The following is a 288,358-nucleotide window of genomic DNA, read 5'->3' as shown; positions in this document are numbered from 1 at the left end:
AACCATTTTAGGCCCATTCCTCATCCTGATTTATGTCGATTTAGATTCTGATATTAGCGGACTAGTTAAAATTGCAAGGGAGTGAAAACAGAAACAACAGCAAGGGAATTATACAACTTAAGTAAAATCATGGAATGGGCAAATACTCAGAAAATTCTAAATTGATCATGTAAAGCAATTTACTGTACGGCACATAGGAAGCAGGTGTATAGACTATTCATACTGGGTAGTTCTGAGTTACAGGAAGCTATGGATGAAAGGAATGTGGGTGTTTATGTAGAATCTTCTGACATCAACAAAGCAATGTGGGAAAGCAGTGAAAAAGCAAACAATGTAAACAGAATGCTTGGAAAGCCAAAAGCTGTGAAATTCAAATAAAGGGAAGTAACCGTATGCTCAAGCTTTACAATGTTTTAGAAAGATTTCATTTAGAATATTGTATTCAGTTTGGATCATTATACCACAGAAAGGATAATAAATCCTTAGAAAAAATAGTTTTGGTCTCAGGGGATTGTCATATAAAATGTGGTAGAGGAGCTCATTTCTTCAATCTTGAACAAAAAAAAGATCTTATATAAGGGGCTATAGATATAGACACTGGGTCACAACTAAAAACCAAAATGCAATTAATTTAAGGACAAATGGACAATAAAAATCCATTTTTATTTATGCAATATATGCAAATATTTATGGGTTTCTGGAACAGGCTTCTAAGCTTGGTGGAGCCCAGAGTAGGGCTTCCATAATCACCTGGATGAAATTTTAGACTCATCTGCTAAACTACCAAACAGGTGAGTCAGGCAAACTTCCTTATGATCTTTTGTTTTAGAACCCAAGAGGAAGAGACTGAAATATTGTATTAGCCCAGAGTTATTCATTCAGAATACACTTAAAATTTCCAGCCTTTAAATTTATGCTTTACTTTTTCCTTATCCACTCTCAATGACAACATCAATGTTCTGTCTATGTGTCAAATCAGTTTTCTTTAAAATGCTAAAAAATGAAGGGCGGAACATAAACTGCCCCTGGGAAACACAAATTGTTCAGTTCCCACACATTCACCTTTTCAGCTTTTATGCATATTTGGATGAAAGGATCATTGCTGAGCACATCCAAAAAAATGCAAACTGCATTTACTATGTAAGAACACGTCTAGAGGACTCACTGCTTTATTAAATTATATAACTTTAATCTATATTTCTGAAATTGTGTTACTCAAATCCTTCTTGTACCTGACTGACTTAACTTTCAAAGGGACCTATTTCTTCAAAAATCAATACTCAGCAGCTGAAATTATACAAAGAAGATATCTGATATCTCAATGCATTAATTGGCCTTGACAGACAAAATTTCCATTATTTTGAAAGCGATCTAAAGCAGTGCTTCCAAAGAATTGGTTGCATTTAATAAAGAAATGCGCTTTGAGTGAATACGCAGAGCTAAAAAGAAACCTCAATGGTGACAAAAATCTGAATAACCAACCTTTCATATACATACTGTAGCTTGCAGGTTTTTTCCTTACATTAAATAAAGTGCCTAGAAATGTTATGCAATGAGCATGATTGTAAGTAAAATCATTGTTAAATAGGTTATTTTTTATTGGTTGGTCAGTTTGCTCGAAATTGAAAACAGTTTCATGTAGGATTTGCACCAATAAAATTCTTCCATGTTATTTTTTATTTTTTCTTTGAATTTAACCTTGTTATCAAATTAACACTGCCACTGGTATACTGGAATTGAAAAATAAGTTAATTTTCTAACTGAAAGTCACACTTTTAATCTTTATTATTGGATAAAGAACATGAGGGTCAATATGTTAATACTCAAGACTCACGACTGGCACATTTAAGAGTAAAATTTAAATTGCTCTCTAGAGGCTTTTAGCTCTGTTATATGAGACTGTTTTTATTAGGCACATTTTTCTGTTGTAATAAAAGCATATTAATGGTAAACAGTAAAATAAAAGCAGTACTACTGAACCATTTTTTATACATACTGTATTGTGTATTGAGTAAACACAGTTATACCTGACAGAAACTGTGTATTTTAATCAGAGTTTATGTGAGTAAAGACAATCTAAAACGCATCAACCTTTCTAAAGGACATTTAATGAATTACATGTCTCTGAAATCATAAATAGGATGTAGGAGATAAATCCTGGCTCTACATACTTTCAAGCAGCAAGTGTTCAGTTTAATCCTTTTGCATTCATGAGAGGTATTTTCACACACCACACTAACTTTCCTCTCACATTGTTTTCAGGGGGATTTGTATTTCCTAAAGCTCCAAATCTTGGCCAGCATCCCAAGGACAGCTGAGCTGTACTGAACAATTTTAACACTGGAGCTTTTTTTCAGATTTAAACCGCTTATGTACAGTAGAGGGAGTCTTTCAACTTATCCTTATGTAAGGATAAATGCCATAAGAATGAAAGACTGGAAACACCTCATACTGTACATGAGGTGTTGTCATTCTTACATACAGTACTTGTGACTTTTATCCTTGATGATGATAACTTAAAATAGCAATAATGGATAAACAAACATGATTTATTTTTAGCTCATAGTGTAAGCAGCATTGTTTAAATTTTTCATTATCTGTGAGCTTCAAAACTTCCAAAGTGTTATTCCACAAGGGTGTTTGTATTAAATCAGGCAGGGTGTGAAGGTGACGGCAAGGCCTTTGCTGTAGACAAGTAAAGGTCCCATTAAAAAGCTATGAAGCAATACTGCTACTTTGTTATGTAAAAGTGTGCCATTGAGGGCTAAAAATTATGAACATTTCATGAAGACCAATACCCACTGTCAACTCTAGTTTTATCTCAGGACGTGAACCAATTTATAGATGGTGTTAAGTGTCATTTTTATGAAGGAATGTGCACAGTAACTGACAATTCTTCAAACACTACCTGAACTGTAATGCTTCACAACTGGCATCTTTCATTCAAAGAGAACAAATCAACATGCAGTCTCAAAATGACAGGCAGTGACAGTGCATCAGAAACAACTCTGAATGTAATACAGCTGCATTATAGAGAGAGTAAAATGTTTACTTATTCCCCTGTCTATTCTTCCAGAAGGAGCTTTTAATTCATTTTATTTGTGGATGATGTAAGTCTTTGCAATACAAGGCTCAAATATTTCTCAGAATCCATTCTCTAAGATGAAAAAAGTACTTTACAGCCTAAATAAACTATCTATATTTTTCCAACACTGTTTTTGTCTTCTGTGCATGTTTACAGTATGTACATGGGCAGCCTTTGAGAATATTGGTTGTCTGTAATGTTATTTTACAAGCTATAGTACATGGGTCCAAGCACACGCTGAAGGTGGACAGTGTTTATGAAAAGAAATGACAAATGTAAAATAATGGAAATTTATTCTTACACAACAGCATATACAATATGTACTGTAATGTGCATCTGATTACATACCTCTGATAGCTCTAATAATACTCTTAATTTTGCTCACTTTAATGCCTCAATAGTTTAACAATAATCTAATAATTCTAGTTTATTTATCTAATAGTTCTAATAATCACTTCACTGTAGTAATATTTATTATTATTATTGCTTACACTTATATAGCACTTTTCTGGACACTCCACTCAAAGCACTTTACAGGTAATGGGGACTCCCCTCCACCAATGTGCAGAATCCACCTGGATGATGTGACTGCAGCCAAAGTGTGCCAGAACGCTCACCACACCTCAGCTATCAGTGGGGAGGAGAGCAGAGTAATGAAGCCAGTTCATAGACGGGGATTATTAGGAGGCCATGATTGGTAAGGGCCAATTCAAGCAGGGTAATTCTCCTACTCTTTTTGAGAAACACCCTGGGATTTTGTAATGACCACAGAGAGTCAGGACCTCGGTTTTACATCTCATCCGAAGGACGGTGCCTGTTTACAGTATAGTGTCCCCATCACTATACTGGGGCATTAGGACCCACATGGACCGCAGGATGAGCGCACCCTGCTGGCCCCACTAACACCTCTTCCAGCAGCATTCTTAGTTTTTCCCAGGAGGTCTCCCATCCAGGTGCTGAACAAGCTCACACCTGCTTAGCTTCACTGGGTTGCCAGTTGTGAGTTGCAGAGTGATATGGCTGCTGGCTATATATACCTAGTACTATACGTACATTTGCTGTGTGACTTAAAATATATCTACACTGTTTCTAATATGTATCCTATGCAGTCATGCAGCAATTTCACACAGTTGGTAATGTACACTTGTTACATCTGTGAAGTCTATTCATTTCTACCAGCTCAATTCTCAATGTCTTTGCCATTTTTGCTTGTCAAAACTATAACATGGACACCAATGAAACTGTATAAACAAAATATATAATAACTATAATACAGATATACTTATTTATTAAATAAAAAGAACTACCATACAGCTGATTAAATAAAAAGGAACAAGTATATTTAACTATTGCTTTGAGGAACTTTAGTCCTCACTGATGTGTAATCTGAAACTGTCAGTCAGTCTTATTCTTGTCTTGCCAATGTAAATGGCACTTTCTGCAAGAGACGCAGCAACGAGATTACGAAATATACATGATGCTCTCTGGGTAATTTTGAAATGGCCCAAAGAGTGATGTATATGAGTGATACTGACTACACATTCGCAGGTGATGTAATGACTTTTGGGAGGCACTGCAATGCGCAGCTGTCTCCCTTCTTTATATCCCTACTGCCTTTCGCTCTCTCTCCCTCCTACATATAGAATGATCAACAGCCAAAATCTTTTTTTCTCATTTTCAGCTTAATTCACCTCTACTTTTTTCTTTACAGACTGCAGACTCATTCCTTTTAGTAGATAAAATAACCATGCTGTGCACCGACAGCAGATGAAATGGCATTCCAGATGACATCTCTTTTGTGATATCCCCGTAAGAAAGACTGTTGGGGTCATGGAGCACTTTGCATTTCTCCACATAACAATTAATTTAACATTGGTCACCTTTCAAATGATTCTCTTAACCTTTCAGTGAAATCAAACATGATCCAAGATATGGTTTTACACCTCATTGTTCACTTGGCTAAGGACCTCATCAATTTGTCATCCACCTCAGTCTCAAGGTTTTAAAACTCGTGCCAAATTGGCCCCCCAGAAACCCTGTAAATATAAAAAACATTGAAATGTTTTTTTCTTGGTGGAATGGACTGTTGGGAGTTATTAGAAGTGTATAATGAAAAAAATGTAACATACATACTCCATCATATAGCTAATATAGAGTGGGTCTTTACATTCCACTTATAAGAGCATGAAGAATAAACTTTAACAAATTTACTAGCAATAGAATTCTAAGTGAGTCAGTGTAGTGAGTCATGAAGCAAATGATACACAATATAAATAATGAATTATACAAATTATGTAAGTCGTTATTTTGAGTTTGCTTGCTAATAAAGTATTTTGATGTTTCTGGATTTAAAAATGTTTTGAATATACTACATCAAGTCTAAGAAACAAAGACTTATTTAAGTCTGTATTTCATAAAAAATACACTAAATAATCTTATGTACATGATGTACTGTAGCAACTGTGTGTGAAAAAGGAACCCTGCAGCTAGTTTCCCTAGCAGATAAAATGTGTTTTCTTTTGTAGTATCTTTGCTCTCATAACTTTGCAAATGCCACAATCAAATTCAATTATTTATTTTCTAGTTATTTGTTTTGCTTTGTTTCTATTTATTTATTTCCATTATTTTTGGAAAAAATGTGGAAATAAAATGTCACCATTTGCCTACATTTTAGTGATTAAAATTCAAATATCTGTTACAGACACACAGTCCTGTACATTATCCATTATATGTGAATAATTTGCTCTAAATTCATTTCCTGTAAAATGTCAAATTCAGATTTTAAAGTTGGTCTGTGTTAAAAAATGGAATAACAATAATGCCATTTTGAAGAGCAAGTTTCAAAAACATTTTTTTATTTTATTTTATATTATTTTAACACCAACAATAATAATAATTATTATTTAGATTTATATAGTGATTTTCTGGATGCTCCATTCAAAGTGCTTTACAGGTAATGGGGACTCCCCTCCACTACCATCAATGTACAGTCCCAACTGGATGATGCGACAGCAGTCATACTGCGCCAGTACACTCACCACACATCAACTATCAGTGGGTAAGAGAACAGAGTGATGAAGCCATTTCATAGATGGGGATGGATTCATAGATTAGGAGGCCAGGGTTAAACTCTTACTCTTTTTGAGTAATGCCCCTGGGGTGACGACAGAAAGTCAGGACCTTGGTTTTACATTACATCCAAAGGATGGCACCTAGTTTTTACAGTATAGTGTCCTGTCACTATACTGGGGCATTAGGACCAACACAGGCTGCAGAGTGAGCACCCCCTACTGGTGTCACTAACACCTTCCAGCAGCAACCTTAGCTTTCTCAAGAGGTTTCCCATCCAGATACTGGCCAGCCTCACACCTGCTTAGCTTCAGTGGATTGTTAGTTGTGAGTTTCAGGGTGTTATAGCTGCTGCTTTTATGTGCAAAAAACCACGGAGAAAATTCATAAATATTTTTTATTATGAATTTGAAGATGTTATTTTAAACTGTGTACTAAGGCATGGTATACAGAAAAACTATTTTTCTGGCTGAATGTTGTGAGAGGAAGATGAAAGAAGTGATGAAGGCAGCAAAACAAATTGACTTTTGCTTTGAATAAGACTTCTCTGATTGATCAAAGAAGTGCACAAAACAGGTCCCACAGGAAGTACATAGGACATGCAGGTATTGTTACTATAGTAATCTGTTGGAATTCATTATGAATTTGCAGCTTTTTAAAACTGTTACAGAATTCCACATTAGGTTGTCAAGTATAAATCTAAGCAACAACCTAACAAAATAATAGTGCATGAAACAAATTACTGAATTAAATTCTATAAAGCAAAATGCTATACTTTGAATATCAAGATGCTGTATACAAACAAATAATTATATCAGAATCTTTAACAGATATCATTAAAAGATCAACAAAATAAAAGTAAAGTAAAAGTAAATAAAGTGCTGTAGTTCATGAAAATATATGTGTAAAAATATAAGAATATTTACAGATTCAGAATTTCTAATGAATGCTGGCAAAGAATTCCTTAAGAACACACTTAGGGAAACAAGTGGTAACACATGGTTTTCAACATAGATTGTTGAGCACACAACAATCTAGCAGCTGCTTAAGGTAAGATGTGAAAACCGTTTATATAAGACTACATAAGCCTCTCAAATGCAGTTGTGCAAACTTATGTAAACCAATATATTTTACATTGTTTTGCAGAGTTTACAATCGGTGAACTAGGAACAGAGGGATAGAGAGAAAACAGAAGAAGGATGGTTAGATTTTGAAAAATATGATGTAAAAGGCCCAAAATAAAGTATTTCCTAAAACAAAATCTAATTCTAGGTAAATAAAACCTAAATGGTGTAATGGAGAAATGGAAAAAACCTAAAGGGGTATAAAGAGTCTATGATTCAAATGTAGAAATAGAGTATGTAGAGCTACATCTACACCTAAAATTTCAAATACACCAGATTTCAGAATTATCAAGAGGGAGTTTCAAATGAATATTGTGATAGAAGCAACATAATGCAATAATGTAATAAACTACAGATAAATCAGTCTTACTTCTGTTACTGGTACAGGTATAGATAGATAATACTTTATTAATCCCATAGGGAAATTGATGTGTTACAGCAGTCCAGCCCAAGACAAGCAAAAACAGACATCAGAATAGTTAGAAAACAAAAGACAACAAAATAAATAAAATAAATAAATAAAAAATAAATACATAGGTGTGTGCAAAATGTGATGATCATAGTCACTGTAAAAACAATAAAATATGTGCAAAATGTGCATAGGTTTATACAGACTGATTGTCCAAAAAGTACAATGGAGCAAACATGCTGTCCATAGACGAGCAAATGAAGGGGTAACAGTCCTAGCCTACACCCTGTTATACACCCTGACAGCCGCCGGGAGGAAAGACCTGCAGAAACGTTCCCTTGAACACCGTAGCTGGAGCAGTCTGTTTCTAAAAGTGCTCCGCTGCCCAGTAACAGTCCCATGAAGCGGATGAGAGGTGTTGTTCAGGATGGCTGTGAACTTGGTCAGCATTCTCCTCTCAGCCACCACCTCCATGGGGTCAAGGCTCATCCCCAACACAGAGCCAGCCTTCTTGATAAGTTTATTGAGCCTATTTGCATCTTTTGTCATGATGCTGCTGCCCCAGCACACAACAGCGCAGAAAATGGCCGCCGCCACCACTGATTCATTAAAAATGTGTAACAGTGTTCCACACACACCAAAGGACCTGAGCCTCCTAAGAAAATAGAGTTGGCTCTGAACTTTCTTGTACAGGGCGTCAGTGTTACCAGACCACTCCAGCTGATCATCCAGGTGTACCCCTAAGTACTTGTAGGAATGTACGCCCTCTATGTCCTCACCCTGGATGGAAACAAGGTTCAGCAGAGACGTATTCCTTCGAAAGTCCAAGATCATTTCTTTGGTCTTGCTGGTGTTAAGCTGGAGATGGTTAAGATGACACCACTCCACAAAGTTGGTAATCAAGCTCCTATATTCCTCCTCCATCCCCTCTCTAATACACCCCACAATTGCAGAGTCATCCAAAAACTTCTGCAGATGACATGTCTCAGAGTTGTACCTGAAGTCAGAGGTGTAAAAGGTGAACAGGAATGGAGCAAGGACAGTCCCCTGTGGAACCCCAGTACTGCTAACAACCTGTTCGGACACACAGCTCTGTAGCCGTACATACTGTGGCCTGCAGGTCAGATAGTCTATAATCCAGGACACCAGGGGAGTGTCCACCGCCTTTATCTTATCTCTTAGTAAAGGTGGATGGATGGTGTTAAAGGCACTGGAGAAGTCAAAGAACATAACTCTCACAATGCTCCCCATCTTCTCCAGGTGAGAGTTAGCTCTGTGTAGCAGATAGATGACTGCATCCTCCACTCCCAAGTGTGACCAGTAGGCGAACTGCAGGGGGTCCAGTGCTGTATGTATGGAACTGATAGTGCTAAATTAGTAGAATACTGCTATTAGAATACAAGAACAATTAGTGCTAAATTAGTAGAATACTGTTATTAGAATACAAGAACAATTAGTGCTAAATTAGTAGAATACTGTTATTAGAATACAAGAACAATTTAAAAGTACATATGGAATATGGCTTTAATAATATGCTAGAATTATTCAAATAAGTAACAGAACAATACTAAAGCAAATGACATGATATAATTATATTTCCGGAAAACATTTTTTGAGGTCCCTCATAAAAGGTTTATAGATAAATAAAAAGGTATCCAAGGTCATGTTTGGAATTGCTAATGGAATGAAATGGAAACAGGAAGCAGAACTTCTAATGGTAGATGTGTTCTTGATATACAGAAGATACCAACAATCTACACTATATTATGGTATACATAGCAAACTAGTCAAATTTGCTGATGATATTATAATTGGGACAGTGGTAAACAAAACGAGTAATGAGATTTTCAGAGAGACTAAAACAACATGAAGGACAACGTTGACATATGGCAAATGAAATTTAACAATAAATGCCAAGTGATCCTCACTATATATGTTGTATCACACAAATGTTTCTGATTTGCAGTTGTAGGAGGTCACAGATGAAAAGGACCTAGTTGTTTATGTAGATTATTCTATGTTTTCATCACGGCAATGGAAAGCAATAAAAACAAGAATGGGAGGTGAGAGTTACAAGGGGACACACGTGTATCGTATCATGAAAGATCGGGAAAATATATCAGTAGAGGAAAAACAAGTAGGCAGCTGTGTGGCTATTCAACAAGAAGAAATTACTTGGTCATTAGGACAGACAGTGTTAAGTTCAGGTTACACGCAGAGAAGCCATTTCTGCAGAGCTGGTAGGCTTGTATTGAAGGAATTCAGGTGAGGAAGGATGAAGGGTTAGGTACCATGAAACATCTACCCTTGGAAGACATTACAAAAGTTTAGGATCAAGGAACACATTGGTTATATCCCAAGAGACTGTTTTAGTGTGGCAAGGGTTGAAGAAAGTTAGAATATACTAGATTTCTGAGCCTGTGTATCTGTGAGTGAAGTGTTCACGGATCTTGTATTTACACTCAGGTGAAGCAAGATTGGTTACTAAAAAATCTTCCCTGTTTGGACATTTGGGTCTTTGGTATACTAATGTCAATGTCAACAAGAGCTGAGAGTCTCCCCAAGGAGAGGAAATAATAATATCAAGATAATCTCAGAGGAGATTCATTTCCTCAACAACAGGCAGGTTCTCACCTCCATATACCATAAGGTAAGGGGAAGTCAGGTATCCAGTCCTGAAGTACACATCATTTTTCAGAGAAAGGATAGAGACTTTTGATTACAGTCTTATCTGACCTGCCTAATGGCAGGACAATTGAAAAGAAACCCATCTACAGGCTACAGAAACACCACAGTTTTTACAATTCATAACAGAGAGCTGCAAACAGTGCAGAAAACAAAGTTGGCTCAGAGTTATGGAGTTCCTACCCTATTGTACATAACAAGGAAAAATGATATTAAAGTACACTATGTACAGTAAGATTGTATGGTATTTAGATAGCTTCAGCCTAAGGGACTGTTTTACACTAGTAGTAACAAATAGTGATAGTAGTGAAACAAGGACATGGGGTCACAATTGAAACATAAGGGAAATGTATTAAGGACAGAGAATAGGAATCACTTCTTTATTTAAAGAGAGGTACAGTAGGTATCTGGAACAGGCTTTCAAGCTAGCAGGTTGATAACTACACCAGAGGCACCTTTAAGAAACAGCTGGCAAAAAACTTGCAGACATGTATTACATGTTCTTCTGTTCTTAGTATTATTATATACAAAGGGAAGCTTAAACAAGCGATTCACGATCTTAACATGTGTAGAGTAAAAATCCACAGGAAACCTTTTTGTCGAGCAGAAGAGGAGCTTATTGTATATTTGGCCAAAGGGAAGCACCCTCCTTGCAATTAGGAGGACGATTCTAACAAGAAAGTTACAGCTGACCTTTTATATAGTGCTCTTACTTGATGAGGAATACAAAGAGCCTAAGTCTCAAAAAGAAAAACTTTTTAAATCTTATTTAAAAATCTTATTTAATTTCTATTGGTTAAGCAAACTTCTACTTTAATCATACGTTGTCTACGTAACTGAGCTATATCAGTTTTTTTCTAAATGCAGGTAGTTGCAATTGGCCTTCTACACAAAACAATTCTTTGGGATTCTTAAAACAAGCCTTTTTGTGTCTGCAGGCCCCTAGTCTTATCAACAGCAGATACTATACATTTAATGTTGCAGCTGGTATTTTGCTGACCATGGTGTTCAGAGAAAGAATTTAACCCTTCAGAAGCCACACTGCATTGCTGCGTTGCTTGTGCAACCCTCATCCTGAGGGTTAAAGTGTCCCAATTTAAGATGTTGTTAAGAATATAGTGTGCTTTAGTCATTGACATCCAAACCACATTTATTGGATGTCATAGTGACAGGTCTAACCTTTCATTGGTTTTGGAATTGAACACATTATGTGAAAAGTCAAGATTAAGTAGAACTTTGTTTGATATTTTCCTAAAGAAGTATCCAGTCAAGCTCTGCATACTGTGGCAATACCAGGTAACAAACATGCCTTGGTAAAAACTAAAACATATGGTTCATGAGGAAGACCAAGCAGAATTCTTTTTCAGGAAGCTGAAATCATTTTGGTGTAAAAATCTTCCTCGCTCATATTGATACATTATAGTGAACTATATTAAAATACCCTCACCCCAATACAGCAAGCTATAATTTGGAGTATAACACTGGTTCACTTTCAAAGGACATATATGTTGAATTAAACAAATTATGAAAAAAATCAACGTTCATAAGTGGCTAACAGCATCGTTTCTGTCCCCTAGCTGCTGTCACACATCATTACAAGTTTTCAGCTACATTAGAACCAGCACCATGTTGATGAGGCAAAAGAGCTGTCCCCACTGTATAGTATTTATCTTTTTAGTAATGCCCTCTTCAACATTGTCTTTGTGTCAGCTAGTTTAAAGCAGCTTGTTTATTAGTCCAAGTGAAATAGTGACAGCAAGCTAAGTCATATTTTCTAAAACTTATGTTTAGGTATTCCTGAACACATAACACACATGGATTAGATGTGCAAAAAGCTTTAAAATCTGTTATTGTTTATCCAGCGGGGTTTCTCCTGAGCATTGAAAAACTGAATAAAACTTTGTGTCTTGATATATTGCCGCTGCATGCTTTCATCCTCCAGCAAGGCCTAAATGTAGTGTCTCAGCTTCTTTGCTTAACAGTACCTGACAACTTGGTTGACATCTGAAAGAGTTTCTTAATATAATCTTAAACCTTTTGGCATCCCTTCCTGCCCTAGATCTCATGAATAAAACATGCAGCCAGTCAGCAGCTCTGGCAGGGAGGAGCAGTAGAATTCCATCGATCACTGTCAGCTACTTCTTTACGAAGTGATTTCAGGTCGTCTAATAATCGTGTTCCCTCATCGTTCCCAATCGTGTTGGTAAACAGGTATGTTCTGCTTACAGCTCAAACGCTTAGCAAGCATAAATCTTCAGGATTCATCAAGCCTTCTGTTAAGCATACAGTTCTCTGTGCATGTTTGCAAGGAATTTGTCCTTGTGTAAAGGTAAATGCGGTGTCTGTCCCAGTCTGCTCCATTCCCTGTTTCCTACTAAAATTATTTTTGCCAGCACTACAAGAGATTAGAATGCAAGAAGGTATGTGCAGCAAAATGTGGGTGGTGGTAATGAAAATACACATCTATTCTGCTGGAAATGTAAGATAACAAAACATACCCTTGAATAAACAGAGAATATCATTTAGCTCTTTGCGGGGATGAATGCTGCAACTCCTTAAACACTGCTTATACAGGTTTTGTGCTGCAGTATTTTTTCCCCAAGAGCGACATCAGGAGGCTCTACTTTGTTTTAATTATATGGATGTTAGGTCGGACAAGCAACATTACTTTGAGGGTGAAGATAATTTTCTAGACATTTTCTTAAAAAGGTCATAGCGATAATGTACTAGGAGATGTAAAAGGCAGAAGCTGAGTGTTTCAGTGTTGGGTATGGGAAGCTGTTACTTACATTAGCACTGCCTTAGTCTGATAAGAGACAACTGAATCTTTAAAAGCCTACCTACAGATAGGAGGAGTGAAGTTAAAATCATATTACATTATGTGGCCCCTGTATAATCCAGGTACATCACCCCCTCGGTACTGGTGTATAGAAAATATCACTTGTAAATTCATCTTTAACACTTATAGCTTTCACATTTTCTTGCTAGCTTTTTTCATACAGGCAAGCTGGATTGCTGGGAAGAAGAGATGACCAATTAATATTTTTAAAGAAAGACATTACAAATTTATTTCAACTTCAATGCCTGTTGCATTTCAATGTCTGTAAAGGTAAATAAATTAAACGGTTCTGGTTTTACCCAAGAGATCATTCCAAAAGTCAAAGTTAAGCTTAAAAAATAAAGTTAACCAAAAAAAAATGAATTTATTTACTACTAACATTTCATGAACTAACACAAAAATAATTTATCAAGTTAGAATTTAATCCTATACAATGCCAAAAAATATATTTCCCATTACCAATCTCTAATATCACCCAACAGTTAACTAAGAAACTGGTCTAAATGACCAGGAGTACTTAAAGTTTTATGTACAGTAACTAAAATAAATTTAAAACCATACGTACTGTACACATTAAACAAAAAGGCTCACCATGTTACAAATTCAAAGGCAAAACAGAACAAAACTTCACCTGCCACACAATTAGAACATACTGTAAGAACAGTAACATAACAAATGACAGCTCTTATTGTAGTTGCTGTTTCTGAATTCCAGAGCCAATATACCCCTTCTGTAACATCATTTACAATATTGTGTACAATTTTGATTGTTGCACAAAATTTTATGTAACAATTATTGTTGTACACAATAGTTCAGTGGGTAGCTGCGTCTGCATGCGTTGGCTGCAAAGGAACAAGTAATAGGTTTATTCCATGCTGAAAAGAGAAGAAAGAAAATACAACGTTTCGGCCATGTGAGCTCACACCTGAAGAAGGCTCCACTGCCGAAACGTTGTGTTTTCTTTCTTCTCTTTTCAGCATGGAATAAACCTACAGTATAATTAATACACAATTGTCTAAATGATGATTATTGTACAATTTTAACATATTGTAACATTTTCCAGATTTCAATTCTAAATTTCTACCTAACTATTCAATATTTTTGTTGCCTTTTCTTTTCTATAACAAAGGTCTCCAAACCGGGTCCTAAAAATCCCCAATCCCCAATCCAGTTAAATTTATAGATTTTTCTATCTAAAGATCAGCAACACCTGTAAGCTACAGTATTGATGAAGCAAACACACAAGGTGTTTAGAAGGTGGAAATTACAGAGATATCTCTCTGCTGTCCATGGTAGGCCAGATCATCACAATAACCCGCTCGAACTGTCTTATTTCTCTTGCTGAAAGCCATTTCCCAGAATCTCAATGTGACTTCAAACCATCAGGTGTAAAAACTGCTGGATTAAAGTTCTCCATTGCCAAGGACATATCTCTGCAGTACTCCACTCGTAGCCTCGTCACAAAAACTGTATTCTCATCCCAAAAATAGTAGTATTCACCCCTTTTCTGTACAATCTGTTTTAAATTTAATAATCAATTCTTAGTCCAAATCTAAAACAGCATTCATAAATGCCTACCTCTTGCAATTTAAGGATTAATAGATTATGGACTATATCAAAACCCTTCTAAAAATCTAAATATATAATGTTATATGCCCTGTGTGTATCCATTTCTGTTGATGCTTGTTCAAACAACGCTAATAGGTTGGTTAGACAAGACCTCTATTTTCTAAATCTGTGCTTTTTCCTAGAGTATAATTTCAATGTATGCCATCCTCTGGTTTTGTACTTAAGAGTGTTTCCATTACCTAACTGATAGAAATCAGACTTATATGTCTATAATGCCTTTATTCAGATTTCTCACAATTTATATGGATGGGCACTGCATTAACAATTTTCCAGTCCCTGGGTACAACCACTGTCTTAAACTACTGTTGAAAGAGTTGTATCCAATGGCTTCTGAACAAAAAGAAGTAGAACAGTACAGGTTTTGGATTTGAAGCACATTGTGTGTATTCTTTTAGAGTAATTCTGTCTGTATCCATGCCTTTACATTAAAAAGCTAGGGAATTTAAAATGAGACTATATAAAGCTTCAGTGACCCAAACAAATTTAACTAAAAAGAATGAAATAATGAAAAATATAGAAACTTCATTGAGAATCAAACTAACACCAACACATGAAAAATAATTGTTTTAATGTGATCAGCCCTGCCATTAATGTGCTCAGACAGCAGAGGCGCATGTATGGCCACAAGCCTCCAATCCTTCACTGAGAGGCATGTGGTCTGTTCTTCCCCATTGCGCCAGTGAAACATGTTGAGCATGCACAAAGCCAAGCTATTAACCTTTAGGCACACAACACCTGTAATACTTATTTGGGGAATGTCTGCTGAAACATTAAACCTTTAATGAAACAGTTTATCCCAAATGTAATAGCAATTAATGTGGTTGAATTACATGCATGGCATTATATTGGATTTTGTCTTAATACTTTGGCTAATGCTTATTAATTATTTTTTGTTTCCAAAAAATAGTTGTATTTTTAAATTATAAGGTCTGATGTAGTCTTTTTATGAGTGTTTATACAAGTTTACCTATATATAAGGAAAATAGAAATTGCAAAAATGTCTCCACATACAGTACAGTAGGTAGTAACTTCTGACAAATGTGACAATGAGGGGACATTCATTTTTCATAGATCATAGATAGTTTCTTCTTTGAAAGTGCCAAAACTGTTTGGGGGGTCTTCTTCTGTGGGGAGTTTCAGTTTGCAGGGTAGAGAATAGTTAATAAAAAATAATGAGAATCAATGAGAAGTCCTCGCTAAAACAGAAAAAACAATGTGCGAGTTTGAATATCATGCACCTCCCTTTAGTTCAATAGCTAACTGCTCTCATCTGTGTCAGGAACTCTATTTGGTTTTACTTCCAACCCAGTTCATTCCAATATCAGTCTTGTTCTCACTTGGCACCAGGAGCAAGTTCATAAATTCTTTTGGTGTATCACAAAGGAATCTTTTGTTTTGTAATGTGGTGTGCATTCTGATTCTCAGAGGCTGCTGAGATTTACTAGTCCACTTCTCCTTGCAGAATGTAGCCTGTGAATAATGTTAATTGTTCTTTGAATTATCCACATTGTTAATTTAGCAGTGGTTTCAACACCTGGACACAATAAATGAATTGGTCTTAGCCCTGTGAGATATTTAAACACTTGAAGTATGTGTAATCAATCATTTTGAATGATATCCTTTGATCCAGGCTAGGCAGAATGCATGGTATACAACACTGATTTATTAATATTCTCCAAACTCTGTAATCTCTGTGTTGTGCTGTATGTTTTGATAAACAGATCTATGATAAAGACAATATATTGGGCAACAGCAACAGTAATAAATAAACAATTTATTACAAACCACACACCTGAAGAAGGCATCACAGCCAAAACGTTGTGTTTTCTCTCTTCTCTTTTCAGCATGGAATAAACCTATTACTTGTTCCTTTGCATAAATGAACAATGTACAGTTTTTTACACTCACTGTGCTCAGGTGATTTCTTGGTGGTTTATTTCTTTTGCATGTAAAATACGATTATGTTTCCAAGAGCTAACTGTGCTTTACTAGCATATAGTTAAATATATGTAAAATATAAATCAAATAATTCTAATTAATGATTAATCATTTCATATCTGGGTTTAGATTATAGATGACCTCCAATGTATTAGAAAAACTTGGGAAAATTCAAGTTAATTTCAACGTGATTGCACTTTTAGTAGAGTAGAGAAAGTTATGAATAAAATAATATGATTAATGATTGATTTATATGCTAATATGATAATATGAATTATTGATTTTGATGTCAGGCAGCACTGCGGCAGACAGAGTGAAGTTTTTCTGCCTGTGTCTGTAAGAGTAGCTGGCAGGAATCTCAGTTATGGGGGAACATATATGAACAGTGGCATGTACCACCAGTTCTGGGGTAACCTGCTTGAAACAGTCACCCCAGAAAAGGTTAAACAAATGTATCTGAACTCCTAGGGGAGATTTCATTCAGAATGGTTGAATATATTAACCTATACCTGTATAGAATCTATACCACTTAAAGGAGAACTGCAGTCCCAATTTCTCAGACCAGTTATTATAACTCTGTAACAAAATTAAGTAATTGATGGTACAGGAAAATTTTAGAAATTTCTAATTAAGCACAAAATCATAAACTTTGTGTAAATACTTTAAATTGCCATGTTGTCACAAACCCCTGATTCCAATAAATTGTGAAGCTAGTCACTGTAATGTGATGTACGAGTGAGTTAAACATAGGTTGTGCAGCAGATATTTTACTGTAGAATGTGATCTGCATGCAGAGTTACGGCATGCCAGTTCCATTTATGGGCAAAAACCTCCTGAAGTCAAGAGAAATATTTATTTTGGATTAAAGTGTTTACAATGTCATAGGGCCACTTCACGTCAAAGTTTTGCTGCCTTGTTCTGAATCGCAGCATATGGTGCTGCCCATACAGTACTTGGAAATCTTCTGATGTAAACTGGAGGTTTTACAAGTTACTGTGCACATTTTATTTTTATTGTGGTTTGAAATGCACTCATCAATGCTGAATATACTGTATAATGCCGGAAAATAAAATAGTATTGCAGTTCCCCTTTAATATACAAAGATCAAAACATTATAATGGAGCAGCTGTCGTTTAAAGGGATTTTATTATTTTATTAGTTTAAGCATCTGTGAAAGGGTTTGAAATCATTAAGGTCATGTTTTAAGGGTGGCTTAAAGAGCTCAGTTTTGGAATGTGCAAGCATTTTTGCACTTATTTGCAACAGAGCATTCTGCTGCAGCTGTTGCTGGTTAGTTAAATAGGCTGAAGAAGGCTCATAATTCCTGGATAATATCTTTGTGCTTAGGGCTCCTGGTGAGTGGATGGTCAACAGCAGTCTCTTGGTTGCAGGTTATTTTAGACATGATAGAGTGTGACATGGATGGTTAGGCTGGATATATGAGGATAGAAGCATGGTTGGTTATTACTATGGTTAGTTCTAGCAGGTCCAGCTGGAGAGCACTATTCTAGGCAGTGGAAGAGAAGACCTGGAGAGGAGGAGCACAGTTAACCATTCCGTGGATTAGGAGTTCCAGTCTTGCCCTAAAGATTAGAATGATGATGTAGCTCTTGTGTGAAAAATATGTCTGCACTGCTTTGAGTGAAAGGGAATCCTATCACATATCAGCAAACACAGCAGACTGGTGAAGCAATAGCAGACCAGACTGTGGATGCAGGTTTGGGTTATGGTTAGCATCTGTGGTTAAACTGTTAAACTAGCATCTGTGTTGCCAGCAGCCATATCACCCTGCAACTCACAACTGGCAGTCCACTGAAGCTAAGCGGGTGTGAGCCTGGTCAGTACTTGGATGGGAGACCTCCTGGGAAAAACTAGGTTGCTGCTGGAAGAGGTGTTAGTGGGGCCAGCAGGGGGTGCTCACCCTGCGGTCCATGTGGGTCCTAATGCCCCAGTATAGTGACGGGGACACTATACTGTAAACAGGCACCGTCCTTCGGATGAGACGTAAAACCGAGGTCCTGACTCTCTGTGGTCATTAAAAATCCCAGGGTGTTTCTCGAAAAGAGTAGGGGTGTAACCCCGGCGTCCTGGCCAAATTTCCCATTTCCCATTGGCCCTTACCAATCAGGGCCTCCTAATAATCCCCCTCTATGAAATGGCTACATTAATCTGCTCTCCTCCCCACTGATAGCTGATGTGTGGTGAGCGTTCTGGCGCACTATGGCTGCCGTTGCATCATCCAGGTGGATGCTGCTCATTGGTGGTGGTGGAGGGGAGTCCCCTTTGAGTGGAGTGTCCAGAAATCCCAGAATGCCAAAAGAACAAACCCCATATGGCCCCATACTGGAGATCCAGTATACAAATGTGCTGTGGCTGTGCAGATGCATGCATGTTTGTGAAGGTATGGTTTCAAACATACTTAAGGCTTTGCATCCAAAAATAGTTTATTACAGTTTATTATGCTGTTTAGTAAAGGTCTCTTTTTTCCCACAGCTAATCTTTCTGCACTCTTGTAGAACACTTTCACATACATTTTGGAAATAGTAGATGTATGTCTTCATGCACCAAAAGCAAAGAAAAATACCTTGTCAATTAAACCTGAAAGTGATTCCAGCAAAATAAATGTAATTGCTACTATTATATATTCTCTAATTTATAATATAAAATAATTGAGAGAGAGTTCAGAGGAAGATATATTTTTATTTATTTCCATTATTTATCCCCTGCTTTCAAATCCCCTGACCCTGAAGAGATTACCGTCAAATAGCTGCCCAGATGAATGATATTGATTCTCCCGTTACCATGTCAACATGTTAGCAGATAAAACTGCATCATTTTTGTTACATATACTTTAACTGGGAATGTAAAAATTAAAACACTAATTTCATATTTTGTATAAAAGTAGGTTTTATGATAATATCTACATTCCTTAATTCAATAATGACAAGATATAATGACAGAAACATTTATTAAACATAAAATACACCCTTTGACTTTTAAAATAATGAAATAAGAATTATTTAAACAACAAAATGTCGGTGATGCCTGGATGTAATTGTGTAAAGTATATACTACTTAGGGAAGCAAGAATTGAACTGTTCTGTTCAATGGGAGTCTAGCTGAGCCAGGCTGAGAGGGTTAACGAGTTTCTTCATCCACACCTTCTTCCCTGGCACTCTCTGTGAGAGACACAAGACATGAATAGCAAAGAAAATGAGCCATTTGAAAATAGATGTGCATCATACTGACCTTAAAAATTGAAAAAACAGATTGTTTCTCTAACCCCTGGTTTCTCAGAGAAGTATGTTTTCTACTGGTAATGAGATGATAATGAGGTCTGATGATAATAAGCCCTACTAAGTTCTAAAGTGGTACAGCTGAAGTTTTATATATAGACAATGCTGTTAAAATTAATTACTAGCCTGCTTAGAAATGGTCAGTAGAACTGAAGTTTTTGTTGGGGTTTCAACTTGTTTAGAATATTGCTAAATATATGTCAAACACAGCCTAGCGTGTTTGTTTGTTATTTATATGATGTATTATAGGTACTGCACTTCACCAATAATCTTACAAGCAATTTAATGTTTAAATTAAATGTACTTCAATAACTTGGGACAGAAAAAAACAACCTAAAATAAAACAGCATCATATTAATTGTTTCTACCCCCCCCCCCCACCCACCACACACACACACACACACACACTGGTCTATAATAATGACAAAACAATAATCTGTTATCGAGAGAACAAAGCATGGGGTCTGGTAAGATGCAATGTAAATTTCATTAAAGAAAGTATGACGCTGTGAAATGAACACAGAAAATATATTGATATGGTACTGTACTTGATATGGTGTGTCATAGGGCTTCCATGCATCACCCTGGAGGAAGACGTGAATCTGAAAAAATTCTGTGGCAAGATTTGAAAATTGCTGTTCATCAATGATTACCACGAAACGTAAAGTAAAGATAGATGGGAGAATTTAAGATCCTGATGTGCAAAGGTGTTAGAGACTTATCTAAAGATGCTTACACAAGTGCAATTGCTGCCAAAAGTGCTTCTACTTTATGAAGATTGACTCGGGGGTGAAAATATATCCAATTAACGTGTTTTAGTTTTTAATTTTTCTTTGCAGTTTTTGTTTACTTTTAAATACTTCCATGCATCTGTATTACATAATCTGTATATTCAAACAAAATGGCACATCACTGGAAGTACCTTACTGTTGCAAGGTACTGCATATGAAAACCTTTTTGAAAAATGTTGTGATAAAATATAAATATATAAATATCTATACATTTTTTCAAGAATTTTATTATTACTATTTTATTGTTATTAAGCTTTTTAGTCAGTTTTATCACAGAATAATGTGAGTTTCTCAGTATATAAAATAAAAAAAATCTGGCAAAACTCATTCAGATAAGGTCAAACTGAAATGGCTGCAGGATGCCTTAATATATTATTTGAAATACATGAAAAAATGAAAAGGAAAATTGACAGTTTTATGTGGCTGTCTAAAAAAGAAATAACCAGTATTATTTTTGTATCATCCTTGAGTCTAGACTCTCATTCCTAATTTTCCCTCCTATCACTAGATAAACAAGCATGCACACTGGGCTACAATTTAAAATGGTGTGATCAATACAAATGAGTTTGTTTTGATTTCTGTGATCCCTAATACTACAAAATTCTAATGCTTCTAATTAAGTGGGTGAAATTTGTAAAAAATAATTTAATGCTTTCAGAAGAATGTTATATTGACCTTATCAGCAAAGTTAGCTGTGTAAAGCATTTCTCTGTTATGTCAGAGAGACAACATACAGTATAAAGTCTATAAAGTATACAGATACTGAATTAAAACTTCAACCTTGGTTGAAAAATATTAATCCATTTCATTACATTTCATAGTAATGGAATTATGTTAAATATATACAGTATGTATAATCTCTATCTGTAAACTTTATATTCATATATTTCTCACACCTGATTTTTTAACTTGTAAAAGTACATTTGTTACCCCTTGGGTTTGTTTTATTTGCATGTTTTATTGACCTTAAATACTAATGTTCATAAATCATTTAAGAAAATCAAAATCTCTTTGGTCAAAAGGATTTAATAAATTTAGGTTACAGAAACAACTCCAATGACCTGCAAATGAACCCCTTCATTATCTGTCTGATAATAGTTCACCGGAATATCACAGAGAAAATCACAGAGGCAACTGAATTTGAAAAGGTCACCTGACATGATAACCTGTTACACATTCCACATTCATCTCTGTATTGTCTCGCATTCCCACGCGCACTGTATTTAAACAAACGCTTACGCCGCAAGTAATTTACCTATCACCGCTCACTCCTGTCACTATTTTAGTTCCCCTCTTTCCTCACTTCCCCGCTCAGTATTGCTGATTCTCCTCGCGCTCCCAAGTGCACATTATTCATAACTAGTTTGTATTCGAGTCTGACCTAGCTTGCCCCTCGTTTTCGATTTCGTCTTGCATTTTGGATTGTTGCTCTCTAGTAGTCTTTCTCATTTTCTGACCTTCTTGCTTGTTTCCTGGAATACGTTTTTGCTTAGCAATTTGGTTTGGTGTTCTCTCTTTCTCTTGAGTCCTTCACAGGATCCATACCTCCCACCTGCCTATTGTTACAGAATAGTGAGCCACAACATGGATCTACTGCCTTTTTTCAACAGCAGTCCCAGGCTCCTTGGACAAGTGACCGCCATGGTTCAGCGCCTAGTGGACTATGCCACCTGTCTGACACACCAACAAGCGGCCCCTGTGCCTGCCCCTCCCCTGGCTGCTGCCGCTAGCCCGTCACCCCTCCTCACTCCGGAGAAATTTGAGGGAGATCCGGCAAGACTTCAAAGTTTTTGGTCTCAGTGCTGGATGGTTTTTCACCTTCGCCCGGACTGTTTCCCCATTGACAGAGAGAAGATCACCTTTATGGTCTCCCACTTCTCTGGTCGAGCCTTGGACTGGGCTACTACCCTCCTCCCTGTGACTGCTAACTTCAACCGTTTTCTGCTGCCATGCAATACATTTTTGGTCAGCTCCACTCCCACCATTTAGCCGTCTCCTGTCTCACCTCTCTTTCCCAGAGTTCCTGTTCCTTTCAGGATTATGCCATGGAATTCCACCTTTTGGCGGCCCAAGTCCCCTGGAACGAAGAGGCTCTAATCCACCAGTTTCCCCGCGGATTGTCTGATGCCTTTCAGGATCATTTCACTTACCTGCCACTCGACTTTCCCTCCCTGTTGCAACTTATCTCCCATCATCCTGATCCTAGCCTCCCCTTTGTGCTCGAGGTCAATGCCTCTGCCCTTGGAGTTGGTGCCATTTTGTCTCAACACCATGGACAGAAGGGTACACTCCATCCGTGTGCCTTATTTTCTAGATGCCTATCGCTTGCTGAGATGAATTATGACATTGGGAACAGGGAACTCTGGCCATCAGGCTTGCCCTGGAGGATTGGAGGCACTGGCTGGAGGGGGCTCACCATCCCTTTACGATTCTCACTGACCACTAGAACCTGGCCTACTTGCAGTCAGCTAAACGCCTCAACCCTCGCCAGGCTAGGTGGGCTCTGTTATTCTCCAGGTTCCTTTTTTTCATTACCTATACCCCAGGCTCCAGGAACGTCAAAGCCAATGCCCTTTCCTGCCTTCATGATCCCTCCGAGTCCGAGGATTCCTCTGTGACCATCATGCCTCCTGACAGGTTTCTCACAGCCATGAGTTGGGACATTGAAGATCAGGTGAGACAGGAGACAGGAGATCAGGTGCATTACAGAACCTCACAGTACCTCCCCAGTGCCTCCCGGACAGACTTTTTGTACCTGGTTCTGTGCATTCAGCTGTTCTCCAATGGAGTCAAGACTCCTGCTTCACCACCCAACCAGGTGCACGACGTTCCATTGAATTCATCTCGAGGGACTTCTGGTGGCCCTCTCTGAAGTCCAACGTAACGGAATACGTGCAGGCGTGCCCCACCTGTGCTAGAATCAAGACCTCTCTGCAAAAGAGATGCCATCGGCCCAAGAGATGTCTAATCTTTTTGTAAAGCATGTTTTTCAACTCCACGGTATTCCTAAGGATATCGTTTCTGACAGGCGTCCACAATTCATATCCAAATTTTGGAAGGCATTCTGTCATGTCTTAGGGGCATCTTCCTGGCTCACTTCTGGATACCACCCCGAAGCCAACTCCCAAGCAGAAAGGATAAACCAGGACCTGCTAACTTACCTCAGGGCGTATATCTCAGCTGCCCATTATAACTGGATCTCCCTTTGCCCCTGGGCCGAATACGCCCACAATTCTCTTTACACGTCCTCCACAGACATGTCTCCATTTCATTGCTCGCTCGGATATCAACCCTCGCTCTTCTCCGACACCATTCCTGACACCTACGTTCCTGCTGTTAGGACATATTTCTCCCTCTCCCGGAACTATAGAAGAAGGCCAGGACAGTATTGCTAAAGACGTCTTGTAGACAGAAGATTTCTGCCGATAGACTCCGACAGCCATTCCCCAAGCTACCTTGAGGTCAGTTTGTATGGCTTTCTTCCAAGAACATTCCTTTCCGGCAACCATCCTGCAAGTTGGGTCCTCGCTTCATTAGGCCCTTCTGAGTACTCTCCCGAGTTACACCCGTCTCGTACCGCCTCGCCCTCCCTACCTTCCATGTGTCCCTCCTGAATTCCCACTTTCTGGACGTCAACCACGTCCACCTCGCCCCCGACTAATGGATGGCTCTCCCATCTATATGGTAAATAAGATCTTGAGCACCCGATGATGTAGAAGCTCCCGTCAGTTTCTGATTACAGTCCAGAAGAACGTTCCTGGGTTTCAGAAGCAGACATCCTAGATTGAAACCTCATTCTGGACTTTTTTCGCACCCATCCCACTTCGGCTAGCAGGTCGTCAGGAGCCGCCCCTGAGGGGGGGGTACTGTTACTGTTAGCATTCTCTGTCCCGTCTCGCATTCCCACGTGCACTGTGTTTAGCAAACGCACATGCCGCAAGTAATTTACCTATCACCGCTCACTCCCATCACTATTTTAGTTCCCCTCTTTCCTCACTTCCCCGCTCACTATTGCGGATTCTCCTCGAGCTCCGAAGTGTGTGTTATTCATAACTAGTTTGTATTCGTGTCTGACCTCCTAGCTTGCCCCTCGTTTTCGATTTCGTCTTGTGTTTTTGATTGTTGCTCTCTAGTAGTCTTTCTCATTTTCTGACCTTCTTGCTTGTTTCCTGGAATACGTTTTTGCTTAGCGATTTGGTTTGGTGTTCTCTCTCTCTCTTGAGTCCTGCACAGGATCCATAACTCCTACCTACAGTACCTGGTGTTACAGAACCACTCTACTGAGCTTCCAAGCACCTGCCTGTGATAACCTCAGTGATCAATAGGAGTCACAGGGACGACAATATACAGTTTGGTTACTGAAATAGAATGTGATATCAATTAAGCCAACAGGCCAATCTGTAAATGTATTACATGACATAAAAGATAGAACAAAAGGCATGTAAAAAATGTAGACATTTATGCAATACAAAGATCCAAGGCACAATCTGGAAATGTGAGGAAATGCATTTAGCAGTAAAAACAGGAGACATATCTTGATACAAAAGGCTGCAGCTGTCTGGAGCAAACTACACAGTCAGGTTCTTGGGGATGATTCCCTGGGACCCAGCTTAGTGAGATCAACTAGAGACTTGTAACAAGGATGATGTACTGTACAGTAACAGCCCCATCACAATGGGTTGTGAATAATTTGCTAATTTTCCTGCTACATGGGAGTTGATGACTAAACTACAGGAAACTGTTTGTTTTAAACACAAAAGGGATTGTACTTACAGACACTACGTTACTATCTACTTGTCATTTTTCTCCTTGTTCTTCCTCCACCATGTTTTGGTTTGTAAGACTTTTGTTTTTCTGAAGAGGGTTGTGGTTACCAGGCAACAGTTGCATCAGTGATGTAACTGGTTTTTAATAGATTGATGTTTGCTACTGTGCAGCTGCTCAGAGGTTAACAGTTGTTATTTTGAGTCTAGTGATAAGCACTTCATTGTTGAAATAAATGAACAGCATCTCTTAATGTGAGTTTTATATTCTTCTGGAATGCATTATGATGTAAATTGAAGCAGGTCTGTGCTAATGCAGACTTTTATATCTCACAGATCAAGGTGGAATAAAGCCCACTACATAAAAACTGAACCATTGTACAAAAAGGTTTGATAGGATAGATTTCACATCACCTTGTGTGGTGGAATACAGTATCCTAATTTATTTCTGCAGCTAAGCGACAGACTGAGAGTGGAGCTACTTACCATAAAGCACAAGAGGCTCTTTATTATGGTAAAGAAGACTAAGAAAAAAATTAATTACAAGTCAGAGACTGTCGCAGTTTCTGAAACATTTGTGGGAGGAAAATTAGATTAAAATTAACGCCTCTGTCATTGGAGTGAGGTTTCATTAATTTCTCGAAGGAGCCTACCTTCAAATTGGTAAACTTTCATATTTGCAATTTAGATCAGGATCATTTCTTTAACAGTGAAAATTTGCCTGTAAGGCACCTTCACACTTTATTAACAGCTCAATCAGTGCCAAAATTTAAATAATCTGCCACAATCCACATAGCAAAAACAGAGCATACGGTTTACACAGATGTGAGGGTAAGATTTTTTTATCATGGTTTGTGTCTTTAAGTTTTCACACAGTTCCTAAAACAATAAAACTTAATTCCCTTTCTGCTGTGTATATCAACAGATTTCATTTTAATCACTTTAATTTCTGTTGTAGCAAAAGCATGACAACGTCTATATCAAGCACAATCACTACTGAAAGCAGCATGAAGCTAAACTATCGGAGCAAGATGGGCTTCATAATACTTATTTGAAGCCACTTCTCCCCCAACTTATGTTTCTTTTCATTACTTGTGTCCCTTCTCATGACAGTCATGAGAGACAGGGTGTTTGGAAAAGCTTTAGTATGTGGCTATAAGGGTCAGAGAGCACAAGTTGAGTACATTCTATGAAAAGGCAATGGATGACACAACCAAAAGCAAGACAAATAGCAGAAATCAATCCACAGTGTCATTTCAGATCGGGGACATCAATCTCCGAAGATTACTAAAGATTAATGACCCTGAAAGAAAACATCTTGATAATGAACTTTATAATGATGGATGGTGTCAGAGTTTAATGAATAAACTCTGAGATCAGGTTCGCATCATGGATTGTGGATGTAGACAGCATAGCATCCATGAAAAAGTTTTATCTACATACTGTAATTCATGATAGCAGGTCGGTTTTCACAAACATACATGTATAGTAAAAACAGAGTGAGAATATTCTGCATTTTTTGTATAGGAAAAATTTAGTGTTTTTCTATTCTGTGGTACCAAGTGGTATACAGTATGGAATGACCTTCTGGTATATCAGTCTTTCTGTGCAACAAAAAGCCAATATATCAAGACTCTTAAGGATGTGCTCTAAGTTAGTGGGGCCGATACTTGATCAGAGCTTTCAAACTGCTTACTTTAAGAGTATGTTGAGACTAGCTGATAGTACTGTAACTCCCCTGATCCCTCACATGCTCTGCATGAAGAATACCAACTGATGCCTTCAAACAGACATTTTAGAATTCTCTACTGCATAAGTAAAAAAAAATAGGAATTTCTTTTATATATTCAATCAAAATACTTAGTAAATGAGTTCACAATAAAGGAGTATTGGTTTATGGGCAAGTGCAATTAGTGGTTATGTGTAAAAATGAAGGGGTGTTGTGAAATTATGGGGCTTAGGGTGATTGTGGGTGAAGAAAACTGTGGATTCGTGCAGGAGTACTCCATATTGACTATGTCAATATGTTTTATATATGTTATATTAATGTAATGTTTATATGTTTTGTAAGTCTCCTGTATGTAAAACATAGATGCTTGAATGCAAAGCAAATTTCTGATAATTTAGACAATAAAGTATTATGGTTTCATCCAAGAATTTAGATGCTTTGTGAATGTTTGGAATTTGGTGGGATAGGTTTGGCTTAACATGCTTGGTAATTGGTTAGCCTCCTGGCTATAGAACTCACACCCTATTCAGAGAGCAGTGAACTCAATGTGTAGCTCTGTACAGATGGGGTGGAAGAGAGATGCTTGAGACAAAAGCAAAGGGAAGTGCTTTTATTTTCGATATATATATTGCTAATTTCTATAATAATAGTGATTAGGAACAACCATGTCAGATTGACTTGTTGTTATCTCTCCCAAACGCCAGTTAATAACTTTCATATCATACCACAAAGAAAGTGAATAGGATTTGTACTTTTTACCATGATTGGATTCAGAGATCTTGTCACCAAGCGTTTTTCAGGACCCTATGCAGACAGCAGAATTTCGGAGGGGAGTGAGACAACATGGAGAAAAAAAGACTAGGATCGTTGCTGGAAGAACAGGGGGGTGTGTCCAAGGTGTGCCGGTGCTCGGGGGGGGCGTGGTCCAGGCAAACAAGTCCGAAGGGGGTCCATAAGAATAACCAAGAGTAAGCTAAAGTCCAGAGCTTAAAAGCTGGAGCGGGATGTGGCAAAGGGTCGTGGAAATAGAAGGGGAAATGGGGCCAGGCGCTCCAAGCATCCCGGACCCAGATGGTAAGGATGCCGTTGTGAAGACAATGCCATCGAGCCACTCCTGGACTCGCTGGTAGGCAGGCTTCTGGGCATCCATGTTCCAATGCTGAGCCCAGATTGGTAGGAACGCTTGGCTTTTATAGGAAGGGGGCTAGAACAGGAGCAGGTGCAGGAAAAATCAACACAAACAAGAAAGGGCTGGAGCGTCCTTAAGAGACTGGGTTTATGATCGTGACAGATCTAAGTCCTACCATTTTTAGTGAGTTTCAAAAATGTGCCCTAAACTGTTCCAAATATGTTCTACACTTAGAAAATAGCAGTTGACTTTCAATAACCAAGTGTCCAGTTCTACAGTTACAGAATTATGAGAATTAACTCAAGTTCTGAATCTGAAGATGACAGTCTGACATCTGTGTAAAGGGAGTCACATACAGTATTTACAGTTTGCAGGGATTTAAACCCCCTACAAAAAGTTCACGTCACCAGAAAATTTAGAAAGAAAATACTCCACATAAATCAGAACAGCTATTTAGAGATAGGGATTTCAAAATATACTACTGTCTTATAAAATGTATGTGTCAATGGAAATGTGGTGTGAATATAGTGTGTACTATTCAGTCTCCACTAAAGCCTTGTAAAGAAATGTTTTTCCAGGATAAATGATACAGTATTAGGTGTAAGTAATTTTATGCTAACTGTTGCATTAGGGATAGGCTTGAAGACACAACTAATTAGTGTGAATGGCCTGAAAAGCATCAGGCTTTGAAAGCTGGAGAAACTGCATTTCTGTTACATGAAAATAACTAAAATGCTTGGATGAATACGAATGAATCATAGAACCCATTGTACTGTAGTTATCCATCAGACATGTCTAGACTCCATTGAGATAATTTCATCATTCCTGACCTGTAGCGCTGGGCAAGCTGATTCAGCAGAGGACCAGTTACGAGCCATGAGAGGGTATCAGGAGCTCAATTCAGACTGCTAGAACCATCCTGCATTGTGCAAGAAATGTAACACTGCTGTACCATTACATTCTTACACTGCACAGCCTTGCAAATAGTTTGTGCCACAGTTGTGAAAATGTAGGATAAGGAAGTGAATTACTTTATTTGACCTCAATCTTGTGGTTAATGAATATATATTGCATTCTTTCAAAGATTGATAACCCTGCAGAACCTATGTTACTAGAGTGTATACAGTCCTTACGGAATTCATATTATCAGTATGAAATAATCAACAATTTTTGACAAAGCTTTTACTTTTGTTTACTTTGTTAGTCTGCTCTCATGCTTGAATCCAATGGTGACCTGTATCAATCACGTTGTTTTTTTAAATGGTATGCTCATTTTAAGTTCAAAGGCTTCTAATGGAGAGCATGCACAATGATTTATAAAAAGATAACTGCTAGCAATAATCAGGGCAGTGAGAGACACAAGGTTAACTAACTTAATAGAAGAATATGATACTACTCAGGATCTTTCTATTTAAGACCTGGCTAAATGTCTGTGTGTGCCACATTAGGCTGTTTTTCTCAGAAAAGCCCTTTCACTTGTCTTTTCAATTAATCAACCTTAATCGATTACTTAAAATGGATATGATTGGGCATGATAAGACTGGGGGAAGGTGTGGGTGGGATACTATGTGGAGATGAAACTAGATACTTTTTAAAACTATATTACATTTCCACTACATCTTCAATGAATGTAGCATTGGTTGTGATTGATCACTAAAAACTATTTTAATAATACGTCTATCCATTTTATAACCAATTTATCTAATACAGGGGCGAGGGGGAGACAGACCCCATACTTCCAAGCACCAGGCACAAGCCAGAATACACCCTGTATGGGGCGTCTGTCCATCACAGGGCACACACTGTCACAAATGTACACATACCAGGGCCAGTTTTTCCAGAAGCCAATTAATGCCCCACAGTCCTTTTACTGTGGACCTTGGATTTTGGAGAAAACATACAAACACTACAACAGAGAGCATCACAAGTCCAGAATTGAACCCAGGGCCCTAGCTCTGGAAGGCAACAATGCTAACCAATGCACCACCATGCTGCATTATTATGATAATAATTTAAAAAAATACTTTTGGAAATTGAATTTCCCTTGTACATCTTAGAATTACTTCTGAAGTGGTCAAACTACATATTGGTCCACATTTGTTCTCTTTTGTGTTCCAGAAAAAAAAGCAGTCATAATTTGCATTTCACCAGGGAAAACTAGTCAATTATTACAATTTAAAATTGCGTCTTTTTATTAAACAGGACAATACAATTTTATTAAACGATTGCAATAGTGGGGTTATATTAGTTTTTTCAATGAAGTCACTTTACAACGGGGTAAGAAATACACTGAGCATCAAAAGAAACTTATTTAAGCCACTGAAGCTAAGCAGGTGTGAGCCTGGTCAGTACCTGGATAAGAGACCTCCTGGGAAAAACTAAGGTTGCTGCTGGAAGAGGTGTTAGTGGAGCCAGCAGGGGGTGCTCACCCTGCGGTCCATGTGGGTCCTAATGCCCCAGTATAGTGACGGGACACTATACTGTAAACAGGCGCTGTCCTTCGGATGAGACGTAAAACCGAGGTCCTGACTCTCTGTGGTCATTAAAAATCCCAGGGCGTTTCTCGAAAAGAGTAGGGGTGTACTATGCACCATGGCTGCCGTCGCATTATCCAGGTAGATGGTGGTGGTGAAGGGGAGTGCCCTAATCTGTTCCAAATATGTTCCAGGGGATTACCTGTAAAGTGCTTTGAATGGAGTGTCCAGAAAAGCGCTATATTCTGTAAGTGTAAGCAATTATTATTATTATTCTATTCACATATATTTTTACTAAAATTAAGTATCTGTATTTTGGATATGGATTAAAAGTTTCTGAGTATTAACTTTTTATCATTTTATCATTCTTGTGTGACAGTGATGTATGTAAGTGCCTGGTACATAACCACTAAATTCTCCAATTAGTAATAGAATTGACTGAGCACAGGTTATAAGGTGATATAACCTGTTGAATGTCAAGCCTGGTGAAATTCAAGAAAGAACAATACAGAATTAGAATATATGCCCACTTATCAAAAAACAACTGTGCCTTCATGCCAAACCATGTTGAATGCTGGGGTTACTTGTAGTCTGGAGTCTTCACAGCCAGCCACTACTTACCTGGCAGGACATTACAGCCAATTGCAGTCTGTCAAAAATAGCCCTAATCATAGAATCCCTGATTATAGGCTATGATCACCGGTGACAGGGATGTCCAGGTATAATAGTCTGGGCAATATTTAGACACTACGCAACTCCATTTGTAGTGATTGATGGCAACCTGACTGCAGGACATAACACTGTCAAGTCGTAGGACCTCATGTGCTGCCCTTTTTTTGGGTTTATCCAGATGTGACAACATCTAAGCAAGACAATGCAAGCTTGTGTAACAAGAGCTTTCTTACATGACAAGAATTTGACAGTTGTGCTGTGGATGTTTTACTGAGCCACACTAAACATTTGTAGGATGAGCTGGGATGACTTGTAACATCTAGGACTCAGAGACCAGTGATGAGGCACAAACTTGCCTAGGCTCTATACAGGGAATGTAGTGACAGAATCCCATTAGGCAGCATCTGCAACCTGGTGCAAAACATTTGTTGCAGATGTACAGCTTGGATTATTTCTAGTAAGGGCCACAAATAACATGACAAAATATTAATTAAGATAATGATTACCTATGATATGTCTGATCACTAAAATGTCAGAGCACCTCCAACATTTTCAAAAAGTTTGTCATTTTCCTTTTTTGTTTGTCATGACGATACTTTGTACAGTATATGTTAGGAGACAAACTTATTGTTATGTTCAGTATATACAGTACTGCTGTGGTTTGAATGTCTTTTTTTTCTGTTGTTGCTTACAATATAAAATCGATGTATTGCAAAACATTTTTTGTAGTTTTATTTGTTGTTCTGATTTTTTAATTGTTGTTTTAAACAGTTTAATCATGCTTTGAACATTTTGTTTTTGACTTTTGGTTTCTGCTTCCTAAAGGTCAATATATTATTGTTCCTTTAAACTATTAGAATATTACTTTAATAAGTATAGTATGAGGTATTAGTGAGGTGGAAAAGTCAAGAGAACAAGGACAAATCTGTTTAATTGCTTTATACAATTTAAATGAAATATTAATTAATTAAACAGAATTTTTCATATTATATTTTTGTAACTAAGACACCCTTACTTTAATAATTGTGTCAACACATTACAAAACAGAATATTGTTATGTAATTTATGCTTCCAGTATTCACTGTCTATTGTGAACTTATTTAACTACAGTACATCATTCTTTTTAATATACAGTACAGCATATTTAAATTCATGTCAAATTTCTGTACAAAGCTAAGGAAGCAGCAGACAGATAGAAAACAAAATAGTCTGTACCATATTGATTTTAAGGTCTTTTATAACAATAGTCTAAACCATGGTTAACACCAGGTGGTAGAAAATGTGTGAGACAAGGTTTAAAGCATAAACAAGTAATTTTGAGAAAATTGAGCACTCAAAGATTTAATAGATGTATTCAATTTTGTGCAACAGCATTTGAATCTATTTCAGTCACTGCTTATTTCAAAGTGCTCCATTTCTTTTTATAAGTGTTGTATAATATTCCAGTTGCACTTTCAGCTGTTTTTTTAAATGCTCCATTAGTTTACAGATTCAGACAATGCAGATAAGGTAATTCCCAGGTGTTTGCCACATTAATGGTTTTGAAGCTACTCTATATGTCGGTTGCTAATAAGAGTAACCTCAGGAGCAAAGGCAATTTATCCATAGATCATGCCTTAAAGTGATTGTGAATGAAACCGATAGTCACTAGTTATTCTGGATATATTCAAATGCTTTACACACTGACAGGTCTTCCCTGATGGTTTGTTGTGTTATCTCGGTACACTATATCCCATTTAACACTAGTATATGAAAGCAGAATTGTTAAAAGTTTTGTTTTTTTCCAGTCCCCTCAGGATTTACAAACTAAATACAGCTTTTTGCAGTTCAACTTTAAAGAGCCTTTAACACCCAGTGAGAAACACTTTACCTTTCTGTCATTTTTTATTAAGCTACATCCAGGATACATGTCAGATTGTTCAGAATAAGATTTTTGTTTTTAATTTAGAAACGTAAAGATTTTTTATTAGTGACTCCTGTGATGATGGCGATTATTTTACTTTGCTCTGGGTCTTTTTCCTTACTTTGCACACTACAGCCTTTTCAACATCACAGTGTAATTTGTTTTTGAAGTGCATACCTTGTATCTTCTCGCTTTGTTGTAGAACCCTGTAACAACATGTCAGAGAACTTCAAAGAAGTTATTGAATGCTCCATTAGTTTTTCGACTTAGACAATACAGACAAGCTAATTTCGCTTGCTGTTACCATATTAATGGCCTTTGCTTTTTCCAGGGTGTCTGCTGCTAATAAGAGTAACCTCCAGAGCAACAGCAATTTATCCACACATCCTGTTCACAGTGGAGTTGACTGCTAATAATGGTTACTAATCCTCCAGGGTTGTTTTTCATCTTTATCGCTTCCTTTTTGTGTATTGTATTATTTTGCACTGTCGAGCATTATACAGAACAATAACTCAGACTAATGAATGCCCACAATGTTTTTAACCAAAGCTAAATCCCGCTGTTTGTGTTTATACTGGTCCACATAACTCTAAGATATATTCAACTCTACTAAGACATACTTTGACAGTTATCTTAAAACACTTAAATTGCACAATTTCTACCTTTAGCAGTTTCTTGGTAATGGGACATATGAATTCAGAGATATCTTTAAAGATATCCTTGCAATCCTGAAAACAGACAAAGGGCTTGACTTCCTGAGGGAACATGTAAGTAAAACTGAATTGAAACCTACCAACAATTACAGTACCACAAATACAACATTCTTAAAAAACAATATTTTATTAGTTGAAATTACTTCTATGATAGAACTTTTCAGCTACAATTAGTTTGCTCCTTTCATAATAAATACAAAAATAAATATCTTACATCTGGAATGCCAGGAAAGATTGTCTGAAATGCTTATTTTCTATTTTGTTTTCTATTGAATGAAACCAACAATAAGGCAAAAGGTAGAAAAGAAACTGTTTTTGAAATACTCAAAGCACACATTTAATAAGGTTGAGATTAATTTAATTTGAAAGTAAAGAAGAAGAGAACTGAAATTCTAGCTGTCAAGCCTGTACAGAAAGACTCAGTCCCTGCTAAGATTACAGGGTTCCTTCTGAGCCCTGATATATGGTAAGTACAAATTTTCTTTCTACTGTAATTTACCCATGCATTTGCCATAGAGTACTCGTGACAGGTACTAATAGTTACAAATTCCTTGTGGGCACCTTTTCATTTTAAAGTATGACAGAAGTCTCTCTCTTGCATTGTGTATTATTTTAAACTGTCGGCTTTCACATTGGGCTATGACTGGTAAATCTGGCCTCAAGTACTGTAACTGTTACAAAATGGAATAGACTGTGTTATATAAGATGGGTTGTGCATTAAGTACATTCTGTTATATGTAGTAATTATTTACAGCTAGTGTATTGTACTGCATGCAGCCTTTATTCAGTTTAGTGGAGATAACAAGGGCCTAAGCCACTCTCATTCAGTGTGATGGAATATGTGTGTTTTCTCTTCTGAAATGATGTTTCTGTGGCTTGTGTCTGGAAAATTGGATTTTTTTTTCTTATACTAAGATAGCGTATGCCTTTTAAGATGATTCTTATTTCATTACAAGGCTACATATAAACCAGCTTCAAACAGCTTATATTCAGTACACTGATGTCAGCTAATACTTGGTATTTGGTATTTTCTTTAATGACCGTTTGTTGAAGTTGCTAGAAACAGGAAAGCTGATCATAGGTTCACATTCTATAGACTCATATTTATTTTTTCTTAATATTGCTCAGCATTGCTTCATCATTTGTTGCAGAAATCAGACCTATTGTCTTTGTACCCCATTCCAGTGATGCTGCATATCATTTGCTATATTGATAATACTCTTGTGATATCCTGATTGGTAGCTGATATGTAATGTTTGTCTATAAGCCATTGTTAACAAACTGCTGTATGGGTGGTTAAACAGTTGCTGGAAGTGCAATAAGCACATATATTTAGGCTTTCTGATTTTTTTCAGTCATTGTCAAATATTGCCTAAATTATTGATTTTCAGTCAAAATGAGATTTTGCAAGACTAAAGATGATGTTCAATGTTAACTACTGTTGTTTCTCCTAAAGAATTGATGGCTATACACCAATTCAGCTTCAGTCAGAAGTCAATTTATCGACAACTGCAGGGATAAACCGAGAAGAAGCCACTCTGAGCACTTCTGGATTAACAAAGCATTCAGCCATGGATCAGTAGTAAAAGAGGGCTAGGACCACAATCACAAGTAAAAAAGACCAGTGTGATACAGCATGTTAAAGCTGTAGGTGACAATGGATGTGTCTCAAAATAATCTTTAAACTTTGGGTAATGCCCTACAATGCAAATTTCCAGCTTCAAAACAAAGGGGATGTTTGCCAAAATATAAAGGGTCTAGATTCTTTGATCAATGAGATCATAAAGTTTACCTTGGTTTACCTTAGTTAATTAAGTCCTGGATAAATAACTAAGTGTCAATCAACAGTCCAGAAAAACACCATATATGATGAGATCAAGACAAAAAAAGGGAGTGAAGACCACACGAGTGAGAGGAGACCAGAGGAGACAGAACATGAAGCTCATGCCAAACAAGAAAATTTTGTTCAAGATAATCAGAAATGCCCCGATTAGAGTTAAATATTTAAAACTTGCCAACAGGTCTTGCTATTCTGTAGCTTTTAGGGAACTTGCAGTTCCTGTGCAAAGAATTCCTCGGTTTAAAACTGCCTCTCCTTTTTAGTGTGTGCATTTTATAATAGGGAGATGGGAATAGGTAGGTTCCCATTTATTTTGTCGTATCTGGATTTACAGAGAGAGAGAGATTTAATCATATTGTAGGTTGTATTCTATTAAGTTTAGAAGGCAGCTTATCTTTCCTTTTGACCTTTGTAGACATTAGGAGTTGAATACTTGGTAGGAGTCTATGGTTTTCTGGTTGGTTTAGATGTAGGTCTCTGAAACACCTTGTCTGTAAACTTGTACATAGAGAAACTTGGGTGTTGTGTGTTTATGTTCTGTGCAGTGTAGTTGCTTCGACAGTCATCGGTATACAGTATAAGATAAAAAGGAGGGGAGAAAGAAAGCAGCCTTGTGTAAACCAATAGAAGTACAAATAGAGTCAGATGCCAACCCATTAATAAGTACATTTAGCATCACAGGATAGTAGACAAAATGGAGGTGGTCAAGATCTGACTCTATTGTAGCCACAATATGTGACTTGACAACTTTTTCAGGAGTCTTCATCATTAATGAAGTCTGTGCTTAAGTCACTGAAAGCTTTATTCTTCTTAGTAACAGGTACAACGGTGCCAGTGTTCTGGCTGTTGGGAAGCAGTGTAAGGAGAGCTGGAATAGGTGTTGAAAAACTCCACTCAGTTTTTCAGCATAATAAGTTTAGTATTAGCATTGCCACATTTTCCTTCTTCAGTTGCTGAATCTTTTTAAAATAGTTTATAACTGTACTGTACAAGTTGATATTTGCAGCGTTTTAAGATCACTGAGTTGAGTGGAGAAATTATGCATTTCAAAAGGAGTAAAAAACTTATTTAGCTCATCAGGTAGGGTCTGTGTGCTAATTCCATCCACTATGATGAATTTGTGACCCTCACAGATATTGACAATGGCCACAGTTGTAACTTTTTGCACAGTACAGAGATACTCAGAACTGAAAATACCTGACTCCAACTATACTTGTTGTACTAATTGTAAAATACTAATTGTTTTCACAGCAGTCTCTGTGTGCTTGACCACTGGCTTGTAGGCAGGAGCAAACAGCATGTTATTATAGTCAGCAGCACCAAGAACAGGCATAGAGAATGATCTATATGCTCCAGGGAGAGAGCCGTAGCATCTGTCAAAGATTTGTTTATGGTGTGTAACACTCTTAACATACAGTACTAGTGATATGGAGCTAACACTTTCCAGGTAGTAATGCTTGAAATTAAATGAAGGTAAGCATAGGCAGGGATGGAATCTAATTTATTAATAACATTAACACTGTATTCAGCTGCCTTTTTTACAATGACGTGAGAATGGATATACACTAAAGGCAGGCTCCGGCATCATCTACCTGCTCCTCCACCTGTCATTGGGCTCAGGAGAAATCAAGGTACAGTAGATAGTCAGCTTGAGGGAACCAAGTTGTTCTGCAAGGCAAGGACTATACTGAGTTTCATCCCTTTCCTTTGTATGATAGCATTCTCTATCTCAGGTGACTGTCATACACTGATTTCAAAGGGACAGGTTCTTGGGTACACAGGTAATAAACAGCCTTTGAGCAAGTAAAGAAACCACAAATGATAAATAAACATAATTTATATCTGAAGATTGTTGAACATCCTTTGTATTTTTGTCTACCACCTGTTTCTCAGTTCTGTTTTTTCAGTTTTGCTTTTGGGTGAGCCAATTTCTGCTGCTTAGGTTGCACTACCATCCATTGAAAATGTTGCTGTTGTGAGCAATAAGTTCATTGATCATCTGGTGAGTGGTCATTGAAATTGGCATTTTCCACTCCTTCCTTGCCAATGGTTCCATTCCGCAGACTGGAATTTCTTCCATTTCTGACAATGACTCCACAAATTATGTGATAAAACAAACTTAGATTTGTCTTTAGAATTTAGATCAAAGGCCTGAGGAACTCACAAAGACAAGAGACACAAAATGCTCATTAATTGATAGGGTGATTGATGATTTCATTCTTGATGACAAATGCAGATGATTTTATAGCCTCATAGAGAAATGAAATATTCAAAAGAAGCAGTTGAGACAGATTATGAAAATGAAAAAGACAATGTATTACAGATGAAAGGGAGCATCCCTGGTATGTGTTCATAGACACAAAAAACTGCTGAAAAGTTATTACAAAACTTCGATCATATCAATGAAATCTCATTCCAAGTTTCAAACACAGTAAACACAGCTACAGATATTTCTACTTGGGCTGGTCAAAAGCTTTCTTGGCATCCAATGCAAGAATGACACAGAAGAAAGCAATGTATGTAGTCACATGTACAGTATAAAGTGGAGGAGGTATTGATTTATCAGATGCAAGATGTTCCTAAATATAGCCTTAAATATAGCCTGTCGGATAACAGTATATTAATAACTGTAGGTCTCTAGCCAATGTGATAGAATCTTAAAATATAGAATTGCATGAAATTGGAGAGGCTAGACAACACCTTGTACATATTGTGGGATCTTCGTCTGTTAACAATAACATTAACTTCCCTCTGAAATAAACCCTTCTCATAGCAATATGTTGTTCATTTATAGCAGTAAGGGACTCGATTGGACCCAGAAATTCAGAAAAAATGAATGCCAGTAATTAAATATACAGTTTTTCCATCCTACACCAGCACCCTTAGCACAGACAGGGACATAAGTGCTTCCTGTTCAGCCAGCTTTAAAACACGGTAAATGAAGAAACTCAATCTCTGAAGAAACTTCACACAATTTCCATGACCACATGGAATGTCTAAATTGAACAAATTAAAATAAATGGGTAGAAATGTGGAGTCTGTGTACATGAAACAGTAACACCCAATGTTCACTGCTGCAGAGTCTCAAATCTTTTAAGTGGCTGGGTTCATTGCCATTAGTTCTGTCCAAAGTGTTATGTATGTTCTAGAAACGCTTACCTGGTTTCCAATTCAGTAATTCTCCTCAGATGAGATTGATGCAGTTGTCACGCATCGACTGTGTCCAATATACTGAAGGAATCATGGTTAAAATCAAGAATGGGTGGTTTATTACCTGCTGGCACATGAAGATTCATTATTTGGTATATACTGTATTTGCAGAAATTAGCTGGTAATCAGAGAGCAAAATAGGTACTGTCTCAGCAAAATCTATATTTCTATCATTAATAGCAAAAAGCAACAGAGAGGAAAAATATAATCAATTTCAGGGCACAATGTATGTTTAACTGAAAAGGAAAGTAAATATCTGACCACAAGGGATAAAAGACAGTAATGCTCATTGGCAAATCTAGAATTATCCTGTTTCAAATGAGATTCCTGTATAATGACAACATCTGTTTTCTTTTTTTTCTTTTGTAGCTCAGAAGGAACACTGTACTTGGTCAAATTGACTAGACTGAACATTTCTCTGCTGGATCAGAGAAGATTACATTGAGTTTGAGTCAAGGGTGCAAAGTATTCATAGTTCAAATCAAGAGTGGCAAGGCCTCTAGGACTAGAGGACACATTCATCAGCATTCATTCATCAGCTTAAAAAATAGAATATACATATTACACTGACAGTTGTGGGCATCTGGAAAAAGTTCATTAGCCACCTTGTTGAAACTGAGTCAGTGGAATCCTTTAAGATATAACCTGGTAAAATTGTTAGATCTGAAGACTACATGCAACAAGACGAGCAACTATTTCTCTTATCTGCTGTTTTGGCTCCACAACAAGTTCATTGCTGGTACAATTAGCTAATTAATTCCATTAGCCACAATCATTGTATCACAGAGCTAAAGAGTTGAAGTTACCCTGGATAATAATAATCGTCTTCATTATTGTCATCATCAGTCTCTCCAGGTCCTTAGCAAGCTTTGGTTTAAAGAGATCTTTAAATCCTTCAGGAGGTTGCCCTGCAGGAATGGATTCTAAAGCACCCCATCCCGATAACTGCTTCTCTTACCTGAAAGGGAATGAGCCATGAATTTTACCCTGTATTGTATAGTTTTAGAGAACAGTGCTCAATGGAAAAGATCAGTGACTAGTGAATGTTTCCATCCCCTTCACTATTACTCCTTTTTTCATTTTGGTAAGATACAGAATTGTTTATTAAAATACACATATGCTCTCAGTTGTCTCAGATTTCTACCCTTCTGTTCAATCTCAAGCAGATATATTGCACAGAGTGCATCATGTAAAGCTTCATGCTCACCTCTATTAGCTCTCTACTGGCACTTCATAATGAAAGATGTACTCTGGGCTACATGTAAATCATTTGTATCCCTTTGTGATGATGGCCTCTATAACACAACAAAATGCCCTCCATCTGACACTCTGAAGTGTTTGCTAACATATGCAGTACTTTGTAGACAAAAAACAACTTTATTTCAAGGTGAGTGCTACAGTATTTGCTCTGCATCCATTTTTATGTGAAAAGCTCAGATGGTTGAGTGCTGTGAAGATTTATTTGCTTGCATTTTAATGAAGGAATATGATGAAGAGGTTTGTTCAGAATCAGAGAAAATGATACAGTAAAGTAGCTCTACTGCACATTATCAAATAACATAGCACACCCTTGATTACTTCCTATGTTTAACCATTAGCATTAATAATGCCTGTTTGAATTATTTTTTTGACTTCAAATGTATATATAGGATTTATGGTAACAACAATTTATTTCATTTATTATCGTCCATCAATCCAAAGTGTTTCAATTAACAATGTTCTAGTTAAATTATGCTGAGTAGCATTGGGTTTTAATCCAGTATGCATTGCTTAACAATCTAAATTTAGCTAAATTAATCACAAAATGTTTAATTATGACCACCATCATCATTATGAATTATGGTTACTGTCATTTTAAAACATGCAGAAATGTAGTAATGTCCTGATAATTTAATTAAAGCAATAGTTCTTTTCCCTTTTCTGCCATTAAAATATTCGATCAACAATTTGCAGCCATTTTATGTAACTTTAAACATGTAAGAAAAAAAGGTCTACAAAACGTCACTATCCAACATTATGTATTTTGAATGCAATTTTGAAATATGATAGTGTGTCATGTTTTCTGCCTAACCGACAGAACGTGCTATTTTTCTCAGACTCTCTGATGCCTGTAATACATTGCTGTGTTAGAGTGATTTTGACAGTCGTGTGACAAGAAGAAACACATCTTCGAGGCCCTTTATTTTGATCCACTTTCCACTCCAACAAGCAATGAACAAGATTTAACTGAATTACCCCTCTCTGTGATTTAAGCCATTCCCTGAGGAAAAGAAAAGGCTTCTTTCAGTTTCACCAGATGATCTTTCCATTGTTTTACTAGGAAAGCTCTGTCAGAAACAGACAGTGAAAAGGCCTGCTGTCTTTTGAAAAAAGTAAAATTGACACAATAATTACTTTACTGCGAGTGCTTTTTTCTTCTTTTAACAAAAGACAATATCCTTGGATGAGTTTTCTGAATTTAAATATTGAGAAAAAATAACTGGATTCAGTCCAAATCCATATATTTTACTTTCTCAATAGGCATACAAACAACAAGAACTAATCTTTTTTTCTTGATTTGTTTAATGTAAGAATAGTTTACCTTGAAGATCTAAGTTAAGTGTAATTTTTCTAGGTGAAGTTTGAAGCCATTTGAACCTTAGTAATTCTAGTAATTCTAAGTTGCCCACCATACAGTGAGTTTGATAGAGTTTGATCCAGGTGGATCTACAATGTGTGGTGGAATACCGGTGTAGCTGCAAGGCTTATTAAAAATAAAGGAATTAAGTTTGCTGCTCCCTTGCCAGTCCCTCTCTCCCTCATCTCAGTGGTACTGGACATAGAGAGGCCATTCCATTTGGTTCAGATTTAAGGTGTTTTTCTATTTGGTAGAGTTTCCTTTCCTGATAAGGAACAACTCCAAAGGCTGAGATTCTCCAGCCACCCTAATAAATGGTCATCTCTGGTGCCTTACTGTCTGGGAGATTCCAAGGGAGAGTCTTATCCCAGGTTGTTTACAACCCTAATGTCAGAGAGCATTGTTACTCATCCTCCACCTCGATAAGCCAATCAGGAACTGGTAGGGCAGGGTAACCCCACGTGGGTCTCGAATGCCCGTGAAACTTTTAACCAATGAACGACCGTAGTTCCTCCAAATAAAAGAGGCAGCACAGGGCCCAGAAGGCCTCTCCAGGACATTCTCAGACTCAGCTCAGACAATCACGTGACAGCCAGTGTGTTCGAGTGCCAGAACTTTAGTTTGTTCTACGAGTCGAGGCCGGAGGTCACCCGCGCGTAATCAAAGGATCTGCCCGAGGTTAGGCCAGCAGCAAGCCTCATGAACTGCCGGTACCCCACCACGAACGCTCACTTGATCAATGACTGAACTATGTTCGGAACTGTTGAAAGCTGAATCTCAGTATTCAGGACTAGTGCTACATCAGGAACAAACCGGTCTTCTTCCCGTCTAAAGAGTGTGACTTGCTTGGACCCGCAGTCACTTTTCATGTGCACAATCTCTGCTAGTTAAGCCAGGACTAACTAGCCAGTCTTCAGAGAGCCCACTGCCAGAGCGCTGCAGCAGACATCTCTCCCTCCTTCTCCCCCACCTCACGCCAAACCAGGACTGGCTGGCACTGGGCCAGAGAATGCCGATTGGACACAGCGTCTGCGGGAGATCTGAATCCACACAGATTGGATGAGTATTCAACATTCTGCATTACAGCTCGAGAATTCAATCATTACCTCAACCTGAGTTGAGTTAATTTAATTCCTATGAGTGACGTATTTGCTTTCGAGTATCTATTGTAGAAGTTGTAATCAAAGTTCATTAACAAAAAGGTATAAATGAATGGTATACTGAATGCATGTCTCTCTTGGTTTGTAACTCTTCGTTATTGAATATATACCTTTTGTATTCTGCTAACCCTCACTATAAGATCTGTTATGTTTATATGCACATTTTATGTATTAATAAATGTATTCTCATTTATTAGTATCTATGTGTGTGCGTTGCTGAGTTACTCTGCAAGGTCGGTTTTCTAATAGCCATCAAAGAAACATTTTGTGACTTACTGCTACAATTAATAATTGTCCCAGTAAATGCACAAAACCCCTACACCAGTGAGAAATGAACAGCTGTTTACATGTGATAAGACTTAGTTTGATATCTGTGATTTCAAAGGAAGTGCATTTAGGCTACACAAAAATTCAAAGGATATAGGATAATATGATGCTATCTACAGTATGTCATTATGCCGTCTATATGCATGCACACAGATGTACTAAACATTTGTGAACTCTTGTATTAGCAAGTTGTCTTTACAGTCCTCAAAAAACATGGTACTATCCATACAGTACCCCTTGCTGTGGTTATTCCCACTGCTTTTGACAGAGTGGGTCATTCTGTAATAGGAGCATTCAATTCTCTTAAATTATGATAGGGCAGAATATATATAGTTACATTATGGTCATTGCTGTTCTGCCCTGTGATAATTGAATTTGATGCTGAAGATTTTCACCAGGATCTTCATCAACAGCATTAAGCACCTTGTCATGTTGCTGTAAGTTCTGCATAAAAAATATGTACTGTAACTACTGTAGCTCAGCTCCTTATTTTGAATAGTATTAAACAATTTTGAGATGCTTTGAAGCTTGCAGTGGATTCTGGAAAAATTACCTTGAATGTACTTAGCCAGTGCTTTTAGGCTTATTTTCGTATTTCAAATTTAGTTGATGTTACACCTACATGTTGCACTTAAAAGTGTCGAATTCTATTGCTTCCTTATGCCTTGTATGTTATTTTCCAGTGTTTGATTCCTGGAGTAATAAGCCTGAAAATTTCTTCATAAATTAATAAACTGCTGTTCTTCTGATATCAAAATCCTACTAATGCACTAGAGAAGGATCTCTGGCTCTGCAATATTTGTAGCCATTTTTAAGGCTATTCTTTTAATGCCTTCTCTAAAGTATGATTTGCTTGCATCTTACATTTACAGTGATATATGTCGTGTAGTTGTAAAGGAGACAGAAATTTATTTCCCAAGTGAGGCAGATTCAACAAACAGCCTCGATAAATGATTCATTTTTATGTTAACTACACATTAATAAAACATTGTATCAACGTTATAATGCTGTATAAGTCCTCAATAGAGAAAGCCTCAAGAGGAAGGCTAGATGTGCACTTTGCATTTGAATGTACTAATGCGCTTCCACTTTTTTGCTGGCAGGTTATTAATTCAAGTTTAATTTATAAAGAAGGGATTTTGACACCTTGTTCAAGATATAAAAAAGAGATATACACATTATATAAAGGAAGGGAAAGGACATTTAATAAAATAATTATTAATATTTTTAATTACACAAGGATAAAATGCATTTTTGCAAAATTACAATTACCTCCAGGATTTAAAAGATTCTGTCACTCTGTCAAAAGACATGAACACACCATTTTATTATTTGAAGTCACAACTAAAACATATACAGCTGCATGAAAAAGTTTGTGAACCCTTTGGAATTACCTGGATTTTTACATTAATTAGTCATAAAAATGTAGTCTGATCTTCAACTAAGTCATAATAATAGACAAACACGATCTGCTTAAACTAATAACACACAAACAATGGTACTTCTTCTTGTCAGTACTGAACACATAATTTAAACGTTCACAGTCTAGGCTGGAAAACGTCTGTGAACCTCTAGGCTAATGACGTCTCTAAAAGCTAATTGGAGTCAGGTGTTTGGACGAATTGTCTTGCACCCAGGACTTCTTTTCTCTCTCTTGCACCCCTCTCATTACCCCATCTGCACCTTTGCAGCAGCCATTCACTCAGCTAGGCAATCTTAGCAAAAAATCCTCTCATTAGGATCTAACTAATCTACAAAAGACAAAATTAATACAGAAGGAGTGCATAAGAGAATAAGAGAGGAATATTTTGAGCACATTAGTGGAGAATGATTAATGATCAAGTGTATTATGTTTCCAAGGATTTAATAGTTAAATATTATTTTTATTATATTTATTTATTTTTATTTGCTGTTTAACACTGAAGACCAGAGAACAGATGCGATTCTCTACAGGAGTGGTAATAGGGGTTTTAGACCTTGTTACAAGCAGGGTAATAACACCTAAGATTAATTATTATGAATTATTATCACAAAGCCTTAGGAAGCCACAACATATGTGGAAAAGTGGAGTCAGTCTAAGCCAAGTTTTTGAACATTTTAATAAGCTTAATACTCAATCTACCAATGATTTCTTAATATATATTTTTGTTTCTTGCTTAAAACATAAAATAATATTTTTTTTTACAAATTCTTCTTGTAAACTAAGAAATTTGTATTCCTTTTTGCTTGGCATCTTATGACTATATTTAAAGTTCAGCATTTTCATGTACAAATAGACAATGCTTCACAGTTCTTGAAAGTCAAATATCCAGTAATATTTTTATTTGAACTGACTAATTCAACTAGCATGCTAGTTCCTAAACACACCCTTGGCATATGTTTCTTACTTCAAAACATACTGTAATACATACAAAAATTATTCTTAACTTTAAAATAGGGGTCAACAGGTTTCCTATTAACAGCCCTAAAGGGGAATAAAAATATATGCACAAAAAAGCTATTATGTCCTATGAAACCTGGAAATCAGAAAAGCTTTCAAGCATGGGCATTCAAATGGACTATGGGAGACAGTACTTTAAAAAACAAAGGTAATGTGCTTGTATTTTCTGTCCAGTTGTCTTAATCAAGGTCAGAGTTCTTTTGAAATGTAAGTGTTGTAGATCTACTCTGTTGCTATAGTGCTGGCTGTGTTGTGCTCAGCTTTTAAAGAGGGTAATGCACACTGTGAAATACTGCTGGTAGAGCAGTGGGCCATCAGCAGTGGCATGGAAGAAAATTTGAGGACAAGAGGGGATATGACAAAGTAATTATTAAGACGAATGCAGAAATAGTCCTTGTACCTTTAGTCTCCAAGTACCCATACAGAAGCCAGGACTATAGATCATATGCTTCAGTTAGCAGGACACACAGGAGTATAATAGGTATTAGAGGTTAATAACATTAAGCAGTCATTTGATAATTACTCGTATTCTTCTTCCTTTTGTCATGGGAAAATAAATTCACTTCCCGGAAAAGACGAGGCAAGACCTATTCCATGAAAAAACAAATAAATTTAATAAATGTAATTTTTTAGAAAATTTTATTTTTACTAAAGATATTATATAAAGCTGTTTAATTTCTATGTTTCATTGTTTTTTAAAGAAAATTGTATTTAATGTTAAAATAATTATATAAATGACATGGAGAAAACAGTCCACTGTTGCAGATACAGAATCAAACAGTGGGTCCCTCAACACTTGATATATTTGACATTTTTCGTGAATACACTAAGTACTCTTACACTACAAAATATAATAATTTTATTCATCACTTGTTTCTGAACATAAAGCCACCACAGATATTCATTGTCTTGACAAAGTGTGACTGAATCTTGATTTAGCAAAAAAAACAACAGTTCAGTTTTTGACCAAATTTAAATGTTGAAGAGGCATACAAGTAGTGATATTGTTTAATCAAAGTGTAAAATCAATCAATTGCTTAACTTTTAAATTCAAAAGTTCATTGTTTTCGACATTAAGGTCAATTACTGTAAGCAACAACAGCACTGAACCAGACGATAATTATATTGTTGTTCTATTTTTTTATTAATTCTGTTTTTGGCTACAAGGTCCATGTCCTGAGGGGTTTCTGGCATTAATACTTCTCTGCCTGTTACTTAAAGTGTCCCCAGGGACTACTGCCCTCATTTCAAATCCAGAACTGATAACAGCCTTCAGTTCTGGAGTCTAGTCCCGTGGTGACTCTGTGTCAAATGGAGTTGTTAAATAACCAGTGGGAGGTCAAATTGTAATCTTGCACTTCCACCCTCTTATGTATAAATACTCATCTGCTGCACAATTTTGTACAGATCTTTTCTAGCACCACATCCTAACCGTTGCAACAGCCTCCCTGCTTTATTCTCTGTTAATCAGGGTGTTGTGACAGATGTGACCTCATGGCCAGGGATGTCATTTCCTCAGCAAGTCAGTTAATGCCAAACACCTAAATATGAAGCACATTATCCCTTGATAATATATGTTGTCTCATCTCATAGTAATTAGAATATGACTTGAACTACACAAATGTCAGGTAGGGAGGATGAAGATGAAGAATTATCTAGATTTCAGAACAAGCAACAAGAAAACACATTAAACTGTCAAATCCAGCAATGATAAAGTTATATCCTTTCCAATGAAGTACCACCTACCCATCAATCCTAATGTTTTCCCTCTGAAGCTAAATACTTCAGTAAGTTCATTTACATGAAGCATACTAAAACTCATCCTTTCCATATTGAATACATTCGTCAAATATTTAAACTGCCTCTGATTTTAAAGATGCAGAATTATGTTTTAGCTAGTAACTTTCCAAATGCTAGAACTTTTTATTTATATCAATTTTCCATGAAAGCCAGATTGCACTGTCCCTAATATTGCTAACTTGTTACTGTATGTCCCATTTTCTGATTAGTATCTTATGGTAACAAAACTGTATTTTTTCAAAATGCATGAAATTTGTGATTGCTGCATTGCTGCTGCAAGGTTGCTGATTAATGTATCCTTCCCAATTCTACATTTATAACATAAGAACAAAAGCAATATTATGAATGAGAGTGGGACAGTAGGTCCACCTTGCTTGCTAGTTTTTTACACAGTAGCTACTTAATACATCTGTTTCTTGGAAGAAGCCAAGGTATCACCTTTATCTACATTAAGTAGTTCCAGACTTCCGCAACCCTTTGTCTAAAAAACTGACTCTGGTTCTCAGTTTTATAATATATACATTTTCCTATAATTTTGTGCAATACGTGCCCTTTGTTTTGTGTTTCACTTGAAGTCCATAGTGTTAGCATTATTGATAAGGATGGGGATTCTGAATACTTGTAGCAGGCCCTCCCACAGTCTTCTCTGCTCAAGGCTGGAAAGGCTCATTTCTTTTAGCCAGTGAGTGTAGGATATCACTTCATGTCTGGGAATATATTTGGTATATCAGGGAACATATTTGGGAATATAAGAGCACTTTGGATTTGTTCCAGAGCTGTAATACACTGTTGTTACAAATTGTGGGTAACAATTATGGTGAATAACAGGAAATGACCAAGCGAATTACTCAATGACCAAAATAATTAATCAGAACCCCAACTTGTAAATACAGGTATACAGTATCTCCAAGAATATACTTGAGTGATTGGTATAATTAGTGCAACATTAATTCTTCATTCTCTGGTACAACTTTGGTGAAAAGAGTAATTCAGGCACACATTTATTAACAATGACAGTGACACACACTACACTACACACAACATAAATATGTAATACACAGGTTTCTCTATGTATACAGTGTGTATACAGACAAGGTGTTTCGGATACCTACGTCTAGACCAATCAAACCCCAGACTTCTACCAAGAATTCGACTCCTACAGAGGCCAAAATAAGAATACAGTCAACTGCTTTCTAATCGCAATACAACCTGCAGTTTAATCTTTTTCTCTGAGATGCCACAAAATAAATTGGAGTCTACTGTATCTCCCTGTTTTAAAAATGCACCAACCAAACAGATAAGGTTGTTTTTAACCACGATATTCTTTACTCAGGAAATCCAAGTACCCTAAAAACACAGAATAGCCAGCCCTCTTTAGGAAGGTTCAAATACTTAGCTCCAATTGGGTGTTTTCTGATGATATTGATGAAGGGACTCTTGCCTGGCACATACTTCAGGTTCCCTTTCCTCCTGTTTCCTCTCTTCTAAGGTCTATTCTTTTTCTCCTGTTTCCTTCCGTTTCTCTCTCTGTCTTGATATGATCTGATATGGTGTCTTTCTGGAGTGCTGATTGACACCTAATAATTTACATAGAACTTAATTAAGGCAAACCAGAAGATTCTTTTGAATAGTGTCTCTCATACCCTGCACAACTAAGTAAAAATCCCTTGGTTTGAAGGAAGGAAACCAATCTAGGTACCAACCAAGGAAACATCCCTTGATAGGAAGTGGAAATATTTCAAGTACTGTAGGTAGCTGCATCATCATGCATAGGCTGCAATGAAACAAGTAGAGTTTTATTCCATGTGACACACCTGAAGAAGGCTCCAGAGCCGAAACATTGTTTTTCTTTTCTTTTCTTTTCTTTTCAGGGGAGATATTGACACTAGTTAGGTATTAACCATTGCCTAGATTCTTAGAGATGGGAAAAACGTTGGTTGCTGCTTGAAGAGGTGTTAGTGGGGCCAGCAGGGGGCGCTCACCCTGCGGTCCATGTGGGTCCTAATGCCCCAGTAAAGTGATGGGGACACTATATTGTAAACAGGTGCTCTCCTTCGGATGAGACGGAAAACCGAGGTCCTGACTCTCTGTGGTCATTAAAAATCCCAGGGATTTTAGGGGTTTAACCCCGGCTTCCTGGCCAAATTTCCCATTGGCCCTTACCAGTCATGGCCTCCTAATAATCCCCATCTATGAATTGGCTTCATTACTCTGCTCTCCTCCCCACTGATAGCTGATGTGTTGTGAGCATTCTGGCGCACTATGGCTGTCGTAGCATCATCCAGGTGGATGCTGTACATCTGTGGTTGTGGAAGGGAGTCCTTATTACCTGTAAAGCACTTTGAGTGGAGTGTCCAGAAAAGTGCTATATAAGTGAAAGCAATTATTAAGCACTTTATAGGTAGAAGAATGCTTCTTTGCTTCCTATACTGACTTTGTCCCTGACCCCTACAAATGATACATCGATGACTGTGTCAGTGCTGCTACATGCTCTAATGACCAGCTAGAGCATTTCCTGCATCAATTCACTAACTCTCACCCATCCCTCAGATATACAGTACAGTTAACATATCTTCAACCACTCTTCCATTTCTAGACAAATTTATCTATTAACCTATTAACCATCTATTAACCATCCCCGACTCTCTACCTCAGTCTATTACAAATGCACAGATTCACATAGCTATCTCCTGTACAGCTCTTCTCACCCCACTCACACCGAAAACTCTCCCTTTTTCACAGTTCATCATGCTACAGTATGTCAACTCTGCAGTGACGACATGGATTTCCAGAACCAAGTACTTAAAATGCATATTTTTTTCATCAACAGAGGATACCCCACCCATGTTATTGATAGGGTCCTCACCTGGGCCAAAAACAGCCCTTGGTTCATCAGCTCGATCGGGAACTCCTGGTCTCACAACCACATTCCTTTGATGCTTCCCTACGATACTAACACACTTTCTACCCCCAGGACCATTATTAACAACTAATCCATTTAACAGGAAGAAGGGTTTCTCAACTTCCATAGCAGAAAGGCAACAGAAACAAAACTAGGTTAACACCTTTCCCCTTTTCTCAATGATAGATTTATTTTTGTGTAATCTTCTCTATTCTCATGCAGGTTTCGACTTCACACCTTTCTTCACCCCTCTCCACTTTGCACCACCTGAGTGGCCTCACTGACTCTCCCCTCTCCCGCCTCCTCCCCTCTCCCAGCTTTTGTTCTTTTGTGTTATTTAATCTTTGTTGTCTGCCCTGTCTTTCTCACACCTGAAGAAGGCTCCACAGGCGAAAGGTTGTGTTTTTTCTCTTCTCTTTTTAGCATGGAATAAACCTATACCTAGTACTTGTTCCTCTGTAAAACAGTACAGTATATTGTTGAAATGAGGTGACAGTGTTTAGGCTATTAAAAGTCTCAATAATGTATTGTATAATTTTACTAACACATTGTATGATTTTAACATAGCCTCTAACCTCTTAGTGGCAGAGACCCATTTAGCCAATGTCCGCCTGGAATTTCCACCCCTTAAACATTTTGTTATATTTCTGCAGCAGAACATAGCAGGAGCCTGGTTCAGGTCTGCTATGAAAAGACAGCAGGCGGAAATGTTATTTTGGTCTTCAGAGGTCAGAATTTTCACTTCCAGGCCTGGGAATGAAAACCTTGTTCTAGGTGACTACTAGCTTGGATAAAAATCTGGCACAAATCGATCAATTAGTAAAAAGTGTACATAATGTTTTGTGAAGACTGGACCTCGAATGAAATTTGACGCATACAATAAAAAATCATAAAAATATTGAAAATATTAATAATAAAAAAATTGCAATTGCTATAAAATCCTTTAGACACTGCTAGAGAGCCTTTATCTGCTGTTATGCAATGAAAAAAAACCTTAGAGTTGTCTTCTGGTGTGAAAAAAAGGAGCACTGATACGAAACTGATAAAAAACTGATTGATTACCCCTTCTGAGTCAATGATTGACAGCTAAAAGGAAGGCGGAATGCAGCCTGAGGCTTCTAGAGGAAGTCTTACCCCCCAAGGCCTCTGAATGGCTGAAAATACAATGAATGACAGCGCTTTTTACCAATCAGATCGCCTTATTGCTAAAAAGTCAATAACGTCCCAGGTCTGGAGAAAAACTAGTGTAGGCTTCTGTGGATATATATCATGCTTCAGAATAAGGTAAAAACATGGGATATATATATATATTTTGCTGGTTTTTGCTTTTACTGGCTTATTGATTACCTAATCGATGCTTTTTGGAAGTTTGGAAGTGCATCATCAGATAAAAAATGATTTTGTGATTGATCTCTTGTTTTTTTTAAAGCTTGTTTTTCGATTGATACCATGGTTTTGTGGTTTTGTTGTAATCGAAAAAATGATTACAATTACGAAGGAATCAGAGGTAGATATTGATTTACACCGTGGACGTTTTACGACCACGCTAAGGATAGCATGCATGTGACTATATGAACGTTTTTCTATAATTTCTAAAAACGGTTTTGTGAAGCCCTAGTTGAACACTTTTCGATTGATAAAAGGTTATCTGTAAAGGTTTTGTGGTTTTAGTGATGTAAAATAATGAGACGGAACTTTTGTGGCAAGTTTTTCTTAGAACACGGTGTATATGCGCATGTCCAGCATTAAAGATCAACAGTTTTAATTACATATTAGAATATTCTGTTTGTCTTTTTATTGCTACTCCACAGTTTCCAGGAGAATCCAATCTGAATTATTTCCCCCAGGCTAAACTGAATGAGATGATATATTAATTTGCTTATACAACATATTCTATAAACTGGATATCAACCATTAAATCAAGGGCAGTTAACATCAGGCTCTGGATAATGTGGTTTATTTTCAAAATGAGACATTTGTCCTAGTGACATCTTTAACCTAAGAAAAATGTGAAGTTAGCAAACCATATTCCACCTGTAACTGTTCAAAGGATGCAAAATGCCCATCAACATACACATAATTTAGGATGGCTATTCCCATTCCCCTCCACCTGGTAAAAGGGTACAGTATCACTTTTTGCAGGAGGAAATGCATAACTGAAACTTTTTAAATAAAATGTGCTTTAATTTGTTTCCAAATATGAAGAAAATTTCCAATTGTGAAATTATTTCCTATTTCTGTAGCTTGGCTGGGGTATTAAGTAGTGCAAGGAGAGAGATCCACCTACAAGCTACTGACTCAACACTACCCAGGAAGAAGTAATATTTTAAAGATTTTCTGGTTTGACAGTTCCTCCAACATGCAAAAATATTGAAAACAAAACTCTAGACAATGAGAGCATTCACAATCCAACTAGAGACATTGGAAGAGTGTTATAAAATTTGAAATTTTACTAAGGTTTGATCCCTTTTTTCTATAACCTTTTTGGCTTTTTGGTAATTCCCAAGTATGTAAATGTATCTTGTGCGATAGTTATGGGCAAGTTGTTGGAAAAATGTTTGAGTAATTGACATTAATTAGCTTTTTTCGGTAAATATTATAGTCAGAAAAAGTCTCAAATATTTAAATTAAATTTCAAAATGGATCTAGTGACGTTTAAGTGTTGGGAGATACAGGAAAAGATGCATTAAATTAAATTTAATTTAGGTTTGCCCTGATGTGCAGTATGCAGTATATGCAGGATATTGTTGAATACTTACAGTACAACCACTGATAGGATGAAGTTGGCCTGTACCTCTAAATAACTGATGGAGAATAAATATTTTTTTTTAATTTCTAATAAAATAATCAACAGACATTGTTCATATTATTGTAATCCTATTGATAGATTAAGGGTAAATAAAAATTTTGCTAAACCTATGAATGGTTAGTCAAACATAATTAAATCACATATTTTCTCAGCAAATCAAATCAAAGTTTATTTATCAAATGCACAACAATACAGTGTGCAGCAGAAGTTGCTGACAATGAAATGTCTTTTCTGTGAGCTCACAAAATCACAAAAATCACAAAATTAAGGTTACAAATCACAAAATTAAGCACATAATATTATTAATATAATTAGCAGTGTGTGTGCTCTCACAGGTTAAATGTGCTTGAGAAATAAAACCTGTTTGATCAGCCTGTTTGATATAATGGCTTATATTATGACTAAGAGCTAGCAAAACATTTACTTATAAGCTTTATTTCAGTACTTTGGTCAAATTCTAATAACTACAAAACAAGCTATTGAATATAAAGGAATAGCATATTTAATACATTTGTGTTATCTTGTTTGGCTAATGAAATGATAACTTCCAAGAGAGAGTGCTGAAAAGAAAAAGAAAATGGGAATATGGATTCCAAAAAGAGAGGTATTTTAATTGGTTCTTTAGCTGCATTTGAATACTGATTTTCTAGAACTGATCTGGTTTGAGTACACAGAGATATGGCAGTGCAGTGGTTACAAACCCAGGTGAGGTATCTGAATGATTTCAATAAAGAAATGGGAGACAAAAGAGTGCCCCTGTAGAATAATATACAAATTGTACTTCAATTAAACAAAAAGAGAGAGCTTGTGTGTGAGAGTGAGACTGGTGGAAAGGAATGTAATTATGCAGTCATGTTTGACTTGTGATCATCCAGGTGGATGCTGCACATTGGTGGTGGTGGAGGAGGAGAGTCCCCATTACCTGTGAAGCACTTTGAATGGAGTGTCCAGAAAAGCGCTATATAAGAGTAAGCAATTATTTTTATTATAAGGAAATGCAGAAAGAGCTTGAGTTGAGAATCATCTTCATAAACGCTGCAAATCTTACACTCATCTACTCCTTCTTGAGTTGAGTGGAACTGGTAAATTTAAAAAGACTTGGGTTAGAGTGGAAATGGACTGTGTTGGGGAGCAGGGAAATTTATAAGAAAGTCATTCAAAAGATGGAGATCAGAGGGGAGTTTATGTATATTAAGGAGAATCCATTAAGAGCTTTGGACTGCTGGAGCACATTACAGTGAGACAAACAGCAAAGTAAAAATTTAAAATCCTTAGGATCACACGTTCCCCCTTATTGTTTTTTGTCAGCCAAGCATTTCTTCACATGATAGCACGATCCCTGGTTGTGTAGGGCAGGGAGAAATTGGAACTAGGGATTAAATCGTCATCACACCAAGCCAGGGGCAGAGCATGGAGACCAGGGGTGGCAAGCATTGTGAATGAAGAGGCCCAGACGCAGTGCAGGGAGAACCATGTGCATGTGTCAATGACCAGTGTTACAGCAGGAATTGGAGTAGGAGAAAATAAAAAATTACCAAAGACAGGTCTGGACTGTACAGTATGTGCAGAGAATTAAATGCTTAACCAGAAACTGTGTGGAAGAGAGACAGAAAGTGGAGCAAGTGGAAATTGCAGAATGATGAGGGGCACAGATATTGTGGGAGAGAGAGTAGAAAATAGGGAGAGGCCAGATTGTTCCAGTATTCCAGGGAAGGGTGACATCAGGAGAACTGGAAGAATGAGTAGACTTCATAGCAGGTGCAGGGAGACAGTTGTTTTTCCTGGAGATGTTGAGGTTGAAGAGGCACTCCCATCCCAGCGTGGAGGAGGCAAATGGTGGTTGGATTTGCTAGGAAGGGAGGCAAGCATGAAAAGATGATTAGGTGGGAGCCAAGCTGCAGAAACAGTATAGTTAAGCTCTAGGGATGCCAAATGCAAGACGGCAGTACACAGATGCAGGCAGCTAGTGAGTATTTATCCCTAGGTAAGAGGAAGTGAGAGATTACAATTTGACCTCCTCCTTTTTTTAATTTTTTTTTGCATAAGTTAAAAATACAAAAATACATTGTCAACAAAATACATACAAAAAATGTCTGTGTAAATCACGCAATAACAACAAAATAAACTAAAATTGATCATGTCAACAATAATATAAAGGAACAAACAAAAAAAGATTAAAACTTCTGTTAAAAAATACTCTTACCTAGTATTTATCCTTAGGTAAGAGGAAGTGAGAGATTATATTTTGACCTCCTCCTTTTTTTATTTTTTTTTTGCATAAGTTAAAAATACAAAAATACATTGTCAACAAAATACATACAAAAAATTTCTGTGTAAATCACGCAATAACAACAAAATAAGCTAAAATCCTCACACCTGAAGAAGGCTCCATGGCCGAAATGTTGCGTTTTCTTTCTTCTTTTTTTCAGCATGGAATAAACCTATTACTTGTTCCTTTGCAGCCTACGCATGCTGACGCAGCTACCAACCTGAACTAAAATTGATCATGTCAACAAAAATATAAAGGAACAAACAAAAAAATAAAAAATTCTGTTAAAAAAGATTATTCATAAGAGTTAGGGACAAGTAGGTCACAATGTACACTAAAACAAAGTGTATAGAGAAATTAATATAAATATGCAGGCTTCAGGACTGTATGACAGAATGTAAACTTTACCAATGTGTCTTAAAGGAGAAGACTTTTCCCATAAGAATGAAAGGAAAAGAGTCAGGATAGGGACCGTAATTTATTAATTTATACTCATAGCTAACCAAATACAGTTCATACTGTAGGGTCATATTATAAGCCCAGGTTACTTTAATAAATAATGAACTTATAGTGAAATGGCTTAGAAAGGGAAATTAATATCCAAAAGGAATAATGTATTTAGCTTGAGATATGTTCCCAACACAGTTCAGACATGGGTATACACATTTAATGTACCTATAACCCATAATAAATAATACATAGAAATAGATAGTGTCACCAACTTCTTTTGAATTATGGAGTCATAAATACCAACAAAGTTTGTTAATGCTTCAGGGTAGATTTTATTTTTCCACACACTGTTCATGCATTTAAAGATAGAGATCACATCTTGATCCACTGGCTGGATGAGCAATGTGGCAAGTGGCTGTAAGTACTTGACTATATACAGTAGTTGAAGCATAACAATTCCTAATTTGTCATGTGCAATAGTATTTTCTACAAGAAGGATAATTTTTAATGTCAGATTTAGCTCTTTACAATATTTTTTCATTTCTTGAACAAAAGTATCCACAAACTACTGTACCTACATCGGTGGCTTCCGATTCCTTAAAAAACAAAATTAGTGAGGGAAATTTTTACATCACAGTCCTCAATTCATCAACAACTTAAGTGCGGAATGATGTATAATGGGATGCCTTATAACAAGACCTCCTTTTCTAAAATAAGCAATGACACTGGAGTTAATGTCTGCTTCATCCTGAGCCTCTGTTTTAGAAAGTGCAATATACGTATGTGTTTTCATTTTTGGGTAGAGCTGAAATCACATTTTTGAATAAGTTATGATATGTAACAACAGGAGGATGTTTCCTTAAAACATTTATAGTAAAATTCTATAATCTTATCAGGCTAATCAGGCTTTGGAGTTTGTGATTCTGTAGTGGTTTTAATGAACTTTTGTAGTTTGTTTAATTGATTGCACCCTCACTTAATTTAGGTTTATTCATTGTGATTACGTTATTCATTCCATTATACAAGTTATGGCTACATGTAAATGTGTACATTAGTATAAAAGTTTACAAAACATTTATTGATATCTTTAGGACGTGTCTGTTAGAATGTTGTTATCTTTTGCTCTAACTGTACAGTATGTTACACTGGCCACCTGGATGTTTCATAATTACCTTGCTAGCAATTTATAAGACTTGTCCCTGAGCTAAATGTGTTTCTGCCTGTTTGTGAGTAGGTTGCTCACATGTCTGGAGATTATAACATTATAATTAAGTTTAAAAAATGTTATTTAACATCCAAAGGGTAGGGAAATTAATGTTAATGTTATGTTATGTTAATGATAATTATTAGATGTATTCCGTATGTTATGTTAATTTCTCAATCTCCTGTAGTTTAGCATTATTATTTAACATTTTTTTAATTTGTAACTTGTATGATATAACAAAACCCCTAATGACTACCTTGAATGTTTCCCATAGGATGAAATCTTTAACACCTCACATGTAATTTGTTCCTAAGAACAGTGCATTTTTTTAATAAATATTGTCAAAAATTGTTGCTGAGATGTGAGGCATTAAGGTGCCAATTCTGATCACTGCTTCTGAAACAGCTAATTAACCCCAATGTCACAGACTCAGGCACGTTTTCTGAAATTAAAATATTAAGGCAGTCTGTTGCAATGATCTCAGAAATTAATTTAAAATCTCGTGAATAACAATAACCTTAAGTAAGATCTTGCAAAAAAGAAAGAATAAGATCCACTTGAAAGATTAATAAGTTTCCAAATAGTCATGAAATTCATATTTATTATTATTGTAGCGCCCTCGCCTGGTGGTGAGGAGAAAGTGCACCTAGGTGTTGAGGGTACCGCAAAGCAGGCTGGGGGTTGTAGCAGAGGGAAGTCAGAGGGTCTGTAAGATGACCAGCAACTGACACTGCTCATGCAAATGAGAATGAAAGCTGGTGCTTATGTGTCTACGGCATCTCCGCTTATCCTTTGTCCTGCACGAACCTGTAAGCATTACATTATTTAGGAAGGTGTTAGAGTTCTATGAGACTGTTGGCTGAGTAGAATGCAATTGAAATAAAAAATTATGCAATATCTGAATTGAATTTCATATTCAAACTGTCAAAGCTGAGGCAATATACTGTACACTCACCAATATGAGTGAAATGGAATGAAGACTATCTGTCATGATAATATACCATACCAGCTTTTGGGGTTGAAAAATGAAGAGTTATAAATTATATGGTACTGCTATACTGTCCTTCATATTCCAAGAAACTAATGTCACCTTGTCACCATTTGAATTATTTGATTTATGCAACTTCTCTGTATTATGTTGACATGTATTCATTTGGCACATGCTTTTAGCCAAATCGACTTAGAATCACATCCGGTCAAGATGCAAAGGGTGCATATACTGAAACAGTACTATTTCATCTCTCTTTAAAGCCCCAAAATGTCCAGACTTAACATGACATTACTGTATATCATATATATTTATCTCACAAGAAATATAACTAAATTAAGCCATTTCAAACACTAGGCTAACCAAGTCTCACTCAGGCATTAATTCTGCTTCCAGATCTTTCAGTTCTAAAACAGTCCTGTGCTTCACTTTATTTGTGTCAAATGTATGTGTTTCTCCCTCAGTGGTCAATTTCAGTTATTAGAGGAAGAGAAGATTAACTCCTGATGCTTTGTATATGCTGTACAATACCTGCAAACAAAGTCTCCATTCATGTTTCGGAACATTTATTTTTTAAAATGTTTTTCAATTTTGGCAATGTGTCTTCATAAAAGGACAGTACAGATGCAGCCATTCAAAATGCACAGTACAAACCCGTACCGCACGCAACTACTCACGTTATACCGCGGTACATGATTGGCTGGCCAAAATGACCGACAGGGGCACTCGTCGTGCATTGGTCGATAGTGAAAATATTTAATCCTTTAATCTCTTTACTGTGCATGTTTTAATCCGCTTAGTATTGAATATATAATATGGAATTTTACAACTAAAGGGAAATTTTAGTAGCTGAGCATAAAAAGAAGAGGAGCATAATGCGTCTGACGATCATAAACGATATTAATTTAGGAACATAAACATATTATGTAAACTGTATATGGCTGGTATTGGTATTTTAAAGAAAAGAAACACACCAGTATTCCATTTTCTTCCTAAACATTTTAAGCATCAAAGTCTTACATGTGGTTATTTATGTGCTCCTTCTGACCATATTAAGTTTATATACTTTGTGAAAAGTGCTAATGTTTTAACCTTTTCTGCAAATACACTCGTTATCGGATTTGATTAATAGGGAATATAACATGGAATCGCGTATCTAAAGAAATTAATAACGCTATAATTATATTCATAGACTGTAGCTCAAACAGTAGTATAAGACACTTTCTATGGATACAGTATGTGTGCGTGTGTTTCACTGCTTCCCATGTGACTATGTCTGTGGCGAGAAGGCTTACTGTAAGTATGTACATTATAAGCCTGAGGTCTGCGGTTCAAGTCCTGCAATGCTATCACTTTTCTTTTAACAAATAAACCTTTCTTTGAAAAACTAAAATAGCAGATGTTATTGGACACTACTGTATATTGACATTTTTTATATCTCTAAATATCACAACTGTTCGAAGCTACGTCATTTATTAATAATGAATAATTTGAAGCTGCTACTACTGTCGTTATTACTGATAATACATATTATCAACACTATATTGAATTTGTGTATTTCTAAATATCACAAAATGTTCAAAGTTAAGTGATTATCATTTTTCATGAATACTTTCGCTCGTTATCACAGTAAAAGAAACTCATACTTTTCAGAATTTAATTATTTAAGCAATAAGGCACTTGAGGCCTGTGTTATATCGTGGATATAGGTGTTAGGCTCGACGCGATGTGGAGGGCTGGCAACCCTTTTAAATGTGACTATATCCACGATATAGCAAAGGCCTCGAGTGCCTTATTGCTTTTATAAAACGGTCCCCAAATATGCGATTGCTGTATAGAATGAGTTTTAATTAAAAAAAAATTATTTAACATGAAAATTAAGCTGTTTACGTTCCTCCGCCTGGGAATATAGTCCCTTGTTGCTACGCAATGCAGAAACACAGCCAGAAGTAACATTTGCTAGCAAAGAGGGGGCATTAGCTAGCCAATATGATAAATACAGGGGAAAAAAAGATCTGCTGATCTGTTCTACATACTGGGAAAAGAACAGAATATGATTTTTTCTGTTTGAAACGTGTGTTGTCTTTATGAAATGTATGTATTTTGAACGTTTAATTAAGAAGTAAAAAACTTACAGCGTACACAAGGATTCTAAGCTGATCACGAGGAAGAAAAATCACCCGTTTTTTTTGCATAAAAAGTGGTTATTATCTATTGAAACCTGTTTTTATAGCTTTTAAAATCATTCAATGTCCAAGTTAAGCAGGAACACATCATTATATTGATTGATTTCTTTTTTTTAAGACGTGGATAATGCTATCCCCATTAAACAATGTGCTTATCGCGCAAATCCTGCTAAACTAAAAATTAGACACAAGAAGAGTAGAGTCTGAATCACTGTGCCCGTCCTCACTGAACCCGAAAATACTACAATATATACTGTATTTCTAAATATCACCTATGAAGGTTATTCGCACGAACTCATATTGAGCAGTATTTCTCACATTGTGAACGTACTGTATGTACACAGCGGTCCCGCAGGGTGTAGGGCGCAAACCCACATGAGCCCGAAAGCCCTACATTATTAATAATATCTTCCATGTCACATTAACATTGGAATGTTCTATTTTACAAGTGTAAAAAGAGGCGATACACAACGTTCCATATTATATTCTGCATTAATCAAATTCTAAAAATGTCAATAATATTTACTATTTTAGTTTTTCAAAGAAGTCTTTCAAAAGCTTGAGGCGTCTGTTAAATTGCCCCACTGAATACAGTGTTTTGAATTAAGCCGGTTTAACAGCTCTTAAGCATACTGTAGTTTTTGTTAACACAACACAGCTTTGTCGGTTAAAAAAATGACTGCAGGCATTTTTCCTCCCCCTCTTCATTCTCAGAGTAGAATAGACGAACTTTCCAATGAAAGACAGTCCCCCTTCCCCCCATGGACAGACTGACAAATGTTTTCACTACCTGTTATTTTAACAACAGTACATGAATATAATTATATCATTATTAATTTCTTCAGATCAGCCAAAAAAGAGGTCAGATAGGCAGAGGGAAAGGCGATGACGTCACTGCGCTGGCAAGATTTACTTTTCTTTAGATACGCGATTCCATATTATATTCCCTATTAATCGAATTCTAAAAGTATGCTTTTGTTTACTCTGATAACGAGCGTATTCGCAGAAATACAGAAATAATTTTTAGAATCCGCTAAATAGAAACTATAATATGGAATCGATTATCTAAAGAATTTCATAACGATATTAATTTAAGATCTAAATATATGTATTTATATAGCTGGTAGTATTGCTGTAATCCTCTTTCTTTGTAAACGTTTTATGTTTAATTTTAGTTGATAATTAGTACTAAAATTCGCATTGTGATAAATTGTTGCCGTTCCACATCTTGTAAAAGCATTAATTTGCAAGACTGTGTTCAAACATACAGTACGTTACATTTGACTATCAAAAATCCAGGGTCTCTCCCTACTTTCTCTCACCCTCTGCGATTCGCACAATGGATACAAATGGGAACAGGTCAGGCAGTCAGAGGGAACGGTGGGTGGAACTGTTACTTTTCCTGGATAAAGCAGTTAGAAAATAGCTGGATTTACACTTGTAAGAAACGTTCCAATTTTAATGCGATATGGAAGATATTATTGATAATAAATGACATTGGACGGTCTGTAAACTGAAGATTTATAGAGGAGACACGTTGTGTCTTTTCTTTCCACCTTGGAATTAACTTTTACTTTATGTTATGCAGCTCCGTCCTTCTCACAAAGGCTAGGAGTGTTAACACCCTGCTGTGTAATGTTATGTAGAATAGACAGTTCTGGGGGATGAGAAGGAATTTTCAGTTGCATGCTCTGTTGTCATTGTCACTGTTTTCACAACCTTCAATTTATTAAACGTCTATTTTAGAGACAGCTTTGGTAAAATCTATGGATACTTTGCCCTTGAGCTGTGAAGCTTTTAGATTCTTTAGGTCCTTTATGCAGACCTCTCAACTGTAGGAGCACCCATGATTTAAAAGATTTAAAAAACTATGGCTTTCATAAAAATGTGAGAGTAGCTTCATGCATTCCTCCTCATAGCACTTTACACTTAGTTTGAACTACTGAGTGTACTAGGTTTTATATAGACAGCAAGGGGCAGTTCTTTAGCCGGTTGTGGGTCAACTTCAACAACTGTCCAACTGTGTTTTTGATCATTTTACTTGGGCTTCTTTACAAAAAGCAGGATAAGGTCCTCACTCACACTTACTTGCAGCATTGTGGGTGCTGTGGTTTAAATGCTATTGGCTTGTGAACAGCATACCCCTATCCCAGTGTATAGTGCCACATTAAATAAAAGCACGAGAAAAAGAGATTCACAACGCAAAGCTGTGTCAGTCTTCTGTGTAAAAAATCGGTTTGGACATAATGGGTGCTGGTTTTAATAAGCTGCTGAGTAAAAAATAGGAATTTTCCTGCTGTCAGCAGTATTATGTATATAGTTGACCTTTACCTGAATGAAAACAGGACATAAAGAAAGGGTTTCAGAAATCGAACAAAGCTTTATTCCCGTGCTTACAGTCTGGGTAATTGGAGACTGCGCTGTTCTGCTTCCTATGGTGATATATGGGTTTTTCGCACTAAGCCGTATTGAGCAGTATTTCTCGCATTGTGAACTTGTGTACACATCAGGCCCCCAGGGTTCCAGTTAGTGCGTAATTACGCATCAATGAAAAACCGGAGGTTTACAAAAAGAGAATTAGCTCACTGATAGTATAGTATAGTATAGTATTCACTATATAAGAAACAAACCGAAACTAATACTCTGATCGCGCTTTGAACCATTGGTTGCAATGCTTTGTCCATTACTGCTATAAGGACAATAAATTATTTTAAAAAAGAAACGGATGTCAAAATGTTTCCAAAATGTCCACTTGTGATATTTTAGCTGCTTAGTTACACAATTCCATATTCATATAACTATCAAGTGATGTTAAATCACTACAATAACACTACAATAATCTTTTTACAATAACAGCAAGTGGTGTTCTTATTACTTATTATTAGAAAAGGATAAAACGTTTATAACTTTTTTTAACATAGGTTTATAACATAACTTTTTATGAAGTACAGAATATAAGATTAATAATGTTAGAACAAACAAGTTAAAGCCAGAACCCATGTAAATTACCAAGTTAAAGACTTTGATACATCAAATATTTATGTATAATTAAAATATTTATGATGGTGGAAAGTTGTGTACTTTTGTCCAACTGAGCAATCTTGCTTTTATAAAATATACCAACTTTTTAATGTTTAATGATTAACATGCTGTAATACACAGTTTAAAATTAAAAGTCCAAAGAGTATACAACTTAAATTCTTAATTGGATAAAGATTGTCCCTCAGCAGTGATCAGGATTCAAAACCGGGAGTTTCCTGGCGACAGCTCAAATGCTGTACATGAGAGGTTAAGCTTTATTAGCTCCACCTGGTGGTGATTCCGGATACTATTATCATAACTGTGGTATTACGCGATATGATGCGATATGACGAGTTAACACGCGTTATGACACGACACGCCCACCGCGTTTTACCGCAGCGTACCTCGCTTGTTTTGAATGGCTGCATCTGTAGGTTCAGACAAAATGGAAACTCTTATCCAAAAGGCAGTAGTGAATGACCTGCAATCTTCAGTCACCTGAACGTTTGGCATGACAACTGGCTGGGTGACAACCTAAAAACCAAGAAACAGATGCATCCAAGTTGATCTTTGTCTGCTGTTCGGGGACAGAGAGCAAATCCTTTGTTATACGAATGGAAAATCAATTCTCTCCCTTCCCACATTGTTAATTAAAGAGGTCAAGGAATTTTTGGTGATCAAGCGGGCACATGGTAGAAGCTAGCTGGTCACAAGGTCCTGCTGCAGGCTAGATCTCAGCTTGAATTCTGACTTTATTTCCAGGGTCAGCGTCTAACTTGGTGCTTTGGGAAAAGGTTTTAGTCCCAAAGTTCAGACAACAAATGTGGCTGGCACATGGTTCTTGTCTGCCAAGTTGGTTCACTGGAGAGAGGAGGGCAGTGCAGTTAGAGGTGATACACTGCTTTTTAACTGTTGGTGATTGGTCAAGAAGCTACCTAGTTGAGTGGGTATCCACCCACCTACACCCTGTAGATCACTGATTGGTTGGTCATCTTGTTTTATGATTTACCATGCCCTATGACTTTTAGGATTATCTCCAGATGTGCCTATGTCCCACATCCAGGCACCTGCAGTGGAGATCCATCTTAAAGGAGTATTGATCATTGATCTGGACTGTCCCATGAAAGATTCTTATCCAAAAGGTAAGCTCATCTCCCTCACTTGCTCATACACAAAGAGCAGTAGGTCATCTTGTGGCCGACCACAGAGATGGGCCTCTTTCGTTACATTCCTGTGACAGGCAACAGACTGTTTGGTCAAGGCACACAAAGATTTTTAGAAATACTTGATTTCACTTAATTCTAAGTGAAATAATAGGCTTTGGCCCTACACTACTTAAATGGAAAATGGATACTCTTCCTTCCCACAATGTGACTAAAAGAGGTCAAGGCATTTCTGAAGCTAGGGTAAATCAGTATTTTAAACTATGTGTAGAAATATACAAATAATACAGTATATTTATTATATAAATAATACAAAATAAATTTATTCTTATTATAATATATTCTAAGTACTTTATGACTTTATCATTGTTTTTCTTTACTTTATCTGGTATATGAAAGATTATTATTTACTTAAAGTTAAAAGATTAAAAATTCCTTGGTATACCTTGTGCCATTTTAGTACAATGGAAATTGCTGCCTCATCAGTTTAAGTATGATCTGAACAAAGTTTTCTTTGAAGCTAACTTCTTCCACCTGGGATGGGATGAGCATGAGATAAATTCAATGCGCTGACCATGTTGAGCTCCTTCTTGTCAGGTAACAGGAAGCAACAGGAGGTAGGACCCTGTGCGTAGCTACTCTGGTGGAGTCTGATTGGGAGGTATATAGAATTCCAAAGTGTTATGGTGCCCAATCGAGAGACGAAGTCGTGGTCTTGAACGTGAGCTAGGAGTCAAAAGCCAGGAGGGTTCCGAGGAGGCGAGGTACAAAAACGAGAGGTGAAGTCGTGGTCTAGAATGAGAGCAAGGAGTCAAAAGCCAGAAGAGTAGTGTTTGAATAAACGCTGGGACAAGTAACAAGTTACTGAGCTCAGGGAGGAGACCTCAATAGTGAGCGAGGTAGAAGAGAAGAGTGAGGGTTTAAATAGTGTGGTGTTAATTGGTGCGTGGGCGTTTAGAGAGACTAGAGCTCATGGAAATGTGGGAGCGCTTGTGTGCGGTTAGTGACATTTCTGGAATTTTCACAGGCTGGCTCTTAGATGTGTTTTAGCCACGTGTCTCTCTAGGCTTACTTGCAGGGCTAGATGACATCCCCTCACTCCGTCCTATGAAATAAATACTGTATTTAATATATCTGCCCTGGTAAATAATATTTTTAATTCTGTTCTTACCTTAGTTTCAAATTCTATTTATAAATAAAAAATATGTTTTGTAAAAAAAACTCAGTACCCTTTGTCACTACAGTATTCTGTGCCCCTCAGTTACTATTTCAGAGCACTATGCAATACCTGAAATCTTTCTGATATCACGACGTTTCTGCTTGTGCTGTGCTGATGCTGTTTGTGGTGAAAAATGACCTCATCATCTGAGATGTGAAACCTTACTCTCTAACTCATTGGACCAAATGCACTGGGAAAATAAAGCCTGTCTACACATCATGGCCCAGTGAACTTGAGCTAAACACATTAAAGAGACACAGGCACTGTACCCAGAGATCTCAGCAGTAACCCAGGAAAGTTACTGGTCTGTAGTTTAAATAATTTACAGGTTGTTTTGATATTGTTTAAAATGCAAGTTCTACCATTTTGACTGAAAAAGTGGCCATTCATTAAGATTCTGAAATGATTGCTTTTAATGGCACTATGCAAAAGATTTAGTATAAAGGTAGTATAATAGATAAAATGTTGTTATTATTATTATTCACATTTATGTCTATCCTGACAAAGGTGATTTCTCAATTTAATTTTTTTACCGTCAGACTTTTAAAACTATACTCTTATGGGGAAAAAATACAGAGTTTTACACCAACAGTGTATGAAACTCTTTCCTGCGAAGAAAGTATGGGAGGTGGATTATGAGACAGTAGCGAGCAGCACTTTACCTTCATGGGCTTTTCCAAGTGGAATGAATGTGTTAGAAACTGAAATTTAATCCTCTACATAATCAAGAAGTGTCATGAAAAAAGGAGAAACTGTTAAACTCTGATTTATATGCCTTACTTTGGGATGACAGTGCATTGGACATGCTCAACATTCATTTTTAATCAGTGCAACAATAGTTCAGAGAGGGGTTGATTAAACTCACTGAAATTACTCAAAGCATAGAACACACACCTGCTGTGGGTTGCAATAAATGTCTGCCATTCGCTCTGCTCAGCAGAGAAAAAAAAAGCCTTGACAAATATAATTGTTTTGTATATTTTCTAAATATAATCATTTATTTTAACACTATTTTAAAATAACATTTTAGCACTTTTAGTATGTTTTCATAATTACGAATATGCTATAATAATAATTGCACATCAACTATTAGTGGGGAGAGGCCCCTGCTGGCCCCGATAACACCTCTTCCAGCAGCAACCTTAGCTTTTCCCAGGAGGTCTCCTATCCAGGTACTGGCCAGGCTCACACCTACTTAGCTTCAGTGGGTTGCCAGTTGTGAGTTGCAAGGTGATATGGCTGCTGGCATAATATCAATCTAAAACAATGTTACAGTAATTGTTATTAAAAAAAACAAAGTTAAATAAAACCTGTATATTGTACAATAACAGAAACAGGATTTCATGATTACATCACATAGGTGCTTTTCAGATACAAATATCCATTCATTTTCTAAACCACTACTTCCAATTTAGGGTCATGGGGGAGCAAGCAATAGGCACAAGGCAGGACACACCCTGGACAGGATACCAGACCATTATAGGGCAGCCAAACAGGCACAAATACAGACACACACTAATACTTAGGGCCAATTTCCCCACAATCCTGAATGTTATGAATGTTACAAATACCAGAATGCTTTTGGGCTGTAAGAAGAAACCAGAGGGCCTGGAGGAAAACCACATAAACGCAGATAGCACTGAGTTGGAATTGGAATTGAACTCGGGGCCCAATCTCTGCTAACCAATTCTCCACTACCCTAATAACTTAGTTCTCCACCCTAATAACTTTGTTTTGCCTGACCCATAGGAAGAATAACATCACAATCTACATAGTTCTTTGAGTCTTCATAACTCTGCAATCAATAAAGTACGTTATCTATAATTCATTATGATGAAATACTAGATACGTGAATGATTAAGCACCAGCACACAGAGCTATTTCTCTATTGATATGACGTTCATAAAGTAAAACATCTTCTTGATAAACTTTACCTTTATTATGGGTAATGGGCTTTCTTGTAGTGGACTGTTAGCCTTCCAGGGGATAAGAAATTATTAACAGACGCCAGCAAGAAGCTATATTATTTAAAACAACTTGAATGTTTGAAAATTCCCAGATCTTAGTTTGTCATTTTAGCAGGAGATGAGAAGGCTGCCCCATTAGCTCAGTGATTATCAAGAGTGCTTGTGCATTGACCCTTTGCATGTGTTATAGAACTTGGTATAAATCCAACCCATTGGCCTTCCTACTGTGTTCTGCATATTCTACACACAAACACATGCAACTGAAAGAAATTAATGTTTTTCTTCATTATAATATTTGTTGGCTCTGTTGCCGAACCAGTTTAGTATCTATGAAAGAACAATACAAGAACAATTACAGGTATATACAGTATATTTTACATATCTTGCAGATCTTACAACTTTTTGTAATCTCAGTGGTCTATATGGCACTGGATCCAACAGAAGACAACTAAACAGTTAATATTTTTCAGGTAGGTAGCTGTGTCAGCATGCGTAGGCTGCAAAGGAACAAGTAATAGGTTTATTCCATGCTGAAAAGAGAAGAAAGACAACGCAGCCGGCTCCACGAAGGCTCCACGGCCGAAACGTTAGGTTTTCTTTCTTCTCTTTTCAGCATGGAATAAACCTATTATATTTTTCAATGTTTATTTTATACATTAAATTGTTGAGGGTTTCAACAAAAGTGATAATGATTAAAATGACAGATAAAAAGACCTTCTGATTGGAATATACAGTACAAAGTACATTTGAAATGTAATTCCATGGTTGCTATTCAGGCATACACTGATAATTACAGTGTTATCACAGAGTCCATAATTTGCTGATGGTCATTAATTAAAATGCAGAAATTCTGACTGCATAAGTGAGAAGGCATTGACTCATGTTTGAGAAAAAATGGGACAAAAAATATATAACATATTTGGGTTAAGCTTGGGCATTGTTCCTCTGAACATTTTTGCAGTTGAGAAATCAATTTTATTGTTTGTACTGTATACCCAGAGCTCAGCTTTTTAAGTATTTTTTTAAAAGATACCTGTATGCAATCCACACCCCTCGACTTCTGAGAATAATGATGGTCCAGGATGTCCCGGTTCTTTTGGAAAATACAATACGGATAAACTCTCTTGGAAAATGAGGCTGCCTGTTCCCTCAATCTCTTTTGGGTCTGTAATTTTGCCTCAGTAACTGCAATCAAGAAAATAACTGGTTCCTCTATCACACACATTTGCTGGGATCTGATGAAAGGAAAAAAATGCCGTATGTGATTTCAAAACTGAGGTCCCAAAAGAAAATGCTATAATAAAACTGGATACACAAAGATGCTCTTCTTTATTATTACAAACAAAAAGAAAATGGTATGTCTCTTGACCTTGCCTGCCCACCTAGTACATTCATGTCCTGCGCTTCTCCCTGAGCGCATCTTTGTTGCACCTGTCACCTTCATACAGTGCTGATTGATAACACTGCAGATACAGGACGGCAATGACTTTGGTGTGCAGGTTAGTGTATTATTACAGGAGCATCCAAAATCCAGAAGAGACATTATGTTCCACATGACTGAAGATCTTTAAACTGAACAAGAGTATACCTATGGGCCAATGGACAAAGTAATCATCTGATACTGACTATTATGCATGTTCTTACATTTGGTCAACAAAACAAAGGGAGTAAAAAGTTCGCCCATCTTACATTTTCTATTTACATCTCAAATGTTAGAAAAAAAACGGAACATTCTAGATTTTACGTTGGATTTTGGCATTGTTTACAGTGTGTATGTAATTTCAAAATAACTAATATTTTTCAGTATCTCCCTAGCTGCCTCTTGTAGCCCACAGTTTAGGAAAGATTATTTCATGGTTTTCTTTTGAAGTGAAGCTGGCCCAGAACTGCTGGCTGCACAAGAGGCAGGTGGCTCTCTGGTTCAGCATTGCCTGATTCCTTCTTCTTTTTGAGAGCCATCTATTTTCAGTGCCTGCGCAGCTCCAAAACACCAGTGGGTATTGGCTAGAGCATGAGATTGAGTCAGATGTAATGCTTTTTGCTAAAATTACATTCATGCCTCCACAATTGTTGCTGTAGATGAAAGTCTGTGTGACCATATGGTTAGAAGAAAGAAGCATTGGACCCAATAGAGGTATTGATTTATCCCAGCAGTTTCAAAGATTCATTAGGTGATACTCTGATACTTCCCAAATTCGTAGCCAGACTCACTAAGCATGAAAAAAACATACCCATAACCCATCACACTGAGTCTTAAAATGAAATAAAAGAAAAAGTGCTCTTCTTCAAAATTCTGCTGTTGCATGTTTTTGCAGTGTTAGATTTGCAGAATTACTTTCTTACCATTACTCCAGCCCAGAGATCTGTGCACCAACGCTTAATTTTTGTTCAGCTTCACTCCATTATGTGATGTCATGGCTTTGGTGTGTTGCTCAAGGATTTGACACAGCAATGAATAAAGAGCAATGCACTAGTCACAGTAAAGAACCAATAAGAAAAGATGTTCAGTATAAAGACAAATTCTTTAAAATTCTCTTTAAGTCAAGTCACACATCATTGCAACATAATGCTTCTCACTTCTTTGGTAGGTCCATAGATCAAAGGTATTGGCACTACAGTATGTGGCAGTAGTTTAAGGTGCCCACAATGTCTGACTATGCTCAACAGTATTTCAAGTGCTTTCTCGAGGGGTCCTTGACAAAATAGTTTTGCTTTACTGCAAATAATAATAATTATAATTCCTTGCACCAACAGCTATATAACCCTGCAGCTCTCAACTGGCTACCCACTGAAGCTAAGCAGGGTTGAGCCTGGTCAGTACCTGTTTGGGAGACCTCCTGGGAAACTGTTGTTGCTGCTGGAAGTGGTGTTAGTGGGACCAGCAGGGGACGCACACCCTACGGTCTGTGTGGGTTCTTATGCCCCACTATAGTGGTGGGGACACTTTACTGTAGTGGGCCCAGTCTTTCGGATGAGACGTTAAACTGAGGTCCTGACTCTCAGTGGTCATTATAGATCCCAAGGCATTTCTTGATAAGAGTAGGAAGTTATCCCAATGTCCAGGCCAAATTTCCCCCCTTGGCCTTTACCATGCCCTCCAAATTGTCCCCATGTATGATTGGCTTGTACTTGCCCTGCCATGGACTGGGGCCCTGTCCAGGGTGTACCCTGCCTTGCGCTCATTGCTTGCCAGGTAGGCTCCAGCTTCCTGTGACACCGTATGGTATAAAGTGGTTTGGCAAATGACATGAGAAAACATAATTCCTTGTACTTATATAGTGCATGACTGGACACTCCTCTCAAAGCGCTTATGGGTAATGGGGACACACCTCCATCACCACCAATGTGTAGCACCCACCTGGATGATGCGATGGCAGCCATAGTGCGCCAGTACACTCACTACACACCAGCTATCAGTGGGGAGGAGAACAGAGTGCTGAAGCTAATTTATATAATTGATCACAGGAATTCTTGCAAATTCACATGGATTAATATGATTTAAATCATTTAACTTGTTGTGTGAAGGTGTGGTATAACATATAGAATTTTAAATATTTCTAAATGCAGAGCAAATATAGTTTAAAGATCCCAAACTGTAGCAATGCTTTATTTAACTCCCTTTTGCCTTATTGTTAATTAACAGCCCAACTTCAGTAAACTCTGAAAGCTTAAACAAAATCTTAACAACCAGAACATTATTGGTTGCTCATAATTAATAAGGGATGGCCACTCTATCACTCATATATAGAATTTACATTTTCATAGACGGTAATTCATATATAAGCTTTATTGAATGAAAGCATTTAAATGTTTAAATGAAATCTGAAATACCCATGAGTATGAGATTTATCAGATCTTTTGTGTGAAGATTTCTTCCTCTTTTTCTTACCACTTAAGAAAATCCTTTGAGAATATGTTGTCCACGTCCACTCCATCATTCCACATTTATCTTATCAACCTGTACCCATTTTCTCACTTAAGTTTGGAGACTCTGCATCCATATCACATTGGCATATAATCTGTATATCACATATACATAAACTGTGGGCCAGACTCAGACAAAACTTCAGACTCTTTTCTTATTTTTTTTATTTTATTTTTTTTTATCTCCTAACTACTTATTGGACTGCAATTTATAAGGTTGGCTAGGTTTTGCTGAATGAAAAATTCTTTCAAAAACCTTTCAAAGGTGCTGAACATGCTGTTCTCGTTCAAAAGTTTGTTTTCAGGGATCCATTTTAACTCGCAGAAGAAAATGTATAGATTTCAGTAGCTTGGTCAGACCCTAATTAAGTGGAGAAGAGGCAAGATTTGCATAGGGAGCTTTATTGGTGTAACTTGCCCAACTGAGTTGAAAAACTTGTTGTCAGAACCCTCCTCCTCTTTGATGAAGGATGACCCAGAGAGTTGTAGCAAGGAGTGAAGATGGGATGGTTTGAGGGATACAAAATGAAACACACCAGTGAGTGAGCAAGAGTGATATTTACATGCAGTGGGCGAGATTGAAGATTGACCTTCTCCTGAACATTTAAACCTGGTTAAAATAAGCAGTCTCACTCAGCACCTATATGCAGTGTGTGATCGTTTATGGGTGCCAGAAGAGAAGGTGTCCAGGCAAATGGACAGACAGTTCTCCTCTTCTGGCACCCATAAGCAAGCTCATCCAATGCCTTCGCACATTTCTGATCCTTGTCAATAGTCTCTGTATAAATTTGTAAGCACATTCCCATAAAATCTAAGCTAAGGTGACAGTGACCTTTCAAAGGTCAAATCTAAAATCGAAAACTTTAAAATGTAAAAAATGAAATATTTAATCTGCCCATTTAAAGATGGTGCAAGTTGCTAGTCAGTTGGTCTTTCAATTTTTGTTAATTATGCTCTCATTAATTTAAGAAGTAAATATAGAATTTAGGTGTACCATTAATTAAAGGGCATATTCTGTATATTCCAAACACAAAGGAAGCTAATATATAAAAATTTCACAATGTTCAATAGAAAACATTCTTTTGCAATTAACACAGAACATCAATTTCAGGAATTTGGTGAAATTCTAATAATGACAAAACAAGCCTATGAATTTAGGGAGATAGTGTACTTTCCTGTTAATTTGCCTGGCTAAGGAAATGACAGCTCAGGTCAAAGGTCAGCTTTGTTACAACCTCCTGAAATGAATCACCAAAACATCGATACAGATTTTGAAGCTAAGAGCAAGTCAGTTCAGCTATAAAGTTTCACAGGAACTGAGCAGAATGTAAATGTAGCAAAAAATGAATGAAAAATGTGTATGATACAGGTTTAAGCTTGATTGATCAAGTATATTTAGATATGCAGTGTTTCAGAGGAATACTGATGTTAAATGAAATTAATGAGAAACCTGTATGATGCAGGTGATGGAATGCAAGCCAGCAAATAGGTAGTAACACTATCACAGTGGCTAGCTTGAGATAGGAACTCTGTGGTGAGGAACAGAAGATGCTGTGGTAACTCAGAAAAGCAGACTGTTGAAGAAGTTGGAAGATAGCTACCATTTACTGAAAGTTGCTAGAGTTTGTGGGAAGTTTGAGGTTGAAGAGGTGAGAAAGCATCTCAAGTCTTGACTTGTATGATACAAATGCAATAAAGGTAAGCTCTTAGTAATGCCAAGTGTGAAACATATCAGCCTCAGATGGCACTATAAAATCGTGTGCTAGAAAAGATGTGCTCTGCGTGCAGCCAGAGAGCAGAGAAATTGGGGAGCTGAAGTGCATCATTAGAATCTGACCACCTCTTAAACTTCAGTTATGTAACACCACATAAGCAATAAATCAGAACCAGACTATTCAATGAGGCAGGAGCTTCTGTCATGATCCATAAATAAGCAATGCATATTCTATAAATACCTGTATTTTGCTGGTATCACTTGAACAAGTAAAGATATTCCTAATTTTGGTTTAGAATATGGAAGAGCACTTACAACCCACTTATTAACAATTAACTACAACCATAATACTTGTGGTGTGCAAGAACTTGCATATCAGAAAGGATGGGTTTCATTTCATACATTTCATATCTGTAAGGACACAATAGTGTGCTCAGCTATTAAACTGTGTCTTTACAAGAGTGACAGAATAGCTTATGGCTGCAATTTTAAGAATGTATTTTTAATACACTTCTCTGCACTCAAGCACCAGTAATGCACAACACCTTAGCAAATTTCAAAATCTCAAGAGAACACATTTAGAGTGAATTGATTTACTGTAATTGGGATATGTCCATCTTCAGGCTAAGGCGGAAGTTTGCATTTGAGTTGACTTGATTATTTTGCTCCTTTATGCATACAATGCATGTTTGTGTGACACTGTGGGTATTAAAATATAGTTGGAACATACCCCTACACCCATATAGCTTCTAGAAATGCATTCTAATTTCTATGGATTCTTTAAACTTTTCTAAAGAATCAGATTGCCCTGTTTACTGATAATGGAGTGAGCAACAGTACATTTCACACAAATGTGTCACATTCAGTGCTGTGTAAAGTGAATGGCAAACACTGAGTAAGATGTTCATTTGAAAGGTTGGAAGATCAAATTTTAGTTCAGTGCCTCCATAGTATAAAGGTTTTTACAGAGAATTTCCAACTTCATATTCATCTAACAGATGATGGAATTAACAAAACAGATGACATAATTTATCTTCCTAAAATAATTTATGCCATAATGGGAAAATAGGAAAACTGCCTGAAAACTGCATGTGCAAAATTTGAATAAATGTAGTCTAAAATGTAATTGATTTAGTTTCTGAATACAAACCTTAACCAATATAAGGAGGAAACTGGCAACAAAGGAGAAACTGAAAGATGTACTGTAGTAAAACAATATACAAAAAATACTATATATATGGCCTGGAGTATTTCCTGACTAAGTTCCTAACATGTATATCAGTCCTCCCGCGTGAAGAGGTTAGTAGAGCCTCTCCTAAAGGCACTTATTACACACTCATCCCATTGTGGTACCTAAATCATCTCTATAAGTCATCCCATTGTGGATTACTACAATTAAAAGCATGTAGATTAACAGCAATGTTTCTGACTACTTACATTTAATTATGCATCTATTTTATTCTGTAGTATCACAGACAACAGATCAATAAATTAAATTGATCATCAGGAATATGCACAATACATAATGTCACCAAATAGATTTGTTTTTTTGAGATGTACTGTAAAATATTGAATTAAGAAAGTGAAAGCAGTGACATAATTAAGCTTCAGAACCCAGCAAAAAACGAAAAAAAAATGCAGTTTGATGGGATCACATAAATATCACAGTCCAGTGTGATATATTTTTCCGTTAATCTTGACTTTATCCATTCATCTTTCATAGATTGATATTGCTGTGTAAAAAGCTTCAGATGCAGCAGTCTTTCAGTATCCATAGAATTGCTAACAGCTGACAAATATTGTTAAGCCTTTTGTGATAAACTGGGAAATAGTTTTTAGTATTCATTCCAAAATTCCAAACATATTCCATAACAATATTTTGCATAGCTTTTGCATTTGTCCGCTTTGGACTTTTTACTCATCTTCAGTACCTGGAATAGAATTTTTCAGAACTGGATCCACATCTAAATACTGCAGACTTGTTTTGGGTGAAATAGCCTGACTGCCTTCAGGAATTTGTGAGATGGTGTAATTAAACATTTTCTTAGTATATCTAGGTTAAAGTGTGCAATCAGTTTTTCACCAATTTTACTGTCGATTTTTTTCAGAATCTACTTTATTGTCCACATTCCTTTGACCTTTTAGAAACAAAATGCAGAAAACATAAAATGTCAGTGCAACATAAATGATAACACAATAGAATATAGTCTAAAAATATAAGATTCAGGTGTGCATTATACTGTATATTGCACTTAGTACGTTTCTAGAGTGAATGTTGTTACCTTTTCTATATACTAGTATAATATTATAATATTACTAGTAAAATACTAATAGTTTACTACTGTTACTTGAAACTGCTAGTAGGAACTTCCTTGAAAGATTGCAGTTGACAGCTTATGAAAGTGTTTCTTCTTTTGTAAGCATTTTTCTGAACAGACCACTTTAGTAAACAGACACTTTTTTGTACAATCTTTTTTGTCTTCTTACAAACCCCTGGATTTACATTCAGGTACTGTACTTTAGTCACAATACCTTATACACATGCACATGGTGTGCACAACACTTGTGGGTTTGTACCTATTACACATGCACACAGTGTAAAACACACAAGTGGGTTTATTACTGTTATACATATGCACATTGTACAGCATCCTAGTAGGCTTATTCTTACACATTCACACACAGTACAGATCTTTGCTGGGTTTATACCTGTTACACATACTACACTCTAGAGAATACTACTGGCTATATCTACTATGGCTATACCTGATATATAGACACATAGACACAGTATATAGTACAGTATTGACTTAATTCCTGTTAAATACAGTATATTGTACACACACTAGTGCCGTACACTTGTGGGTTTAAACATATTCCATTAATTGGCTCCAAACTGAAGACCTTCAATATGGAAATAAGTTAATATATTAACCTGCAAATGAGTCTTACTGTTATTTACCTAATTGGCAAGTAGAACTGAAATTTTCCACACTGAACAAATTGCACATTAAAAGAATGCTTTTCATCAGGAGATAGTAATCGGAACATTCCCTGTAAGCTTTGAAATAGCAAATTAATGAAGAAATATCTGTTGAAATCTGAAAGTTTGGGGAACATTCGCTATACGCTGAGGAATATCCCTGTAATTAAAACTTCATTTCAGCTGCAAATAAGCAACAGACTGCCATTATAAATATTTTCATTCTACTAATCCCAAACTCATTAACCATCAGTTTCTCATTAAACTGTGTGTTAACCACAATGAGTGTGCTTATGATTTCTTAATGCTGTTTCTCATCAAGGTTGTGACTCACTTTAAAGGGGATATGGTAGTATTAAAAGACCAATTGTTTGGGATTTTTTGTATCAGCAAAAGTGTTTACCTGTGAACAAGTTGATTATGAACATTATTTTAGTACCCCAAAAATCCATAAATGTTATACTTCCATTAAGTTTTTGTGTTGTGCTAGAAGAAATATACTGATAGTGTACAATGGTATTAAATGAAGCTATGAAGGAAATGGATGGCAATTCAATTTATCTCTTATTTATCTCTTAAAAGACATATAAAAAAAACTAATGATATACAGCATGAAAAGGGAGAAACGTATTAATCCATTCGTGTTTTTATTCTGAAGCCAGTTGAAATTTTGATTGCACATACATTTAACCTTTAAAAATAATCATTGTAAGAAATGTAGTAAAGAATGCCAAAGTCAGAGATCGCTTCATAGTAAAAATGTCATGCATCCCTTATAATGTTGCCTGAAATGCCAGGTCTCTAATAAATATACTGTACAACCTGGAGCACATGGGAACTTTATATAATATCAATGGCTTTAGTCAGCATTATCTATTCAATAACAAACAGGGCTACAAAAATGTTGAACCTGATGTAGAAGGTTTATCTACTACTAAATTATTGATGCTTCTATCCAATGCAACTTTCACTTATTCCATATCACTTTGGTGTTTTACTGAAGTCAGGAGTACAGAAGCAACGCTCCAGATGGGATCTGAACCCATTAATCTTTCATCTACAAGTCCAGTCCCCAAACCAATACAGAATTCTAAACATACTGTACTCCCCCAGGTATGTCTTATTTTATTAGGTAGTCCATAATGATAGAGTAACAATATGAAGAATCTTGGTGAAATCACATTTTTAACATGCAGTTTGTAAAAGAAAAATAAAGCATCTCACAAGACTGGAGTACTAAACATAAACAGTCACTGGTGTTCCCTGAACTTCAACCCACTTACACTTTTTTTAGATGTTTTCAGAAGATTGTTGAGGATATTGAAACTTAAATCTTAAGTGATTTTTACAGTCTAGACTTTGAATGATTTCTTTACTTGTTACAAGTGAATACTGCCTTGTCTTTTTCAGTAGACTCGATAAGGAACAACTAATATGATAAAAAGCAATTTTCACCCCTTGTAGATTAACTAATTACTCAACAACAAATTCATTATACCATTTTTTATGTAAATATAACAGCAGTTCATTTGGTATACACACCCTAGATTGTTTTTAACCAATTATCTTGGCAATAGCTTGATATATCATTAAAATGCTTTCTAAATTGAATACAAACAGATGTGAATTATCTTACTGCTGTGGTGAAAATATGCCAAATGAACATTTAATATAACCCCTGATACTGTATTAAACAAATTATCTGAAATTATATTTCCCTCTTATGATGTTTAATTACATGGTTTGAAAATGAAATATGAAATGTTAATGACGGTATTAAATGCTTCACAAAGTAATTTGATCTTACCAAGGAAAGCGTATTGTTTGCTAGCATGCTGATGAATTCTGCAAGAAAGAAGAGAATCTAGTTATCAAAGCAACCTGCTGCATTTGTCTGCCTGATAGCACTCCCTTTACATTATTGATGCTGGATAACAATGTGAAATAACCCTAAGAATTCAAGCTTGAAACAGATTTGACTTTGATGTTTGCCTGCCAACATTAAGAAGAAAAAACTAGAACAGTTGAACAAACACAGTCTTGGATTTGTGAGTGACGTGGTATTCAAAGGCAAAAGATGTTCTAATATTTTGCATATCTGGTTGTAGTTAATAACATTTAGTTTTTGTGAATTGTGTAACAATCATGAGCAACATGTAAACCGTGAAAAGTTGTACATGAATTAATCAGCTGGATACAGACACAACTTTGTTTCCATCCTTTGTAAATATATACAGTTGATTGTTTCTAAGGTTGGAGAAAAGAAATGTAATCTGTGGTATCATTTTCAAAATTGGCTGAGGAGGCTCTAAAGTGCGATCTGTCAATATAGAAAATATGCTAATTATGTGGAATGAACCAGGACTGTAAAACCTGTTTCACTTGTAAGATTAGCATTAATTTTGTAATGTGAGAAAACGCAATTGCTATGGATTTGCTCCAATGATCATTTCAAGAAAACACTGAACTCCATTTGCATGAAGCATAGGGGCTTGTCAGACCTGTATGGGAGATCTGTTTGTTTTCCCGCCTGGATTTACATAGATTTAAAACACAGTAACAACAAAATGACAAGGAGCATATTTTTAAAGGAAAGAAAGCTATTTTTAACATATGTTTTGTATTTTAGTAGTTTTAGATAAACTAATAAACACCACACACCTAAAGAAGGCTCCACGGCCGAAACGTTGTGTTTTCTTTCTTCTTTTTTTCAACATGGAATAAACCTATTACTTCTTCCGTTTTAGATAATAAGCCATACAGTATACGCCAGGGTCCAAATGTCATAGAACATCTGAAAAGGTGCCATTTAGTTTGTCATACACAACAATACTCCATGACTTCATGAGTTAGATGTTCTAAAAAATGTTATGTAAAACATGAACTTGAAGCAAATTTTTTTGAAAGTGCATTAGATGTTCTTAGAATATGACATTCGGTCCAATCAGAATCTGCCCAGATGGTATCATAAAGCATGATAGCTGGGGGGAGGCTTGGGGATGTTGGGAAAGGGGTCTCTCCTTCCTATACCAGGTCTCTTTTAAGTGAATCATTTTGAGCAGCTCTGGTTCCTTGGCCGCACACACCCTTTCGCTGTAACAGATATAGAAACCTTTCTAGGGTGGGGTTACTCTATGGTGCTAATTCAATACAGTACCTGCTACCTTGAACACTGAAGACTCACACAGTAAAAGTAGTGTTTTAAGTATGTAAACACCAAAGATGTTAAAGTGGAATAGAAATAACTTGACATTTCTAATGTAAGCTTAAAGTATATGTTTCTGTTTTTCTTTTGTTTATTCCTTATTGTTTATTGCAAGCTCTTTCTGTCATAGAATCATTCCTAACAGGGTGGCATGGTGCAGCAGACGGTGTGGTGTCTGGCAATATTTTATGAAAAGAGGGTCTAAGTCTAGTATTTTATACCAAAGAAGACAGAGAAATTCAGTGCTTTTGTCTGTCCATAACAAACTCCCTAAATTTGTTATTATAGGGTGCTAATTGTTATATTCAATATGATGTTAGGATGAGCTTATTTTTTTAATATTACTCACTTTCTAAACATTGAAAAAACAGTACTTATGTCACTATCTCAAAGAAAAGCCTGTAATAAACTTAAAAACAAGGAAGTCTGGAAAATGAAGCTATGCACAACTGAAAGGGAAATCCTCCAGAGTTGTGGATTTTAAGCTTATCTTACCCTTGTGGCTTAGGCACGGAATGTCTCATGGAATAAAGCCTTATTAAAACTAGATTGGCTTCTCCTGTACCTGTTGAATGTTTTGCTGGTTAACAGAACACAGCTTTGGCTTAATTCCTCTGAAAGGATTTACTGAGAATTTGCTTTGACAGGATTCATGATATTGTCCTAATAGATACTGATTTGGAAATGGGCCACTTGCAATTACCGGCAAGCAAAGCTGCACGAGATTAAAGGCAGTGATGGTACAATTTCTACCCAGCATCCCCAGCACTAGTGGATTTGTAACTCATCCAGGCTGTCCATCTGGGAAGCAAGCAGCATGTACTTCTTGATGAGAAACTAGGGCCAATCGGCCAGCTGTGAAAAAAATAGATTACTCTTGTCATTTTTTTGCTAGGTAATTTGCCAAGGGCAAAATAAATAAATAAATAATTTCTTTTTCTGATATATAGCTGGAAGACTTAGAATGTGTTCAATTTACATTAAAGTGTTCACCGCTCTGTGCGTTTTTGTCTGTTTAGTATTGCTGCTCTTCTGAACAGTTCATAGAGGCTGGACACAATGATACAAAGCAGCAGTTTTGACTGAGATGAAAGTGTGGTAAGTTTGAAATGTATGGAAAGAGGGAACTGGTTTCTCTCTTTGACAATGTTAAATTGTTTTAAATATTATATATTGTTACAAAGGGGGGTTACAAAAATCAGGGTCTGATCAATAAGTGAAATAATTATTCATTAAGTGATTTCTAGTAATATACCCGAGTGCCGGTCATAATTAGACGCACATGAACTCTTAATTCTCTGGCACAGATTTGGTGAGAGGAGTAATAATCCAGGCACACTTGGTTAAACAAATATTTATTACAATGACAGGACACAAACTACACTACACTACACACAACATACAGTACAACACACAAGTTACTCTATGTACAGTATTTACAAACAAGGTGTTTCAGAGGCCTAACATTCTGGTCACCCAGAAAACCCCTTTCTGCTACTAAGCATTAAGCTCTTAATATGCCTACAGAGGCCACATAAGAGATGTTCTTACTAATTATAATGCAACCTGCAGTTAAATCTCTCTCTCTGCACCCCAGATGCTACAAAATAAATGGGAGCCTACTGTATATCCCTATCCCTAAAAATGCACCCTAAGCAGGAAAGAATTTTCTAATCTTTTACTCAGGAAACCCAAGTTCCCTAAAACCACTGAATAGTATGCTCTCTATAACAAGGAAGTACTTAGCTCCAGTCAGGTTTGATTTGGATGATGATGAAGTAGGGGCTCTCGTCTGGCACAAGCTTCGAGTCCCAACTGCTCTGGACTCCCCTCACTTCTCCTTGTTGCCTGCTTCTTGTTTCCTCCTTTTCTTTCTCTTTCCTACTTTTCCTTTGCTCTTAATGTGATCTTATGTTGTCTGTTTCTGTCCTGCTCCTTTGGAATCATTACCTACAGCTAACCTAGCTAGGTATACTAAGATAAAAAATGTTTTCTGCTCAAGGGACCCCCCCAGACCTCAGTAAACATTCTCTCTCCTTTGAAGTGTTTACCCTTCCAAGTGTCTCAAACTTTATCTGAAATCAAAGACACACTTCTCAGTCACCTAAAGCTGTAACAATATATATCTGACCTGGTAACTTGGTAGTGGGTATCCACAGCCTATTTGCTGTAACCTGAATAATAAATCTGACAGCCTGTGATTACTAGGTCTAAGGCCTGACCAACCCTGGTGTAAAAACCTTCAAAATGTGACTTGGTCCGGTTTCTGCTTTTACCTTCACTACTGTTAATCTAACCTTACATTTCAGAAGAGCTGAAATGAACGCCTGCTTGTCCCTTTTAGCCTACTGAAGGGCCAACACCTTCTCCCTTTCAAACCTATGGGAAACTATAAACTTTTCACTTGTCTCACTCTAATGCTAAACTAGCATACCGACAAATGTTTTTCAGCATAATGAATTTACCTATACTCATGTAGACTCATTACAGTAACATTTAAGTGCACCCTTTCCAAAATAATTTGCAGTTCTCATTGTTGGTCTGTGAATTTTTGCGGTTATTAAAGATTGATATAATTATTGGTTCCAGTACTCTTTTTGTTGTATTTTGTTTTATTTTGGTGTTGGTGCAGGTGTAATACTTTGCAACATAAAGATATGTGCATTCTATTAAATATGTAAATATTAATAATAAAATAAGAATGCACATTCCCTTGACAAATACTGTTCATCTAACTAAATTAAAAACTGGAGAAGCAAGAATATTTATACAGTACCACATTTTGAACATTCATACAAAAGCAATTTATTTTACATTATAAGTCATATTCTCATGTCTTTGTTATCTATATGTGTGATTGTCAAATAGGTGTGTGTTTGAACCAAACTATGGCTAGATACATTTATAATTAAGGATGCAGAAGCATTTTATTATTGGTTAGTATCAAACCTGTGCTGTACTTGTGATACTGAGTTATACAGGTTATCACATCATATTAATTTTTATATTAACTGTTATTATTTCTAGTTTTAGATTTAGGAGATTCCTAAAAAAATGTCCTGCCAAAAATTGAGTGATATTGTCCCTTTGAACGGTATGTTCTGTCCCTGATAATGCAAATAATCTACTTTTTAATAGTCTATTTTCCTAAATACTGTGAAGTAGTAGCAGACCACACACTTTCCTAAGTGTGCAGTGAAAAGCTGATGTAAGTGACCTCAGAACAAGCATGGCTGCTTGTGGCAACAGCAGATCTGGCTCGTGTTTCTGTTTCATGGTCTGTGAATGAAAGAAAACATGAGCAGGAAGCATAATTTAGATTGCACATTTGTGTCTTGTGAGAAGACGTCTGAAGTTCACCATCACCAGAGGTTCACCATTGTGACGAATCTGTGCTGAAATGTGTTGCAGCTGCTTCACTCACTGAGGATGAACTGACTTAGTATTAGGAGTATTTGTTTTCTAATATTTGAAGAAGGCAGATTATATTGAATCAAAGATATTTCATTTTTATAGTGACTAGGAAATTATTAAAAGGCAATAGGCTTAAAAATCAAATGGCATACATTTTCTTGAATTTTATAACTACAAAACAACTTAAAATGTATTTGGGAGTACTCAGATCAGTACTTTCAAATTGTTAAAGTTTGACCTCAACAATATCATCACATTTTTTTCTGTTTTTGGGGAGCTGGACTTGCAGGGATAAATAATGACGTTGGAGAAAATTATTATTCTAACCTTCATTGTGAAATAGATGACAATAACCTGCAGATCTTCAGAAATATTGCTTCTATAAATGTGCTGCAGTTGCCATGGAAACAAGAGTATGTTGTACTGTTGCTGTGAGAGATATTACACATCATATATTATGGTGTGTGTAACAGGATCATAGGATCATTTAGTATGGCCTAAAATTGGCAGTCTAAATACAATATGGGTATATTTATTTTTAATTGTGATTTTAGCATAAGCAAAATATTGAGTGTTTACAATGAGCATAAAGAATAAATAAAGAATATTTAAACTAAAACTCTTAAATCGGACAAGTAACCTCTTCAGATGTGCTTATGAGGAACAGTTTTTTTAGCATTTAACTAACCATTACCAATGGGAACGTCTAGCTTTCCATATTTTGGTAATGGATTAATATCTCATTGCTTTAATTGGGTATGTAAAGATCACTAATTGTAATTTTATGTCGTCGTGTTTTTATCTCGCAGCTCAACTTGTGAAGTAATAGTTAGTAAAGATGGCTCAGGACATATAGTAGGAACACTGAAAAAGTTAAAAAAAATTACTACAAGCTGGACTAACCTAAGAAAAATTCAGAAACCTTAATACATTTCCTCGTTCCTTGATCTTAATGATGTTGTGGAGGGGAAGGGCTGTTACCAGAAAAAGAGATACTTAGGTTGTAGTTAAAGCTTTAGAACACAAATTACCATTAGTCTTGATAGTACTTTAGGTTTAAGTAATTCAGAGCAAGGTCTTTAAAATTCTATGAACAATGAAAGGATTTGTGAAGAATGATCAAGAAATAATTTAAAATACAAATAGTTATTTAAAAACTACAAACACAGATACAACACAAAAAAAGAAAATGCTACTTTCAGGGTATTTTCAATAGGAATGAGCTCTCAGAGCTTGACACCATACAAACCAGCTCTCTCCACTAGATCCCTAACTTTGAGCATGCTAAAGTGCTCAGAAGTGGTCAGAAATATTTTTGGGGGCAAATAGAACCATTTTCATAAACCAAATAATCTGCCACAGATCCTCTAAATTGATTTTCAAAAGGAAACTTACACAAATATGAAAGTGCGGGTTTCAGTTCTTCTGGAGGAAGAATCCAGTTACAAAGTTGCATAGCTCGCTTGCTCCTGTCTTCTGCTCTTTTCTTCACACACTCCTCTCTCTAGCAACTGTATACACTGTATACAACTGTATACATATTCCTTATAGGCTGTCTCTCTAAGTACATGACATGGTTATATTGGCTACTACTCACAGCTGAAACTTTCTGGAAATTTACAGTATTATCAGGTGCCCAGCACCTGTCTCTAGCAACTGTACTACATTACTATACTCCACAGTAACTATTGGTAGAAAATTATTTCATTTGTGTAAATACCTCAAAACCTAGTTTATCGAGCTGCTATCGAATTATTGAACAATTTCTTCCTAAAATAGGGGGTGATCATTTTTAAAGGCATTTTAATATTCTTCCCCAACCACCATGCATCCTGCCCTTAAAGAATTATTGTCCTCAATAATTATGGTTACTCATGTAATGAAATTACAAAAATGCCATATAAACCTGAAAAATAAAATAAAACATTTCTGCTTTTACCTAACAACAGGCACGACAGATTTATTATTTTAAATCCTCAGTTTGAGGATTAAATGGTTTCTTGACCTGCATCACTGATTGAACAAACCCTTTACAATCTGATTCTCTTAAATAAACATTTATCAAGCCGGTGCCCAGTTGCAGAGTTTATCCCTCTTACCTCTATGGAACCAGTTACTGTATATAACCCTGCAAAAATATGTTATATACTATAACTCTTTAAATATTATGATTACATTGAATTAAATCTTCTGTGCTTTTAAAATCTTAAAAATTATAGTACTTAATAGTAAATTCACTTATGCTGTAACCTCAGTGACACATTAATAATCTGTGCAAACTTTATGGCAAATGGTTTGTACAATGCACACATACAGTGCATAATGTGGGAATTTATTAGCCCCACAGCCCCACAAATTAATGACATAAAATGTCTTTACGCAATTAATTTAGTCTCAGCTCTCCAGAGCAGCACCAGAACACTGCAGCACAAAACTACTGACGAAAGTTGGTCTCTTGAACTGATGAAGGTTGTCTTCACTGCACCTCTTCCTCCTGGCTACACTCTTTGAGCACAAGGGACTGGAATAAGCCCTGCAGGAGCCTGTTTGCTTCTGAGCTCTGAAGTCTAAGTGGGCGTGCCAGTGGCTGAAGGCAAATGGTTCTGTGTGTTAGTGATGGACTTTTGTGACAGTGAGAGATACTGATGAAGAATGCAGTAACAAGCCCTCTTGTCAGAAACAGCTGAGCTGTGCTTACTGTTGTTCACAGTACAGCTTCTAGTAGAGATGGGCTGGAACACAGGCAATACCGGATATACTGGATGATAAGGAAACATGGAGCTGGCAGGTTCAGACTTTGGACTACCTACCCTGCTTCTCTGGTGACCTGCAGCAAACCAACAATGGCATAACAAGTGGTCTTACCAGGACGTCTACAGACTGTCCTTGGTTCCCATTCAAAGTGTACTATTTGGTCCAGCCCTGCAGTACAGATACACCAGGCTCATACCCCTTGAACAAAATTTTATGGTTAGCAATACATTTCTTCAGAATAATTTTCCTATTTCAGTAAAATTCACAGTGCTTACAATTACATCACATTGCAAGATGTTAAATCAGGGAACCAAGTGCGACTTACAGCATATACAAGTACTTTCAAGGAATATCAAAATACACCATCTACTTAAACAAACAACGAAGTTTAGGTAGACCAAGTGGATAGTGAATAGTATACCTAGTGCATAGTGGTAAAGCTATGTAAGGACAGGCATGGGGGTGCAGTGGTTAGCATTGCTGCCTCATAGCACTGGGGCACTAGGAATGATTCTTCTGGGTGCTTCAGTTTCCTCCCACAGTCTCAAAACATAATGGTAGGCTTCTTGGAAAACTGGCCCTGTTGTGAGTGTCTGTGTCTGTGTCTGTGTGTGCACTGTGATAGAATGGCATCTCCATCCAGGGTGTACCCTGCCTTATGCCTGTTGCTTGTTGGGATAGGCTCAGGCTTCCCCACGCCTCTGAATTGGATGAAGCAGTTACAAAATGCATGAATGGTAAACTTGTAGATTTTGTTTAATTATTTATATTCCTGTTATTTTTAAATGATAATAAAGAGGTTATCATCAAATATGTGTACTTATGTATTTTACCTACATCTAGTTTTTTGTAACTTTTTGCAAAAATGATAGGCGCTTTAGACAAGTAGATGTGAAGAAAAGTTTTATTTAAAATGCTGTAAATTTCTTATTGGTTGAGAGAAGCTTTATATTATTTCTCCTAATGACTATACTGTACAACCAGTCACTCTCTAAGTACCTTTAGTTGTCCAACGATGTGAAAAATCAAAGATAAAATTCCAGCTTTGTCTTTCTTCAACAGGATTAGAGGCTCATGACTTCTTTGTTCTCAAGGACGGATTTGGTGAAAAGAGTAATAATGCAGGCACACTGGATTACAAATATTTATTGATAATGACAATGATGCACTAAACAACACAGAACATAAACATACAACATACAAGTTACTGTATGCTACTTGCACATTTCAAGAGGCCTACGTGCTAACCACCCAGAAAAACCCCAGACTGCTACCAGGTAGTCAATGCTTAGGTAACACCTACAAAGGCCAAAAGAAGACAAACTTCCCATTACACTAAACAGAATATTACCTACTGTACAGTAAAATCTTTCTCTCTCTCTCTGTAAACCCAGATGCTGCAAAATGAATGGGAACCTATCTCCCTGTTCTCAAAATTCAGCCACTAACCATGAGTGGCCCTTTTTCACCAAGGGATTCTTTTTAGGGCTGGGCGATAATTCGATAACGATAATTATCGCGATATAATTTTCCTCAATATAATTTTAACAAAAGTTCGATAAATGTTCGATATATATGTTTATGCTTTGCGCATGATATGCGCGTGCGCACAAAATACTGCGCGAGTGTGCGTGTGTGTTGCAGACCGGGCAGCTAACGTGGTGTTGTTTACCCACACGGTGGTGGCTGACAGGATTGTAGTTAGAGCGGAGGAATGAGCGACACTGAAGCAAATGTAGTGCTGCCAACGACCAGCTCGAAGGACAGTGACATCGTCGACAGAAAAGGTCATTCAACTTCGGTAATTTGGAGATATTTTGGCTTTTTACGATCAGACATAAAACAGAGCACTTTAAACTTTGCAGTCTGTCTGAGCCATCTTCTATGTGTGTTTTATCACACTGCAGTATTTAATTTTTCTATTTAAGATATTTATTTTGTAAATTTTACTCATGCATATTTTGACATAAAAAAGACTTGAATACTCTCTACCTCAGATTTGTTTAATGTTTCTGCTGTTTGGCAAGTGTTTGTTGTGTTCTTAAAATAAAGAGTTGTTTAATTTACCAATTAACTGTCTGGTTTCTTCAACTTTCACTCAGGAGAAAAAAAATCTGCCTTTAAACTTGAAAGAAATAATGATTTGACATTTATCGTGATAATTATCGATATCGACTGATATGAAAATTTTTATCGTGATAATGTTTTTGGCTATATCGCCCAGCCCTAATTCTTTTCACAGGAAGAGTTTGTATGCTGTTCATTGACTTCAGTTCAGCATTTAATACAGTCATCCCCCAGAAGCTGACAGAAAAATTGAGCTTGCTGAGTGTATATTGTATTATGTATTGCCTTGTAATTTGCACTACTGTATGTGTAGGCCTGTATTTGCACCGTGGACCAGGAGGAACAATATTTTGTTCCACTGTATACTTGTATATGGTTGGAATGACAAATAAATAAACATGATGTTGACTGTTCCCAAGTATATTCTTTCTGTATAGGTGATCCTCTAAATTAGTTTAAATTATTATTTCCTTTACATTTAATACAAATAAGACTTGGCACTTGGTATAAATCCTTGGCTTGGTATAGTCATTCCTTTTATGGGAATATACAATGATACACAATGTTGCACTTAAAGAATATCATACCACTCCTGTCTTGAGCAAGTGTAGATATTAGAGTTTTCTTATTGTCCTTAAAATAATAATTTTCTTTTCTTAAGTACAACTGACAATTTAATGGTTAATTTAAGGGCTTTGTCCTAAGTGAGTAATGGAAGGGTTTTTTTTAAGCATCTGAATAACTTTTGCCTTTCTTAGAAAAAAATGGTAGTATAATCTGTCCCTGAACATTTGTTTAAGTTAATCGATATATTTCTTCCTTGGTAAAAAAGTGCAATAGCCAAATAAAGCAACAACCATTTCATTATCTATTGGTTTCCCATTTTCCTATAACCATTTCACTTTTACTTTTTCATTTACACTTGCTGTTGAAATACAGAAAAAAACAGTTATTATTTTATTCCTTATTGCAATATTCCTATATACAGTAACTCTGCCTAATATCATTTTTACTTGTGTTTGTAGATTATTTATACTCTTTCTTTAAATGGATTTTCTTATATATACATCATTTTACAAAGTGCTTTCTTTCCTCTTATGTTTTTCTTAATTGGTATATTATTATAGTTGGGCTACAGCTTTCTACCCTTTGATTTTCCTGGTGTATGTGAGAAAGGTCTTCCATGAAAAAAAAATCTTCCCACTTCTTCATTTACACATATTACTTTATTTATACAGAGGGGAGTTCTAATTAATATCTGATTTGCTGTTGTTTAAAACTGTCTCCTCTTGATCTGCTGTGCAGTGTGCTGCTGGTGTAGAATGGCTGTTCCTACAGTGATGGATGACATGGCTCTCCCCCTGTACATGATGAAGGATGAAAGGCACTGGAGCCCTAACCACTACTCCCCACTGCTGCTGGCCGCCAGAGGCACTTCAGCTCTTCTCTCTCTGGTGCCTTAGAGTACATGTTCTCTGCATCTCTGCTGTCCCAGTCCAAGGGCTACAGATGTTAGGTGAACTGATTTAAGAAACAGCAATTTCATTAGGAGAGGAAAAATATATTGGTGATTCTACATTTCTTGAATAAATTATACTTCGTGATACATTGTGTACCTTAGAAATCATAATATGACACAAAGCAATTGATTTAAAGACAAAAACACTAATACAATATATATTTTCTACTGTATTCTGGACCTCTCTACATTTCAGGAAAGCCAATCTAAAATACACATTCTGCATTATGCTATGATATGTTAGATCTGTCTAGAAATAGAGAATAAAATAACAGATGCAGATATGACCTTGTGCTCTTGAAAGCAGAGTGGTTTGTTGTTTCCATGACAATTCAATTTGATGCTTTTTTCCAGACTCTGAAAGACAATAATAGACTGTTTCTTGAAGTAGTAACAAATGTAAAAAACGGTACTCATTTCACAACTTCAGAATCACTGCATAATGTATTCTGTTTTGTGATAACAAGTTTTGTTTTTTGGTTTGTTTTGAACCAATAAACAATTTTCAATAGCAATGAATGTAGATTTGAATAAACTTTGAGAGGATACTTTAGTATTATTACAGAAGTAGAAAGACTGAACTCTTTAAGTAAGGTTCCAACTTTAGCAGGTTAACGGGTGATGATTAACTAAAGGCCACAGTACCTTTGAGGGGTGATTACAGGACTCATTCCTTTGATTTATTTGTAGATATACAGTAGACTGTCTTCCTTTTTTTCCAGGACAGACTCTGGCAATTGTTTTAGAGTCTCATTTTTTTCTTATTTGGATTGTAGAGGTCTAATAAATTTTATCCTAGTTTGATGTCACAGGCAGCACAAGGGTTCTGCAGACTGAACTGGAGGAGGAAGAGCTTTGCTGGCTTACCTGCATAGGTCTCACCTTCACTTGTCATTTCAGTGAGTTCCCCTATTGGAAAAATCAGAGTTTGCAGTGGCTTCCTTGTTTTCTGACTGTGGACTTTATACCATTCAAACTAATTCTATTTCTTGAAATTATTAATTACCTCTGATCTTTACGGAATATGATTGAAAACCCCTTGGCTATATCAGAACTGAATTATGAGAAGATCTCCCTTCTGAATTGAAAAGAAGGACAAACACTGCAGGCATTTAAAGCTGAAGTTGGATCATGTCTCCTGAATAAAAATTATTACTATGCTAGAAGCAAGTGCCAAAATTTCCCTTTCTTTAATGTTGGTGTTAAAAAAATTTAAATTTGTTTTGCATACTTTTTTACTTTTTCTTTAGGGCAGGGGCATATCCAGATAAAACATGCGGTATTGTGTTTTTTTCTGTTTTACAAAGGTGTGCTGTTTGTACCACTGTATATATTATAAATATATTAAGTACAGTACATAAGGTAAATGGGTTCATGGTGACATCTTCATTTCTCAGAAGCTTTATCACTGTACAATATGTGCACTGTATGTGTTCCAAAAAAGTATGAGATGCTTATCAGCATCGCTTGGTTTGTTTTAAAAAATACATCATACAGAAACAACCACATATGTCATGTTAGTTTACAGGAATACATTTGTTTCTGACCCATCTTAGCATGTAACCAATGAAGGTTTCCACAATAAAATGTAATACCGTGCATTTTAGACTTCCAAATTAAGAATAATATTGATTGTTTGAGCTCCACTGAAGTAAATATATTTTAAGGGCATTAGGTATTGTTAAAAAAGGACTCTTAGAGGTCTATGCATTACGCATGAAATGTATTCATTAAGTGTACGTTCTAGATACTTTAGCTGTCAGTTTTCTCCCGCCCCACCAGCAGTGGATGAAATTTAAAAATGACCTTTTGGGATAACAAATAGTACGAGACAAATTAAATGATTTCTGTTCAACACTAATGAGAACAAAGTACATGTCACTCTTTGATTAATGAATTTTTCTCGTTCACTGAGGCAAAGATCATAAAGAAGTAATTTCCCTTTACAGCTACTCTGCTAAATTGTGTAAATCTTGTCAACCATAGAGGCCATGATTCTCTGTTGAAATCTGAGTTCAGCGAGTGTTGGGTAATTCAATTCAATTTATTTTTATATAGCGCCTTTCATAACTAGGTTGCCCCAAGGCGAGTGACCATAAATGTTCTGAATGGTAAACGGGGCTTGGAATCCTCCTGAGCTGCCCCTCTATGGATGAGGCTCCTGTCAGGGATGCCAAATTCCTGCCCCTTCAGTGGAAGACCAGGCATTCACCTGTGACAGGCCTTTTAAACAGAGCTCAGAAAACAAAATGTTTGGTTCCTTGTTTCGAACTGACACAATGTTATTAGATGTCCTTTATTACAACAGAAGAGAATTCCCCAGGGCTATACTAGTCACGTTTGTGTATCTCCTGGGTATCCAATAAAAACTTCTTATCTGAGATTGCGCTGTGTCATTAATGTCAGAAATTTATTATCTTAGGCTTTTAATCTGACTGAAAAAAGCTAGCAAAATTCAGTATTCTGATACTCAATTCTACCAATATATACTGTATTAAAGCAAAATCACACAGATTTTAAATTATGCCAAATTATTGTTTTAGATTTATTTTTCATATAATATCTACAAAGTAAGCTAAATACTTTCTATTTTGTCAGATAACTAAACATTTTCATTATGTGTATTTTCATCTTCTCAATATATTGCACAATATACAGTACTTAGAAGAAGCACTGAAGTTATGGCTCTGCATTGCCAGATGTCTAATATTTATTCATAATGACTGTCAGACTATCAAACAACCAAGCTGTAACAGCTGACCCAGAATGAAACGACTTCCGTCTGGGAAGATATCTTAAATCATGTAATGCTGCATTACTTAAGAGTTTACTCTAGGTCAAACTGTAAACATTAAATCCATCAAAAAGGGATATAGGGTTGAATATATTAAATTATTGCATATTAGTGTGTACCTATAGACCACAGAAACTACAGTATCTATCGATTGGTGCTGTCTGTTGTGGTGTATGCTGGGCGTGTGGTGAGCTATAAAATGCTACATATGATAGCAATCCATCTCTAGTTTCCTTCAATCTGTTTTACAGTTCTAATCATCTACTGAATCTCTTTAAATCTTGTGTAATTTCCCCCACTGGGCTCTTGGTTCAATAATTTGCCTTTTTATACAGATTTAATCCAAACTTTGAAATCTCACAGTGTGTACTGTCATTTTATCAATGTATCCTTAACAGTGTTTTCTTCTAGGAGGGCTCTAAAGGAGGAAGCTGGAAGTTAAAGTGTGAGTGCTTTGTCACCTGTATGGCAGGAGTGGGACATGAACAAAGTTTAGAATTGATCTTTGTCAACCGTATGCTGGAAATGTGACCAGAATGTTATATAAGGCCAAATGAAGGAAATGAGAGGCAGACATCCTACAACTCAAGTGAGCTCTGAAATCCAAACCAAACGTCAGGCTGATTGAAAACCGAACAATTAAAAAAAGGGGGTGATGGGCACAAATGTGAATGGTGCACTAGTGAGAATTTACAGTGGGTAAGTCTCGGGTCTCATAATGGCAGGGCTGTGGGTTCAAGCTCCTGCTTTGGACCCTACTGTTGTACCTTGAGAGAATTATTTTACCCCAGTTGATCCAGTCCACCTATCTCTATAAAATGGGAACTATCATTTGCAGTTGTTCAGTTGCTCTATGGTGACACTTCTAGTGTGTTGAAAGTCATTGGTGGTTTGAGTGTTCTTGTTGTATGTTGTATGGCCAGCAGCCATATCACCCTGCAACTCACAACTGGTAACTCACTGAAGATAAGTAGGTGTGAGCCTAGTCAGCACCTGGATGGGAGACCTCCTGGGAAAAAGGTTGCTACTGGAAGAGGTGTTAGTGGGGCCAGCAGGGGGCGCTCACCCTGTGGTCTATGTGGGTCCTAATGCCCCAGTATAGTGACAAGGACACTATACTGTAAAAAGGCGCAGTCCTTCAGATGAGACATTAAACCAAGGTCCTGACTCTCTGTGGTCATTAAAAATCCCAGGCCGTTTCTCAAAAAGAGTAGGGGTGTTACCCCAGCGTCCTTTACCAATCATGGCCTCCTAATAATCCCCACTTATGAACTGGCTTCATTACTCTGCTCTCTGTGTGGTGAGTGTTCTGGCCATTGCATCACGCAGGTGGATGCTGCATATTGGTAGTGGTGGAGGGGAGTCCCCATTACCTGTAAAGCATTTGAGTGGAGTTTCCAGAAAAGCGCTATATAAGTATTATTATTATTATCATTATTATCATTGTTGTGGTTCATAATGCAGGGGTGTTCCTTATTTGGAATGGTCAGAGCCTTATTGATGAGCTGAGAAGAGTACCGGCTGGTTTGTCTTTTGATCTTTGAAGTTGACAAATTATTCAGATGGTAGTGGAGCTTTGGTTACAATCAGGTGAGCATATACAGATTAAATGTAAAATCTTTTTGTGAGATTATTCTAGCTAAAATAAACTGGGCCAAGAGCAGTGCTTTGCTTATAGAGCACTGGAAAGGCTGTCTTACTCCTACCTGGGAGTTTAAATTAGTGATGAGACCTTTGTGTTAAAGAACTGGGATGGAATGGAGAATATGAGGGACTGATTACAGAGTTGAGTGTCAATGATATAACTTATTGACATCTACTCTGTGAGAGTCTTGTTTAATACTTCTAAATAATCCACAGATTATAGTTCAGTGATTCCAACCCATATTTATTGGTTTATTCTGGAGTGGGCTATGCCAATTGAGTCAGAGTGCATTTTATTTACCTATGTGTGAAGTAGAACAGAGAAAGAAGTTTGTGTGCTGGTTATTTGGAGAACCCTTTATTGCTCTGTCCTGGACTGGTGAGGAATCTTAGTGCATCCTCTATTTTTGTAGTAGTAAGCAGAGGATAAGATATTGTATAGATTGTGTGAAGGACTGACATTGTCACCGGCCTGTACCAGATACTTCCTAGAGTAAATGTTCAGAGATGGGACTATTATAGACACCCCAGCATTGCCAAAAAGATCAGGGGATTTACAGTGGAGAATTTCACACACCATTGTTGCTGTAAATCCTTTGATGTGTATTATTAATCCAAGTGTTACAGATGGGTGCTCTTTTTGTAGTATTTTCTGTATGGTGGAAGACTAAGAACTCTTTGTGATGTGATGTTTTTTAAGGAAACTAATTTATGTTAAGTTTTAGATGTTTGCAATCACATGAATATAGTTTTCTGATATTTTTTATTGCTATTATTGGTCTACCCAAAATAACTGGTCATAATAAAGTGTAAAAAAACAGAAGTGCCTGTGACTGTTAATTGCTGAATATTCGTCACAATGAGGTTATACAGTACAATCTACAAAATAGTAGAAAACCCATATCTGTGTCTTGCAGGTATCTGTTGTTCATTGCACTGTCCTATAGAGAAATCCACACAGGATAGCTTGTCAACTTCCTGACCAGAACATTCCCACATGTAGGCTACATCTTCTAAATGAAGGCACCATTCTGAGCTACACTGAATGCACAGAGTTGAAGTGATCCAGCAGGTGGTTCACCCTGAGTGACAAGAGAGGGTGAGAGAGATAAAGAATGTATATCACCTTGAAGATTCAACTTTTCAGCTGCGGTGGTTTTGTTTATCCAAATAAATCCTCATTAAACCAGCATTTTACTTAGGAGTAAAAGCAATTCATATGTAGACAGTCTCATAAAAGTATTTTCCTATGCTAATATAAATGAGTAGCTTGTTCTTCCATTTTTATTTTACATTCCTCTTGGCTGTTATCATCTTAACTACAGTATCTTAACAGAAATTATAAGTGTAATACTGCTAGTTATGATACAGGAAAATATTTTGAATGCTTATTTAATAATTAAATTATTAATAAATAAATAATTTGTGGAATGACCTTCCTCAGACTTTACGAGAGACGACTTCTGTAACTCTCTGTAAATCTAAACTTAAAACTTACCTCTTTGTGTGTTATTTGATTATGAAACAAACAAAAGAAAACAAACAAAAACACATTATGAAATGTTATTTTGATTGGACATACTATGAATTCGTGATATGCATAACACTACTAGATAAGACAACTTGATGCTTGATATTACTTTTAAATTTAAAGGTTTTGTCTTTGACTGCACTAGATTTATTGACTAACACTACATTACAGAGTACTACAGTTCTGAGTATTATACTTAGTCTGGGGCTCGGAGTGCCTGGTCCCGTTAAGGTTTTCAGGGTTGAAGTGGAGCCAGTGGGTGCAAGGCAGGACAGTCAGAACACCAGTCCATTGCAGGGCACACACAGAGACACAAACACACATGCTCACACCAGAGACAATTTTTCTAGAAGCCAATTAACCTACCAGTATGTCCTTGGACTGCGCGAGGAAACCAGTGCACCAGGTAAAAGCCCACAGATGATTCCACCAAGGCAGCAATGCTAACCACTGCACCACCATACCACCCCCAACAAACATACTGACCAATACTGTATATACAGTATAACACAAGATTCTGCTCTGTATACACTTCTGTAACTCTGTGACATAAATCCTATACATTTTTTACAATGAATGCAGTGGTTTTACACCAGTTCAGAGTTATAATTCTGTGTCTCTATCACAGATACTTGTACAGTATATGTACCCCTAATTGAGTCTTGTGATTATTTAAATCCGTAAGTGTAAATGTATTAACAAATTAATTTCATTTTTATTTTTAAAACTGAATACACAGTCGCAGATATAATTGTTTTATTCACTAATAACTTCTTGGCTCATAACTGCTAACTGGGTATTGATATGCACTTAGCAATTATTGTCATTCCATAGAAATCTGTTGCTTGAAAATGGTGCTGTGGTATAGCTAAGTCTAAATGCCAAAACATACGGTATATCAAGCAAAGTATAATTTAAACTTCACTGCACATGAATGGCTTAAACAGATTCTAAACCCGGAAGAAATACATCATGTGAACATAATAATAAAACCTCCAAGCAATATATGAATATTGATTAATAAGTTGGCCTGCCATTTGTTTTCCAAGAAGCTGGAGTCCTTGAAATACTGTTATGCATGTTTTGAAATGTTTCTAGTAGAGCATTGGACCATTCTTCAAGACGGAAAGTCTGCAGTTCAGCTAGGGATGAAGCAGGTGGAAATCTCTGCATCATGTGTTCTAGAACTTCCCATAAAGTTTAATGCTATTTAATAAATGTTAATTGGGGAGGCCATGGAAGGTGCTTGACTTCCTTCTGGTATTCATGAAATCATCTTTGAAGGCTTTTTAGCACTGTATATAGAGGCATTATTATCTTGAAACTTTGGACACATCTTGAGGAAACAGCGTATGATGAGGAAAGGGGTCATCTCCCTGCTCTTCAAGGAGGGAGATGCGGCCAACCACAAAACCTGGAGGTCTGTAACCGTGCTCTGTATGGACACCAGCTGGAACCTCCAGCTCACTCAAGACGCCATCTTCGAGACGACAGGCACTGAACTAGTGGTAAGACCTGGGAGGCTTAGAGGGACTTTGTTGCTCAAATCCAGCTTTAACGACCACTAGTAATATGGAAAGGTTGATAATGAACAATCACCACTTTGAGACCTTTTTCACTTCTGAATTGTGGTAATTGTAATGCATAAATTGTATTGTATTGCTAGTATTGTATTCTTTGTTAGAAGTGTAACTGTCATAATAAAATTTATAAAATTAGCAATACATTTTTTGAATAACAGTTTTCTAATCTACTTCATTTTATTTAAGAAAGTGTATAGAAAATGGATTAATTATTGCAATAATCATTATGCATTGTGCATTGTGAAGCAATCTTTCCACCTGTTCTTCTTTAGAAGCAATAGATATTTGTTCTATTGCTTTGAAGAAACAATAAAAAAAATTCAGAAGCATTTCCATAATTTTTATTGTCGTCTTAATTTCGATTACGAAAACAATAGGAGGTAAGGAAATAATATTTGAAAGGTACTTTTGTTAAAATGCTGAATCTGACCTTGATGCGGTAACCTGTTCTTAGTACCTAATAACCTAAAGTACGCATGCTCTCGGAGAGCTGCAAACTGTAGCGTCTTGTCACCATAGAAACAGCTCTGCAATTCCCAGGAAGTCATGCGGGACTCTGCTTGGATAGAAGAACATTTTTGTTTATTAAAATGGTACTTGAAAATGGTGGTAAATTATAAAATATGAAGAAGAAATTGATATAGAAACTGACTGTTAATATTTCATTAGTTGTGGTGCTTAAGAACTGGTTTAGTTTATACTTTTAAATATCGATGACATGTCCAAAGCGGCAAACCGAAACTCACGCGTAAAACTATGTAAAATGTATTAAATCAGCCACTCGATAAATTGTCTGCTACGGTTTTCGTACTTCGTACATTGAAGCTAATAAATCCTCGTAATACTTTACTATTAAATTGAAAGGGAAATGTGTTATCTTTGAACTTATTTTTTCTACAATATTTAAGTAGTCGCCTATTTGGAGGCATTACAGGCTAGCTGGACAGTAATCTTACATTATCTTTACAATTAATGCAATAAAAGAGATTTAGTAAGTACAGTTGGAGGAAGAATTCCATCACTAATCGAAGATCATTATTAAGTTAGTTCTTATGTTGAAACAGCCAATCCAGTGACCCGCGTGACCTGTTTTGCTACCGTGGTACGGTGAAAACAAAGTAACAAATGAAAGTTAAAATGTGATGGAAAACTGCCAATTTAGTTGTGAATTGTAACTTTTGTTGCAGTGCTGTTTTTAACGATCACTTTCCAATTTTCATAGCATTCTTTTAAAAAATTAAGTTTCCTATGGTACATCATCTATGAGGATAGAAGCTCTTTTATCACATCAAATCAGTCTGATGGAAGATTACAGGTAGAGGCAATTGTAAAATGTAACTAGAAAGCATGACACGGGGATACCAAGGTAAAAAGAAAATAACTGAATGGAATTATACATGGCGAGGGGAAACAGCCAGGATCCCAAGCAGAATTTAGTAAGCTACGTTTTGATGGCCTATGCGCATCTCGTTGGTGTTACATTATGAAACATGGTTTTGCAGCAGAAAATGTTTAAGTTGTATAGTATATACTTTTTTTAAAGAATATAAAATGTATATGCTATATAAATGGAGGCACATACAGTATTAATAACTGATGTATCAGGTCTGACACTATTAAAGATTATATCTCCTTTGTATTTTTTTCAGGTTATAAATAATAGCAATAAAAAACAACAGAACATAAAGAAAATCCCAGCAAATCCCACCTCTTCATCGTCTTACCTTTCAGTGGTAAAGCAATGCTTCCAAGCATGTTCAAAAATGAATACCAGGTAAGACTGACTTATTTCTAACCATTGTTTGTATCCACTACCAATATAGTTTATCTTTATTTGCATTATTCAGCATTTGGCCTTTGTTTGTTAAATAATTTTCATTTTCCATTGCTTTAATTAGGCTTATCAAAAGGGATAGCATACTGGTTTGTTGTAATCATTTAGAAAAATGTAAGAAACAATGTTAATATGTGAACTGCTCCAGAGCACATCAAGGTGCTGTTTGTCTAGTCCCTTATTTTCTAATATAAAAATTCAAATTAGAGCTGCTTTTCTGTGAGAAATTATACTTTCGTAAAACTAGTAAAGTAGATTTACAAAGAAAAAGACTGATCTTAAAAGAAAATGACTAAAGTCTGTTGTAGATCCTTTGAAATACAGTATGTTATATTTCTCAACTGAAGTAACTAAACTGAGTAAAGAAATCATTGTGCAATATTGTCTTTTAAATTTATTTCCTGATTTCATTTAAGGTTCTTTTGGGAGCCATTATTCATGTCACAGTTTTCCATTTTAGATACAAATCATTTGTTATTTTTTATTACATAAAGGTGTGTTGCTCCTGTTTCTTTTGATCTTTCATTTAAACCAAAAATGTTGTTTTTATTATATATGCTTGACACATAAAGCAAGAGACTACACACTTGTAAAAATGAGCTGACAGACATATTCTTACACAGATATAGGTGCTCTCTTGATAACTGCAGTGTTTAAAGCTTTTACTGTGATGTAAAGAGTGCTTGAGCTGCTGTGCGTGTTTCACAATGAAAGAAAAAGAGATAGGTTAGCTATCCCTGTTTGCTTTAAAAAAACATTTGGGAATATACCTGCTTTAAAGTCCTGTTTTAAATGTTTTGATGTTTCAGGGTGGCCCAGTTGTTGACATCTTCAGTGCTCAAGGGAAAGACCCTATGGCAAAATGGAAAGTGTTTGGTAGTCAAGCAGCTATTTGGAAAGTAAGTTGGCAGCTTCATTTCTTTTTATCCTCCCTGAAATTTTAAAATATCAAGATTTTATTTTTAATTTTAATTTTTCCTAGGTGTAGTGCATACCAATATAATATACATTCTGTAGTACCTACTACTGTACATACATACGATTTATAAGCATGCTATAGAAATGCAGGGTTACTAGTAGGAATCATTTCTTGGTATAGACCAAGAATCTTCCAAGACTTCTTATTTAGAAGCCTCATATGGATTTAGGTACTGTATGAGGAGAAATTTAGATTCCATCTGTATTGGTTGTAGTTACTCTAGAATGCATACAGGTGGAATCTACATTTCTCCTACCTTTCTGACTGTAGAAATTTGTTTCACTTAAAAAAGTATTGATTTTAATTAAGAATGTAGTAATATATAAGTGATTCTTGGCAAAGATTGGTCATAAAAAACATCTCTCCTTCTGCTGTTTTATACTAGGAATTTGACAAAGAGGTCAAGAGTTTTGTGTACGTACTTGAAGGCAGCAGTCAAACAAATAAGATGCAGATGCCTAAAGACAGCAAAATGGCACGTAAGTGTTTGACAAACCCTTTAAAGTATTCAGGTTGATGCTTTAATTACAAGAATGAGTGAGCATTTCAGCAGCTCTTTAGTTAAAAAATAATGTTGTAACTAAAAGGCTAGACAAACAGATAATCTAAAACATTTTCCCTTGTATTTAATTGCTGTTAATTTTTTTGTGACCTCCCATGTTCCTGCATAAGAAATTTATACATGATAGATTTTTTTCCATAGCAGAGGCTAAAAATGTACTAGGATTTATTTTCAAATAAATGACAGTACTAATGGCCAAAAATAAGTAATGTATTTTTACTTATATTTTATAAAGATAACTTTCTACAGTAGTACATCTGTGTTTTTATTTTTATTTATGTCTCCAAACTCGAGGTTATTTAATTGTTGTTAACAAATGTAGCCACTTGCTTTTAGACAGATACATTTCTCCTTTCAGTTTTTACTTAAAACACTTTTAAAAGATTTCAATTTGTCTGTTGGAGCTAAAAATAATATTTTGAAAGTTGTGCTTTGTAAAATGAAATTCTTGTAGTGCATACGAAACATGTTCACACCATGGTATTCTGGTTATGTTTATTTCCCTTGATATTCTACATTGAAGTAATACTGTATACTACACTTAACCAGAAAACCTTGTTATTCAGCACGAATGTGAAACAGTGAATAGTTGAAATTACCTTTGGCCTTATTTTGTACTGTTTTGATTAAATTTATCTCCCTGATTATAAATTTGTTAAATAGAATGGCAACTGTTTTCACACAATATAAAAAGTTTAATTTCAATGACAGGAAAGGTAATACACTACAACATTTTTAAAATCTTTTCCAAGGAAGTGATCAGTTTATGAAATATTATTCCATTTAAAAAACTAAGACCTTCCTTGAAATCAATTAATCTTGTATCATTTATAATACATCTGATGTGCAGAAGCCTTGACAACCACTGCAACAAGCCACATGTATCCATATCCCAAGACTTTTTTGCTTGCTGCAAAACTGAGAGCCCTTCATTTATACATTGATGTGGATGGATCAAGATGGAAGGCAGAGGACTAACTCTAATGTGCCACTAGGTGGTGTTGTATGTTAGTGATGGTTAACACATGACTTCACATTTGATGGTTCTGCTTCATTTGGGTAGACTTCTCTTTTTGTTTTGTGAAAGGAGGACTGTCATCCACCGATGTTTGGACTTCTTTTAAAATAATAGCAATAAACCTTTGTTTGGTTAACCCACCAAATCTGATGTCACTGAATTTAAATTAATCGAGAGACTCAAAGTAATAATACAACGCGAACTGTAAAAGGTGTGCAGTATCTGGTGATTTGAATATTTAAAATAGTAATTTGTGTAGAAATATGTATGTGTCTGTGTATGTGGGAGTCGATATTTTTCCTTGCAAAATATGTTTTGATTAATCGTTTTTTTGCATCTGTTTTGTTTTTTTGTAAGTCAGTAAACTGGTTTACATCTTCTTGAGTCATGACCCACATTCAGTTTTCTAATTAACTGTGGGATTAAGTTAAATTTAAGAAAAAAAGACAGGTTTAGAATTAGACCTGGATTTTCCTCAAAAAGAGTGAAATATATGCTTGTGTTTTTTGAGGTTGGTTGGGTTTTTCATTGTTAAATCAGTCACGGTAAAATTTCCATAGCTAGAAGAAACTAGAAGTCAGCTGAGTCCATATTTCCTTTTTCTTCTGATCTAAAAGCACAAATCTGTCTTATTTCAGTGGAGAAATTTGCTGTTTAAGTAAACAACACAACACTTTTTCAGTGTTCTGCAAGGCAGGAGTGTGTGGGGTCCACAACAACATCTTTATTGCCTGTTACATTTTATGCAATTTTAATTGGCATATTTATAATTTTCTCAAAGATTCTAAAATATATTTGAGATTTATATCCAGTAAAGAAATCTAAATGTTGCTATATTGATGTTTTCTTCTTTGCTTTTTTATATTTGAAATTAATGTACTGTATATGAAGTAGTTCATCCAAGATAATGTCTAGAGCTCTGTTAAAATATCTTCATGGTGCAATAAAACTAACAACATTTACATCTGTAATTTGAGATTATATGATTAAGTTTCTCTCCTTGCTGTGGCTTTGCAGTTTTTGTGTTATTCTCTGGGTAACAATTACCACAAAATAGGAGCCTCTTTTTAAGAAATCGTTTGTTGTGCTACTAATAGGAAACGCAATCACAGCATAATGTTTAAAGTGCATAGTGACACATTTCTAGAAACCAAATATTTTCTCTGAATGTACATGCACAAACACAGACAAACAATATCATTAAGGGCATAAGTCATGGCAGCCTTCATTTTAAAATTTCTGCACTTGAGAAACTATTTAATCATAAACACACTTTAGTCTTTTAAGTCATTTTACATGTCTTCAGGGTTTACATTTAATTTCAACATCAAATCAAATAACATTTAGATGTTCATCTTTGCTGAACTTTCAATAAAAATGTAGTTCTCTTTTTAACTTTAATTTTATCTCTCTTCGTAAATTTACAAGCAAGTCTGTACATTATCACTTTAAGTAGACCTTACTTGCTTTTCCAATTTCTAGACTTGTTTCTTCCTTGGAATCTCTTGGAAAATGTTTATACTGTGTTTTGTGACTGTTGACTGTTGCCTCACTAGATTTCCTCTTTAATATTTTAAAGTGCGTACACAGGATCTAATTACAGTTCATTCAGATATACCAAGCAAATGCTGACCTTCTGTGTCTGTACTTTGGTATGTTTTTATGGTTAAAAAATTATATGAGTCGTGGCGGTAGTATCAAAATGTAGTTTTATTTTTAGTTTCATTGTTAAAGATATTTCTTTTTCCTCAAAAGTAACAAACATAAGTTTAGTTTACACAAAGATTTAAAACTGTGAAAATTTCATATGTCTGTGTTTTGAGCTTTTTTAGGATAAACAGAAGGTTGTGACTAAAATTAATTTGACATCTAAAGTGTGTAGGGTGCTAAACATTTTGAACTGCAATGAAACTTACTGTAAATAACAATTAATTTTCTTATTCCAGTTGGACTTACCCAGAGATACCTGATTCTTCAGATTTATGTACCTTTGGGAAATGACTTCACCACAGAGTTGATGTAAGAATCTATGCAACTTTCTTAAATGTTTTGTTCAGTGTACAGTAGACACTTGATGAATGGCATAAGGACTGCAATTCATTAATTGGAACAACTCAGTTCTTTCCAGAAGTGAGAAATGACTTTGTAGACCCTTTTGAACTAATTAAGCTAATTTATTTTTATTTCATCCAAAACTGAAGTGTTGTGGCATGCCCATGAGGACAGGAGGTACACCAGTATCTTTAAATGAAAGCTGTGTGATGACATTTCAATAGCTCTGATCTAAAACTAGGGATTTCTCTGCTGCCCAGTGTCCCTTCTTAGTTTCACATTTGGTTTCATCCCACCATGTTTCCAGGAATTAGTCAGGAAGTGGGTTTCTCTCAAATTAAACAGTCTCAGAGCAACTGCAAGCTACAGTAAATGTCTCCAAAAGCCTGAGAGTTACATGATCTGGGCACCTTCTTCTGCCTACTGTTGAAAAGTAAAAAACTGAAAAAACAGAAAATGTAAGAAAATACCAGACTATTTTGATCACTCTAGCTTTAGCTTCTCATTTTAGAGAAGAGTTCTTTTCCACTGCAAGAATTGCATGCATTTCTCTGGATTTTGGTATTGTTTTAAGTGGTGTTTTTTATTCTTATAAATAGAAAGCTACTGTAGAACTGTACATGCCAAGCCTGTTGAAGGAAACATCAGTTTTGTGAAGGTGCAAACTTCAGTGCTTAATTTATTTGTGATGTGTAAAACGCTAACAACCAAAAAGCAATGTGACGGTAGAAAAAGAAATGAGCTCTGAATACTACCTTGCTATGGAACCTATATTCAGGAAATTGTCAACATTATAAGGTCTTTGAGTATTAGATTGTCTGTAATGCTAAAACAATCACTTTCATAGTGCAATTTAGATAATTGAGTATAGTTCATCAAATATACTTGTAAAATTAATATTGAGAAGACTTGCAATGATAACATTTGTTTTGATTATTACTTAAAGATTAAATATGATTCTTAATTTAAATATAAAAAATGTTTTAACAAAAAAGACTAAATTAAAATGCTACAGTAGTTTACATCTACTTTTAGTAGTTCACAACTTTTACTGTATACATGCAGTACATTTATGCTGAAATTAGCAGGATTTGAACCTTGGACTCTAAGTGCTGAATTTGGATTTAGAATATTCAGCAAAAGACATGTTTCCAGGCATTAGTTAAGCTTACATTATATTTGCTGTAGTCTGAATGGTAAACTGCTGTGTAACCTGCTGGCAATCAATATTTTTAAGTAACTTCAAGGGTACATGAAAACACATAAATAATCTCTCTTTCAATTATTCTGAGTCATACCAGAGCTCAGTGTTGACAGGCCCCTCTACAGAAAAATGGGCAAATAAAATATGATCTAATATGTTGTTGATCTTTGTTTCAATTTAGACAAAAGATTAATACAACAGTGACATTATAAAAATATACCTAAAGATATACCAGATGTCTTTGGAGCAGCAGAATAACAATAATGAATTAAAATCTGGGAATGTCCGAAAAAGTTATGTGTACAAAATGAAGAGAATGAGAAAAAAGTGATTTTGCAGCAATAATTTGCATAACAAGAAAGCTATTGATAGCTTGTAATAGTTGATTTAACAAGAAAAATAAATAAAATGTATTTGAAAAAACATGACAACATTAATATGACCATCTGGAAGGTGGATTCCAGAAATGCCATCAATCCAGCTTTTTCAAGCTAAGCTGCTGCTCCTGCCAGGTTTATGGACTGAAGCATTTATCAGTTTAAAGACATAAGTTATAAATTATATTTATAAATATTTATAAAAATATAAATTTTATTTACAAAAGCAAAACAAAATCCTTTTGTGTAAAATTAAATTAAAAATATTTTTTAACCATCAGTACCCATCCCAAAATCTAGTTTCAGTTTGTTTTGTGATTCTTTGTATATTGACTGCCAAACGTATCTACTGTATTCACATGCAGCATTTAAGTGTCCAGCCATTCACATTCAATGGTATAAATTATACATTATAGTTCATGGGGTGTTTAATTTCTACCTCCTCTATGTACACTGTTGAGAGAGCAGTGTAGTGGCATTCTCTTTTTCAGTGTAATTAGTTTAATGAATTCAATTGAGAATTAAGTTTTACAGAAAAAAAGTTTTATGGGCAGACTTTTATCAGTGTGGATGAAGTATTTTCCATTTACCTTCTTTAAAAAACAATCAGCTTATGCAACAAAATATAAAGCATCATGAAGCATAAAGAAACACATCTGACTTTTGGGGGTTTTGCTTTACATGTCCTGCATGTTCATTTATATTTATTCCTTTTTTAAGTTTAGGTTAAAACTAGTTTTTCATAGTTAAACACAATTTGCCACAATTTAATCATAAATATGCTTTCCCCACCATGCTTGCTGTCAGTCAGATTTTTTTGCTAGAAAGCGCTAGACATCAAAGAGTGAATTCAGAAAAAAGATTAGAGTTTGTAAAAGTAAGGCTAGTGACAATTGAAAAATAATGTTGCAATGAATTGCTTGTGAGAGAGACTTTGCACAACATAAAATTCACCCCTGTATCTGATGGGTGAACATTACATTTAATGGTAGAATTCATATGTTCAAGGTTTTTTTTGTAATTGTAATTTGATTGATCTGATCAACAACTGAAATAATATTGAACTGTTCATCATCAGCATCAGCCAAAGTACAGTAAACTTAAAACATTCTTATTCATTCCTCACAGATGCTTGATATATGTTCAAACGTAAAGTTGTGCGCATGAAAACAGTACAGTTTTCTGTTAATTTAAGATTTTGACTATAGAAGAATTAACAGAAGAGAGATGAGTAGCATGGCATGCTGGCATGGACAGCACTAGGGCCTCGGGTTCAATTCTTCTTGTAAATTGTGTGTAGAGTTTGTATGTTCTTCCAGGTTTCCTCAGGGTACACCAGTTTCCTCACACAGTCCAAAGACATACTGGTAGGTTATTTAGCTTCTGTGAAATTAGCTCTAATGTGAATATGTCCATGATTGCATCTATATGTGACCTGCAGTGTACCTTGCCTTGAACCCATTTTATGCCGGGTTAGGCTCTTTCTTTCTCCATGACCCTGTACTGGAGAAAACAGTTTAGAAAATGGATGGATGGACATTAATATTTTTAATTTAATTATAATTGAGTGTAGAGCTGCATTCAGAAATTAGAGCTGTTATTAACACTACATTTGGATTCAAGTGTGTCCTGATGGACATTACGCAATCATGTTATTATGTTATAATCTTAAATTCACAAAATGCACAGTCTCAAAAATATTTACACCAGACTCTGTCCATGTATAGAATTACATATGGGCTAAAAGTGCATTAGTTAATATATCGCTGTTAACATGGGTGCTTGATTATCAGAAAGTCACACAGTAATTTCAGGTGCTTTTACGTACAGTAAGTAGATGTGCCATCAAATGCAGCAGTAGTCAGTCAGTGATCATCAAATAATGACATTAGATATCCATTGTACAAGTGTTGGGTACAAATTATGATAGTATTTTGTCAGAGGAGACAATGAGAATAACTGAATGTCCAACTCATTTGCCAACAATTGCAGACCACACAGATTGTTATGGGAGCACGCCGGAGCTATGAGTAGTTCTGATTTGTACTGGATGAGATGAAATCACCTAAAAACTCAGTAATTTTTTTTTCTATTTTTGTATTGATGAAAAATCCTTTACTATGGAAATACACGTTAAATCTGCAAGGGATACATCTCATTCTCAATCATTTCAACTGGTTGGTCTAACACTGTTGAAATTTAGTCTTTTATTTTTTTTTTACCAGATCGCAACACTGCATCTTTTCAGTTGGCTTGTGTTCTTCTTACTGACTTTCACAGGCTTTACAGTTTTCCAGCTTTAAGCAGGCAGTAAAGTGGACTGTTATAAACATTGATCTAATCAGTCAACTGAAAAAAACCCGGTAGGTGAGCCCTCAAAAAGTAAAAAAAAAAACAGGTTTTTATTATTAACTATTATTGTACTGCTTTAATGCAGTAGGACTGTACTTAAGGGCCCAGGGGATGAAATTTGCATGGTGAAACAAAGTGGAATTTTACACATGAAATGCAAAGTTTACAACGCCTGATGTTCGGGCATCATATCTTAAGCTTATTCAGCCTAGACTTTAAAACAGCAGAATTGTTTTTTCATTGTAAGGCACTGATATCCCCTGCTTTGTTACAATGATACCTTGGAGAAAAATCTTTATCAGATAATCTATTTAGATTCATATTGCTGACATGTTTATCCTCTGTAAACATACAAATCTGTTACAAAATTATTCAGTTTTTTGTTAAAAGAAAAGATGAACAGACACATTTATTTATTTTTTAAGTTACCCTTAATTTATAATGATTGCAAAAATATGGAAATTGTTCACATATTATTTCATGTGTTGCTAAAATATATTCATGGAATAATAACAAGCTGATGACAAATGTATTAAGAACCAGTCAAGGTGATACGGTCTGGCAGGTTTAATTTAAAGTTACAGCTGATGAGAAGTGTTTTATCAACACATCATGCTGCAAGAGTATGAGGATTGAATATACAATAAAGGTGTTTTCAGAAAAACTAGATTTTGAGGGCTCAGACATTTCTGCAGTTGGAATTTTCTTTTCTTACTTGAATCAAAACAAGTACGGAGGGTTTTATGAACAAAGGAACATGATGCCATTAAAACAGGAATGTTCTGTTGTCATCAGAAAATGTGTTTTGAAACCAAAACATATTATTAAAAAAGGTAGAGCTTGTTAAACAAAGGAAAGTGATCCGTTCTCACACAGTTACACCATTTGGCTTGGTATGTGATATTGGACACTATTCTGCACTATGTCTAAAACAAATAAGATAAAGTTGGAAGATGGTCTCATATGCTCATCAGTTAATAACAGTTATATTTTTTTTACTTACTTTTTTTTGTAGTGCATATTTGATTTTTCCATGGATACAGCAGGGGAACATATAACTGTAGTTCTGGTATAATCAAAGTATAAAAAAAGGAACTGTGCTACAGTTTGATTCTTGGGCACCCTCTTACCGAAATATTTTGGCTTTATCAACATAAGTTAAGCTAATCAAAAATAAGCAATTCACCCTGTGTATGTTTGATGAATTCTGCCTGTTCTGACGTGTTGCTTTACAGATAGAACTAGTGTCAAATTCAATAGCTACTGCTACAACTTTGTTATGAAAAATAATTGATTTTAAAAGATGGTGCTTGAAACAAAAGTTTCCTGGTTTTTTTTTTGGTTTTTCCATCATGCATTGATGTATGGTTTGAATTGATCAGATTGATACAGTACACAATATTCTGGATTATTATATTATTATACTCTAAAATTCCTATTGATAAAGAAAAATAATAATTTTACATTCTGCTTTTTCAGATAAGGATTTACAGTCAGATAATATTCAGAAGTCTTCATCTGTAGTCACAATGAATAGACTTTTCTGTAATACTGTAATACTAGCATAGGCATTACCATAATAATGTATCTTCCAGATAAAGTTATGATCAAAAGTTCAAATGAAAATAATGGCTAAGTTTAATTCAGAGTCAGCAGTAGTTTTATACATTCATTTTATTTCATTGGAATTCTGTTTTATTTATCACTGTTTTTTCAGAAGATACAGAAATAATTTTATTTCAGGGAAAATGCCTATATCTTGTGACCCCTGTCTGCTTCTATCCTTCGGAGATTTGATATGTATCCTTCTGATCGTCTGGAAGCAATCTGCTATGAATAGGATAGCAGATTCTGCTGCATTTTGATTACAAAGACATGTCTAAGTATGAGAATAGTTTTATTTAAATGGTATTATACTAATCCCTAGAATCTCACTGGAAAAATGTTTCTTTATGGTGTCTTACTTTTGGTCTTGGGAGATTTGAAAACTTCAACACAGAATTAATTTCCTACCTCTGTAGGGAAAAGAATTACAAATGCTCGCATTTTAACATATGCCATTACGTTTCCATGTCACCATAACAGGAAGGGCTGCTCACTCTTTTAAGCAGAAAAAATAGAGAAATCTTCATGTCTTCCTCATTAGCGTGTAATTATGCAGAGCTCATTATCCAGCTTCTGCTGAAAATATAACAATTCATTACATGAATTGGTCATGCTATTTTCTATCCCTAATTAACTGATCACTGTAATGAGAAGTGTGTTATGACGATCGTGACAGCTGATGGCTTTAATTTGTTTTGTAACTTATGGTTTAGCACATTAAAAGTTGAACAATTAAGTAAAAGCATTAAAGTCAAATTCTGTTGAATAACACCCTTTCTTATTATTTGTGCCGAATTCTTCATTTTTACAGTGTTATCTCAATAATCCATAATGATAAAAAAGTATTGAAAAATTCATATTTCATAGCTGAATGTTTTGATACAGTATACTGTACAGTGCCTTACAAAAGTATTCACTCCCTTCCAATGATGTACCATTTTGTGAAATAACAAAAGATGCAGATAATTTTGTTTAAAGTAAACATTTTAATCAAAACTTGAATGGTCAAATTGAGTCAAATTGAAGATTTTTTCTGGGTGAAAGAAGCTAAACTAAAATGTTTTAATTGCGTACGTATTCACTACCTTTGTTATGAAAATGTAAATTATTTCCAGTACAATGTTTTGTTTTCACAAATTTCACAATTTGTTGACCTCTCTCTGTGTGCATTTTGTTCACATGATTCCAGAATAAATATGTTTGTATAAGGTTCCTCAGTCAGGAGATGAATTTCAAGCAAAAATTAAACCATCAAAACATCTTTTAAACTTTAAACTTTAACTTTAAATCTTTAAAAAGCAGTAAAGTTGATCTGGAGCAGAATATTAAAGATACTGAATTGTGAAAATTATGAAGAGAGGGCTTATCGTACCATTGAGACACTTAAATCTGCCTAAATAAGACTCTCCTCCCAAACTGAAGAGCTAAATAAGGAGGAAACTGGTGAGGGATGCCTCCATGAGACCAACTTTGAGAGACCAACAGAGATCAATGGCTGAGATGGGAGAAAAGGTTCATCAAAAATATCACAATCACTCCACAAGATCTGTAAGTGGAATTTGGAACAAAGTAGTTAAGTGGTACTACAAACGTGCTAAAAGAATTTGTGGTCAGACAAGACAAACTGCAAAATATTTAGTCTGATTAAATAGTGTGTTACATTAATATATCCGATTTTAAAAGGGTAGCCAAGTTTAGTGGAAAGAGGGCTGAGACACTGAAGGGCAGTGATGAGACATTCCTTACACTAGATTTGCATCAGTCACTTCAAAAAGTGTCAATTTATCCTCACATAATCAGGTTAATATGAGGAAAGGTATGTCCAGTATTGCCATCTGTCCATAAAATTATCAGTGAGAAAAAACATAATTTTGGAAGTAAACCAAGCTTGGACAGCTTAGTGGTGCAGTGATTAGTGTTGCTGTCTCGCAGCCCTGGGTCCCTGTCTTCAATTCCTGAGGTCTTATCTGCATGGAGTTTGTATGTTCTCCCTGTGTTCACGTGGGTTTCCTCTGGGTGATCTGGTCTCCTACAGATTTGCAGATTAATAAGACATGCTTGTAGGTTAATTGACTTCTGGGAGAATTGTCTCTTGTGTGAGTGTGTGCATGATTGTGTTATGTGTGCCCTGCGATGATCTTTGTAAGCTGTCAGATTTGCAGACAGTAATGTTGAGATCCTCTCCTTGCTAAACATCTCATGCAAGTATGACAAGTCAGAAGAGACTCTCATTGGCATTGTGTGTTTGTGATAATATGATGCTTTCATCTTGGAATCATTTATTCAGTTTCTTACAGAACAGTTCAATCTCTTCAGTGACTGTACTGAAAGATTCACAGTAGGTTCTTTTATTCACTATACTGTGATTTTTACAAATTCTCCAAAGCCATCAGTTACTGCATTTGAAATTCAATTTCACGTGTTTGGGTAGTGTTTTAGCTACAGAACATAATTCAGTAGGATGAATGTCCCCATTTGCGCCAAAAAAACTCTTTATTAGATTTTGTTTGTTAAATCTGAAGTCCGTCAAAACGAGAGTTTACTGTACTTCATTTATAATTCAACAAATATGGACATAATTTCAATAGATTAAATATTTTTGCAAGGTGCTGTAAATTTACTGATCACCGTTTTTAATTTATAATTAAAAATAAAGCATTAAAGTTACAACATAATATATTTTTCAAGCTAATTAACGAATAAATATTGCAGCACACATTCTCTTACCAAAATATTCTACTTTTTTCTCAGTATTACAATAAGGATCTAGTTTAGATCTAGCTTACAGTCACTGGTTTTGATAGATGCTCATCAACCTTTTAAAGTTACTATAGATTATTCATTTTCCTCAGGCAATCAAAGCTGATGATAGTATTGTTCTTTCTCCTAATTGCATTGCTGCTGGCAACAGACTGACCTTAGAGTCCAAGAATTTTAATATTTGGCAGCGCAAAGGTAACAGGTGAGCAGTGCACTGAGCTGATTAGAATAGATAGCCTGCTGAGAGCCCTTCCTTGTAAAAGCTAGTTTAACATCAGGACAGTGTAGAGAACTGATTTTGATAGCAGGCTTGTCCATCATAATCTGTGTTTTGTTCAGTGTGCATTTAATGCTGTTGCTTCTAAGCAGTTGTTTGATAAATGCAGGTTGAGTAATAGGCTAAGGTACAATTTCATATTTCAGCAAAATAAAGTAAGTATGAACCTGTATAATACTGTATGTAATGCATATTTATATACGTTTTGTAGTGAAAAGAATCAGCATATTTACTCCCATGGTTTTAGTGCTGTGTTGCAGGATATTCAAGACTACTCCTGAAGGTTTATTTCAAATATGAAATACCGAAAGTCTTTTTTTTTCTTTATACGGGCTGTAACTGTAGATATTAAGTGTGAAAAGATTGCAGCTAATGACTACAGAACCTGCTGATTGCTGAAATATTATAATAAATGAGGTTGGTTTTCCCTCTGACTGTCTCATTTTTTCTCACCATGCTCTCATTACTCTCCTATCAACATATGTGTGACCCTGATATATGTATGTGTAAGTAAAGATGTAATGAGAAAGCAAAAGTTTAGATTTTGTGTAGCTGTTGAACAGTTATTTTTGATTTAATGTTAATATGACAAGGACTAATGAATGAAGACTAATGTTGTATTTAATACATGACGTTGCATTTCATTTTTCTCTGAAGTACAGACAGTGTAAATGTCCAATCTTCTGCTTTGGCATGATGTGTAGCTACACATTCCTGTTCATGTCAGAGTACAATAATGATATATTGTATAGAATTATAGAATATGATATGAAAGATCCCTTTTTTAGTGTGAACCTTCTATTAATACATTCAAACTGGACTTTTCGCTTACCTGTATTTAAAATGGCATTTCAAAGTGTTTGTACAGCAGTTTTGGATATGAATATGCATTTTATTTTCATAATCAATTGTACAAGTCCACATTTTGAATTATTTTCAAATGAAAACTGCATTTTGTCTTCATTAGCACCAGAAACACATTTAGTGAATTTATTGGAATTTGCATGATTGTTAGAGTGAAATATCAGTGCTTTATTCAGTCTTTGAAGACAGCTGATTGCTATACAACATAAAATCTCAAACACTGTGATTAGAGTGTTAGTGCCCACAATCATGAGGTTCTGTTGCTTCAGTTTTCTCTCAGATCAAACATTTAGTTACAGCAAAGAGATGTAGTGGTTTGACTGTTTGACAATACTAAGTTGCTGGAGTGCTGCAATGGTAATTATCTCCTTTTTTCTTCTGTATTAGGCTATTGTAAACCATGGCTTCCTGGCTAGCTAACCAAACAAATTTGAATAACTGCATAGTAGCAATGCAGAAAAAAAGTATGTTTTTTTAGATATATTTGTTTAGATTAATCCTAATTTTGTCAATGCAAAATTGTAATTACCAGAGGATTCACAATTCATAACACAATGATGCTACAGTGTTAATTTGTCATCTTGAGCTATTGTAAAATTCTGCCATGCTAGTAATTTTTTTTAAACTTCCTGTAACGATATCTTTAATAAAACTTACATGACATCACGTCATGACCAAGACTATTACAGAGCAAACCTTTAACTGTCATCATCAGTGCTGATCATTACAGCACAAACCTTTAGCACCTCAGCCCCATCAACACACTGATCAGTACAGCACAAACCTTTTTCAGCCCTGTACGATCATCACACTGACCATTACACCACAAACCATTAACAGCCCAGTTAGGATGAGTGAGTCAGACTGAGTGCAATAATTTACTCTTTAAAAAAGCAATATCTATTTAGTTTTGCAAAGACATTTCCCGTACAATGTTTCAATAATGGTCACCTGAAGAAATTTTGGACAGTAAAAAGTCAAGCAAACACAAATGGCTGCCTAATTCTTTTCTATACGATGTTCAAACTACTGTAGTGTTTTTCAGATCTAGCACAAAACATTTTAAACTAACAGTAAATAAACACTATGTGTTTTCCCCAGGCTGTCCCAGTGTTGCCACTGGCAGTAAGTTCATTCTCATGGGATCTCAATCCCAAACCAAACCCTGTACGAACACACCCAGAAAGTGTTTCCCGGAAGCTGCCTTTTTTTCAATCAGGCAACTAATAATTCAGTTATCTGGTTCTGGAGCACACTCATATTGAGTGAGCTACAGCGTCAGTTGCACTGCTTGAGTGAACTGCGTCTAAGCCACCGTAGCTTTTTTCCCCAAGCCCTGAATGAACAGAGATGTTTTTTCCCTGCTGCATTTTATTCTGCTTGCGGGATGTTTTCTCTTCTTTTTTTGTTTGTCCTACTCTCAGTCGCCAGGCCTTTTTACTGCCGTCAAGGCAACAGCATTACCATTGCTTGCATTGCAGTGCCTTATATCTCCTCCTCCACTGCTTGCAAGTTGCCTACCTATTATTTTTTCCTTGATGCCTGACTCCATTAATCTTTCAATTATCCTGCATTCATTTCTCCCGTACCTCATGTTTAAGCCTTGCTCCATCCAAAGATCCCCGAGGTTCTGAGACCATGAGACCCTGAGTTTGGAGTTTGGTCCTGAACTTCAGGGATCGCAGCATAACACTGTGATTACAATATTCTATTACTATAATATGTGTTGTATTTACCACCCAGAACACAAAGCAATAACATTTTATGTTTTACGTTAGTCATTATACAAATGTTTCCAGGGTACAATGATAAGTTTTAAAAGGAAAATCCACCTTTGAATAAGGAGTGCAGGATAAACAAAATCCACATCCTAGTTTTCTTTTTGTCTTGAAGGTAGGAGAAGAACTATGGGAGTTCTTTTTTTTGCCCAAGTGCTGAAAACATTTTCAGTTTTCAGATCCTGCATCCTTACGTGAATATTGTTGCAATCTTGCCTTAAACCTACAGTACAAAGAGCTGTTTTATTTCACCTTCTCTCTGCCTTGTCAGGTTGCTGTACTCTCACAATCATTTTTTTTAAACATTTTATTTATTGTATGTCTAAAGGACTCCATGGGCAATGTACTTTTTTCCCCTACTAGGATTGCTGCTGATTTCCAGATCCAGACCCAAACCCAGACTAAACATTTAATTCTAAAACTAGATTATACAGTTTCTGCTTCCTGTTTCTCAGGTGCTACAGTTATGTATTTAAGCTTGAAAAGGGAAGCTTGGCCTATGAGAACCCTCTCGGGAACTCAGGAAATCATCCTTGGGCACAGAGATTTTCATCTGCTGTGACCTCACTCTCCCTAGTTCTAAACGCTTCACAGGAACTGGTGCCAGATGGTTGGGACCCTTGTGTCCCAATGCCATTGGAAACTCCTGTAGGGGTTTTTTGCATGTATTGGGACAATTATTAATTATTAACAATTAACCTAATTAATTAATTGTAAAGTAATTAACAATTATTAAAATGAAAAGCACACATTATATAGGAATGTACATATAATAATAATATTATAATATATATATATAATACTACTTTCCTTTTTGTGAGTGTTTGAGGGTTCAGTAAAGGTTTATGTTTCTGGACAAGATTGTTCCAAAATAGGCAATTCTGTAAACAGTGTTATCCACTGTTAATATGGTCTTGTCTGTGGTAAAATTATAGGTTCCTAGCTCCAAGTTATGTTTTTCAGACTGCATAGATTAGCTACCAAGAAAATAACATCCCTAATAAGCTAAAATGTTATGAGTGCTCCTTCCAACAGAAAAGAATAAAGTTTGACCACTGTTTCTTTTTTTCTAATCTGTGTAATCATGAATTGTACTCAAAATCTGTTACCAGTACTTCAGAACATTTCTAGCTTCCTTGCTACCACAGAGGGCTTACCTGAATTGCAAACAGTAAAGTTCCTTGTTTTGCTGTGTTTATGTGCTTAGGAAGTAAAAGCGAAAAATATTTTGTACTGTAGCTTACTTTGAGAATGTACATGCCACATGAGAATGACAGGTGCGTGTTTAGAAAAGAAAGACCATAATGTTTTCCTTTTTAGCAGTTGACAATTTGTTCTCATCATAAACATGAGCTTAAGGGGATTCCGAACAAGCACATTTATTATAGCCTCGTGGTGCCTCTCCTCACTCAAATTGAATTCTATTATGAGGGAAGAAACTGTTAAGATTCAGCAGTGAAGGTGGGAATAAATTAGCATGTGAATTCTATATATTTTGGGCCTACAGCCACTGACTTTACATTTGTAGAAAAAAGAAATCACAATACTAATCTTAGGAAAAAAAATATCCCAACTTGACAGTCATGTTCTAAACTCCACATTTATGTATTTTAACAGCAGCTATTCCACATGTTCTTCAAACTGTACCCATTTATTTATATCATATAATTTATTGTCTTATTTATTTCTAGGATCACAGACCTGGGTAACCTAAAAAGAAGACTTTATCTATCTACTGTTCATAAGGAAGTATCTGCTACCCCCTTGCATGCAAAGATACCTCTTTCATGTCTGAAACGCAGCATCGTAAGTACTGTACATGGATTCATTTTACAGTATATCACTTTAATTGCCAGTATAAAAGTGCTGTTATAAAAAGTGTAAAATCAAAGAGTTAATTATAAAGAGTGGAAAAATTACACTCTTTATAATTTTTAAACTAATCCTGGTGTTGGCATCCTTCCTTTTCTAAGAGGACACTCCCATTGACATATTACTTGGCTGTTATTTATACAGAAAGTTGTTAATTTACTTGCACATGTAGATCCACATAGACATCTTTTTATTTTTTTAGCACAATCATTACACATCCTTTTTGATAAAAAATAGAAATCTTTGTTAAATTTATTTTCTTTAGAAAAAGACATGCATTTTCCATTTATACTGTAAGAGGGTGGTGGGTGGAGGCAAGATGGGGTGCGGTAGGAAATGAAAGTGTCTGTTCCTCAAGAAAGTGTGGAACAAAGTCATGGGCAGTCACTCCTAAAGCTACTGGAATGCAATGGATGAAAAAATGGAACAAGAACTGTGAGAGGGGATAGGATAAAAAGAATCACTGAATTTCTGAATTTAGGTTATTAGCCTTTTCAAGAGCAAGCAAAGTGTAACTGCATCTAAAGTGCACCAAACTGATAACAGAACTGAATGAGAGGGCATAAACACTGTTGGCTAAACAGTGCCAAGAGAAAAACCTGGAGATCAAGGAGGCTGGAGATCAACCACTTGCAATCTAGCCTGGCTATGAACAAACATACCTGTACGTTGCAGAAGCATCTGAATGAAGTTCGGTAAGACCTGAGGTAGCAGCCAAAGAACCTAGAGACTGAGGTGACCAATTTTGCGAGACATATGAGCCAACTTCACTCCAGGCAAGATGTGAGTCAATGAAGAAGCCTGGATAAAGTAAGTAAAGAACAGAACATCCTACAGCAACAGCAGATTACCTTCCAATAGAGCTGGAAAAGGTCAAGCAAGAGAGGACTACACTCACCAAGCTTCAATCTTGGGTGTTAAGTGCGGTGGCAGAAGTGGAAACAGGAGAAACATCTTCAATCCCAGCTACAACTGGCTGTTGCAGAGAAAGATATAGCTGGAGGAGAGGAGTCTCTCCATAGAGGCCTTCATAAGAGCAAAATGAAAGAATGGAACAAAGTGATTGAAAAGATAGAAAGCCACAAACATGGTGTCAAAAGCTGGGAAACAGTAAATTTACAGTAGTTTACTAAAGAAATATGCAAAAAACAATTGAATAGTGCTCAGACTGAAAACAATGTGTTTTGTAGCTGAAACCCTGGGAGAGAGGCAGCTTCCCCAGTTACAGTCTTTTCTGAAACAAAACATGGCAGATGTTAAAACAATCAGCAATATCTGGCCCAGGAGAGAAGCTGGTCTAAGAGTAGGCCCTTGCTCAATAGACAATAGAGCCACTGTTTGCATACCAAAAGAACCTTGACATGAGGGAGAAGGAACTGCCTGTTCCCCTGGAGTCCCTGGAAGTGAACAGAAACAGCCTTGGTAAAGCCACCACCTGTGGAAGAAGAGTGTGAGAGGCTGTCTGACTGGCCCCTGACTGTGATGGAAGAAAAGGTTCAGGAGTAAAATAAACTTAAGACACTGAGACAGAAGGTTTCTAAAACCCTTTGCGTTCTTAGATCAGACAGGACCATTAGTATCAGGACCATTACCAAAAGAGGTGGCTGCCAATGCTGATGTCATTATTCCAAACATGAGCGAAGGGCTGCTGCCAGTATTCACTGATAATATAGATCAATAGATGGTACTTGTGGTGTATTAGATGTTAGTCATAAGTTGAAATCCATAAACCCGTTTTAAAAAAATGAGAATTTAACTATCATAACACTGATGTAAATTACGCTAACGTATAGTATGAGTAAATCAGTAGTGTAAATTGTAGAAGTTATCATACAATGTAAATGCAGGTACTGTGGATTTAGGGGTTGTATGGTTCTATAAATCGCATTCTCACACCAACCTCAAACTTCAGGGCTGTAGCATGACTGCAGGCTTCTCCTGACCTGAAAATTCAGAGCCTTGACTGCAACCATCTAATAATTTCAGGTACATCTTGTAGTTGTAGTTCTTTTTAAAATCCACTTATTATGGCATATTAATAGTGAATCATGTAACTAAAGGATCTTTATGTAGCTGAAAATAAAAATAGTTTCTGAACATCATTAATAATAATAATTTATGGATATAAACTTTGAATATACAGTAGTGAGTACTGATGACATATTCTACTTTGTATACATCTGGATTGAATTCTTTATCGTGTGGTTATTTTGGAAATGTTTTAACATGTTCGTTTTAACTAAATTTTGCTGTTGTTATTGTTATAATGGATAATGAAGTGCTTATACACTAGCTTGTAATGTAGCTTGTCCAAACCGTGGTACGGTGGTAAAATTCTTACCAGCCACCTGAAAGGTCCCAGGTTTGATTCCTGGTCAATGCACAGGTTTTATTTTTAACAAATAAACACTTACTACTATAAAAATATAATATTTAAAGTATGTTGTCAGTTTTATTTCACATGTCAAAGTATGTTAAATATTAAAATAATTTAAATAATACTATTATAACATGAATGAAAATGAATCAGTTAGCAAACGTGAACACTGTCAAAATGGTGGGAGTGAAAACCAGTTTTGCCAGTTTACAACAACCCTTAAATAGCAATTGAGGTTTACAATTGTGTAGTTTCTTTTAGATTCTAATCATTATAGCCACTATGTATCATATATTTTTACAATTATAATCTAGTTTCATAATGTTTGATAATGTTTGATCTCCTACCACCCCCTTTTTCCCAGTTTGAATTTCAGTTCAGTTTGTCATACAGTATGCACAAGTGCAGTGAAATGCTAATTTGCATGTAAGCTCCAATACAAAGACATTAAGGAAATACCAAAACATATACACAGAATAGTAGCAGCAACAAGTTAAATAACATACAACTTAAAAAAACATCAGTGTGAGCCAGTGGTAGGGGTAGAATTTAGTAATCTGACAGCTTGTGGGAAGAAACTGTCTCTGAATCTGGAAGTTTGTAACTTTATGCTCCTATAATGCTTACCACAGGGGAGGGGGGAGAAAAATGAGAAACCAGGATGACTGGTATCCTTAGCAATACTTCCAACCTTCCCGATACAGGGTGTTGTAAAAATGTCCAAAATAGAGGGGAGCTGTACTCCAATGATGGAGTGGGCTGACCTGATCACCCCCTGTAATACCTTCCGGTCAGACAACTAGCTACTGCCAAACCAAAATATAATCCCACACGTGAGCACACTCTCAGTAGCACACCTGTAAATGTAGTAAGGACAGTTGAAGATAGACCAAATTTTTTCAACTGTCTGAGGAAGTAAAGGTGATGTTGTGCCTTCTTTGTAGCTCCAGTTACATGCTTTGACCACGTTAAATCATTAGTGATGAAGGTACCCAGGAACTTGAAGCTGCTAACCATCTCTTCAGCCACCCCATTGATGTAGATAGGGGAGTGGTCCCTGTCCTGTTTTCTAAAATCGATGACCAGCTCTTTGGTTTTGCTGACTTTGAAGGAGAGATTATGCACAACTCCACCAGGTTCCTGACTTTATCCCTGTAGGCTGTCTCATCATTAGCAGTGATTCGGCCAATAATAGTAGTGTCATCAGCATATTTGTAGATGGAGTTGGAGCTGTGTCTGGCCACACAGTCATGGGTAAACAAGGAAAACAGCAGGGGGCTAAGCATCCTATGTTGTAGGTCAGTGTGGAAGAAAGCTTTTCATCTACCCTGTCTGTGGTCTGCCAGTCAGGAAATCCATAATCTGCAAAGAGAGGTGTTGATTCCTAGGTCATTAAGCTTCCTGACTAGTCTGGAAGAAACTATTGTGTTAAATGTGGATCTATAATCAATTAAATAGCATTCTGACATAATAAAAAGATCATACAGATGTTATGACAGCCACAGGGCAGAGAACGAACAGTGTTCCAAAGAACTGTCATAAATAATCACTTTAAAAAGTTTTTTTCTTTAATGTACCCTTACATTTGCCTACACAACTTATTCTTTGTATCCCCAAATTCCTAATATCCCTGCTTTCCCTAAGAACCAAGTGCAGTGTACTGTATTTCCTCAATTTCTGTTCTATCTGAAAATTCGCTATCACATACTAGAGGCTCTACATGGACAACCTGTAATACAACTACTAATATAGACTTTAATCTTCATTATTACTAAATTACACTTTTATTAATAAACACTTGTATTAATAAACTTAATTACTAATAAGTGTTGTGACTGGAAAGCAATTTTAGTTAAACATTCCAATAATAAGTGAGGAATGCATAAATTAATTACATAGTGATAATATTATTTCCACTGTATTTGAGAAATGTTCTAATGTGTTAAAAGTTGCTTAAACCATGTGAAGAGGTGGTAATTTTTCTCATTGAAATTATTCACAAAATTAAAAAAAAAACAAAAGAGAATCATACTAACTAGTTTGAATTCTTCTTTTTTATTTATGCTAATACCAGAAAGAACAGTTATTTTTTATGTGGCAGATATTTCATCATTTTCTGATGTCCCTGCTCACACCAAATATACACATTATTTCTGTTTCCTAATAAGAGGTAAAGGTGTACTAATTTCTATATTACATAATGTTCTATTATCGTTACATATAACACAGAGTTTCAAAGACCACCCTAGTGTCCTTTGTGGAACTTGGACATTGAATAATGTAGTGTCAGCATTGACAGGGTGAATACAGAAAGATTCAGTCCTGGAGCAACTTCAGTTAAACTCTCAACTGCAGAAAAGTTGAAAGAAACTGTACTATCTATAATAGCTCAACAGATGTTCTGGAGGACAGGACAGGACAAGGCGCAGCAAAATGAGACTTTCAATTGTATTGGTCTCCATACCATTGGATCAAGATGTTTATGTCAAGATGTGTGTGGAAGCTGGTGTGCAACAGGTTCTCCGTAAAAGATGATAGTACAGGCTTTATCCATCTCCAGCATATTCTCTGAATCATTTGGTGACAAGTTAACTATGGTGGGAGCAGGAAAGTAATGTTTGAAAGTTCTGGGTCATGACCTGATCATGTAACTGCTGTAACTGAGCAGCCCTTTTTAGGATCCACTTTGCTCACCCAAGCTAAAAATGCGGGGCCTGTATTCTGGAGATATAACATTAACATTACATTGGTGTTGGCTATACTTTATGCTGGAAGAGAAAAAATCAAAGGAAGAATGTTTGATTGAAGGACTTGGATTTGCCTTGAACAATGAAATCATCAACCACCTGCACCAGGTTGCTATAAAAAATCAATAAGCTTCTCATCACACTTCATCTCAAATTCGATGCATTACCAGTCAAAAGCAAAAAATTCTTATTATGTCAGGCTGAACCACTATTTTTTGGAATACTGAAAGACAGACATTCTAAATGGAGACTTCATTGGCATTGATACTAGTCCCTAGAAAGGAATATTGACATGGCAGCAGTTTGATATTGTCTTCAATGACATTTTTACCAAATGCTCAGAGCTTAGGTTTGTCATCACCAACATATTGCTTGAAGAAGCAGCAAAGTTCTTGGAAAAGCATTGTGAAAGCACTGATGATTCCAACCAAAATAGGGAGTTTTCAAGAATGTATTAGGAAAAAGCTTTCAAACCTCAACTAAGAATAGTAAAGTGATCAGTATACTTGGGAAGACCTCATATGGTGCCAGGATGCATCATGATTGATTTGATGAAAATCACCCAGAAAATCTGAGACATGAAAAGTTTGTGGAGCGAAAAGCCAAAGTTCAACATTTTGCAGACATACCAGGATATCTGTTTTTTAAATAGCCACTGACCATCATTGAATGAATTGCACAAGCCATCAGTGATATCTCCATAAATTTGTAATGCTTGGCATGTTTGCATTCTTTTATTAAAGATATTATATAGTATTGTTAAAGGAAAAATATTTAAGAAAACAGAGCACTAGAAAAATTAATAAAATGTTAAGAGATCTGTGAGGTTAGCCTTAAAACTTTTGAATGCTTATTAACTTTGCTTCTAAGAAGTCTGTTCAAGTTTGAATATTGTATTTGTATGTTCATTATTTAAAATCTGTTTTTATTTTCAGATACTACTTAAAAATGGACTAATATTTGGCTCAATGAGGATAGAAAGCCGTTTTATATGTTAAGCATACAATATGTAGAACTTCCTCAAGCATTTGAAATTACCAGAACGGTACTGGCTGAGAAAGCACTTAACATTATAGCTAAGGTGATTAATGGCCACATTAATGTATTTGTACAACAAAGATGTGTAAGCAGTGAAAAAATAATCACAGTATAACAGAAACACTCAACAATACAGTTTATGCTCTGCATTACTTAAGTTTTGTATTTACTAAAAGCACAAAAAATAACTGTGCTTTATATGAAGAGAAAACTATAGTGTAAAAAGAAAAAAGACCCAAATAAATAGTAGAGCCTGTTTGCATTTACAGTGAATAAGAAATTAGTAGTTTAATAAATCATAATATCATTTTATATTGCTCTTGATATTACAAAATATGGAATGATCTTATACAGTACATATGGCCTGAGTTGATAATATTGCTAGTGATATTTGATACTGAGTAATCCTAACTAATCCAAATCTCAATTAGCTAATGAATATGCTGTATTTATCAACACATCACCAAATTACCCCCAACATGTTACTGGACAGGGATCCATAATTCAGCAACAGTTAAGTAAGTAGTGGTTGAAAACAGTCATTCAGGTATAATTAACTTTGGGTAAGGAAGATCACAGTGTCGTGCATGATTGTTTTTATTTGGGCATTTTCATCAAAGGACACAAACAATGCTTCTAAAAAGAGCTTGCGGGTACCATCTGTGTCACTTATATAGTGCATCCTGTGCAAAGAAGAATGTATTGAGGGAATGTTAACTATGTACTGTATATTAATCTTTCATTGATCAATAACAATGAAATAACCACATTTCGTTTTTGTTTCTTAATGCAGAGTTTTTATATTTTGCATTGATTGCTTAAATTCAAAACTGTATCATTGTTATTATACCACAACTAGTTGATTCATACTTTGCTTTGATTAATTATCTTATCGTGGCATTAATATTGGGTTTCTCAGGGAGAATAAACATTCTCTATATGCCTTTTAAGCCTTTTTTTAGAAGGGTAGAGACCCTCTAATTTACTGTCAAGATTCCACTACATTCTACAGGAAAAACACTAAATGGTAGTCATACACCAGATTCCCCCAAGTGAAACATACTGTTAGAGAAATTCTTCATAGATGAAGCTTCAATCTCTTCACCAGTCCATGTAGTATTAGATCTTGAGTATTTTTTAATGAAGTTGAAATGTATCACTACATTTACTACTTACAGGGGTAGTAGTGTACTATTAATTTATACAGTAGTAATGCGTTATCTCATGATAATTCAGAAAGAGAACTAGAGTTTTTATACAAAGGTAAGGGGGAAATAAAGGAACCCCAAAAAAGTTACACAGGGAGCCAAAACAAGGTGAACCAAAGGAAAACGAAAACAAAAGACCATGTAACTAAATGCTTATACTATTGCAGCCATCTAGAATGCATGTCAAAACTCACATCAGCTGAAAGCACACTGTGGTATACTACAGTCTGGTCCATCATGCAATTTTCAGCCCTTCACTGCTTCATACAGGTCGATATGTAGCACTTGTGTTGTGTTAGAGGACAATAATAATAACAATAATAATAACTTCATATAACACCTTTAAAAATGGCTTCTCAAAGTGTTTTACAGCAAAGAAAGGAAAGTACTCAATGAGAAGAATGGGTAGAATTACTTAATTGCAATAGGGGTTTGTAATACAGTAGGACAGCAAAGGGGCAGACACAGAAACTGTTTAATTAAATCCCTTCTAAAGAAGATTTAGAGTCTTGATTTGAAAGTGGTTGGGAGAGGTGACTCTGATATCCTCAGGAACTGAATTCCAGAGCTTTAGAGCATAGCAGGAGAAGGCCCTGCCACCCATAGTACTTAGACAGGCTTGGGGTACAGATAGGAGACCAGAATTCAACGTTGAAGGTTGCAAGGTGTGGAGTAGGATGATAGTAAGTCAAACTGGTACTGAGGTGTCAAGCCATGTAGAGCCTTATAGCATGAGGATTTTGAAGTCGACACAAAACCTGATAAGAAGCCAATGCAAGAACTGAAATGGTATTTTTTCTTTCTTAGTCTAGTAATCATAATACTGGAATATAACACATTTTATACGTTATGTAACAATAATAAGTAGCCTAACTACAGTTTTATAATGTAAGGCAGCTGTTGTTTCCTAATGTTCATTTTTTTAAGACTGAACACGTGTCATATCCAATTCATTTATCTAACGGAAATCTATATCCCCATTTCAAAATATACATGTACAGTGGAAATCTTATTTTCTTCCATTCACATGGAAACATAATTTGTTTATGCACACACACTATATTGTCTGTTGCGAACGCAATGTTTTTATTCAAGTTTCCATAGTATCAAATTGACTTTTATGTAATGAAAAAGAAAAAGAGATGCACACAACCTTTGTATGCACTCTTTCAAGTTCCCATCTTATGTGAAGAAAACCTATGCCTTGACTCGTGTGGTTGACTTTCAGTGTCCACTGCAAGGAGATGATGCAACCAGATTAAGGTGCAAGACACACCCATTTCACATCAGACGTATTATACTGAAAAGTGATGCATATGAAAGACCACAAGACCAACAAAAATATTTATAGTCACATTATAAGTCACACGTTAAAGAATTCCATGAATGTTCACAAATTTCCAAGTTGTACTCTACATTAACTAGAGCGTTTTGCAAATAATCCATAAAATTATAGTAAAATGTTTTGAGCAGTGCACTCAGTACCTCAGCTATATAAAATAAAATTGCAGTATTAACAATTTTAATCTTTTGATCTAAATATAGTGCAGATGTATCAGCTAAAATGGAGTTTACAGTATGCGACAGTATGCTAATATAATAATAATTGTATTAGTCTTATGCAGTATTGTCACAAGTCTTATTTGGAGTTTTGGTAGAAGTGTGGTAACACATCCTGTCTCAACAATTTAAATATTGTATTTAATTAAATTGTCACTAGAATTCATACAGTATGATTAGCACAGGGAAGCACTAATGGTTTAATAAACATTTACCAAACATGCCAACTGATTGGTGGAAGCATAAATACCAACATCAGTAAAATCAAAGCATTTATAGGTATCAAATTGTTCATGGGTGTAGTGAAAATGCCTGCAATGGAAAATTACTGGGCCAGTGATACAAGATATGACAAAATAGCAGATGTCATGCCAATTAAGCGCTTCAAATGTTTGTCCAGAATGCTTCACTTTCAAAATAACCTGGTCCCTGAGTCCCGCGAAGACCGGCTGGTAAAAATCAGGCCTGTGATAGACCATGTGAGAAAGAAATGCTCTCAAATTGAAAGTGAAAATCAGATCTTGATTGATGAAATGATGGTGCCTTACAAAGGTCGAAAAGCTGGAAGTTTGCGCCAGTACCTACCTGCCAAACCCAAGAAATGGGGTTTTAAGATCTTTGTGCATGCTGGGGTATCTGGTTTTGTGTATGACTTATTTGTCTTCACGGGGAAGTCTACATTTGATGGTGCTACACAAATTCCACTCAAAGAGTTTGGTTTAGGGGCCAATGTAGTTTTGCATCTTTGCAAAACCATCAGGAACCCCCCTCACTGTGTGGTCTAGTTTGACAACTTCTTCACATCTCTTAGCTTGCTAACCTATTTGAAGGATTCCATGGGCCTCATTGACAACGATGCACAGCTTGCAATAGTCAAATGGGCTGACAGCAAAACAGTCACCTTGGTGAGCACACGTGCTTCTGTGATGCCTGTGGGTGAAGTGAAGCGCTTCTCAAAGAAGAAGGGAAGACAGATATCTGTCCCATGTCCACAGATCGTGGCAGAATACAACCATCACATGGGAGGTGTGGACTTGGCTGACATGATAATTGCATTATATCGCACTCCAGCCAAGTCCCATCGGTGGTACCTTTGCATATTCTGGCAACTGATAGACATTGCTGTCAATTATGCATGGTTGCTCTATCGGCGTGACGCAACAGCAGTTGGTCCAGTAAAGCTGAAGAAACTGAAGGCCTTCAGGCTAGATGTTGCCAAAGGTCTCATCTATCCAGAAAAGCAAAAACAAGGCCGGCCTTCCCTAGGAAATGAGAATGATGCACCAGTGAGGGTTGTCAAGCAGCCAAAGGTCCAACGGCCTATAGATGAAATGCGCTACGATGGAAACAGCCACTACCCAATTCTGTCTGTGAAAGGGAGATGCAGGATGTGCCCTGATGGACAGACCTCCATCATGTGTGAGAAGTGTAATGTGAGGCTTTGCATTGTCACTGGACAAAATGCACGCAACTGCTTCCGCAGCTTCCATCTTCAATGAGATACTGTTGAACATAAGGACAGGTCCATAGTACTGGTATTAAACAAACAATGAACTGTTGCAATTTTGGGCCCAAATGAATTGGGGTTTTTGTATGATTTTAAATTTTTTAACATTAGAGTAACTTGTAAGTTATAACACCAGTTGTAATTTTTTAAACACCAAAGCAAGTAGGGACAAGGGTGTATAGTACGTTTGGTATTTTATATTTTTTATATTTTTAAATGAAACATAGAAAGGTTTTTTAAACATAGAAAGAGTTTTAATGGTTTTATGGTTCTTTTGACTATGTGAGCTGTTGCCAAAAACAGTTCGGATGTATACCCCAAACGGGCACCGTATCCTGTGGGATACAGTTTGTAAAATGGAAAATAAACACACAATTTTGAAAAAACTTATGTAATTGTGTTATTTGAGACAAAATGCACTAGAAAAAAACAACTAAAAAATTTTCAGTTAAGTTTTTTGGTACTTGCCCATTAAAGGGTTAACCATGCAGCTGTGCTACTTTAAGGATTCACTGTGCCACCTGTGACTTTTATATAGTAGTGCAGATTATTGCACCAGATCCTGCAATAGATTATTAAAAAAAATAAAAAAGTGATGATGTTTTGCACTTTGTGACACCATAGTGCCTGCCATGGTATACCTACTGCAGGTGGCTGCATCTGTACATAACATCTCTTGTTTCCTTGAGTACAATTTGTAAGAAGCCTTCAGGCACATTAATTCATCTTTAGTGCTTCTAATTCCCAAAACAATTCCTTTCTACTGTGCTAATAATATTTAATACCGAACTTTGTAATTTAGTTGCCTCAGGCATGTTTAGACTTCTTCCTTAATGAACACCTGAATAAAATGCTTGTACATCAGCCATTTCATTGTAACTGTTTAGAAGTTTCCCCCTTATGATCCAATGTATACTTCACTTCATCTTTAATGTTTATTTTGCTGTTGTAATGCTGATAGATCTTTTTATTATTTATTGTAGCCAATGTTGCAATATTCTTTTCTCTTGACACTTGGACTCCTTTTTTAACTCAATACTGTTATTTTTTTAGTTGTTTTATGAAAAGCTTTTCCTTTCTAAGTTTTCTAATTGATTTGTTGAACTAGTCAGGATAGTTTTTTTAGCTTTAGATTAACTTTTAGGATAAACCTGTTCTGTGCTCCAAGCACAATCTGTTTAAATGTGCCATCAGTTCTTGACTGATTTCATATTTTTCCATTCTACTTCTCTTAAGTACTATCTTGTTCCTTTAAATTCATGCTTTCTTAAATTGTGAACACTTACTTTGGACTATACAGTTTCAAAATTTACTTAAAATTATATATTATGAGCACATTTATCCAGTGGTTCTTTTGCTTCTTTTTTTCTTACTCTATCTTTACTCAAAAGTAGTCATTAACTATGTCTAACATTTCAGTTTCTGCTGCTAATATTACTGTAAGTTTTTCCCTGTATATTTTAGAAAAGTTAAAACCTCATATAAAAACTTCTTTTGCACAGAAATTCTATAGTTTATATGGCCTATTGCAACCTCCTAACAGTATACATTTTTTTAATCTGGCACATACTTTAGATTTGTTTCCTATAACTTCAGTTAAATAGTCTTTTTGATACAGCATATACAGAGTGCTTTGATACAGGAAGCTACACCCCCCCTTCTATCTTTTCTGTCTCTCCAGAACAATGTGTATCAATCTAATGTTATATTCATCTCTGTCATTTTTGGTTAGCCATGTTTTCTAATAACATCATAATTGCTTTTTAATGTGGCTTAGCTTTTATTTCATGTAATTTGTTTTTAATACTCTTAGCATTTAGGTACAATAGAAGTCATTGATGCAACTCTTCCAGCCATCACTCTATTCAGGGATATTTCCCATGGATTGTAAAATTGCTAATTAAGTGCCCACCCATAAGAAGTGTGACAAAATTGATCCAAATAATTATAAACCAATAAGTCTGACTTACACTATACTACATGCACAGTTTTGGAAAAAAAAGTAATATAGAGGTGAATGCTCAAACTAGGGTGATGCATTTAAAAAAGGCAATAAAATGCTATAATATATAGTTAGAATTGTAGAATTTAAATTGAGGAATGTCATCTTAAAACTGTACAGTATAATGCACTAGAAAAAGCAACCAGATATATTCCAGGGTTTAAGAAGAAATCTTTTACTGGCAGACATTGCTTTTAAGTCTGGGGACAACATGTTATATAAGATAACTCGTTATGCACTTGAAAGATCTGTCAAGGAGTCAAAGAGGGCTTATATGAACAAGGTTGACTATATATATATTCGTATGAGTTTAACATGCAGAGGTAACATAGTTATATTGTCACAGTCAGGTGCCTCAGCCAGTCGCGGCTGGCATCATCCAAATCGATAAAGTTGTCGGGGCATCTAAAGCGAGGGCAGGAGTATAGGATGTGGTCGGCCATCTGCTCCTTGCCATCGCCGCATTCGCAAGTTGGGTCATCAGTGAGACCCCACTTGTGTAGGGCGGCCCGGAAACGGCCATGTCCGGTTCTTAGTCGGTTCAGCTTGACCCAGGCTTGTCTGGGTAGGTCATTTCCAGCGGGTTTGTTGGATACTTTGTCAATAAATTGTTTCAGTCTGTGGTTGTTATTATTCCACGCGTCTTGCCACTTTTTGTTAGCCCAATTATTGCCATTGTCGTTGTTTGCTTCTTTCATAAGGCGCCTCATTGTGTTAGAAGGTGAGTGCCGGTTTTCTAATCGGAGGATTGTGGTGTTCCAGTTGCAGATGGCGTCGTGCAGCAGGTGGTTGGAGTCATCCGAGGCTTTCAGTGCAAGGTTGATGCAACTTGCTTCTCTGCAAAGGTTAGGTGGAGAGATGCCACTGAGAATCGGTAGCAATTCAGTGGGCGTAGATCTAATGCACCCGGTTATAATGCGCATGCTGTTGTTCAGGGCTGTGTCTACCTTCTTCGTGTGGCTGCTGTTGTGCCAGGCAAGAGTGCAGTACTCAGCTACCGAGAAGGCTAGAGAAAGCACAGAGGTGCGTAAGACGGTGAAATTTGCACCCCAGCTGGTGCCAGCTAGTCTTCGCAGGAGGTTGTTCCTTGCTTGGATTTTTGCTGCTGTTTGTTCGAGATGTTGTTTGAAGGTCAGTGAGCGGTCAAGGACAACTCCAAGATATTTCGGGCTTTTCTTAAATGGAATAGTTTTGTCTTTGCACTTGACGTTGATTGTTATGTTAGCAAGGCGATTGGCAAGGTGGAAAATGCTGCTCACTGTCTTGGTGATGCTAAGTTTTAACCTCCAGTCTTTGACTTAGCAGTTCAGCTTGTTAAGGTCATTCGATAGTGTAGTTTCTATTGCTTTGATGTCTGTGGAGCAATGCATAATAGCAATGTCATCTGCGTATATGTACTTTTTGGCAGTTGTACATGGCAGGTCAGCTGTGTAGATGTTAAATAGCATTGGCGCCAGCACCGAACCTTGCGGGATGCCATTCTTAAGGTAAAATTTCCTAAAGGTATCGTTGCCCAGTGTTAAGGTAAATTATCTGTTAGAGATTAGTTCTTGGATAAAGAGGACCATTTTCTTGTTTGGGATAATACGAAGCAGTTTGAGTATGAGTCCTTTATGCCAGACTGTGTCATAAGCTGCTGTTAAGTCCACAAGAACAGCACCCGCTTTCTTTTTTTCTTGGAAGCATTGTTCGATATCATCAACCATACAGCAGACCTGGTCGGTTGTTGATCTATTTGTCCTGAAACCTGCTTGTTCATTTGGGAGCTGTGGGTCTATGATAGAGCTTATTCTGTTGTGTATTAGCCTTTCCATAAGCTTTAAGGTGATGCAGAGGAGGCTTATTGGCCGGTAGCTTTTTGGGTCCTCAGGTGGTTTGTTTGGTTTAAGAATAGCGATGACCTTTGCTGTTCTCCAGATCTTAGGCATTTTGTTTAGTAATAGGCAATTGTTGAAAAATGCTAGTAGCCATTCTAAGGCAGGTGCAGAGAGGTGGTTAAGCTGTTCAGGATGCAGGTGGTCAGGTCCTGGAGCTTTCCCTGCCTTGAGGGTGGAAATCGCTGCAATCAGTTCAGAATAGGTGAAGCTGCTGTGACTGTTATCATCTGCTGAGCTGGCTCGCCAGCTGTCATGAATCTCTTGTTTAACTTTCCTGGCAAACTGCTTGTCTATGTGGGTTGGTTTGCCACTGTCAACAAGCAACTTTGCGATGTCTTTGGCTTTGACCTGGTTTTGGGTTTGTGGTTTATGGCTTTGGCCGGTCAGTCGGTTGATGGTTTGCCAGGCTGTTCTACTGGAGTGCTTCATGTCGATTTCAGAGACCGTGTTGTTCCACTCTTGTTTCCTTTTGTTGTCCAGGTATTCCATTAGAGCCGAGCCGATGGATTGCACTCTTTCTGTTGTGGTTGCTGACTCAAGTTCAGAGGCTAAGTTTGTACATTCTTCGTCCCAGCCGGGAATGTAGGTCTTTCGGAAACCTCTTGGGATATGATTGTTAGTTGTGGAGATAATCATATTGCAGAACCTTGAGTACGAGTCGTTAACATCTGTTGAGTTTGGATCTGGAAGTTTAAGCGGAAAGGAGCTGGTTTCTTTGGTGAATTCAGTCCAATTTGCTTTTCAGAAGTTCCAGCGAGCGGATGGACGACTTGGAGTTGGTGTCACAAGTGCTGGATGGAACGTGACTACTGGTCTGTGCTGCGAGTTCGGAAATCTGCTCAGCACTGTGCGTTGTGGTGAAGGCATGTAGTTGTTTGTTGGGCTGAAAAACACCAAGTCCGGGTATGTTCCACTTTGCCACTTCGCAAAGAAAAGAATGTGTTGGCTTGTTTCTTATCAAACAGCAGAGTTAAACCTTGAATGGATGCCCAGTTGGCTAGGGCCTCGCCTTCTGGTGTGTTCTTTTGATAGCCCCAGTTGGTGTGTTGACAATTGAAGTCACCAGCATAGATGACAGGATGTGTGTAGCTTGGAAGACTGGAGAACTGGGTACTAGGTGGTTTGTAGATGTTGACAATAGTAAAGCCTTCTATTTCAATAGCAATCCACTGTGTAGTATCTTCGTCCGGTGATTGGGCTACGTGCTTTGTCAAGTTTTACTAGGGTAGCCACTCCATGGTGCGCATGATGGATGGCACCTATGAGGTGGTAGCCATATATCTTGATATTGCTGTCGTCTTTGGTGTGAGTCTCTTGAAGAAGGATCACTTGAGCATTGTGCTCTTGAGCCAGGTGGTTGATGACCACGCATTTGGCTCTAGTTAGGCCTTCCACATTGATTTGCAGGATACATGGACCTGTAGGTTCTTGAAAGACCCTTAGGTTATTTTCTTCTTGCGGAGTACAATTCATTACTGGTAAGGATCGCATGGTAAGTTCATTTGAAGAGCTTTTTGCCATCAGAGACATTGCCCGGAGGTCACTACGAGGAAGTAGGTCTTCTTGACCCCCAAGGTTGACTTACAGTATTCTGATAATACACATAGACTATGGCAAGGGATCCAGGCTATCACAAATTATAAAGGGAAGAAGACTAATGTCATTTGCACTGACACAACCTTTCCAGATGACCTAAATAACTTTTATGCATGTTTTGATGGTAAGAATAACGACATTGCCATCAAAACCCAGGTTAAACATAATGAATTTGTTTATCAGGTTACGTATGTAGAGCACTACAACAGATAAACTCCTACAGCTGCTGGACCCGATGGAGTCCCCCCCAGAGTTCTGAAGGCCTGTGCCATGCAATTGGCTGATGTCTACGCAGACACATTTAATACCTCATTGTCACAGGCTATTGTTCCACATTGTTGTTAAAGTTCTATCATCTCTTCAATCCCTAAAAGATCTAGGGTGATTTGCCTGAACGACTACCGTGCCATAGCCCTTACTTCTGTAGCTATGAAATGCGTGGAGAAACTAGTATTGAGATTTATCAACAATAATATCCCTGATACACCGGACCCTCTGCAGTTTGCATAGCATCCAGATAGGTCTGTGGACGATGCAGTAGTTCTTGTTTTACATATTGCTCTCCAGCACCTGGAAAAACACAACACCTACATTCATATGTTGTTTTTAGACTATAGTGTAGCTCAGCTTTTAACACCATAAGGCCCACCAAGCCTGTTTTGGAACTCACTGGGCTTGTCCTGCTGAATATTCTGTGCAATTAGATACTGGACTTTTTGACAAATAGACAACAAATAGTGAAAATAGGTGGAAATACCTCTTCCCCAATTACCTTAAGCCTGTAATTGCACCTATGACATTAACATAATATACACATTTGTGGATGATACAACAGTGCTTGGCCTTATTCAACATGATGATGAAACTACTTACAGGTAGCTACAGATGCAGCCATTCAAAACGAGCAGGCGATACCGCCTTATTTTGCGGTGCGCTTGACACAGCCTACCACGAGTTACCGTAAAATCTCGTATAGTACCTCATAATACCACATGGTACCGCAAGTAAAATAATAGTATCCGGAATTTCCGCAAGGTGGAGCTAATAAAGCTCAACCTCTCATGTTTGAGCTGTCGCCATCAAAGTCTTTAACGAAGATATTACTAATAGTATTAATAATGAATGACCTTGGACAAGCTGTAAACTCAAAGTATTGCCCTGGTCCACATTCTTTTTTTCATTGACCATCTTTGTAAAAGTAACACCACAGCATTTCGCAATCACGCATTTGTTTCCAATCATGCAAAGTACAGTAATTTTTGAGAATCTCCGATTCACCATGCCTTTCACATGCTCATAAAAGAGATTGATTTAGGAACATAAACATATTACTGTATGCAAACTGTACTGTATACAGTATGTATATGTATATTTAATGTCTTTACTGTGCCCCTTTAAGTATTGAAGATTTATATGGAATTTTACCACTGAAGGGAAATCTTAGTAGCTGAGCATAAAAAGAATAGGAGCATACTGTAACGCTTGTGAAGGCCATAAACGATATTAATTTTGGAACATAAACATACAGTATATGGCTAGTCTCAGTACTTTAAAGAAAAAATACACACCAGTATTCCATTTCTCCCTAAACATTTTAAGTCTTAAAGTCTTTAACTAACGTGATACCGGAGTCAACAAGCATACTTTTAGAATTTGATTAAAAGGGAATATAATATGGAATCACGTATCTAAAGAAATTAATAACGATATAATTATATTCATGTACCGCAACACAAGAATAGTACACGCTGTACAATGTCTGTTGATACTATTTCTGTAGGGCTTTTTCAACACTCATCATGTGACCTTGCTAGTGGCGCTGTGGTCTAGGTTCCCTACTTATACATCACACGTTGGGTGTTCGAATCCAGCCAGAGCCATTACTTTTTTTTTTTAACAAACATTTCTTTGAAAAAATAAAATAGGGTTAGTGTTAGGGTTACTGTCAAACTTTAAATCAACAATTGATTTAAGGACGATCTGTCAAAGTGCAATGAAATACAATATTGTTGTTGTTATTGTTGTTTTTATCCTGTAAAGCGTTTTGAGAAGCCACCTTTAAAGGCACTATATAAAAGCGCTGATTCTTATGGAATGTGTTTTCTTTCTTCTTTTTTTCAGCATGGAATAAACCTATTACTTGATTCTTATGGATGCCCGGTTCTGCCGGGGATTAAAAAAAAAAACCATGGAATCGCGTATCTAAGGAAATAGTAGTATAACCTTATTCATGCACAAACAGTGGCATGTTACATTATTAATTTGGGTGTCTCCTCTTGCCAGAAAGCTCTAAATTGCATTTTGAGTGCGGTTTTTGACTTTTTTAAAATTACAACCCATAAATAAAGCTGATACTGTTTAGACTTTTAATTATTTTAAACTATTACAGCAACACAATGCACAATGCAACATAAATCGCTATCTTTGTCTTCTGCGTAATAATGTTCACCTCTCTGTCCAGCAAATTAACAATAGTAATAATAATGAACTTTATTGTATATAGCGCCTTTAAAGGTGGCTCCTCAAAGTGCTTTACAGGATAAAAACAATAACAACAATACTGTTAGGCTGGGTAAACGATTTTTAATTTTTTTAAAAAAGAAATAAAAAATGAGATATAATGATGTGTTCCGGCTTAGACATTAACGAAGAGCATAACGGAGGTCATAAAGGTCATAAACGATATTAATTTTGGAACATCATTATGTAAACTGTATGTTGCTGTTATTGGTATTTTAAAGAAAAAATACTGTAAAATCCTGGGTTCGGTAAAATGTTTCAGGCATTCATGTGAAGGACAACAGAGCTTTCACTGGCCGATCATCAAACTTTATTGATAAAACAAAAACGAAAACTATCCGGCCAAACCAGAAAAAGGAAAAAAGAATCAAGAATAATGGACACAGCGCGAGCCTGCATTCTCTCCTCAACCATCCACACCACACTTTTCCCTGGGTCAGAGATTAAATAAAACTTCACTCGCACCGAACAAATTACCACACACTGAACACTGAACATGTTAACCTGAGCCCAGAAGCCAAACATATTGATGTGCATTTGCCTGGCACAGTGCAGTTTTCATCACTCTCTGCAGGAGTGCTGGCTGTGACGAATTAAACCGGTTTCATAGGTATTTTCAAAGTAGAAGGGGGCGAGATTTCCAGCGAAAGACACCTCTCCCCCCCTCCAAAACCCAGTAAGTACAGTACTTACTTACGGTAGTACTTCTCACGTTAAGAAAGCTAGGTGTTAGCATAAATTATTAGTAATCAATAATATTAAATTTAGCACTGTAATAAATTGTGCTAATAATAAATTCTATTCTACTCTGAGAATGTAGGGGGAGGAAGAATGCCCGTGGTCTTTTCACTTACTGCAATATTATGGACACTCAATTGACTTTTTTTAAAAAAAAAAAACTTTTTTTGGACAGCTGGTACAGCACCCCACCGCGCCCACGCACCAGCATTATATTCTCATGTACAGGTAGAATATGTTCATTGTCTTCCAATGAAAGACGGGTTCCTTTCGCCGTAGTCGGGAGACATTAGAAGCTTGCCACGCCCGGACTATTACACCAACGCATTAGCATGTTAAAGCGATTCCATTGAGGAGCCTGGCGCGATAATTGATAAAAGCCATTTGGCTGCAGCGAATGTGAATTCTGTCTGGCATTGCCAGATTGTGAAAAGATAAAAGTATTTAAATCAGGATGGGGGGTAAGGGAGTTGTCTCTATGACACTCTCCCTTATAAACAAAACAAAAACTAAAAGTAAGATACAATCTACAGACATTCAGAACATAGACATATCTTAAAACATTTACATATATTGTTAAATTATTACTTTAAATATATATACTTTAAGTTACTGAAACAGCTAGTTAATAAAATTGTTGCAATTTTGTTCTCATTTGGAGGTGGGGATATTCTGACAACAATTGATTTAAAGAGAATCTGTGAAAGTGCAATGCACTCTGCTCTCTGCCGCTGGTAAGGGTGCCAACCTGTAGAAGCAGCACCTGTATGGAGACTTTTCGGCAACAGCGGGAGCAGTACGACGCATTACAGGGGAGGATTGTGAGGTTATAGACACTCCTGAAGATGTAGAAGCCGGACACAGTGTGTACAGGCAGTGAAACGCGTGTTTAATTATATGTGTTTTTTGATTCACAATCAGACAAATGCAACATAAATTGATATCTTTGTGTTGTAAGTATCTTAATAAACTTTCAGTATAGCTTTCTCCCCGTTTAGATTTATTTTTCTTGGGATGTTGGGATCAAACGTGGAAAGATTAGATTGTAAGCATTTTTATTTTCGAAATATATTTTAGAAAAGTGTAATCTATACTAAAAAGTTGTACAGCAGCTGCTATAAAGATATATATTGTAATATTTTCGGGTTCGGATAGGACGGACAGAAGAACGGAGACTTGCGGAGTTAAAGCCTTTATTTTTCTTCTCCGTCACCATTTGCTAGCCCGGCTCTCCCGCGTACCCGAGAGAGAGAGAGAGAGAGAGAGAGAGAGAGAGAGAGAGAGAGAGAGAGAGAGAGAGAGAGAGAGAGAGAGACCCTGGGGTGCTGAAGTAGGGAACTATTTACAAGGAAAACGGATACCTCCCCAGACTGTACGCCCGCTTCACTGTGGGACAACCGCACTGGTCAGCGGCCTTCCTAAATCCCACCCTGACCACTTTCACTCCGTCCTGCCCCTCCCCGCACACCCCAGCCGGGCGCCCTTCGGCCTCTGCGAATGCGCTGCAATATGTTCAGATATTTAGACCCGGCGTGGCACCGAGAGAGCATCTGCATTTATAACTTTAGTCAAGCAATATGAAGCATCTCTTTTTACTTTTAAGTCCCTTAATTATCATTAAGTACAGCTTTCTCACCACTTACACTACTTTTTTATACCATCCTTAGACAAAGCAGAAACTTGTTGTACTTTCTAATGACATACAAGTGGAAAGATTACAGATTTTTATCGTCTTTAATTTTGTTACGTTATACATTTTAGAAACGTTTCATCTATACAAACACCACAAAACTATTTTCGATTGTATTTTTGAATGTTATGTAACACTTACAGTAGTTCACTGTTTTAAATACATCTAATTAAGAAAGTAAGGTGTTAGCATAAACTATTAGTAATCAATAATATTGAATTTAGTACTGTAATAAGTTGTTGCACTTTCCCCCGCATCTTGTAAAAATATATTTTCATTGTTCAAATATACATTAAATCTGACTATCATTTAATAAGTTAAATACAAAACCAAAGAAAAAGCAGGGTAAAATATAATTCAAAATATTTTGCTAACAATGTTATTTGTTTATAAATAATAAATTGTATTAACTAAGGAGTAGGATGGCACAGTTATTAGTATGCTTTTTCTTTTCTTTCTTTTTCATAAATACAACAATAGTACCTGATGTCTCAGTGGCTTTCAAAATTAAATTATGCATGCAAACCTGTGAACTGGCCTGTGATACTGGCCATGTAATACTCTGCATTGTGGAATAATAGTTTATTTTAAAGGATAGAGAAAGCACAGAAAACAGGCAGTTGGATTGATCAGATTAGTATGAAAAGCCATTTAGCTAAGAGGGAATGAGAAGAGTGACAAAGTAGTATACTTTAGATCTTTTTTTTCTGAACCAGGGAAAATCTGATCATGTTTCTCTATAACAATAATAAAAAACTTTATTTTATATATCACCTTTAAAAGTGGCATCTCAAAGCAATACAGTAGATGTAAAAACAGTTAAAAGGACCACAGATTACAAAGTAAATACCCAGACAAACGCAAATGCGTTTTTAATAAAATGCTTTTATTCATTCAGCAGAGAGAGAGAGAGACATCCAGCAGAGAGACACACACACACCGGTTTTCATTGACAAAAAGTAATTGTTTTTTTTTACATTCCTCTTGTCAGGAATGTTTTGTTTGTGGACAGACTGTTAGACTAGAGGAAAAGAGCGCCTCCTTCTTCGAGACAAAAGAATTTATCTTGGATTTCAGGAAAAATATCAATCCCCACCAGTCAGTTTACATTGATGGTACTGAAATTGAACAGGTCAACATCATCAAGTTTCTTGGCCTACATATTGCCAATACGCTGAGCTGGGCAGAGAAAACTAGTGCAATGGTGATAAAAGCCCAGCAACGTCTGTACTTTCTGAGGTGCCTAAAAAGGAGTGGTATCCACAAAAAAACACTGGTTAGTTTCTACCATGGTGCCATTGAGAGCATTTTGACTGGAGGTATTAAAGTGTAGTTTGGCAGTGCTAACCAGAAGGACAAATGCATCCTCCAGAGAGTGATTAGAACAGCTAAATGCATTATTGGAACGTAACTTCCTTTGTTGGAGGATCTCGATACAGGCCGCTGCAGGAGCAAGACTCACGCTATCCTCAAACACCCATTCCACCTTAGCCAAAGTCTGTTTACCTGGCGAGACACTAAGCATAACCTTCAGTGTTATAGGTCAGAGAGCATTAATATCCGAAGAAACAGGTTTATGAACAGTTTCTTCCCAAGGATGGTGAACCTGATTGACAAGGACATGCAGACTAGCATAACATATTGGAGGCCCATATCTTCCTCAGCTCTGTATGCACAATGTCTTTTATCGTGTGTAACTTAGGAGCCATTCTTTTTATATGATTTATTTTTGGCGTAATAGTGTAAACAGCTTGTGTATAGTCTTTTTACAGTTTGTGTATATAGCGTCCTGCACATAGTCTGTGTGTTTACCCTTTTTGTTTTTATGTTTTCTGAGTGAGAGAAACCATGTAAGATTTCCAATGCACTGTTCGTGCAAATGGCAATAAAGGTTAAACCTGAACTTGAAGGAACGGAATGTGTTTAGTCATGAAATATTACAAGGTAACTGGATACTATTATTCACAATCTTGAAGGTCACTGATAAAGCAAACCCAGAACATGTCTTTAGAATGAGCAGTGAAACATGAACTGGATGGCACAAGTGGAAACTAGGTGAAAATGCATTTATAACTGTTAACAAGAGGCTTTACACAACAGCTTGTGGGACTATGGAAGAAGATATATAGCCATGTTGTTGATGCCAATACCTTGGCTTGTTTCAGGAAAAGGCTAGATGGGATGTTTGCATTAATTAGATATAAACTATCAAATAGGCTGAAAGAAGAATTTATCTGAATTGTCTGCTTGGTTTCTGTTTTTCTGTTCTTATGAGATGGAAAACAACACCCAGATATTTAATAGATCTAATATTTTTTTTTAAATGTGAGTGGTGTAAGGTGTTCTGCACTGAAAGGTAAGAAAAGCACATAACTTGAACCCTAGAGATTAGATAAAAGAAATTCAGCTACCTTGATGAATACTTGTAAATCTGGTATACTGATGATTAGAAGGTCCTAAAGATTGTGTCATGTCACCTGGCCTTTAAATCAACAGTTTGCATCAGTTGTTTTCTCTAACAGGTAATGTAATTTCATTTTCATTACAACATTTTTCAGTCAGCAGGGTGGATCAACATGTGTTTAACTGAAAGTTACACATTAGTAACATGTTGGAAGCAATGCAAACTGTACATTTGTGAGAAAAGCACCAGGTTACAGATGTCATCTAATGGAACCCTGTCACTTTCCTTTCATAGAGCCTGGAGAAGCTTATGCCTCTTCACTGGTCTCTAAATCCTAATGTTATCCCAGATCATCTCATAAATATTCAGTGTAGTTCAAGTCAAAATAACTGTGGATTAGACATACAGTACATTCTTATCTCACAACAGGTTTGTTACATAAGCAACATTAGGACATGTGCTGACATGCTGAAATGTGATCTTGTCAGGATGAGTCCATGGGAAGTAAAGCAAGCGAGGTCAGAGAACTGTGTTGTGCAGTCAGTTTGGTGATCAATTTGTTGTACACAATTAGCCTATTGTTCTGCACATCTGCACCCACCTTTCTGACTTCAGTCAAAACTTTGATTTATTCTTAAAGAGGCTCTATTGCTGGAGAGTTCACCTGAAGCGTTGATCCAAAATACTGATGGTACAAAGATGTTGTTCTCTTGAAAAGTGGGAAATATTGCTTAATTTCTGTTTATCTTACTTAATATTCAACTGCCTTGAGATTCAACGGGTTAAATAACCACATCAACTATGTCCAAACAGCTCTTTCATTAACGAGATGATTTAGTGCTTTTGCAACAGTTACAACCATTGGAGCGTACAGTATCATAGGCTGTCATGAATGATTAATTAATGCCAAACCATTATCCTAAATAAAGTTTATTTCAATGTTTAGTATAATTAGTTTCTTAAACTTTATGGCATATCATCACTGTTTCCTGTACAGGACTTACACAAAAACAATAGCAAAGTACTCTCTTCAATTTCTCTCAGACACATTTATTAATCAGCCTATAATATACTGTATGTATGTATGTCTGTATTGGAAAAGATAAAAAGTTGGTATTTCCTACAGTTTTTAACACTTGTACATTTGTCATACAAATTACAAAACTACATAATTACATTATACACATAAGTAAAAGTGTTATTCTCAGGTTCATTATGTAGCCTAATGATCTGTTTCAGTCTTATGCACCCTTTTTGAGATTTTTTGGTTTTTTATTTGTTTTGCCAAATGGGGTAATTTAAAATAATTGGTCTCTCAGAAATTAAATTGCTGCAGAGGTGATTGTTGCTTAGTATTTAAATGGAACACAGTGCACAGTTACATTAAAAAACTCAAAACAGTGACTCAAAAATACTGCATGAAACCTTTTGTTTTACTTTAGAAAGCTTTTGACATTAATATAAGCACTAGTGCAAAATCTGAAAAAAATAATGATGGCTCTTTGTGGCTTTCATTAGCTATGATTAAAAAAATCAGAAAGTTCACTGGGTCCAAATACAGTACAGTATGTCACGTTTTCTTGTACACATCACCAGTCAAAATATTAAAGATAGTAGTTGCCTAGATTACACTGTGCATCTGTGACAGAAAATTAAGTATTATTTGTGTTGAATTAAATACTGTGGCATCACTTAAAACAAATATAAATATATACCCTATTTATTGTTTTCTTGGTAGAGATGTACAGCAGATATCATAGATTTAACATAGTTTTCTTCTAAATCAGGTCTAATTACTCTTTTTAATGACAACAGTGTCCAAAATCTGAAAGGATGAAGAGAATATCAACTATTTAAATACACAAATGGGGGAGGGGCTCATGCATTGCTCATGTCTTTATTTTTTTCATTGCCAACAATGTTTCCATCAAAATTTAGACAGAGTCAATAGAAGTGTCCACAAGACTCATTCAGTGGCATTTGTGAACTACATTATTTTAATTGCTCCTGTAAATGATTTGTAATTAATTTGTTTATTTCTCTTTTACCATTTACAGTGGTGTAACGTGTGTATCGACCTTGTTTCATTTACCAGTGAGATATTCAAAGGAGCTGCATTTCTGTCTTTAGACGGAATAATTATCTCAGCAACCTGTAGGCTGAGAAAGATCTTCACAATGAAACTACAGCCACAAGGCCTTTTGGATGATGAAGGTATGTAATAAAACAACTTCTGACAAAATAGCAGGGTTCCCACTCATTTTTACAAACAAAATTCCAAAACTTCTTTTGCCGCATAATTTACATCTAGCATGTCCTGGGTCTTCATCATTTTGGAGATATACCTTGTATTTTTCATCTGCCAACCAGAGGTCACTGAAAACACATTTACCCGGCATTTTGACATGGGTGCTAGATTAGCTTATGGCTCACTGTAAAATTCCTGTGAGAGGGTCTGACTTATTTTATCATTTTTCAAAACTTTTCCATGTCTGGAAAATGAAATTTCGTTTTCCATAACTTTTCCAGGATTTCCATGACCTTGGGAACCCTGCAATATGTAAAATAAAATTAAAAAAATGTTTAACACCATAAATTAAGTCTTCTAAAGATTAATCTGTTCTTTTCTACACTGAAACTTGACTTATGTTGTGTCACCTCTTTTGAGCATTTTCCTCAACTTCTAGAATTTATGTAGCTTTATGTTTGATGAAGTTGATTTTGGGGGTTTTGATTAAAAACTTCTGAGCTTCACATTCTTATTTTGTGTAATTTCTCAAATATAATTTTTTATAGTATTCCACCATCATAAAATGTAAACCCTAAACTGTGTAAAATATAATTTTAAATTATATGGCCAAGGAATTCATTCCAGTGGTCCTCGCAGCACATGGAACAGTGCTTCATGTACTGCAGGTGGAGGAGTCATGGATTTAGGATGTATCTATTCCAAGAATAGCTGTATCTGTCTAAAACAGATTTTATGATTCTGAGTATGATAAAATACCCTGTTTTTTGTATTTGACAGTTATACAAAAAGACAAAAATATATAATTTGTTAAAATATGACAGCATACATCTCAAACAATTTAAGCCGATATAAACCCACAGCTAATCCTGGCAGCGATACCAGTTAGCAGCATCTGCTGTGAGCTTTTTCTTAGCATTTACAACTCTATGGAGATTGCAGTGATTAGTGGTGAGAAACACATCCATCTCTAATTTCTAATCAAGAACCTTGTTTTGTGTGGGCTAGGATATATTTCATTTTGAATGGTAATTTGGGCAGAGGCTGTATCCCCTAACTAATTGTCACGTCTCCTTTTTAGTGTAAATTTGATTTTAATATTCTTTCTTAGCTCTTTGTAAGTGAAAGTTTTTGAACATGTTAAATTATCATATTTTACTATATTTTAAGGACTTTTCATATAGTACAGGAGTGCAATAGTGTACAATCTTTGTTTTTCAGATCTGTGTATTTCCATTAGTGGTCCAACAGACATAATTCCAAGAAGCTGTCAGTTGCCAGCAGATGTCCAGCATGTTACACAGCTGATAAACATGAATACACTGCGGATGGCTGAAATGAAGTTAATTGGGTGCTCTTTATCTTCAGAAACTGGTGGGTATCAAACCACAACTGATGATAGACACTGGACTCTGTTTATGCAGAATAATCCCGAAGAACATAAACTACAGTTACTGTACACTGACACTGTGCAGCAGCAAGAACAACATCCATGTTTAGCTTTAGTGAGCACCTACACAGTAATAGGACAGAACACAGAGAGTTTTGAGAATCACTTGCAGAACTGTGAGTGACAAGGTCCCATCTTTGTGCAGTAATGACCTCTAAGGGGAATTCAAATGTATAGGTAACTGTTTCACAATGCTCAGTGAAACAGGTTCCTTTAAGACAAACAGAACATGTTATAGTTACAAGTGGTATTTTATACCCACTCCAGTAGCTCATTGCATTCCCAGCAGTGCATTACCACGTAAGATGTTGAATAATGGGCATGCCAGAGCCCTGTAGAGCAGAAGTATTCCATCCTGTAGAATTTCTATATCTGATGGTTTTCATATCAACTAAGCTCTTAACTGCCCAATTTCAATATGTAGAGGTGGATTGGAATACTTACAGTAAACAGCTTTAAGGTTTAAGTTCTTTAAAGAGGCCTACAAAACCTGCCAGACAACAGCACTCCTCATCAGGAATGGACAGCTCTGCCTCAGGAGAACAGTGTCAGGTGCCATGATGCTCATTGCACATTTTTTTCTTGTTCAAAGTGCATATTTCCTGATTTATTCACATTATTTGGTTTTCTAATAATAAAGATGCATTTTGTCACAGGCAGACACCAAAAACTCAACTGCGACGTGGTTACATGTACAGTTCTACATTTTTCTAAGTTCAAATAACAGTGATATTGTGGTCATCAGAACATTTCACTGGAGTCAGTGACTACATTTAAGTATTTTATTTATGCTTTTATTAATGCATTGCTCGCCAGGTCAAAATTAATCTATCCTCAGTTTTTGGTTCCCTTGCATTTTTTCTTTATTTGAAAGGTATCTTTTAAGGAACCCTGTAATTATTTTTTCCATTCTATGCTGAGCCAAATTATATGCCATTTTTAATTATTATTAGAGATGCATTCTAAAGAAATCCCTTTGTCATTGTCATGCACTGTAATATTGACTTTTATAAACCTACACTCAAGTGTAATGCAACTTACTGACATCACATTTTATTTTTTACATTTTTTATAGAAGGCCACTTTCCACTATTTTTATTAACTTCACTATATGTATTTGTTCACCTAATAGTATATAATAATAACAATAAGACAGAATTTTAGGTCAGTGTAATAATTATACAGTATATAACATCAGGAACCAAGATTGTATTTAATTCCACTAAATCATGAAACCGTGTTCAGATAAAACTGTAGAAATTATGAGGCTGTTCCCTTTTGATATTCTCTTTAAACTTACCTTATCACCACAGGCATTAAAAGTAGACTTAAAGTCATTGCAGAATCCCTGGGGCTGATTATTATGTTAACTCTTACGTAAATAGTGTATCCACTTACTTCATATGGATGTATCACTTCTTTAACGACAAGCTGTGGTGTTTTATTGAACTCTGAGCTGACCGCAGTCTAATACCAATTAGACTATTGCTCTAAATGTTTACTTTTGTATGAGAGCGAGCTCTTTGTGTTATGATAATAAGTGTTTTTAAAATATTTCAAAGTTAGTTTTGTGTTTCTTTTCTTTTTTTCTGTACAAGGTGACAGGGCTGTAAAATTTCCTAACATTAAATCAGTTCAGGTAATTCTAAAGGGACATTTCAATTAGTAAAGCCTAATATTTTAAGTGATGCACAATCATTGGTTGCCTTTAACTGTTCAGACTAAGGCCTGGATTAAATAAAGAATTCAACCACCACCCAGGTGCTAATTCCCAGTACTGCCAGCACTGGTGGTTGGTACACATAAGGCAGAAGCAAGCAGTCACTTGCAAACAACAAGCTGGCATTGTGTACAGATCTAGCTATTCAGAATGTGCATGGGATAATGCATTACTTTGTGGTGCAGGCGCTGCATTTTAGCACATGTTTTTAAAAATAATCAGTTATGGGAAGAATCTGGGCTGTTGCCAGAAAACACCTGGATCCAAATTCTGTTCAATACTGAAGGACAATCTTTTTCCAATTATAGAATTTAAGTTGTATAAAGTAACATTACAAAAACAACATTACTCAGTAGAGTGCTGATTTATTACCACACGATCGGGAATATTAATGTTAGCTTAGGTCCTGTTGTAGTTTTGTTCAGTTGAGCAGTTTGAAATGTTTTTGAGTTGTGTGAAGTTCTCTGGTTCAGTTGCTGGATGGGTTTACGGGGAGAACGTGACTAGGGCAGGGGGAGATGAAGAAGAGAGTGGGAGAGAATGAAGAGTAGTAGGTGGCTGTTCAGTGATAAATTGCAAAAATATAGTGGTGTGAAAAAGTAAGTATAAAAAGGATTGTCTTTTTTTTACATTTTTGGACAAAATTATATTTGATCGTCATTTTAAAAATACTGATAGATAAGGGTGATCTAATTTTAAAAAATAACATAGAAAAATCAAATTTTGCACTCTTTTGTACTATCTAAATCAACCGAAATGTAATTTCTTTGTGCTGAAAAAGTTAGTACACCCCTACCTTTATCATTGCATCAGATGCCTAAAATTAAAATCAGGTACACCAAAACAGGTGCAAGTGATTAGAAAATCATTAGAGAGTAACTTAGAGGGCACTGCCTTATATAAACATCAGAAACCTGTGGTCTGGTTTGGTCTTAGCAATTGTGGTGTGTGGCTACATTATGCCAAGATCAAAAGAGCTCTCTGAGGCCCTCAGAAGAAAGATAGTTGAAGCCTATGAGTCTGGGAAGGGTTTTAAAGCCATTCCCAAGCAATTTGTAGTCAATCACTCCATCGTCCAAAAGATCATCTACAAATGGAGAAAATTTCAAATCATTGGCAGTCTATCTAGCCAGGTCGTCTGCCCAAATTCAGTCAAGAGCTGACCGAAAGATGCTGCAGGAAGTTTCCAAGAACCCCAGGATAACATCAAGGGATTTACAGGCAGGTTTTGCCTCAGTCAATGTCAAAGTGGATGAGGCAAACATCCGGAAGTGACTGCACATGTTTGCCCTACATGAGAGGTCTCAAAAAAGAATATAGATGTACCACTGAAGTTTGCCAGACAATACCTACAGATGCAGCCATTCAAAGTGCGCGGCACAGACACGTACCAGAGGTAATTGGCTATGGCCTCGCGCATCATGACGCGCGATGACGCAAAATACCGCAGTACGTGATTGGTTGACCGACAGGGGCACTCGTGGTGCGTTGGTCGGTCGTAGAAAGATTTAAATGTCTTTACTGTGCCCGTTTTAGTATTGAATATTTATATGGAATTTTACCACTGAAGGGAAATCTTAGTAGCTGAACATAAAAAGAATAGGAGCATACTGTAACGCGTGTGAAGGCCATAAACGATATTAATTTTGGAACATAAACATACAGTATATGGCTGGTCTCGGTACTTTAAAGAAAACATACACACCAGTATTCCATTTCTCCCTAAACATTTTAAGCATCGAAGTCTTTAACTAACGTGATACCAGAGTCAACAAGCATACTTTTAGAATTTGATTAAAAGGGAATATAATATGGAATCGCGTATCTAAAGAAATTAATAACGATATAATTATATTCATGTACTGCAACACAAGAATAGTACACGCTGTACGATGTCTGTTGATAATGTTTCTGTAGGGCTTTTTCAACACTCCTCATGTGACCTTGCTGGTGGCGCTGTGGGTTAGGTTCTTGACTCCCCCATCACACGTTGGGTGTTCGAATCCAGTTGGAGCTATTACTTTTTTTTAACAAACATTTCTTTGAAAAAATAAAATGCTTCCCTGGGTCAGAGATTAAATAAAACTTCACTCGCACCAAACAAATTTATATTTCTAAATATCACAACATGATCGAATTTAAGTCATTTTAATAACAATGAATAGTCACCTATGGGTTACAATATAAACATCTATATTGATTTAAATCGCGTTTAAATCGCCTTTATTTAAAACCCATAAATAAAGCTGATACTGTTTAGACTTTTAATTATTTAAAACTGTATTACAGCAGCACAATGCACAATGCAACGTAAATCGCTATCTTTGTCTTCTGCGTAATAATGTTCACCTCTCTGTCCAGCAAATTAACAATAGTAATAATAATGAACTTTATTGTATATGGCACCTTTAAAGGTGGCTCCTCAAAGCGCTTTACAGGATAAAAACAATAACAACAATACTGTTAGGCTGGGCAAATGATTTTTTTTTAAAAAGAAATACAAAATGAGATAAAATGATGTGTTCTGGCTTAGACATTAACGAAGAGCGTAACGAAGGTCATAAAGGTCATAAATGATATTAATTTTGGAACATCAACATATTATGTAAACTGTATGTTGCTGTTATTGGTATTTTAAAGAAAAAATACTGTAAAATCCTGGGTTCGGTACAATGTTTCAGGCATTCATGTGAAGGACAACAGAGCTTTCACTGGCCGATTATCAAACTTTATTGATAAAACAAAAACAAAAACTATCCGACCAAGCCAGAAGAAGACAAAAAGAATAACAGACACAGCGCGAGCCTGCATTCTCTCCTCAGCCGTCCACACCACACTTTTCCCTGGGTCAGAGATTAAGTAAAACTTCACTCGCACCAAACAAATTACCACACACTGAACACTGAACATGTTAACCCAAATATGTCCCACAATACTTTTATGGTACATTACTTTGCTAAAATGTATTTAAAAATAAAAATGATTACAAACGCCAGCAGAGAGAGAGACACACACACAGTTCTTCATTGTCAAAAAGTAATTGTTTTTTACTTTGTCAGCACCCAGACAAACCCAAACGCGTTATTAATTAAATGCTTTTATTCACTCTTAATCGAACTCACAAGTTGTGATCTGCTGTTGAAGCTCTGTGAGACTAGACTCACACCTGGCTAGACTTGACTATTTAACCATGAGATTATGTTTATGTTTATTAATCTTCCTTGTTATGCACTGAGAATGATAAGCACCCCAAACGGGGGTGGCGTAGCGGTCGGCTCTGGCTTTCCCATCTATACCGATGCACTGCAAGTACAACCCCCCTGCGCGAGTGCTGGCTGTGACGAATTAAACCGGTTTCACAGGTATTTTCAAAGTAGAAGGGGGCGAGATTTCCAGCGAAAGACACTTCCCCCCCTCCAAAACCCAGTAAGTACAGTACTTACTAGTTAAGAAAGCTAGGCTCCTCAATGAAATCGCTTTAACATGCTAATGCGTTGGTGTAACAGTTCGGGCGTGGCAGGCTTCTAATGTCTCCCAACTACGGCGAAAGGAACCCTTCTTTCATTGGAAGACAATGAACATATTCTACCCGTACATGAGAATATAATGCTGGCGCATGGGCGCGGTGGGGTGCTGTTCCAGCTGTCCAAAAAAAGTTGTTTTTTTTTTAAAAGTCAATTCAGTGTCCATAATATTGCAGTAAGTGAAAAGACCACGGGCATTCTTCCTCCCCCTATATTTTCAGAGTAGAATAGAATTTATTATTAGCACAATTTATTACAGTGCTAAATTTAATATTATTGATTACTAATAATTTATGCTAACACCTAGCTTTCTTAACTAGTAAGTACTGTACTTACTGGGTTTTGGAGGGGGGGGTGTCTTTCGCTGGAAATCTTGCCCCCTTCTACTTTGAAAATACCTGTGAAACCGGTTTAATTCCATATTAAATTCCATATTAATTCCATATTTAATTCCTTCACTTCTGCATAAGCTTTCTGGAGGAACAGTGGATGGGATGCAGCTCTTTCTGGGAATACTGCAAATTCACAGGTGCCTGACTTGATGGAATTCACATTATCATATTCACATATCACCCCCCTCTCACTTGCCCTCCCCCCTATGTATTGTCTGTTTAGGGCAAGCGAGAGAGAGTGTGCTGTCCTTTGACAAAAGAAGGCACGACTGATAATGTGAATCGAAACCTGTTTTTCTAGCTTTTAAAGTTGTGCGATGTGTAAGCAGGAACACATCGTTATATCTTACATATGAAAAATACATAATATAGCTCCCAAACAAACGCAAACGTGTTTTTAATAAAATGCTTTTATTCACTCATAATCTGACAATTTCAGGAAGACTAAGGAAGGACTAAGGAAATTGTCATCTGTTGTTGAAGCTCTGTGAGCTCGGTGACTTTGAGACCACTTGTTATCCCAAGTTGTTTGAATTGCCACAATTCAAATAGAGAAAAAAGAGCTGACTGACAGGATTTAAGATGTGGCTGTCAATGTTAGATTAAAAAAAACACGTTGCCCGACGTTAGTTGCATTGCTTGAAAAATAATTTTATTTCGAGAGACTGGATAAGTAATTCAAGTGTTTTTTTAACTTCCTGAAAAACAAGTAATAATTTAACAATATGTGCAAAAGTTTTATGATATGTCGCTGTTGTGAATGTCTGTGGAGTGTATCTTATTTGCCCGTCCTGGCTGTGCTCTCTCGCTCGCCCTCCCTCTCAATTCAATTCAATTCAATTCAATTCAAGGTGCTTTATTAGCATGACAGATGGGTACAATCAGTGTTGGGTATTTACTTTGTAATCTGTGGTCCTTTTAACTGTTTTTACATCTACTGTATTGCTTTGAGATGCCACTTTTAAAGGTGATATATAAAATCAAGGCTTTAACTTGCTTTAACTCCGCAAGTCTGAGTTCTTGTGTCCGTCCTATCCGAACCTGAAAGTATTACAATATGTATCTTCATAGCAGGTGGTGTACAGCTTTTTAGTATAGATTACACTTTTCTAAAATGTATTTAAAAAATAAAAACGATTACAATCTAATCTTTCCACGTTTGATCCCAAGATCCCAAGAAAAATAAATCTAAACGGGGAGAAAGCTATGCTGAAAGTTTATTAAGATACTTAGAAGACAAAGATATCAATTTATGTTGCATTTGTCTGATTGTGAATCAAAAAACACATATATTTAAACACGCGTTTGCGATTTAAACCAAAACGCGATTTAAATCCATATAAATGTTTATATTGTAACGCATAGGTGACTATTCATTGTTATTAAAATGACTTAAATTCGATCATGTTGTGATATTTAGAAATATAAATTTGTTTGGTGCGAGTGAAGTTTTATTTAATCTCTGAACCAGGGAAACGTTTTATTTTTTCAAAGAAATGTTTGTTAAAAAAAAGTCTAGCTCCGGCTGGATTCGTACACCCAACGTGTGATGTGGGAATCAGGCACCTAACCCACAGCGCCACCGGCAAGGTCACATGAGGAGTGTTGAAAAAGCCCTACAGAAACATTATCAACAGACATCCTACAGCGTGTACTATTATTGTGTTGCGGTACATGAATATAATTATATCGTTATTAATTTCTTTAGATACGTGATTCCATATTATATTCCCTTTTAATCAAATTCTAAAAGTATGCTTATTGACTCCGGTATCACGTTAGTTAAATACTTCGATGCTTAAAATGTTTAGGGAGAAATGGAATACTGGTGTGTATGTTTTCTTTAAAGTACCGAGACCAGCCATATACTGTATGTTTATGTTCCAAAATTAATATCGTTTATGGCCTTCACACGCGTTACAGTATGCTCCTATTCTTTTTATGCTCAGCTACTAAGATTTCCCTTCAGTGGTAAAATTCCATATAAATCTTCAATACTTAAAGGGGCACAGTAAAGACATTAAATGTACATATACATACTGTATACAGTACAGTTTGCATACAGTAATATGTTTATGTTCCTAAATCAATCTCTTTTATGAGCATGTGAAAGGCATGGTGAATCGGAGATTCCCGTGCCGGGAAATACAAATCCATTGGGTTTACTTTTCCAGATATGGATTCGTATTTCCCGGCACATTGCATCTCGAGAATTCAATTATTACCTCAACACAAGTTTATATCAATTCAATTCACATGAGTAATGTATTTACTTTTGAGTAGCTAATGTAGAATTTCTATTAATTAGACTGATTAACGATAGTATAGCCGAACTGAAACTTTGTTGTATTCTTTGTGTTTTACATCTTTGTGATTATGTACCTTGCACTTTAATAACCCTCGCAGTAAGATCTGACATCTGTATCCAGGCAGACTGTTATATGTTTTATATGCACAATGTATGTATTAATACATGTATCTCGTGTATGGAATCTGTGCATGTACATCACTTATTGATTGATTTTCTAATACCCATAATGTGAAGCACCTCGTGATTTCTGCTACAATTAATAAATTGTCCCAGTAATGTTCACAAAACCCCTATACCAGTAGCTTTTATTTAATTGAGCAGAAAGTCACCTCTTACAAGCGGCTCTGTTAGCAGAGTTTGTATTAACACACTGCACCCTTTTGAATGCATTTTTTTCACCTTTATCACCTTTGTCTGTCCGGGGGATGACGGTTGGGGAGAGTGATGGAGAGTGAAATAACTGCCCACCAGCACTTTCCCTTCCTCCTAGTGTGAGGTGATAATGCACTGGCTGGCATTAAATAATCCCTCCCAAACTCTTTCCAAGCATCTTGGAGATGGTTTGGAAAATTCATTCATGTTATTACATTATTATTCATATTAATATTATCGTTTGATGTACAGATGCAGCCATTCAAAATGGGTGGGGTATTTCGCGGCATACCCCGGTGGGCGTGTTGCGGTATCACGCGGTATCACGTGGTATAACCGCCAGGGGGAGCTTAACCTCTCATGTACAGCATTTGAGCTTTTAATTTTGAACTGTGTATTACAGCATGTTTATCATCAGTCATTAAAATGTTGGTATATTTTATGAAAGCAAGATTGCTCAGTTGGACAAAAGTACACAACCTACCTTTATCAGAAATATTTATGCATCAAAGCCTTTACCGAAGATATTACTAATAGTATTAATAATGGATGACTTTGGACAAGCTGTATACTCAAAGTATAATTTCTTTAGCACATCTGTACAAGCACTTGGAATCTGTCCAAGCCATACTTTGTCAGGCATTTTGTTTTACTTCAACGGGCATAAAAACTCCCTTGCTTTTAACAGGGCGTTTCATAATTTCTAACTACGAAAATGATTTAAAATGCGACACTTATCATTCAACTAGAGCTCAAAATATCACAAGGATCCTCAAGAGCACAGCAAAGACTGTATTAAAAGATACTTGTATGAGATACATGAGAATCCAGGCTTTTTTTATCAATGCTTTCTTTTCCGTATACCAGATTTTATGGAACCACTTCAGAAGGGTGTCAGCCAGTCAGATTCCAGGAATCGGTACTTTAAAGGAAAAATACACACCGGTATTCCATTTCTCCCTAAACATTTCAAGCATCGAAGTATTTAACTAGCATGTGAAATAGCGTGTGAAAAAGTGGTAGTTTTAAGCTTTTCTGCTAATATAATATGGAATCGTGTATCTAAAGAATTTAATAACGATATGATTATATTCGTGTACTGCGACAGGGCTGTGTAGGGCTGTTTCGCCTCTCTCTTCATGCGACTTCCCTTGTAGCCTACTGGTCTACATGCCTGATTACCAACTCACGGGTTGTGTGTTCAAATCCAGCTGGTGCTGGACTTTTCTTTTAACAAACATTTCTTCGAAAAAATAGAATAGCGATATTATGGACAATCAATTGACTTTTATATTTCAAAATATCACAACATGATCGATTCTAAGTCATTTTTGATAACAATGAATAGTCACCTTCTTCCCTTCTGACAACGGTCCCTGCTTCTGCTTCCTGCTTCTATTGTGTGTGTGTGTGTAATAGAGTAAATTTTTATAGAGAAATGGAGGCTGGACAGTATGCGATACAATATAAACATTTATATTGATTTAAATCGTGTTTTGATTTAAATCGCAAACGTGTGTTTAATTATATGTGTTTTTTTAATCATAATCAGGCTAATGCAACATAAATTGATACAGTATCTCTGTCTTCTAGGTATCTTAATAAACTTTCAGCATAGCTTTCTACCTGTTTAGATTTATATTTCTTGGGATTTTGGGATCAAACGTGGAAGGATTAGATTGTAATCATTTTTATTTTTCAAATACGTTTTAGAAAAGTGTAATCTATACCTGCCCAGACTGTACGCCTTCCTAAACCCCGCCTTTCACTAGTGTCCTGCTCTTCCCCGCGCACCCCAGCCGGGCGCTCTTCGGCCTGTGCCCGGGACGAATGTATATTTTGATATTTACACCCTGCGCGGCACAGAGGGAGCATCTGCATTTATAACTTAGTTTTTAAAATTAGTCAAGCAATATGAAGCATCTCCTTTTACTTTTAAGTCCCTTAAATACATTGAGCACAGCTTTCTCACCACTTAAGATTACTTTTTGATACCATCCTTACACAAAGCAGAAACTTTCCGATTACATACGGTACAAGTGGAAAGATTACAGATTTTAATCGTCTTTAATTTTGTTACGTTATACGTTTTAGGAACGTTTCATCTAAACAAACACCACAAAACTATTCTCGATTGTATTTCTGAATGTTATGTTACACCTACAGTAGTTCACTGCTTTAAATACATCGAATTAAGAATGTTAGGTGTAGCACTTTAGATCTTTTTTTCTGAACCAGGGAAAATATGATCATGTTTCTCTATAACAATAATAAAAAACTTTATTTTACATATCACCTTTAAAAGTGGCATCTCAAAACAATACAGTAGATCGAAAAACAGTTAAAAGGGACCAAAGTAAATACCAGACAAACGCAAACGCATTTTTAATAAAATGCTTTTATTCATTCAGCAGAGAGTGAGAGGGACATCCAGCAGAGAGAGACACACACACCGGTTTCCATTGACAAAATTGTTTTTTTTCAATTCCTCTTGTCTAACAGGAATGTTTTGTTTGTTGACAGACTGTTAGACTAGAGGAAAAGAGCGTCTCCTTGTACGAAGCATTTCGTTGATCCGATCACGAATTCTTTTCCAGTCGCACTAAGTAAGGGTTGAGAATCTTCGATTCACCATGCGACTAATGGTTTCCCGGAGATTGCAAGGCAAGGCACTTTTGCCTCTGGACCCATCGAAATTTACAGACGTGGTCCACCCCCAGTAAATTTCAAAAGTCACAAGATTTCGAAACACGAGGGCGGCGTAGCAGTCGGCTCTTGCTCTCCCGTCTATGCCGATGCACTGCAAGTACAACCCCCCCTCCATCTCCTGAGTGATGGGTAACAGTTGGATATCTGGGAGAATTATTCGTCCCACTGGCGTCTGTGAATTCCGCTCTGTGAACGGTGCTTCCTGGGGGGAGATAGACGGCGGGGACAGCATCAACAAATTCCTGCGCGGTGGTGAGTGGAGAGGCCGGGATGGAGTGTCCTGAGGCGGTGTGTGCTCTGTGGGGGGCAGAGCTTCTGCCAGGCATTGCAACCTGCGCGGCGGGGAGAGGCACTTTTCGGGAGACAGCTGCTCAACTGTTTGACTGCTGGAACATACTGTCTCCTTCCTCTGCATTTTCAGGAGTGTCTCTAGCCTCCCAATCCTCCCCAGTAATGCATCGTACTGCTCCCGCTGCTGCCGAAATGTCTCCACACAGGTGCTGCTTCTACATGTTGGCACCCTGGCCAGTGGCCGAGAGCGGAGACCCACGGCCTGTGGCAAAATAACATAATTCATGTAAGAAATAAAGTCACACGGTAGTATTCATCGGTCGCGGAACAGACGTCAAAATAAACTTTTCTTTTTTTCCGTCTTACCGCTTTCTTTTTTACTGTCGTGGTGGTAGATTTCGAAGATCGTTTCGCCCGTGCTGTGTTTTCTTGAAGAACAGGCTACGAAGAAATAATTATAATTGAATTTAAAATTAAAAACGGCAATAATACCTTGTAATATGCGCTGTAATCGCATATTTCAGATGAAGTCTGCTGTATTTGCTTACCCTTCGCTCTTTGGAAGCTGGGGCGGCAGAAGCACCCCGTCTCTTCCCGTAAAAGGTCTTGGTCTCCATACTGTACTTTGGTCGCTGTAGTGCAGGTTCGCAGTTTTTTTTGTGATGGGAACTCACCCAATCCCTTGGTGTATTTATGCTATATTCACATGTACGGCTAGAATGTTCATTGTCTTCCAACGAAAGGTGGGTGCCTTTTGCCGAAGTCGGGAGACATTAGAGGCTTGCCACACCCGGACTGTTAAACCAACGCATTAGTACGTCAAAGCCCATTGAGGACCCGGGCGCAATAATTGTTTTGTCCCTTGATTTACTGATCTGCATTAATTATGGAAATCGAGTTCCTGCTCTGTGCAGACAACCTGGTCCCGCTGTCGCCCACAGAACAGAGGCTGCTCCAGAACCTGGCACTGCTGGAGCATCACTGTCAGACCTGGGCGCCGACAGTCAATCTGGACAAGACCAGAGTTATGGTTTTCCAGAAAAAAAGCCAGACCTCAGGGAAACAGGTACAAATTCACACTTAACAACACATTAACACCTAACAACGGGAGCAGGGACGAATTAGGCCAGTACCCACTATTGTTAAACATACAGAAAAGAATATTAAAGTATTGAATATTAGTATTGGCTTTAGTATTAGCCATACAGAACATTAAAGTGCCCTTTTCCATTCAGCGGGTGCCTGAGCCGCTGTGTCCTATCTTCTGACAGTCGCTGTTGTGAATGTCTGTAGAGTGTATCTTATTTTTAGTACTATATTTTTGTATTATATTCCCTATTAATCAAACTCTAAGAGTATGTATCGGCTTGTCCCCTCCTCCCGCCCCTCTCTGTGTACAATAGAGCCTCCTGTCCAGCCAGCACATGTCCACAGACATTCACAACAGCGACATATCATAAAACATTTGCACATATAGTTAAATTATTAGTTGTTTTTCAGGAAGTTAAAAAAACACTTGAATTACTTATCCAGTCTCTCGAAATAAAGTTATTTTTCAAGAAATGCAACAAACGTCGGGCAATGTGTTTTTTTTAATCCAACATTGACAGCCACATCTTAAATCTTGTCAGTCAGCTCTTTTTTCTCTATTTGAATTGTGGCTTACACATCGCACGACTTTAAAAGCTAGAAAGACAGGTTTCGATTCACATTAGCTGGCAAGCCTTGTTAACAAAAAAACAGACAATACCCAGGGAGGGGGAGGTCAAGCCAGAGAGTTTTTTACCCTTTGTCTAAAAACCCAAATAACCCGGGGCAGAGACTCCAGGGGGATCATTGCGTGGTACAGAGCGGAGCTCAGTCAATTCTTATGGAATGTGTTTTCTTTCTTCTTTTTTTCAGCATGGAATAAACCTGTTACTTGATTCATATGGATGCCCGGTTCCGCCGGGGATTCAAAACATTTTTTATTTTTTTTAATCGGGTATCAAAGGGAATAGGCAGTATAACCCTGTTCATGCACAAACTGTGGCATGTTACATTGATTTGGGTGTCTCCTCTTGCCAGAAAGCTCTAAATTGCATTTTGAGCGCGGTTTTTGACTTTTTTTAAATTGCATTTTGAGCGCGGACAGCACATACAAGGGTTAATTGCACAATGAACTGCTCCAAGAAATTTAAAATAGTCTTCTTTAGGTGTGAGGGTAGGAGTGGACCGCAGCAGGCATAATCAGCAAACCAGGAAAACAAAGAACAGGACAGGTGAGACGTGTTTCCAGAAAGCGAGTGATCAGAAAAAGGAAATGGTGTTACGCCCAGGTTTTCGACCCAATTGTTTTAACTTGCTAATGCATCAGACACATTTCCTGGCGTATTGTGTTTTAAATAAAATAGGAGTGTCTTTCCCTGGTATTAGCTCATCGGTATGGTGTAAGTTTTATCTGTACCATACCATACAGTATATAGGTACAGAATTCAAGCTGCACCACTGTATCGCTTTGGTAAGGAGACGGACAATGGCCAAAATCACGAAGACTCTCTCACACCAAATAATGAAGATGAAAAGAAACGGGAAGTCAACACGGGACATTGTACAGCAGTTGGCTTCGATGGACATCTTCGTTTCTGAAAGCAAAGTGAGACGCCATTATAAAGGGGAGAGGAGGCAAAGAGAATCTAAACCGAGGACGATTCAAAGGTAAATAAATTTCTAAAAATACCTTTCTTGCATGTAAATACAACTACGCACATTATTTTTAAAACTAACTGTTGATCTCTTTTTTTTCAAGTCCTATTGTGCGAGCTATCGACAAAATGACTGATGAAAATGATGAGCTACCACCGATGCAAGTCCAAAGACGGCTATGGGCTGACCTCGGTGTGACCGTTAGCTCAACATCGATAAGAAGAGTACGCAGGAGGCTTGGATGGAGATACAGAAAAACCAACACATGCCCCATGATAAGGCTAAAAAACAAAGAGGAAAGACTCAAGCAAGCGCTCCAATGGATTGAACAGGGGGAGGCATTTCAGGATGTACTTTTCACCGACGAAACAACAGTGGCTCTGAACAGTTTTCAACAATGGCATTTTGCAAAAAGGGGAGATATGTGGACAAGCCAAAGCCCAAGCATCCACTGAAGGTTCACGTCTGGGGGGGTATATCTAGAAGAGGCCCGGGACCACTTCTTATTTTCGAAGGAATTATGGACCGTGAATTCTTCGAGGAAGTCGTGGTCACACAGCATGCTGCCCCATATATCAGGGAGCAGTTTGGATCAAGGCACCGTCTCTTTCAAGACAACGATCCGAAACACACAGCAGCAAGGGCGAGGCTTATAGCAGAAGGAGTGAACTGGGTGAAAACTCCAGCCGAATCCCCAGATCTAAATCCGATAGAGATGGTTTGGCATTCGTTGAAAGACTACGTTCGGAAAACTGCTAAGCCCGTCACAAAGCAGGAACTGATCGATGCGATCTATAAATTCTGGGAGGAAGAACTGACCGAACAAAATTGTAACAATTTTATTAACAGGCTGTTTCGTGTTCTTCCTAGGATTGTTGACCGGGGCGGGGGACATTCGGGAATGTAAGTCTGAGAAAGACAGTCTCACGTTTGTGGACAGTCTGTCCACAAACAAAACATGTAAAAAAAACAATTACTTTTTGTCAATGGCAACCGGTGTGTGTCTCTCTCTGCTGGATGTCCCTCTCATTCTCTGCTGAATGAATAAAAGCATTTTATTAAAAACGCGTTTGCGTTTGTCTGGTATTTACTTTGGTCCCTTTTAACTGTTTTTCGATCTACTGAATTGCTTTGAGATGCCACTTTTAAAGGTGATATGTAAAATAAAGTTTTTTATTATTGTTATAGAGAAACATGATCATATTTTCCCTGGTTCAGAAAAAAAGATCTAAAGTGCTACACCTAACATTCTTAATTCGATGTATTTAAAGCAGTGAACTACTGTAGGTGTAACATAACATTCAGAAATACAATCGAGAATAGTTTTGTGGTGTTTGTTTAGATGAAACGTTCCTAAAACGTATAACGTAACAAAATTAAAGACGATTAAAATCTGTAATCTTTCCACTTGTACCGTATGTAATCGGAAAGTTTCTGCTTTGTGTAAGGATGGTATCAAAAAGTAATCTTAAGTGGTGAGAAAGCTGTGCTCAATGTATTTAAGGGACTTAAAAGTAAAAGGAGATGCTTCATATTGCTTGACTAATTTTAAAAACTAAGTTATAAATGCAGATGCTCCCTCGGTGCCGCGCCGGGTGTAAATATCAAAATATACATTCGTCCCGGGCACAGGCCGAAGAGCGCCCGGCTGGGGTGCACGGGGAAGAGCAGGACACTAGTGAAAGGTGGGGTTTAGGAAGGCGTACAGTCTGGGCAGGTATAGATTACACTTTTCTAAAACGTATTTGAAAAATAAAAATGATTACAATCTAATCCTTCCATGTTTGATCCCAAAATCCCAAGAAATATAAATCTAAACAGGTAGAAAGCTATGCTGAAAGTTTATTAAGATACCTAGAAGACAGAGATACTGTATCGATTTATGTTGCATTAGCCTGATTATGATTAAAAAAACACATATAATTAAACACGCGTTTGCGATTTAAATCAAAACACGATTTAAATCAATATAAATGTTTATATTGTATCGCATACTGTCCAGCCTCCATTACTCTATAAAAATTTACTCTATTACATACACACACAATAGAAGCAGGAAGCAGAAGCAGGGACCGTTGTCAGAAGGGAAGAAGGTGACTATTCATTGTTATCAAAAATGACTAGAATCGATCATGTTGTGATATTTTGAAATATAAAAGTCAATTGATTGTCCATAATATCGCTATTCTATTTTTTCGAAGAAATGTTTGTTAAAAGAAAAGTCCAGCACCAGCTGGATTTGAACACACAACCCGTGAGTTGGTAATCAGGCACGTAGACCAGTAGGCTACAAGGGAAGTCGCATGAAGAGAGAGGCGAAACAGCCCTACACAGCCCTGTCGCAGTACACGAATATAATCATATCGTTATTAAATTCTTTAGATACGCGATTCCATATTATATTCCCTTTTAATCAAATTCTAAAAGTATGCTTGTTGACTCCGGTATCTCTTTAGTTAAAGACTTCAATGCTTAAAATGTTTAGGGAGAAATGGAATACTGGTGTGTATTTTTTCTTTAAAGTAGCAAGACCAGCCATATACTGTATGTTTATGTTCCAAAATTAATATCGTTTATGGCCTTCACACGCGTTACAGTATGCTCCTATTCTTTTTATGCTCAGCTACTAAGATTTCCCTTCAGAGGTAAAATTCAATATCTACAACGGGCACAGCAAAGACGTTTACTGTAAGTCTTTCTACGACAGACCAACGGACCACGAGTGCCCCTGTCGGTCAACCAATCACGTACCGCGGTGCCGCGCGTCATCTTGCGTCACAATGCACGACGCCACCTGCGGTACGTGTCTGTAACGCGCACTTTGAATGGCTGCATCTGTATGCAGTTATCAAAAAATGTGAATATAGTGTGCGTAGTATTTTGTTGTGAGAGAATTGCAGTTATATTTGTAATTGTATTAACAGTTACAACAGCTATTTTACACCTGAAAACACAGGGTTTTTGTATTATACTGGCAGTGTGAAGATTGAGTGAGCACAGTGAGATTAACACAGTGAGATTAATGAGATGGATAAATTAAGTAAATTAAGTACCTTTAAAGAGGAGAAGACGGCACCAAACCTCTTCAGCTCTAGATGTTACTTAAGCCATTCCTCTTTGAAATTTTAGTCATAGAGATGGGAAGACGACCCCCTCCCTCTTCCCTCTGGCTGTCTGACTTGTCTCTATTTTTAACCATTCTGTGTCTGAATCTCAGTGGGTGAGAGAGGGTAGGGAGAGACACAAACAGAACAAAGTTCATCCTATCTTAATTTTAAATTATATTTTACCTTTATTTTTTATTTATAAGTTTGTATTTTACTTATTTTTTGATAGTCAGATTTAACCTATATTTGAATAAAGTCTTGTAAATTAATGTTTTTACGAGATGTGGAAGAAGTGCAACAATTTATTATAGTGCAAATATTAATATTAATTATTGATTACTAATAGTCTATGCTAATGCCTGACTTTCTTATTCAGATGTCTATAAAATATTGAACTAAGTGTGACTTTCAGAAACATAATCAAGAATAGCTTGTGGTATTTGTATAGATTAAACTTTTCTTAAATGTATTTAAAAATTCTAAATGATTAATGTATACTTTTTCCACATGTAATGTCACTAGGAAGCTCCTTCTTTGTTTAACAATGGTTTCAAAAATAAAACTAACTGGTGAGAAAGCTATGTTTAATGATGCTTAAATTTAATTAAAATACTTGAAGTTAAAAGAAATGATTTAGGTTGCTTGTTTTAATTTTAAAAAGTTTTAAAGGCCATAAACGCTCCTGGCTTTTCTGACTGGGCTCAGTGGGCAGTGTGTTATTTTTTTTAACGACCTGCTGATCTGCTTCACACCACAGGAAGACAGGTGACTGTATTTTTTTTCTGAACTAAACACATGTTGTGTTTACAAAATTAAATGTTGAAAATGTTTAATTAAAAGTGAAAACACTTACAGTTTACACAAAGATTCTAAGCTGATCACGAGAAAGATAAATCACCCATTATTCTCAAGTAAAAAGCAGTTTTTAACTATCTAAGCCTGTTTTTTATAGCTCTTAAAGTCATGCAATATCTAAATTAGGCAGGGACATGTCATTGTTTCTAATTTTTGATTTTCTTCAAAAAATAAAATAATCAGTTGTACATTGTGCTGAGAGACTTCAAAACGCTTCGACTGATGCATACAAATGTAGCATAATGTGTGAATAATCGTGAAAAAGCAATTATTTTACTTTATATAGTCAGGCATTTTGTATACATACTTTTAGTTCCATCCATTTTATGATCTCTTTATCCAGTACAGGGGAGCTGGAGCCTATCCTGGCAACCAACAGTCTCAAGGCAACTCCCTTACACCTGGAATCTGCTCTATTCAAATTAAGGTTTCTAAAAATGCCACCAGGTAACCAGGTTAAATAAAAGTTGGGAAAAAATTTCACAAATCACGATTTTTAAAATGCCTGTGGTTTGAAGGCTCTGTCATTTGTTCGCAAAGTATTGACGTCTGAAATATGGTGTCTTATAAATAAGTGTTTCAATAAGAAAGCGATGGTTATAAAAAACCGGAGAAAACAAATGACCCTGAACAAAATACAGGAAGATTGAAATTATTTATTGTTAATAAATTTATATTGTTAATAATTATCAGGTATCTTATTTTAGTTCAGTTTCAGTGACCTTTTTAATACCACTTTGTTATGCTTGATTATAATGATAATCTATACGATTTTCTTTTTAAGGCTTGTTGTAAAGGCTTGTGTTAAATTGCCCTACAGCGATAAATAAAGTATTTTATATTGTACCGATTGACAGTATTCACTTTTGCTTATTTATATTTTAATATCATTTAACATCGAACACGTTGTGATATATATAAATAAGTCAATATAGCGTCATAATAGTTACTATTTTATTTTTAAAAAAGGAGTCATTTGTTCGAAGAAAAACTTGCACCCTAAGCAGGAATCAAACCCACACCTCTGTGATCAGAGAGGCATGCACCACACCAACTGCACCAATGTGCTGTTCGCTATTAATATCTTTAATTATGCGATTCCATCTTATATTCCTTATTAAGCAGATTCTAAAAAGTACACGACTTTTTACTGAAGTAACAGCAGCAAGTATTAATGGAAAAGGTTAAAATATTATGGCTTTTTAAGTATATCAACTTAATATAGTTAGAATGAGCACATCAAAACTTTTCCAAACTTTTCCAAATACAGTAAGTGATTGAGTTAAAGACTTTGATGCATAGAATGTTTATGAAGGTGGAATACTGTTGTGTAGTTTTTTTAAATTTTAGGTACCACTCCCAGCCATATACAGTATGTATAATATATTTATATTCCTAAATTAATATTGATTATGACATTTAGAGACGTTATGCTCCTGTTATTTTTATGCACAGCTACCAAAAGTTCCCTTAAGTTGTAAAATTCCATATTAAGCAGATTTAAACATGTACGGTAGAGAGATTAAATGAAGCAATCGTTTCACTAACATCTAATGCACCACAAGTGACACCTGTCGATCATCTTTGGCCAGTGAATCACATGCCATAGTAACCTGCAGCCTAACCTGGAGCCCCAATCCCACGTTATGGGGTTTTTACCACACATTCAGAACACGTTCCCTATGAACGTCGATGGGGAACAGCTCCACTTCCTTGCAGGCTCTGTAGAGCCTCCGGGCCGTGAATCCGGACATGATGAAGCCTCCACCTCCGGTGTACGCTGGTTATACGCCCTGGCCGTAAATGATCTGTACAACATCTGTATTGGGTGGTCAAAGCTTAGGCCTCAAGGACTTCCTTGTTTATAAGTTTCTGTTTTGTGGAGATCCAGGTATTCAGAACATGTGACGATAGGAAGTACACAGAACATTTGCAATAATGCACCATACATACCGTGTTACAAACTGTCAGGTGGCACAGTGCATGTTTAACATGGTGTATAGAAGTATTCTGGGCTGTCACCAAAAACACCTGGTTTCAAATCCTGATCAATGCTCAGCCCCATAGGATCAGTCTTTTCCAATTATAGAACAGAATTTGTATACTGTTTCAACTTTTTAGAATTTTATACTGTATATTATGACTTTTTACACTATTATACTGTAGTAGTATTGTGAAACTAGTATTTTACAAAGCAAAGTTACTGAGCCAGATATATAAAAAATAGTTTTTAGCTTGTTGTGAATGCATGAGTTTTTTTCAGGTTTACATCCTCATTAAAATATTCTACATTTTGTCTGAATGCTAATTTCAGCAACAAGAATTTGGAACCAATTTTGCTTTAGATTTTGAGTATGAAAAATATATTTCACACATATTGTACTGTTGTGGCTTTAAAACTATATGATATCATATTGTATTTACTGCATATACAGGATATTTATACAGTATACAGATTATACTGCAGTTCATTGACTTGTACGGTATTGTTTTAGCATACTGTATCTGTAGATATGACTTCATGATATTCATGTGTGTGGCACATTGAAAATTGTAGTATTTGATTCCTGTGGCTGACATTTTAAAACTACTGTACATGATGTGAATTAAATATTTTCCATTTTAAAGAGACCATACCATCTCATAATAATAATGAGTTGGACCACCTTTAATCACACAATGTTATGTAGAAAGTAGCATTTGTGAATACTTATGCATTCAATTATTTTTTGTTTTATTTTTAATTAATTTAGTCAAATGTCTGGATTTTTTTTTCACTTTGACATTATAGAGTACTTTGTGTTGACGAGTGGCAAAAATTCTCAGTTAAATACATCATGGTCTACACCCATCCAAACTGGGTGTAGACTTTCTATAGGCACTGTATCTTGAGATATAACATAACTGTTATGCAGCGGGTCTGAAGTTTTAGGGCTGTGGTAAAATGTGCAGGCGCCAAGATTAGCCTCACTTCGGAGTCTTTGGTAATGCTATTGAAAGATGATTAGGTAAAAAAGCAAGGGCTCTCGACAGTGGCAAGCGATGCGTCATCCATTCCCCAATCCAACCCACAATATTTGCCATGAGCAGCAATACTTTAACCGTGCTGAATTCGATCCTGGTCACTTCCTGTACCCACTGATACACTTGGACCCCCCAATGAGATCCTACCAAGCAGGCAGGATCTCATTGCCCACTTGCATTGCCTGTGCTGTGGGCTTCTCCTCAGATGCCTGGTCTCCGTGCTTCAGTAAAGAACATAGGAGTTTTGAGATATCCAGGATATTTAGAATAATAATCTGTATAGCACTTTTTCTCAAGGCAGCAAATAAAACAATCAAGCAAAAGGTATCCAACAGTGTAAAACTGAGTTTTGATTTACAGATATTATACTATATCCTCAGTATGGGTTGTGTTTTTCAAAACAGTAATGTTTAGGAAGATATACAGTATATATAAATATATATATAGTATATATTAGTTCAGGTGGGTAGCTCACACCTGAAGAAGGCTCTTGTGTTTTCTTTCTTCTTTTTCCAGCATGGAATAAACCTATTACTTGTTACTATATAGTATATAGTTGATTTAAAATAAGTTACCAAGATTGAGGTTTATTGAAATTTAAATAATATCAGAATTCTTTTCTTCTCGTATGGGGAAATGGCCCTTTATTGATTACCTTCCAGTCTGTAGTGAAATGCACTATCAAAGCATTATTTTTTATTCAAAATTCAAACCTCAAGTAGGTTGCAGGTGTAAGGAGACTGATAGGAGCTCTTTTCTCTCTTTCATTTGTGTGTTGTATTCCAGAGTGCTTAATGAGTTTTAAGTCAAGATCATCAGTAATATACCTTCAAAATGAAAATTACAACTGTTCAATGTTATAATCTTTAAAATATCCATGGGAAAGTGAACACAGGCATATCTAAAACATAAGAAACTGGGACAGAAAATTGTCTTTAATATATATACTGTATATACAAAAGTCTGTATGTGGTAGAGAGATTTTAATTTTGTGCCTGGGCTTGATTATTCAGACTGTTATCATTTTAAAAGCCTTGAGGAAATATCACAACAGACTGCATGGAATTGTCATTTCAAAAGAATTTAATTTAATGGTAACAGTTTCTATGTGTTGCAATGGAGTGATTTCACTTTGAAACCCAACTGAACGTGGGTCAGTGACTCATACCTGCAGACTGTAATTATCTTTGCTTGTTGTGACAAAAATAAATGCTCTAGTAATTCATTATAATTTCTCTTTCCACTTCAATAGTCTTTTTTATCTTTGCATATTTATCTATTTTGACAGCTGTCTTATACGTGTTGATTTATCCTGTTATGGCACAGAAATAAATTATATTCATACCAGGAGAATTTTCATGTAAATGAGCCCTTGTAATTGGTCTCTGTGTTATTAGCATAACAAACCTAATAATAATTAAAGAGGATTGACATTAAACAAGAGTACTTTAATCTATTAATATAAAAAGACTTTTGTAACTTTCTGTTATTGCAGTATATTCCATTTAAAAGTATTTCATATTATGTGAGGAATAAGAAGGAAATCTAGAATGTAGTTAAATACTAGGACTAGATTATAAATAGGCATTGTATTTGTCATCCCCTTTGAAGTGTCATATTTAATCATTTCAAGTAGGTAGCTGCATCAGCATGCACAGGCTGCAAAGGAACAAGTAAAGGTTTATTCCATGTTGAAAAGTGAAGAAAGGAAACACAACATTTCAGCTGTGGAGCCTTCTTTGGGTGTGAGAAAGACAGGGAAATCAGCAGAGATTCAACAGCATAGGAGAACAAAAGCCGGGAGTGTAGAGGAGGCGGGAGCAGGGGGGAGGCAGAGTGGGCACTCAGGTGTGAAGTCAAGAGAGGTGTGAAGTCGAAACCTGCAAATGAATAGAGATGATAAGAAGGAAACGAGTCTGTCGTTGAGAGAAGGGGGGAGGTGTGAACCCAGTTTCAGGGTAATTTTGATTTCTTATTGCAGGTTTCGACTTCACACTTCTCTTCACCTCTCTCGATTCACACCACCTGAGTGTCCACTCTTCCTCCTCCTACTCCCGCCTTCTCTACAATCCCGGCTTTTGTTCTCCTATGCTATATAATCTCTGCTGATTTCCCTGTCTTTTTCGCACCCGAAGAAGGCTCCACAGCTGAAACTTAATGTTTCCTTTCTCATATTTAATCATTATTAACTCTTTTAATCAGTCTTGTCTTTTCCTTTTGTATGCTGAAATATTCTAACCAGCCAACACAGAGATATTATACTTATTCCTATAGGTCCTGCGAAGAAATATATTTGCAGCGTATAGTAATATGGTTTAGGAAATACAAGAAAAAGTACAGTACAGCTATATACAGTATTGCAAATTCTGCTCAGTTAAGATTTCTTAGCAGCTACACCATTTTATGATAATGATCTGATCTTGAAGAAAACTTAGAACCTGCATTTTCAGCAAGATCTTGAGATCTCTGGCTGATTTTTATATACAGTATGACATAGAGAATTTACATTGCAGATTAGTTTTGAGTATGTTGGATTTTCTTTCCCGACCTCTTCTACTATTAACAGTAAGGAGTCCAAACAGAGTCTTATAGACAGTTGTAGAGAAGTTAAAGAGCGGTCTTCTTTAGCTAAAACTTTGATTTCTATGCTCTTATCATGTCAGCTCCTTTCCAGGAGCTGTGGTGTTTACTGAATTTATAAAACTCTTCAATCATATCACTGTTTATCGTATTGCATGGTAAGTTTGATTTGAAGAGCTTTTTGCCGTCAGAGACGTTGCCCGGAGGTCACTACGAGGAAGTAGCTCTTCTTGACCCCTTGACGTCCTGCAAGGCTCGGTGCTGGTGCCAATGCTGTTTAACATCTACACAGCTGACCTGCCATGTACAACTGCCAAAAAGTACATATACGCAGATGACATTGCTATTATACATTGCTCCACAGACATCAAAGCAATAGAAACTACACTATCGAATGACCTGAACAAGCTGAACTGTTACTTCAAAGACTGGAGGTTAAAACTTAGCATCACCAAGACAGTGAGCAGCATTTTCCACCTCGCCAATCGCCTTGCTAACATAACAATCAACGTCAAGTGCGAAGAAAAAACTATTCCATTTGAGAAAAGCCCGAAATATCTAGGAGTTGTCCTTGACCGCTCACTGACCTTCAAACAACATCTTGAACAAACAGCAGCAAAAATCCAAGCAAGGAACAACCTCCTGCGAAGACTAGCTGACACCAGCTGGGGTGCAAATTTCACCGTCTTAAGTGCCTCTGTGCTTTTTCTAGCCTTCTCGGTAGCTGAGTACTGCTCTCCTGCCTGGCACAACAGCAGCCACACGAAGAAGGTAGTAACAGCCCTGAACAACAGCATGCGCATTATAACCGGGTGCATTAGATCTACGCCCACTGAATTGCTACCGATTCTCAGCGGCATCTCTCCACCTAACCTTCGCAGAGAAGCAAGTTGCATCAGCCTTGCACTGAAAGCCTCGGATGACTCCAACCACCTGCTGCACGATGCCATCTGCAACCAGAACACCACAATCCTCCGATTAGAAAACCGGCACTCACCTTCTAACACAATGAGGCACCTTATGAAAGAAGCAAACAACGACAATGGCACTAATTGGGCTAACAAAAAGTGGCAAGACGCGTGGAATAATAACAACCACAGACTGAAACAATTTATTGACAAAGTATCCAACAAACCCGCTGGAAATGACCTACCCAGACAAGCCTGGGTCAAGCTGAACCGACTAAGAACCGGACATGGCCGTTTCCGGGCCACCCTACACAAATGGGGTCTCACTGATGACTCAACTAGCGAATGCGGCGATGGCAAGGAGCAGACGGCCGACCACATCCTAAACTCCTGCCCTCACTTCAGATGCCCCGGCAACTATCGATTTGGATGATGCCAGCCGCGACTGGCTGAGGCACCTGACTGTGACAATATAGCTATGTAACTTCTGCATGTTAAGCTCATACGAATATATATATACTGTCTATCGTTACATATGCCTTGAGATACTGTGACACTTTCTAAAGCATTGTCTGATAGCTAATGCCATTGTGGCATGTTAATATAATACTGTACTAGGTGATGTTTCATTTTTGCACAAAAGGTACTAATTTATAATGCATAATTTACATTATCTTCTGACTTCTATCCTTGTGTTTCAATAATTATTTCCAACACTATATAAGATATTTATACAGATAAAAGGTCCGCAAACAAAGCAATTTACAGATGCTATATGATTACACCTTGGAGCCAGACTCAGCTGGTTTACAATGGGTTCCTGCTCTGCAAAATAATACAGAAGAGGGGAGGTTGAGAAGAAAGAATATACTGTGAGAATGAGAGAGTAAGAGACAAACCTGTAGATGAAGGTTAAGACAAAGGCTTGAGGTTATAAAGAAGGTATGAAGAGAAGACAATTTAAGAGAGGGAAAATGTCAAGAGAGGAAAGCAAAATACTTTAAGAAGATCTTTTTGTGGGTTACAATATAAGACAGTACAGTACAGAATAATTCAGAATGTTCTGTATATTAACCACTACATAAGAATTTTTCATCTACTGTACATGCTTTTTATAAGCAACTGGCACATTTGGGAATCAACCTTCTAATTTTTCAAAAACAGAGTTTTTCACTGCAGTTTTACCTGCACAGAAAATGAATGTACTATCTCAACAGGTAGGAAGCACTAAAATGAATTCTTTGGTGGTTCTTTACTCCCTGGATAAGACTAGAGCATACAGTCGTTTAATAATGCAGAAGTTTATTCCATATGAAAACTTTTTATATAGAAAAAGGTTCTGTTAAGAGCAAGCTTTATTAAACATCAGAAAGGTTTCTGCAAATACCATTAAATGTTATAATGTTCAGTGAGTAAATCATGATTCAGTTCAGATAAAAAAGACAATAAAATAAAACCAAGTCACAGGAGGGGCTAGTATTTCTGTCCCAGTCATTCATAGCTTTCATACTTCCACCTTGTAGAGTACATACAGTACAATAGAGGGCCTTGCACTATATTTCCTATCACAATGCAAGTGGGAGTTGCATGTTTCATGAGGTGTCTTTCACACTTGGATGCAGCTGTCACTGTGAACCATAGGAAATGTAATTCCTCTGAGCACTTTGCATGTTGCTCAGTCCTTAAAAAGGCTCTAGAATGGGTACTTCGTCATTGTAAACTGCTGCAATGTGCTGTTTGCTTCTCTGCATATGTGCTTATCTTTACCATTGTAATGTCACTTTAGTAATGGCACACCGAGTTATATTTTCTGGTACACCACTAAATAGGGAAAACTGCATTTTGGCATCCTTTTTCAGACTTTGGAGCTTTTCAAGAATGTAAACAACAAAATATTCATTTGTGAAAGTAAAAAAAAATAAAACATTACAATAAATCAAAATGATCATGCAATTAAAAATAATCAGATAATGAAATTCTATTTTATTTACAACTTCTTATATTGTCAATATTTTAGCAATTAACTAATGTTTGCTTTCATGACATTTAATAAGATGTCCACTTTAATTGTGGTCCCAGGAAAGTATCTTTTATTTCTGCTGACATTTGACTAATTAGATCTGGCATCCTAAGTGAATACTGACGCCAGAGTAACATTAAATGCAGCATCTTGCTTACGGTCAAAAGACCTTGCTCTCCATTTGCAGCTAGAGACAGATGGTTGTACTGCTGTTTGCTGAATGCAGAAAGAGTTCCAGCTGTGCTTTTTGGGAGAAATGATATGAGGATGAAGGGAGAAAGCGGTTGAGTGTTGTCTTTCTTACGTATGTTTTTGCATCAGTATATGATTACTATACAGAGTACCCAAACATTCTGAAGTTTTAAACAGAAAATATGCTCCTAATTTGTGTAATTTTATTTACTCTTTGTGAGAGGTTTAAATAGTTATATTTTAATAAAAGGTTAGTGAGGAAGTTCAGATCGATTCAATTTATTTTTATATAGCACCTTTCACAACAAGGTTGCCCCAAGGCACTTAACAATGCAAGTAACCGTACATTTTGTGAATACAGAACAGAAGATCAGAAGACAACATAGGAGAGGAACCAAAAACTCCTTAGTAAGGAGAAAAAACCTCTAAGGGTCCCCAAAGGGGTTGGGTCCAAAGTCAACTGGCTGCCCAACCCCTTTGGGGATGCTAACATTATATAATTTAAAAAAAAAAGAAAAAAAGTTCAGCATGGTTATAGATTAAATTAAATGATTATGGATCTTGTTAGATTACAATACAAAATATTTTTCAGATTATATTTATAAATATACACAACAGTTATACACCTTAAAAGCCATCTTGTTTTACCAATTAAATACTAATGAAATACTAATTTAAAATATTCTTTTTACAAAACAATAATTCAGTATACATATATATATACGTATAACTGGAAATAAACATTTACAATGATACTGTACATAGAATAATGTCCAGAACTATAGATGAAATATGTATGTTTGATTGAGATTGCATCAATTGATTACTCAGTGGTATGTATAGCTCACAGTAATTGTATTTTGTCAATATACTGTACAGATGAATGATTTGATTTTTCCTTTGCAGAACAAATAAGCAGCACCAGGATAGCTAGTGCACGGAACAATAAAAACAAAGACATATCCCACATTGCATTTGGATCCAAGGTTCTGGGCCCCCCTCCAGCCACAGGAAGGAGAATAATTGCGACTGGATCACGAGAGGTATTATACAGACAGTTTTGCTATAAAGTGGACTGTGAAACACTCATAGACTATCTAGACTTCTAGATAAACCAGACACACAAAACAGCATAAGATAAAGATAAACTGCTCTTTTATTTATAGTGCAGTGAAATTAGCCAAAACTCTTAAGCATAAACCAAAAGCCTAAATCCCCTTTTTAGCTTCTAACTAAACTTCTTCACAAGCCATCTCTGTAATAAGCTCAGTTGGGCAGTTCCTGTGAGAGTCTTCCAAAACCCATGTATAGGAACTTACAGAAGTTTGCAGTTCCAGCTGTCATTCAGTTGGTCAGTCTGTCCGATGCTAACTTCTTTTCCTTCCTCTGGTGAATATTGCACATAACAGAGGATCTTCCCTCTGTCTCCAGACAGCAGACGAAGACTGATCTGGAAGCTTGTGCTTCTTGGTTTTAAACCATCTTAGGCCAAACATTTAGGTAACTGAGAATAGCAGATCATTCCTCACAGCTTTCTGGGGAACGTAGCTCAGATAAGAATCACCATCTTGTGTGTACCTACCAGTCTTTCAAAGGAAGCTAGATAGAAATCACATGAAAAGCCAAGGAAAGTAGATTTTGTCTATGCTGCTTTATTCTCTCTCATTTAGTTCGTCTTTATCTTTATCTCCTAGTGTTTGTCTTTGCTAAAACACATCTTATGCATCAATTTCTATACAATGAACAATTCAGGTAAATTATATGGTTGAATAAATGTAGTGTGTCATGGTTGTTTGGCAATTAGCACTTCTGCCTGACATTCCTTGAGTCCTGTGTTTGAATCCAGAGAGGACTGTTTTCTGTGTGGAGTTTGTATGTTCTCACCTAGTTTGAATGCATTTTGCAATTTCCTCTCTGTTTTCAAAAAACTACAGGACAGGTAAATTGGTGCCTCAACATTGTCTTTCTGTGCTTGTTTGTGTGTGGGCTTCCAGGATAGGTTGCAGGAGTTGCACCACCCTCAACAGGAATATGTGGCACACATACTCAAGCAATACACAGACTTAAATGAGCCTGCATATCTTTTGGATCTGGGAGGAAGCCAGAGAGCCTTGAGGAAGCCCATGTGAACACAGAAACAACATGTAGAACGGAAGGTGTACTAACCACATACCACTGTGCCACTTCAACTTGCTTGTGGTCATTGTAGAAAGAAATGATTGAGATGTGAATTGTGTGTATCTTAACAAAAAATGATGTTGCAGAGATCTAAAGGTTTGCAGGTGATTATAAGCCCTATTACTGTCAGCCTGACATCCCAGAATAGATTGATAATATAGAAGCATGGGGAAAGGTGATGGGTTGTTAAGCACTTTGGCAGTGGGATACGAAACCTTTCAACTCCAGGTCACTGTTTCAATTCCAGGCCCTGTTGGTAGTGATTAGGAATTGATGTTTGCAGGAAGTGTTTCTGTGGCCTCAGTTCACTTACCACAAAACTACTGTCAAGTTAAAAAGAGGAGCTGCCTCTGTCGTACCATTCTCTGCCATGTTTCTAGTATACCGTATTGCTGTCAGATAATTTTGTAGTGACATAATTATAATTGACAAAGCAAATGCATGAATTGGACTTGCAACATTATTGAGTTTTGTTTCCTGTAACTCTGAATAGAAATAGTTCCTGTACTTAAAGTGTATATTTATGGAATTCTGTAATGATTGCAATAATTTTTTCCTTTCCCAATATGAAAGTGTTCTGTTTGAAACCTGTTAAGCAGTGCAAGTCCAAATGAAAAAGTATGATCCTGGGGAAAATTAAATTTAAAACGTTGCATTTTGACTTTTGCTGGGGCTCCAAGGTTTTCATATTAGTGAAGATAAAATCAATCAATCAATTAATTAATCAAGGTTTATTTATCAATGTACGAACAGAACAGCATACAGTGTTGTCAGCCACGAAATGCTTTATCCGCGAGCTGGTTAAGAGGGATAGAAGAGTAGAAGGACAGAAGTTTATAAGGATTTTGTTAAGATTACGATACAATAAATCATACAATTGCTATTTACAATACAATAACAGATTGTGCGAAAGTAACACAATGATAGGAGGTATTTAGTGCTGTTTGTATGTGTCCTGAGAGTGCTAAGTGACAGGAGGGCGCCGGTGTACTCTGTCAGTTCAAGTAGGTTGCCTATTTGCCAGCGGATGTTTGGGTAATTGCGGGTGTCTGCTGTGGTTGGATGCTTAGCAGTCTTATTGCCTGGGGAAAGAAGCTGTTACGAAACCTGTTGGTCTTGATCTGTACACTTTGGTATCATTTTCCAGATGGTAGTAGAGAGAACAAGTTGTGGTTAGGGAGACTAGGGTCCCTGAGGATAGACCTGGCCTTCTTGAGGCATCTAATAGCGTAAATTTCCCTGATGTTCGGTAGCACGCAGCCGGTAGTGTTTTGAACCAGTTTCACCACCCTCTGGAATACTTTGCGCTCCCGGGTGGACCATACCGGGCAGTGATGCAGCCGGTTAGGATGGTTTCAGTGGTGCACCTGTAGAAGTTGGAAAGATGTGATGGCATGCCGAACTTCTTTAGTCTGCGGAGAAAGAATAGGCGCTGCCGTGCTGTCTTGGCTACAAGGTTGGTGTGGAGGGTTCAGGTTAGATCGTCTGTGATGTTGACACCTAGGAATTTGAAACTGTTGACTTTCTCCACTGCAGACCCGAAGATATGAATGGGTGCATTGTGGTCTGTTCCTCGATGCTTCCTGTAGTCCATGATCAACTCCTTAGTTTTGCTGGTGTTCAGAAAAAGGTTGTTGTCCTGGTCCCATGCTGTCAGCGTTTCTACCTCCTCCCTGTACGCGTAGTTATCACCGTTCGTGATCAAGCCGATGATCGTTGTATCCTCTTCAAACTTAATGATGGGTTAATGATGATGAGTTTGTTTTGTTCCTGGTGATGCAGTCATAGGTGAATAAGGAGTAGAGGAGAGGGCTGAGCACAAAGCCTTGGGGGGCAACGATGTTCAGTCATGGTGGAGGATGTACTTATGCCTATTCTCACCACCTGTGGTCGGCCCGTCAGAAAGTCCAGGATCCAATTGCAGAGAGGGGAGCTTAGTCCTAGGTCCCGGAGCTTGGTGATAAGCCTTGATGGTACGATGGTGTCGAATGCTGAGCTGTAATCAATACACAGCAACTAACATTCTCACATATGTTCCTTTCTTACCTAGGTGTGAAAGGGTAGTGTGTAGAGCAGTGGCGATGGTATCCTCAGTTGATCTGTTCTGTCTATATGCAAATTGCAGTGGGTCCAAGGTGTCGGGTGATATGTTCTTTGATCAGCAGCTCAAAGCATTTCATGATGATAGAGTTCAGCAGGGTGGTAATCATTCAGACAGCTAACTCTGGTTTTCTTGGGGATTGGAGCAATGGTGGTTTTCTTGAAGCAAGAGGGGACTGTGCATTGAGTGAGGGAGAGATTAAATATGTCCATGAAGATATCTGCCAGTTGATCTGCGCAAGCCTTCAGGACACGACCAGGGATAGCGTCGAGGCCAGGAGCTTTGCGTGGATTAGTCTTTTTAAAGACTTTGTACACATCATCTCTGGAGACAGTGGCTGTCCCCCCTAGTTTACTGGGATTTCCTTAGCTGGTTCCATGTTATGGACTTTGAACCATGTGTAAAATGAATTTAGTTAATCGGGGGGAAAGGCGGTGTGTGTCGTGTTGCTGTGTTTCGCTTTGTAGTCTGTGATGGTCCAGATTCCATGCCACATGGAATGTCCCGGTCGTCGTGATATTGTGATTCCAGTTTCACTCTGTAGTTATATTTGGCTTTTTTGAGATCGAAGGTCTGAAGGCGGATGTTCTAGTTCTGAGTTTAGCACGTACTTCGCCATTTACCCACAGATTTTGATTTGGGTATGTGCGAACAGTAATCCTGGGGACAACATCTTCTATGCTTTTGCTGATGTAGCCAGTAGCATAGTTCACATATAGGTTAATGTCATTCCCGGCAGCTTCACAAAAAATCTGCCAGTCAGTGGTGGCAAAGCAGTGACTTAGAATAGAGTCCGATTCCTCCAAAAAGTGCTAAATGACGTCACTCATCCCACCTACAACGTCATAGGGAAACCAAACCGGTGGGTTTCATCGTTTGTGCTGTCTGTAGGGGGACCAACATCACGGAGCTGCCCTTGGGGTATAAGTTCTCATGTCTGCTTAGGTGTTCGTGTAGTCACTCCAGTAATTTTGTGGTGTTAGCCTGCGACAGAATATACACTACCGTGAGCACTACCAGTGTACACTCCCTCAGTAGACAGAAGGGGCGATATTTAATTGTCAGATGTTCAAGATGTGGGGTGCATGACGATGAAATAATCTCCACGTCCGTGCATCAGGAGTTATTAACCATGAAACATACCACTCCACCCTTGATCTTCCCCGAGTCCATTGTCCTGTCCTGGCAGTGCACAGAAAAAACTCACGATAGAATAAGAGTGGATGTGTTGAGCCAGGTTTCAGTAAACACTAGCACGTTGCAGTTCTTAATGTCCCATTGGAAAACAAGCCTCTCAATTCGTCCAGCTTGCTGTCAAGTGATTGAACATTAGTGAAGAGTATGCTTGGAAGCAGAGGGCGATTCCGGCTTTGTCTCAGTCTAAGCAAGACACCTGCCTGCTTACCTCTCTTCCTGCGCTGCCACTTGCTTTCGGGAACAGGTACAGTTGGAACTCTGTAATCCAGGTAATCCATCATCATATTCGGGGAAAAAATATTCTTAGATATTCTTTCTTTTCTGTATCCATAATCATTGCTGCCACTTTGCTTTATTGTAGCATTTCATGACATCGTAAAACTGCTTACCGTTTTAATTTATATATTATAGTGATAGGTTTGTGACTAAGTGTTTGTAAAGTTTCAAAACTTTCTTTTATGGCAGTGGGAATATCAACAGCACATGGATTAAATTTAAAGTTATCCAATTTCAACAACACCCAATCTTTCAACATTTCAACTTCTTTGTGTTTGTAGCTGAAAGTTTTTTCTTTTTAATTTTTGGTTATGATTTTTGTGTTCACTCCAGCTCATCAAATATTTTATTAATTTTTGACCCATAATACAAACTGTTCATGCTCAGAAACTCTTAGGGTAGTTAACTTCAAACTTAGTATAAATCCAGTGACAACAAGATTAAATGTCATCAATAAATATGGGCTGTCCACCAGTAGTGTCATTTGCACTGTATTGTTCTGAAATTTAAACTGCTTGTGTGTGCACAAAGCGTAAACAATTAGATTCTAAACTGGCAAGTTTCATCTCTGGCACTTACTAATTGACATGTAACATGATAATTATTGCTTCCTTATCAGCCAAGATGATGGCCAGAGCCATATTTTAGAAAAACCTTTCAAACTTTTAATTTCCACAGCCATTAACTGATTTGAAACTTGACCAATATCATCAAGATCCACACCTGCTTCATGAGCATAAGCTGCTATGGTAAATTTTGATATCTGAACTGTGGCATTAAACTGTAACAAATTTTAAACCACTTTGTTCAAGTCTGGTTAAATGGTTAAAACCAGACGTGGTATTTATCATCCTAGTGTAAATATAATCAAAATATTGTAAAAAGATATGTTTGCATAAACCAAGATAATCACTTTACTTCCCTATTTTTCAGACATTTCATATAGTCCATATTTAACACATAGATGTATTAAAATTGCTCCAAGCATGATGTAAATTTCACACTGCATCTGCTAAAAACTATTCAGAGATATAGTGCTAGCATCTAGTAGATTTAATCATGGGGAAATACAATTTAAATATATACAGTATACAGTACAGTAAATGGTGATCCTATATTTAACATTTTTCCTAGTTATAACACTTATCAAATTGAGTGTGAAATTGATTACTAGAAGCACAATTATTTCCATGTGTTTGTGCTGCCATCTTATTGTTATTATTTCATTACAAAAATGAACTTTGAGTTTAAAATACACTGTAAATTTGCAAATCAATACAGAATAATGTTTCTGTCTGTGCTCATGCAACCAGCCATTATCATGGATTCTGTTGTGGTACTGTGTTGTCATGGTTGTTTTTATTACAAGGGGCAACTGATGAAATGGAGTGGACGGAAAGAGCATTTTTTTTCTGATCAGCAAATTTTTAATTAATATTTCTGAATAAGTTAAAGAAACAAGCTCTGTCACTTCCATTAAAAGCAGGAAGGCAGCCTGGCAAACCATAACTTGTGCTTTCAGCATGCAAGTATATCTTTTGTTTATATAGTGAGTAGTTTTGACACAGATTTCTAAACTTATGCAAGCATAAGATCCCTTTATTTTTATACTGAGTTTTCTGTTCCCAAAGGAATTCTGTCTCCCTTGCCCCACTGAATGCACAAAGGTTTTTACCCCTTGATTTTACGCATACATAAATACAAGCTCCATAGTTTTATCTTTTATGTACACGCAGGTGCATATTGACAATTGTATTCAGGGGACCATTGAGATGATCTATTCATTTTAAACATAAAACTGTGATAAACAAGGTACTAAACCTAACTAACCTTACCAACTTTCCATAGCTGATCATCTCCAGGTCAGCCTCTGTTGCTCTTTTATTAAGTTCAGGTGACACACAATCAACACTAGTGCTTTCGTATTTGCTTAGTAACAGCCAGTTTCTTATACTCTAATTTGTCTTTCTAAATCAACAGGCAAATCAATTAACAACTAGAACTTGAACTAGAACAAATCAATTAACAACTCTGTATTGTTCATTTGAAGTATTCACAAAAATAACCACTCAACGAGACACTGAAGCATATAATCTCGGTTTAACCCTTAATGCTCAGTTTTCCATTTTCACTTCACTAATCGCTAGTCACTTTACAGAATGAGACTCTAGAACATGGAACTCGACTTAATCCTAATGTCTAGTTCTCTCTCTTCGCATTGATAAACACTACTATACAACTCTTGTCTAGCCACTAATTTTTACCATAACTAACTTTTATGACTTATCCTGTTTATCCTGAGTCACCACTCTCATAAAAAACTTGCTTCCCTGACACAGCAACAGCCAGTTTATTGTTTTCTCACTCATCCCACTTTCTAAACACAGTCCACTTATGTGAAGACACAGAAGATGTGCAATCTGCCCCAGGAGGGAACAAATATGTTAGATATAGGATCCCATATGGATCCGAAAGACAGGGACAGACCAGGCACTGGATGCTGTTGATGTCATCACAGTGTATCCTCCGTGGAATGCACTTCCATCTTTCACCCACTGCCAGCAATTCACAGTTCCCTATCCATACTAATTTTTATTTATTAAGATGTGGTTGCAAAGACAATAGAATATGGTAATACTACCAAATATATAAATATATTATATTTAGATCCTTAATATAGTTATTTATTTAGTTATGCAATTCCATATCATATTCCCTATTAAGCAAATTCTAAAAAGTACACATTTTCTTACTGGAATAACAGCAGCGAATCATCTGTGCGTATCATCTCCAGGTCATCCAAAGCTCTGCTTCTCACCTAGTATTTTATCTGTCCTTTATAAGATCGGTGGTATTGAAATTAATTCAAATTTCTGTAAATTTCTAGCATTTAAACAAAGCTAAATTTTATCAACTCTAAACATTGCCTTTCCATTATGAATCATTTCTTCAGTTCAGCATCCCCCTTTGATTTCATATCTTACGTCGTTAAAGGTTTGTTGATAAGAATGTGAAAGTAGCAGAGCATTGCATTTTCATGGCAGATAAGATTTTTGAAAATGGTAATAAATTTCAATTAGCCCATTCTTTTTCTTACACCCCTCTTATTTCTGAGGTCATGATTTTAATTGCTTTTCAATAATACACTGCAAAAAATGACCTATTGTAACTCTTAACAACAAGGGAAAAGTCCATGAGTTTAATACAGTATATTAAAATTTAAAGTATTTAAGTAATGAAATGTTTCTTTTATGGCCACCCACATTTCTACTATAATAACTTATGAAAGTACTGACAATCATTCCATATTTTTTTTATTTCTACTGTCTTATAATAATTTCTGGAAGAAGAGCAAGAAATTGAAAATAAATATTGATATACAGAGCCATATTATTCAAGTTAGTCAGCAATTTGTGAATAACTTCAGTATCTTATATTCATTACAGACAGCATACTCTAGTGGTGCAAGAATGACCAGGACCTCTCACCAGTCAAGACACAACAGTGGAGACCGGTCAGACAGAAATACAGACTGGTGTGAAATTCCTGGTGCCACACATTCAGAGATACTGCAACACAGGAGTCAGGAAGATGATAAATCAACTCAGCACACCCCAGGTACCAAAACCTATGTTTCACTTTGATAATGGGGATACAATTCAAGAAGAAAGAAGCTTCAGTTATCTTGGATAAAACATTACCATAAAATACGGTACTAATGGACTTCTCATATAATTTCCTCATTGTCTTTGCATCACAAAATGGTATTTAGATTCTCAACAGATTGCAAGTAATTTAAAGATATACAATTTAAATATAATAATCTAATCTGCCGTCTTAGGCTATTCAGGCTATTTACTGTATATTGTTCACATGAATGCTGTCATAAAATGGAATAGGAGAGTAGAACATTCGAGAACCTGTTTAAGGTTTACAGAAACCAAAGTTCTCTACTTTGGCTACTAAGATTTAAGGACCTACAAAGGGGATAGTATAATATTGGTTGGTTAAATCTTGGAGAAGATTTAAGAACCCTGGAAGGGACAAAGCAATGTGGGTTGGTTACAGGTTAAGAGCTTCCTCAGTAAGGTAATACTAATAACTAAGTCCTCCAGTAGGGGAACAGAAACAACATAATACAGTAGGTTACAAGCCAAGGAGGGAATTTGAGTAAAGGAGAAGTATTGAGGGTATAGGTTTAAATAAAATGATGAAGGTGAGCAAGGTGTGGGTCTTAGTTATAGAGACAGACATCCTGAAGTAGGGAATATCCAGGAAAGTGGACTTTAGTGGCTGGGTGGCTCTGAAGGAAGGAAGAACAGGTAGGTGGAGGAGCAAAGGTTAGCTCTCTCCAAGTACTGGCTCTAAAGTTTAGGTGCTCCAGTCTAACATAGGTTAAAGAATCTCTCTAATGGTAACCTTCCTTGGAACTTAAAAAAAAATAAAAATTAAACACATTTCAAATGCAGTGTATAGGTGTACATTTAAACACATGTTGTTGAACTATTACTATTAGAATAAACTTCAAAGCATTTTACTTGTAAAGACAAGAAAGAGAAAAAAACATTTGGCACATTATTGATGCAAGAATATAGCTTGCACCAGACAACCACAACATTTTGTATGAATATAAACCTCTTGTTTTCAGTCCTAAATCCAAGCTATATTAATTTCCACTTGTGTCCTCAAGTCTGTATTTCACTGTTGGTGCTAAAGTAGTTTTTTTTCCAAGTTTTTATACAGTAATTTATACAGTATCTAATCTAAATACAATTAATTAAACCCGAGTGTTTCAGACATCACTTTAATTCCAGGAAGTAATCTTGTTGCCATGATAGCATTCAGATCTCACATTCACATTAGATTAAATGAGTCAATCCATATACTGTGTCACACTGCCGTTACAGCATGGGTCTATCTTGATAATTAAATAATGCCAGGGCACCATGCTGCTTGGAGTCGAATGACTGCGGTGGAAAAGAGCTAAATATTTTCACCTGGGGCTAAGAGTTAACTGAAACTGGTCTTTTCCTTGGAGATCTCCACAGAGATTAGTATTGATTCTTTTTTTATGACTTTGCAGTGCTGCTCCATTTTAATCGCATATTGTAGTCACAGTATGGAGTGTCATTTTTTCGCACTTTAAGTGTATAATTTACTTTTTTGTAATAATGTCCAGCTGTGATGGTACATTACAGCATATCAGATTTTCTATACAGTGATCTGTTTTTTTGTGGCATTGATATTTGGGATCTTACAATGCAGAGGAGGGAAAGGTTATTAACATACTGTATCATGCTTAGTTATGCATTGCTTGGAATTTATTCATTCATTTATTCATTTTGATAGATATTGAATTGCGCAGCTGGTAAAATGTCTTCATTTAAATTAAAAAAATGAAACCTATAGCTCATATGACTAACACTTCATAATACTTAGGGTCTCCACAAAGATAAGAAAACCTATATCAAGAGAAAGTGTTAAAGATACAAAATAAGAAAGCATTTTTATTTTATATTAATGTCTTTAAACAGTGCCACATCATGTGATTCAACCACACCTCCCACAGGACCAGTCCAGGGAGAGGGTAAGGAGAGGGAGGCTGCAAGCACAGAGTGCTGGGAAAGAGCAGAGCAAATGGCCTAATGCTACAGGTACCATATGTACTGTACAGTATATATACAGGTACTGTTTTGCATGACTATCAGTTTATAGACTAGAATCTGTAATGTGGTGAAAGACATCTTCATCCAGCCATTTTCACGTTCTTGTTCTTCTGTCTGGAAAATCTGTCAATGCACAATCCATCAAAGAAAAGTTTAGGGACTTTATCTTTGCTCCTTAGTTGGCCTGATCTGAAACATTCTGGGAACACAGGAGCCTGACAATGATATTTCTTCTGTCTGAGGCTCAGAGTTGTAGTGACGTTTTTGTACTTAATTATTTATTATACATTATAGGGCTATGTAATGGGCTATAGTACTGTACATTACACAGACAAAACAAGCCTTGTCTAGAAGCAAAAAATATAATGTAAAGATGAAGAATTATTATTAATGTTTTAGATCTAATTTATTGATTATTCATGTTTTTTGTTAATATTTTATGTATGGTATGGCCTTCCATTGTTATAGAATTCTAAATATAAATGCTTTTTTAGTGTTCTTTCTGAATCTTTAGGCATTGCACAGATTCAGCATTGAAAAAAGGGCAGTTCCATAGAGAAATCAATCCTTACTCTGTGCAGGAGAGTAAATAGTAAAGGGGGTTTAACCCCTGGCAAGCTTTGGGAGGAAGCCGGATATCAAAAAGCACTTCTGTTTTTTTAATGACTCTGCTTTATGTTTTATAATAGCGGTATACTGTACCTTCTGTTTCTTTTATTACAGTCTGGCATTAAAACTCTCATAACAAAACCTGTACATACAGTATATGGGGTTATATTATCTAATACATACTGTATAAAATAACTATCTAATGATGTTTTCTTTGTTTACAATAGTAGTTGCCAAGAAGCATAAAATGTTTATTTGTTGGGTTATTTTGGAATTCATGCTGTCAGCTTGCACCTCACCAGTTCTTTGACCATGTTTGTGAATATTTATAGTTTATTTTATACACAATCGTTAGATTTTACCTCCTTCAATATATTGATGTAAAACTGCATTAATAGCTTCATATTGGAGGAAAGTTTAAATAAGTTGTTTACATTATATGATGCTATATGTTTAAACATATGTGTTAATGTGTGTTAATGTTTTAAACAACTCTATATTTAGGTGGGTAGCTGCGTCAGCATGCGTAGGCTGCAAAGGAACAAGTAATAGGTTTATTCCATGCTGAAAAAAATAAGAAAGAAAACACTATATTTATGTTCTCTAATATACTTGAGAGATATTGATAAACAACAGCTTTAAAAATCTAAATGTGCAGTATCACTTTCACTTCCTTTTTGAAGTTAAATGATAATGAAGCTCATCATCATTGTTTTTTTATTTTCTGGTGATCTCATAATTTGTTAATTTCAAAATATGAATTTCCAATTATTTATAATCATCTTTAAAATAGTAACAGTCGTCTGTGCTATTGAAAATAATTATTGAAATTCAAATTCAAAGCAATTCAAATTACATAAAGTACAGAAGAAAAAACAGGTAAGTGCTGTTGATTGTTGTTTAATTTGATCTTTCTGCTCTTACCATAAGTTAACCTGCCAAAGTTGTCTTAGAAGCCTTTATTTGTTATTGAATAAAGTACTATGTCACCAAGAGCATTTTGTTTTTTGATTTTTAACACGAGAAAGTAAATTACACATGTGGTTGATTAACCTCTTGTTGAATTATTATTCTGAGTTAGACAAGTAATGTCACTTCTAATATTGTAGTTTGCATGCCAGCAGGTGTATAGAGCTTATACAAGTACAAATTGTTTTCCAGTGACTACAGAAGGCAAATAAATGAATATTGTTTTCAGTTTGTCAGCTTAATTTATGCATTGTTGAAATACTCATTAAAATGTTAGGCTGCAATTAGGAAACCTAGCATAAATCTATCTGTGAGGAGAAATTAATTAGGTGCTTTAGTGATCATTCTTGAATTTATCTTTTCCTGCAATATTGTGATTACGTTGTAATTTGCATATTTCCCTATGAAAACACTCATCGTATTTCATTGCTCACATAGAAGCTTGTTCAAGAAGTAAAGTGATAAGATGTTCTTTGCAATTAAAGATCTTTATTATTAATGTGTGTCATAAGCCTCTCTTGGCAGTTTATTAGTTTTTTCAAGAAAAACAAAAAGTAGAAAAGATTCTTTTCTACTTTATTTCAAGTATCATGGTAGCCTGTGGAAGGTTAGGTGCTCTCAGGTAAAATATTGATAACACGATTATACGCAATGCCTTGAAAACGCAGTCTGACCAGTCTCCCATTTTGTGAAATTATAAAATGATACATACATTTTTTTTAAACATAATATTTTATTCAAAAGCTGAATGCTCAATCTTAAAACTTTTCTATAGGAAATGTAAGTTACAGTAAATGTCAGCATAAACCATACAAAAACTAAATATGTTGATTGTTTATGCAGACTTTTAAACTCAATATTTGGTTAAAGCACCTTTGGCAGCAATTACAGCCACAAGTATTTTTGAGTAAGTCTCTACCATCTTTCACATATTCTTCTTGGCAGATTTGCTCAAGCCCTCTCAAGTTGCTTGGGAATCAATTATGGACAGCAGTTTTCAAGTCTTTACACAGATTATCAATAAAAATCAAGTCAGGCCTTTGACTGGGACACTCAAGGACATTCATTTTCATTTTCAATTTATATTACTTCTATATTATTATACTGTATGAAACTATAATATTCCATGCTGTACTTCCACAACCCTTCACGTAAAACAAAATAGGAATAGAGAATAGGAAACACTTCTTTGTTCAGAGAGTATTATGTATCTGGAGCAAACTTCCCAGCCAGGTGTTTGAGGCCCAAACTCATGGGGGCTTTAAGAAATGGCTGGCCAAAATCTTATTATTAAACTACCAAATGAGCAAAATGGGCAGCTCTTCTTATGTGCTTAAAAATATAGCAATCAGTCATCATTCAACAGTAAACCCAGTGAAGAACAGGTTATATTTTTCTCCAAGATAGTAGATAGTAAAAAAAGTTTAGGAGACACAATCCTAAAACACATCCAGATATGAGCATTCTCATATCATATGATTCTGTTACTGCCTATGAGCAGAGTACACCTTGAGGTGTCAGTGAGACCTGTTTAAAAAACATCTCTGAGTAGTAATATACTGTAAGGTCTGTGACCAAAATTAAAATGCATTAGCAGATGATCAGGGTATTTAGAGGCCACATTCACATAGTCCAAACTCCATCCCAAGAATTGCCTTTATCTACAAAGGTAAGTCCTTACCCAAAATGGAATGATAGTTTGCAAATTGTTTTGATAAGACCCCTCCTGTTTTTCTGCTCCTCCTATATTTATTACTCTATGTAGATGAAGTGGAAGTTCTGTGCCCCAGTCAAATCTATAGGTACAGTACATACTGCTGAACAAGATAGACAAAGAATGATGTACTGTACTTATTATGTTGGACCATGATTGCAGATTCTGCAATGTATACAGGTAATTGTATTTCATGACATCTGCTGATGTGTGAATTCACCTACAGTATATGAGAACTGGGGAAAAGCAAAGAGGTGTCAACCAGATAAAAGGGCAATATGGGTAAATACAAAAACCACTTTGTTCTGATTTTAGTGGTTTTTTTCCAAACACCATACTGTGATCAAATGTATGTCTTCTATTGTAAAAACTATTTGTGAAATATTCATTTGGCATATCTACTATATCCAAATGGCAACTGTCTTTAATGGTGTGTTATTGCTCTACCAATGCACAAAGGTGGTACAAAAAGTATAAACTATTTAGCTTTCACATATGATTTCTTTTTTCCCAGATAAATGTCTGTTCTCCATCCACTTAGAGAGCAGCTTTGTGTCTACAGAGTCTACAAGTCAAGTTCCAGTGCATTCCCAGCCTCACAGGTCTAGGGTACAGCATAAGCTGGATTGTGGTGACACCGAGGACAGCAATGAGGATGGAGAAACAGAACCCCAGCTATGTCAAGTGGGCATTTTCACATATTCTTCAAGGCCACACTCTGCACAGAAGCACAGAAGATCCCAAAACACACCTGTGAAGGACGTCCCCTTCATATTGGATGAGAAAGGGGACAACAACTTGGGTCACAGGGGGGCTCGGTTGGAGGATGACTTCCTTGGCAGCAGTAGCGAGGAGGTATGTACTGTAGCTGCTCTTCCTCACTGGATTATATACTCCTTACCTTGCACAGTTCTAATGGGCTATGCCAGAAGAAAAGCAATATAAAAGGTCCTCACTAGCTAAATTCTACACATCAAAACATTTTTATTTACTAAACTGATTGTCCTACTAGATGTGGGAACATTTTTAATTAAATTTTTACTCTTTTTATCCCTGAGTAATATAGGGCATTACTTATCTCTGTTCAAGTGTTTTGGAAATTCCAAAGTTTATTTCAATTAATTAGCACAAATATTTTAATAAGGCCATAGATACATATTCTGTGCATACAGTACCTTAAAAACATATTCACCCAAAGCTAATAACATCACATTTTCATAACTTTAAGTAATATATATATATAATAGTAATTATTATTAATTTTTTTTTTCAATAAATGTGTTTATGTAAAGATCTAAACTTATCTAAACATAAATACTTGTCAACAATTTCTGTTGCATTTATATCAGGACTTTGACTGGACCATGATTGTTTCAGGTAATTTTAGTCCTACTGAAATCTGAACTTTAGACACAGTTTTAGATTCTTGGGTGACTCAAGCATATTGTCCACTAGGATTCAACTGTACTTTGTAGTATCTATTTTTCCACAGTCCTGCCAACATCCTAGTCCCTGCTGAGGAAAGCATCCCATGATGCTACTACGACAATATTTGACTGCTGTGATAGTGCTGACTGGTTAAAATGTCTGGCTTTTGCTCGGATTTTGAATTTACAAAAGTTCAGTTTTTATCTCTTCTAATCATAGAACCATTTTCCATACGTGTGCAGTATACAGTTTCTCATATGAGATTTACCATACAGTATAGGCCAGGTTTATACAGGGACCAGGATATTGTCAGTGTATGAAATGTCAGTGTCTCCCCTCAGACATGGAACTTTCTAGATATAAGTTCACAGTGATAACTGTTACCAGTTTCCTGCTTTCTTAGCTGCTCATTGGAAATACAGACAATCTAAGTAGTTTGTAATGCAGATTTCACTTCTTAATGATGAGCTTCACAATTCTTAATTCTTTTCTTACTGCATTACAACTATCAGTGAGATAAAGCCATCCCTTCATACGCATACATTTTAAAATTAATTAGTTACTATAATTACATATTTTGATGTATTTATATTTGTAAAGGTATGTGTATATGTGTATATATTTATGTAAAATAAAGAGAGAAAAAATATAGACTTCACTGTACTCAAAAGGTACAGTAAGTTACCTTCTGATCTACTCCTTTCATAGCCTCTTTGGTCTTTACAGTCAATTTGTCTTATCAATATGTGAGTTATGGCTTGAATTGCAGTATCTATCTAAAGGGAAATAAAAGAGAAAGATGTATTTACTCTGAAGTAAAGGTAAACCACATTACTACTTAAATAATCTGAAATAATTTTGTGACAATGCTGTCCTTAGCATTGGAACTAATTCACTGGGGTCACTGTAACAAAGGGGCTTAATACTTATGCAGGAAAAATGTTTTATAGTTTTCTTCAAATATCTAATTCATTTTTAGCTTGGAGTAGATTGTATAGATTCCCAATTTAAAGTCCTATTTGTATATGTCAAGTGTTTTTGCAAGCTCAGACAACAACAAAATGTGTTAATCAAGTGTACTGCACCTCTTTAGGTGCATTTTACTCCAGAGATTTCATTTGATGTTAATGTACTTCCAGTCCACTGTAGTATTATTTTACATAATCTAACAATAAATGAAACTTCATTATTCAAAATTTACACTAAACCAGTCAGGACCTGGTGATCTGAGCTATAATTGTTTCTGTCTAAAGATGTCAGGAGAATTTACATACTGTAAATGTGAAGTTAAAAAATGACAGTAATAAAATGAATAAATTAGTGAGCACTATGTTTGATCGTGAGAGTAGTTGGTAAAACTAATATGTTAGCAAATGTTTGAGTATTTTGACAGCTGCTGTTTTTTACATGGGCACTCTACAGGTAATAGAATTGAATTTGGAAATATGTTTGGGTTTTCTTGCAGCCTCAGTTCCAATAATTTGAATGTCTTCCTTCATGGTGCTTGTGAATTTTGGGTTCAGTAGGCCATGGCGATGCAAGAGTATTTGAAATCAAATTGAAAGGCAGTCAGGCATACACATTAAACTTTCTAGCAGATGAATTAAAGGGATTTAAGATTTAAAATATTCCACTAGAACACAGGTTTGTAGAGCAGACAGTCTACATTTTGAATTGTCTCAAAACAAGCGTTTGTCAAAAACTATTAGTAAATATGGAGCTGACAGATGAGATGCGTTACAGCTCTGAATTGGGAAATTGGGGGAATCAAAATGATTAATGTTTGGTTGCTTGTATCCTAATAATCTTACTATTCACTTTTTACTGACTTGCTGCCTTCAGATAGGTAGCCTGCCCTGATACAATACAGCAGGTGAATCGGGAATGAACCTCTTAACTATAATGTGCTCAGTTTAAAAAAAATTGAAAGCCATGCAGACATCAACATAATGTGTAATATCTTCACAGTAGTCCCAAGCTAAAGTATTTTATTTTATTATACGTCAACGGTCTCTCATGGTATTATACTGTAGGTTTTACTGGCATGTGCAGAACACGCCTGCTTAGTATCAACTTGCCCATTTCTTTAAATGAGAAAAAAAGATATTATTTAAGGCTCATTAAATATTTATTAACAGCTGCTAAATAAAATCATATCAAAATTATGATCAGAAAGACTTTCAAGACCTGTAGATTAATTAAAATAAACGAACCTACAGAAACAAATTGTCTTGACTGGTCCTAATTTTAACTACTGAATAAATTATTCAGATTTAAGACTTTCATTAGTCTGACAGAAAAAATCACTGAACCTTAAAATCATTTAGCTCTTACATTTGCTTGGTAATGTTTAATGCATTCTGCATAATACTTTACATTGTATCTCACTTCAGGTCAAGGTTTGAATCAACTTGAAATACTGCATTTTTGCCTGACACCCGAAGAAGGCTCCACAGCCAAAATGTTGTGTTTTCTTTCTTCTCTTTTCAGCGTGGAATAAACCTATTACTTTTGCCTTTGCAGCCTACGCATGCTGACACTGCTACCCACCTGAACTACTTCAGTTTGTTTATGTACTGTATATAGAAATAGCAAAAACCTGTGCCTTGTAGTCGAGAAGGCAGCAGTAAAAACTGTAAGATTAAAATGGTTATATTATGGCTTTGTCAGGTTCAGGTTTCTACTGCCTTTCAGTTTCAGGTGATATTCCTGTTGATAACTGACTTCCAGTGGTCAGAACACAGACTTACATACAGTATGACACTGCAGGACTACACATCAATCAGCCAGATTCATAGCTTCAGTGACAGCTTTTCTCTGCACTTTTACTTCTTCTGTGTTCAGCTACTGTATGTATTCCAATTTTAATAGTGCTGAAGATGAAGAATAAAATATTCATGCATATAATAAAATTGAATTGAAATCATATAGTAGTTAACATCTTGGAGAAGTATAAGGTAAAACAATTCTAGACTTCATGTTTTATTCTTTATAAGTTATCCTTATAGTAAATCCTAAATTTAAGATTGTTCTCTTGTCAGCATGGAAAGTTGCTTGAATTGGTACTTGTCACTTCTATCGAAATACTCTTTGGGATCAGTTGGCATTGCATGTTTCTCTATTGAATTTTGCATTGCAGCAACAGATGGTTTTTCTTTTTTGGCACACTGTTATGGCAGAAGCTTTACCAGCTTGTAGCCTGATCCTGTCAGATCTCATAAGCTTAGCAAGCCTGGACCTAATCAGAAGTGAGATGGAAGACATAAACAAATAGGTTGCTTCTGCATGTGGTGCTGGTGAACCAATATGTATTTTTTCCTTTGGATTAGTATTTTCAAACCAAGTTTCCAGTATAGGTTGAAGAAGTTCAAGTAGGTAGTTGCATCAGCATAAACTGCAAAGGAACAGGTAAAGGTAATAAACCATGTTGAAAAGAGAGACAATGTTTCACCTATAGAGCCTTCTTTAGGGGTTATGGGGTATGATTACTTCATTTTCTGCTTATTGGTTCTGCATATAATAACCAGAATCAAGATGATAATCACAAAGCACCAAAATGGAAATTATCCAAATATCTATTAATGTATACACAGTCTGAGTAGATTGTATACAGTTATTTTATTGTCATATTGCTTAGAAGAGATCAGAATGTTTTCAATTACATACAGTGCCCTCCAAAAGTACTGGGACGAGAGCTCAAATTAGTGCATTATAGCTGTATCCTCAAGAAATTTGGATTTAAAATCATGATGAATCTGAGACAAAAGTATATTCCCTATATATATAAAGTATATTCCCTTTTACCTATGGGTTTTTTATGCGTAAATGTTTTGCTGTCAGACAACAACAGCACTTTTTTTTGTTCAACCCCCCATATTTAGATCAGCATACAGTAAGTATTGGGACAAACGGGACAAACTGACTTTTTCAGTTCTTTAATTTGCTTTACAGTAAGTGTTCTAATACATATGGTCACCTAAATTTGGGGGGAACAACATATGCTTTGGCTGAAAAAATATTTTTTGGAGGGCACTGTATATAAATTAGTTACTAATTTATATAAATTAGTTGCTAATTTATATTATTTTAAAGTGATCTTAAATATTGATTATCCCTTTAAATATAATCGGGGGACTGTACTAGAATTGTCTATAAACCTAGATACTGTATCTAACATGCTAATGAAATGAATTTCCTTTGCACATTTTTTATATTCACATGCTGAGGACCTCAGAACATGGTAATTATGGAAGCCTGAAGTACATCTTAAAACCATACAGGTGTAAACTACAGTGTCCTCTCGAAATGCTAGTCTGGGTTCATATAACCTGGACTCCCAAAGGATCCCCCTTTATTCAAGTAGTAAAGGAATGTCTCACGTCTAATTCTGATCAGCTGCATAGTGGGGCTGGTCGTGCAGAATGGTTGACATAATGTTTCACACAGAGAGGTCTGCAGTGGTAAATAAAGTTTGATGGGTCTCCTCCTATAAACAAAGCACTTTAATATCTTATTGAATGAAAAACGTGGTATAAATACCAGGAGATATTTTGAATAAAGGATGAAAATAGCTTCATGATGCATAGTCTTCTGTTCCCTCCTTGCATCAACCTTTTTTCCTTACCCTCGTAGAATGCATGTACAGTGCCCTTCAAATGTATTCATACAGTAGCTCAGATAAATCTAATTACTGAAAGATTTGCACATTAGATGTTTTTTTCTATATATTATACAGTAATATTAATAGCATTACATGGTCATAATTGTGATAAATAATTTAATTCCAGAAAATATGCAGATTGCATTTACAGTACATCACCACTGTATTTAGTATTTTGTAAATTCTCTTCTGGCAGAGTTAACACTGACTAAACCACTTTTGTAGTATGCTGTGAGGTTTTGGCACTTCAAAGGGGAAACTATTAATATTCCTCAATAAACAATTGCTCTAATTCTTTGGTTTCCATTAGTGAACTGCCATCTTAAATTACAATCAGAAAAGCTCAAATGGATTGAGGTCTAGAAATTGAGACGTACAGTCAAGAATTTTTATTCTGTTTGCAGTTAACCATTCCTTTGTCAATTTGGATGTACTGTATGCTTTGGATCACTGTCATGCTGGAATGTCCATTTTCAGCCAAGCTTGAGCTTAATGGAGAAAGAACCAGGTGTCTAGTGAAAATGCTCTGGTATACAGATGCAGCCATTCAAAATGCGCGGTACAAACGCGCGGTACAGTAAACTACCCACAAGCCACAAGTGATTGGCTGGCCAAAATGACCGACAGGGGCACTCGTGGTGCATTGGTTGGTAGTGAAAAGATTTAATCATTTAATGTCTTTACTGTGCACATTTTAATCCGCTTAGTTTTGAATATTTATATGGAATTTTACCACTAAAGGGAAATTTTAGTAGCTGAGCATAAAAAGAAGAGGAGCATAACGCATCTGAAGGTCATAAACGATATTAATTTAGGAACATAAACATTATTGTATGTACGTAAACTGTACTGTGTATGGCTGGTCTTGGTAGTTTAAAGAAAAAATACACACCAGTCTTCCATTTCTCCCTAAACATTTTAAGCATGAAAGTTTTATGAAACAGTACCCAAATATGCGATTGCTGTATAGAATGAATTTTAATTTAAAAAAATTATTTAACACGAAAATTAAGCTGTTTACATCTTCCGCCTGAGAACAGTCACCCGTTGCTACCCAACGCAGAAACACAGCCACTAACTAGCAAAGAGAGGACATTAGCTAGCCAATATGATAAAGAAATAAATGATTATTTTGTTTATTTCTTTTGCACATTTATTTGAACATTTCCATCGATTGTACAAGCAGTTGGAAACTGTCCAATCCCTAGTTCATCAGGCATTTTCTTTTACGCTGCGGGCATTCTCCCGGTCTGGCGCCGGTCTGTGTCTTCTAGGATATAATGCCAGCGAACTCTTGTTTTTATGTCCACTATAACAGACAATCTCCTTTGCGTTTAACCGAGCGTTTAATAATTTCCTAAAATGAAAATGATTTACTTTATTTCCCTCACAGGATCAATAAAAGTATCTATCATCTATCTAAACTATGGGACAGAATTCTGGGATCTCCCCATACCAGAGATTATGGTAGGGCTTCAGAATGGTGATTGGCTGACACCATCTGACACCCCTCTGATTGGAGAAAAAAGACGTGCTGGTTTGCTATACATACTGTACCAGGAAGAGGATTTCTTTCTATTCAAAACGTGTATTTTAAAAGTTTAAGAAGTAAAAACCTTACAGCGTACACAGATTTCTAAACTGATCAGGATCGTTATCTTTGTCTTATGCATAATAATGTTCACCGCTCTGTCCAGCAAATTAATAATAAACTTTATTTTATATAGCGTTTTAAATGAATAAGTAATTAGATAGCTCATAAACCTAATCACTTATTCTACATAAACACAGGGTAATTGCTCTCTGAGAATACTTTTTCTTTTTATTTAGGCTCAGATTTCAACTATAGATCGTATTATTATAAACTTTCTTGGAAAAATGTCTTTTATGTAAACCATGTTTGCTATTAATTCATTTAGGGCTAGAATATGTTCATTGTCTTCCAATCGAGTCGAGTTGACATTAGAAGCTTGCCACGCCCGGACTTTTACACCAACGCATTAGCATGTTAAAGCGATTTCATTGAGGAGCCTAGCTTTCTTAACTAGTAAGTACTGTACTTCCTTGGTTTTGGAGGGGGGAGATGTCTTTCGCTGGAAATCTCGCCCCCTTCTACTTTGAAAATACCTGTGAAACCGGTTTAATTCGTCACAGCTAGCACTCCCGCAGAGAGGGGGGTTGTACTCGTTAATGTCTTAGCCGGAACACATCATTATATCTCATTTTGTATTTCTATAAAAAAATCGTTTGCCCAGCCTAACACTATTGTTGTTATTGTTTTTATCCTGTAAAGCGCTTTGAGGAGCACAGCTTTCTCACCACTTAGATTACTTTTTGATACCATCCTTACACAAAGCAGAAACTTCTTGTATTTTCCGATGACATACAAGTGGAAAGATTACAGATTTTAATCATCTTTTTTCTGAACCAGGGAAAATCTGATCATGTTTCTCTATAACAATAATAAAAAACTTTATTTTACATATCACCTTTAAAAGTGGCATCTCAAAGCAATACAGTAGATGTAAACCACAGATTACAAAGTAAATACCCAGACAAACGCAAACGCGTTTTTAATAAAATGCTTTTATTCATTCAGCAGAGAGAGAGCGTAAAACCTGGGCGTAACAGCTGTTCCTTTTTCTGATCACTCGCTCTCTGGATAAACGTCTCACCTGTCCTGTTCTTTGTTTTCCTAATTTGCTGATTATGCCTTCTGCGATCCACTCCTGCCCTCACACCTAAAGAAGACTATTTTAAATTTATTTGCGCGGTCCATTGTGCAATTAACCCTTGTATGTGCTGTCCTTAAGGTGATATCACATAAAAGTGATATGTAAAATAATGTTTTTTACTATTGTTATAGAGAAACATGATCAGATTTTCCCCGGTTCAGAAAAAAAGATCTAAAGTATACTAGTTTGTCACTAGTATATTTTTAATACAGTCTTTGCTGTGCTCTTGAGGATCCTTGTGATATATCAAGCTCTGGTTGAATGATAAGTGTCGCAGTTTAAATAATTTTCGTAGTTGGAAATTATGAAACAGTTAAAAGCAAGGGAGTTTTTGTGTCCGTTACAGTAAAAGAAAATGCCTGACAGAGTAGGGCTTGGACAGATTCCAAGTGCATTTTTGCAATTTACGTTGCATTGTGCATTGTGCTGCTGTAATACAGTTTAAAATAATTAAAACTCTAAACAGTATCAGCTTTATTTATGGGTTGCAATTTAAAAAAAGTCAAAAACCGCACTCAAAATGCAATTTAGAGCTTTCTGGCAAGAGGAGACACCCAAATTAATAATGTAACATGCCACTGTTTGTGCATGAACAAGATTATACTGCTATTTCCTTAGATACGTGATTAAAAAAAAAAATAAAACATTTTTTGAATCCCCGGCGGAACACATTCTATAAGAATCAGCGCTTTTATATATCGCCTTTAAAGGTGGCTTCTCAAAACGCTTTACAGGATAAAAACAACAATAACAGCAACACCAACAATATTGTATTTCATTGCACTTTGAAAACCAAGTAATAACTTTACTATACGTGCAAACGTTTTATGATATGTCGCTGTTGTGAATGTCTGTGGAGTGTATCTTATTTGCCTGTCTGTCCTGGCTCTCTCGCTCGCCCTACCCCCCCTCTCTCAATTCAATTCAAGGTGCTTTATTAGCATGACAGATGGGTACAATCAGTGTTGGGTATTTACTTTGCTTTGAGATGCCACTTTTAAAGTTGATATATAAAATCAAGGCTTTAACTTGCTTTAACTCCGCAAGTCTGAGTTCTTGTGTCTGTCCTATCCGAACCCGAAAGTATTACAATATGTATCTTTATAGCAGGTGGTGTACAGCTTTTTAGTATAGATTACACTTTTCTAAAATGTATTTAAAAAATAAAAACGATTACAATCTAATCTTTCCACGTTTGATCCCAAGAAAAATAAATCTAAACGGGGAGAAAGCTATGCTGAAAGTTTATTAAGATACTTAGAAGACAAAGATATCAATTTATGTTGCATTTGTCTGATTGTGAGTCAAAAAACACATATATTTAAACACGCGTTTGCGATTTAAATCAAAACGCGATTTAAATCAATATAAATGTTTATATTGTAACGCATAGATGACTATTCATTGTTATTAAAATGACTTAAATTCGATCATGTTGTGATATTTAGAAATATAAATTTGTTTGGTGCGAGTGAGGTTTTATTTAATCTCTGACTAATTTTTTCAAAGAAATGTTTGTTAAAAAAAATTCATGGCTCCAGCAGGAATCGATCACAGACCGTGTGACGTGGGAGTCAGGAACCTAACCCACAGCGCCACCGGCAAGGTGACATGCAGAGTGCTGAGAAAGCACTACAGAAACATTATCAACAGACAATGTACAGCGTGTACTATTCTTGTGTTGCGGTACATGAATATAATTATATCGTTATTAATTTCTTTAGATATGCGATTCCATATTATATTCCCTTTTAATCAAATTCTAAAAGTATGCTTGTTGACTCCGGTATCACGTTAGTTAAAGACTTCAATGCTTAAAATGTTTAGGGAGAAATGGAATACTGGTGTGTGTTTTCTTTAAAGTACTGAGACCAGCCATATACTGTATGTTTAAGTTCCAAAATTAATATCGTTTATGGCCTTCACACGCGTTACAGTATGCTCCTATTCTTTTTATGCTCAGGTACTAAGATTTCCCTTCAGTGGTAAAATTCCATATAAATATTCAATACTTAAACGGGCACAGTTAAGACATTAAATATACATATACATACTGTATACAGTACAGTTTGCATACGGTAATATGTTTATGTTCCTAAATCAATCTCTTTTATAAGCATGTGAAAGGCATGGTGAATCGATTCTCAAAAATTACTGTACTTTGCATGATTGGAAACAAATGCGTGATTGCGAAATGCTGTGGTGTTACTTTTACAAAGACAGTCAATGAAAAAAAGAATGTGGACCAGGGCAATACTTTGAGTTTACAGCTTGTCCAAGGTCATTCATTATTAATACTATTAGTAATATCTTCGTTAAAGACTTTGATGGCGACAGCTCAAACATGAGAGGTTGAGCTTTATTAGCTCCACCTTGCGGAAATTCCGGATACTATTATTTTACTTGCGGTATTATAGGAGAATTTACGGTAACTCGCGGTAGACTGCGGTATCGCCCGCGCATTTTGAATGGCTGCATCTGTATGTTGACAAGGGGTTCAGTACCCTTGCAAAACAATCCCGGAGCAGAATATTATCACAGGTTTGCTTTTGATGATTTTTTTTAAAGGAATACTTACAGTTGTGAATACATTTGACCCTGTTGTTTTCTGAATTTCAGTTATATACTGTACAGTATGATAAATCTTTTCTCTTTGAAATGCTATTATGTTTACCATATAACATTATTCAGTTTTTTTAAGTGATTCATTATCCAGTCCATAACTCATTTTGCTATGTTTTTATTTGTTCGTCTTTCGTTGGGGAATAAATCTATATGAATAAATCTGAAGGGCTCTGTAAATTAGGATTGAAAATCACTTGGTGTCTTCTCATCCCATGGTCATGCCTGCTGTCTCAATCAAGCCAATGAATTGAACCTCATAAGAATCGAAGAGGACAAAGGACTCACCTCAGTTAGTCTCCCAAAGGCCTCACCAGAAGGCTGCACCTTTGGAATCCTATGCACAGTAGCATGGTGTGCACAATCATTCCCTACTAGTTTCCTATCAACTGAAAAACAAAACTGGAAAATGTAATGACTTACTCTGGATCTCAATTAAGTGATCGCAAAGTTCACACTGTGGTGATTTTGCATAGACTAATTTGCATTGATTTCATTCAGAGATTTATTGATTGGGAAATGATTAGTTCATTTTCTGCTTATTGTTTCCACATATAATAAACAGAATCAAGATGATAATCACTAGGCGGTGAAATGGAAATACCTAATGTTGTTTACAAAATCTGAGTAGATTGTATCATGTTTATTTCATTGTCACAGCTTAGAAGAGATCAGTATTTAAGGCAAAACCAGAAACAATTTAAAATAAATTTAACAAATATAAATTACGAACTAATTTTTATTATTTTAAAATAATCTTAATCTTAATATTGATTATTGTCTATAAAAATAGATATCTAACATACTAATACAAATGAATTAACTTTATACATTCTCATAATCACATGCTGAGGATCTCAGAACAGCAAAGCTAACTAAGCTAGCTAAGCTAACAATATTTTCCTGATGTGTCACAAAGTTGGAAAATAATTTGCCTCCACTCACTTCTACAAGTAGGACTATCAGACCTCTAGTCTTCCCAGTGTGTGTTATTCAGCTAAACAGTCTGTTTTACTGTTATAAAATTATTGTTCATATATTCATTTGCATCTTCTGTGAAGAAACATAATTCAGCTGTTGCAATGCTCACTCCTGAGGGAAATCAATTTCATCTTCAGGATACATATGTTCTGCTACAATTAATTAGGCCAATCTGATTGATGTTCCTGGCAGTTTTGCAGCATTTCATTTCTTTAAAGAACATAGTTGACTCCCATCTGAGTTCTTTATGCGTTGTTTTGCAAATTGGATTTTATGTTTTTTTTTTTCATTTAGAATCTATATTTAATTTTAATGAATAATGCAGCGTATTTTTAACCATGTCTTTTAATTTAATTTATAGGCTGAAATACATTTCATGGTAGGAAAAGTAACTAGTCTTGCGTTTAGTGCCCTTTTTATGTATCTTTATTGAATTACCTTTATAAAAAATGAAAGTTAAATAATTTTGAGAATTCCAGCCATACACGCATGAGCTAAAATATTATTTTTATCTTGTGAAGTATTATAGAATATATCTTGTATTATGGGCTTATCTATCATTGTTTAAGAATTACAATTAATAGTTTTAGCAACATCAAATGGGTTATAATTTTAACAAGCACAAATATTAAATTTAGATCTTCTCCATTAAATATCCAGCTTGCCCTCAGGTTTGTTAAAAGAATGTAATATTTTTCCGTTTCTGTATACTATGTATGTATTATGTATTCCTGAGGAATGCTCTCATTTACAGCCTGTAGAATTTTTGCACTTAGTATTTGAATGTATATAAAATTTTCATAGATCTGGCAACTGAGTGATTATTTATCATGAGGACAGTGTAAGAAGTTGACTTGAAAAATATTGGTCAAATTTGCTAAATTTGACATTATTGTGGAACCAAAGGGAAGCCTGCTGAGAAATGCATTTTATTTTCAATTGTTGTGTTCCCTATAGCAAGATATGAATTAATTTGTAATCAGTAACAAATTTACATTAGATTGTTAATGGAAAAATGTAATTGCTTACAGTAGGACTGTAGCTGTTGACTTTAAAAGACAAACTTCTTTCTGACTGCAATTAAATAATAACAGACAGTTAAATCTTAAATAGATTTGAGTTTTTTTTTCTTGTTTCTTGCTAAATGATGATGGATAAATGAAAGGAAGATTGTTAAACCCTATGTGAGCATTATGAACTTTTACGAATCCTTATGTAAAATGAATAGCCACTGGATGTAGAATAATATTGTACAAAAAGTACGAAACATTTATTTTTATCATTAATAATTATTTAAAGGCAATAAATTAATTCAATTAAAATTGAGAACAGCAGCTCTTTATTTACATCCTGAATAGAACTCAATTTTTTTCTCCATATTGACCCCTGGTTTTTCCTGAAACACTAAGAAACTCACATACACATGAGGTTTGGAATCTGATTGACATAAAATTCCACATCCTAGTTATGAGAGCAGTAAGGGGCAAGCTCCATATGTAACCACAATTCAATTCCATATCCTTTTTTTCCAAGAGTTACAGATTAGATCTATTTTGAAAGAGATTGTTTTCTGCACAGAAATGTTCCAGTATCAATGGCAGTACTGTTTAACACTGCCATCTCACCCTCTAACTGAGGCCATGCTAATTGGTGCGTGATGATAAAATACAGAATGCATACAACAAAGAATAGGAATATGTAAGGTGTAGCGATAAGGGTCGATGAGTCTTGTCAAATGTGCTGTGTCAGCAATACAACTCCTCAGGTGTCTCATCAGTGCGGTTATCTTTACTAAAGTGGCATTCTTCAAACCAGAAGTGACAAGCTAAAGATGAACTTACTAGAACATAATTGTCAGTAAAATTATTGACTAAAATAGATACACCTCACCATAAGTGGTGCTCTAATTCTTTCAGAGATAACAACCCAAAAGAGCCTATTGTTTTTCCTAGTATTATGTCTCCCATAGGACACATATTTCCTTCTCAATTTTTAAAACCTAATTAATTTAAGAACCTAACTTGGTTAACCAGATGTTTTTAGCGGAAGTAGTGGGTTATAGATTATCCATTTAAAAATGATTTCTTGTGACTTGTTCCATGGCATTTAGCCTAATTAAAGTATTCATTTAAAAGTGTGTGGATTGTTCTAAATACAATAGGTTTTAATTTCTTAAACCTTGTACTTATTTACCAAAGTAAATTTCAAATTCCTGTTTAATTTGATTTAATTTAATTTAATTCTAAAATTACAAACATCACATATGTTACTCTAAATAATGTTTTTACGTTGCTAATCAAATGTAATCCAGGGTAAGCAAGCTATAGTGTAATATACTGTACATATACAGTATATACTGTATAGTATATATGTATAGTACATATATAGTATACATATACTGTACAAGCATGGTATAATAAATTCCAACACTTGGACAAAAGTGCAAACACCACAGTTTGGCCTACACAAAATATTTGGGTGAATACAGTGATTTAAATGCAATTCATATAGTGTATGTTATGTGGATGATATGGATTTAATATATATGTTTATTTTAATTTCCATTCCTGTGCAAGATCCTGGATGAATAGTACTGGACTCTAAAATGATGTAGCTATTCACTTTGATGACACGATAAAAGACAAGCCAATTTTATCCTCAAGGCTCTGTCTTTTAATCTCAGGGACATCGTATATACTCTAAAGAGTATCAAGTTGGCCTGAGTTTCCTAGTTCATCAATATTTTGACTTTTATCTTAAGGAGGCATTCAAACATGTCTAATTTAATGTTTGAGTAATATTTCCAGCAGTCAAAGCTGATTCACACAGACAGATTTCACTTGTGACCTAAGTCAGGTTTCAGTTTACTTCTCCAGAGATCAAAGAGGGAGAATTTAAAAAAGCTCTTCAATTTAGTATTAGGTATTCCTCCCAAATGTTTCAGAGCCATAACCTTCTTCATGAAATTTTAATTGATTTTTATGACTCTTAAGATTGCAAAAAAAGAACTGTAAAGGAGAATAATATTTACTAATGTATATGCTGGTCTTTGCTTTTTAACATGTTAGTAAAAATTACTTGCTTTTCATTTCTTATTTTTCTTAAGATAAAAAGATACATGCATGCTTTAAATATACTGTCCATTAATTGGAGGAACAAAATGGTCAATATAGATTTTCTCAACTGTGATTAATGAGCTTTATAACCCCCTTTTTCTAAACATTTTCCCTTGTTTTCAGGATGAGGTCCATTCAAGATTTATTGTCCAAGATCCCCACCTCGGATCAGAATCCAGCACATTGCTATCACTAATCTCAAATGATAATTGTGAGCCCTGTGTACAAAGGATATCCTACAGTCCTCATTCAACAGCAGGAGAATCATTAAATCCTAGACCAGCAAATAAAAGTATGACTCTGGAAGATCGCTCTCATTTGCCAAAGTCAAGTAGAGGAAATATGCATACTAATACAATTCCAGCCCAAAGCCTTTCTCCAACTGGAAGCAGGAATGGACACATACTGGCTGCTAACACAATTGTTAGGGGCATCTCAGATGATCAGCTAAGGACCTCTCTGAGCAGAAAATCACTTAAAGAAATCTCACAGGATGACTCGAGATTGAATGCAGAAAAAGTAGTAAGTTCTTTTTTTCTTAATGAAATAGCAGTTGCAATTGTTAAAAGTTATGGCTGAGGTTGTTAGCCAGGATTAGGATTGTTAAAGTACTCATGGATTGGTACACAGTACAGAAGATGATTCATTTTCAGTGAATTTTTACTGCATTTTTTCTGAATGATTACACTGGGTTTTGCAATTTTGCTTGAAAACTTAGTAGTGTCACAACAGATCTAGTACTGCACTACTGATTATTCCATTACATTACTAGAAATCCCTGAGAAATACACATTAGAGATGTAAACAATGTATAAATAATGTATTATAAAGAAATTATGTAACTTATGAATTTAAAAAACAAGGTTTTTCATCAATCATTGATCAGAAATATTTAACTTTTTTCAGAGATGTTCAGATTAATACCAGTTTATATATTAGAAATATTAATTAGAAAAAATAATATTATTTTGCATTTAAGATACTTTAGGTTCCAAAAAAACACATTTAAAAAATCAAGCAAAGTCCTACTAGGTTTTCAATGGAAATTGAGAACTGAAGGACTACAATATTGCTTTGTTGTGAAATGTGGTGGTATTCTTGTTTTGATGAGCCAGATTCACTTTTGTTGTCAATCCAAGTACCATTACCTTTGAATACTAGAATAGCAGTAGCCTCAGAGGAGTTTTGTATGTGTCTGAAATAGAACTTCTTCTACCATGCCTCCAGCACTTACTAGAATTATTTACAACTTATTCAAAAGTATATGAAACTGACACAAATTTACTCTAGCACATTTTAATAATGCTTTGCATTTGTATAACACGTTAAAGTCCAAAACACTTCACACGTACAATGCCTTACAAAAGTATTCATTCCCTTTCACTGATGTATAATTCAACTAAAATGAATGAGATCATTTATAATTCAACAGAATGGGACATAATTGGAAGGAGATGAATACTATTTCAAGGAGCTGTATGGGAGGACCCACTTCATCCATCGCTGAAATGCAGCCCATCTGGGTATTTATTTCTGTTCTAGTTGCCCCACATCAGATTAGGTGAAAAAGTGCAGCTTCACCAGTTGAATTAAGTTAAAGTTTGGGAAGCTCACTGGTAGTTTAGACTCTTGGACATGTTCGAATTATTGTAAAACATTGCACCTGTGGACACAAATTGAATGAAATGTTGGAATACATACAGTATGTGGGTTTAATTATTGGACTGAGCCTGTAAGTAATGGGCTGTCTGTAAGTTGGGTTGAGTCTGTAATATAAAGATGTTGGTTTATTCATTGGAGATTGGTGGATCAAAAAGGATTTGTCTGTAAACCATCTTAAATTAGAAAAGGTGCGATATTGAGTAAGCATTGTTAGCTGTCCCAGAGAGTTCAATAAGTCTTCTAATATTGACTGTATAAAAGGCTTGAGTGTAACAAAGGTTTGATTTGTATTTTAAAAAAGTCTTTTTAAGTCATAATGGTGTGGAATTGTGTATGTGCAGAGATTGCCTGAGCCATGCATAAATAAAAGGATCTTCCACAGTGGTGGAAATTAACACAGAAGAGTTCTAAAGGCCTTGTAACGTCCTGTGAATCTGAATGACCGGCTACACTGAATTGGTCTAGATGATGATGATGATGATGATGATAATAATAATAGACTGTTAAAACCTAGAGACATTGTAGTCAGTCTTGAAATTGAAAACCTACAGTGTGGTGAAATACTGAGTACACCCCCTTAAGGTTTTATGATCTCAGTTAAGAGGGTACTGTATGTACAATCAGGTGAAACAAAACATGTGCAAATTATTAGTTTATCATTAGGAAGTGATTCCACAACATGTGAATGAAAAACAAAACTTCTGAAACAATGATAGATGAGTCAAAAATGGGGCTGTTTTGCCATAGTGCGAAATGTCATGTTTGGTGAAAACCAAACACTGCCTTGAACCAAAAGAATCTCATGCCATCAGACATGGTGGTGGGGTGATATTTTTGGCCTGCTTTGCCATATCAGGACCTGGACACTTAGCTATCATTGAGTCTACCTTGAATTCCACTCTATACCAGAGTATTCTAAATGAAAATGTGAGACCATCTGTCTGAGCTAAAACGGAACCAAAAGTGAATTGTGCAACAGGACAAAATTACAAAACAAAATACAAAAGCAAATCCACCACAGAATGGTTCAAAAACGAAATGTGGGATTTTGGAATGGCCAAGTCAAAGTTCAAGCTTAAACCCTGTAGAGATGCAGTTGCAGCTTTTGCTGTTGGAGCTCAGCCTCAATGATCCTTCTCTGTGTAATTCTTAGCCATTCTCTCTTCATTTTGCCTTCTGGTGTTCAGCAGACAGCCGTGCAATGAGCCCAAGCCTACTCCAACTACATTTTTTCTTCTTTGTTTTTTTTTGGAGGTGTTCTGTGTTAAATATTAGATTGTGCCAAATGGTATTGCATTATTCTGCGAAGGCATGTTGTATGGAAGCTTGGTACTGTAGTTTATTTAAATCTCGCTCAGTTATTTTACAGCATTCTGAGCTTTATAGTAACATTGATAGTATGTACCTTTGATAGGTTTTATTTTAGTCTTTGTAGTAAATTTCCACATTTTCTGTAACTTTGTGAAGGATGCTAATAGTACTTTTTGGATTCTAGTACTGTCTTTGCCGATTCCCCCATCCTGGTAGATGATTCTTCCAAAGTGGGTAAAACTGTATGTTGAGTCAAGATAATGTTCACATACTGTAGCTTGATGGCTTGTTCATTACTAGCATTGGGTATCACTTTGGTCTTGTTACAGTTAATAGTCCTAGGTTTTGGCAGTAAGACGGCAATCTACAATAACTGTTTTTTGTTGTATGTAATGATGTGTACATGTGACAGCAGCGCTATGTCATCTACATAATCCAGGTCCTCCTGTATTGAATACAAGGTCTATTGTATTCCTCCAGCTTGGTCTTCAATTGTGCACCACGTGCCCCAATCAATGGCCAGATTGAAAAGTAGCGTAGTGATCAAAAATCCCTGTCTTACTCTGGACTTCATGGCGAAGCTTCTATTACTACAGTAGCTCCATCAGTATATGAAAAGGTTTGGTAAAACTGTTTAATTAGGTTGACTATGTGGATTGGCATGCCATATCTCCTTAATATCTTCCATAGACTTTTGCGATTGATGTTGTCGAAAGACTTCTGAAAGTAAAGAAAAAAATTGATGTAGAGTTGTAGATGCCACTCATTGCTCTGCTCTGTGTTTCTTAGGGTGCATATCTGATCTGTACAGCTTCTTTCTGGCCTGAAGCCGATATGCCCTAAGTATTTTATCTATGATTGGGGACATTAGTTGTATTAATATTTAGCAAAGGTACATTTCCTTTTATCCAGTTGCTGGTAAAGAATGGAAAGAGAATGTTAGCAACTAATTCTGGATCAGCTTTAAACAGCTGTATTCAGATTGTTGATACCTGGAGATTTTCCATTTTTACAGTAAGTGAAGATATTGCAGTGATAATTTCATTTCTGGATGGTGGATCAGTTTTAATACTGAGGTCTTCTGGAACTTTATGTATATCTATAATATCAGTGGGAGAATCTCTGCTAATAACCGTTCAAACAGAGCAATATGAAAATTTGAGGTGTATTTTAATAATGGCACTGGATTTGGCATGGAATGCATTAGTTCTGTTGATATAGAGGAGGAATGTACACTTAAATAATAGGTCACCTTGATTGATCAAAGTGTAATATGTGATGGAGGTCAATATTTCACAACAGCATAGATTATTCTCATCGAGGCAGCTCCTAAATTAATCAATTTCTAACATAACAGCTTTTGAAGACGCTCCTAGGTTTTCAATGTACTGTACTGTAGGTTACGATAAGAATTCTAGAAAGAACAGATATGGCGTTTATTTACAGATTAGATATATTTGCTTCACCATATTTTGCAATGAAATTTGGAATCAATGCCAGTGTTTCTAGTTGACTCAGAGGAGAGGCTTTTCTTTTTTGACTGTTATTCAGACTGTCCTGTATATTTTACTGAACTCCTACTAAATACTGTAGTGTTGAGCATTTGTTGTACAGAGCATGGGGAGCTATGAAGAGCACTATGAGTAAAGTGTCAAAATTATTTTGTACTTTTAATTGCAAGTTTTAGTGCTTAAGAGTTTATTCATTTTGAAGTTCTCTTATTGCCTTGGGATCTGGGCAGGATTATAATGTTGTGGGAACTTGTGTTGAGACTATAGTACTTGGTCCTTTTACCAGAATATGCCCTGAAACAGTAATAAATCATTACATTTTGGACTTTTGACTCCCTGGTGCGTTATTTGAAAATAATAAAGGATGTGATGGAAGGTTTGCACTGAGCCAATGTCAAAGTCTACATCCCCTGCGTTTTTCAGAAGGCCGTTTTCTAGTCTGTGGCATTGATTCTTGTTCCCATGTCTCCAGGCCATTCTTTAGTTCCTATCAAGCAAATGAAGTCACACAAACATTTTATTCTTTGTAATTTTTTAATCAATGACAGCCCAGATTATAGACTTTTCTGTTCAGAGAATATTGCAATTTTAGACGAGAGTGGATCAAGTCACTAGCCCTCAGGACCTGCCTTCAGCTGTTTTAAATAAAGCTGCACAAATTTAATGGATGTGACCCAGAGGCACCATTATATTATTCATTCTGAATGTATAAACAAATAAACGTACCTTTAATCATGCACTTGCTGCTGAAATATTATGTGCCTGTAAGCTTATTAAAACCTTAATTCAGAACTGTGATTTTCTATGGAATATAAAATATTTGCTTTTGGGGAACATTATTCAGCATTAACCTTTTGCATTTTAAATGCATGTTAAAGGCCACTAATCGTATTTGAATTACATTTAAAAACATTAATATTGTTTTAAACTAAAAGGCAATAACTACTGACTGCTGTGATGCTTTTGATTAAGTCTTCAGTACTACAAATAGTCTTCACAAGTATTCCCATTTACTGGCCTTTATACAAATACGGAACACCTCCTTGCTCAAACCCCAATTGTAACATAATATACTTATTGACAGAAAAAGGTTTAATCATTGAAATACTAGATGTGGTCATTGCTGGGTTGGGAGACCTCTAAGGAAAACCAGACTATTGTGCTCCCAGGTGGTATGCCAGATGAACATTTGTTGTGTGCACTGAAAAATTGGAATGGGTTTTCATATATTCTATTTTAATAAAATTGTTTAAGGTGTCAAATACGTAGTCTATGTACTACGATACAGCGCGTGCTAATAATTGAGTGGACACAAGAGCTGCAATGCAATTCTATACCATAGTATAGGAATGCATGCTACGAACATAAGTGACCGGTTGTATTTAAAAAAAGTTATCTTCAGCAAATAGAGAGGTAGGAGAATATGCGTGATTTTGAAACAATGAGCACAGGAAAGCGTGATAGATAACAGAAAAATATTTCAGGACTGTTGTATGTTAATTTGGAAAACATACACCGAGCTTCTCTGTGTTTCACTCCCTTGCGCATGAAATAAAAACTTATTTTAACTTCTGAGACGGATTCCTGAAATGGAAACAGGGAAAAATGCAAGCTTGCGGTTTGCAAAAGCAGGTAAGCCCCACACTAGAACTTTGCTTACCATTGGCAAAAGAGCTGATATGTACTACAGTATGTGTGCATGTATGGAGGAAATGCTGCTAAACAGCTTGACCTGCTACCCCCAACGAAAGACACAGTCGCTCGTAGAATTATTGATATGGCAGATGATGTCAAAAGTACACTGACAGAGCGCGTTAAGATGAGCAGATGCTTTTCACTGCAATTAGACGAGTCTGTAGATTTGCTTGTTTACATTAGATACAAGTTTGAGGGTATATCCCATGAGGACTTTCTGTTCCGTAAGCCGCTATCAACAAGAACTACAGGAGAGCACATATTTCAGCTTCTGAATAAATTTATTGAAGAGAATGGCATCGACTGGATAAAATGGGTTGGAGTTTATACAGATGGTGCTAGAGCGATGACAAGCCGACGCAGCAGTGTAGTTGCATGAATTAGAGGTTGCTCCAGATATGACGTGGATACACTGCAGCATCCACCACAAGGCCTTGGCCGTCAAGAAATTGCCTGATGGTTTAAAATCTGTTAGACTGTTGTGAATTGTATCAAGGCTCGACCAATTAATTCACATCTGCTATGCTCGACTAAACAGGCTCACCCCTCTCACTGAAATGTTGCTTTTTTATTGTTTATTCTTAATTGTTGTTGTTCCTGTTGTCATTCTGTAAAGCGTTTTGAGAAGCCAACTTTAAAGGCGCTATATCAAATAAAATGTCTTATTTATTTATTATATGTGTATGTGAATGTGTGTGCACACGCGCTCATGTTTGTCATTGAGATTTTCTGTAGTTCCTACGAGAAGATGACTTGTAGGTGGTACTTGGATGCTCTGGTTTTATCAGGGGTGGTACCTGGTCCAAAACGTTTGAGAACCACTGGTCTAAGTGGTACAGATGGACCAGTAGGTGGCACTATTCCATATAAACTAGAATTTCCAAACCCATTGGTAACCAGGGACTGGTACGAGCTTCCGTGCTTCAGATAAAGACCAAGGTTCTGAGTCCTTGACCATGAAAGACCCATTTATACATGCACCTCACATTCACCTGTAATTCAATTGGTAAAGCAGTTTGTCACATCCCCACCTGATCTGCTGTGAAATGGAGCTACTGGTATATATTGGCTGCTGTCTATCTTCTAGGCAGGCGTTGCACTTCAGTCATGGATGAAAATAATGTTCTCCTGTATATACAGCAATTTGGGATAATATTATTAACATTAATATCACCAGATGTTCCCTTGAATAGGCTCTGAAGAAAATGTGATTTCAGACATTCTATTTAAAAGAACACTACAAATCAAGCAGTATGATAAAAGACAAAACAAATCAATATGTGTAAAACGTAGTGTAAAGTAGTTTTATCATACATTGTTCAGAGTCATTGACTATGCCACGGCATATAGACTATACAAAATAGCTATTGACTAATTTAAACAGAATATTTTTTAAACAATAAATGTTCTCACATTTAAAATTCTAATTTACATTTTTAATAAGGAATATGACTTGAGGAACCTCCAGCCGACCAGAATGAGCTCTTGGGAGTGCCACATGCTAGCCAGCCTCTGGAGACAACAAAACAAGGAGCTGGAGGAGGAAGGCAGATCTCCTGGTCTTAGTGCATCCCAGATTGACAATTGTAATGTTAGCATCAGCACCAGCAGCGACGACACAACCACGTGGAATTCCTGTCAACCTCTGGTAAACCTCAAACTGATGTCATCACTGCTAAAACTGTTCAAGACACAAGGTGTCAGTTTTTGAAGGGGTTAAGTACAAAGGTGTACAATTATTCTTTCTTCCATATGTGAATGTTTCATTTTATGTTATCATAGAAGCTCAATGTCTTGAAAATTAATTCTCTAAATTAATGTGTGGTATCCCTGGCACTGGGAAATAGAAATATAGTCTGCCAATTCTAATGAAAATAAACAACAAATATTACAAAGTGTATTACAAAAAATTGAAAGCTTTAATATGCATTTTATGGTGAAGCTCATACATTTTCCTGAATCATAAGAACAAAAGGGCTACTTTTTATCCTTCTGTTTCAAAGAAACAGATGAAGATTTTATTCTTGCTAGAACTTCTATAATCAAAATAATATGATATTTGAATTAAAACAATACTGCCATTGATTTGGAATATCATTACATTAATTGTATTAACAGATTTATCATTTTCACAGATTCATCCATTTTCTAACCACTTCTTCCAGTTCAGGGTCATAGGGAGCCAAAGCCTTTCTTGGCAAGCAAAGGACACAAGACAGGCCACATCCTGGATGGGATACACAACACAAACTCACACTCACACCTAAGGCCAATTTTCCCAGTAAGATCACTTTATTGGCCATAGACAACTTCTTGTATTAGGAATTTGTCTTTTTGCATACCCCAACTTGCTCTTCATGAGACACACAGACAGAGGGAGAAGCTTGGGGTCAGAGCGCAGGGTAAGCCATTTATACGGCGCCCCTGGAGCAGTTGGGGTTAAGGGCCTTGCTCAGGGGCCCACCGGAGTAGGAGTCCTCTGCCGGGCGTGGAATACGAAGCTTTCCAGCCACAGGTGCAGATCCTTAGGCACAGAGCCACCGCATCGCCCCCAATTTTCCCAATAACCAATTAACCTAGATTTTTTTTTACTAATGGTACTTACTCTCTGACCAGAATGGCCTTATGACATGGAGATGTTTTAAGACAGTGGAATCAAACCTATGGTCCTTTCTAAACCTGAATGAAGAAGTGCACTTGGTAGTAATTTGACTACCAAGTCAAGTGTAAGTACTGTTAGTGATTGGAGTTGTAAGGGGGAAAACTTCAAAGAAACTCAATGACAATTATGTATTTTCAAAGTATGGCGACCTGTTCTGAATATATTGATAGGAATAGCAATTTAGAATAAAAATGCATTTTAAGATGGATATTTTTTCAGTATTGACTTTTGCGTCAATACAGATAATCCAGTGAATGTAAAACCAATGAACAATTGTTCTGAATCTATGTATTCCTAAGGGCTTACCAGTGTTAAACCAATAACCTACTGTATGCCTAAGTAGGAAAACAAGTGCAAGTTAATAAGCCACATTTCCTTGAAGCGAATAACTTGATTTACCAAAATCAACCTCTGCAGTTTTCAGTTTGCTGAACTTCAGTAAATTAGAGACTTACTGAACACTTTAACAGGAAGTGAGATGTAATGTTTCACTCATGATAGTAATGAGTGTTTGCATAAGACTGTCAGCTACTGTAGTGAAATATAAGCATATTCTCATCTCTTTTTAAAAGTGTGGGGTATCCATCTGCCTGTACCTTTGTATTCAGTGTACCAGTGTGTACTTCAGTGGGAAATCAGCCCTCATGTCAGCTAGCCTGTGCTGTGCAGTCAGCTCTGAAATGACAGCACTTTGGTTTAAAATTCAGAGAGATTCTCTCTAGACCATCAAAGCCTGGGCTTTAGGTGCTCCTGGTTAAATGCTTCACAGACTGTATCATTTAAGAAACACAAATGCTTGTCAGAATTACTTCAGCACTTAGCTGTCTTTCAGGTGGTCAAAAGACATGTGGCTGTTCTATGGTTACGCTTATCTATGGATAGTGCATTACAAATTAATTCAACACAGAAAAATACATTTATCTAAAATACATTTTAGAAACCATTAAAATATAAAATTATATATATATAACAGTTTTGTTTTCTGAAGAATTAGAGAAGTTGTTTTTATTTCATAATTGTATCTTATGTGATCAATCCTTTAAAATGTTCAAAGAATTCACTGTAGTGTATGCAGTCCTCATCTGGACTTTTTGTCCTTCACTTTCGGCCAGACAATGGTCTGAGTGTAAAATGTAGCAACAGCACCACCATTAGACCAGCCATAAATAACCTCTTTTAATTAAAAACATTTCCTATAGTCCTATATGACTATAAAAAAATCGCTCTTTAATAAACTCATTATGTAATGAGGATACCATAGGATATTACAGAAAAGTAATTTGGTTCCTCCCTTTCTCTAAATACTCTGAAGCATCATGATCCTATACCTATCCATATCCCTAATCTCAAATCATACTCTTACACTAATTACTGAAAATAAGACTACAAGATATTTAGGTATTATTACTGTGTTATTTGCAGTAAATTTAAATGCCATTGCCAATGTTATTCTATTCAAAACATTTGTAGATATTGCTTCATAAGGTGGGGGTATTTGCAAGAAACAATTTGCCAGAATAAAAAAATTTTCCTTAAATGGTTGTAGCTTGGGAAAAGCAGGTCAGACTCAGACACAGACATATATTATATCACATGCAAAGTTGCATACTGTAAGCTTTCTTAACTATCTCAAAATATCATATAGTTTTTTTATTAAAAGCAAATATGTTTCAGGATTAAAAAATCAGTATCTTAGTGTTGAAAATATTCCTTAAAACAATTGTGATATTAATCTTAGATTAAAAATGTTTCAAATGCAGCACACCAAATGCCCAAGTGCAAAAATGATATGAATGAATCAGCAAATGGCTGCTTTAATGACAAAGAATCAGAATTCATTACTGGCTCAGCTTGGGCATGTATCTGCTGTAAAGAGTGAATAGGACACTACAGTATGTCTTTTTTACAATGCAGCTGAAAATGTATTATCAGTCAAGCAGCAAGAAATGCAAACCTCACAATAACACCATGTTGTTAATCCATCTCAGTGTTATGAAGTGAAACATGCTTAGTTTTACATGTACTGTAGCTATCCATATCATCCATACTGTATATTGTACATATATTTTTTCATGTTTAATTCTGTGAAAAATTATGCTTTGTGTGACAAAACATAGGCAATAAAGAATAAGAAAATATTTTTTTTAAATTGTATATAATCTGTGGGTCTTTACAGCTACTTTTTTATTTGGTGCAAATTTTTCAGTTATTTGTTTTATCTGTCTTTCACAGCCTGTCAATCAAGGACATCATTATCAGAAAGAAATGAATCCATTGTTACATTCTAATCCGCGGTAAGTGATCATCCTTCACTAATAACTGCCACTCAGGATGAATTTTCCACGAATTTGTTTTCCATTGTAATAATTTTAATAAACTATATTAATGGAATATGTTTAATACTTTGGAAACATTTAATTACCATCGTTTCTCAAAATGCTGTATATCATTGTAGTGTTTTCTCCCTTTAATTGTTCTCATATAATTTGCAGTAAAATTGTGCAATTACTGCTCTGTGAGAGTATTAAAACTGGAGAGACCAATACAGCCATTGTGCACTAACAGAATTTTCTTTCCCCCAAAAATGAGAAATTAGTCCATTTCAGAATCTGTTTATATATATATAATTCTTCTATGGGTGTAACATACATAGCCTTCAAGGCAAACAAGCAATTAGAAAGGAATTTGATTCCTTCTGCGGATATTAGAACCAAAGAAATATTACTCCAAAGAAATATTCAAAATTCATGGTTGAATCACATTATCAGAACAGCCAAAAGGGTGAATTATATTTTGAGGTTGTGTAGAATTTTACAGTTTGAGTCCATATACTGTATGTGAGACAACAGTATATGCTTCTGTTGAGAAAGGCACAAGGTTGATCTATACTGTAAATTACAGGATATCTTATGACATGGCTTCTTGAATCTGAAGCTGGGTAAGAAGAATTCTTTGATTTATTATATCCATTGTTTCAAAGCCAATGTATATAAAACACCTGGGACTAAGCTCAGACTCCCAGTCCCAGATGCAGATTCTGCCTGTTTTGATGAGACCCTTTTTTAGCTTGACCTCCAGAGGCCCAGATATATCCCCTAAGTATTGGGACAAGATGTTGCCAGTGAGGTATGATAGCCATTTTACAAACTCCTCAAAAATAGCAGTGAGCGAGAGAGGCTGTTTGAAATGTATATCAAAGAGTAAGAGAGTTCTGACAAACCCTTTTTGGTCCAAGTGGCAGATGTAAAAAAAATCCAGGGGGATTTTTGACTATTCTTGTGGAGCTGAGCTATATTCATATTCAAGTAAACACTAAAGTTAACCAAAGTCCTCAGTTGGTTTCTTTACTAATCAAATTGTTATGCATCTATTTTTATAGGGATTGTTTTATAATAATTTTCTAGTAATTTTTCTAGTAATTGCTCAAGCCATAGACTTGGTTCAGAGGCCTCATAGGTGCATGGGTCATGTCACCAGCTGATTGTGACTTCGACTCCACAAGCAGTGCATATAATTAGCTGATCAGCTCCAAAAGTAGAGTGATAGAGTGAGATTAGTTGTCCATGGTTCTCTCCACTCTTGAGTGTACAGTGACCCCTGCAACCTCCTAGGTTGTGGTGCTGTCAGTGAGGGATATGCCTTTCCTACAATTAGTGTTCAGCATTAGTATGGCTATGTTGCCTGTAACATGTTAAGAAATTAGTGGCTTTGAGGTATCTGGATCAGACGAACCTGAGAAGGACTTCCTCAATCTCTCCCATGTGCAGTCGCAGAAAAGTCCATTCTATTTTTCTAAATAAAGAACTACTTGGTTTAAAAGTTTCTGAAGTTATTAGAACCTTTACTTTTTTACAGGACAAAGTAGCTGCATACAGTATACTATGTAGTTGTGTGAGAATTATATCCAGTATAAGATGGTTAAAATCTGCTATTGTAAATTATGGGTATTAGAGTTTTCAGTACATTATGGTTAAAGTAGTCCCTGTATTTAGGTTTTTCTGAAAAGAGTGTAATATTAAGCCAGAAGATTAGTTTTTTCCACAAACATAGCGGAGAATATGATAACTTGTTTTCACAGCCTCTTGATTTTAAATCAGATTTAGAAGCCTAAAAGAAATAACAAACATATGAATATATGATATGAATGTCCATGGGTATCCATGTAATGAACATGGTGTATATCAACAACTCTGAAAATAAATTGTAAAGGCAAAATGCAGTAATGGTATAAAAAGTGATGTCAGATGACTTCATTCACTTGAACTGTGTTATCAGTGCACTGAACCCTCCTACCATAACGGTGGGGATTACTGCCAATCGGGAATGTCCAGTACAAGCTGAAACAACTAGAACCAAAGCCTCCTGCTACAGTGCCACCCCTCTGCAATCTGGGTCTCTTCCCATACAGTTTCTCATGTTTCATGCACTAGTGTGTACATGTATTTTATTACATCACTTCTATTATTTCCACTTCTATTATTGGTTTCTGGATGTTGTGTCTACAATTAGCTGGTGCTGTCATATTTGATTAATAGTCTGTGACCTGCGTCCACTCCAGAAGCACAAAGGTTGAATATGAGTTGCCTTGCTATCATTATTTCAACATCTATCCTGCTGTTCAAAATAAAGGGCTGCCATTTTTCATGTGCCCATTGTCATTAAATTTCTACTTCTAAATATGTATTTAGAATACTTTGAAAATTTGATTTATGAATGTGAAATACTTTGATAATTCTGGTCTTTTCGTTCTACAAAAGAAAAAGTATTTCTAGACCTTTGTTCCATACCTGTGTAGGGGTTTTGTGAACTAACTGGGACAATTTATTTATTGTGGCAGTAAATCACAAGGTGATTCTTTTATGGCTTTTAGAGGATCAATCGTCAGAACAATCAGCAATGCACAAACACGGATTCAAATACACAGAATACATTTATTAATACATAAAACTGTGCATATAAAAATATACAGTATCAGTCTGCCTGGATACAGATTGCAGATCATACTGTGAGGGTTACCAAGATATAGAATATATTACAAAAGATACAAAACACGAAGAGATACAAACAAGGAATATGCTTCAGTATATCATTTGGATATACTATATCGTTAATCAGTCTGATTAATACAGATTCTACATTCGATACTCATAAGTAAATACATTACTCATACAAATCAACCTGTGTTGAGATAACAATTGAATTCTAAAGATACAATATAGAATATTGGGTTTACTTATCCAGTTGGATTTATATCTCCCGGCACGAACAGCAAAGAACAGTTGACTGGCTCTGTAGATCCAATCAGTGCTCCGCTGGCTCAGGGCCAACCAGTCCTGATGCTTGGAGTCAAGGGGAAATGGAGAACTTTCTGCTGATTCACTGGCAGTGTTTCTCCAGGGACCGCTAGTTAGCCTTGAGCTGAACTAGGAAAACTCTCTCTTTTCACAAAGGGATGACTCAGTCGCTCAAAACAAATCACTCTTTAGGGGGAAGAAACTTGGCTTGCTTCTGGCGTAGCGGCTACTTCTGTATAAGAGTATCCAGTTGTCGACAAGGGTCTGACCGCATGCTCCATTGATCAGGCGGGCATCCACTGTGGGTTGCTAGCATTCACGAGGTTGGTGCTGCAGGCTTGACTCCGGGAATTCTGTCTTTACGTATGGGCTTTCCCCCACTGGCTCAGAACTGGGAACACAAAGTTGCAAGTCCCACACTTAGACAACAGTGCTGGCAGTCACGTGAGTAAGTCTGAAAGAGAGCACGAGAGTGGATGGAGGAGCAAATTCTGAGGTCTGTGCATGCCTTTTTAACTAGAGACAATATAGCTGCTCGAGAGGTTGAGAGTTTGGCGGGCATTTGGGACCCATGTGCTTGCAAGTTCCTGATTGCTTACTCACTTCTAGGAATGAGTAACAATGAACTCTGACCCTTGGACTGCAATCCAGATGTTCCTAAGAATCTCTTCTTAGGACAGAGAGGTGCCAGGAATGGCCATTGATCATGATAGTTGGGCCGCATCCCCATTCTGGGATGGTTTCTTATCAGTAAGAAAACACTTTAAATAAGAAGCCAGATGGAATGGCCTCTGTGTTCTGCACCACAGAGATGAGAAAGTGGGGCCTCGCTGGAAAAGGTATACCAACACCTAATTTTGTCTTATTAATAAGCATTGCTGCTACAACCTGTATCCATTCAGGGACAAATAGTGTATGTTAAAAAATATATTGTTAGAAATTACTACATTTAAAGGGAGAATGCATTTGTCAAATTCTAGAATAATGCAATTTTTCCTAATAATGCTGAAACGGGTGTTTTATTCACTGTGTTGCAAAGTGTAAGTAAAACTGTATGTGTCTTTTAGCCTCATTGCCAGATGTAATTAATTGAGGGAAGAAGGCAAAGATAGTATGAAAATGACTTTTCCACAATCAAAAGAGTTTTAAAACACTGGAAGAACATAAATAAAATAATACCAATAATACCAACAATAAATAAAATATATAGTGTGCATTTTGCAAAGAGTAAGATAGCTTTGAAAGTCCATAGGCTTCTGTACATATCACAAGCTTTCTCTAAAAGAGACACAATGATTGCATAACTTTCATCTCCTCAAAGAGATGGTGGTCTGCTTCTCTTTGTCACTTGGTGACTTTCCAGGAGCCGTCTCTGCTGGAAGGAAAAGGACACACACTAATAGTGTGGAAATGACCCTGTTTATCTGATGAAAGTAGTTTGCCACCTACCCTTGTCTTTATGTTGCTTGCACTCAGGCATCACTTCTCCTGTTTCCAAACTCTCACTGTTACTCATCTCAACACAGTGACACGATTAAAGGATCACAGACCGATTATCAGTGCTGTTATCTTAATAACCTAACACTTTCAATTTTCTGTGTTGCTTTGTTCCTCATTATGTTTGATAAATAAGCACAAAGAGGTTTTGCGAATGAAAGCTATCTGATTTAAAAAGAACACTTGTTTTTTTTCTTTTACCAAATAATATTAACAGAATGATAATAAAATAGAATCATATGTTTGCTTTAACAAGTGTGCCATAATTTTGTTTTTACACACAGATGTCTCCAAGAATTATTTTTAAACTGCTGGGTAAATCTCTTTATTTTCACCTGTTATTAAAGGTGTTTACCTTGCTGAACATTATGAGAAGCTTTTAGTTTTTTATTAACTGATATGATTAATTTGAACACCAAAATAATTATGTTAAACAATGTAAAAAATGTTAGAAAAATGGAACTTAATTAACAACTTCCATAAAGGTTTACAAAGATATGAAATGACACAAGAAGAGTAGACTGGTATTTAACAGAATTTTGTGGCAAAAAATAAATAAATGAGGCAGCCCTGAGAGTTTCATCCAGTAAGTGTCCTGGCTGGTTCCTGACTGGGGTGGCTGTGCTTCTAGCCGTTTGTGTCTAAAAGCTCTATCAAAATAGAACAGCAGTTCACTGGCAACCCCTGGTGGCAATGTGAGTGAGGGCTTTTAGTTCCTCATCTCACACAGCAGCTCTGCTGTTAAAAAATCAGGCTTGCACTGGGAAAAGAACTGGACAGCGCTGGAGTATATGTGTAAGAGAATGCCTGTGTGTGGTACAAACACAGTAATTATCTACAATGTCCTTATATCCTGCAGGCGTAAGTATATATTTTAGAGAATGCCTACTTGTGTGGTACGAACAGAGTAATTATCTACAGTTGCCTTATATCCTGCAAACTACCTTTTGTGTTATTAGAGCAGAAAATATCTGTTATTACTGAGTCTTCATTCAGTAAAGCAGATAATAAAACTAATGCTATTCCAGAGTCAATTAAACTACATTTTTGTTTTTTGTCAGTTTCAGTGCACCAATACAATAAAATTGGTAACATTAAAGTTAAGAAAATACGATTAAAACAGAAATAGAGTGTATGGGTCTACAGGCAACCTGCTTCCTTTCATATTGAATGTCTGTGACAGTGTAATCTTCACTGTAGTCTTTAATATGAATATTCCCTAAATCAAACTCTGCACAGAAAATAGTCATCATGAAAGTTACATACTGTACTACAGCTGTAGTTTGTTTGAAATGTGAACATTAGTGTATATTTTTGAAACATTTAATTTAATTTAGTTAGTGGTGCCAAAACACTAGTGCATTGGACTAAGTAAGTAAAGTATCAAGCTTAAAAAACTTGCCAGAATGTCTGATGAGATGAATGTCAGCTTAAAGACAGTCTTTTTTGTTCATTCAAAATCTTATCAAAATAATCATAGGTTGTTTTTTTACACTAGGCTCTAAGTTGCAACATGTTGTCAGAGTAAAATATTGTGCACTCCATTTTTTGTACCATCAGTTTACTATCTCACAGAAAAAAAATCTGTTTATTCCCTTTGCTTGTCAGGAGTTTAAAGACAAGTAACACTTTCTTCTATATCTAGCATTTGAGTCTGCCTCTGGCTTGTAAACATGCTTTGAATTTCTTAAACACTGCCATAAAAAGACATTGTGCTATACTCTATGCAAGTATCTTATCTGATATGCTGTACTTCATAGAAATTGTTTAAATTGGGGGAAAATAATCTAAGCAAGTGCATCAGTATTATATGAGAAGGATCAAATTAATATTAGATGCATTAACATCAAAACTGATTATGTAATTGGTGAAATTAGGTTTAGTGGATGAATTTAGTTTAATTTATTCTGAGTTGCAAATCATGTTGAACTTTTAAATCCAAATCTCAGTGTTATATAGCATTTGTAAATTCGATCTCAAATGAGGTATATGTGAAAAGAAATGTAGGGACTTAGGTCTCTTGGATGCCTTGTGTGTAAATTTCTAAATAATGTTTCTTGAACATTGTATGTTTATGTTGTTTGTAGTTTAGTGAGTGCATTGTCATTGTTAATAAATATTTGTTTAGCCCAGTGTGCCTGAATTATTACTCTTATCACCAAAGCTGTGCAGAGAACAAAGAACTCACGTGCCATTAATTATACCAACCACTCTGGTATGTTCTTAGCCACATCATGTACAAGTTGGGGGTTATGATTATTTATTTACTAATTGATTAATCCACCTAGCCTATTTATGTAACTTACTGTAACTTTCCACTGATAAAAGCAGAACTCGATGCTAGAAGTGGCATAATAGTATTATAAGACAAATATTTTTAGTCATGCCAAGGTTAAAATTATTTTTAATTTATTAGTTTTATTCATTGCTATTCTTTCCCATAAATATGACTGTGTGGGGACACTTGTGGCTTGGCTGCTGACAAGTTATCCCGTTAGCCTGTTCTGAATAGTAATGGGACTGTTTTCTGTCAGTGAAATTAATGCAGATGTGTCGCAAAGTCCAAAAAAATTAGGGATGTGCAGCAAAGTGCTATTTATCAAATGCACGGCTGTCTGTGTCTACTGAGACGATGAGTTAACACACTAACTGGCAGCACCCACAGCTGAATATTGAATTGTATATTCTGTGCTCTATGAACTATAATACCATGAATTAAAGGGCTAAAAACTCTTCTTTGTAGTACAGATGTGGCAAGACTATATGTAACATCAGTGCTTATTGTTACCTTATTTTGTTTTTAGTTCTGCATTTATTCAGTATTCTTTATATTTGTAGTTAATAATTAACTGGTGCTTTAATCACCTCATAACAAACATTTCAGCTTTACCTAATATTAAAAAATTCAAGTCAACAAACTTGTAAATTAAATAGTAAAATCTTACTATTTTTTAATTCAAAAGCATTAATACAAAAACATGATGAAAATGTAATAAAATAATACAAAATGAACCAATTGTTCAAATAAATTTAGAGGCTAGTTCAAATCATCCAAACATGCATTTTGTGGACAACTATAAAACTAAATACCAGAGTTGGCTTCTTCATAGGTAACAGTCTGGATACACTATGCTTTTGTGTCCTGTACAATAACAGTTATCTTAAAACAGATGTGGCTAAAACTGTACTGGTTTCTAATCCACAATAACATTTTGATTGATTTTTAAAATATTTTAGCAAGCAATGAAAAAAGTTTAAGCCAATCTTACAGTAAATTAAGATATTATGTATAAATCCCAGAATAAAAGTGTCAGTTTGACAGATTGCAAGGCGTGGAACAGATGAAAAGATTACTCACAGTCAAAACAGACCTTACCTTAAAAAATGTGCTGCCTGTGATAACTATAACTTTATGCTGATTTATTGATATTTTAAAAAACACAAACTCATGTTGATGTAGCACAATAACATGTTTGCCATATTTTACTTCCTACTACAAAACTAAAATGGTGATTGCATCACCCCTTTTAATTACTACAGTTGCAAACTGAATTCAGTGGAAGAAATGTTTTCTTTACAATACCCCTGATTTTGAGTTAAAAAAATAAATTGATTTAAGCACTGACACATCTACATTTCATATAATTATTGTTTTAAGAAACAAACATTTGAATATTTACAATCAGAACAGAAGTGTTGAAATGTCCATTTTCTGTACATACTGTACACCCATCTGTTTTATTATATTTTGATGTTATTCAAGAATTGTAAATATTGAAGGTTCTTGGTTATTTAATTCAGCAAAAGCTTATTAATCATACACAATTTGATTTTACATCATGGCATTGAGATAAGAACTTTCTGATTTTTGTCACATTAACTGTTTCATCTTTGTTTATGAAAAATGGCACCCTGCTACAGATGGGTCTGACAGATTCAATCAAATTCTGTTCCTGAAATAACTCTTATTAAATGTTTCCCTTGTGGAATGTAAAAAGAAAAGAAGAGAAATAAGTGATTTTGAATGTAAGAACATTGCTGGAGAAGAAACAGGGCAATAAAAGGTGATAATACATTTTTAAAGGACAAAAGACTGAAGAACAAGGCCATTCCTGTCTGTTTTACATAAAGTTTAAATTGAAAGCCAGGCATCTGACAAAATACTGAATGGCTTTATTTATCAATTTGTAAATTGATCTTGAACACTGCCTGGGGCATGTTTGCACTTTGAATTAAAAAAATAGGAAATGGGGGGGAAATCATGTTCTACTAAATTGTTTTCAGTGTGTAGAGTACTTTTATTAAATAGATGGTACTCTATATAGCTGTGTTCCTGTGAAAATCTCATACAACACAATCATTCTTTATGCACTTCGTAAAAGAAAAAATAAACAAAACATGAAACAGCGTTGTTCAATTTATGCATAGTTTGACCTCTATTTTAGTCATTGTCATTTTATAATTAAATAAAAGACTTGAGTCTCCAAGCAGCAGTTTAGATAGGCATTGAGTTTCTGAACTGCAGCAATGCAGAGTGCCAGACTAAAAGCATCTACAGCAGGTCCCAGTTGCAGCTATACCATTTTACCTCACAATGGGAGACATTGAAAGTGTTTTTCTGGCCATGTTATTGACCTTACAGATAGGAAAGAATTAATAAAAATACTGACCTTGAGACACTGAAGCACACACCAACACTGTAGAAGGATAACATCAACAATCTGTTTTGTTGTCCATTCTTCTCTGATCATAATTACAGTGTCGGTAAGAGATGTTCTAAGTCACACATATTAACATATGTTTAAAGTGCTTTCTTTGAGAGATGATTAAGGATACAATAAAATCTGGTCCCATTGAGCCACTTTTTGGGAGATGGGTAGATCTTTCAACTTTTGAATAAAATACAAACATTACCTGAGGTTCAGCATTTTTATCAGGCTATCAAACTGTGAAGGTGTTAGGCTGTAATGTAATGAAACACCAGGCACAATAATGCAGTAATCTAATTAAATGGCACTGTGTGTTGAAATGAATGATTCATGATTGAATTCTCACAATCATTGAGTTTATGACAATGCAGCTTTTCCTGTCCTTGTTCCTGAAATTGAAAAGGTAGAATTTAATTAAATATGAAAGGAGTCTTATGGGATCCTTAAGAATTCACCGACTGCACTAATTCTTCTACTTAATATATTTTAAATACATTGTGTTTTCAAATATGAATTTTTTTCTGAAACTGTAAAAACTGAAGCCATGATCTTAGCATTCTGGGCCACATAATTTCATTATAACCAATATTTTATAAATACTTGCTGATTTTTCTGAACAGGGAGAAAACACGTTATTTAAGTAACCAAATTTTAGAAATATTTAAGATGTTTAATTCTACAGTTATAATAGTACTGTTATGCTTTGGCTGAGACCAATCCTGCAGTTGCCTGGAGAAACGCAAACATTCCCACAAGTTCTCAACCTATCACAGAGCCTTGTTCAAACGAGGTCGGGATGCCTCTCAATTAGACCAACAATCTTCCAATCAGGCAGTCAATGGTGATCTCAGTTGGTCTAATCAAGTTCCCTATTTAAGGCTGGTTAACCCGCTGTGGCATTGTTCCATCATTAAGCTTCCTAGTGCTTATGTTAGCTTTTGCTTCACTCATCACTCACATTTCTCCTATAATTTTTGCTGTCTTAAGGAAGACTCAGTGGAGGACATTTTCCTGACCTCACCAGCTCTTTCCATTTTTTTATCCTCTTGCCGTTTTTGTATTTTTTCAACATCCTTTTCTTTTCAAGACTTCAGCTCGCCAGCTCCTTCCCTTGTATTTTTTTGGATGGGAGTCTCATCTCAATCAATAAGTCTTCCTACAGGCTCCAGTCTTTTCTCCCTTGGAAACGAACAGGCGCTTTCTTTTTTTTACCCCTAGAGCATTCCAGCCTCACTATCTGTTTGCCTGCCTGCTTATATCACCTCTCTCTAAATTCACTCTTTAAGCCATTCTCAATTCAATTCAAGTTATTTTTATATAGCGCCCTTCACAACAAGGTTGCCCCAAGGTGCTTAACAAAACAAGTTACCATACATGTTGTGAATACAGAACAGAAAAGACCAGAAGACAACGGCGGAGAGGAACCAAAAACTCCTTAGTAAGGAGAAAAAAACCTCTAGGGGTCCAAAGTCAACTGGCTGCCCAACCCCTTTGGGCATGCTAACATTATACAATTAAAAAAAGGAATAAATGAATAAGGGTATTAATCCATCCATCATGTCTTCTGTACGTCAGTACTCCATGCAGATCTCTGTAGACCAGCAAAATCTTCCTATACGATAGCTGTATCCATAATGTCCCTCTTGGATCCATGGCAGTGATACAGCATCCAACTCAGATGGTGCCCAACCGGGCACCATCCAGACATGTGGGGAGGAGAATAGGATAGTTTGATCAGAACAGATTATCTACCTGGTGGGCCAACACAGAGCAATGGCATGTACAGCAGCACCACCAGCCATGGTTGCAGCAGGCTATGATATAAGGTATGAGTAGACTAGGCTGAAGTAATAGGTTTTCAGTCTGGAGTTGTGAATACTGAAATTGACTTGGCATCCTTAACATGGGGTGGGAGATTATTCCATAAGATAGGGGCCCTCTAACTAAAGGCTTTACACCAATTGTTTTTTTATTAATGCGTGGAATATGAAGAAGACCTGCATTCAGTGATCTAATCGGGCGACTTGGATTGTGTACATTAATAAGTTCCATTAGATAGACAGGTGCCTGACCTCTGAGAGCCTTATAATTAAGTAGAAGGATTTTAAAGTCCACCCTGTACCTGACAGGAAGCCAATGAAGAGAGCTAAGTATGGGGTTTATATGGTCGTACTTTCTGCTCCTAACAATTCTAGCTGCTGCGCTCTGAATTTGTTGTAAGGTGTTGAATGAGTGATGGGTGCTCCCTGATAGTAGGGCATTGCAGTAGTCTAACCTGCTGTATACAAGAGCATGTATTAATTTCTCTCTGTCTTGAGTGGAGAGAAAAGCCATTATCATTCTCTGTTTTAATTCTCTGTTAAATTTTGAAACACTGCTCTGATATCTGTGCTTGGGCTTCGGCTAATCACCATGCTGCACTTCAGGCTTGCAGCTGCTGCAGCATAAGAAAATGTTGGAGGCAGGAAAAGGAGCTCCAGAAGAACACAAAAAAATGGCTGGAATTTTATATCATCATGGAACAGTTTTGCTGCAACAATAAGAAAGAAAAAATGTGTAATATACTGCATGACATGAGACTGCAAATGCTGGAGATGATGTGGGTAATCTCGGCTTTATCCGTGCCACTTTCCCTCTCACTCTTTCCACATGAGCGGTGCAGGCACCATTTCCCTTGCCCCAGCAAGAACTACCCTTAAGGCAAAAGCTCAAGTCCACCCTTTCTACGGCTATCCAGGTACTTGTGATGATTTTTCTCAATCAATGTGACATTGCATTCTCCATGTGGCCATCCTCCTTCCCTGTCGAAAACTCTGAGAAGGCCTATTTAATCTCCCTGTTAATAGTTGAAAACCCGGCTTGGGCATCATCCTTCTGGAGACAGTTAGATCACTTCTGCAGCAACAACACTTGTTTTATGGAGGCCATACAGCAGACTTTTGACATCTAGCAGGGAAGCTGAGTTAAAACAAAGATCTGGACCACTCACTCGTATGACATTCACTTTAAATCCCTTGCCAGGGAGTGGGGGGCAAAAGCTCTATGTGCAGTTTCTGTACTGAACTGTCTAATGGAATCAAGGTCTTGCTGGCAGGCCTGTTAATTCCAAACTCACTGGAAGAGCTGACTACCTTGGTCACCTGTATGGACATTCATCTGAAGAACACTGTCAGGAGGGGCGTAGAGGATTCCACCCGACACACTAACTACTGACTTCTCAAACCCTCTACTTGTCTGAGGACCTGAGACCACATCAAACTACAACAGAGAAACCCATGCAGCCTTGCAAACATGGCTCTTCCCTTATGAAGATAAATGGGGCAAATGAGAAGGCCTCTGCCCCTATTGCAGAGCAAAAGACCATAAACTGAAGAACACTCCAACTTGTCCGGGAAAGACACCTGGCCAGTAGATGGGGATGAGTGTCTACTGAGCAGGGCGACTAAATCTCCTCAGAACTCGGCTACACTCACTCTTTCCGCAACTCAAGTGGGGAACAGGAGATTGGCAGGAAGAGGCATTCATCGATTCTGGTCCAGTGGGAAACTTCATCAATAGCTACAGCACAAAGACTGCGAATTCCCCTGATTCCTTGCTCTTCTGTCCTACTCATCCAAATGATCGACAGGTTCCTGCTGGGTTCTGGGTGGGTAATGCTGAAGACCAAGCCCATAACATTGACTTTGGGAGTACTACAGTACGTAAAGAAACCATTGAACTGTTGTGCATTAGTTCTCCTCAACGCTTGCTTATCCATGGATGGAAATCCTTGGATTTCCATGGCTTCAGAAACATACAGTCGTGCTAGAAAGTTTAATCATCCTGATAATCCTTGAGGTTCACATACTTTTTCCGACAAAGACATTTAATGTTGGATCATTTTGATCAATAAATTAATGAAAAAGTATATTGTTTTGTGTGTTATTTGTTTTATTGGGTGCTTTTTATCTATTTTTTGACTTAGATGAAGATCTGATCACATTTTAGGTCAAATTTATGCAGAAATTCAGAAAATTCTAAAGGGTTCACAAACTTTCTAGTACCACTGTAACCCCAGCCTGGAAGGGCTACCTGACAATTAGTGTCATGGGTATCAAACTGCCAAAAGGATGCCTGAGGAGTATCAAAAGTTCAAAAATTATCACTGATGCATTTTCCAAGCAGAAAGCTCAAATCCTTCCACTGCATTGATACTACAATTGTGTGATTGACCTGCTTCCTGGAACCATGCCCCCTAGTGGACCCCTGTTCACTCTCTTACCCCCTGAATCCAAAGCCATGAAGGCATACAGTAAAAAGAACCTCTGAAGGACTTCATCTGTCCTTCCTCATCACCTGCTGGGGCTGACTATACAGGGACTTAATAAAATCACTTGAAAAAACAGTATTCTCTTCCTTTAATTCCATCTCTCTTGGAAAATATCAGTCGGGCAACCATTTTCTCAAAAATAGACCTGTGGAGGACATACAATTTAATCTGGATCCAAGAAGGGGATGAGTGGAAAATGGCGTTTAACACCCACTCAGGACACTACGAGTACCTGGTCTGCCAGGTCCTCCAACATCTCCAGGAAAATCACCTCTTTGCTATACTTGAGAAATGTGAGTTCCACAAGTCTGAGGTGGCATTCCTGGGTCACATATTGTTTCCTTCTAATTTAAGTATGATTGTTTCCCTCATCACCTTACCAAAAAGAGTCCCAATCAGGGAAGGTGGAACCCCAAAGAGCAGCCTGTTTTCAAAAAGCTGAAGAAGCAATTCACCTCTGCTCCCATTCTTCAACACCCAGTGCCTTCTTAGCCGTTCGAAATTGAGGTGGATGCCTCTGACACTGGCGTGGGTGCGGTGCTGTCCAAACAATTAGGGTTACTACCTATGTTTCATCCTCGTGCATATAATTCCTGAAACATATCCTCAGTGGAGTGAAATTATGATGTAGGAGAACGAAAATTTCTGGTAGTGAAAATGGCCCTTGAAGATTGGAGACACCTTTTGGAGGGAGCACTGTATTCATTCATGGTACTGTATATACAAACCATAAAAACCTTGAATATCTTCAGATGGCTAAATACTTAAGTGCCATGGTCTCTCTTCTTTTCTCGAATACCAATTCATTAGAGCAACCCTGCTGAAGCAGAACAAAAGGTTGTCGTGCCGTGCCACAATCCATCAAGCGAGCTCCGAGTTATTTACAAAAACAGTGTTCAGGTTCCACAGATTCTCCTCTACCATTCTTTCCAACAGAGGATCCTGATTTGTTTTCCGACATTGACCAAGTGTCTACCGCCAACCGAGCCCTAGATCTGGTGGGAGTTTGGCTAGTGATACGGGACAACCTGCAGAAGGCAGCCCAGTGGAAAGGACTGTTGTCAATGAAATACCCCAGTGACAGCCCACTGAAAGGAAAGGACTGTCGTCAATGAGATACACCTTTTCTTTATCCGGGAGAAGTTCTTTACTTGACAGCTCTGTCTCCGGCTGCCCTCCCGTAAACTGGCTCATCATATCAGTCCATACAAGTTCCTGGAGCATGTGAGCACCACCACCTACTATCTAGGCCTTCCACACTCCCTAGGGTGAAAATTATTCTAGGCATAAGCAGCCTGTCTTCACTTTCTAATTCTTCCAATGGAACTACAGATGTCATTGCAATGATACGAAACATGAAGAGACAGTGGTGATTCCACATTAGTTGGATTAATAATATAAAATAATAGCCACTTCAAATTTAAAAAAAAATATATATAGTCTCTTATCTAATCCATTCAACACTCAACATATTATAGAGTCTCACATTCAAAATAATATCATTTTTATATATTATATTGGTGCAAACTTAAAAAATTACTCCCTCTACCGTGCCTGGAACCCAGACTGCTGCCCCCTGGCTCCCCAAGACTGGCGAGACTAGCGCTACTAAACACCCGCTCCGTGAACAACAAGGCTCTTCTCATATGTGATTTTATTACAGAAAAAAAACATGACTTTCTGTGCTTATCCGAAACCTGGCACAGACAAAATGAATGTTTCCTGTTCAACCAACTAGTCCCTCCGTGGTACGGTTTGTTTCACCTCCCTCATCTTTCAGGCAGAGTGGGGGCATTATTGTTATTTCTAATCTACTTTACAATTTGAGTCCTGTTACTGTACATCTTCTATCTTCTCTTGAATGTCTTGTTTTAAATGTCTGTTCCCCAAACTACCATCATTGCCACGGTCTATAGACCACCCAGCCTTTTTAGGTGAGTTTTCCGATTAACTTTCATTTTTATGCCTCAGATTTAAGAGGATCCTTATTCTTGGGGACTATAATATACATACTGACTCACAGTCTTCCAGTTTAACTAAGGATTTTCTAGCTCTGTTGGGATGCTTTGATCTAACCCAGATTGTTCTTAGCCGAACACTTTCAAAGGACACGTTCTTGATTTAATAATTGCAAATTACTCTTTTGTGTCTCACTTTTCTTTGCTTGAACTATGCATCTCTGACCATTTAGCTATTCTTTTCAATCTGGAATTACCTGTTTCTAACACTTCCCCCCACGTTCCATACGTTTTTGCAATTGGCGATCAGTTGATCTGCCTAGGTTCACATATTCTGTTCTATCCTCACTATCTTGTTCTATACCTCTGATCCTCTAGAGGACAAAATACATTTGCTTAATAGTTCTCTTTTATCAACCCTCAACACCTTCGCTCCTCTAAAAACTCGATCAATTTCTTTTTCTCGCTCTGCCCCCTGTACACCGACCATCTGCAATCAATGAAGGCAGTCTCCTGGGAACTTGAACATGCATCTTTCTGGGTTAAATGTACATTATCAGGCTTGGAAAGACTACTTGTCTGGATATAAGGATACGATAGAGTCTGCTAGATCCATCTACTTCTCTTAAATCCTTGAAAATAACCATAACAACCCTAGACACCTTTTCTCCACCATCAACAGACTGCTAAAGCCAAACTGCCCTACTGCATTACCTGCCTCTTTGCAACTGTGCAACACTTTTTAAAATTTATTTCATTCCAAGCTTGACAACATCAGGCATCACATTCTCTCCACAACGCATATTATTTCCACACCTCCTCCCTGCATGCTGAACTTTACTGGATCCTTCTCTCTAAGTTCTCTCTTCTTGACTCTGGATCCATTAGTAAACTGGTTTTGCATATGAAAACTACCACCTGTATGTTAGGTCCCATTCCCACAACTTTATTTCAGTCCTGTTTCACTTCTCTCTGTGCCATTGTCCTCAACATAATAAATGAACCCTTGAGCACAGGTGTTGTACCAAGTAATCCTCAAAACTGCCAAACATGGTTCAGGAAAATCTAAACGATTGTCGCCCCATCTCCAACTTACCCTTTCTTGCAGAAATTCTAGAATGCACTGTTACAGCTAAATAACTACCTCATTGCAAATAGCCTTTTTGAACCCCTCCAATGTGGTTTCCAAAACACCTTCACAGCACAGAAACTGTGCTGGTCAAAGTCACTATAATTGTAGTGAATCTAAGTACAATTTTATTAACTTCTGAGAACTTCTGGTTCTCTTTCTATCCTCATTCTTCTTGATCACAGTGCTGCTACTGTTAGCCATGATATCTTACTTTTTCATTTTCAGATTGTATTTGGAGTTTCTGACACTGCTCTCAAATGGTTCAAGTCTTACCTCACTGATCGGTGTCACTTTGTCTCTCTTGGCTTGTGTGGTCTGAGGAAAGCATACATTTTAAAGGTTAAACTGATTGAACTAGGTAAAGAAGTTATTAGAAAGATTGTAGCAAATGTGTTCAAGTGATTTATGAGCACAAATTTGCATACTAGCTGTATGTACAGCGGCAGTTAGCCGGTCTCTTTAAGAAGGGGTTGAGTTACAAAGCAGGAGCTCAGATAAGGTAACATCAGAGAGAGACAAAGTATTAGACAGAAAGTTTACAACAAGACCATCAGTTATGGGACCATGGATGCCAGTCTCTGTAACCTAAAGAAAAGGTGTACAGTTGTCTCTCAATTAGAGGAGATGGATTAGGTACCATTCAGAGAGGCATCTCCAAGGAACACGTTGACTCTGAGTGAAGAGGAGAGAAGCAAGGGAGGAGCAAGGGTCAGCTCTCCCCATAGTTATTTATAATAATTAACTAACCTCTAATTGGTTAGTCACTAGGCACTAGTGAGACAGATGTGGTCAAATAGAAGCACAATTGGTAGCTGCCATGTCAGAGCTTCCAGTAAGAAACAGGTTATTGTACAGGGGTTCTAGACAAACAGGAACTACCACATAGTGGATTGTACTGCTTCTATAATCTAGGGTTAAGAACACAGATGAAGGCTAGTATACTCTCACCTCACAAGGTGAACCTGTTAACATTGAAAACATCAGTTCAAAATCAATGAGGGAGAGGGGATGTACTGTATGGATAGCTTGGTTGTAGATATCTACCAGACTGATAGAGCTCTCAGTAATATTTTCACAAAAACTCTTGGTTTCAGGGATTAGACAGGTGGGTGTCGGAAATGGATTACCAGAGAGCATTCTTTGTACAGAAGAACAAGTAATAGGTTTGTTATTAATGCGCAGCTACCCACCTGAACTTCTTTTTTACAGAAGTTCAGTAGAAGAGTAAAAGTTAGCTCCCTCCATAGGTTAGCTCCAAAGGGTAGGAGCTCTGGTTTTATCAATGGATGAAACCAAATGAGCTCTTTTGGAGGGGATGCTGCTCTTTTAGAGGGGATGCTAACCCAGTTCATTGCTGGGTTAGGTGAAATGGTTTCCATCAATAGCTGAGAGCCTAGGGAGTCATAGTAGTAGGAGTGATTATATTACTTTTACTGAAAGATTTAAGACTACAGGAGAGAGCCCGGGTAGTAACCCCAGAAGGGGACAGGGTTGTTCAGGTTAGAACACTAGGAAAGACTGGTTACAAATCCTGGAGGGGATTTAAGATTCCCCAAGAGGGGGAATTGGTTAAATCTTGGTTATGATTACAAACTATGGAAGGAGTTTGGAAGAGAGGGTGTCCTAGTTGAAATTATGCTCCTGGTTAGGTAAAAGTTTCCTCTTGGATGTATGGTTAAATGGGTTGAGTAAGGCAACACCTAAAGAGCAATATCTGTGGAACAGGTAGGTTCTGAAGAAATGGATGTCTGAGAGGGGCAAAGGCTAGCTTGCCCCATGGTTTAACTCTGTTGGATATGAGCGCCAGTAAAAATCCCAATGTATAAAGGAGATTCAAATCTATAGGAAAAGATGTCTTAGAGTTTAAGCACGATGCATTCAAAGTAGTTAATGAGAGATAGAAGATGGGTGATTGAAATATGAATGTTACTACACTAGGGTATTGAGTAGAAAATTTTAAAGCACTGAAGAATAAAACAGGTGACTTGTCTCTACCCTGGAAGGGGACACAGTTAGATCAAAGGATGTGGTTACAGACGTACAGAGTGTGCTTGGGTAAAACAGGGCGAGTAGCAGAGGGAGGCTGAAAAAGGGAGAATTATCTTCAGTCAAAATTCTGCTCCAGGGTAGTACTACTAGCAGAGTCAGCTGGCAGCATCCCAGAGTTTTTAGTCTATGGGTTAAGGGATCCTGCAGTGAGTAAGTCCTTGTGGTAGCAAGGAAGCACTCCTTGGATTATTAGTCAGACAGAAGCACTGATCTCAGCAGGTGGCGGAGAGTTATCCTTGCAAGACGAAAACAAAGTTCTGATGTACTGTATAATCTCAGAATGGAATACAATTATTAAATTATCTGTCCTCACAGGTGAAGAAAGTAAATTATGGTAGTAATTCTTGCTTGTAAGGTTCAATAGTAAACTCGAGTGTGTAAGGTACAATTAGGGTAACAGAAAGGTAGCTCTATGGAAGGGTAGAGATATAGTAGCAGTACAAATCCCTGTAAGTCCCAGTGAAGTTCTAGGTGTCATCAAAGGCTGGTTGGTTGGTCCTGGAGTGTGCAGGATCTGGGAGATTGTTAGAGATTTCAGGTCAGTCTCTCCAGAGCTGCATAACAACAGCACTGTAAAAAAATAGTTTCAGGTCAGCTAAATTGCCACAAAATTTAATTCAGCTAGCAGAACAACCATAAATCACTGGTTTGGTATTGCACATAATGAAGTGACGAAGAGCTGCTCTGTTACAATAGGTGAAAGTTATCTGTTATCAAAATATTATTTTCGGAACATTTAAAACAGATTAATGTTATTTGGAGATTTTAACTTGGAATAAAAGTTCATAAAACCTATTTCTTAATTTTATTTTATAGATGTCTTTGTATGACTGTTTATGCTGTTTAGGAGGAACGTCTAAATGACTTATTTTGAATATTTTGTTATGTTGTGTTGTTTAAAAGCCTGTTTGAATTTATATTGTATCTGCATTCAGAAAACCCAGCAGCTGGGTAGTTTTTAAACTCTACACAGATGTGATTTGACCTTACTTGAGAAAAACAGCTATAGGTTATTGAAACACAGAATATAATAATCTAACTACAACACTGCAGCTATAGATATAGAAATGCCATCTGTTTGTGATTCTGGGCTGTTTAATTTAATTCTACGGGCAGAAATATGATTTGGAGGGAACAATACAGATACACTTGAGAAAATAATCACAATGTCATATGAAAAAGGGAGCTGTTGTGCTGAACCAGCAATACTATTTTTAACAAAATAGCCAAACAGACCTTGGAAGTGATGAAGGATGGAAAACCTATTTTAAGGGAACTCTATTGCAATCAATGCAGGAGTTTGCTTTTGTTGTTTATAATATTTTTAATGTGGGCTATGATTTTTAAATCACTTTTGTTTGTTTTGCAGAGACTGGTTGAATGTTTTCAGTCCACCAATCATTCCTCCCAGTCAGCAAATGAGAGACCAAGATGACAGCCTGATCAAAAAGGACATTTCAAAAGGTATAAGTTTAAACTCTGTTGCCAGGTAATGAGGATAGCGAGGGAATAAAACAAATGCATGTGAATAATAACAAACACACATTTGTCAGGTAAAAAATTAACCTCGCAGTGGTTTGGAGGAAGTAATAATCCATAGGATTATTAGTAAGAATGAGAAAATGTGGGTAAGGTGTACAAAATGTATTTATGCAACAGAAATGAAAAGAAAGATTCACAACTGCAAATGTACCTACAGCTACAATTTCCTCTTCCCACTGATATAAGAAAGGCATGGAAACAGCAGTGGGGACATCAAAGAACCTAAGTTAGAGAGGAAAAGTCAGTATCTAGTTATCTGGCTACTTTTTAGGGAAACTTACTCACATCTCTACTACAATAACAGGATGGTTTAAAGATAGGTGATTCAGTGGGCTGTCTATTAGAGCAGTTCTGAGTAGAGGCAGTGGTCAAAGGTAGGAGGAGAAGGAGGCTAGCTCCCCGCAAATGAGCTCATACCTGTTAAAGAGCTCAGGTCTCCCAGAATTAAAGAGACAATAGCCAAGGAAATATAGAATACTGTGATGTGAACATGTAAAATAGTAGCAGACTCAGTTGTTGCTACTGTATGTCAGGTCTGCTGGTAAGGTAATGAAGACAGTAGAGTGGACCTGGCCAAAGTATATCAATCATGAGAAGGTTTACACTGCTACTAATGGGTCTACTGAGAACAGACTAGGGTTTCTTTTCTGTCTTAACTTTCAAGGAGTTGGTTAATAACAACATTATTAGTTGGTCAGTTGGTCTATGAGGGTTTTTCACCAGTCGGGGAATAACCCACGAGCAAGAATTAGAGAGGAACACTTCAGGATTAGACACTAATGAGCATGGCCTTGGATTCTCTGCTGGTGGCTGAGTAGTGTCCAGCAAGGATGTAACACCTATGGTTTAGGGCAAAGCTGGGTCCAGTCCTGGAGTAGTCCTCCGAGCAGATAGTACATGAGTACTAGTCAAGCTGTCACTCAGTTACTCTAAGAAACATGGCTACAGTCTCTTTTTACCCCATCTTCAGCCTTTAAGATACAGTGCCTATTCTTTTTTGTTGCTGTTGTTTCAATAAGGTTCAGCATGTTTTTTCCTTATTGCACATTTAAAATTCTGAACACAGAAAGTGTATCAAACTGAAGCTTGAATATCATTTTGTACATGACATTGTGCCTCTTACAGTACAATCTGACAGTGGCCAGTGCCTGCAATTCACAGCACTATGATTATATATTTCCTCTCACTTGACTGTAAGTCTTGCTGAGATACAGAAACACATCCTCAGGCATTGATTCATTTTTCCATGCTCCGAGACTGTTGATAGTTGTATATTGATCTAACTGTTCAGACTTAAAGGGTTTGAGTTTCAGTGATTTGTTCTATAATCTCAATATATTTCCAAAAGAGGGGGAATTAGACTTATTTTAATATGTATTGTAATCTTAATTGGTTTATTTCCTGAGAGAACTTTGATTTGAAAAAGCACTTATGAAGTCCAGCTTAAACCTCAAAACTAACATCAATAGCTAGTGCTAAGGGAGGGACAACATGCACATATGAAAATTCAATGTGATTAATCTATTTATATTCACCTGTGAAGCCAATTCATAGATGGGTATAATTAGGAGGCCTTCATTGGTCATATCAATGGGAAACTTGGCCAGGAAGCCGGAGTGACACCCCTAATCTTTTCGAGAAACACCCTGGGATTTTTAATGACAGACAGTCAGGACCTCGGTTTTACGTCTCATCTGAAGGATGGCACCTTTTTACAGTATAGTGTCCCTGTCACTATACTGGGGCATTAGGACCCACTTAGACCACAGGGTGAGCCCCACTAACACCTCTTCCAGTAGCACCCTTAGTTTTTCCTAGGAGGTCTTCATCCAGGTACTGACTAGACTCACACCTGCTTAGCTTCAGTGGGTGGCCAGTTGTGAGTTGCAGGGTGATACAGATGCAGTCACACAGTTTGCATGTCAAAATTCATTACCACCACAAAATGACCACATTATATTGCCCAACACATCTTCACTGGCCAAAAAAGTTCTATAGATGGTACTTATGGTGTGTTAGATGTTAGTGTCACTTAATCTTTTGTCCTACTTCTTTAATTCCACTTAATATGGAATATTAAGATGGAATCATGTAACTATTAAAATTAAATTAAAATAAGTTTCTGAACATCCTTAATAATATTAATGTATGGATTAAAATCAAATATATTTATATAGCTGGTAGCATATTCTACTTTATTCATAAACATCTGCATCAAATGTTTTAACTCAGTGACTTGTTGTGGTATACTGTGGAAGCATTTAGCTTCTTTTAAACTACATTTTGCTGTCATGATTGTTGTAATGGAAAATGAAATGCTTGTGTACCAAGTGACACTTTGGTTGAGAGGTATAATTTTTGCCTGTGAGATAGAAAGTCCTGGGTTTGATTCCTGGCCAATGTACGCATTGTACTTTTAACAGATAAAGACTCTTTCTCTAAGGGTATATCGAGAAATAATATGTGTACTATATTGAAAATTGTATTATTTTGAAATACCACTATGTTAAATATTAAAATAATATTAATAATAAATTAATAACATTGAATAAACATAAATAGGTTAGCAAAGCGTGAATAAGCTCAATGGCGGGAGTAAAAACAGTTCTGCCAGTTGTTCGGAGAGAGTAAGATATATGCAGTAGAGTTTTTAAGCACATATTTGTTTTTAAATACCAATTATTAAAGCCTTCATGTGGCTTTAATTATAATATATTTTTATAATTAAAATCTAAAATAAGAAAGTGGTATTAATAAACGAAAAACATTTTAGATTAGTGAAGTTATGCAAAAATCACCCCCTCCCCCTTTTTCCCTCTTTGATGACAAGGATGTTGATATCCCCCACAGAGTGAGAAGTTTGGAAGAGTAGAGGAGGGGTGTGACACATGAAACAAAAGACTGATGTGATATTAAAAATTAAGTGAGACAGGTCATATTGCAGTATGACCTAGAGTTTACCTGACCATCGTGTTCCTAAGCATGAATATACTGTACATTTGCAGATTTACACTTTAAACTTGAAGAGCAGTGCTTTTCACACTAGCAATGTACTGTAAACATGCTTCAACCTAAACAATCAAATCGGAAATCTTTTAAAACTTAAGTTATTAACTATTTCACACTCGCATGTGAGTTCAGGAAGGGTTTTCCCAGTGAGTGTTATGTTTAGATTACTGAGAGTGAGATTACTCAACTGGATAACTTAAATAAACACAATCACAAACACAATTCACAATCTTTTAAGCCCTTAACAGCTGGCTGCCCAGCACACAGAAAAGTTCTTGGTTATTGAAATGCATGTTTTTATTTTTCAATAAAAGATGTCACACCCTGGAATAGAAGACGCTATATCTTGGGGGGTTGTGAGGCAACTACCAATCCACTTTGAATACACTTGGTACATTTGGGTACATTGGGTACCTTTAGGTACTTCACTTCACAGAGCTGTATGAGACAAAATGTGAAAAAAAGATTCAGAGAGATTTGCTGCAGTATGTGTTACACTTTACCTGACCATCATGCTTGCAGTATTTGCTTTTAAATGCTATATACCTGTTAGTATTAAAAACAAGTATACACCTAGAATAAAACATTGACATTTGTATTAATTTTATATATCACTGTACAATATGTTAAATATTACTAGTCTGGGGGTGGGGATGAATGTTTTGCATTGGAATACCAGTATTTTCTGTGGATTTTTGTTTGTAGTAAAATAAAATCTGTCTGCAGTATCTTAATTTAACCACTGTGATTGCGGTTTTAGCCTTAAAAAGGGAAATTAACATAATTATTGCATTTTTAACATTACATACAGTATTCAGAATGATTTGTTTTTTAGGTTTTTTCTTTAATCAAAAAAAGGTTGAATCCAATACTCACACAATGCATACAATAATTATAACCTACAGTGTATTTTGTGTTTGTGGTATTCTGATTTATATGGTCATATGTAGTTATGTTGCTTAAATACCTGCTGAATAGTAATGTCACAGTATGAACTGATGACTGTGCAAAACTAAAAATGCAGTTAAGTCATAGATATTACCATATTTAAATAAAAATTGTGAAAATATCACACACAGCTGGCTATTTGCTATCATTGATTTGAAAGAAAACAAAACTGCAGGAGCATTAATAGACCTTTCCACACACACAGAACATCTAATTTTAATTATTTATTTTCCAAAACTGAAAAAAAACATGAAATATGAGATATTATTTTACTGATATTCTAATTTGGTGACTAAGAAAAAAGAACAAGAAAAACAGCCTGTAGTGGCAAACCTATTCAGAGCACATTACAAAGTTCCAGAGGCTTCATTCTAACATAACTCTACAGTATATACTGTAAACTGATCATTTTAAACAAAATAAATACATGACAAAATGTTCTCAGATTTCAATATATTATTTTAATAAGACAGACCTACTGCTAGATTAGTGAGGTGTTGTCTCCTTGTTTGATACGTATTAACATGCGCATTTCCAAATGCATTACTGAAACAGTCTATAGTTTCTAGTTTACATTTCTACTAAATTAACTTCATGCAAGTGAAAAACCCTAAAATACTTTGATCTATTGTCACTGGTGCATGCCTTGAAGGAATTCATACAGGACCTCCTTTTTTAAAAGTTTTTTAATATTCGTTTAATATTAAATTAAAATGTCAATATAGTATTCAAATTACATTTTATTATTGGAGAAAGATAACCTCCACAGAACTTTGTATCGGCTGGGATTTGAACCGAAGCATTTCATGTGATCTAGAATTCTTCCATTGAGCAACCAATGTCTCACAATGTAAGGTTACAGTATGTGACCATAAATCATTCTTTGAGTCATTCAAGGTGGAAGCATTTGGGCTGTCACCAGAAAACAGCTGGTTTGAAATCCCAGTCAATTCTGAGGCCTTTGGAACAATCTTTTTCCAATTCTAGAATTTAAGATGTCTAAGTTGTACTTAAAAAAGAAACTAGGGCTATTTTACAAAAACAATTACTCAGTCAGATATATAAAAAACAGTTTATTATTATAGTTTGTCGTGAATGCGATGTGCTTTTTTCAGGTTTACAGATACCCACATTAAAATAATCTATATTTTATTTGTTTATATATTTATGTCTTAATGCAAATTTAAGCAACAAGTAATCAGGAAGCATTTTACTTTAAATTTTGGTTATGAAACATACATTTCACACATACTGTACTGTAGTGGCTTTAAAACCATACAGTAGCATACTTACTTACTGCATGTACAGTATATCTTTATAGTGTACTGATCATTGACTTGTATGCTATTGTTTAAGCATATCTGTGGGTATGACTTCATGTGATTTGCATGTGTGGCACATCGAGAATTATAGTCTTTGTTTATGTATTTGATTCACATGACCGACATTTTAAAAGTACAGTACACACTTGAATGAAATATGTTCTGTTTTAAATAGGCCATACCATCTCATGATAATAATGGAGTTGCACCACCTTTAATCGAACAGACAACGTGCCAGTAAAAGTAGCATTGATGCAGCTTGTTTCTCTAGATCAGAGGTTCTAAAGCTTTTTGGACCAAGTACCACCCCCGATCAAACCAAAGCATCCAAGTACCACCTACGAGTCATCTTCTCATAGGAACCACAGAAAATCTCAATGACCAACATGAGCGCGCATGCACACACACTCACATACACATATAATAAATATTATAATAATAATAATAAAAATATTTGATATAGCGCCTTTAAAGGTGGCTTCTCAAAGCACTTTACAGAATGACAACAGGCACAGCAACAATTAAAAATAAACAATAAAAAAGCACCATTTCAATGAGAGGGGTGAGCCTGTTTAGTTGAGCAAAGCAGATGTGAATTCATTGGTCAAGCCTTGATACAATTCACAACAGAGTCTAACAGATTTTAAATCCTTAGGCATTTTCTTGACTGCCAAGGCCTCGCGGTGGATGCTGCAGTGCGTCCACTTTATATCTGGAGCAACGTCTCTAATTCATGCAACTACACTGCTGTGTCTGCCTGTCATTGCTCTAGCACCATCTGTACAAACTCTGACACATTTTATCCAGTCGATGGCATTCTCTTCGATAAATTCATTCAGAAGCTGAAATATGTGTTCTCCTGTAGTTCTTGTTGATAGTGGCTTACAGAACAGAAAGTCCTCATTGGACACGCCCTCAAAATCATATCTCATGTAAACGAGCAAATTGGCCAAATCAAAGGCATCTACAGACTCATCTAATTGCAGTGAAAAGCATCTGCTCATCTTAATACACTCTATCACCATACTTTTGACATCATCTGCCATATCAATAATTCTACAAATGACTGTGTCTTTCGAGGGGGGCAGCAGGTCGAGCTGTTTAGCAGCTTTTTCTCCACACATAATACGTGTCAGCTCTTTTGCCAACGGTAAACAAAGTTCTTCACAAATAGTGTGGGGCTTACCTGCTTTAGCAATCCTCAAGCTTGCATTTTTCCCCATTTCCGTTCCAGGAGTCCGTCTCAGAAGTTAAAAAGTTTTTATTTCATGCGCATGGGAGCAAAACACAGAGACGCTTGGTGTATTTTTCTCAAATTAACCTAGAACAGTCCTTAAATATTTTTCTGTTTTCTATCACGCTTTCCTATGCTTACAAGATTGCCATTGTTCCAAAATTACGTACATTCTCCTACCTCCCTATTTGCTGGAGATAACTTTTTTAAAATACAATTGTTTACTTACGTTTGTAGCACACATTCCTATACAATGGTGTAGAATTACATAGTAGCTCTTGTGTCCAAGTATTAGCGTGCGCTATATCGTAGTACGTAGGCTGAGTATTTGACACACAAACTAATTTTATTAAAATAGAAAATATGAAAACCCGTCACAATTTTTCAGTGCACACAACAAATTTCCAGGGTCATCTGGCGTACCGTAGTTTGAAAATCAAGGCTCTAAAAGAACTGTACAGTAACTGTCGTGCTGTAGTCCTGGGTTTAAGGGCGAAGGGCAAGCCAAGCTCCAGGCACAGGCTTACAGATGAGCCTCACTCTGGAGACTTCAGAAACGCAACCGAGAGCTGAAGCAGGCTGATTAAAAATGGAGCCGTATGAATAATTGGGCCAAAAATAGGCTCTGGATAGACTGGTTTGAATTTAGTTGCAGTTATATCACCCTGTAACTCAAAACTGACAACGACCTTAAGTTACGCAGGTGTGAACCTGGCCAGTACCTGGATGGGAGATCTCCTGGGAAAGCTAAGGTTGCTTATGCCCCAGGATAGTGAAGTGGAGAAGATATACTTTATAAAAGGTGCCATTTTTCAGATGAGACATAAAGCCCAGGTCCTGGGTTTTGCAGTAAAAAAGGCTAGAAGTTGTAGATTTAGAGGAGACAGTTGGAAAAAAGGGTTGAAAAAATTATGAGACAAGATAAAGAGTGAGGGCTGAATGGTCCAGCTGATTCATTACGCGTAAATCTAGGAAAAGAACAAGCTGTTTGTCAGATGAACATTTCAGTACTGCAAAGCTTAGCACTGACCTCTTAGCTCAATGTAAGAGAATGAATAAACAGGGGAGAGAGTTAAATTGTCTGTTTAATTGCCTTATTGAGATTGGGAAGGTCAGCCTGATTGAAAAAATCTCTGTAAAATGTCAGCAACAAGTAATAAGGGAACAATTTTTCTTTAGATTTTGATTATTAAAATATATTTCACACATTGTGTGGCTTTAAAACCAAATAGTATCATACTTTATATAACAGTATATTTACACAGTATGCCAATCACATTGCAGTTAATTAACATGCATGCTACTGTTTCTGTATATTGTATCAGTGAATATGACTTCATGTGATTCTCGTGTGTGTCATGTCGGAAATTGTTGTCTTTGTTCTTTGTCTTTGTTCTGCCACTGCGAGTTATAAGAGTACACTAACTTAAAAAATCTTGCTTGGGAGAAAGAAGTTCTATGGATGATTTTTTCCTCAGTCTAACAGTGTGACTTAACAATATGTAAGACAAACTTTACCATGAATAAATAAAAATTCATATTCGATTTATTGTAAAACCACAACATCAACAAACACATGCATATGTGTTCACATTTCACATTTTTCAATGTGAAAATGCAAAGACTGAATCTGTGAGTAAGTCCAATATCTACATCACTGGTACTGTACAGTAGGTGACAATATTTTGTTTTGCTTATACTATAAATTAATCCATGAAGCATATCATCAAAGGTTTCAAAATTATTAAAAAATCAAACCTTTGTTAAGTTTATATGAGAAAAGGGATTACTTTTTGAGAAGACAAGTACTGCTTGCAACCTTTTAAACAGAAGTTTTTAACCATACTGCATTTCACACCTGCAGGTGAGATCATGGTGTGCCCAGATGGTGTTTTGTTTTTGATTGTGCTATTAGATCCTGGGGCACAACATCAGAGGTTTCAAAATTATTAAAAAATGAAACCTTTGCTGAGTTTGCACTAGAGATAGGGGTACTTTTTGAGAAGTTGTGTACTGCTTGCAAAGTAGCGGATTATGACAAACATAAACAGCTAATTTTGCTTGAAAAATTTGTCTGCCTGAGTGTATTACAACTTATTTTGTTGAGCTGAAAGTTACCTTGCTCTTACAAGCAGCTATTGCTAGTAGATGAGTTTGTGGAAAAGAATGTGTTAAATACTTCTGTTTGACCTTCCTCTCAGGAAAATTCTAAAAACCCAACAATTGCCACACCAACTGTGACATTAGGTTTGTTTTGGTCTTTTAATGCAAAATGTTTAAGTCCCATGTGTTTGCTTATTAAACTCAGAGATCCTGACTGATTTTACTTTCTGTTTGTCTCATTCAACTGAAACAGAAAAAGAAGACTTTCCGTAGTTAATAAACCTTCTTACACCTGACTTTAAAATCTTCATATTTAAAAGGCCAAACAAAACTTTTGAATAGTCATTTGAATGTATTTGTTGTGTACTGTAATTTGCTTTACAGTAAGGTGCATTAGTAACCAGGAGACGCAGATGCTGCTAGAATGTGGTCCTGTGGGGTTCATGGGAATTGGAGTTCCTAAACTAAAACTGCATCAGTGACTATTGGGAATGTGTATTGATGGAAAGTGAAAATAAAAGCACACACCCAGCTCCCCTCCCACTTTCTGCGAGGACAGAATGCACCACCATTCCTGAAACATTCCCTCCAGTGCTACATCAGAAATGTTAAGCTGAAATAGGTGCTATGAATCACAAATTTTTGTTGTTGTTCTAGTGTATTTTTAGTGTTTGTTTCTAACAACTCTGATGAAGTCAAACAATTTTAAAAACAACTAATAAACATAATTAGTAGGGCAGCAAAAAAAACGAAAATTTAGATTTTAAATTTCGTAATTTAAAAATATACAGTGTGTCATTAAAAGTTGTATGCAAAACTAAATGCTGTATACACGTAAAAAAAAAACTCAATTATAATTGCTGTTTAAGTGCATCTTTAAATTCCTTTGCTCTTTTCGAGCATCCTGAGGATTGCTGGTCTGAAGGTTCATTCATATTATTATTATTTTAATATTTGACATACTATATAATATATATGATATATAAAAATAACAGAAATGTGAATATAGTTTATACATTTGGATGAGTATAAAAAAATTAAAGGTTTTGGTTTGACCAGGAATTGACCTTTGGACTTTCTAAACAGCAAGCAAGTAACCACTGTACCAGAGCATCACTCAAGTGTAGTGCCCTACATTACAAACTCAGGTTTCATTGTCCATTGCAACAACAATGACACCAAAACGTAGTTAAAACAAACGTCATTTTTTTTATAAAATAACCACAAGTGAATGAGTTAATGAAATCAATGCAGATCTTCCTTCAGAAGAGGAATATATATATCTAAATATAGATAGATACATAAATTAATATCATCAATGACTTTCAGAAACATTTTTTTTCAAGTACCAAAAATTCTTAAAGATTCCATAATAATATTTCCTAATAAGCTAATTTTAAAAAGTATTTTTACCAACAATTACAACAGCAACTTTTCATAGAAAAGGTCCAAACATTATAGCATTTTATAACACTAATCCCACCTGTTCAGATCTTATAAAGTATATAAACTTTATATGGTGAGAACAGAACTTTTTCAAGTAACTTTTCCAAAGTTAAAGACTTTGATGCAAGGTGGAATATTGTTGCATACTTTATTTATTTTAATCTACCACTATCAGCTATATACAGTACAGTATGTATAATGTGTTTATATTTATAAATTATTAGCATTTGTGACATTCAAGTATATTATGCTTCTGTTATTCTTCTGTTTATTGTCAGCTACCTGACTTTCCATTTAGTTATACAATTTCATATTAATATTCCATATTAAGTGGATTTAAAGATGATAAACTGTAGGGAAACAGATTAAATGAATCAATTGTTTCACTAACACACCACTAGAACCACCTATGGTCTTTGCCCAGTAAATCACAAAATGTACCACACTTCATTACAGGCATTACAGGCAACAAATTATTAAGATTTGACGTGCATTCTGAGTGGCTGCAACTGTATAATTTACAATCAAAACCCAAATGAAGTTTTCTAACTAATATTTGATTTCCTGGTTAATACTTCACTGAATAGACACATGACATGTTAAACATTCACTGAGCCACCTGGCGGTTTTACAAAGTAGTGCAGTCCTGCATCAGATTATTTGAAAAAATAAAAAGGTGTTAGTCATTGCCTTGCGATGTAATAAGGTGCATTGCACCTCAAGCATTCTTTATGACTACCTCTGTATAATCACTATCTTACTAATAGTAAGATAAGTGATTCCATCTGTTGTGTCAAACAAATGACAGCAATTCGGGTGTCCATGTAGCAGAAGTCTTCTTTATTACATATGTATATGAAAGCCTAGATCTTACAGGCCAGACTCAAAGAAGTATTACAAAGAGTGGTCTTTTTATACAGTAAGGTCTGTAAAACTTGTCCATAAAAGGGATTTGACATTGGCTGTGCACATGAAGAAGCAGTCAAGGAAGTTCCTCATTGTTTTAGTAACTCTGCTAGGAACATATGGCAGTTATGCCTTGCAACATAACATACGTTGACAATTTAGCATATATAGACAAAAGCAGAACTATATACTTTCACAACCGTTGGAGTGGAAAGTTTCAAGACACAAGATATAAAAGACTTATCAGACAAGGAAATAAGAATAATTCCCTCACATCCTACAAGAGCTTGTTAATTTTTTAAATATTCAGAGCACATTTTAACATTTTAACAATTGGTGCAGTTCCTTAAGAATAGCATAATGCAGTCACATGATTAGCATTCAGGTTTAGCAGAATAACACTGAAGCTCATGCTATAGGCTCATGTCTCCCCCACTCCCTTATTTAATTTTATTTTTGGGGGGTCTGTATGTTGGAGGCACTGAAGAGGCTCTATCCCCAACTTCAAGCAGGAATACACTAAGACAGAATCTCTCAGATTCAAGGGCAACTGTAGAGAACTTCAATGCCTAGAGAGCAACTCTTCCAAAATCTATTAAATACATTAAACTACATCTCAGGAAAGCAATGGGCAGAAAAATCAGACACCTAATCTGGAAAATTTGGAGGTGTCTTTGCTACAATTAAGAAGAGTTATATTTTTTTTACTTCATCCTACATAAGAACATAAGAACAGTTATAAATTAAAAGAGGCCATTCAGTTCATCTGGCACTTTTTTCTAGTTAGTAGTAAATTGATTTCAGGATCTCATCCAGCTGTCTCTCAAAAAGAAGCCAGGGAGTCAGTTTCAACAACATGGCTGGGCTGCTTGTTCCACACTCTCACAGCCCTTTGATTAATGAAGTTCCTCTTGTTCTCAGTTTTAAATGTGTTATATTAGTAGAAAACAAATGCATGAAATATATATTTTTCTCAATTTTTTATTCTTATTTTTTTCATTTTTGTCTCTTAACCTTTTACTGGGGTTTTTGTTTCTGGTGGTAGTGCTAGACATTGGTGGTGGTGGAGGGGAGTCCCCATTACCTGTAAAGCGCTTTGAGTGGAGTGTCAAGAAAAGCGCTATATAAGTGTAAGCAATTATTATTATTATTATTATTATTTTTATTACAGTATAGCGGTGTTATTGTCACAGATGCAACAAGGGGTGGGGAAAAGGGGTTCCCAACAAAGGTGCCCTTGGGAAATATCTTTGTCGAGGGGGGGATTATTTGGTAGTCATTTCGGACAGTGGTAGTCGGAAGTACATTTTCACTCTGATAAAGAGCAAGATTAAGAAGTTCACCTGTGTTATTCTGCCTCTTCACGTTTTTGCAACTGCTGTGTATTTATTTAAGTCACCATTCGCTTGCTTGCTCTATTTGGTGTTTGACACTTGTGATTAATGTTTCTACTTCATTGTGGAACATACGCAGGCAGAATTCTCTTAACAATTGTGTTTGCTGTCTCAGCGATGGAGAAATATACAGTTGATACTGCCTGAGACACAGTCTGGAGCAGGCTGTCATAAACAGGGAGGTTGATAGGCAGGTCCAGGTAAAACAGACACATCAACAACCATAAGATAATGCGAACCCACTCTTTTATTTACAACTCAAACAAAATAGCAAAATAGACCAACAACTAAATCATACAAAACAAAAGTCTAAAATATTCTTTGCGCTACTAATTAACTTCTTCACAATTCCCTCATTATCTATATTCAGAACCTGCTGGGCTTCCCAAATAACTCTCATATACAGTACATGTCTCTCTCAGAGACTAACGACTCTCTGAGACTATACCTAAAACTAAGGTTCTCTTTGCGAACTTGTTTGGTTGGTCAGTCAGTCTGTGAGGTGATTGGTTGCTTCCTTCTATTTTCTTCCCTCTGGTGAATTTATATCACAGACAATCTTACCTCTGTTGCCAGAAAGTAGATTTAATCCTCCTCTGGCCTCCACTTCCCATTTTTAAACTTTCATACAGCCAATGGGTTTACAACAGTTGTTCAGGTGAGTGAGAAAAGCGAGCTGTTCCCCAACAGCTTTCTGGGGGATATAATTTAGACAAGAGCATCCATATTATCTGAATATACTGCACTCTCATACTGCCACAATAAAGTAAATTCATTTGGAACAACCAGACTTTGGAATATTTTGATACCCATAAAACTCTTCTTCTGCAGAGAACAAAAGTATAAAAGTATTTAATTGTACTGCATTGAATTTCTGAATTTCTATATAAGGGCCAGAATGTGATAAACTAGGGTATATGACATATTTGAAAATTAATATTTCAGGAAAAATAATACTTTTGTTTCAGGTTAATGCTCCCATTGAACAAGGCTTTTTTAACCTCTTGTCCAAATTTCTGTTGGACTTGCTGACTTTGATATTATTCTAGGTGCAAATATGAAAACTGTCATGAATCACATAGTCAATAGATCAAAATTGAAAGAGACGAATGTTCAGTCTCAGGCATCTGCAATATTAAGAAATTTTATATCTGATCTGGGAGTGATAGATAAATGGTATGTGTTTAACGCTTCAGCCAAAGAAGACTTTTTTTCAGACAGACATAAATCATACTCCAGAATTAACTACGGTTTGCCTCCCAATCTCTTTTTTTTGTGGCACACAATACTAAGACACTAAGCATGTCAGAACACTGTGACAATTTCTGCACCCCCACTGGCATTTTAAAACTACACTGCTGCCAGAAGGGACAAGAATTTTATTTTTTTTTAAATAAGAATGTCTTCATTTTAGCCATTATTCAGTTGACAACTGTTATATTCTGTGTTTACAGTCAAAGGTGTTACCAAAGATAATTCAATTCTGTTTGTCTTACAATTATTGAAATTGGAAATTTGTCAAAATTATTGAATTGAAAACAGTTGGCTTAACTGAAGCAGACTCAGTAACTATATTTCTAAGGTCACTGCCTTGGAAATATTATTTAAAAAAATAAATTAATTGCTTGTTGAGTTGCTGAGTTGTGCCACATTATGTGTAGATTTTGCTAAAACTATTATTTGAATGACCATGAGCACATTTATCTGACTTTGGTCCCCATTTGGGTTCTCTTTTATTATTTTTTATTTTTATATTATTTTTCAAACAGCTGTTAAAGCTGTTACAGTATATCCTTATTAGTAAAAAAGATGAAAAATTAAAGACGAAACCATTTTGTGAGTTTTTGACCCATCTCACTGATTTGCATTAACACACCCCATCCAAAGTAACACATTATCATTAGAATCATTACAATTGAACAAAGGTGGAAGCTAATGAGCTTTTTGAGGCATTTTCCCCCATTTATTCAGTGTTCCGTCATTGAGCTAGAGCTATCAGTGCTAGCTTGCACTTTCACTTTACACTCACCCTAACAAATGCCTTTTTTCTAAATCTTAGAACACAGAATCAGCACTGTCCTTGCTGCATTCTCTGCAGGCTCAAATGTTTTCTCCCTTTTTTGTCTTCCTCCAAGGCTTCTACTCCCCTGCCTTCTCCACTGCCACTACCTGGCAGTCTTTTTCCGCTGGGAGCCCCTTCTTCTTTTAGTGACAGCTCTTTTTCATTCCTACCAAGGTGCTGGTCTCCAGCCTCTCCGCTGCAGTTAACACAGTTTTTTTCCTGCTGGATAAGAATCCTTCATTCACTCATCAGTCTGCATCATTTTCTCCAACCACTCATTTAAGGCTCACTCCCACCGAGCCTTTCCGAAATCTCATGAGGCTTCTCTGAAATCCTTGGAGCCCAGCTTGTGATTTGCCACGGCCGTGTTACCTGCAGCTGTGGCGTAACAGTCTTGATTTCAGGGTGTCGAAGGGCATGTACACTTTCTATAAGCACTCTATTAGAGGTAATCAAGTTGCCTGGAGGTCTGTGTGACCAAAGTAGTTCATCATGATCAGAAAAGAATTGTTAGAAGCTATCTGGCTTCTAATTTTGTTTGTTATCTTTTGTTGTTCAAGTTTTTAAAATTTATTCTATACCTTTTTAGGGGTTTTGTGCATTTACTAAGACAATTATTAATTGTAGCAGTAACTCGCAAAATGATTCTTTGATGGCTATTGGAAAACTGACCTTGCGGGATAACTCGGCACCGCACACACACAGATACTAATACAGGACAGTACATTTATTAATACATAAAATGTGCATATAAACATAACAGATCTTAAGAGTGAGGGTTAGCAGAATACAAAAGATATATACTGTATTCAATAACGAAGAGTTACAAACCAAGAGGGACATACATTCAGTATACCATTCATTTATACCGTTTCATAAATGAACTTTGATTACAACATCTAAACTAGATACTCGAAGGCAAGTACATCACTCATAGGAATTAAATTGATATTTAAGGAGGGAGAGATTCGTGCTGCGACACGCTGGCAGTGGGCTCTCTGAAGACTGGCTAGTCACTACTGGCTTAACTAGCAGAGATTGTGTACATGGAAAGTGACTGCGGGTCCAAGCAAGTCACACTCTTTAGACGGGAAGAAGACCAGATTCGTTCCTCATGTAGCGCTAGTCCTGAATACTGAGATTCAGCTGTCGACAGTTCCGACCGTAATTCACTCGTTGATCAGGCAAGCGTTCGCCATGGGGTACCGGCAGTTCAAGAGGCTGCTGCTAGGCTAACCTCGGGCGGATCCTTTGATTACGCCCGGGTGACCTCCATTCTTGACTCTTAGAACAAAGTAAAGTCCAGGCACTCGGACACACTGGCACGTGATTGTCCGAGCTGAGTCTGAGAACGTCCTGGAAGAGCCCCTTCTGGACCTTGTGCTGCCTGTTTTATCTGGAGGAACTACGGTAGTTAATTTTTCGCGGTTTCAAGTTTCACGGGCATTTGAGACCCATGTGGGGTTACCCTGCCCTACCAGTTCCTGATTGGCTGATTGAGGTGGAGGATGAGTAACAATGCACTCTGACCTTAGAGTTGTAAACCCTGGGATGAGACTCTCCCATGGAATCTCCCAGACAGTAAGGTGCCAGAGATGACCATTTATTAGGGTGGCTGGTGAATCCCAGTCTTGGGAGCTGTTCCTTATCAGGAAACTCTGTGAGCTAGAAAAACACCTTAAATGTGAACCAAATGGAATGGTCTCTCTGTAGTCAGCACCACTGAGATGAGGGAGAGAGGGACTGGCAAGGGAGCAGCAAACTTAATTCCTGTATTTTAATAAGCCTTGCCGCTACACCTTTATACACTTGTTTTTATGGATTTGCATGACATTGATACTTTTCTAATGTCAATAATAGCCCTACTTACATTTATCAGTTTGGTTAAACTGTGACTCTCTTGTATCTTGGTTTCTACTTTAAGAAGGTCTGATTTTGCTTTCTAATATTCAGGATTTGATTTAAACCGGCATACCTGGTATTCAGCCCTTTAGTTACAATCTTAAGTAAGGCATGGATTCATGAGTAAAAAGACAACATCATAGAAGACATACAGTGCCTATAAAAAGTCTACACCCCCTTGGACGTTTTCACATTTTATTGTGTTACAGCATGGAACCATGATGTATTTAACTGAGAATTGTTTGCCACTCATCAGCACAAAGTACTTTATAATGTCAAAGCAAAAAAAAAAGGCTAGACATTTTACTAAATTAATTAAAAATAAAAAACAGAAAATAATTGAATGCATAAGTGTACAGCCCCCCCACCCCCCCCGAGTTAATACTTGGTAAGACCACCTTTGGCAGCAATTACAGCTGTGAGTCTCTTTGTGTGAGTCTCTATCAGCGTTGCACATCTTGACACTGGACTTTTTTCCCATTCTTCTTGGCCAAATTTCTCAAGCTCCATCAAGTTGGATGGGGACCCTTTGTGAACAGCAATTTTTAAGTCATTCCACAGATGCTCAATTGGATTGAGGTCTGGGCTTTGACTGAGCCACTCCAGAACATTAACCTTTTTGGTTTTAAGCCACACCAGTGTGGCTTTTGCTTTATTTTTCGGGTCATTGTCCTGTTGGAAGATTGTTGGAATGATTATGTTTGTCATCTGCAGTGTGATCTATGGTGTCCCCTGGCGGGCAAGGATGTCTATACACCAAATGCATAAATGCATAATCTGTTAGATTTTGCAAGTAATAATTGGTATCTAATTTAATTATTAGGGAGTTGGTCATTTTTATAGGACAATATAACAACTTGTACAAGTATTTTATGATAAAGTTTATAGTTGTCCATAAACATTTTGGGAGTGTCCAGATGTTGGAATCAGTTCTGGAGTTCTGGAATCAGATCACTTTCTGTTTGTCCATTGTTCTAAATTGTGCTTTTCTCAGGAGAAACAGATCTGAGTGAGTGGTCTGACTGCAATTACAAAGTTTGTGGTGCCGCATTTAGAGCCTCCACCTGCCCTCTCCCTGCATGCCTGACTGGTTGGACGGTGGAGGCTCAATATACAGTACTCTTGTCAAAACAGTCAAAGTCTAGGGAGCAAAGGGGGTCCCACTGCAGCAGTTTGAGTCCTTAGGTAGAAACTTCAGTGGGAAAGAGGGGTTTGAGAGGAATAGTTATTGTCATCTTTGTATTACATTTTAAACGATTTGGGAAAGTAAAAAGTAAACTTTTCTAAAATATTAGTAAATCTAAAATTTAATCTAGCTATTTCTTAATGGTGCCGAGAGTTTGGGTCTCAACCATCTGGCTGGAAAGCCTGTTCGAGACACCCACTACACTTTGAATAAGGAAGTCTGTCTTCAATTAATTAATTTAACAATTGTGATCCTGTCTCTTTATCTCACTACTGAGTGTGAAACAGTCCCCTGGATTGAACGTATCTGTACACTTTTGATTTTGTATACGTGGATGAAATCTCCAATTCATCTCCTCTGCAGTATTCCAGACTGAATAGATTTCCCTCAAACTGTCCATATATGACATTCCCTAAAACCAAAAACGGTTCTTGCTTCTCTTGTTTGAAATCTTTTTCATGCTGTAATATATTTCTGTGTTATGGTGACCAAAACTGAATAGATGATGTCTTAATGTTGTGCATCGTAGAGCTTGAGCTCTACCTGTATTTTTAAATTTCTCAGCTTTTTGCTTTTTTACTGCTTACTCACATTGTGTTGATATGGGTGTAGAAGAATTTAACATAAACACCCATATCCCTTTAATTGTAATTGGAATTTGAATGAATACACTATGTAATATGCATAGTGTATATTTCTACTACTGGTGTGAATCACTTTGTACTTATCAATGCTGAATTTCATTTGCCAAGTGACACCCCAGTCCAGGATTTTGTCTAAAGTCTTTTTGTAATTTTCTTGCCAGTGTTTCTGTGTTTGCAAATTTGACTGGTTTGTGAATTATGAGAGTCTACACTTGTATATAAATAAGAAACAGTAATGAGTGTAGTGTTTCATAGCCGTTCAGGGAAGCCAAATATGTAACGTTGTGGCTCTCTGAAGGCACCAGTTCTGTAGGGTTTGGGCATTTACTGTGACAATTATCAATTGTAGCAGTAAATCACAAAGTTGATTCTTTTGATGGCTTTAGAATCCAACCATGCGACATAACTCAAACAACGCACACACGCAGGTACTAATACACGAGGATACATTTATTAATACATAGAATATGCATATAAACCTAACAGATCTTATCGAGAGGGTTATCAGAATACAAAAGGTATATATTCAATCAGTTACGAAGTGTTACACATATCAAGAGGACATACGTTCAGTATATCATTCATTAAGACCGTTTCGTAAATGAACTTGGTTATAACTTCTACATTAGATACTCAAAACAAGTACATAACTCTTAGGAATTAAATTGATATCAACTGGTTGGGATAACAATTGAATTCTCGAGCTGTAATGCATTGAAGTTGAATACTCATCCAATTTCTGGGGATTCAGATCTCCTGCGGGCACAAAGAAACAGTTGCAGGCTGTTGCTGTCCAATCCGCTCTCTCTGGCTCCGTGCCAGGCTGTGCTGTGCGGCTTGCGACGGTGCGCTGCTGATGCTCACTGACCGGCTAGTTGTGTTGGCTTTAACTAGCAAAGTTTGCGCACAGGAGAAAAGATGACTGTGGGTCCCAGCAAGTCAGGAAGAGGACCGGTTCGTTCCTGATGAAGAGCTAGTTCTGAATAGTGATTCAGCTGTCCACAGTTCTGACCTGTTCACGAGGCCTGCTGCTGGTTACTCTCTGGCAACCTCCACTCTAGACTCTTAGAACAAAGGAAAGTTCTGGCACTCGGACACACTGGCCGTTCCGTGGTTGTCCGGGCTGAGTCTCGGGATGGTCAGGAGGCGCGCTGCGAGAATGTCCTGCCCTTGGGAGCCTTCTGCTCCTGGGCCGTCCTGCCCTGGAATTCTCCTTTGAATTCCCTTTAGAACAGTCCACAGAATCCTCTCCAGAATCTTACTGAATCTCCCAGGCTCTCATTGAATCTGAATCTCCAGGCCTGTGTTGCCTGTTTTTACCTGGAGGAACTTCAGCTTGTTGATTGGCTGAAAGTTCCATGGGCATCAGAGTCCCACGTGGGTTACTCAGCCCTACCAGTCCCTGATTGGTTGATCAAGGTGAGATATGAGTCACTTAGTCCTGACACTTAGTAATGCAGTCCAGATGTCCATCCGGCACTCCCTAGACTGATAGGCGCCAGTGGATGACCATTGATCATGATAGCCAGACTTAGCTAAGTGCATCCCCCTTTGGGAGCTGTCCTAGGAAACCTTAAATCACCCTGCACTAATGGTCTCTCTGTGGTTGCACCACAGAGATGAACAGAGAAATGGGGCCTCATTTGGGAAGCTCAGAAACACTTAATTCTGCCTTATTATTAAGCCTCGCCGCTACATGAGTCTGAAACAGATTCCTGTGTCATTACTGGTCTCATCTTTCCAGTGAGAGGATATACTGTACCCATTATGACATGTTTTTCTGTTTGTTAGCAAGTTCCATGTACATACATTACTTCAGATTCCCATGGCTTTTAACTTGAGAATAAACCTTTTATTCCTCAACCATTTATGATGAATCTTATCAACCACTATATGGAAATCTAAATGTATCATGTCATATGCTTTTAGTATTAGCTAATGTCCTTGTTGACTTCTCTCTTAAAATGTTCCTGTTTTGTAAATATTTTTTTATGTTTTAACAACCATTTTCATTGCTTAACCAGCAGCAAAAGTAAGAATATTGCTCTGTGGGATCCTGTTTCAGTTTTCTCCCACCGTTTTTTGTGGATTGGTGTTAGATTTTCCTATCTGCAGGCACTGTTCCTGTTTAAGTGAGTGTTGAAATGGTCTAGCTTTCCTTAAGAAAGACTGGGAAATACCATCAAGGCCCAATGATTTATTTGTTTTTAAACATCCTGGTCCCTCTAGAACAGGGGTCGGCAACCTTTCAGAAGGGGCTTACCAAAAGTTAGCTCATGCACTTGTTTTAATGGACTAATTTAACAATTGTGATCCTGTCTCTTTATTTCACTACTGGGTGTGAAACAGTCCCCTGGATTGAACGTATCTGTACGCTTTTAAATTTGGATATTTGGATGAAATCTCCAATTCATTTCCTCTGCAGTATTATGCTATTATATGCAGGCCAAAGTATGCCATTGATACTTTTTAATGTTAATAATAGCCCTACTTATATTTTGATCAATAAAAGATTAATCTTAAAAATATAAGAATTAAATTAAAATAAAATATATGAATATCTAAAATTATTAAATTATTATGCACATCTTACCATTTTGTGTGATCCTTACCCTTGCTGAGTTCTCCAATCTCAAGCTTGTACCTTGACACTTCAAGCAGCACACAAGCCTCTGAGTGTTCTGTTGCTTACCAGCAATGTGAGGGACAAAGAACTGACTTCACATGGGAAAATACCTGTTCACAGAAGAATGTTGATCCAAAACCTCAGAGCAGTGAAAATGTTACTTTCTTCAAAAAGTCAACTTTCACTGGCAGTGACTTCCAACAGTCAGTCCTGAAACTTTGAGCACTGTAGTTCAATTAGCTGCACTTTAAAATCCTCAATACCCATCCACTAAAACACTGAAAAATCCATGTTGCTGGTATCAAAGCTGTAGAAAAAACATCAGGCCAAAACAATTGAAATCCTGAAATCTGACAGAAAAGTGTGATGCCAGTTCTCGCGTGTACACTCCAAACTCAGCAATGAGGATTGTGTGATGTTCTGAAAGTTCTTTAAAATGGTGGAAATAGTGAAAAGATATCAATTGATGAGATATCAATGAACCATGAAAAAACATTTCCACGTTTTGAAAAAGACCCATAACAGTTAGATTTGCACTCTGCAGACAGAAACTGAGTTAATTCATGTGTGTGGTGATGTTGGCTAGAAACAGTAGTTTTGCAACACATTTTTCATCATGCAACATGGGGTAGTTTTGACTTTTTTCAGACAAGAAGATCTTGAGTGTGTACTAAAACCTTCCCACTGCTTAACCAATGAGACTTGTTGTGAAGACGAATGTCTTTGCACAGACTGTCCATTTTTATATCACATTATTATAGCTCATAATTTGAAATCTTGACACAAAGATTTCCCTGATGTAAATTCTGCGTAGGGTAAATTTAATCTTCTGTTTTCCAACCATAGCAAGGGCATTTTCAGTAGTGACAGAAAATATTTTCTTGATGTCAATTCTTCTTTCCTCAAAATTATTAATAAATGTCTTAGCTATATTTTCCCTTGTAGTTGTCCCATGCATTGGTTTTAGAGAATTTCATCTGAGTCACAGTATCTCACAAAAATTGCTAATCAAAGTATGTTGTTTATATCCACACACTCACCAAGCGCAACACCAAATACTTTTACATCTTTTAGCACCAGTGTCTGCTGTTTGTTAACTTTTTTCCAACCATTTCACTTACACATGCAGCCATGTAGAATGCACGAGATGTCAGTAGTTCGGCCTCGGTAGGCACCGCAGTGTACAGAGGAGACGTGTGGTACCTCATTTTTATTTTTCCCCAATTGTTAAATACAGGGCTGACCTACACTGTAACACTGCCAGGTGGCACATTGGTGTGCTATCAGTTGAGGTCAAGTGTACATGTAAAAAACATGTAAATGTACATGTTAATAAACATGTAAAATACCTAAAATACCACTAAAAAAGCCAAAAAATTAGTTATTAAAATCCAGAGCACTTAATTAAAACATCAAAAGGGTATTTAGAATGTCGGGATTTCTTAATCACATCATGAATGGGGCATTTAAATGATTTTTATGATTTTGGCTTCTGAGAAAGTGAACTGCAGTGAGATTTAAGAATTTTTACAAAGTGTGTCATGGGTGGAATAAGGTTGGAATTGTTGCCTTAAGAGTACACTTTAGCTACGTACTGTACTCTGCGTAAAAATGCGGTAGGCATGGCGCATCACAACGTGCATCACAATTATTTTTTCATTGACAAAAAGTAACACCACACTCTCTTTTTTAAACGGATTGTTTTGTTGCTGCACAGTCTGTTAAACCAGAGGAAAAGAGTGCCTCTTTCTTCGAAGCATTTTGTTGATCCGATCACGTATTTGTTTCCAATAATACAAAGTAAGTTTTGAAAATCTCCGATTCACCATGCCTATAATGGTTTCCCGGAGATTGCTCATAAACTATATTAATTTAGGAACATAAACATATTATGTAAACTGTATGTGGCTGGTATTGGTAGTTTAAAAAAATACACACCAGTACTCCACTTTCTTCCAAAACATTTTAAGCATCAAAAGTCATTCAAAATGCACGGTACAACTCCGTCCTGCGTGAAATTACCAGCAGTTCACAGCATTGTATGTTCCTAAATTAATATTGTTTATGGCCTTGAGACGCGTTATGCTCCTCTTCTTTTTATGCTCAGCTACTAAAATTTCCCTTTAGTTGTAAAATCCCATATAAATATTCAATACTAAGTGGATTAAAATATGCACAGTTAAGAGATTAAATAATTAAATAATTTCACTAACAACCAATGACCAAAAGTGCCCTTGTCGGTCGTTTTGGCCAGCCAAATCACGTACAACGCGGTGAACTATGGGTAATTTCGTGCGGTACGGGTTGTGGCATGCATTTTGAATGGCTGCATCTGTAGTCAACAGGCAAAAAGGTACTATGGAGAATCCAAATGAAACATTTATTAACCTATTAGTGTTAGTGCTTTCATGCGTAGATCATACAGTATATTAGCAACAAACAAATGGTCGAAAAACATTGTTCATAAAGATCACCCTTTTCAACATCACTACTACAGTGACAAATCCAGATGTGATTTATCAGTACCAGATGTCATTGGGTGTACAGTAGAACTAAACAGATACAGTTTTAATAGTTTCAGAATAACAGCTTTTCTTCCCACATACATTACACATTATTTCAGTGGTGTTACTCGGATTGGATGACTGAATGTGTGGGACAGTGGAAAATGTAGTTCTTAGTTCAAGCATTTACTGCAGCGAACTAAATTAAAAACTGATGGGTTTATTTGATAGAAAGTTTCATTTTCCATTACACTGCAAAGAAACATTATATAATATATGTAAACATGATATCTAAACAACAAATAATGAAGATTACTGATTATAGGAAGTGAAACTAAACAAAGTGTAAGTGTTTAAAAATCAATATGAATAAAAAATGTGTGATGAAAACACACAAAATTATAGAGAAACACAACACAAAACAGCATATTATTAACCAAAAACATTTTATCATAAATATTGTGGCAAAAGTGTGGTTACTGTTCCTTAAAGAGAAAGTCCAGTGCTCACTGAATCTATACACCCTCAGTAATCTAAACACAACTCCTACTGGACACAACCTTATCTCACAGTCAGATGTGAGATACAAAAGGTTAACTTCTGGTTTAAAAGATTTCAAATTTGTTTTAGAATTTTTGTCTGTAAGTGTTAATACAAGGCAAATATAATTGTGATTTTATTGTTTATCATCTTATATTGCGAGTCATACATGTGTGTTGTACCTCTGATGTAGTTGGGTATACAGTATTACTAAACAGGTACAGTCTTAGCATTTTCACAATGGAAAAAAAATATCCACCTGCTGTGTTGATTTAGGCTGTTTCATTACATTCTCTCCACGCAAATCCACACAGAAAAATATTTATTTATAAAGCATTTATTGACTCTGATTTCTTAGATTGAAAGAACTTGATAGCACATACATACAAATATCAGAATGCCCTGACAGCAGGGGATACTTCTAAGGACAAAAAGACAATGGGCCATCAAAATAACTGGTTTCCGAGTTGATTTACATGATAAAGACACCTCTCATGTAATTTAAAACCAGATTTTTGGCATCTGCTGGCAATGTTTTGAGCTGGGGCAGGAAGATGAATGCAAATGCTCTCTTCTCAAACTGCTGATTCTACAATTGCAATACATTTTGTAACATGTGAAAAGTTGTTTACCAAAATAATAGTAGACATTATTTTGAAAAAGCTTTTTGTTTTATAATAACATGGTTTCACATATATTGAAAAAGCACTTTGTGCAGCTTAATGAGAAAATCTAGTTGTGTTATTTACTATTATGAATGAAAAAAGTATTTAGAAATTTAGAAATGTGTTTGGGCCACTTACGGTAAAAAGAATTCATGGATATACAACACTTTATGAGTCTCTTGACCCATTTTTAATTTTTTTTTTATCTAAAAAGAAACATAGATTAACATCAGGTGGGTAGCTGCATCAGCATGCCTAGGCTGCAGAGGAACAAGTATAGCTTTATTCCATGCTGAAAAGAGCCATGGAGCCTTCTTCAGGTGTGTGATTAACATTATTAAATGATTAACATCTATTAAATTGGAAACCTCAAAAAAACATTGTGATACTCCCTTTTTTCTCACGAACTACACAGCTGTAGTTGTGTTTTGTGCCACCATAACATTTTGTCAAGAAATGTCTGCTATGGTATTTTTCATTTTTTCAGCTTCTAAAAATTAACCATACAATATAAATTTAGATGGGCCAGTCCTTCCACTAGCTGCAGAAACTGCACCTCCCTGGGTCCTGCAGGTCCTGCCCAGCTTTGGTGGTTTATAAGTACTCATATAACATATGTTCAATCATACTGTACTGTATATATTTTATTGATTAATGACCATGTTAAAGAATATGATGCAGAAAATGTTTATAAAGAAGGTGGAATACAGTTTTGTATCTTTTTAATTTTCTACTACCAGTATCAGCAATATAAATATCTTAATATTCATAAATTAATAATGTTAATAATGTTGCAAAATGCTATGATATTTTGGTTTATTTTCTGCTACCAAAATTTATTTTAGGTCCTTGATTCCATAAAAAATGGATTTAAAGAATCCAGTACATGAATGCTACAGTACTGCACTTTGAAGTACCATACATAGTGGACTAATGCGAGAACTTTCAATCTAATGGATCCAGGCTCAATTCAATAAGATCCCCATTTCAGAAAAAAATGTGTACAGCCACATTGTATTTTAAAAAGGTAGCTAGGCTATGTAACCTATGTTTATGTACTGTAACATATAAAATATGTTATATTTTCAAGAACTATGATTACTTGACTAATAAAAAAAACAAATTAAATGAAACTACCATTTCAATAACATCTAATGCAATACAAGTGCCACCTATCGATCTGTTTTGAGCAGTGAAGGGCTGAAAGTGGTGCGCTGAGCAGAACTATAATAAACTACAGTGTGCTTTCCTCTGGCATGAATTTTGAAGTGCATTCTAGATGGCTACATCTGTATCCGTTTATCCACCAATCTAGTAGACACAAGTAAGTTCTTAATTCTAGAAATGATCATGTCTTTGTTGGGCAAACCATTAAACATCCAAACGACTAAGAAAAACCTCTTCTATACAGTATATTCCCCAACTGTAAATGGCTGTCTGTGTTTCACAACATATTATACAGTTTTGTAATTTGCTTTTGTGGTTTGATTTTTACTTACACAGGAATTAATCTAGATGCTGCATTGTCTTTCATACCCTGCTATGGCCTGTTTGATTGTCTTAGCCTTGTCTGCCACATCAGTGAAGTATTTAGCATGTTTTGAATTGAATTGCAATTGAATTCACCCATTATAACTGTACATCTCTGGCTTTGTCTGTAAAGTCATTGCTGGGACTGGTTAGCTTTGCTTCAGGCAGCAGTGCAAGTCCCCAAGAACAGGGGCTGATAAATATGAGTTGAAAAGATGCAGCAGTAGCTATGCTAATTCCCAACAAGTGGCATGTTTTCTCTTTATGCACACTCCCTGTCTATTTTAAATTTGATTACAAAGTTAAAACATTGTTCTATTCTAAATCCTTAGAGCTGGATTTACAGAGATCGCATGTTACCCAACTATCTAGTTTACTTAGGGGGGTGCACTAACTACATGGCCCTGGAGGTAAACCAGATAATGTTTAATAGCAGTTTTAAAATAGGGTTTTCTAAACACAATAGGGCATAACCACTTTTAACACACACCCCTATTTTTTTTCTTATCTGTTGGTGATACTGTTTGTGATATGGTCAAGAAAAGGAAACCTTTAAAGAAGAAATTTCATTCTAAAGATTGCTTAAGGATTTTTGGTTAAATATGTAAGTTCTTTTTTAAGAAATACTAAATGTCTTTTTATTAGAATATTTAAAATTAATATTAATTTGCTTTCCTGCTGAAAATGTTCATAAACAGTCTAAGTGTGCTATGTAAAAACAAATGAATAAGCTCCAAAAGTCACATTAAACACAACTGCAGTGATGCATAAAGATTTACATGATGCCTCACTGCCCAAGAGGAGGAAAAAAGAAAATGATTGAAGAGTTGTTGTATTTTTTCTTTACTTAATTTAAAATCATGAAAGAAGAATGTATGTTTTGTGAAAATATTCAATATCTATAAATAACAATAACTAATGACTGGCAAACCCTCGGGACATGTCAACTGCTATTTGTCAGTCAGATCGATGAGCAGACAGGTGTCTTCTGTCTGCTATGAAAAAATACTCGAATCAAACTCATGCACCATCTGCAGCTCATCAGTAGGGGAACATTGTCCCCTGTAACATCAGAAAATGCAATCATTCCTAATAATATTACCATTACCATTAAAGTGATATTAATAATTTATATCTGATTTCTGATTATTTCTGACTCTTTATCCAAAGTAACATATAAACTGAAAAATGTGAAAAATCATTATGCATTCAATTAAATCACAAATTTCTTTTCTTTTCAGCATGGAATAAGCCCATTACTTGTTCCTTTGCAGCCTACGCATGCTGACGTAGCTACCCACCTGAACTACACAAATGTATAATACGCATAAATATAAATTAGAACTAAAGCTTAATAAGTAACTGTAGCACAAGACTTACAAGTATGTAGTAAGAAACACTGCAAAGTTCCACAAGTCTACTACAATGCCAATAAAGCACACTGTGTAAAGAAAGTGTTAGCAGCAGTACACTAGACAATAGAGGTGAGGCAGGAGATTTTTAGATCTACATCAAGTGCTGTCTAGCTTTGATATGACTCCATAATTAAAAGTATTCACCTTCTGCATATGTGTAACATCATTTGTTTTCTCTCACATGTGCCTCAAAGCCCAGACAGAAGTCCCTATACAACATGTCATTGGAAGCAATATGATATGTAGTTGAAATTAAAACATCCACACTCCACCATGAAGCACAGGATCCAAAAAACAGAATGCAACAAAAAATAATACAGTTTTATTTTCTGAAGTTCAGCTTTAAAAGTCAAACCACCTGCATTCACATATTTAAAATCCTTGTAAAAGTGACAATATACAGTATCTTTGTGAGCTTGTAAAACAGTAAAACACATGAGGACAGAAAAAACAATTCACCATTAAACTGTTCCACTTCATTTCACCTTTTAGACCTTTTATGAAGGTTAATATTTATATCTGATATTGTAGGCAGCCCTCAAAATCCTTCATGTCACTTTTAGGGAGTTTTTATTTCTCCTTGAAACATTGTATTAATTACACAGTAGAATGAAACTTTTACTTATCAAATGTTTATTTAAAAAAACAAAAACATAAAGATAGATATACAAGTAGATATACAGTACTGTAGACAAAACATTGTGCTGACAAACTCTGGCTTTCAAAGAAGACACACGGTGACTCAAAGAAGCTCATTTTAGATTAGAAAGAAAGCCACAAATATTAACTTGTGACAATTTGTATAAGAAAAAGTCAATATTCTATTACAGAAATTTCTAATTATTATGTAATAATTTAAATATTACATGGACAAGATGTAATAATTAAATTATGATCTGGTTATGAAGTTTTTCACAAGTTGCCATTAATATCAAGTAAGCACTTATCCTATTATTGTATTTCATGTATTGTGTTAATAAAGGTAAACACTTTCAATTTAAATTCAAGTTCTTAAAAATTATTTTAAAAATTAAATTTGTGGAAGAGTTTAACCTTTCAGTACATATACATGTATATTTTACTTTAAAAATCTTTTATGTTTATTAAAAAAAATTAACAAATGGAGACGATGAATATAAATGGGTACCGTGCTTCTAGTGTTTGACATTAACTCGTCTGACTGAGGAAATGATAGCCTTGGTCATAAATTCAAAGCTGAAAAACTCTCACTCCTTGCTTGCAAAGAATGAACTGGGAAGGATGCTGCAAGCCTGAAGGTGGGATGGAAATCTGGGTGTGACAAAAGATATGCACAAAAAGAATGTTCAGCAGTTGAGATATGTATGCATAAGAGAGCAGTGCAAATGCAAGATTAGCATTTGACCTCTAATTAGCATAAAATTGATAACTTTTGGGTGTTGGTCACTTAATTGGTCTTTAAATCAGTCTAATTAGAGTGACTATACATTTATGTGATTACGTACTGACATTAGATTTGTCAGGTCATTCAAATTCACCTGTCAGGTTTATCATACCCCAAATATAAAAATATCTTTATGACATACTGTATGAGCTCTCCATCCTTCTGTAACAGCATTTTCCCTGATGCATTTTCTCCTCTCACAGTTACTTTTTTTAATTTTATGTTCATTAATCAATTAGACACAATGTTAAATTGAGGTTTCCAATTCAACAACGAATTTAATTGTTGTTGATATAATACTTTGCACTACAATGCATATTTCTTCCTTCATCTTTATTTAGCTAAGCAAACCACAATATCCACAAATAAGAGGTCATCGTGCACATTTGGTTCTATTTCTTTAAAGTTCTATAGACACTGCTGATTGAACTGCAGGGGAATGAACCCCTTTGGTAATATAATAATTATTGGTAATAATTGCTTACACTTATGTAATAATTCCTTACACTTATATAGCGCTTTTCTGGACTCTCCACTCAAAGTACTTTACAGCGCTTTACTCCCCTCTACCACCACCAATGTGCAGCACCCATTGGAGGATGAGACGGCAGCCATAGTGTGCCAGAACGCTCCCCATACATCAGCTATCAGTGGAGAGGAGAACAGAGTGATGAAGCCAATTCATAGAAGGGGAGTATTAGGAGGCCATGATTGGTAAAGGCCCATGGGAAATTTGGCCATTTTGCTTGTGCCAATGTATTTTGTGCTTGTGCATTTTGCTTGTGCAAGTGAACTTTCATTTCAAATGTACATACTGGACAATACATACTGTAGTTCAGATTGTTACGAGTATCAAAGTAGTTATTGGCATAATATGCAAGGGACGTATTTCTCATTCACCATTGCTGGGATCTTACTTTCATCACATTCATCGGAGTTTGTTCTCTCGCCTCATCAGCCTCAACCCTCTACTAAAAACAAGTGTCTTTATGTACACCATACCCTCTGTGTTTTTTTCTTTGGGGTCTCCTGATGTCAGTTAGCCCTCCAGAAACTCTGAAAAATTGTGACAGTTTTGTCCCCCTTGTGCTTCTCTCTCTCTCTTCCTAATGCATCAACTCTGTCTTGCTTTCTCCACCCTCTTATCTCTTAGTTTCTCCCTGAGTGTCCAACCTGCCAAATCTATGGCTCCAACCCAAAGTATACAGTAGAAGTTGTTTCCTCTTCCCCTCTCCCCTGTCCTTCTTTTTCCTATCCTGTTCTGGAGTCCCCAGTTGTTGACTCTGCCCCACAAGTGCAAGTGCATGACATCAGTCTGTACCAGATCCAGGATTCCAATTTATTTTTCAATTAATAGTGCTCAGGCCTAGGCAGCTACAGCAATGGATTCATCTCCCACTGACACCCACGCCCCCCATTCACCCCTTTTTTGGATGACATCCAACTAGTCAGTGTCAGCCCTCAACTCTTTCTGCTGCTTATGTAGCTGCATAGAACTTTACTTCACTTTTGGAGGGTCTGCTCAGATGCATTTCACCTTGTAAACTTAAGCAAGCAGCACCTCACTTCTGTATTCCATGTCAGGATAGTCTTCCAGGTCACCACAGTTTTCTGGTGCCCACCATAGACTTCCAATCTCAAACATGCCAGGCTGCTATCTTCTAAGCAGTAGTTCTCTTCCTGCTTCCATGTCTTCCATTACTCCTTTTTTCCCTGCACTGTCTTCTACTCCCCACCAAAGAATTCCAACCCCAAGCCAGCTGGTCCTGCTGCTGCTAGCTTCTAGTGCTGCCACCTGTTGCCTGACACATTTAGTTACCTGTAGTACTGTATATGTACTTCTCATGCCCTGCATCTTCAAACAAGCTGAAGCCTCTATCCTATGCGCATTTATTTATTGTTTATGTCATGATTGTAATCCCTCCTCTTAATGGCTCTCCAGCTCTTTAACATTTTAATTGATCATGTGCACCTACCTCCAATCCAGCCCCTCCTTAAAAGCCAGACACTCACTCTATTCCGGGCTCTGCAGTGGAAGACGGATTGCCGGAGGCCCGCCTACCACCAAGTCGCCCTACGTCCTCAGCTTGAGGGCTTAGGCCTCCTATCGGCATCCCGACCCAGCTCAGTCCGGGGCACAGAGCTCCTGGTCTCGTTATCCCCATTTTTTATTCCCTCCTCCCTGTGTCTGTTTCAATTCCTTCCAGATTCTGCTGTCTGCACAGGGTTCTGATTAACGCTTCCTGTTTATTTCCGGCAAAACTACAACAAATACTGACTTGCACTTAGCTTGCTGTTTCATATCTGCATCTGTGTTTTGGTGATTCTTTTGGGGGGATGTGACAGCACTGAACTGTGACCAGTACTGTCATTTCCTCTGTAAGGTGTGTTAAAGCTAAAGTACTAAGCATACTATCCCTTTATATTTGTTGGCTTGTTTTGTTATTACTAGAATTTGACTGAATAACTAAACACTAAGAAATTGCGGAGCTAATTCCTTATTCCCTATAAGAGCAGCTATAAACCAACATCTGATGAAGAGCAGTAGGTCTGGGGTGTTTACACCCTGCATGCTGAGCAGAGTGCTGTAAAAAACACCAATAAGGAAGAGATTTATAACACATTTTCTTTTTTTGCCAAAAAACTGACTACAGCAAAGCAGAGGGAATTGAGGAGAATTTCTTAAGTCTTTAAATGCCTTTGTACAACCATAGTACATCCACACTGCTTTTGCACTTCATTTGTAAAACGGTCCTCAGGGTCAAACAGAAAGCGGACTGACCATTTGGCATTTGTTCCATTGACACTGGGTAATCTCCAGCACCTTAAATGAAAAAACCTTGTCTCAGCAGTTTCCTTTTTTTCCACTTCAACGTAAAGCAGGGATGTTTAAAGCACAAATGTAACAGATGTGAGATACTTTATGAGATGCAGTCTTTGATCCTACTGTATACATTTTAGGACCGCTAGGAAGTTTATTTTGTTTACCTAAAGGAAAAACTGATGAATTAATACATTTGAATTGAGATAGTTTAGATGCCAGTTTTTGTCATTAATCTACATATATTTCTTTTCCTATTTTTAGGAAATGAGATACCAGCTATTGAAGATAATGAAGAAGATGAAGTTTTAACTTTGTTGTATGACCCTTGCCTGAACTGCTACTTTGATCCAGAAACAGGAAAATATTATGAATTAGCATAATATGAATACATATCTGATGGAAACATCATTTTGATTAGATTTTTTTAATGTAAAAAATATTTTAAAATGTTTAAAAAACAGCTTGAGAGATTAAATTTGTTTTTACTGTAAAATATGCATGTTGATATATATTGTTACTCACTAGCATGTAAACTATATTTGCAATGTTTAAAATCAACTAAAATAACTGTGAATGAAAAGGAGTAAATAAGTGTATATTGCTTGTGTAACACAGACAGTGAAATGCTTTGGAAAAAGCTGGGAAGACATGGTGGGTGCACTAGAAACCACTGAAAAATGTGTTCAGGTATCGATTCTAGTGGTAATGAAATAAAATGTGTGGGCAATACAAAAACAAAACAATCGTTAAATTTAAACTTCCAGGACACTGAGAAATATAATCTTCACTATGCCATTGAGCAGCAGATTATATTTGATTTTGAAAGCAAAAACATTTATGTTGGTTTACAGTATGTATTTTCTATGTTAAATTAAATATTTGTAATAATGCACAAAAAATAATGCTGTACTTTTTCTTTATACCATTAATATCAGTAGTTAAAGTACTTTGCTGTGAAAAAGTAGGTCTTCAGTAGTACTTGAACCAGTCCCAGAGGAAGATTAAAAAGACATTCTTCTCACTGCCAAGGAGAGAGAGTAGTGTACAGTATTTCCAGAGTTAACAACAGCACAATAAAATAGCATAACTAATTATTTACTGCGACAGCTATGTAAAAACACATAATGAGTTTTAATGAAAGGGAATCTTGTGTAGATTACAAACAATCACTTCCCAGTGGGGGACTTCACTTGGGGAATTTGTTTAATCTAAAAAAGACAGCTTGGCATTGAAATATTGAATTGTTTTAGAAAGAGTTTGTTTTTTGTTTTATGTGGTATATGCATATGCAGTCTACAAGAAAGAAAGAAAAGAATGAAAAGCAAGGATCCCGTTTCTGTTTTCTTATGCAAGGAACAAATTCAACACAAATTGAAGAGGTTATTGAAAGAAAGCAAAGACAAAACACTTATGCATTGGAATAATAGTTAAAAATATGGTAATGTTAAGAACAGCTCTGTTTCTATTTACCTGATTGTTTTTTTTTTTGGTCAATAATATCTCAGTGATGCGCAACCATTGTCTACACTCGAGGACATCTGAGAAAAAAATGGATGAGAAGTTCCCTGTGGTATGAAATGGCAGATCATGCAAAAGTAGTGTTTTTAATGCAAAAATGGGTCCTCTGTTTCAGTGGGAGCTGACATTATTGTATATTAAATGTGTAATACAGTCAATTACATTTAAATAATGAAAACATTGTGATGGAGATATGTACTGTAAGTATCTTCTATTGTGCTTTTACAGTAGCCTCAAAAAATAAAGTCAAAATTTTTAGACAATAAGTCTTTTTCTGCAAAACTGGACTCAGCTGTGCTATATATATTGTGCAGAAATTGTACTGAAAGTCACCATCATAGGTTCTTCTTTCTTTCCATTCAAATTTGCTTTTCATTACATGAATAAACTCCAACCTTATATTTTATTTTTTTTTATTAAAAAAACGAAATATTTCACAGGTGACCACTTGCCATTTTAACATTTTCTACATTTCCAGGAGGTCAAAAGGATCCTCTGTATTTGCTGGGTGTTAGGTCGGCAGTGTAGTAAACAGCTAGACCCTATGCAAAGCGTTTAATTCAGATCCGAGAGCTATCTGATTGAGGCAGAGCAGAAGGCTAAATCAAATATTCAAGGCTGAGGTCGAGAATCCAGAGAATCCATAGGAGAGAATTGCACGAAAAGAGTAAACTGAGCTGGCAGCAAGCTGACAAGTCAGAGACTCTAATACCAAGTGTGGAAAAGCAAGACAAGAGGGTTTAAATAGCAGAGAGCTGAGACATGATTGGAAAATTAGGTAATTAGTGAGGACATGTGTAGAATGTGGTTGTAACACTGGGTATTTGTCATCCTACAGTATATAAAAGCCATTACAAAATATACATTGAGATTCATTATCTTCAATTATTTTTTATAGGAGCCTGAAGAAGACTTAAAGAATGCATATTTATTAAGACATTTAAAAAGAAGGGTACCTGTTGTGTCTCTGCAAAAGAATCAGGCATCAGCAGAAGCAATATAATACTAAAATTGAAAACTGGGAAATAAAACAATTACATTTGAATTTGGGAATTATTCATGGCTGGTAATTGAAGTTAATTCTCTTTGCAAACTACACAAAAACTTCAGGAGAAACTGACAAAAGTATTGTACAGTAATGGGTATGCGTTAATGCATGCAAAAACAATTTAAGTGTTACTTCCCATTATAAATTACTTTATTTTTACACACTATAGTACAGCTGGTGTGGAAAGAGATATTACTACACTATTTATACTGTACATACAGTATTAGTAGAGATATTGCTACACAGATCTAAAATTAAAGTTGATTTAGATATATTTCACAGCTTAAAAGAGTTGGTACTTTAAGTAGCAGATATAACCCAGCAACCATCCATATTCATACAGAACGTTGCTGTCAATGCTTTTTGTTGTTCTCTGCGTAAGACAGGTGGTAAATGATTGAAGACCATTTGGCCAATCTAGCTCATTAGGCTGCAAGCCAATTGGTCTAAGGGTCTCATACTGATATTTCCTGAAAACTGCCAGCATATCAGCTTTGACAACGGCTGGGTAGCTGGATAGTCCCACAACCCTTAGCATAAAGATGTTCTTCCTGATCTCAGTTTTAAATACACTTAATGAACAACAGATCAGTTGATGATGCTGTCTCCCTGGCTCTACATACAGCCTTGGAACACCTGGACACTAAGAACTCATATGTGAGAATGATGTTTGTGGACTACAGTTCAGCATTCAATTCCATCATACCCAGACAACTGGTGACAAAGCTCAGGGGATTAGGTCTGTGCAACTCTGTCTGCAACTGGCTGCTGGACTTTCTAATCGAGAGACCACAGGTGGTGCGGAATGGCAATAAAACATCAACACCACTCACCCTGAGCACTGGAACCCCACAAGGCTGCTGTCTGAGTCCAAGGTTGTACTCCCTGTTCACTCACGACTGCACAGCAAGACACAGCGACAACCGCATCATTAAGTTTGCAGATGACACCACTATAATAGGCCTGATCAGCGATGATGATGAGTCCACTTACAGGGATGAAGTCATACAGCTGCTTAGGTGGTGTCATAACAATAACCTGGACTTGAACGTAAATAAAACGAAGGATCTAATAGTGGACTTTCGGAGACACAGGCCACACACTCACAGCCCACTCAGTATTGATGGAACGGAAGTGGAAACAGTCACCAGCTTTAGGTTTTTGGGAATTCTCTAAAGATCTAACCTGGACTGTGAACACTGACTCTATCATGAAGAAGGCTCAGCAGCGCCTTTATTTCCTGAGGTCCCTCATGCGATGGGGGATGCCAGTACCTGTGTTGGTGAACTTCTATCGCTGCACCTTCAAGAGCATCCTCACCAACAGGATCACTGTGTGGTACGGCAGCACCTCTTCTCGAGAGAGAAAGGCACTGCAGAGAATGGTCAAAATGGCCCAGAAGATCATCGGCTGTGGTCTCACCGAGATTAAACAGCTCTATGAGGACCGCTGCCATGGTAGAATTCTGGCCATCACAGAGGACAGTCACCATCCCGGGCATGAGCTCTTCACCCCACTGCCCTCAGGCAAGAGATATAAGAGCATACGGACTCTGACCACCAGATTCTTCAATAGCTTCTATCCACAAGCAGTGAGATTGGCGAACACATTTAGCCATCCCCCTCGGACCACACCTACACCATCTACCTCATTATGATTTCTTATTTATTGCACATCTCCAGTCATTGTTTACACGTCTGTATTGTTTACATTCAAACTGTCTACATGTTTACTTGTACATTGTCTACTGTTTGTTTGTATACTGTCTTGATGCACTGTTTGCACTTTGTGTTTTTACACTTGTTTTACAATCGAGAGACTTTCTCTAAGTAAGAATTCCATTGTACCAGTACATGTACCGGTTACATATGGCAATAAAGTTCAAGTTCAAGTTCTGTAGCTTCCACTTGTGTCCTCTGGTCTATGTCTCACTGTCGATTCTGAAAAGTCCATTGGCTTGAGCTCGTTCTTACTAGTGCATTGCTCACTTTTAAGATATTCTTTTATCTATAATATGTTATATATAATATATTGTAGATTATCTATATTGTATAGTGTATAATGAAATTCTGTTTGTACAGTTTTTTCAGCTCTTGTTCTATGTACAGTAAATGCTTTAAAAAATTTAGGATTTATCAGCTTTAAATCATTTTGTAGCTGGAATCTTCAAGTTCAGTATTTCTCATTTTCTTTTTGATTTTTCCACCTGAATGTCATAGTCTGCACTTGTCTAAATTTAATGTCATCTACCAAGTTACAGTAGGTAGAGTTTTAGGCTGTCTAAATATTTTTCTTTACAAATTTATTTTCAGCTTCAGAAGTGTTTTCTAATTCTCCTAATTTGGTATCTTTCAAATATCATCAGTTTACTAATTATACTAGAGTCTAGGTCAGTGATTTAAATAAGGAACAGTGATGGTCCTAATACAGACCACGATATCAGCAATTAGTGATATTTGTATTAGTGGTACTTAATATAACACGATGTAATGTACTGTATATGATAATGTAAAACTAATTACATTGCACCCGATTAGAGCATGTCTCTTATGTATACACTCTGTTTATTTTATCCATTATTTAATTCACAAATGAAACAAGCTAGTTAAGCAAGACCTACAGTATCTCTTCTGAATCCTTGCTCACTGTTTGCTGATATCTTATTTCCACATACAGTAGATTATCTTCTAGCGTAGTTCTAATGATAGATTCAGTAACCTTACACATAATAGAAAGAATTGGTCTATAATTACTTAGTTCGGTTTTGTTACTTTTTTTATGAACGGTCACTACATTAGTAATTTTCCAGTCAATGGGTATTACTCCTGCCTTGCCTTTTCCTTCAGTGCAATAGGTAGAAATCCATCAGGACCTGGAAATATTTTTATTTGTAACTTTGCTTGAATATTAAACCAAACTCGAATGTAGAGCATACAGCTATCCTGCCAGTAAAGGTACTTTATTTCTTTACATTGTAAAACCAGTAAAGTCACCACACGAGACTGTTTGCTCTAACATTTAAGCACCTCATTTCCTTCAGTGATCTCCAAAATTATTTAGCTTTAGCTACTGTACATCACCCTCAGCAACTTTCATGATACCTTTATTTTTAATACTACATCACCAATTATATAGTTACCGAGTAGCTGGTACCGACTACCAACTAGCTCAACTGTACACGCAAACGTACAGTTCAGGGGTCAGGTTTTTTCCCAGAAGGGACTCGGTTCATTGATACCTGTACATTTCTGTTGGGACATTTCTGTAAAATCTTTACGCCAATAATGTAAAAAGTTTTGCTTCTTTATCTGATTATTTAAACCCGCAGCTATGTTAACAAATTGAATTATGTTTTCATAGGAAAATGCAAATTAAGCATAAACTATTTAAATGTTTTTATCGCACACTATGTCTATATAAAATCCTTTATAGACATTTAGCCAGCTAAGATAAAATAAAATTATAGTATAGTTGATAATACAATACAGTATATTTTTCAATATTTACTATTTTCTTAGCGAAATTATTAAAGCTTTACGCAGTTGATCATCAGTATGTTTACTTAAATAACTCGTCTTTTCTTCTACCATTTTTGGTAGACTGCTCGGGTTGTTACAGCTATTTAGATTAAGAAAGATTAAGAAATCTATAGTTACAGCAATGCTTTTCAGAAAACGTTATTTGTAGGTTAATGTACTGGTCCTGCTCACGTCCTCCCCGCAAGGCGAAGTGTTGTATCTTTACAGATCATATAAATCTGTCTATTATATACTGTATAATGTCTGAAGAGTTCACTATTGACATCATTGAGTGGTTTAGAATCCCCTAACCCACCGCTGCTACTGCGGCTTAGGAGCTGGAGTATGAAATTACAGTACACTGCACTGATTGGCCTCAAACAAGAAAAAAAGATCTAAAGATATTTACCACCATCATCTATCGAGTTGTATAAATCTGATTAAAAATGTCACGTAGCACATTAAGATAGAATCACTCTGTTTTTGTTTTTAACCTGCAGCTTTGTAATGTGTCCTCCTCGGGGCTGTCATTATACGTCTTTACAATCCTGCATTGATACTGAATGATCTAATTGTTCCTTCCAAGCTATTTATTTTATACACATGGGAAACTGATATTCCACTAAGTGGTGCCCTTAGCTTAATTCAAAAACATAATTCAGCTTTTATGAACAATCTTTTACCTTTGTATCATGAAGATCTCGTTATGTTCAGAATACATAAAGCCCATATATATATAGCAAGATGATAACGCTAAATATCATATCTAAAAGAAATCACTAGGAACTCCGATGTGCCTTTATATTGAATTCATATAACTTAATCTGCTTATATATATATTATATATTAGCTTAGTGTGCCTCTCTGTGGCAGACAGAAGAATTGCAAACCCTGACATTTAGTATTTACTATTTATAAAGAAAAACATCGTTATGCTAGTTTCTTAAACTATTGCTCATTTAATTGAAAAGACCGACTTTTAATGTAGGTGTAATAACACATCCATAGTACATCTTCATTGCGATAAAAATTGATTTTTTTATTCTATAATGTTAGCTAAATGTCCTTAAGAGCATCAGAAATCATCAAAGTTTTAATTCTTACTTCTACTGTGTGTTTGGGGTTTTGTGAAACCGTCCCTCCCCCTTGAAGATATTTCTTTGCTTGCTCTGTATATTACTGCACATGGGTGGCCTATGTGCTTGCTGCAGGTATCCTGAAAATACGATATGCAATATAATTGAATAGGTTTAACAGTACGTTGTGAAACTCGTTTCAGAAAAGACATAAGAAATGTATGGTTTATAACTAATGTATTGACCTACAGTATGTGACGTACAGATATCCAGTGCAGGAGGGACTGGCGAAGAACAGAGCAAAACTGAGGAGTAGCACTAAGGCAGATGGCTGTGGTAAAATGGCTTAGTGTTGATCTAATCTGATTTAAAAAGTAAATCCTTGAATTCCAAGCACGGAGATTTGAAATTCAGATACTCAGATAGTTGTGAAGCACACAGATAGTGATAACAATGGCCTGGTGTTTAGTCTGGTAGTTGAAAAAAATGGCACAGCCACTGTAGTTCTGTTCTTTTTTTCAAAGTTGGTTTCCATTGATTCAAATAAGCATTAAGCTTATTCATTATTTAAGACATAACAAACGATCAGCAAACGTTCACTGAGCATGTGGCAATCAAACTTTAAGTAATCCTTTAGTTCAGCCTATTGGAAAATGATATTACGGTATTGTTGGGAAAATGTAATGAATTATTGCTTAGACAACGTCAGCTGAAACCAACTACAGTACGTGTCCCAGTATATCCACCTCACTCTAACACTGAAATCTCAAAATTAGTTACAATAATGGCTCCATGGTCTTAAAGGTTATTGTATGTACTGTAGTACTGTTCAAAAATTGAAATAAAAAACACAGTGCATCAGAAATGTACATCCATTAATTAAAAGTCTTAAATTAATACAGCAGACTTGCGTTTTACGCGGTACACTGTAGACTCCTGACATACTGCGTACAGTACTGTATATCTAAAATCGCGTATAATTAAAACATCCCACCTAGACCTTCCTACTGGATGTCCTAAGTGTATTAGTATCTGTATTTATGTACTTTAAAATGAAACAGTAATACAGCAAATACAGCAATGTAAAGTATACAAAATGAATCAAATAAATTTTAATAATAATAAAATGCTGGAAACACGGCAGATGCATAGTTCTGATACACCTTTCTCTCTGTCTCTAATTGCATGAATCGAAGGTTCATTCTTGCCATAGATACGCGCCAAACTGGTTACCGTCATCCCATCTTAACTTCTTCAAAATCAGACACTTTTCTTGACTTGTCCTTCCCTTCGTACTTTTTTTCGGTTTACGAACCACATCGAGGGTGATGCCACATGATAAAGAAAGCACTGGCGTACTATAGGCTCTGTAACTATTGTAGTTCCCAAAGCGTAGTTTGGGTGCTTGTCGTGCCAGATTGGAGTTTATTAAATTTCCCGCATTGTCTGATTTTTCATTTTCATTTATTTTGTTCGTGGACGACCGCGTATACACAATTTCGCATAAAAATATTTCGCGTAAAACGCAAGTGTAATGTACTTTGTTTTTCATCCACGACTTACCGGAATTTTTAAACGTGGAAAAGAACTACAATAAAGAGAATTTCAAGAAACAGTGTAGTGTAAGTCATCAGGTGTACTTAAATGTGTTTTATCCTTTATCTAGCTGTGTTACTCTAGTACAACTCATATACTGGCAGAAGACAACAGGTTCTAGCATTTCTTTTGTTCTAAAAAACATGTTTGAACAAAGGTTCTCCATTGGAATGTGGACAAGCTGGATTTTAAATCTATTTTATCTCTTCATTTTGCTTGTCCTGGTACTGGAAGTACTGTTCCCATTTTGGCAAGGTTGTAATTTAGGTGGGTAGCTGCGTCAGCATGCGTAGGCTGCAAAGGATCAGGTAATAGGTTTATTCCATGCTGAAAAGAGAAGAAAGAAAACACAGTGTTTCGGCTGTGGGGCCTTCTTCTTCTTCTTCAAGGTTGTAATATGTCTTGGAACGAAAACATTAAAAACGTGGTCCTCCTAAATTTTACAATAGCAGTAAGGTATGCTCTGTTTATCTCTAGAATGGGGTAAGCTCTGTTTTTTTTTTCTTTCAGGATTTTTATTTATCTAAAGTGCAACATGCTAACTTCTCTTTTCTTTAAGTCTTTCAATCTGAACCATGTACATGTACAGTAGGTATGTTTTATTTGTGTCACGGGGTAACAAAAATGTGATTAGGGCAGCAGATTAGGGGCTGTTAACTTGATTTTTTGCATTTTTATAATACCTGCAGAGCGGTCACTATTATATAGTAACATTTGCTTCATTGATCTAATTGTGAAAATGCAACACCTTTGCACTCCCTTTGGATTCCTGGTGAGAATTGGATTCTCCTTGAAGCAAAGAGCTTATTATATCTGGATCAGTATGTTTAGAAACTTTTACCAGCAATATTTGTTTAGACTTTTATTATGTTTTGTGCATGTATTCATTTATAGTGGATAGCTTTGCCTTTGAGATTGTACTGTATTTTCTTACATGTTTGACAGTGACATCATGTCACTGCTTTTTCTGTGGAATGTCCCTAAGTCTTCTTATAAAGCAAAATACAGTGCACAAGAAACTTCATAGTTTTTTAATATTATTATGCCTTTTAACTAAAATACAATTTAATTATTTGTGTGCATGTTCTGCTTCACTATCATTTTAATGTCTAAAATTTTAATAGTTTTACATAGTAATCTGAACACAAAATAGCTTCCTTATGATATTAAAATTAAAACTGAGTGTTATCTGATTTAAGGGTTGAATAAAATAGCTAAATGAATGTATTCCCATGCTGTATTAGAGTATGTTCATTCTGGATTCACAATAAAAATGCTTACAGATTAACATTTATATAGTATTGCAGTACTTGGAGTATTGTATTGCTTTGTAGGACTTGAACCAGTATAATGTTTGAATTTCTGAACATTATCAACAATTGCTAAAATAGATGATTTCCTGAGAGAAAATGACTTCAGTTTTAATATTTAGTTCATGAAGTTCTTCAGAAACATGCAAATCAAAGATAAATGACTGCCTTTGTTTCTGACACATGTAATTTCATGATTTCATGATCATGTAACACATGATAACCAGAAGAGATGCAGAGATGCTGAAGTAGAGTACAAAGACCAGAAAGATTTGCTTAATTCATTGTATTTCCATATATTCCTTTTCTAACTGCTTCTTCCAATTCAAGGTTCCAGAGGAGCCTGAGCCTATCCTGGCAAGCAATGGGAACAAGGCACTGTAGATCCTGGAGAAAACACCAGTCTATCGCAGGGAAGACAGACATAAACACAGAAACGCACACCAAGACCAATTTTCCCAGGAGCCACCAGTATGCCACCTGTACTGTATGTTTTTGGACTGTGAGAGGAAACTGGAACATACGAAGTCCACGCAGAGAGCACCCAATGTTAATCATTGTGCCACTGTTGAGCTACATTACTGTGTATCTTCCATCCATCCATCCATTTTCTCTCCGCTTTTCCTGGTGAGGGTTGCAGTTGCAGCAAGCCGAGTAGATAAGCCCAGACTTCCCTGTCCCCAGCAACAGATTCCAGCTCCTCCTGGGGATCCCCAGGTGCTCCCAAGCCAGCCGAGAGATACAGTATAAACCCTCCAGCGTGTCCTGGGTCTGCCAAGGGGTATCCTCTCGGTAGGACGTGCCCAGAACAGCTCCAGCGGAAGCCGACTGGGGGGCATCCTTATGAGATGCCCAAACCACCTCAACTGGCTCCTCTCGATCTGGAGGAGCAGCGACTCTACTCTGAGGCTCTCCCGGATTGCCGAGCTCCTCACCCTGTCACGGAGAGTCAGCCCAGCGGCCCTGCGGAGAAACCTCATTTCTGCCACTTATATCCACGATCTTGTTCTTTCGGTCATTACCCACAGCTCATGACCATAGATGAGGACAGGAATGTAGATCGACTGATAAACCAAGAGCTTTCTCTTCAAACTCAGCTACCGCTTCACTACCACAGAACAGTACAGTGCCCGCAAAACAGCTGACGCTGCCCCGATCCGCTTGTCGATCTCACACTCCCCTCTTCCATCATTTGTGAACAAGATCCTGAGATACCTAAATTCCTCCACTAAGGGCAGCTGTTCCCCTCTCACCTGGAGAGAGCAATCCACTCTTTTCCGGGAGAGAACCATGACCTCAGTCTTGGAGGTTCTGATTCACAGGGATGCACAGAGCTACATTATGTCGTCTGGAGCCTTATGCTCCTGGAAGGGTCTCCCTTAGCGCACAGGTCTGAATTGAGAGGTCAGACAAAGAACAGTCCAAAAAAAGACCCTCATGACAGTACAAACTTAGATCGAATGCACTCTGCCCGGGACAGGGTTACCAGGACCTGCTCCTGGATCCAGGCCTGGGGGTGGCGTTCGCAAGCGAGTGCCTGGTGGCCGGACAGACCACATTACCCGGCCTGGCTCAGCCCGAAAAGGCAATGTGGGGCTGTCTTGTGGGATCACCACCCCCAAAATGAAGGGTGAGGGTCAGGTTCAATGCCAGCCTAGTGGCGGGCATAAGTGGAAAGTGGAAAGTGGAAAGGACTGTGTATCTTAAAATGTAATTTTCCAATTGTATGGAAATAGTGAAAAAAATTGTAGAAATACCAATGATAAAAGAGTAATTTTAGCAATATTTCTGTATTTTGCTGGAGAATGAAGAGCATGAGATTTTCTAGTCAGGCATCCTAGTCCTAACCATGATAATTAGCCTATAGTCGTTTCTTATGCCTTCAAGAATAAAATGTCACTCTGTGCCAAAAGCAACTCATGTATAATTTACTATTAATTAACCTTACAATGATAACACAGAAATCTGTCCTTCTGATGTAGTAACCTTGCAGATAGATTCCCTAGATTTTACTATTTTATCAGCATCTTTTTCTTCCTTGCTAAATAACACTACTCCTTCAAGATCATCCTCTTCATTAATATTTTTTATTTTAAAGGAAAGATTTTGCCAATGTCAATGTAGCACAGTGAACACACACCTTAAGCAAACAGGTGCTTTAGCAGGATCTACTATCTGTCCAGAACTCTAGGTACAAAATATTTTATAATATGGATGAAAGTGACTCAGTAAGGATATAGTTGTGTCAACATTATACCAGCTGGAAGATTGAAAGTAAACATTTCTACAGGGCATCCTGTTTCTTCCTTGGTTTTATGTACTATGGATGCAGGTTTTTAGACACCTTTACAAACCGTTTTTGCACACAGTAACTTTGCGCACGGTGATCTAAACATGGGTGAAAAGATAATTAAAAGGACTTATCTCTTTTTTTGAAAATGAATATTGATAGGAATTAGTGTTAGCCATGACAGTACCACATGAAACAGTACTTTTTGTAGCAATTTCTCTATAACATATATTTATTTCAAAAGTTAAAACACGTGGTGTACTGTGATGTTTTATTTCTAGTTGTGTTTCAGTTGATCTGTATATAATCATGTGTATACATGTGTATACAGATTAACTGAAAATACATGGTTCACTAAAGATTAGAAAAAAAAAAGATTAGAGCTTTTAACAGGCCAAAAGGAACCGTTTGCACATAAGCTTATTTTAAGGGAACGCTCACACTCTTGAATTTACAATACCTCTCTAATAATAATAAAATAATAGTATGCTAAAGGTAGGATACTACTACTAATAATAATTGCTTGCACTTATATGGAGTTTTTAATGAAAGTTCGGGAGGAATGAAGGCAGCCGCGCTCATTCAACACAGCTGCTGCAATTCTCACTAATCCTGACGTAAGCAACCGGTCTCCATATATATCAAATGTCACCCTCTCCTCTTCCTCGTTCGTTTTCTGCATCCCTCCTCCACCCCCTCTCCACCTTTGCAGCTACCCAATTGGTCGCATGGGGGTCCTATCCTCCCCGTCCAACGGCCGGGAGGTTGGCCCTCAGCCAAGCGGGTTACGCCAAATCTCTACATCCCAATAAATGATACTAATTTCTCCCAAGCTTTCGGCTGCTGTCATTCCTCGTAAAATAGCACTTTTCTGGACACTCCACTAAAGCTTTACAGGTAATGGGGACTCCCCTCTACCACCACCAATGTGCAGCATCCACCTGGATGATGCGACGGCAGCCATAGTGCGCCAGAACGCTCACCACACATCAGCTATTAGTGGGGAGGAGAGCAGAGTAATGAAGCCAATTCATAGATGGGGATTATTAGGAGGCAATGATTGGGAAGGGCCAATGGGAAACTTGGCCAGGACACCAGGGTTACACCCCTACTCTTTTCAAGAAACACCCTGGGATTTTTAATGACCACAGAGAGTCAGGACCTCGGTTTTACATCTCATCCGAAAGACAGCGCCTGTTTACAGTATAGTGTCCCCATCACTATACTGGGGCATTGGGACCCACATGGACTGCAGGCCCCCTGCTGGCCCCCCTAACACCTCTTCCAGCAGCAACCTTAGTTTTTCCCAGGAGGTCTCCCATCCAGGTACTGACCAGGCTCACACCTGCTTAGCTTCAGTGGGTTGCCAATTGTGAGTTGCAGGGTGATATGGCTGCTGGTGGATACACTCTGGAAGAGATGCTAGTCCATTACAAAAGTGCACACATACTGTATACTCAGCCATACATATGGGACAATTCAGAGAGACTAATTAATTTAAGCTGAATCTTCAAATAGTGAGAGTAAATCAGATTGAAATCAAACCCAAAAATAATGACAGTAGTAATAATAATCATAATCATAATAATGACATTTTATTTATGAGCACATTACCAAGAAATAAAAAAACTGCACACCAGCACACACTTTCATACACTTAACAAATATAGAAATAAATGCCCAAAAAAAGACCCTACCAAGGAAAAAAAGAGTAAAGATAAAATCCAAACCAGAGCTACAGTACAACAGCTCTTACAGCCAGAACTCATCCTCATTTATGCAGAGTTAAGTGGACTAGTGATCATGTGACTCCCCTGCCCCCATCCTGGATTGGATACTGGTCCATTATAAGCCAAAAGCTGAGAATATAATGACACTTATACTTTATAGTGAAAAAACAGGTCTTTATACAGTGTCAGTTTACAGACCTGTCTTTAAAATGTTGACAGTTGCAGAAAAATGTTATCAATCACAGTGAGCTACACAAATGAGGTACTGCACTAGAAAGCTTTATCATTCACTGCATGTAGTCTGGTCTTTGGCAGAATAAAAAAGGTTTGAAGACCCCATTTTAAGTGCTGGACAACACTCATTCAATAAATCCTTAATAAAACCATTCAATGTTCATAAGTAAAAGAACCTTAAAGCTCACTCTGATTTCCGCAGGAAGCCAGTAACTTACAGAGAATGGGAGTTATGTGCTGATGATGCAGAGCAATGTTTGATATTACTCAAATTGCAGAATTCTGGACATTCTGAAAGCTGTTTAGAAGACATCTCAGTAAGTAATGAATTACTGTAGTTAAATCTTGTACAGTATCTTTTCAAATGCATGTATCAGGATCAGATAGGCAGAACAAGGACATAACTGAGCAATGAGAATGAAAATAATAATAATAATAATAAACTTTATTTTATATAGTGCCTTTAAAGGTGGCTTCTCAAGCGCTTTACAGGATGACAATAACAATAAATAAGAAGAATACAACAATAAATAAGAAGAATACACAAGATAAGACACAATTACAATATACAATTACAACAAAGAGGAGACCGTGGATGGTGGTACTAAGAAGAGCAGAGGGGTGAAGAATGGAACCAGTTAAGTAAAGGCTTTTCTGAAGAAGAGGGTTTTGAGTCTGGATTTGAAGGAGTTTAGAGAAGGTGACTCTCTGATATCCTTGAGCAAAGAGTTCCAGAGCTTGGGGGCATAACAGGAGAAGGCCCTGTCACCCATACAATGTAGACGGGCTTGGGGGACAGTAAGGAGGGCAGAATTTGAAGAGCAGAGGTTGCGAGGTGGGGAGTAGGGCGATAATAGTTCAGACAGGTACTGAGGTGCCAAGCCATGCAGAGCCTTATAGGTGAGCATGAGGATTTTAAAGTCTACACAGAATTTGCAAGGACCTCAGGATAGGAGTAATGTGAACACTTGCACTAGACCTGGTCAGGATTCTGGCTGCTGAATTTTGGACATACTGCAGTTTGTTCAGAGTAGATTTAGATACCCCAGCGAGTAGAGCATTACAGTACGTAAATTCGAGAGAATACAAATGTGTCGATCAGCGTTTCAGCCACAGTTAATGATAGCATAGGGCGTGGTCTTGCGATATTTCTGAGGTGAAAAAAATATGTTTTGACAGTATGCTGCACATGTGGGTCAAATGTTAAGCCAGAATCTAATATAACCCCAAGGTTTTTCAATTTTGATTGAAGCTCAAGAACAGAGCTATCTACAGACAGGGTTACAGGACTGGCTTTACGAAGTTGATGGGGGGTACCAATAAGCATGACTTCAGTCTTGTCGCAGTTAAGATGAAGGAAGTTTTGAGTCATCCAAATTTTTATGTCAGAGATGCAATTAGATAGAATAGAGACAGCCACATCAGTGTCAGGTTTGGTATGGATGTATATTTGAGTATCGTCAGCGTAAAAATGAAAACTGAGGCCATGTGATCTTAAAAGCTGACCAAGTGGGAACATGTAAATGCTGAAGAGCAAGGGGCCCAGTATTGAGCCCTGAGGGACACCAGACTTAACAAGACCAATTTCAAACCTGTACCCATTGAGAGAGACAAAGTGATAGCGATCAGTGAGGTAAGATTTGAACCATTTGAGGGCAGTGTCAGAAACTCCAAACACAGTCTCAAGATGAGAAAGTAAGATGTTATGGTCCACGGTGTCAAAGGCAGCACTGAGATCAAGAAGGATGAGTATAGAGAGAGAACCAGAATCAGAAGCTATTAGAAGATCGTTGGTGACTTTGACCAGGGCAGTTTCTGTGCTGTGAAGTTGACGGAAGCCAGATTGGAGGGGTTCGAAAAGGTTGTTTGTCATGAGGTGGTTATGTAACTGAAGTGTGACAGCACGTTCTAGAATTTTAGAGAGAAAGGGTAAGTTGGAGATTGGAGTTGGAGAGAAGTTGTTAAGATTGTCGAGAGCCATGTCGAGAGCCATGTTAGGCTTTTTTGGCACAGGGGTAATGGCAGCAGTTTTGAGGACCGATGGTACAACGCTAGTCCTCATGGATTCATGTATAATATTGAGGACAATGGGGACAGAGAGAAGAGAAACAGGACTGGAATAAAGTGGTGGGAATGGGATCTAAAATAGATGTGGTGGGTTTCATGCATGTAACTAGTTTGTTAAGGGGTGCTGAGTCAAGAAGAGAGAAGCTGGAGAGATGGGAACCAGAGAAGTTGGATGAGGAGGGAGGAGGTATGGAAATGATATGCGTAGTGGAGAGAATGTGATGCCGGATGTTGTCAATCTTAGAACTAAAGAAATCTAAGAATGTGTTGCAAAGTTGTGATGAAGCAGGTAATGTGGTAGGGCAGTTTGGCTTGAGCAGTCTATTGATGGTGGAGAAAAGATGTCTGGGGTTGTTTTGGTGATTTTCAATGATGTGAGAGAAGTAGGTGGATCTAGCAGACTCTATAGTAACCTTATATTCAGATAAGTAATCTCTCCAAGCCTGATAATGTACATTTAGGCCGGAAAGATGCCACCTACGCTCAAGTTTGCGAGAGGCTGCCTTCATTATTATTTAAGATGGCGCCGTGTTAGTGGCAGCCTGCTACAGCAGCTCTGTGTCTCTTTGTTGTCTTTTTGTTTCTTTCAGTTAGTTAGTGCTAGTGTGTTAGTGTTTTTTCTTCATACCCTTGCCGGCAACTAGATTTGAGATCACAACATGATGGATACTAGGAAACTGAGATACTTTTTCTTAATTTTTCTGATACACGGACCTCTGTTCCTATCGGGTTGCAGTGTTGATAGCTACAGAGGCATTGTCTACACGCGGGACCAACTGATTGCGCTAGCGCGTCCAGCTCTATTCACTGGAGAGAAGCCATCGGTGCCATAGGAGCTGAGGAGGAGAAGCCAAGGCTGTAGGGCTGGTGTGACGCAAAAGGCGAAGAGATTGAGATTTAAACCCTACCTTCCTTCGATCATCATGGGAAATGTGGGGTCCTTAGCGAACAAGATGGACGAACTGGGAGCATTGGTGAGGAGCCAGAGGGAGGATCGAGAATGCAGTATCATGTGTTTCACCGAGACGTGGCTGCAGGAACTTATTCCGGACTCGAATGTTACCATCGGCGGCTTTCAGATGGTGCGGGCGGACAGAAACACAGAGAGCGGTAAGAGGAAAGGAGTGGGGCTAGCGGTGCTTGTCAACAACAGATGGTGTAATCCTGGACATACTCATGTTAAGGAGCGCGTCTGTAACCCGGACATCGAACTGGTAGCCATAGGACTGCATCCATACTATCTGCCGCGGGAGTTTACATGCGCCATCTTTGTTGTTGTTTACATTCCACCTACGGCAAACGCAGAGGTAGCGTGTGACGTCATAAACACAGTCACAGCCAGGCTACAAACAAAGCACCCTAGCGCTTTTATAGCTATTTCAGGGGACTTTAACCACGTCTCTATTTCCACCACTTTGCCTACTTTCCACCAGTTTGTTAAGTGCCCGACCAGAGAAAACAAAACACTGGACTTATTATATGCCAATGCTAAGGATGCATATAGTTCCACAGCCCTTCCCCCCCTTGGCAGATCAGATCACAACCTTGTCTTGCTTACACCACTATACACGCCTATTGTCCAGCGTCAACCTGCGACCATGAGGACTGTGAGGAGATGGTCTCAGGAGGCTATGGAGGATCTACGTGGTGCTTTGGAGGCTACTGACTGGGATGTGCTGTGCGAACCACATGGGGACAACATAGACAGCATGGTGGACTGTGTCACTGACTACATTAACTTCTGCACAGACAACACCATCCCCACCAAAGACATACACTGCTTTTCCAATAACAAACCCTGGATCACCAGCGACCTGAAGGCTCTGCTGAATGACAAGAAGAGAGCCTTTAGGAAGGGGGATAAGGAAGAGGTCAAGCGTGTACAGAGGGAACTAAAGCAGAAGTTAAGAGAGAGCAAGGACGCCTATAGGAGGAAGGTGGAGGACTAGCTGCAAAGGAATAGGGTGAGAGATGTAAGGAGCAGCATGAGAGAGATCACTGGCTTCAAACAGGCTGGGGGTGCAACGGAGGGGAACCTGGAGATGGCCAACGAGTTGAACCAGTTTTTTAACAGGTTTGATTCAGGGCCCTCTGTGGCTCAACACCCATCCCCCCACAGCCACACGCTCCCTAACCCTTCACAGCTGCAACTGGCCAACACCTCCTCCATCCCCCCACAATCATGGCTGCCTACAGCTATGACCCCCAACAGCTACTCACCCCCCATCCCCCACAGCTGCCATTCTCCAACACCTCCACCATTAACACCTGCAGCACTGACAGCGCTATGAGCACCATTCCCCAGGCCAGGCTGACCATCACGGCTGACCAGGTGAAGAAGGAGCTGAAGAGGCTGCACCAGGGTAAGGCCACAGGACCAGACAATGTCTGTCCCAGAGTTCTGAGGGCCTGTGCTGATCAGCTGAGCGGAGTGCTCCAGTGACTGTTCAACCTGACCCTGCGCTTGGAGAGAGTCCTTGTGCTCTGGAAGACATCATGCCTGGTCCTGGTACCAAAGAAAGGGCGCCCCTCTGTCCTCAACGACTACAGACCAGTTGCACTGACTTCTCATGTCATGAAGACACTGGAGAGGCTGGTCTTATCCCACCTGAGACCCCTGGTTAGCTCATCACTGGACACCCTACAGTTTGCCTACCAGCCCAGTATTGGTGTGGAGGATGCGATCATCTACATGCTGCAAAGGGCCTACTCACACCTGGACAGGGCTGGCAACACTGTGTAACGTTGCCATAGCCAAAATGTAATGTAGTGGCTCTCTGAAGGCACCAGTTCTGTAGGGTTTGGGCATTTACTGGGACAATTATTAATTGTAGCAGTAAATCACAAAATTGATTCTTGCGATGGCTTTAGAATCCAACCGTGCGACATAACTCAAACAACGCACACACACAGGTACTAATACACGAGGATACATTTATTAATACATAGAATATGCATATAAACCTAACAGATCTTATCGAGAGGGTTATCAGAATACAAAAGGTATATATTCAATCAGTTACGAAGAGTTACACATCAAGAGGACATACGTTCAGTATATCATTCATTTAGACCGTTTCGTAAATGAACTTGGTTATAACTTCTACATTAGATACTCAAAACAAGTACATAACTCTTAGGAATTAAATTGATATCAACTGGTTTGGATAACAAATGAATTCTTGAGCAGTAATGCAGTGAAGTTGAATACTCATCCAATCTTTGGGGATTCAGATCTCCTGCGGGCACAAAGAAACAGTTGCAGGCTGTTGCTGTCCAATCCGCGCTCTCTGGCTCCGTGCCAGGCTGTGCTGTGCGGCTTGCGACGGTGCGCTGCTGATGCTCACTGTCCGGCTAGTTAGTGTTGGCTTTAACTAGCAAAGTTTGTGCACAGGAGAAAAGATGACTGTGGGTCCCAGCAAGTCAGGAAGAGGACCGGTTCGTTCCTGATGAAGAGCTAGTTCTGAATAGTGATTCAGCTTTCCACAGTTCCGACCTGTTCACGAGGCCTGCTGCTGGTGCTAACCTCGGGTGGATCCTCTGGTTATTCTCTGGCAACCTCCGCTCTAGACTCTTAGAACAAAGGAAAGTTCTGGCACTCGGACACACTGGCCGTTCCGTGGTTGTCCGGGCTGAGTCTCAGGATAGTCAGGAGGCGCGCTGCGAGAATGTCCTGCCCTTGGGAGCCTTCTGCTCCTGGGCCATCCTGCCCTGGAATTCTCCTTTGAATTCCCTTTAGAATAGTTCACAGAAGTCCACTCCTGAATCTTACTGAATCTCTGTGTTGCCTGTTTTTTACCTGGAGGAACTTCACAAAGTTCGTCGATTGGCTGAAAGTTCCATGGGCATCAGAGTCCCACATGGGTTACTCGGCCCTACCAGTCCCTGATTGGTTGATCAAGGTGAGATATGAGTCACTTACTCCTGACACTTAGGAATGCAGTCCAGATGTCCATCTGGCACTCCCTAGACAGATAGGCGCCAATGGATGACCATTGATCATGATAGCCAGGCTTAGCTAAGTGCATCCCCCTTTGGGAGCTTGTTCCTTATCAAAAGAAAACATCTTAAATCAGCCTGCATGAATACTTTCTCTGTGGCTGCACCACAGAGATGGAGGGTGAGATGGGGCCTCCTTTAGGACAGCATACCAACGCTTAATTCTGTCTTATTAACAAGCATTGCCGCTACAACTGTAAGGATCATGTTTTTCGACTTCTCCAGTGCCTTCAATACCATCCAGCCCTTACTTCTAAGGAGGAAGCTGGAGGAGATGCAAGTCGATGCCTCTATGACCTCGTGGATCACTGACTACCTGACAGGCAGACCACAGTCTGTGAGACTTCAGAACTGTGTGTCTGAACAGGTAGTGAGTAACACAGGGGCTCCTCAGGGGACGGTTCTTTCTCCATTCCTCTTCACCCTCTATACTTCGGACTTTAAGTACAACTCAAAGTCATGCCACCTGCAGAAGTTCTCAGATGACTCTGCAATTGTGGGATGTATCAAGGGTGGGCAGGAGGAGGAGTACAGAGGATTGGTCAGCAGCTTTGTGGAGTAGTGTGGAGAACCACTTGGAACTGAATGTAACAAAGACAAAGGAACTGGTGGTAGATTTCAGGAGGAAAAAGGTCAAACCTACTGCTGTCTACATCCATGGGAGTGGCGTGGAGATGGTGGACTCGTACAAGTACCTGGGAGTGCACATCGACGATAGACTGGAATGGTCTAAAAACATTGAGGCCATCTATAAGAAGGGACAGAGCCGACTTTACTTCTTGAGGAGGCTCAGGTCCTTCAATGTATGTAGTAAGATGCTACATATGTTCTATCAGTCGGTGGTAGCGAGCGCCATTTTCTACGCAGTGGTATGCTGGGGCCCTGGGATTAGAGCAGTGGATTCTAAAAGGCTGAACAAGCTCATCAGGAGAGCAAGCTCTGTCATTGGGTCTGACCTGGACCCCTTGGAGGTAGTGGCTGAGAGGAGAATGGTGTCCAAACTAGAGGCCATCATGGACAACATCTCCCATCCCCTCTATGACAGGCTTGTAGAAATGAAGAGCACGTTCAGCAATAGACTGATTCATCCACGGTGCGACAGGGAGCGCTACAGGAGGTCATTCTTGCCTTCTGCCATAAGACTGTACAACGCATCCACCTTGCGTCTGGGCAGAGGCAACATTGACAGTGACCTGTTTCTGGACTGAACACATCTACACATCTACTGCTACATCTGTTCTCTTTCTTTTCCCGTTTACAACCGTTTTTTGAGCAATATATGCCAGGGACCCGTGCAATACATTTATATTTATATTTATATTTATATCTATATCTATATTTACATCTATATTTATATTCATATATGTGTTATACGATTTTTTTCTGCATACTGTTCTGTTCTAGTTTGTTCTTTGTGTGTCCGGACTGTGAGTAACTCTTTTAGTGTACCCCTCACTGTACTGATTGTATTGTATGTATTGTACTATTATTATTATTGTATCATTCGTTACACTGTGGCTGTGTTGTCTGTGTAAAGCTGCCGTTGCTCTGCAATTTCCCTCACGGGATCAATAAAGTATCTATCTACTGTATCTATCTTCATGGATCACAGATGGTCATTGTACCAGGGAGCAGGGCGAGAGAAAGAGATGGTTCGGGTTTTTAAAGGAGCAAAGGTGTCAAGGGTAGATAATAGAGCACTGTCAACAAACTGTATTTTGTATCTAGAGGGTCAGAGGAAGAGAAACAGGATAAGGAGGACAGAACAGAATTTGCAAACCTTGGGTGATCAATTGATTGCCAGTTGTGGAAATTTACAGAGCGTGGGGGGGAGGTGTTAGAAACAGGTTATTCCAGATTGAAGAGAATGGCTAAGTGGTCCCAGAGGCCTAGATCAAGGGGAGAGCAGTGGGAGACAAAAGAGTCATTTGTAATAATTAAATCTAAGGTGTGTTCTTTGTTATGTGTAGGGGTACAAACAAACTGAGAAAGGTCAAAGCATCCCAAAAGAGAAAGGAAGTCTTTAGCCAGACTGGAAGAGGTTGAATCGATGTGTATATTAAAGTCCCCTAGGATAAGGATCCTTTTAAACTTAAGGCATAAGAATGAGAGAAAATCAGCAAACTCACCTAAGAAGGCTCCACTGGGTTTGGGTGGTCTATAAACTGTGGCAATAATAGTAGATTGGGGGATAGAAACATTTAAAACAAGACACTCAAAAGAAGAGGGAGGAGGTATAGTAATAGGGCTTAGACAGTAAAAAAGATTGTAAATAACAATGATGCCCTCGCCTCTGCCTGAAAGACGCGGAAGGTCAAACAAATCATATCCAGGAGGAACTAGTTGGTTGAACAGGAGTCCATCATTTTGTTTGTGCCAGGTTCCAAGCACAGAAGGTCCAGTTTTTTCTTTGATAATGTCACATAAAAGAAGAGTCTTGTTGTTAATGGAGCGGGTGTTGAGTAGCGCTGATCTGGCCAGTCTCGAGGATTCAGGGGGAAGCGGAGTGCACTCCAGGTGCGGTAGTGAGAGGTGATTTTTGAGATCGGTGCCGGTACGTGATGGACTTACAGACGTGCACCGAAAGGCAGGGATAGAGACTCCGCTGGCAGACGAACGAAAAAAACAGCGTCCTGTTCTGCGATGGATGTAGCGACTCGGTCGTATAATCCCAGTAAAACGGCAGTAATCAAATGTGTCTTTCACCAGGAAGGAGCTTTGTTTTAGTTGAAGAAGTTGCAGTGCAGTGTACCTCAGAGACATGATCAATGAATCAAGACGGGAAGGAAATCCAGAGAAGGTGGCAGCAAGTGGTGAAGGTCTTCAGTTGAGTAAATTCACGATGCAAGTGGAAGTCACATTTGTGAATTTGTAATGTGGAGCGGATAACGTGAAGCGGCTGAAAATAGATAAATTAGAAATCAGTGTCATCGAGAAGAAAAAGGAAAAAAAAACATAAATAAGTAGATAAAAATGAAAAACTGGTGAGAGGAGCGGCAGCCAAACGCACCAGCGTTCCCTCTCGACTGGAACCGGAATAATAGGAATAACTATGGAATAACATAATAACATAGGAATAACATAATAGGAATAACTCCTATTATGCCACTAACACAAGCTACAAATAATACCACATTATCAAAAATTACATCAATCAAGTGATTTGATTTCCGCAGCATCAACAGTATCTAAAGGATCACAGACATTACCATCTTTGTTAAACTGATATTGGAAGCTTAAAAGTATAACCTCAGTCTTTTCACTTTTCAGCTTAAGCACAACCTGTTACATCAGTACAGTATCTAAATATTAGAGATGTGGATCCTGGTTGCCAAACAGGAGCCAGACCAGCTGTGATCCTCAGATAATTTTTCATGCAGTTCAGCAAAATGTTGTGTTTGACAGCATCAGAAAATTGCACTCAGCCCAAAAGAACACACCATCAGAAAACTCATTTACATTAACAAACGCTGTTCCTATTCCAGTCTGTCTATGAATGAAAAGTTTAAAAAAGCTCATTAGATGCTGAATTGAGAGATGACAGTGTTTTCTCATGAACAGAATTAGAAACAGGATGGTCATATTTGGGGTTGCTGGCCAGGTTTTTAATAGAAGAGTGATACCTTCAGAACTTAACCGTACAAGAGCAGAGAAGTTAGATTTGAGTAGGGGCAAAGGAATAATGTCCAATAGGTAATACATCTCATTTCAGCTGCCTGTGATCAACAGTAGTAAAATGAGAAAAAAAACTCAGGTTTATGAAAGCAGGCATGGGTACAGTTGTCATGACTGAAGGAGCTTACGTGAGCAACTGGCTATTAATATGGTTATATACAGTATAATACATTATTATGTATTTTGTTGTGAAATAAGTGCATGAATATGTTGCATATTAAATAAAGAGTAGAGAAGCAGACTAATTAGCTGGTTCAATAATTTTCTTCACTGATGGAGTAAGGGACTATATGATTACCATGGCCCCTCTCAATAAGACTAAGGTTTTTCAATATAACCAGTGGGAGTAACAAAAGCATTTAAGAGAAGATAGTCATTTAGATAGAAAAAATCACTTTCTGATCAATACAAATGTATTGAGAATGAGAGCCTTGTTATTTAATGATCAAGTATTTGTCACACATATTGTATCTGCACAAAATTCCCACTATGGCAGTAGTGGGTATTTACACTAATTACACAACTTACACTACTCAGTATAGTTTAAAAGGAAGTGAGATCTTGAAAAAAAAATAAGGGATCATGCTTATGGAACCAAAAAAAATACATTAAAAAAATTCCATTAGTGATCTGACATTGTATAGTCAAAAAGACGTACAGTAAAAAAATCTTAATAATAGTCTTAATGAAATCATATGAATATACTGTATAAAGTATAGATCAAGGCTCTATCATGTATATATTTATATTTTTTTCAGAATTTCTTAATCTGAGAGAAATGATAGAAACCAATTGAGCAAGCAGGACTAGTGAGTATGCTTTCTGATCCTTGAGCAGCTTTAAAGTCTACCTGAAACATCAGGACCTGTTAACACAGGAACACAGGAATAAAC

At 36.7% G+C, this 288,358-nt stretch overlaps 1 protein-coding gene and 1 long non-coding RNA gene across 2 annotated transcripts; both read left to right on the top strand.

Moving 5' to 3' along the window:
• The first annotated feature begins 97,498 nt into the window (after positions 1 to 97,498).
• On the top strand, positions 97,499 to 263,784 carry cfap20dc (CFAP20 domain containing). Its single transcript, XM_088916509.1, has 17 exons — positions 97,499 to 97,545; positions 98,684 to 98,726; positions 99,596 to 99,685; positions 100,151 to 100,244; positions 103,292 to 103,364; positions 116,306 to 116,420; positions 141,808 to 141,964; positions 143,220 to 143,372; positions 171,045 to 171,181; positions 179,337 to 179,508; positions 181,425 to 181,544; positions 185,363 to 185,703; positions 200,514 to 200,912; positions 208,014 to 208,217; positions 211,464 to 211,525; positions 231,549 to 231,643; positions 263,666 to 263,784. The coding sequence occupies exons 1-17, from the start codon at positions 97,499 to 97,501 to the stop codon at positions 263,782 to 263,784; spliced, it is 2,421 nt and encodes an 806-aa protein (XP_088772635.1).
• Positions 263,785 to 272,479: 8,695 nt separating this feature from the next.
• LOC148835167 (uncharacterized) lies at positions 272,480 to 275,382 on the top strand. The gene is made up of 2 exons (XR_016091066.1): positions 272,480 to 272,643; positions 273,801 to 275,382. It is a non-coding gene; the product is annotated as an uncharacterized LOC148835167 (long non-coding RNA).
• The last annotated feature ends 12,976 nt before the right edge of the window (positions 275,383 to 288,358 follow it).

Source organism: Atractosteus spatula, chromosome 5, assembly GCF_055471065.1.
Source record: "Atractosteus spatula isolate fAtrSpa1 chromosome 5, fAtrSpa1.hap1, whole genome shotgun sequence".
Taxonomy (NCBI): domain Eukaryota; kingdom Metazoa; phylum Chordata; class Actinopteri; order Semionotiformes; family Lepisosteidae; genus Atractosteus; species Atractosteus spatula.
The sequence above is the reverse complement of the archived record's forward strand: the minus strand, read 5'-3'. Positions and strand labels throughout refer to the sequence as shown.

What these genes read in the sequence shown, in the direction of transcription:
- cfap20dc (XM_088916509.1), top strand. Translation starts at nt 97,499, where the DNA reads ATGCGGGACTCTGCTTGGATAGAAGAACATTTTTGTTTATTAAAATG. An exon ending in GACTTCACCACAGAGTTGAT is followed by an intron (nt 103,365 to 116,305) that starts GTAAGAATCTAT and finishes ATTTATTTCTAG; the next exon opens with GATCACAGACCTGGGTAACC. An exon ending in GATTGAATGCAGAAAAAGTA is followed by an intron (nt 200,913 to 208,013) that starts GTAAGTTCTTTT and finishes ATTTTTAATAAG; the next exon opens with GAATATGACTTGAGGAACCT.